Genomic DNA, 288,358 nt, shown 5'->3' with positions numbered 1-288,358 from the left:
GGACAACAGCCAGCAGTTCCACACACCAGCTTGGGCTGAGCTAATGGAAGAATGTTTGTGTTTGTGAATCAGGCTGGCACAAAAGTGTTCAAGAGTGGAATTCTCTGCTTTACAGAAGACTAAAGTTAGATTCTCAGATATATACTCATACATATTATCTACAAAGGCAGCCCAGAGTGTAGTGGAAAGGAGCTGGACAGATCTAGATTCAAAGCCAAGTCCAACTTACTACCTTGGAGAACTCGGGCAAACTACTTCTGAGCCTCTGTTCTTGAGCTGTCCCCAAATAGGCTTCTCTTGCCTGGTTGTTGTAAGTAATAAAGATAATGTATGGCCACACTTCTCAGATTAGGTTGGCAAATTCCTAGGAGTATTTGGCAGTATGATTGGGAGTATGGGAGGCCATGGCATAAACACAAGGCATGTTCCCAGTGTTTCTATTTTACTCAATGGCAAATCATTTACAACCTATTTTTACATTAAGCCAAACAGGGAGCTATTACTGGGTAGAAAGAAAAATCCGATGCCATTTTTAAAGCTCAAAATGGTATAGAACTTTCAAGACAGCAAACAACTTCTGCATGGTCTATGCCCTTTGTTTCTTAGGAATACACATTCACTTTTTCTGTCTTCAGGGCATGTCAGTAGAAAATTTGAGAAGTTTGGTGTGCATACAACACCTCTCATGGGGTTTAGCACAAGTAAGTGGTCATTAATTAGTAAATGTCTCTATTTGGAATTTGTGAGATGTGATTATCCCACTGGTTCTTCACTGATCAGACCACATGTGTATGTAGTGTTATGTCCAGTGAGAAGCATCCCTTTTTAAAAAGAGACAGAAATAAACTAGAGTGTGTCTAGACTAAAGGGTAATGGTAAGTGGTCTGAAAACCCCAATATCTGAGGAACGATTCTAGTAATTGTTTCTGAGGTGTCCTTTAGCCTGGAGAAGAGAAGAAAAACAAGAGAGATTCTTCCAATATTTGAAGAGCTAACAGGAGGAAGACAGAAGAAACATTCTGAATAAGCAGACCACCAACCAAGGTGAAATAAATAAGGGGGAAGATTAAGCATCTGTAAAAAAAAGCACTTTTTAACATTTGAACTCTGGCAGTGGGAAGCAGATTATAATGCTTAAGAACTCAGGCTCTGGAGTCAGATCACTGGGTTCAAATTGTGGCTTTGACCTGTAATAGCTCTATGATTTCAGGCAAGTTAAGTCTCTTTGGCTCAGTTTCCCCACCTGTAAAATAATGATAATAATAAGACATTCATTTTAGGATTGTGGCAAAGATGAATTAAAACATGTAATGTGTCGAGAATAGCGCCTGATACATAGTAATTACTTAATACCTTACTTCATGCAGAAATTGGCTGGAGTTACACATTTGGAAGTCATCAGGGTACAGGGGATAATTTAAGCCAGGGATGTTAGGATGCATTCAGCTGCAAGTAGCCAAAAATCCAACCAACAATAGCTTAATGTATTAATAAAGCCCTGTAATGATCTTGCATAGTTGGAATCATGGAGTTAGTTGGTTCTGAGATTAGTCCAGAGTTCATTGATGTCATCAAGGACTCAGCCTCCTTCTATTTTTTATTCTGCCATTTTCTGCGTGTTGACTTTTTGCCCCCAGGCTTGTTGCTTCATGGTCTCAAGATGGCTGCCATAGCCTGAACTCCATGCCCTCACCCAGCCAGGTTCAAGGAAAGAATATTAAGCACAGAAAAAATTTTTACTTTGTGAGATTCTGTCTGATCATATGAAAAAATAATTCACTAGTGAAGGAAACTGGGATTAATATTCCTTCTTAGACCTATCATGATGTTACCTCAGATCTGAGGTAGGAACCTGCCTTCTCTAAAATCAATAGATCTCTATTCCTAAGAGCTGAACAAAATTTAGCTGTCACTTGTCACATTTGGGCAACATATTTAAGGGGGCTAGGAAAAGGAAAATAGACAGACAGTGCAAGATAATGAGAAAGCATATCATGGAAGTTGGAGGAAAAGAAGGAGGAAGTGTCAAGGAAATGATAAAAAGAAGAAAGTTTTAAGGAGGAGAGAAAGGTCACCACACTCAAATGCTTCAGTCTTCACTAGGATTGGAACTGAAAGGATCAACTGAACTGGTGATTGATAAACTGAGGAAGTGCAGTTTCAGTGAGGTGGTAGAAAAGTGGGAGCCAGAGAGAACAGTCATAAAAAGCTGAATGAAGTGAGGGAGTATGACAGGGAGTGGAGGTAACTCTCAGTTGCTTGACTGTAAAGGAAAGCTAAAGTGATGGGAGCTAGAAGGGAACACAGGGTCAAGAGAAAGGTGATTTTTAAGACAAAAGAATCTTGCAGTGAATTTATAGTTTGTGGAGATAGAGGCAAAATAAAGGAAGATATTAAAGAGTTAGAAAAGCAGGGAAGAAAGGAGATGAAGATAGGACACGTAGGAAATGATAGGGTCAAGACCAAGGGCAATGGTCAGCCCTTGATAAGAAGAATAACATCTTTACCTCTGAGATGTCACAGTGAGAAGGTGTCATAGAATTAGGAGAAGGAAGAAAGGACAGGTATGGAAACAGATACATATTGTATTTTAGTTTCTGGAAGGTACTCAGAAGGATCTGCAGCCCGAAAGGCATGGGGAAAGTGCATAGCTCAAAAGAGCTTTCCACAAACAGAAAATCCAGTTATTCCCTGCTCTGGACATGGAGGGAATAAGGAAAAGGCCAAACTTCCCTATCTTTCTTGGGAGAGCTTAATATCAGTCCCTTAGATTCTAAATGAAAAATGGCCATCATAGCACCAGCCAGGCATACAGCAGGATTGTTTCTCCAGAAAAGGCCTCTTTGCCCAGAAAGGCATTTCCTCCCTTCAGTATCAAGGGAAGAGCCCAACACTCCTCTGCTGCCCATTAAGCCCTTGGCATTTCATCTAGGGGGAGCTTCTGGAGCCCTCACCATTGACAAGTGTTCTAAGTGATAGCTTCATTGTTTCTGGTAGGTCAGGCCTCATGAGCCTTCCAATTAAAAGAGATCATTTTTCTTCCCACTCCCAACATGTTTTAGGGAAAATGCCCAAACCACTGGAGTCAGTACTGGCTCATCTTTCTCAGAAGAGATGCCTTCAGCCCAGTGTTCCTGTAAAATAGCCATAACTCAGATAAAATACTCTATCAGGGACCCCCAAAATGAACCATCAACAGAACTGGAATCAAAATGCAGTTGAAAACCAATTTTGTTGAAAATCAATTTTTACATGTTGGCTTGAATGTCCTCTAGGATGGGAGGGTTTTCAGGCTGTAATTTTCATCCCTTTGAAATACAGTGAATTTAAAGTGAATTAAAATGCACAGGGTTATCTGGGGGATAAAGTCACAGTGATAATAATAAGTTTTATTTAAGATATGTTTTATAACATTTAGATTATTTTTGCCATACATTTCATCCTCCCAGCAACCCTGGGAAATAAGTGATCACTGTCTTCCTTTCAAAGACAAGCAAATGAAGACTGAGAGAGGTAATAAGATTCTCCTAAAATCCCAGAGAGAAGTATCACAATAAGGATCTGAACACAGGTGTTCTTACTTATTTCTAATAGCTCCAGTTTCCTCATCTTTGAAAACTGAAGTTATGGTGATAGATGCCTCACAAATAAAGACATACTATAATGAAGCACTTTAAAATGACCTCTTCAGTGGATTGTTGTTAGGGAAAATGTTGGAATAAGTTAAACAGAAAATTGTTGAGAAATTCTAGCAGGGAGCCAGTAGGGAGCCATGTGTGGAAAGGCACGTGGGCCAAGATTCTTTGTTGCAAAGGATATAAACTGATTCTGGCTAAGTGAAGCAGTGAAGAAAATTTTTGGCCGGCCATTGAGTGGCTCCCAGACTTAGTGAGGAGGCTGGAGAGCCTGGTTTGAGCAAGGGGCAGGAGCTGAGGGAAGCTAAGTGGCCATGTCAACAGCCAAGGGTGCATCACAGAAATAGCCTGCTTAGACACTGGACACAACCTCTGCCCACTGCTGGACCTTGGATGCCTGACTTCAGTCACCCAATTGAATTCCAAATATCAGTTGATTAGATGTACAATCTGGTTGGGAGTATCTAATTGTCCACCATGTCTATATACCAGCTTCCAAACACAAAGAGTGAAAGTATCTATAAAGCCTCTTCCACTTCCATAGATTAACACAGAGCAAAATCACCAAATATGGAAAGGCACTTCAGATTCTGGGCAGTAAACAAAATGGTAAGTCCTCACAGCAATTCTTCTGTCTCTTTCTGAAAATACCCCGTATTTTATTCACAATTCTGCAACTCTCCAAATCCTACTTATTGAGAATGAAGACCCTGGAATGTTAATTTAACATTGTTGAATGTAGGTCTATCCCATCCAAGAACTTTCCCTAATGAATCTAGTCCTCACTAATATCTCAGTACCCTCTCCCTGAAAACAAGGCAAGGCACATCCTCTAGTTCACAGAATTAATGACTTGGCCACCTATCTTGCTGGTTCATTAATCGATTGATGGACATGGTAATACGAGAAGATGACCAAGGATCAAGTTCTGGTTTACCATCAAATTGATGTACTTCTGTAGGCAAAGTGCTATTATTTTAAGCTGCTGCTTTTTAAGAAACAGGATAGATGAGACCAATGTTTTCCAACTTAGGTTTGATTAGAATCACCTGAGGGAGGGGGAGTCAATAAATTTAAATTTCCAGGGTCCAACATAAACCTTCTAAACAAGGATCTTTTTTGCTTTGTTTCATTTTTTAGTTTTGCTTTAAGCTCACCAAGTTATTCTGATAATAAGCCAGGTTTGGGACTCCTGAACTGAAAGATTTCTTGTCCCTCTTAGCTTTTGGTATTGGTGAAATAGTAGTGACCAGCTGTTAAGAATTCCATCTCTGGGGTTAGAAAGCATCTGATTCTGATTCTGGCTGTGTAACTCTCTGGCTCTGAAACTACACACCATCTCTAAGCATTAGTTTCCTCATTTCAAAAATGGGAATGCACCTACCCACATGAGATATTTGCAATAATTAAATGAGATAAAGCACTGGATGCTCTGGGCTCAGTGTCTGGCCTGTGAACAACTCCCAGTAATTCTAAATGGATTATTATGAGGACAAAGGGAGGAGAACTAACTCATCCGGCTGGTGAGCGTGTGTTGGGGGAGGCTCAAGGAAAGCTGGTGGAAACATGACTTTCTTTTTTTTCTGTTTTTGTACTTGATTTAACTGTATAAAAATATAACCGATGAACTTAAAATGTTCAGGATGTTGGCGTTTTTCCCCCTTTTTTTGGCTGCAGCTTCTCAGAAGATGCGTTCCCAATGAGGAACCATCTCAGCGGCCCTAACCAGTAACTGACTCGCTGCTGTGTCTTGGCTCAGGCCTGAATGTGGTCCATAGTAAGCTGCTTTGCCTTAGTGACTCAGCATAGTAGGCCCTTTTTAATTTCTCTCTCATTCCTCAGCCAAGAAACTCTCCCACCTCTCTCTGCCGTATGCTACTGAGATTGCATTTTGTACCATCTACTGGGAGATAACACAGTTAAATTGATGCTAGGAACCTTATAAGGGTATAAACACTTCTTTGCAGGATGGACGTCATAATAACAAATCAAGGGCGAGTGCCAATAATAGATTTCTTTGGGTTTCTTTTTTCCTCTGCACATTCTTCAGGGCTCTTTGAGGGGGACTGAAATGACATGGCAGCCTCGAAATAGTCCAGGGAGTCAGACTGAGGAAGGAGTCTTGAACAGGCAGGCAAACCAAATACAGCCCACACCTTCTCAGCCCAAACTTGTCTCTTGGGCCTTTTTTGTAGCCCTTAGTTGGAGAAGCAGAAAGATGTCTTTGGTATCGGGCAGCTCTGCCTGACCTGGAGAAAACTATCTACTTGAGCCTCCTGTTCCTTGTCTTTATGATGAGTGAGAGTGTCATGATAAAATGAGACAATATTGTAAGGCTACCTGACACACAGTAGTACCTGACACTCAGAATGTGTTCGCCCCTTTTGCATTCTTTCTGTCCTAAAGATGCCCCAAGGTGGCAGAATCAGTACATTTCAAATGTACAGCTACCACAAAGGAGAGATTCTAGATTGTTCCAACAGGAACGAATTCACTCCCCACAGAGAGTCTTGAGATAGGCTGTATGATGGAGTAAAAAACAGACTTGGCTCAGAGTCAGACTCTAACTCTACTCTAGTCCTCTTTTGTAACTTACCATAGTTTTGTCCTTGAACATATTATTCAGTTTCTACATTTGCTGAGGACTTTCTATGTGCCAACACTGTACCGAATGCTTAACATGGCTTATTTTACTTAATCTTGCAGTGATCCATATAGACTAGAAATTACTATCCCCACTATACAGAAAATGGAACTGAAGAGCAGAGGAATCTGTTAACTTGCAGAAGGTCACATCGGCAATAAAGGGTAAAGCTCCCATTTGAACCCAGTTCTGCCAGACCCTGGAGACTATGTTACTAATCACCATGGCACCTGGCTCCCACTTGCTATTTCTGAGCTCATCCTCCCCATCTGAAAAAAAAAAATAACCCATGCCTACCTTCCAGGATTTCTAGAGAGGAGCATATGAAACCGTGGATCGAAGGGGCTTTGTACATTAAAAGAAATGTAAAAATTTTTTACTTATGATCACAAAAGCTGTAATGGTCCCTTTGGTCCCTAGAAAACAATCTTTATCCCAAGAAAAATCGGAACTGTAAGGCTGACGGTTCTTGTCTGCACCCAGCAATGTGAGACTGAGAACAAGGTGGCTTTTGCAGATACACGATCGTATATTGAGTAGGGTAGAGTACACACTAAATCTGTATTTATACTTGGGAAACCACGCTGTGCTTAAATTAGCATTTGAAGAATAAAAGCTTCTCTAAGATAGGCTGCCCTTCTAAGCAACACAGACTAACATTTCTATCACTACAGACAACAGTATTTTGAAAGCAGTTGCTGGATGCCTTGAATTCATCCTACAACCTTATCCACCCTTCTCCAATCACATCTCCCAACCCCACACCCTTGGTAGCCAGCATCCATCTTAAATGGAAGCTCTTTTCCAACATTTGTGGCCTAAATAAGCTATACATAATAAGGACCATCACAAACTTTTTTCAAGATCCTCTAGTTTATTCAATGGTATGTTACACAGAAGTCCACAAGATGAGTCACAATAGGGGCCTAGAGGGGTTTAATTAATCAGAGATGCCCAAGGCATCATCACACTGGCAAAGAAATCAATTTTCCAAATTCAGGAAAACTACAGAAATAGCATCCAACCTTGGCCCTCAGCTGTGTCCTAATTTACAAAGGTCACTTCCCCTACTGCCTAGTGACCCCAAAATTCCACCTGGCCACTTTTTTGGGCTTTGCACAGATCAGCGTTTGCTCTGGGGAGTCATCCTTCTCTGGCCTTTTTTTCCCCCAGACACCCACACATGCATTCCCCCACAAGCCCCCCCACCACACACACACCATGCACTCCACCAATTCCCAAGGCAATGAAACAAGAGGGAAAAAATAAAAAAGCAGTCCAGAAACTGCAGAAGAGCCCTCTGACTCAGTTCCCCGATTCTTCCCAGATCTACAGCTCTTATATCTCTCCCAGCCCTTAGATTTCTGTAGTTCTGAGAACATTCTATACATTTAATTGACAGATGAAGGGTCATTTGAGTTGAGAATAACTAACCAAATAATTGAGCCCCACAGTGAATAACTAAAAGAGATGCTAATTTTAAAGCAACCATGTGGCCTCCGGAGTAAACAGAAGCCACTTCTGACTTTCAAAATCCAAAAATCACCTTTGCAATAAAATAGTACAGATGTGGGAAAAAAAATTAGCCAGGCATGGTGGCAGGCACCTGTAGTCCCAGCTACTCAGGAGGCTGAGGCAGGAGAATGGCATGAACCCGGGAGGTGGAGCTTGCAGTGAGCCGACATCACGCACGCCACTGCACTCCAGCTTGGGCGACAGAGTGAAGACTCTGTCTCAAAAAAAAAAAAAAAAAAAAAAAGTATAGATTGTGGGAAGCAAAAAAAGAAGAGGGAAAATGAGGGGAAATATAAATATTAAATATTTTTCTCACTTCCTGAATAGCTGTTATTGGGGCTGAATAAATAAATTAAAGTACACCCATAAAATGGAAAATTGTGCGGCCTGTAAAGAATGAGAGAGAGCTCTAGGTACTGACAGGGAAAAATGTGTAAGATACATCATTATGAAAAAAGGATTTCAGAGCCACACTATTGTATTAGTTCACTTAGGTAAAATATTATATGTAGAAAAAGCATGCTTTTACTTATATTAGCATACACGTATAGAAAAAATGTTGAAAGAATATAAACTAAATGACTTCCAGTGGTTATATCTGTGGAATAAGATTATGGAGAAGTCATTTGTTTTTGTAAAGTTTCTTCTTTAAGAGTGAGAATCTACTACATTTATAATCATAAAAAAGATAAGGCAAGTAAAAGTATCTTCCTCTGATCTAGGGGAACTGATAGCATTGAGATTTGGAGGACAACTGTAATGACATCTACAATAGCATGCCCTGGGGCCTTCATCTCCCTGTATAAGCAGATATATCTGGAAACCCAGACATGCCACATTCTAGCCACATCTCTTTTCTTCTATTTTTGAAAAACCCAAAAAACCACAGTGACTTATGTTCATCATTTCTAGTCCAGTACTGGCCAAGTGGGTGGGTGGCAGAGTTCCAGGACCTGATGGATGACAAGACTTTGGATGGCCAAAATGTTAAAGACCTTCTTATCCTTTGTCTTCTCCTTTTGTGGTATTTTTTTCCCCTTTTATGCTGGCAAAACACATGTATAGAGTTGTAATAATGAGTCATCCGTCATCAGTCTGTAACATTGCCAAGGACCAGTCCTCCTGTCTAGTGTGGACTCTGGGCCCTTCTCAAAAGAGAATGGCATCTGAAACATATGAAATATTTTGACTGAGAAGAAACGTGAGGGGGAACACTTGATCTGAGGTTTTTGTTAACCCAATTTCTTGGCAGAACTTCTGATTAAAGAAGGAAAGCCTCCCTCTTCTTTGGACAGCCAAGAAGCTATTTAAATGTTTGAAGAAATTATTTAAATGTGTTTAAAAATATGACAACAAGGAGCCATATTGTATGTTAAAGTCTTTTGTTGTGAACACCTTTTTGGTGGATCTACAAAAAACTCAAGGACCTCCTTTTTCTGAAGTCCACCATATCTACTTTGGGCAGCCATGTTTGTTCCCTTTGGCCATCACACAGCCTCCTGGCCCAGTTTCACAGAGGATGGGCAGCTGACCCACCAGGGACAATCAGATTTTCCTGGGAATTTGTGATGGGAATTCAGATTCAGTAAGTTAGTGTTTGAGGCTAGAGTGAACAAGCACAAAACTCAGGAGCTGTGGCCATATCATGTACAACAACCAGCGAAGTAAGCCAATCTTCAGAAAGGATGAAAACAGAGCAGATGCCCAGAGAGAAGAGATATCACAATAAGATACTATAGGGCCCCAGACCCAAATACACACTGCCTGGCTGTATCTTATTCCAGGGTTCTTTAAGAGCTCCCTCCCCTGCCACGTATCCCTAAGATACATTCCCCATTTTGCTTACACCTGTTTGAGCAGGCTTCTCTTACTAGAAACCAAAAGAATCTCAGCTAAGGCAACACGTGACAAAACTGTGATATCTGAATAAATTCTGTGCCTCAAGATAGATACCTTCAGGGACTAAACACTCAATATCACTGTTCATCAAGCCAGTTTGAAATTTCTCTCTGAGAATGGCTTTCAAAATCAGTATCTGGGCCCATCCCATTATTAATTATTATTATCGTATGATTTAATTACTACATTTATTGGATGTTTACTTTGTCATGCCCAGCCATGAGAACTTTACCTGCACTATCCTATTAATTTCCACAGTCACCGGAGAGGTAGGTTCTATTATTATCCCCATCTTATAGGTGACAAAACTGAGACTCAGTGAGGTAGAGCAATTTGCCAAAGGCCATACAGTAAGTAATAGCAACAGCATTTGGAATCTAGGCCTGTGTGGCTTAGGCCATGAACTCTAAATCTCTATGCTGATCTGCCTTACATCTTTTTTACTGAAAGCTGTCATCATAGGCTTGATCAACTGTAATAGACATGAACCAACATGACACCCTGAAGGATGCATGTGATGTTGAAATCATACCCATGCTCTGTTCTCACTCATAAGTGGGAGCTGAACAATGAGAACACATGGACACGGGGAGGGGAACATCACACACTGGGGCCTGTCGGGGGTTGGGGGCAAGGGGAGGGAGAGCATTAGGACAAATACCTAATGTATGTGGGGCTTAAAACCTGGATGACGGGTTGATGGGTGCAACAAACCACCATTGCACATGTATACCTATGAAACAAACCTGCACATTCTGCACATTATCCCAGAGCTTAAAGCATAATAAAAAAATAATAAAAAATCATACCCATGCTGCAGGTTCTGAGATTTATTGCCACAGGTACAAGTCAAAAGAATGTGCCAATGGTGTAGCCACTGTGGGAAACAATATGGCAACCCCTCAAAAAATAAACATAGAATTGTCATGTGATTTATCAGTTCTACTTTTGGTTAAATATACAAAAGAGTTGAAAACAGAGACTTGAACACAGATTTGTATGCCGGCGTTTAAGCAGCATTATTCACAATAATCAAAAGATGGAAGCAACCCAAATGTCCATCAATGGATGAATGGAAAAGCAAAATGTGGTACTTGCATACAATGGAATATGAGCCTTAAAAAGAAATAAAATTCTAACACATGTTACAACATGGATGAACCTTGAGGACCAACTGCCATGTAAAATAAACTAGATACTGAAGGACAAATATTGTATTATTCCGCTTATATGAGGTATCTGGAGTAGTCAAATTCATAGAGACAGAACATAGTATGGTGGTTGCCAGAGGCTGTGGAGAGGGATAAATGGAAAGTTATTACTTAATGGGTACAGGATTTCAGTTTGGGAAATTTTTTAAGTTCTGGAGATAGATGGTGGTAATGGTTGTACAACAATGGGAATGTATTTAATGCTATTGAACTATATATCTAAAAATGGCTAAAATGGTAAATTTTATGTTGTGTCTATTACAATTGAAAAAAGGATGTACCACATGCTTTGGCCAATATTGGAGCTCCAGGATAATAGCTTTGAACAAAATTCATTCAATTCAATTCTAAGGCTATTTACTGAGTGTCTATTGTGTGTAAGGCCCACTAGAGGTTATTCAAAGAAATGAGGAATCAATGAGACCTGTGTAATCCTCAAGGAGCTCAAACTCTAGAGAAATCTCAGAAAGTACACAAACACAAGACAAAGCATGATTAAAGCCATAAATAAGAAACAAATACCCTGGAGGATTGAGAAATCAAGGAAAACATTATTGTATATTTGACAATTGAGATGAGCTTTTGGGTATTGGTAGCATTGCAATAGGAAAAGAGCATGCTAAGCAGACAGAATATGGGTTAAGGCTATGAGCCAATTGGAGGAATAGCAAGTGCAAGATGGGATGAAAATCAGAACAGAAAAGATAACGATTAACATTTATTTGAAATGTATGATCTGCCAGAAACCAGGCATGGTGTTTTACACATATCTCATTTAATCTTCACAGCAGTCTTAGGTAACATTATCGAAGACACTTCTGGTTGCCTACCCAACAGCTTTTTTCGTCCTCCTCCCTTGCCACCAAGCCCTGATTTAATTTTGGCTATTCCCCGTGGACAGACCTGTCCTGGTAGAAGAGCACCTCCTCAGTTCCAGGAGATGTCTTTATTCATCTAAGTCTGTAACACAAATTCTAATCCTGCTGGCATAGATTGTTTGAGCTAAGGGCAAGTTGAGATTTGACCAAAAAAGAAATTATCACCCTCCCCACTTGGATGTCGGCCAGAGGACTTGTGGAAAGGCTTTATTCCCTGATTAAAAAAACAAAAACTTCACAAAGAGAATGACCCCTCTTTCTGCATCTGTTTAAGAATGTGAAGCCTGCGGCTGGCTATGGTAGCCTTCCTGGGACCATAATCATATGAGTCTAAAGATGAAACTAACTCACTAAAGATGAGAGAAAGGTGAAGGGAAGCCGCTGACTTTAAGCCTCAGAGTTAATCAACCCTGAAACCACTTTCCTCTCTATTTCTTCTTATTTAAGATTATATATATATATATTTACATTTAAGCCACGTTAAGTTGGTCTTCTGTTAATTGCAGGCAAAATTTTACATATGAGTTTCCAAGTAGGTAGGGGATATATTGCCTATAAGTTAATGGTCAATATGTCTGTCTCTGGATTAGAAGAATACTGAGCAGGGTGAGGGTGGGGGCAGGAGTTAAAACAGTAGTTTGGAACCTCAAACCACAGGGTGAAGTGGGTGTGGGGCAAATTGGTGGGTGAAGGGGGACAATTCTCTGTCTATGTGAGCAGCTAAGGAATGCAAAGCATCAGTTGCATTATTTTAGAGTCACACCTCAGTTGTCTACACCCTGGGGGAGGGAAAGTGACGGTGTTTCCGTGGTGACTCAGCCCTTCCCCTCGAAAACCCAAGGAAACATCAAGTGTGTCCTTGTAGGCAACCTTTCCTCTGCCACGGCTGTGTTTATATAGGGCAGTGCTTGGAAGGCCTCGTTCTTCCTTTACGCTTGACTTGTTGCAATGTCTCCCACCTCCTCAACTCTCACGGTGTGGGGGACCAAATGTCATTCCAACCCTCTCCCTCTGCCTCCCACACGTTTCCAGGCCTTTGAAGCAGCCGCCAAGGTGGAGTGACCTCTCTCACCAGTATTTTTACCACCTATTGAGAGGAGACTAAAATTGTCTTACATAAAAATACAGCTCCCCAGGCTGGGGGAGGATAGACAAACGTTTTAACATGAGGCAGCCAAGGGAGTCAGAAAAACCTCTATTTGCATTCCAGCTCAGACACCATGAGCTGCATGACCTTGGGCAAGTCACCTGACTTTCCTGAAACTCAGTGTTATTGTCTGAGGAATGGGAGTAACATTACGTGTTCTGCTTATGTCAAGGAGTTAATGTGAAGTTTTTTGGGTTTTTTTTTTTTTGTCTCTTTTTTTTCTTCCTTTTTGTGGAGAACAGGGTCTCACAATCACTCTCGAATACAACTGTTGTGCCATCCAGGGAACTGGACCTTGAGGGGCTAGGATTAAACAGAAATGTTCGTGTGGGTCAGTGGGAAAAAGGCCAGAAACAAGAATTTAGTACACCCAAGTGGGGTGGATCCCTAAAAGGAACCTGGGAAAACAGAGGGGCACATACTCCCTGGGAAAGGAGAGGGTATATCTAATTGGCTGAATTTCTTCTGCAAGGATGGACCACAGGCCTGGGGTGAGCATTATTTCATCCGACTCTTCCATCAACATTGTGAGAAGAGCATTTTCATATCCATTTTATAAATAAGAAAAGTCACACCAAGAAAGCAAAGGTACCAGTTGAAGATTGATTCTGGCCTCCTCACAACTCAGGTTATGAGGTATTTTTTTCTGGAAGGCTTAAAGGTTTCTGAAGCCCTTTTTGGCTCCTTAAGAGGAATGAAAGAGAACATGACCTTGGAAAGTGATCTTTTAGCATTATGGGAATTTTCGTGCCTATGGTGGCAGCCCTATTCTAAGCAGAGGGTTCTAGAGCGTACATAGAAATAGTGCCAAAAGTGACTGAAATGTAGATGTTCTATAAATAGTGATGAATGATGAATAAAATGAACCCACATTACAGTTCAAGCAACTTTCAAACTGCATAGCCTCAGACAAGTTATTAAAAAGATACAAGCTTCATTTCAACTGGAAAATGAGAGCTGACTTATGTCCCCCTTAGGTCTATCTAATGGGGTCTGTGTTATAGCCATAGGGTGAGAACAATCAATTTTGAGAGGTAAGTCAGGACTACAGCTGGAAAATGGAACAATCACTGGATGTGAGTATCAGGAGACCTTGAGTCCTCACTCTTCTCATTTGTAAAATGGAAGATTTTACTAATCCATGGTTTTCATTTTTTGTTGTTGTTCTTAGGCAGCAGCTGAAAGGTGTTGCTACCTGCAATCTGACATAGAGCCCCAAATTATTAGGTAAGTAAGTATGCTGCACAGATGAAAATGCACAGGAATACAGAGCTCTTCCAATGGGACCAAAGCCTTGTTGCCCTTCCATCTCTCCTACCAAGGCCACTTTGCAAGATATGGAAGCCCACGATCTCTGTGCAGTCTCCCAGACTTGACTTTTTTTCCTAAGGAAAGATAGATTTCCTGGGGACTTCCAATGAACCTTTCTGTGTGCTTTCCATACCATTACTCCTTATCCTCACAATAACCCTATGCAACAGGTATTATTATTAACCTTTTTTTACAGAAGAAACTGAGGCACAAAGAGCTTGACTAACAAACCCAAGAATGAAGACTTCTTGCAATGAGTGCCTCCTTCCAGAATGACAAGAGATTTCAGATACTCAGCGATATCTAGTCTCCTAACCCAAAGGGAACTAAAATCAAGCAGAGAATAGTGTCTTGGTTTTGAAGGAAATGCCAGTCACAGGTGAAATGTTGTTTTTCAGAAAAGCTTTTCCATAATAGTCCTTTTTGAGAGCTAAGCCAAGTTGGTTACATGGCCTTGGTGTCTGGGTAGCAAAGAGAGATGTCTAGAAAAATCCATGACATCACAGGCTCGTGACATCAAATGTGTCAGAACTCTGCCATGTGGACTGACACAAAGGATCTATGTGCACGAACAGAGCCACTCTTTAAGCATTTGGGGGGAGAACGACTTTCCTGGTGGCTCTAATGAGTGTGGACGTGTCAGAAGCCTGGACCATACCCTTGTCTTAATGTGCGAACTTGGATAAATGAGTGTCTGTGTGCCTCCGAGAAGTAGTGAGAAAAGAAACAAAGCTGTTACAGCATAAATGAACAGCCCAAGTTTCTGTTAATCCTATGGAATACACAGAGACTTACTTAGAAAGATATCTTCCAAGCATAAGGATTCTGCTCTCGGGAAGTAGCCCAGTGTCTTTCCATTATACTCTGAGGACAGCATTTTTGTGGCAGAAAATATGACTGATTGTTCATTCTGGTGTCGTTTTTCGACCACCTGCCATGTGCCAAGCATTTGTTCAAACCTTCACTTAGTATTCACTGAGGATCTCAGTAGTACTTTCTTAATCAAGAAATGTTTGTTGAATGCTTATCTTATGGCAGATATAGTGAGAGTCTTTCCCTGGTTCCTTCTTTTATCCAATCAAAAACTATTTGTTGAGTTCCCATTGTATGTTCAACTTCTAAATATTCACTCCATAGAGATTTTTTAGGTCTCTACTATGTGCTAGTTATTGCACATTAGGGCTGGAGACACACATGATTCAGACAGTGTTCCCTTTCTCTGACAACTCAAAGCCTATTGTCTTTGCTTTCTATAAGTCCAATTGTCCCATAGCCAATAGCCACCTAAAAGCAAAACTTCAATGGTAATATTAACACCTTGGATCCTTGAGATATCCTCCATGCACAAATGCACATCTGTAAAGATATCAACTTTAAGCAGAAACTAATACAACTGTGATTTTGTCTACATTAGAGACTTAAAGCATATTTGTCTCATGAATGCTTGCCTCCCTATTATAAGGGAACTAAAAAATAAGAAATGAATTGATGTTGCCATAAAAACCAAAACAGAAAGGAATAAGGAGGAATTGGAAAGGCCAGTTGACGTAATTTCCCCATCAATATTCATGGTTAAATTGACCAGATTGCTATAGCATAATTTTAGGAGTTTGCTGTTTGGGGTTTTGTCTGTATGTGCTCAGGGTGTACAGTTCCAAGAACAGCTGTGACTCGACTTCAGAAGTATATGTATTTATATATTTCCATCATCGTCTTCTCCATCACCATCAAATGTCAGTTCTCTTCCATGAAGGCAGTGGGGCTCATGTGATTTGCTGAGCCCACAATTATTCATCCTTCCTGATGTCCAAGCCAGGTTTTTGACAGCCCACATCCAAAGTCCACGAAGCTGCTGTTTCCAAGGTAGAAAAAGATGGGGCTCATCAAGGTCAGCTAGAGCCAGTATCTCTGAGTTGAAGCCACCAGAATGAAAGAGCATCTACTTCCCCTTTTGAGGGTACCCTTGATGTCAAGACCCACCATTCATCATTTCCAAATGTGGAAACTTGGCATTTGTTTCAGAAAATGCCAAATGTGTTTTCCTTGCATATCTGCTGGCACATCAGTGATCTGTCCTTAGTTAGATCTCTTTGAAAAAAGGAAAGATGCAAGCAGATCTTTCTGTCTCTTTTTTGCTAGATGATTTTGGATAAATTACTTAAATGTCTGTGCCTCAATAAATGTATATAAACAATAGAAGCAATGATACTGAACAGAATTATTATGAAAATTAAATACAGCATCTGGCATAGTAGGTAACAATACAATTACAAATACTATTATTAATACTATTTATTGGGTGCTTATAATGTGACATTTGGCAATAAATGTTAGTTCTTTCTTATCTGAACTATGTTACCTTTCTAAAATGTAACTTTCTTATCTGTACAACAAGCCTAATAATATTTTACGTGTTTGTTTTAATGCAGTGGTTCTCAACCTTGAGCATGCATCAGAATTTCCTGGAGAGCGTCTTAAAACATCAATTGGTGGGTCCCACTCCTAATGTTTTTTATTAAGTATTGATAGGTCTAAGTTAGAAACTGAGAATTTGCATTTCTAACAATTTCACAGTTGTTTCTGATGCTAACAGTCCAGGGTCACACTCTGAGAACCCCTACTCTAAGGATTAAATGTATTAAGCATATTTAACACACATTTATTTAGTGCCTACTGTGTACTAGGAACTGTTTTCAGTATGAAAGAAAAAGCAGTGAACAAAACAAAGCCCCTGCCTTCATGAAGCTTTCATTCTAGTGGTGGCGATAGACAATAAATAAACCCATAAATAAACAATAACATTCCAGATTATGCTAAGTTCTTTGAAGAAAATAAAGCAGGTTAGGGAATAGTGAGTGACTGAGTTGCACTGAGAAATATTATTTCGGATTCGGCAGTAGTTGGGGAAGGCATCTCTGAGGAGGTCATATCTGATCAAAAACGATAAAAAGAGAAGACATCTGATTTCGGGGAAGTGTACTCCAAGAGGAAAGAACAACAAGTGCAAACATCCCAAGGAAAAAAAAAAAACATAATTGGACTTACACTGTTCAAAGAACATTCCAGCTACAGAGCAGAACAGGAATGGAAGCAGGTGATAAGTTAGGTGACTGCTGAGATCTTGCAGGTGAGGGATGATGGAGGTGTGACCTGAGGTAGTGGCAGAGAAGGTGCTGAGAAGTGATCAGATTCACATTGTACTTTAAAAGTCAAGCTGACAGGACTTGCTGTTGGGTTGGAGGTAAGGCGAGGGGAAGAGAAAAATCAAGAATGGGTCCTGAGATTTTTGGCCTGACTTAATAAACTATGATAATCTCTAAGAAAGTATTTGGCACATAAGGGTTCAATACTCATCTATGTATGTTGGAATCAGAAAGTTTTCAGTTTAGAAATTCCAATGATGCCCTAAATGGTCACACAACCCATGCCCTGCACAACTCTAGGGGGCACTATTATATAGACTGTGATATGAATGGGGTTGTGTAAAGAGGTTCTTTTGGGAAAGGTTTGACTTTCACAACTCTCTGACTCTGTATCAATATTATCCTTAGATTTTTTTCATCTTTCTTCAGCCAAATATCACTCCAATAAACTGAGTTGAACATTCATCATGAAAGCCACTGTGCCAGAGGCTGAGCATGTGTCATTCATTTGGGAGTATTTTAGAACTCAAAGACTTACATTTGGAGTATGAGCTTATACCAAGAAAGAGAGTCATCATGTCATCAGTGATCAATATTAATGTTGAAGGGTTCTTTCTTGACATTTCCCCAAGATTCCTTGCTCAAGAATATTGGGTCAGTTGCACCCCCTTGATTATGGGGGTAGCATTAGAATGATCGTGATATGTAACCTAGTCAAGTACCACCACCCTGGATGTCCACCCCCTCCTGAGTGGAGCTGGCAAGCTTGACACTGCACCAGCAGAGATAAAGATGCATGCATTCTGTGGGAGCAATCACATCTGGACCCTAAATCTCTCCAAATATCATCAAGAAAGAAATATGACTCATGGAAATTCAGTTGTATTTTTTAAGTTTATTCTTGTTGATTATAGCTTAGGAGATTCAGTTTGTGTTTTTCATGCATCAAAATTATAAAGAGAGCAGAGTTTGTCACCACCAGCTTCCTTAGCCCACGTTGCTCTCTGTGCCTGCTTATTGAATTTACTCTGCATCAGTTCCCCATTCCTCTGCCCCCTGATCTTACCCAGTTGCCCATGCTCCAGATCTGAATTTAGCAACCCCATCAGCAGTTATTCATTGAGAAAGTATTATAGATCATTATAACACATACAGTGTTTCACACAGCACACATGCTGGGTACTGCCCTAGTCTATAATAGCCAATATTTATTGAGTCCTTATTATTTGTCAGGCACTGTGCCAACTGCTTTCAGTAAATTATCTCATTTAATCCTCATGGTAATCCTATAGTTTTAGTTCTATTATTATCTCCATGTACAAATGAGAAACCTGAGAAGAGGTGAAATAATGCCTAAGATTACCCAGGAGGCTTATAGCAGGATGGGATGAAAACCCAAACCTTTCTGACTCATAGTCCATGTTTGTTGTTGTTGTTGTTTGTTTTTGTTTTTTGTTTGTTTGTTTGTTTTTTGAGATGGAGGCTTGCTCTGTCACCCAGGCTGGAGTGCAGTGGCACGATCTCAGCTCACTGCAACCTCCTGCCTCCTGGGTTCAAGCAATTCTTCTGCCTCAGCCTCCCGAGTAGCTGGGACTACAGGCACGCACCACCACACCTGGATAATTTTTTGTATTTTTAGTAGAGGTGGGGTTTCACCGTATTGGCCAGTCTGGTCTTGAACTCCTGACATTGTGATCCACCTGCCTCGGCCTCCCAAAATGTTGGGATTACAGGCATAAGCCTCCGTGCCTGGCCAAGCCCATGGTCTTAAACACTACCATACTGCCTTGCAAGACAGGAGCAAACTAACATTTATGAAGCACCTATCATATACCATGTTCTTTACAAATACCATCTTATTTTATCCTCACAGTACCTCTTCAAGATGGATATCATTACCACATATATGGAAACAAGTATCTCAGAAAGGTTAAGAATCTTACGTGAGATGCACAATGACTTTGCCAGTGACTGAGGCAGGATACAAAACCAAGTTTCCTGGATGCCAATGCCCATGGGCTTTTCATGCACCAAACAGCCAAACTTCATAGCTTCACCAAGGAGCTATGGTTTCTGAAGGGTTCTCTGAAGGTTGGATAGGATTTCAACAGGTGCAGATAGAGGGACTGTCTCTGAATACAAATAACAGCATGAGTAGGCCGGGTGCAGGGGCTCACGCCTATAATGTCAGCATTCTGGGAGGCTGAGGCCAGCACATCACCTGAGGTCAGGAGTTTGAGACCAACCTGGCCAACATGGTGAAACTCCATCTCTACTACAAATAAAAAAATTAGCCAGGCATGGTGGCATGCTTCTGTAATCCCAGCTACTTGGGAGGCTGAGGCACGAGAATCGCTTGAGCCCGGGAGGAGGAGGTTTTAGTGAACCAAGGTGATGCCACTGCACTTCAGCCTGGGTGACAGAGGGAGACTCAGTCTCAAATAAATAAATAAATAAACAAACAACAGCATGTGTAGACAAAGCAGCCAAAATGTGAATCCCTTTGCTAGGATACACATAGGAACAATCAATGGTCTTGTTTCTCAGAAATGCTAAACCAAGGAGAAGACATCCTCACTTTCTATACCTCTATACATCTTGTCTACGCTCACCATTTGAAATCCTTCAATGACTTTTTATAGTACAGTGCTTGCATGATAGGTTTCCTGTCTGCTTCTCTTTCTTCATGGAATTTGTTTACTCACTCTACTCCAGCCCCACTGACTTCCTTCTGATCTTCAAATTTATCTTTTGCCTTGTAGGCCTCTTGCATTTGTTCTTCACTGTGCCAGTAACTTCTTTTTTCCTCATCTTCCCATGACAGGGTTTAGCTCAAACATCATGTCTTCTGAGAGGCCTTCTCTGGCCATATGTCACTATGATATGTCATTATGACTTTCTGCTTAAGTGTTTCTTGAATAAAGAGGTCCATACATTCTCATCCATGTTTGCAATTTAAGAGAAAAAAAATACAGTTATAGGCCTTTTTCCAAAGTTGGCTTATCTGCAGATAGATCAGTTCTGCCCAAGTACTGAAATCAGCATTCAGCTGAATCTTCAGACACTTTCAAAGCAGCTTCTTGACATATGAAGTGTGAAACTGAGAGCAATTTTGGTGAAAAATCAAAAATCAAGTAACAAATCCCATTAGAAGAAAGTGATTTTAAGTATTCAGGCTATAAAATCTTGTTTTGACAGTTTACAAAGACAAAAGAACTGCTGTTCTTTAACCTAAAACATTGGTCCTGCTGACCTGAAATCATACCCACATCCCAAAGGTTTGGAACAGCCCCCAGTACTCCCATAAGGACAGAATTCATGAATCCCTTTGCTAGGATACAGAAGGGTCTCTTTTCTGTAGGTGGTTCACACTGCAACACACTCTAACATTCTCTGGACCTGAATTCTTTCACTTATTACAAGCCTCTTCCTTATTTTTGGATTACAGGGGATAGGGGGACATTTTCTTGTACAAAAAAAAACAGAGAGAGAGAGATTACTATTGGCCAAAAGACATCCCCAATTTCTCAAGGCTATATTATTTTTCTGTAAAATGCAATACAGTATCAAGTCTCTTTCATTTGAAAGTGATTGAGACCCAACTAAAAATGACCTCAGCTATATATATATAATTTATTGACTTGTATAATTCAGAGGTGCACAAATATTTTGGCTCCAAAATCCCTTTACACTCTTAAAAATTACTGATGACCTCCCAAAGACCTTTTGCCTATATGGGTTATATTGATCAGTATTTACCAGATTAGAAATTCATACTGATAATCATTTCTAAATATTTACTTATTCACTTAAAAATAGCAACTATACACCCATTATATGCTTATCTAATAGCATATTTTATTTTTAAAGTAGCTATGTATTCCAAAGTAAAAATATATCATGCGAAGAATGCCATCATTTTACATTTTTGTAAATCTCTTTAATGTCTAGCTTAATAGAAGACAGCTACATTCTTCTATCTGCTTCTACATTCCATCAACTGCACTGTCACATACAACTTAGCCTGTAAAGCTCCACCATATGCTCCTGAGGGGATGGCAGTGAAAAATATGAATAACATCTTATTATTGTGAAAATAATTTTAACCCTTTAGACACCTAAGAGGCTCTCAGGGATCCCCAGGGTTTCTCGGACAACAATTTTTAGTTACATGCCAGTGTGTATTTTTCAGAGATAGATCTTGGGTTCAGGTATAGCTGAATCCAAGGGCTTAGGAGGTATCATCAAACATCTGTCTATATCTTTTGGCTCTTCTTTGCTCTGAGTTGGCTTTGTTCCCAGGCTAATTCTCTCCCATCAGCAGCAAACATGGCCATTCATAGCCCCAGGCTTATATCTGAGTAAATTAGTAAACCCGTGGTAAATACTACCTCTTTTCTGGGAGTGCCAACCAAAGTCCTAAGTCTGACTCTCCTTGGACCACTTGAGTCATGTCCTTATCCTCCAAGCACAATGTCACAATAGGGAATAAGACATGCTAAGCAACCATGTCTAGATTGCGTGCTCAACCTCGAGCTAAGGAAATGGGTTCAGTACCCTTTGAACCACATGCACAAAGACAGATGGCTTTCCAAAAAAAAAAAAGAGTTGTCATTATAAAAAGGGAGATGAGCTGGAAGTGGTGGCTCACACCTGTAATTACAGCACTTTGGGAAGCCAAGGTGGGAGGATTGCTTGAGCCCAGGAGTTCAAGACCAGCCTGGGAAGGTGAGACCCTGTCTCTACAAATAAAAAATTGAAAAATTAGCCAGATGTATTGGCATGCACTTGTAGTCCTAGCTACTGGGAGGCTGATATCTGGGGATTCCTTGAGCCCAGGAGTTCAAGGAGGCTGCAGTAAAGGGGTTGTGAATCTGTCACTGCACTGTAGCTTGGGCAACAGCCTGGACAACAGAGGGAGAGTCTCAGAAAAATAATTTTAAAAAGGAGATGAAAATAAGTGGTCAATTGCACTATTTGTTTCTAAGATGATAAGCTACTATAATGAGAAGAAAGGTGTGCATATTTTCCCTCTTCCCATTTCTCATTCATTCAGCCTATATTGAGTACTTGCTCTATGCAAGTCCCTGTGCTAGGCACTAATGATAATAAAAAACTAATGACATAGCTGATGCTCATGGAGCATTTCCTATGTGCTAGGTACTTTTTTAGGAGCTCTGCAGGTATTAACTCACTTAATCCTCACAACAACTTCTGAGGAGATACTATTTTAATCCCTAGGGACAGAGTAATGAATAAGGCAGTGCCTATCTCTGGAGCAGCTGAGAGAATTTGGGGCAAGTTATTGATTTCCAAAACAGGGAGAGAAGTCTTACTAGAGTGATAAGAACAAAAAGGCTGAGGGTGCCTGGAGAAAGAAGAAACTAACTCTGAAAGAGTTTGGGAAGGCTTCATGGTAGAATAAAAAGAATATGCAATAATATTGGGGCTTGAAGATAGGTTCTGGAAATGGAGAATTTAGTGTCACTGAAGGGAAATCAAACCAAACTCTTATTTATTTATTTATTTATTTATTTATTTATTTATTTGATAGGGTCTAGCTCCATCGCCCAGGATAGAGTGCAGTGGTGTGATCATGGTTCACTGTAGCCTCTACCTCCTAGGCTTAAGCTATCTTCCTGCCTCAGCTCCCCCTGTAGCTAGGACTACAGGCACATGCCACCTTGCCTGGCTAATTTTTAAATATTTTGTAGAGATGGAGTCTCACCTTCTTGCCCAGGCTGGTCTCAAACTCCTGGGCTCAAGCAATCATCCCACCTCTGCCTAACAAAGTGCTGGGATTACAGGTATGAGCCACCATGCCCAGCAGCTTTTTTGTCTTAACCAGGAACCATGCCGAACATTTGGCATACATTATCTCAGTTAATTTCCCCCATTTCATATTATTAGCCTTTACAGCAGAAGAGTGAAAATTCAAACAGCAGAGCTAATAAGAAAGTGAGCCAAAATTGAATCCAGGTCTGTCTGAAAAGAGGGGTATATATGAAGAGTATGGGCATCCAAGATGGGAGGAAAGATTGTAAAGAGGCTGAGGAAACGTTGTTCCCTTTACATGACTATTGGAGAAAGATGGAGCTTCTATATATACAGCCACAGGATTTGCCAAACCAGAGAGATACAGTTATTTATAGTTACATAGCTTGACAAAGGGTTTTTGAAAAGTTTGTGAATTTACTTATACCTTTACAAGTTCTAAAAATGAATTTCCATTTAGGGACACATTTAACACAATGCCAATGTAGAAAATATAAAATTACATGAAATTCTAACTCTACTGGAAAATCTGGGATCGGCCTAGAGCAAACACATTGATATGCTAGCTTCCTCCGAATTAAGCCTGGGAAATGTGATTGACTGGGACTCTATGCTTACAAAAAGATTCTTTCCCCCTTATTCAATTCAGTAAAGACATAGACATGGGTAGCACATGGGCGCAGTGATTAACAAGAGTGGTTGCCTCCAGAAATTAAACTCAGAAGTAGTAAAGAAAGAGAATATCTTAAAATTTTTTAACTAAATCCACCTTGAAAACATCACACCTCTCTACTCTTTTGTCTATAATGATTTGCAAAGAACATATGCTTAATTCTAATCGCAATATGGATCCAACATAAAAAGCCAAGATATCTTTCTAATGTATCGACCCAATAATAAAGATACTTAATAGATGGCTAAGAAGTAACCATGAATGGCTAAAATAAAGCATCCTTGAGAAAGAATGGTCCAGAGGACAGAGGAATAAGACCCCAAGAGGTGGACTGTTGATTAAATAGTAGGCTAAATTTGGACTTTATCCTAAAAGCAATGGCAAGTCACTGAGCAATTTTAAGAAACATGATATGAGTTTTGACCATAGAGATCAAGGGTACCATGAGAGTACATGGTTAAAATTTCTAAATCAAGTGAGGAAATCAGGGAAGGCCTCACAGAGCAAGTGACATTGAGGAACCAAAGGAAGAGAAGAGCTAATGGATGAAGAAGAGGATGATAGTGTCCTAGGCAGAGAAAATGTAAGAATTGCACATTCAAGGAACTGAACAAAGTTCAAAAATGGCTGAAGCATGACTGAGGAGATGAGGGAGAGGGATGCGATGAGAGAAGTAAGCAGTGCACAGATCGTACTTCCTGCTGCCTTGGAAGTAGTTTTCAGAGTTTAGACAAAACAAAAAACAAACAGAAAAAACCTTATGTTTAAAAGAAAGATGATCTAGCTACAACATGGGGAAGGGCCGAAAGCCTCTGGATGTGGTCCTTATGAAAACAAGTGCATACTTCCGTGGAATATCTTATCTTTGCATAAACTTACTTAGCTGGAAAAATATCTTTTGCCCACTGATTTTTCTTGGTTGACAAAGTGGAACGTGGGATTAAAATAACAGGGGTCTCTCAAAGCTTGCAAAGAAAGAAACAATATTTTCTGAAGATTTAATTGTATGATCCAGGCAAGCCGGATGAGAGCAGAGATGGAGAAAGTTACCAAAAATTGAAAGGAATCTGGCCAGAGTATGCATTTGTCTAGATGCAAAAACCTATCTAAAGAGAGAACTGATTGTCCCTGTGACAACAAACAAAGAGAAATAACCAAGGCAAATGTTGGTGCTGTGATTCTACATACTATCCAAGAGGGAGAGAATCTTGCCCAGTGGACTTTGAATAATATGGCACCATTGCAAAATCATTCCTGTAGTGGAGACAAATGCTTCAGACCAATGATCTCAACCCTGATAACCAAGATAATCACATATGGTTTTTAAGAGAAAACAAATACAAATGTCTTGCCCTAATCGTAGGTCTGAAATGGATCCCAAGCTTCTGAAAATTTCGTAGACTCCAATAGTCCCAGAGACATAGCCAGAGTGGAGAATCACCACTGTGTCAGGTAATCTTAGCCTGACATTGGAATAAATTTAATCTCTTTATACAGATTCTATGATCATGCTACAATCTTCTGCTTATAATTTGGTTTCACCTGTAGGTCTTCACGGAGGGAAAGAATGTGCTGATTCCTGCTACACAATTATTCCAGGGCAAATGATAACTACATTTCTTTTTAAAAATTGATCAACTGATATTGGCAATTTATATAACAATCTTGATATGCCCAGTTAATATAAATCTGACTTTGAGAGAATAATACTTCTCTCTATGTAATGACAAATCGGGTTTCAGAGGCTGTAAGTCTCAAAGCTCAGATTCTGGATCATCTAACTTCACCAAGATAATGTCATCATTTGAAGCTTTGTAGGGGTTAGCTAGCAGGAGTTACTAACTGATTTTTATTAACCTTACACAAATGCTTTATTTCCCTCCAGAAATTATCAATCAACAATATTTTAAACTGAAGCACAAATAGTAGTGGTTTAGAAGTGAGATTCCAGGTACTGGGACATTGAACACATTCTTTAATGAGTCCTCTGGTTATACCTAAACTATTAGCCCCACTTACCTTAAAAATATTGTTTTCATCATCAAGGGAAAGTGTTCCCTGCAGTGTATTAAGCTGTTCTAGGGTGAGAGGGAAAATATTATAATTTAAAAGTGGAAATGAATATAAAAGATGCATCATAAACTTCACAGACGCAGCAGCAGGTACTAAAAGAGGTCTTTATTTTATTAAAATATTAAACGACTATTCAATTGAGTAAGCTCAGCTTCAGTGGGTATTGTTCTGGCTTTGTAACAGCAGTCGTTATCCTTTTTCAAATGTAAATGGGGGGTATCTTTTGTCATCAAGAAAAGTTGCAAGAAACAATGGAGAACGGAAGAAATGTCATAAAAGCAAATGGAAGAAGCACAGAGGTGGATAATTCAGCTGCAACATCCTTGAAAACATGCCAAAAATCTTTATCTACTGAGGGAGCTGCAGTGGGGAATGAGAAATCTCTTATCCCAGAAAGGAAGGCTTCTTGTTTTCCTGCAGAGCTGGCAATGGGCCAGAGTAGCCATCCAGAGGAAGATGGAAGAATAGAGTTTGCTAGAAGGAGGCCCAGGTGAAAGCAAAGAGACTTGTGAGTGAAAGGGAAGAAAACAATCGCTTGCTGTTTTCCACCGCTTTCTAAGGAAGGACAGTGCTAGATGCAGGCTGGGTACCTGCAGGTCCTTAGGACTTCCATAGGAGATACCCCCAGAAGATAAAAGAAAAGCTGACACCTCTGTAATGGCTCAGATAGCAAAAAGAAGCTTGACCTCTTAACATTCCAGCTATATGTGTACCCTTACCACATAGTCCAGGTCTAAGCCGAAAAGAATGGTCACCCCACAGCACCAATTTGTATGAGACCTCCATTTAAACTGGTGTTAGAAATATAGAAATAAAGTAAGGGAGAGGACATGGCATTTTTTTTTTTTCTCAAAATGCATCTCTCTGGGCTCACAATATGGCTAGTGAATGAGTGGTCATGCAAACAGATCTGGGAATTAGAAAGCCCTGACTTTGAACACCAGGTCTGCTGCCTACTGGTTGTATGATCTTGTATACATTACTTAACCTCTCTGGGTTTCCTTTGCCTCATTTATTAAATCAGAAAACAATATATTTTCCACAGAGTCGTTATAAAAGTTAAATAAGGTGCCCGATACACGATTTGGCATAGAGCATCCTAACCAGGAATGAAATGGTAGTAGGGCAAGAGAATATTTTGAACTGTGATCCACTGTCTTCCCCACTCCACCTCCACCACTTCCACCTCAACTCCCCATTTCATTTCTTCACATAGACTCTGTGACACTTTCCTCAGCCCTGGCAGCTGCAGTAAATCCCCCCTTTGCCTTAGAGAAGGTTGTGAGCATGGAACTAAGGAAGAAAGTAACTGATTGGCTCTCGAGTTTCAAGAACTGTGATCTAAGTGTTACTCAACAAAATATTTATAAGAATAAATGATTACGTTTTATTTTCTTTCTCCACACCAAGTAAATATTCCAGGACTGAGAAGAGAGGATGACTGTTGAAACAGACAGGATTCGAACAGAATAGGGAGAGACAGCTGAAGGTGGCCAAAGTACCATTTGTTGTCAGCCCAAAGCAGTCACCAGCAGAGAACTGGCTCAGTGCCCACATATAGTTCCCTTTCCATTCCTGGACCCCTGTGCATCACCTGACTTGAGCAGCTATATTAGCTTTCTTCTCATCAGCTAGTGAGGTCCACCCAATGACAGCAGCCAACATGTCATCCAAGGATCACCCAATGATTGTCTGAAAGTGATCCCCATTTTTTCCCTCAAGACTTTGTTCAGAACTATCCAACCCATTCTGCAATTCCCCTCAGTGACCAGAACACTCATTGGTCCAGGCAACTTAGATGGGTGATAGTGGTTCAAATAGAAGTCCTTCATATCTAGCCAAGATATTATTTGGTGGAACCAGATGGAAAACTAGCACTGAAGGAGGACAGTGTGGCACTCCTCCACTTCCTATATTATAACAACTATTGTCATTTTAATTTATACCCATAAAATCCCCAGACAAATTCTGACCATCCTCTATTATGAATTTAATCTCAAGAAGCAAAATAAATCTACTCAGTATTCTATGATTGTAGGAAAAACCCACTAGCTAATAAACAAATAAATAAATAAATAAATAAATGGTCTATTTTCTGACTCCTTGAGCCATACAGCTGGAAATAAAAAGGCCCATTTCCACAGCAGCAAAATAATCAATTACTTTCCTAAGCCATCCCTAAAATGTCAATGATCTTTAAAGGATCCTGAAGCTTACCTTTGCCCCTCTACTTAGCAAGGCTCCTACAATGGCTTCTTCACAGTTCAAAGTGGCTGGAGAACTGTCCATAGATTAAGAAGGGAAAATCCAGCTAGCCACGGTGGCTCATGCCTGTAATCCCAACACTTTAGGAGGCCCAGGTAGGCAGATCACCTGAGGTCAGGAGTTCAAAACTAGCCTGGCCGACATGGTAAAACCCTGTCTCTACTAAAAATACAAAAATTAGCTGGGCATGGTGGCATGTGCCTGTAGTCCCAGCTACTTGGGAGGCTGAGGCACGAGAATCACTTGAAGCCAGGAGGCAGAGTTTGCAGTGAGCCGATATCGTGCCACTGCACTCCAGCCTGGATGACAGAGCGAGAACCTGTCTCAAAAAAAAAAAAAGGAAAATCCATTATCACTAAACCAGCTTTAAAAAGTTATGCAGAGCCAAGTGCAGTGGCTCACACCTGTAATCTCAGCACTTTGGGAGGCTGAGGTGGGCAGATCACCTGAGGTCAGGAGTTTGAGACCAGCTTGGCCAACATGGCAAAACCCCATCTCTACTAAAAACACAAAAATTAGCGGGGCTTGGTGGTGCACAGCTGTAAGGCCAGCTACTTGGGAGGCTGAGGCATGAGAATTACTTAAACCTAGGAGGCAGAGTTTGCAGTGAGCTGAGATCGTGCCACTTCACTACAGCCTAGGCAACAGATCCAGACCTTGTCAAAAAAAAAAAAAAAAAAAAAAAAAGGCAGAAGAAGAAGGTCAAGAATGGCTCAAGAATTTTCTATGGGGACATGGAAAATAATTTTCAAAATTTCCAACTTGCCCCTGAGAATTCAGGTAGCCTGTGATGCTCCTGGGTTTTGCTGCACATGAAACACTGGACATATGAATAAGCCAGAAAAAGCAAGTAGGTATTCAGTGAAACAAAGCAAGTAATAAGGTGTGAGTTTTCCACGCAGAATGTGCTCTAAGAATAATGTTGGGTAAAGGAAGAATTTGTGAAGAATGCCTGTGAGATAAAAAATCGTCAAGCAGTTTGGCTTGACTTCTATCTTCCTTCCCTTGATGGGTATTATAAAGAGAGTCCACAGGGCAAATTTTGGAACAGGATGTATCTGAAGCCTTCCTAAATGAACTCCAGTATTTATGACACTAATATAGTACAGAAAGTGTTGAAACTCTGTAACACATTGTACATTAAAATCTTGACCCTCCTCTTTCCTTAACCAGTATCATACTGTACCACTGTATCTTTCCCCCACTTTTTCTTCATTCTGTTTTCAACTGATTGTAAAGGGAATTTGAGCTACATTTTAGAGAAAATAAGAATGCCAATAACTGGTAGAGTGTGAGCATCATAAAGCCAGTAGCCAGGTCTGTCTTTTTCACTGCTCTAACCATAGCAGTGTCTAGTTCATAGTCAATCTCTACTCATTTATTCACTCACTCATTCATTCATTCATTCATCAGTCACTCTGCAAGTATTTATGGGGTACCAACTAGACACAAGATACGTTCCAAGAGATTAATACATAACAGGGAACAAAATAGATGAAGTCCCTGCCTTCACAGGGCTTGTAGTCTGATAGAGTGATTCAAACAATAAGCAAAGATACAAAATGTCAATCATTGATAAATACTTTAGAAGAAAATAAAGTAGAATACCATTCTAGGAAATGCCAAGGGGTGCAGGGCAAGAGGAGAGGACAGACAGTGGGGATAAGGTGCATTTGAGGTGGTCAAAGAAGACTTCTCTGACAAAGTGACCTTTAACCAAAAATGTGAGAGAGTAAGAAAATGAGACATGTAGTTATCAGAAGCAAGTCTCTAGCAGGCTGAGAAGGGAACTCATAGGTACTGAAGAGGGACATGATTAAAGAATTGTAAGACAGTCAGTGTGGTTGGAACAAAATGAGCGATGGTGAGAGTTGAAGGAGATATAGTCAGAGAAGTAGTGGGAGCCTTGAGGAGGAGGAAAATAATGCAGAGCCTCACAGATCCCATAAGAACCAAGCTGTAAGTCCTATAAGAATGCCAGCTTTGTGCCAAATGAGGTTGGAAGCCCCTGGAGAGTTTGAACAGAGGAGCCACTTGACCTGGCTTCTGTTCGGAAATAATCCGAGTGCTGTGCTTTGGGATACTGTAGACACACTACTGAAAATGGGCCAGGGTGGGAGCAGGTAGGCTGACGGAGAGCTGATAAAATAACTCAGGTGAAAGCTAACGGCTGGCGCAGTGGCTCACGCTTGCAATCCTAGCACTGAAAGACTGAAGTGGGCTGATCACTTGAGGCCAGGAGTTCAAGACCAGCCTGGGCAACATGGTGAAACCCCATCTCTACTAAAAATAAAAAATTATCCAGGCATGGTGACACAGGCCGGTAGCCCCAGCTACCTGGAAGGCTGAGGCACGAGGATCTCTTGAACTCGGAAGCAGAGGTTGCAGTGAGCTGAGATCATGCCACTGCACTCCAGCCTGGGTGATAGAATGAGACCCTGTCAAAAAAAAAAAAAAAGAGAGAGAGAGAGAAAAAGAAGGAAAGGTAATGACAGCAAGGACCAAGTGAGTATGGGGGTAGAAAGTTGTTGGTTCAAAGATAGAGGGCTGGCAGGGTTTGTTGATGGATTGGACATGGGGTGTGAGAGGAAGAGAGGAGCCAGGATGACACCAAGGCACTTGGTGGTCAGCAACTGATTAAAAAAAAAAAAAAATTAAGCCCAGAATTCCCTCAAAGGAAAAAAATGAGCTAGAAAACAATGAGGCTCAAAATTGTCTGCTTAGTAGTACATATGCCTACTTTATTTTTTAACAAACACCATACCTATGGCCCTTTTGCTGATGCAGTATTTCTCTTTGCATTGTGTGGATATCCATTGCATTTTAAAAAAATTTTAGGGGTTCTAAGGAAAGTCCTTGCTAAATTGAAATGCCTCACTTTTAAAAATACTCTTCTATGATTTGTTTAACTATTAAGGATTAGATGTTCTTTAAAAAGCTGATCTAAAAGACAATCAGATTTCTTTCCATTAAGGTAGAAGAGGAAAATCAATATTATTTTTTCCCACACCAAGTGGAGGGGAGAGTCATATAGTAATTTTAATTTCCATATTCTTCCCATTCATTCCCAGTGGGTGCTTTAATTTTATTTGTTTTTTTTTTACTTTCAAATGCTTTTTCTTGAAAAGCCACTCCTTTCTCTTGTCCTGCTTCATCTCATACTCCAGTGAAGGCAATTGATATTGAACCCTATTTCCCTTCTTAGGTGTGGTACACAAAGAAAATTCAATACACAGTTGATCTCAGCAAATAGACCAATCAGAGGATGATAACTTGCTTTCAAAATACTTCTTTGCTTTTCAAAAGGAGGTCCCAATAGGATTTCTTTAAATAGTTTTTATCTTCTGGACATTGGTACTACAATAAATTGTTGAGAACTTCATTCAGCATATGGTAAATACTTAAGAAATATCTATTTTTGTAGATGATCATAATTTTCTTGATACCATAAGTATTTGTGTATTTATCTGTCCCTCTCCTAGAGTCAGGATACAAATGGATTTTATTGCTTGTTCCTATTCAGATTGATTGGAAACTGCTGCTCAGAGCATTGAGTTTAAAAAGATTTTGAGACTGAATCTAGATTCAGACAAAAAGATCACCAGGATCAATTGGAAATGTCTGATGTAGGAACAAGAAGGCAGCATGCCTGCACGTGTGCTTTCCAACTGTACTAGCAGTAAATATCTTCAGGGAATGATATCTTTGAGTCACTCAGCGCATAAGACAATGTATGGCATGTGTGGACACAGTGTATATTCATTGAGTTCAATTAAATAAAAGGATAATGACTTTCAAGACTATGTTCAATAAAGTGAATGGCTTCCTTATACATATCTGGTACTTTTGTCACCCAATCAACACACGTATTTAGCATCTACCAGTCAGAAGAAGTCCTTCTATAAATGCATTTTCAATTCCCTCCCTCTCTCCTTAAAGGGATCAAAGTGTACACACACACACCTCATTCATAAACCCATGTTAACAGAGATTTCAGTTTTGCCTTGCTTTACCTGTAAGATCTAGGTGCCTCTAGGATTCTGCCTACAGTTCTCTACCCTAAGTTCATGATCATCCATAAGTATTTCTGCTTGTCCCTCTTTGTTAGAGTCATAACAGTAAGCAAATAAAAGATCAGTGAACAGATCTGGCCTAGAAGTTATATAAATACCATGTGACAGCTCTGCCTTAAGTCTCCTAAGTTAAGGGATAAGTATTCACAGTTCTTTAACTAAACTACATCATAATCACTGAAGAAGTGTATAATCCAAAGGCTCCCTAACTATAAATAAAATGGTCACAAGATTAGGAGAATTTTCACTAACTATAATAATAATAATAACGTACTTAAGGTCATAACAGGAAGCTCCCTGTCTGGAGTGACATGGCTGAGCAATGCATAAAACTCTGGCACAAGGTCAATAACCACATGGGAAATCTTTCAAGGGGCACATTGCGTGCTTTGTGTGGCCACTTGAATGCTTCCTCAACTTCATCCAAATATACTGTTATGGAGCTGGGTTGCTTGGAGGGGCTTCTGTGAGTCTGTAAATATGCCAAAATTCTAAGCAAAATTTGGAAAGTGCATATGTTTTTTAGAAAAGAGATTCCAGAAGTCCAAAAATAGTTAAGAAGACCTCCTACAGGAACTTTACTTTCTAATTCATGACCATACCTTTCTTCTTTTCCTTTCCTTTCCTCCACGTCCCATTTTTATTTATTTTAACTCCAGATATAATTTATGAAATTGTTACTTTTTTCCAAGGTATACACTATCCATGTCAAGAAGCAGCAAAGTAAGAGGGTCATATTGGTATAGCAACTTTTTTAACACCTGTATTTGGCCAAAGGAAGTACTCAGTAAACATTTGGTGATGGAAGGAATGAACCGTCTATTTAAAACAGCAGGGTCATTCAGCTGTTAAGCAAACCTCAGGTTTGGGTTTGATTTGCTGTCATTGTATTCACAACCTGGCTTTTTAAAGAGCTACAGATGAAGGAAGGAATTCATTTTAATTCTGAAGTTAAATATTACAATAGATAGCAATTGGCACAGACATCAAAGGAGTGGAAAAAATTTCATCATTATGAGGAAAAGGATGTTATTATTATAACCAAAGTAAAATTATTAGATGCAAACCTATTATAGCAGCTTCTAATAAAATAAAGCCCAGTAAAATGGGTTAAATTACCTCCCTAATATTAAACAAATGATTTTACAGAGCTTTCTTGCTGTAAATGGGTATGAGGGCAAGTCATGGCACATTAGTGTTCTGTTACTGCATTCCATAGCAAAGGCAGAAAATAAACAAATAAATGTCATTGTGATCCCACAAGTATTTATGGAGCTGCCTCACTTTCTAATACCTTTCACACAGGTTCTCATTCCTTTATTAGACTGAAAGTTATATCAAGTCAGGTTGGGGATGCTTGAGTCTCCAGTGTACAACCCACTGGAATCTGTATTTATTCTACTGACTAGATAACACGCGTGGCCCTTGAAAACTTTTAGAGCCAAGATGGTGTACCTATGAGAAAGAGTATTTGAATTTTTATCTCATTTCATTCTCCTCCTATAAACACTGAGATCATTCACTATGAAGGAGTTTTCATATCATTCAAAGTAACTGTCTTCAGCACTGGAGAACAAATTATAAGGCCCTAAAATAGTCTGGAGATAGTTTGCAGGAACAGCCTTTCATCCAAAGGAATTACGTGAAATTATACGATGCCTTAAGTGTTAAAAATTATTGAACCTCAGCAAAGGTACATAACCCTTTATAAGAAAGAATAAAACAGCTTACAAATGAGGTGACATCTCTGTTTAAAGGCCAAGGACAGCAGTGTAAAATAATTTGGGATGGGAAGCGAAGCTTACCTTATTCAATTGAAGAGTTCAGGGGAACTCAAAGTTGTCAGAATGCAATTATCCCTGCTGAAATTTGGTCAGGCCAACATCTGACACTTCCAAGGAATGCCGAAGGCTTTTTTAATGAACATGAGGCTTCCAGATTGGATTTCACCTCAATTCAAGGCATAAAACCTGCACTCTGAGAATATAGAGTTCAGAGATGTTAATTAGTTCACTACTGTCAGGTTCACAATTGCCCTTCTAGGGATCAATAGATCTAATGCCTTCATTTCACAGAAGGAAACTGAGATCTGGAAAACATCATGCAATAAAGAAATGAGTTAGTAACTTTGCTTTTGTGCACTCTTTTATGTTCCTAAATCCACGGGTTCCTCAATTCAATTCAATTCAACAACTACTTATTGGTTCCTGGTTTGCAACAGGCCCCTTGCTGAAGTCTTGGTACAGAGATGAAGGATACCCGGTTTCTGCTTTCTGACAATTGCTACTCTGGGTGGAGGGATTGATATGGACATGAGTAATTTTTCAGAAGGCAGAATGTATAATGAGCTAAAGAACACTTACAGGGCAATTGGAATATGCCAGAGGGAAAGAGTCCCTCTCTGGAGGAAACTGGGAGAGATCCCTGGGGGAGGTCTGTCTTTATGTGTTTCCAGAACCCCACCATAGCTTCCTTCTGGGTTTGTCCTCTTGGTCAGGGTCTCTGCTCTGCCATTTCTGAGACCTAAATCTTAGTCAAAATTTAAGATAAGTCTCAAATTCATTCTTTCAAAATTTGCTGAATTTTGGCTTGGCAGTAGGGGTGGATCCAGGTTTTGTGAGAGCTGAAGTATATACAATTTGGGGGGAGCCTCTTTAAGAAAAGAATACACTGTTACAGATACAACTGTAGGTCCAAACACAAATCTCGCAAATATTTATTTAGAATAAGAAAAGAGGCCAAACGTGGTGGCTTACACCTGTAATCCTAACAATTTTGGAGCCTAGGCGGGAGGATCACTTGAGCCTAGGAGTTCGAGATTAGCCTGGGCAACATGGTGAGACCCCCATCTCTACAAAAAATAAAAAAATAAAAAAATAAACACAATTAGCCAGGTGTTGTGGTGTGTTCCAATAGACCCAGATACTTGGGAGGCTGAGGTGGGAGGATCACTTGAGCCTTGGGAGGTTGAAGCTGCAGTGAGCCATGATCTTGCCACTGCACTCTAACCTGGGTGACAGAGCTAGACCCAGTCTCAAAAAGAAAAAAAAAAAAGACAAGAAAAGAAATCACAAAAAATTGTTGTAGACTTAGAGGTTACGTCTCTTTCTTCTTCAGTCTCTTTGTCAATCTGCAAGAAAGGCTTACATAGAAATACTTCCTGAATGCTCCCTGGCTTCTAACCCTCCACCCCACCCTCAATACTCTGCAGCTCCTGGACACTCCTATCTCTTCAGGAGTCTGTGCAAGTGAGATGTTTCATTAGCTTCACGGTAAAGCTGCCTTTGCTTGGGCAGATGACTGGCTCAATGTCACATAGTCAGTAAAGTCGTCAAGCCAGGACTGAAACTAGGGTCGTTTTAGAGAAACGAGTATGCATTTTGGATCACATAGACCTGGGTCCAATCCTAGCCCAGGCACTAACTACCTGTGTGACTTTATGAAAATCATTTCTCAGTTTCACTTTCTTTCTCTCTTATATAGGGATGATAATAATAAGCTCACAGGCCAGGTGCGCTGGTTCACGCCTGTAATCCCAACACTTTGGGAGGCCAAGCTAGGTGGATCACCTGAGGCTAGGAGTTTGAGACCAGCCTGGCCAATATGGCAAAACCCCGTGTCTACTAAAAATACAAAAATTAGTCGGGCATGGTGGTTGGTCCCTGTAATCCCAGCTACTCAGGAGGCTGAGGGAGGAGAATCACTTGAACCTGGGAGGCGAAGGCTGCAATGAGCCGAGATCGTGCCTTTGCACTCCAGCCTGTGCAACAAGAGCGAAACTCCATCTAAAATAAAATAAAATAAAATAAAAGGCTCACAGGGCTGCAAAGTACCTGAATTGCCTACCACCACTCCTGACTTGAAATAGTGCTCAAGAAATTGTTAACTGTCACAAAGATTACTTCTTTTCCCCACTAAGCATCTCTTCTTCCTTGATAATAGAATTAACGTACTAGGCACATGCATGTCAAGTTCACATTTCCCACCCTATGTAGGAGCTAGATTTGGCCTTATGACTAAATTTTGGGCAACAATGTATAAGCAAGAGCAATTTGTCCAACTTCTGAGAAGTGTCCTTAAAGTAATAGGGTGCATCCTTCCCAACCAGTCTTCTTTCCTGATAGTGAAGAAGCAGCAGTCATGTTATACCATGAGACGACATGCAGAATAAAACTACATACAACAGAAGATAGACAGAAGACAGATAGAGCTTGGGTCTCTGACACTATAGAACATCATATGGCTCCAGACCTACTTGTAATTTACATGGAAGTCAAATTTCTAACACATTTAATCCACTGTTAGTTTAGATCTGGAAGGACTTGTAGCCAAAACTAGTTCTAAAATTTTTTAAATCACATGCTTTTTTTCACTTTGCTGTTCTGTTTCCAGTTTGTAATGTTTTTGCCTGTGTTAACCTTGCCAGGTGTAACTGGAAATTTAAAGGATATCGAGTCCTTAATCTGAAATGCCATAACTTGAAAAAGCCAATGGTGAGATTTTAGCCTTCTGGCAGACCGAGGAGGGCTGCTTGTTTGGAAGGGGCATTTCATCCAACTCCACTGGCAGTCATAGGCAAGATGACCTGGTTTCATCATGATTATCAGCAGCAGCAGTGGCATCACTATTGCAGTGAGAGTGGTTACCATTTATAGGATGCTATCTGCCTAGCAATAAAATATCTAATTAACACATTAAGTCCTCACAAAACTCCACACAGCAGGTGTGATTATCCCTATTTTACAGATAAGGAAAGTGAGACTCAGAGATGTCAAATTACTTGTCTGAAGAAACCAAGTGACTTGTTAATGGCAGAGCTTACCTGAATCCAAATCTCAGTCCAAACCCCAATCCCTTCATAATGGCACCTTACTTTCTCCGTGAGCACAAAACAAGACCTGGTAAGAACGAGCCTGTATAGAATTAATGTGGTCACAAATGTCTAGTAAATCAGTTCAGAAACTTTTATTACATCATTGTAACACGTTAACAAGCACTGTAACAAAACTTAGTGGCTTACTCAACAACCATATTATAGCTGATGAATAAGAATTCTGGCAGGTCTTGGCTAGGCAATTCTTTCATTTCACATGGCACTGACTGGAGTCACTTAGTGACCTTCAGCTGGTGGCTGGTCTGGTCTGGAGTGTCCAAGTGAGTTGTACTCACATGCCCAGCATCTCAGCAGGGCAAAGTGGAAGGCTGGGCTCAGTTGGGCCTTTCACTCTCTCCATGTAATCTCATCACTACTTCACATTGCATCTCCAGCAGGGTAGTTGGACTTTTTACATGGTGGTCCAGGGCTCCAAGAGCAGGCGTTCCATGACACAGGAAGAGTAAGTGAAGAGTCTCCTAAGGCTTGGAACCAGGAAACTAGAAGTGTAACTTTTGCCTTATTCTATTGGTCAAAGCAGTCACTGAGCCCACCCGAAAGCAGGGGAGGAGCAGATACAACCCCATTTCTTGATGAAAGAACTATCAAAGAATTTGCAGTCAACTTCAATCCCTCCCAATACTAAACTTGTTGAAGGAAATTTCACAGAAATTGGAAGGCAGATAATTGGGCCATTTGAAATCTGTATTTGTTTGCTGTAGCTGCCAAAACAAAAAGCCACACACTGGATGTCAATAACAGAAACTCACTTTCTCACAGTTCTGGAGACTGGAAGTCCAAGATCAAGGTGCCAACCAGGTTGATTTTTTCTGAGGCCTCTCTTCTTGGCTTGCAGATGGATGTCCTCTTGCTGTGTCCTCACATGGTCTTTCCTCTGTGCGTATGCATCCCTGGTGTCTCTCTCTTCTTCTACTTTTTTTTTTTGAGACAGAGTTTCACTCTCGTTGCCCAGGCTGGAGTACAATGGCACAATCTCGGCTCACCGCAACCTCAAGCAATTCTCCTGCCTCAGCCTCCCAAGTAGCTGGGATTACAGGCATGCGCCATCACGCCCAGCTAATTTTGTATTTTTAGTAGAGATGGAGTTTCTCCATGTTGGTCAGGCTGGTCTCGAACTCCCGACCTCAGGTGATCTGCCCACCTCGGCATTCCAAAGTGCTGGGATTACAGGCGTGAGCCACTGTGCCCAGCCAGTTTCTCTCTTCTTATAAAAAAATTAGGCATATTGGATTGGAGCCCCACCCTAATGCCTCATTTTAAGTTAATCACCTCTTTAAAGACCCAGCTCCAAATACGGTTACTTTCTGAGGTACTGGAGGTTGAGACTTCAATATATTAATTCAGAGAGGACACAATTCAACTCGCAACAAATGTCAAATCTAAGGCCACTATATAAGTGGAAAAACTGAGGCCCGGAGAAAGAAAATGGTTTGCCAACGTCAGACAATCCAACTTGTAACATAGTCAGCATGAATGCTCTTTCCCTCCCAGCCCCCTTCCAACACATCAGATGATTCCAAGAGATGTCCTGTCTTACAGGAGGTAGGAAACAGAGTACAGAAACAGGGAACACCAAGAAAGGCCCAGCATTAGGGCCAGAGATTCCTCTTTTTCTCTTGAAATTTCAGGCTTCTCCCAATTGTCTTTATTCCAAGTCACTGGGTTCATAGGCTTCTCAACAGGCCCAGATCTCTGGCCTGCCCATTCCTTTTCCCATTTCTTGGCTGACATTTCTGGCATTCAGGTCACTATTTAGATTCTGAATCACAGTAATATTGGAGAATATGATGTCCTTGTTTCTGCCTTAACATAGATCTGTCAAGACTTTGGGAACATCTCCACAGTGATTTGCATACTCAGACCCATTCTGGGACTCTGAGTTATTGCATTAGTGCCCCCTAATTTGCAGTGTATACCCCATCTTCGATTTGCTGCTTGTAGATTTCAAGAATAACCTGCATCTTAGAAGCAAATTGGCCTAGGTTCTGTCGAGGCCTCTTCAAGGATGCATCTGCTACCTTCTAGGATGGAGGTGGGGGGAAAGGAGGCTCCAGAAGTGGTTTAAGCCTCCCCAGAACATAGGGCAATTGGTGATCACCATTGTTCTTCAGTCTCTCCTTTCATTGCAATCTATGCTGCTGTGCTGGATAAAGTTAGAAAACAAGTCTTCCCAGAGATAAAGAGAAGCAGTTTGATTCTAACTCATATAGGAAAATTATATTAAGTTTCTATTACATAGCAGTCAAGGTATTGGGAGAGAGGGAAGCAGTATAGTTAAGTGAGACTGGCTTGTCCCAATACTGTAACACAAGCAAACTGCAACAAAAGCAAAAATGTATGTATGCAGAAAGGAAGAAGGCAAGAGGGGTAAATATGGTCCAATGCTTAAAAGCATGAACTTTAGATCTGAAAATCCTGAATTTTAATTCCTCCTCTACTACTTACAAGCAGTGTGACTATGGAAAATTTGCTTAACCCACCTAAAGTTAGTTAACCAACTTTCCTACATTTTGGGGAAGTTTGAGTCAACTACCTAAAGCAGTGGACATAGAGCAACTCCCCTCAAAGGCTGTCCAAGTAAAAAGACACAGAGCTGAATATCAATTTTGACAGAGGACCAGAGTAGTGAGCTAACTCATGGAATAATTGACATTTTCCACATAGCTCACTGGTGAATTTTCAGTTTCCAGAAAGCATATATGCTCCAGTACCATACACGTAAAATCTGTATGATTATCAACTCTATGAGCTTTATATTCCCCTGCTGTAAAATTATGGGGTAGCCCAGGATGGTCGGCAAGTCCTTTCGTCTCTGAGATTCAGGGATCAAATGAAGATGTTGAGGTCTCATATGCAAAGTCATGGACAGTGCTTTTCTACCAACTGAAAAGAGAATCAGCCCTGGCACAGTGGCTCATGCCTGTAATCCCAGCAGTTTGAGAGGCTGAGGCAGGCTGATCATTTGAGTACCAGAGTTCAAGACCAGCCTGGGCAACACGGCGAAACCCTGCCTCTACAAAAAATGTAAAAATGATCCGGGTGTAGTGGCATGCACCTGTGTTCCCAGCTACTCGGGAGGTTGAGGTGGGAGAATTGTTGGAGCTCAGGAGGCAGAGGTTGCAGTGAGCCAAGATCGAGCCACTGAACTTTAGCCTGGGTGACACAGCAAGACCCTGTCTCTAAAAATAAATAAATAAAATAAAAAGAGAATGTTTTCCAGGATTGATGAAAAGGAAAAAGTAATTTAGAGGGAAAACCCTGCATATTATAACTATTTACATTTCTTTGCTGAATTGATGGACAAAATGCCATTTTGGGATGAAGAGGAAGCAGAGATGTGATGTGTTACAGAAGCAGAACCCTTGAGCTTGGGGAATGTTGGTAAAGTTCACCATATGCTTTGAGTGCAGGGCTTCTATAGGATTAATAAATGCCTGTTTGAAAATGTTCTCAATGAAAAAAGACATAAGATCCCCTCTGCCTCCTCATTTTCTCTCTCTCACTTATTTCCTGATCCCAATCTAGTGTTTACCCCTCCTTTTGCGAGTAGTGGAGTTCTGCCAGTAGGAACACTGCTAACTGAGGGCCTTTAGAAAAGCTAGAGCCATTCTTCTGGCCTTCATTCCTTGCCAGAATCCTTCTACTCTTGTTTCCATAAGGCACTCTTGTCTCATCCTATTACTTCCACTACTTTTAGAATGATATCACCTCAGTGAGGTACCATCTTTTCTCTCCTTACAAAAGAAAACAGACCTAGTTTCCTTAACCTTTCAGCAGAAGCAAATTCCCCAAATCCCTCTGTCATTCTGGTTGCCTTCTGCTATGCTTTCTCTAGTTCCAAAATATCCTATTTATAGAAAGAAACCCAGAATGAGCTCAGGACTCAGAATATGACCTAACCAATCCTCTTTACATGACTAGAATAATTTTCCCTGACTTTTCCATTTTGCAATGTGCCCAATATATTCCAAATGGATTCTCTTTTCTTTCACTCCAATAGGTACAAAATGATAAATGTTCAAACTATAGCCAATGTTACTGATAATAAGAGGTTGATGTCCACTGTGCTTAAGAACTTTCTAGAATTAATGGGTTCAGGAGCAAATTAGAGTCTGTGGGGTTTGTGTAACAGAGTTAAAGGAACAGGTCTTTTCCTTGAATTATTTTTTGTTATATAGCATTCACTTCAGTTACTAATGAAGTGTATTAATGAAGCCATAATGCAAATGAAACCATAGGCTGGGGCAGCAAGCTTTAGTATTTTGCTGTGCAAAATGTGGCACAACTTCATATCACCTGGGAATCTGTTGAAAATGCCAACTGTTGATGCTGTCCCCAGACTTAGAATCTGCTTTCTAAAGAGTTGCCCAGGAGATTCATGTGCACATTAAATTATAAGAAGCACAGTTTAGCATCTGTGAAAGTTTCCTTCCAGATGTTCTAGGCAGATTAGATGTCAAGCATACCTTGGTAGGCCCTATCATGATATAAAATTGGCTCCTTTTACTAATTTTCACTTGCCTTTCCATGATCCTAAGTTTTGTGACTCCTTGGAGTTTTTATTTCTCATTTTATCCAATTCCTAATATGAACTTACATTTAGTTAAGTACATCTTGCAAGTCCTGACCTGACATGCTCTTGACCCATCTTAATCTCCCTGTCAACTTTTCATATTAACAATGTCACTTCTCTCTTACTTGCTACCCATACTTCCTCTTATTCATCTCTTTTCTGTAAGATGGTTTAGAAAGAGTCATTCAGTTCTTCCTCAGTATTCCATGTGGTCTTGCTTCAGCCTCATTATAGGGTTGTCTGGTTTTCTGAAATTGAGTTAAGTCATGTCCAGATCTTCTGTCTCATGCTTGCTTGTCAGGCTCAGAAATGCACAGAGGTTATTGCAAACTAAATCATGACTTTCCCAAGGCTTTCTCTTGCTTACTTCTTTTTGAAGTTTTGATTGTTTCCTTTATAACTAGGTTTGGTAGATTGAGGATTCTTTGAGTTCTTTTTAAATATGAGCTCAATACCAGGTTCTTGGCAATCATTGCCTATTCTTGCTTTCAGAAGGCTTTCCAAATTGTGTGTCGTGATTCTTTGCCTCTCCTTCTATTACCTGTGGAGAACCATTAGAGATCAGGAAGTGACTAAGAGAGCCAATCTTTCTTCCTACCTGGTCAGAAGCTCTTCTTATATCATAAACAGAAGGCTTTTGCTACCTGTTTTTTGTTTTTTAGGCTCCAAGATAGCAATTATGTCACCATCAGGAGCTTCTCTGTGACTACTCTTCTGCATTGATTGTAACAAGTGATCCTGAGGTAATGAAGGGGAAGGCACTGTTGACCTCTCAGCTATTATTAACCAAGCACTCTTTAACTTCTGAGATACTTTAGGTAGAGAATTGTTAACATGTGGATCGCCAGTCCCATCAGAGTCCCTGGCACAGAATAAGTACTGAAAAGGAAGGAGAAGTAAGAGTGGGAAGGAGGGATGGAAATAATCTATCCAACTCCAGGTGAGATGGAGAGCCTGGAAATTAACTACAACCAAATAGATTTGGAAAGACAAGTTGGGAGAAAAGAATGGAAGTACTATCTCATCTTTGTCTTCCTTGATATGTAGTAAGGAATACACAAACCATCCTATTTAAAGTGACTTACTGAATTTCCTTTTAGAAATAAAGACAGTGGACTTTGTCTTAAGAGGTACTCCCATTATTTCTTAGTTTTCTAAGAAAAAGGAGTTCTCTTTCATTTCTGACTTTGTAGACTCCTGCTTTGTTACCCATCTCCCACCAATTCCAAGACTACACATCTACTTAGTGAAGTTTTTGTGCCTCCTAATACTGATGAGCCTCGTATTAATTTTTGAACCTATCTTCATAAAGATGTGGGCAAAGAACAAGCTTTATAACTGTGGCATAGGTAGAAAACTGTGAATATTAAACAGCTCATCTATAAGGAGTGCAATACCCATATTTTGAAAGCAAAAATCCTTCCTTCTAGGTTGTATTAATACATTTTGCTTTAAGTTTGGTTATGTTGTTAGGTAGTGATCCTTAAGGAACAAGATTTGTTCACTATTCAGTCTGAAATGTTCTTACCATTACTAAATATAAATGGGGTCAAATGAGCCAGAGAAGTGTGATATTCATATCACAGCTGATTGGGGTTGTATGAAAAAATAAGATAACCTCAGGAATAAGTGCTACTGAGATGAAAATTGTGACAGATACAGTGCTTGGCATCTATCTTAACAAATGAAATTATTGCAATCTTTACTTACATTAGACACTGGATTTCTGCAGATGGAAAAAAATTATGTAAGTGAGTGGATGGAGATAAAAGGTTGGAGAGTTGATAGTGCACCAAGAGAAGAGAATTGTCTATCAGATCACTGAGAAATCCAAAGTGGGAATAGGTATATATAGATATATGGCAAACACCATATCTTCACGACTCTCCCTAGCTCCCTATATCAACCCTTATTATTTAGCAACTCTTGTCCATCATTTTGGTCCCTGAGTTGGAGGTTTTAGTAATGGTTCCAAGAAATAAGAGCACTGGTTAAACATATTTCTTGGGAAATATCTTCAGTACAATCATGTGTCTAAATGATTTCAAACTAATCAGTCATTCATGTTCTGAATCCTCAGGCACCTACACCAACAATTCAGGGTATCCCACTGTAAGATATAATTTTCAGAATAAAGATCCATCAGAGGAGTAGCTGATAGTTTCTATACAGACCACAAACTTGACAAAAGAGTCAGAAAAATATATCACATTGATGGCAATGGGAAATAATATGTTCATATACGGTGGTCATCTCCTTATGTCTTTTCAAGATTGCAGATCTGTGCTAGTCATTGAATTTGTCAGTAGGCAAGGAAAGTTATTAACAGCATTATGGATTCCATTCTCAAAAAACCAGTTTTGTCCACAAAGCCTGTACCCCAAGACCTCTGAGAATGGTATGTACCAGCTGTCCCAGTCTTAGGGCAGCATCTGCTGGCTAACTCATGGATGGACAAAAAGTGGCAGTTTGTGGGCAATTTGAGCAGTCCTTTCATTTGGCGAGAACTGTTGTGTTGATGACTGTGAGGGTGTCTGAAATCCTTTCATAAGGATCCATCTCAGGTCTCCAGGAGCCTGGCAAATCTAGAACTACTCCTAATGAGAACCAGGAAGCTTTTGTATACAGATACTTTATCTGGAGCCTAAGATAAGCCTGTTTGACTTTGGAAACATTTCTAGAGAAGCATGAACTCAACACTAGACTTACTGCTAATAATAATAACCCAGTACCAATGGGGGCTGCAATGAACAGAGGTCCATGCACATAATTGGGAAGTAAAACTTATTTTCCATAAGGAAGGCATTTCTGGGATGGGAGGGGGAGGACCTTGAAGCAGCCACTGAATGCTTATGTTCTGTTGCTTCTAATCATCCTATCGTGTAAGTAAGATTTTTATACATAAGCAAGCAAGAATGATATTCAAACAAAGCACTTTTGATTGGAATAAAGAAACTGGAAATTGGAAAGGGCTGGGTGGTCTGAAACTTAAGAGCTATCCACCATCTTCTGCAGCATCGCTGTGCCTCATCCCTGCAGTCAATAGCGCCACGGCCAGGGCCTGTGACGCCGTTGGTGGGCTCCCCTTGGTGGGAACTCAGAGCGAGTAAAATCATGGTGTCAGTGCCAAAACGACGAAACCTGAAATGCGTCTGGGGACTTCCCAGGGCACTAGCGCTCCTCAGAGCGACGGACATCTCCATAACAACTGGTCTACATTCATCCCTGGTTCCTCTGCTCTGCTGTGCTAGCGATGGCTGAGGGTAGGCAAAGGGCAGCTTCAGTGGAAAGATACCTTGCGTTAGCGCCTCCCTAGGCTGGGGGACGTTGCCAAAGCTGGAGTTATTGCCTATTTCGCGAGATTTCCGGAGTCGTCCCCACGTCTCCCGCGGAGAGCGGCGCCCCTCCGCCCCCCCTCCCGCCTCCCCCTCTATTAGACACTCCAAGGGGGTGGTTTGTTTCATTGTGCTTTTTTTCCTCTTCTCAAAGTTCATCCTTTCGCCTCCAAGTTACTTTCCGCCAACACGTGACCTCTTCGCTTCCCAGCTTGCGCAGCCACTGGTGGGGAAGCGCGGGCGCTAACCGCAGGGCTTCCTGGGAGAGCCCCTCCGAGGTTCGCCACCCCAGCCCTGGCTCCCGCCGCACTCACCCCGGCACCCCGGCGGCGGGGCAGCCCCCGCAGGATGAGGAAGCGACTCCGGGGAAGCAGCACCGAGCAGCAGCGGAGCGCCCAACCTGCCGCCTCCCCTCCCGTCCCTGCCTTGGCCCGCGGCTCCGCTCTCCGCGGCTCGCCTTCCGACCTAGCTGCGCACCGGGGCTGTTAACTCACATTTGGGAAGCCATAACCCATTAGAGCAAACGCAGTCATAACTTCATTCAACTCAGCCGCTCGAGAGCTCGGCTTACACAGGTTCCTGTGGGCAACTAGTGGCTCGCCTTGGTGCCTCTCGCCTAGTCATCAGTACCTAAGAGGAAAACGGAAAGTTGTTGGGCTGATTCGCGCTTCGACGCATGCAGATGTTCCCAAGGACAAGTCACTTACTCGCCCCCCTCCCCCCAGTCCCCATTTGATCATCACTCACGACCTCATCGGCTGGAGACCCTTAGTCATGATGGGGGAGGGGGAGGGGCACGAACTTTTCTAAGAAGTTTCCTTTTTTTACCCAGAGAGTCACAGTGAGTCGGTCACGTAAACAGCGAGGTTAGTCGTCGCCGTTGCCGCCCCCCACCCCCTCCCTGCTGCGCTTTTCTGGTATTATTATTAAAGCGGTAGTCTGCCGGCGCTGATAAGCAACAAGTTCCCCAGCGGTCTTCCCGCCCTAGCCTGACAAGGCGAAGGTTTTCTTACCTGGCGACAGGGAAATCTCCCGAGCCGAATTCAGCTTCGCCGGAGCCCCAGGTGTGACCTGCGTAGTGGGCAAGGGAGCGGTGTGCAGGCTGGGTTTTTTTTTTTTTTTTTTTACAGGGGTACCCTGAAACTCCTCACTTTCTCTGGGAACTTTCAGTGCCAGGACCAGTAACGGGCGGTTAAAAGGCAGCCCTAGGAAACACCTGCTACATAGCAGGGCAGTTGGGCAATCATTGGTAACCTCGCTCATTCATTAGAATCACGTAAGAACTCAAAAGGAAACGTGTCTCTCGGAGTGAGGGCGTTTGCGTAAATCTATAGGTTTTTCGACATCGATGCCAGTTGCTTTGTCTTCTGTAGTCGCCAAGGTGGTTGAGAGTTTAAGCTTGCGGATATTGCAAAGGGTTATTAGATTCATAAGTCACACCAAGTGGTGGGCGATCCACTGAGCAAAGCCGAACTTCTCACATGATGACTTCAAACAAGACACATTACCTTCCAGCATCTGTTGGGGAGACGAGATTTTAAGACACTTGAGTCTCCAGGACAGCAAAGGCACAATGGTGAGTAGCAATAAACCCTGCATTATAATTGAAAAATCTTGACATGTTGCTTAACAACGGGCATATCACGGCTCTTCCTAGCACTTCACACGCCAAAGAACAGCAGCTACTCAGGCCAGGGGAATCGGGTTTTTACACAGTGCAACTTTAATTGGAATCATTTGAGATTTGACACAGCTATGTGGAACTGCGTGGAACAAACTTGGAGCTGGGGGGGGGGTGTGTTATATTGGTTGTTCAAGGCTGATGCTTGTCTCTCAGCAGTCTTGCATTCTATTCTTTTCCTTTATGTGTATGGTGTATGATCATATTCTATGATTTATATGTGGGCATGTAATTGACATTTGCAAGGGGGTTAATTTCCATCTAAAAACAATAATGCTGTTAGAGGTTGGGGTTAGGGGGTGGAGTGGGGGTAAGGGTGGGGTAGAGACTGGGAGTTTAGGTGTAGATGGGGGGTGGGGTTGGGGGGAGAGAAATAAGTCAGAAGTGCATATCACCGGTAATGAAATGGGTAATCCTCTCGTAGAAGAAAAGGTTCTCATCAACATGTGATCAACTATTAACAGGATGGCTTTGGCAAAGCCATCCGCACGTGACAAACCGTAAGGAAGTGGAAGAAACCGTCTAGAGCAATATCAAGTATCACTTAATTAGAGATTTTTAAGCCTTTTCCTCCTGCTGTGCCGGGTGTGTAATCCGGGCGATAGGAGTCCATTCAGCACCTTGGACAGAGCCAACGGATTTGTCCGAGGTGGCGGTACCCCCAGGTAGTCTTCTTGGCTCCGCTGTAAAGCCAACCCTGTGTCGCCCTTAAAAAGCGTCTTTTCTGAGGTTCGGCTCACACTGAGATCGGGGCTGGAGAGAGAGTCAGATTTTGGAGCGGAGCGTTTGGAAAGCGAGCCCCAGTTTGGTCCCCTCATTGAGCTCGCTGAAGTTGGCTTCCTAGCGGTGTAGGCTGGAATAGACTCTTGGCAAGCTCCGGGTTGGTATACTGGGTTAACTTTGGGAAATGCAAGTGTTTATCTCCAGGATCTAGCCACCGGGGTGGTGTAAGCCGCAAAGAAGGTAAGCACCAGGGCGGGGACCCCCTGCATCCCCAATTCTTGAGCTATTTTGATACTGTCTTCCGGAGAGGACGCGTGGTGGAGGGGAGGAGGTAGAGGGAGAGCATGAGAGGGGGTTGTTTCTTGGTATTTGCCCAGTTTGAATTGCCCTAGGTGAGAACCCTGGGGCAAAGGGAGAAAGAAAAAAAAGAAAGTCTTCCTGCGGATATAATGAGTTTAGTTAACTTGGACCTGCAAATGTCTGATTCAAATGTAAGATTTATCTCTCTTTTTCTCCTCTTCACCTCCCTCTTTTCCGTTCTCTTTGCTGGTGTGTGTGTGTGTGTACAGTAGATTCATTACTAATTATGAAGCTTTTGCACAACATTCGATTTCCTAAAATTTGACTTTGTAGCATTTAGAATCAGGCGGTGGAGGTGGTGTGCGGTGGGGAAAGAGGAGGTGGAGGTTGGGAAGAGGGAAGGAGGTAAAGCTAAACCTCCAACACAAAAAATGAATCAAGGTAATTTCAGCTCTTCTAGTGAGAAGGATTCATTCTCTCTGTATCCCTCCCTCCCTCTCTTTCCCCCTCCCTCCCTCCTTCCCGCCCCCCTTCTTCCACCCCGCCCCCTCCTCCAGCCTCCATCCCTCCCTCATTCTATCTCTTCCTCTCCGTCGCCCTCGCTCCTCGCTGGATGTTTCTTTCTGGGTTTTCTTTTTTTTTTTTTTTCCCTTCTGTCCTCCCTCCCCGCGAGTTTCGGGCGCTGGCTTAGAGGGTTCCCGCTTTCTCAAGGGAAGGGGAGCTGCCGAGACCGCGCTCCGCTCCCCAGCCGGGCCGGATGCCTCACTGAGCCCAGGTCCGAGTCAGTCGGGGTAACTCAGGGAAAGGGGAGCCTCCGCCTGGGGGTAGAAGGTCCTTTCCGGACCGAAGAGCCAGAGAGCGGGCCGGGCGAGGGGGCCTGGGCGGCTGGAGGCGGTGGAGAAGAACACTCTTAGCTCCGTGCGGCGGCTGGACAGAGCCACCAATCAGCTGGACGCGCAGACCGCCCTGCCAGGGCGAGGTTGCGTCCGGAGGCACCGGTGGAGGGCGGCCGGCTAGTCGCTGAGCCGCCGCCGCCACCCGGGTGGGCAGGGGACTGGCGGTGGGTGGAGGTGGGGGGCTTGGCGGGTGAGATAGAAGCGGCGCGGAGCCGCCCAGACCTGTGTTCTACCTCTCCCGCCCCCGCCTGCACCCCCGGGGGACAGCGAACTGCCGGAACGCGCGGCTGCGTTATCCTCTTGCCACTCTTCGGGGAGCTCAGGGACTTAGGCGCCCCTGGGCGGGGGCCACCAGGCTCTCCACACTCCTATAACCCTCACCCCCACCCCCTTCTCAGGCCTTTTGTTCCGGCCACAGAGCCAAGCCCGGTGGCAGTTTTCGCCCCAGGGTTTGGTCGTTCTGGACTCCTCCCCGGATCAGCTCTTCTTAATTAAAAGGCAAGAGCTTGGGGTAGGGGTGAGGGGAACGTAGGAAAAATCTGTTTCCGAAACTCAAGACCACTGTTTTAACGAACGAAAGAAAGAATCCCAACTCTGCGCAGGTGGATTCATAGGCGAAGCGAGGATATTGTGGAAATTCAGAAGGAAAAGATAAAAAACAGGCGCTAGGATCAGATGACGGTGATAGGCTGCTCGGCACACAAAGGGAGCGTAGGGCAGGGTTTACGGAGCAAGCCTGCAGCGAATGGGGCACAGATTGTTCCGAGATCCAGTCGTTTTCTCAGTCAGATCTACGCGAAGGGAGGGGAGGGGAGGGGCGGGCGGGGGAGCGTGGCGGGAGGGGCTGAGCTTGGGGGCGGGGGGATTTCTGATCAGTCTGATGCAATTCCAAGCGTGCTGCAAAGGAACTCCAAGGCGCCCGCATCACCATCGCCACCCACCCTTCCCAGATGGTGCTGTTTTAAATACGGATCTGCAGGGCTGAACGCAGAACTGGGAGATTTATTGCAAAATCCCGGGAGGGGCGGGGTGGGGGGGTGTGCGGAACGGGGAATGGAGGAGCAGAATTTAAAGGTGCAACGCTTGCTTTTTCCAATCAGGCGGCAACCGGCCGGAATTATTATTTTTTTCTTTCTGTCTGCTTGTCTCTGGATTCTAATTCACCAAGAAAGAGGTGTAAATATTGTGACATTTTGAGGCAGCTTGATGGATGGGAAAGAAATCATCTGTCACTCTAAATTGCAGAGTTCCCTCTCCCCGTGCCATCCCTTGCTAGCGAATACTCGCTGCTGCCTAATACAGTTGCTAGGGCTTCAAATGAATGCATCGTTAAGGGAATATTATCCTTTTAGTTGACTTGCCAATTTAGTTGACAGTTGAATCGAGAAAATTGTAGATTTCGTGTCTCTGGGAGGAAAAATGCTTAACAGTCTAAGTCTTATAACCTTGAGGTCTTTAACAACTTAAATAAACCTCAAAAGTGTCACGTCATCCTCTACACACACACACACACACACACACACTCAACTTGTAAGATGACATGGTTTCACCTAAACTGTTGTGGAAATGAGTAGCACTTTAAAAATGGTGCACCTGATATTCACTGTTTATGTGTATTTACAAAGAGCTCTTCAGCATGAAGGCAAGACATTTCAATTGTCCTGTTTGGAATCAGTCAGAAGACTAGAAGGTGATGGAGAGAAGAAGGGAAGAAAGAGGAAAGAGAGAGAATTTTAACCTAGATGCTATTAAATTAACAGTAACCTAGCCTACTTTTATACCCCTTGGTCTTGCATATTAATATTTCTGTATGTGAGATTTTAGCTTGGTCTAGCTCCCCCAATGGAGTATACCAGTATTGATTCAGATGAGAATATGAGCATCCTGCCAGTAGCTTTTTCAGTGTCATTGATAGTAAGACCTATAACACAGCAATTTTTGGAGGATAGAAGAGAATATCTATAAGGGCTTTGCAAACTGGGAAGCAGGCACTCCATAAATGGGAGGTATCATTATGACATTCTCTTTGCACATATCATTTTCATTTCACTGAACCAGAGTACTAGTTATTTTAAAACATAATCTAATGTATATGCTCAAGGTAGTAAGTGGGGATTTTAAAAGCAAGTGATTAGTTGGCTTATAAAATATTATTTTTCAATTGTCTATTAATGTACATTGGAAAGAAGGCTTTTAAAGATCTAAAATCAACATAAATAAGCTTCCCCTTTCATTTGCCAGACTCTTTCCCCATCAAATTTCTGATCTAAATTCTTAATAAGAAGAGAAGCTGGTGAATTTAGTTTCTTTCCTTTTCCTGGCCTGTCCTCTAGGGGAAGCTTTAGTAAGAAACAACATTCCAAAATCAGGCAGGGAGCGAGAGAGAAGGCAAGGGACTGGATGACCACAAAATAGATAATTAGCCAAGAAACAGAAATGAGGGAAAACCAGCATTAAAGCATGACTTACAAAGGGTTTTTATTTTGTAATTCTGTAATTTTGGGACCAGGCTCAAACTTGCTCAAGTAACATTCACTCGATCATATTGCTTACAATCTGTCAGTTAAAATGATGTCTAACTGAGCATATTTTTTATTAAATATACTTCTATCAAAGGCCAGTAAAGCTACTCTTTGGTTTTAATTAGACAAACTAGTCTAACCACTTAAATAACTCTAATGAATATGAACTGATATCATCAGATTTAAAAGCTCTGCTGAAAACTAAATTTATTCTGAAAAGCACTGACTTGCCAGAAAAATATCTATTTTTGCAGCTTTCTTTTCACTCTATGGATAATTTAATGAGTTGCTTATTTTAATTTTACAACTGCTACCTCAGAAGTATCTCAAATTATCTTTCTTTGGCTGGTGTCTTTCTCTGCTGATCTGCTACTGCTGTGTGTGTGTGTGTGTGTGTGTCTGTGTGTGTGTGTGTATGGGCGTGTGTGTCTCTGTGTGTGTTTTCTAGTGGGAATTTAACAAGCAGTGAGTCTCTTAAATTTACATGCCATAATCTATGTCAAGAACATTGCGTACTACTTAGCAATAAAAATAAACATTAGCATCTAGTGAAAGCTTACCATCATTGAGTGCTATGGAAATAGAGGTCTTAAAGAAAGAAAGATTAAATTTTTCAACAAAAAAATTTTTCCCCTTTTTGGCTTAAAGGTGATTATAATTTCAAAAATATGACATCTTTCCTCTTTTACTTTGGAATGTAGAGCTGCTGCTTTAACAAGTGTCTTTTGAGAAAGATACACGTGTTTCATAAAGATTAATACCCTTAAAACACTATGGTGCAGAGATGGAAGGATGAATTCTTTAACCCTGCCTCTAATCTCATTTGGCAATTTTTGGAGTATTCATTCTGACTTTTTAAAAATTCAGGTGGATTTTTTTTCTGCTTTCTTTCCAACATTATAAAACAATCCTATAAGAGATTTTTCTGCTATAGTGCAGACTTTATTTGTATTTCCTAGTAATAACACTTTAGATTCATATAGTACTTTGACAGTTCTCTATAGGTTTCATTTGATTTCCTTATCAGTCATGTAAGATAGGAATCACCAATCACCTTTTACAGATGAGGAAAGTAAGGTGCAGAATTATCTAACACTACACTGCCAGTAAGATGTAAAGACTAACTCAGAGTCTTTCTTCAAATTTTAAGGAAATATGTGTTTGTTCCTCTCTAGACCATGCTGCCTTAAACTCCACTAGGGCATCAGAGGGAGCTGTAGGCATTATTTTCTCCTATTTTGATTTATTTAATTAAATTAAAAACATTTTCTATAAATAGTTTTCAAAATTTCAGGCCTAATGGAAAGTTTTAACTAGTCTTCCTAAGACAGTCTTTCCCTCTCCCACAGTTAGACACTCAAAGAAAGCAGGACTCTTCCTCTAGTTGACATACCATCTAAGTCATAGTTGCTAATTACCCAAAAAACAAATACAAAGAATAAGAAGAACCAAAGCCAAGATGTACATTACCTTTACTTGTGAATCATAGAATCTGGGTTCTGGGAAGGTTCTCAGAGGTCACTTAGCCCAGCTCATATCTGATACGTGAATTCATGCTGGCTTGTTTTCTTTCAATCCTCTGGAATTTCATCCCAGTCTTGGACACTGGGTACTTGTTTATCTTGGTAGATGTTCTGATACTTATGTGGATCATGAGCTTGGCTGATCATTTCCCATTTTGCCCAAAAGGTATACTTTCTATAGAGACTCTAGCATTCATAATTTTATTTTGTAAGTATTAATTGGCAACACATAATTTGCCATTATGTGCCAGGAACTGTATTACAATCTGGAGATTCAAGAATAAGCAAGACCAAATGGTCCCTATCTTGGTGGATCTTGTGGCCTAGAGACAAAGACTGGTCTCTTTATTTGCTCCAATCCTTAGAAGGGGACAGACTTCTGGACTCATAAGATTCCTTTCTTCAAGAGAACACAGTGAATAAGATTAAAAGCCTGAGTTTAGGCTTTACTTCCAACCGCTTGTCAGTACCCAAAAAAGTCAATCAGTCACTCTTGATCTCTGCTTCCTCACACATAAAACAAAAGAGATGTTCTCAGAATAAACTCTAAATTCCACTTCCGTTCCAAGTTTGAGTGATATAAAAGATATAGACTATAACGATTTCTTGCAGTGTAGGGGAAATTAAGGCCTAAGTTACCCTAACCTTTGGTGATTTACAATTTTGGGTGGGTACCACAAATTTTTAACTTGTTAAGAAGTATATCATGAAAAAATTCAAAGTAACATATTTGAACCCAGAATAGAAGGAATCTAGGTGTTGAACCTGTTCATTTATGGAATGATGGCTAGGAAAGTTTTAATTTAGAGAATGATCTCAAATATCTGCGGATTATTTTTAAAAGCAGGTGGTGCGATGGAAGACCTGCTATCAAATTTACTGCTTATTTTCTTTGTGCAAGCAGAAGTTATAATTTTTCAGGTCATTTCCTTTTAAAATCAAAAATATTACATCCTGAAATTGCCTGGGTCTCATGAATAATGCATTATATACACATGATAATAGATAATTAGATGGACAAGCCAAAAGAAACATGAAAGGAAGCGGGTAGCCCAAGGATTGCAGAAGGTGTGTGGGCATTTTGACATCCAGGAAATGCTATAGATCTGTCCTTAACTAACTCAGCCTGGTGGAGATAATTAAGAAAAAAAATGTGGGTGTAGAAAGACTGCAAGCCATTCCCTGGGATTGGCTAGATTGCTGCAGTAGTTCAGAAACAATTGGCACAGCCACCCACACTAGACATGATTGCCCTTTGATGAGGCAGCTATTGACTTTTATAAAGATGTCATATTTAAAATAACTTCTGATGCACTAGGCATAACAGACATCATTCTTGAATTCTATTTTAGACAAATGGCAAAATGTATTACAAAGTATTAATTTAAAAATAAAAAATCTTTAAAGTCTAGTGTCTAAAAACCAGCAGTTTAGTAACATGTAACCTCTGGATTTAACAATTCAGCCTGAAGCTGGGAGAAAGCTGTAGCTTGTATAGGACATTTTGATCCACTCTGGGCATTTCCCAGACCACTACAGGAAGTAAAAAGTTTTTAACCTTTGAGTGAATGTTAAATCCACTCCAAAATCTTCGCAACCTGGGAAAGGTGATCCAACAATTTTCCTAAATAGCGGCAGAAAATGCTCTGAGATCTTTGTTCCCAGAGTGAATGTTATAATGTTATGCTATCTAGAAATTTCCTTGTAGCACCATGCTCATCAGTACCAAAAGGAGTTAGAATTGATTCCTCCCGCTTCAAGGAAATATATCAACCACCTCCTGTCTCTAAGTAACAAGGTTACTGTGGGGAAAAAACACACAAATTAGGTGATTGCAGAAAGGTGCCACAAACATCCAAAGCCTTTGGGATAGGGCATTGCAGTGTGAGTGAATAGAGAAAAGAAAGAGAATGTGGGAAAAAATTGAGAAATAAAAAGGGAAGTCACAATGGAGTTCTAATTATACAGGGGCTCTTGAATTGACTGTTCTCTACCTTCCATGCTCATTGTTGTTCTGGCTACTTTAGTAGGAAACAATGATTTCTTCTGCTTTCACCTTCCTCCTCCGCTAAGGACTTCTTACTTGCCAATAACTTCCATAATCAATGTTTAAGAATTGCTCTGATGCCCAGTGTGGTGGCTAACACCTGTAATCCCAACACTTTGGGAGGCTGAGGTGAGTGGATCACTTGAGGTCAGGAGTTCCAGACCAGCCTGGCCAACATGGCAAAACCCTGTCTCTACTAAAAATACAAAAAATTAGTGGTTCATGCCTGTAATCTCAGCTACTTGGGAGGCTGAGGTAGGAGAATAACTTGAACCGTGGAGACAGAGGCTGTAGTAAGCCGAGATCATGCCATTGCACTCCAGCCTGGCAAAAAAGAAAAAAGAAAGAAAGAAAGAAAGAATTGCTCATTGTAATGACTTTCATGCCATGGACTCAACTCTCTTGGCAGTCTGGTAAAGCTTATGTAAACCCTTCTCATAAAAATGTCTAAATGGGGCCAGGCGCGATGGCTCACGCCTGTAATCTCAGCACTTTGGGAGGCCAAGGCGGGTGGATCACTTGAGGTCAGGAGTTCCAGACCAGCCTGGCCAACATGGCAAAACCCTGTCTTTACCAAAAAAAAAAAATTAGCTGGGCGTGGTGGCACGTACCTTTAATCCCAGCTACTTGGAAGGCTGAGGCACGAGAATCACTTGAATCTGGGAGGTGGAGGTTGCAGTGAGCCGAGATCAGCCACTGCACTCCAGCCTGGATGACACAGTGAGACTTTGTCTCAAAAAAAAAAAAAAAAAAAAATTCTAAGTGAATGAAATAAATGTATAAGATTACAAAGGAAGCCAGTGGCATTGATGTACAGTTATAAAAACATTTAAAATAATATATTGTGTGATATAGTAATATATATGCTTTTTAATACATTAAATAAGATCTAACAGCAAGGTAAATATTATAATTTTGAAGTAATGATAAGTATCAATGTATTTTGAAATATCTATAAAACTGACGTGATATGAAGGTGTCTGTGATGTATACTGGTGAGAAAGCATGCAAATACTACTGTGTAACATTTCCCACACATATTTAACAACAGAACACTTGAGAAGCACTTATTAACACAGCATAGATTCAGAAATATTAATTTAGTAAATGTCAACATTAGCCATTGTTGTTTCCTTCCTGGCAAAAGGAAACCAGCATTGGGAGAAAACTTTTAAAATTCACATTTGCCATTAGACAAGCTGTCAAGTGGGGAAAGGACCAAATACTGAGAAGGCCAGGGTATGGTAAGCATGTTTCTATTGACTGAGCTTGCTATTACTCTAACGTTTATCTTTAGCATCACCAGCACAACCCCATTACCCTAGCAATCCATCACTCCACTGAAAAAGATAAAAAGTTCAGATTCTGGTCATTAACTCAGCATTGCTTAAGATACCTGTTCTGACCTCACTAACCCAAGAGATTACTGAAACTCTTCCTGTTTGTCATTACTACACCATGGGAAATTATAATGATGTGGGATGACATTTACTCTGCATTCATCCAGTGCTGTTATTTGTTTTGTATTTGGCATATATTACTTAACTCTTAAAGTAACTCTCAGAGATAGATTAAGAAAACTAGAGCTCAGAGAATTTAAGTAACTTGCCCAAACTAACACAGAAAATCTGAAGTGGAGAAGCTAAACTTCAAACCCAAAGTTTTCTGGTTCCAAAGTCCATTATAAAGTTGTGCCTCCCCATCTTATAGCTACCACCCAGATTTAATCTGGGTCTCCCATTATCAGACGGTTTACATACACATTTTCTTACAAGATCTTGACCACAACTCTTTGAGATGGCCATGAGTCTCACAATTCATTTCCAGGAGTGCTACTTTAGAATCATTTTGATCTTTGCTAACCGATGAGAGATTTTCAAATAGCTAATTGTCACCTACCCTTTTTGAAGCCCAGTTTTCATAATCATAAAATGGAAACAGTATTACAATGTTTTGTTAGGATCATATACATTAATAATAAAATCTAACTTTGTTGAGATCACTATGGTGAGCATTCTGCATTTCCATAGTTCATTGAATCCTCACAACAATCTTTCTAGGCTAAGATGATTATTTTTCTTTTAAAGATAAGGAAACTGAGGCATCAGTAATTAATTAACTATCTTAAATTAGCAGAGCCAATAAGTGGCAAAGCTGGGTTCAAACCTAGGTCTGTCTAATGTCAAAGCCCTTTTTTTAATCACTAATCTGCAAATCACTATTCAATCTTAGCTTTTATTATTATAATTATCATCACACTTAAAACACTATCAAGATACAGAATGATCCAGACATAAGTATATAGTCACTGAAGAGATTAGAATCTGAAACTTTTCACCTGCATGTTCTTCCTTCCACTTTAGTTTATTAACCCAATGGATGATGTCTGACTCCTTTCTTAACTTGTTTAGGGCAGTTCCAAGTTAGTTGACTTCTGAGACTTATTGAGTAAGAAACGTTATAAATTGTTTGGATTAGGATTTAGTATGTTTAGAAGCTATTTCATAAGTTTGCCTTTGCGAACTGTTACTGGCTATAATACTGCAGATGCTGTGATGAGGAACACCCTCTCCAAAGACACACAGTGGATGACAAACCTCCAAAGCTAACATGTTGTTTACAGATATGGAGAAGAAGAGGATGGACAAGCACAGTCTAAAACGTAATTACAAGGCTTATAGTCCTTGTTGGGGACTAGAATGTTTATTGGCTTTCCTTGTGCAATTCAATGCTCTTCCTCCAAAGGATCCACTCCAAACTTGGAACTTTCCTGAAAATAGCATCTCATTTGGGAGCATGCCAGGAATTGGTGTCTGGGTCCTTTGTGTCTTTGCACCAACTCAGAACTCTGGATACTAGCTCTAGAAACTAAGCTGGGATATATTCTGGGTAAGGGAGTCGCATATCTACTTGGGCATCTTCCTGATACATTTATTTCATCCATCTTCCTCCTAGAGAGCAGCTCCTAGAAAGATGTGGTTTTAAATGAGGGATTGGATGCATACTGGTATGTCTTAGCACACAAGTCAGTGGTCTTTGCAGAGCTGCCAAAGGCATATAAGTAATCAAAGATGCGGAAGTCTATGAAGAGACTTCATCCCACCTCCACTCTGATTTATTCAGGGAAGGACACCATGAACACATAATGGATTTGATATGTCCCAGAGCTCTGAAAGCAGCCTAGCAAAAAAGGATAATCTTGAAGGACATTTTGATGTATGAAAAAGTCCACCTAAAGCTTTGTCAGAGATAACTAAGTAATATGATGGCTGGTAGACTATAAGTCCTTACCTTGGCTCAGGAACTGTATATCATTTGGTAAACTAAACTTGTAGTTCAAATTTAGATAGAAAAAGTACCTTACAAATGATCTAGTTCACTGATTCCCTTCATGCATTGAAATCACCTAAATCATCTCTTCTTTCTGAGATAAGGTCTGAATGTGTTGCCAGCTTTAGCAAACTCAGTTTGTAGCCCACTGACCTCATTTGATTGATTGGGCAACTGAGGTGCACAGTGGTAGATCTCTCAATTTATTCAATAAACAATTCTATGGCCCTTACGATATCTATCTGAACAATCTTGGGCTAGTGAAGTTGCTTGCCCAGGTTACATGGCCAGAAACTGACAGTTTTCAATTAGGACCCAAGTTCTTTTGACTACTATCTGGGCCTTAAAATAACATCATATGACAAAGATATTTCTTCTATTTCCTAATAGTCACATCAAAAGGAAACAATGGACAGTCTGTGCAAGATTTTAATTACTTTAATGTTCAAAATAAAATTAAAAAGAGATTAATTACTAAAACGTAAGCATAACAACACTTTAATAGCATTCTAATCAGATATTATTAATTTCAAAATGGTAGGACAAAACTAATTATACTTTATACTTCTTAAATATCCTATAGTTACTTTATGACTATTGAGACACTAACTAAAACTTGAAACTTCAAGTTTTCATTGATTCCTATATTATTACTTATTTCAGAGTTACTTCATTTGGTTCTTTTATCTGAGATTTGACAACAGCTTTATTTGATTTTCAGTGACAAAATTCTTTTCACTCCTGATCCTCCACCCCAAGAAAACAACAGCAACTAATATATTTTCCCTAAAGTGATCAAGAAATAAAAGAGGAATTCTAGCCAGGCGCGGTGGCTCACGCCTGTAATCCCAGCTCTTTGGGAGGCTGAGGTGGGTGGATCACCTGAGGTCAGGAGTTCGAGACCAGCCTGGCCAACATGGTGAAACTCCGTCTCTACTAAAACTTAAAAAATGAGCCAAGTATGGTGGCCTATGCCTGTAATCCCAGCTACTTGGGAGGCTGAGGCAGGAGAGTTGCTTGAACCCAGGAGGCAGAGGTTGCAGTGAGCCAAGATTGCGCCATTGCACTCCAGTCTGGGTGACAGAGTGAGACTCTGTATCCAAAAAAAAAAAGAGGAATTCTAAAATTAATTACATCTATTAATATCCCTACTCTGAAAACGTTAGAAAATGTTTGCTTATTTAAAATTTTTATTTTTAAAACCACCTTATATTCCAACTAAATACTCTTTGGAGCAATTTCTTTGTTCCTCATATAATATCCATACATATAATTCTGCTTTTGTGATTAACTTTTATTACTACTCTTCTAAAATTGTGCTCTTATAAACATTAATTAATTAAAGAGTAAATCTGATGTTTTATAAATTCTTTCTAGAAACAGAGAGCAAAATCATATAAATAACAATATGAATTTCCAAAAGTACAATAATAAAAAGAAACATTAGAAAAAAATTAATCTAGGAAATAGTCAAGAATATGTCAAACTTGTACATACTTTTGAGATAAATTGGCATCATGTAGATTAGCATGATTCTTCTTTATGGAATTCAACTTATTTTTACTCACTTTGCTCTAATTAGTTTTTGTGTGCGGACAAGATGGAAGGTAATGGAAATTTGGCTTGCAAAGTAGTTCTAACATGATCTACATCCACAATCTGGTTATAATGCTATAAGAATATTATGTGGGAATAGTAGTTCAAATCAGTATTTAGTATCAACATAAAGGGACAAACAATGCAAAGCTAACTTAAGTTGTTTACACTTGGAACTTATTTAAATTAAAAAGGCCAGTGGATGGTCATATGTTTGGCTCATTCTTCTCAAGGCCTTCAGGAAAACATGCCTATGAAATAAAAGATCCTCAATATTAAACATTTTACTGCATTTGGGGGACACATGAAATCTGGTAATAAAGGAAGTGTTGGTCTTCATTTTTCTAATTCAGCATGCAAACTATCTTGAGGAAAACTGACTATGGTCTTAGTTTGTGTCTCAGAAATATATTTAGTCTGAATCATGGCATCGACATCTGACTTCCAAAATTGGATATCTAGCCGTGTAATACCTCACCTCCCACACACACCACCCCCCATTCCCAGGTCATGACTACTGTCCAAGCAGCAAAAAAGAAGTAATTTCCCAGAGTACATACACGGCAGTGACTACCAACCAAACAAAAAACAATTATAGGGGCTGGAATTTAAATTAATGGCTGTACTCTCACCAATTCATTCCCCATTCCACCCCATCTCTCTGTCTTCAACTTTTATGAAACATTATATTTGTCCTATTCTTCTGTATCAGCATCAGCCTTTCCTATATCCAACTAGACTTATAACTTCTTGGTGCCTCTCACTGGCTGACTAAGGTTTCAGAAGTACCTACTTACAGCAAACACTTGTAGTAGTCTCTTTTTGGTTACAAAGTTCCTGGACAATTTCTCAAGGCGATATTATGAAGAGGAAGTAAACATTCTCCTCTGCTACCCCATTTCTTTTTAGAGTGCTAACTTTATTCTATATCTGGTTTAATGTCTTCTTGGGCCAATTGGACTGATTTTACAGACACCATAGAATATCTCCTGAGTAATGGGAACAATATTTCTGCTGATCCCATGATTTGGTCTCATTGGGTTGTTAGGCCATAATGGAGACATACTTGATGAATTTATGAAGACTTGATTCTAGGTATCATGTAGGTTAGCATAATTCTCTTTTACTGAATTCAACTTAGTTTTATTCACTTTATTCTAACTGGATTTTGTGTGCAGACCAAATGAAAAGAAATGGTTCAATTTAGGTGAAAGGTAAAGCTTCAAAAGTAGTGTAGTATTTCATAGACCTTACCTTTGAGAGAAATTATATCAGTATATAATAAGCACCTGAGAATATGAAAGCACAAATCCAATTTAAATGTGAAAGGTCTACAACTTGGGATTTTAAATGGAGTACAGAAAAGCCACTGTTTCTTAAACAATTTTGTTGAGGGGGAAAACAGTGAAAGCTAAATGTTCTATTCAAGAGTTGTTTCTTTTGAAAATAATGCTTCATTTAAAAGCTAAGGACAGAAGACGTAGCTTTGTTATGAAGGCTCATCTTTTTATTAAACAACCACTACTTTGTCTCCAAGTTGCAAGGGGGAAGATTTGTCAATCTGATTGAATCTTCCCTTTAGTTTTTCCCAACAGCTGTGTTCAGATAATTCATGACTCCTGTGTTTCCTGAGCCCTGGATAATTTCACACACATGTCTGGTTTGGGGCTCCACATTTTCAGAAAAATATAGAAATCTTGGAGGAGGTCCAGGGTAGACCAAGGGAAATGATTAATGGGTTGAAAGTTGGAGTTTATGAAGAAAGGTTGTGAGATCTGATCTTTTGCTATGAGAAAACTCTGAGTGGTGACTTAATAACATAAGGAGGTTAGTAAGCAGCTGTTCTCCATCTTCACTAAGGTTGAATGAAATGAAATAAGATATAAATTGCAACAGGAACAAAAATGCATTACAAGTGAGGACTTCCAAGCACCAGCATTGCTGGATTCTAGATAGCTCCCCAAAAGAAGGATGTGTAGTCTACTTCCCTGGTCTGCAATGACAGGCCTATAAATAGTGAGGAAGATGAGATAATCTCTTAAGATCCCTTCTGGACCTATCTTTTATAGGTCTATCTATCATATTTAGAAAAATTATTTGCCTCAAACAAAAATTATCTGATTTCCTCCCTCTCACCCTATCCACTCCTTCTCCTTTGTCTACCTTTTGTAAAACACTGCTAACCGAAATAACTGGGGACTGATTAACCGTGGTGGGCCCTCCCCAGCCTCTAAGTGCCACTCCAGCTTTGGGAGCAAGTTTCTTGTCCATCACTACCACCCCCTGGCCACTAGGGGCATGTTTACCATCATCTTTCTACACACCAAACCTACGGCAAGGGAAAATGAAACAAAACAAAACTTCCTAGACTTAACAAATTTGCAAGTGGCACCATGGATTAAAATACAACTCTTACGTCCTAGAATATGAGCATGTAAAGGGCTAAAATGTATTTTATGCATCTGCCTGTATCAGCCCATAGAATAGCCTCCTGACAGATAGTAGATACTCAGCAATCTTTCATCAACTGAATGACTGTAACTATGAAGTGAAAGGCAACTAAAGTTGAGAAAGTCAGGAGTTTCGGATGTTTCCAAATGATTCTGTATGCCAGACTAATCTAAAGCCTAACCCATTCTTCACAACCATGCACTATTAAGGATTTCATTCTCACCATGCCTGTGCTATCTGGAGGTAGAAAGAGGGCCAGTTGCACATCCTGCTCAAGTCCTTGGTCAAAAAGACCACTAAAGAGTGCTTTGTAGATTCATGTATCAGAATTACATGAAAGTAGGCCAAATTCTTAGTGTGTGTTTTTAAAATAAGACTTTAGGAAGTTCACTTATTTTTTTCTAAATTATTTTTGCATATTCTTCTTTTTCATTTTTTTCACGAAGAATTTAAAATTTGGCTGTAGAAAATCTCTCACTCCAAACATCACACAGCCTAAATAGGTGAGTCTCAAAAATAAGCTAATGTTCATCTTTCATCTGATTCAATGTCCTGAAACCCTTTGGTTTAAATTTGTTAATTCTTCTCATGGCTTTTCTCCTAGCAAAACCAACTAATACCACAGCTATTTATTACTGTCAGCTCTAACTTATGCCCACAATCTCACATCCCTTTTGACCATGCTTATAGAAATATTACAACAAGTAAACCAAATTTATTCTTCATTATTAATTTTTAAATGTTCTCAGCACAAATCTAGTGACTTGGAGGGCTACAAGTTGATATTTCTCATATGTTTGGGGGTTTAGTCTCAACAGTTTCTTAATGGTTTCTATGCCGTTTTTCTCGATCCAACTAAATATTATTCCCAGATGGGATCAGCTTTTGACCCTCTTGTTCTACTCTCCTAGTCTTGGCCCTTCTAAAAGTTTCTTGCTGTGGTTCCTTTCTTTTGTCTGCCACTAATGGCTATGCCTGGTTACATAACTCCTGTAACAGGTGTTGACCAATTTGAACACATTTTGGTATGTTATAGAGCTATTCTTATGGTTCATAAAAAGCTTAGTGAGAACGTAACATCTCATGAATAGGGAAATTACTTCTCCCTTAAGGTTTTTCTCAGGACAGGCCTCATACAAGAATTTCAAGGATTGCGAGTGACATAGTTTAACATTGGACCAGGCCTTTCAAATTATCCAGGATGAGTTTGAAAACACCTGTGCCACTCTGCTCAACAGCAGAGTTTTCTGTTTACTTAGTATTTTCCCTATGCTAATTACGGAAAGTTTCAACAGTTTTTTTAGGCCAACTTATTTGATGCTAGACTAGACAACTTACTTTTTTTTTTTCTTGCAAGGAAGACTGAAGGTAGGAGTAACTAGGAAGCTGAAATAAACATAAATATAAAATGCTTATAGTGATAGAATTGACCTCAGCCAATTAAAATTATTAATAGAAAAAACATGTCAATGTCAAGCCTACTACCTCTGTTCTCACTTGGGTAATGAGGATCAGTTTATATTTCCCGACAAGAATAGATGGGAATTCAAATTTCTTCCTGACCTTTGTCCCCCCTGGAACATTGGGTTAGGATCATATTAGAACATAACCAAAAAGAAATAAAGATTCAGACGAATTCACAATTAATTTTTAAGCCCCACAAAAGTGAAATAGGTAGCATTATTTTTTCAAGCTGTGAAACTTTCCCTCATTTTAGTAATAGAGAAAATGTTCAGATTATAAACTTGGAAACTTTGCTCCTAACATATCAATTAGGCCAGAGGCCAATTTTTAAGAAGAAGAGAAATGCATGCTCTATATTCTCAGCATCATCCTTGCCCACAATAGGGAAATAATTTTGTAAAATGTTTGATTTTAGACCTCCAAAATTATCTCTATATGCTACCTGAATTAAGCAAATAAAAAATAATATTTAGAATTCCATGCAAGGCACTGGTACAATTTTGTTTATCTTGGCTTCATTGTTTTTGAATGTAAGATGTACTTTTAAGGCAAATAAGTACATGTTTTAAGCTGGTCGCATACAGTATTGGTAATGCAATAATCACAAATCAGAAAGTTTGGAAATGCTTAGAAGTGTTAAGAGGTGTGATTCATCATGGTTATCTGAATTGGCATTTGATCTTCTTTTCTTTCTAAATATCCCTGACATTTCTGACTCCTCTGTCTTTTCCTCAGTAAAACTGCACCACACACTGGAAAGCGAAGATACACACATTTATTTATATAATGTCAAGGGAGAGTAGGAATAAGAAGATTGGCCATAGACCCACCCAATCAGAGTCTGGGAAATGAGAACACTTTTTCCTTCAGCAGAAATGCTGACGTGCCAATGTGAATTTAGCAGAAAAAAGATTTGCCATAACTTCTAAGTGAGCAGCCTTCAGAATGCTAGCTTAGATTCCTGGCATTAACTTGCCAGGTATTTTTTCAGGGAGGAAATAAATTACAATTGAGCTTAAAAACCTGAGGGTAGAACTCATTTTCAAGCAAATGTGAAGCATCAGTTTGAAGTTAACAAAGTTAAAGTTTGGAGTAGGGTTCCTCCAGTCCTTTATAATGTAGTACAAGAATTTTTTTAAAATGTATAACACTAGCCTTTTAAATTGTATTGTGCTACTAAAAGAAATTGTGCCTGCATTCAGCTTACAACCTGGGAACCAACGCAGAGGGTCTCTGGGGTAACGGTATCCAGCTTCATGCCCTCTGTCCTTTATTGCTTTCTGGTTAGCCTGCGTATTTCACATACATTAAATATTCCACAATAAACTCTGCCATCTGTGCTGTAGGGTAGTTTGTATTGGTCATGTGCTCTGTCAAGTTGACAGAGGTGCAAAGCTAAATGTGTGACACTCGAAGAATATGCATATATTTGAATAATTTGACTATTTAGTCCAACAATTTGCAAAGGCGCTCTGAATGATCACACATTCTGATAACACTTCCAAGGAACAGATAGCTTCACTTAGGGGGTGGGGGAGATGGAAGCAGGGTTATTTCTAGCAGGAATTCTTGAGTTCACTGAAGTCTTGTCCCTGGTACTTCACTGTGTGAACGTGGGTAAATTATTTCCTGGCAGAGGATCGGATTCTTCTTTTATAAAACGGGTAAATAATTTCTGTCACTAGTCTTTAGAAGTTCTAAAATAGCTAATGTTAGTGAATTCATTTTGCTAACTGTAAACCCTTAGGTAAATTGAACTGAGTATGTAATAATATTATATATTCAGTTCAACAGCACATTCTTGGTAACCACAAGAGGGTCCAGGAAAGGAAACTGTTTATAAATCTTTCCCTTTAGCAAAATTAATGTTGGAGTCTTTAGGGAAATTCTTACAGCAATAGTCTTCGCAATTATTAGGTCAAACCCCTTTGAGATTACAGAAAAACACACACACACAGAAAGCTGCCTGCAGAATTTGGGTGTGGGCTTGGTGGGAGATTCCTCTGATACCCAGTGTTGTACCCCCAAGAGAGTGTTTCTCAAAGTGTGACTTCAGATTGTCTGCATTCGAATTGCTTGTGGTATTTATTAAAATTATAACTCCTGGGCCCTGCCCCACCCCTACTAAATCACAATTTCAGGAGGAGGGACCTTCATTTTAACACTCACCCAGGTGATTTTTATGCTCCGAGGAGGTCCAGGGACTCCAAGTTAAGTACGGTACTGCTGTCTTATTCTTTATTCTAAATTTTAAGGTCTGCACAAATTGGTTGAACTAATGAGAAGAAAATTCAGCTTTAAAGCAGAAACACAGGTAGACGGTTGACAGAGTTCATCAAATGGATAATTGAAAATGTCCTCTGGACCTTAGCCATATAAGTTCTCTTCAAGGGTCTTGGCTACAGGCAAATGAGAACCCGAAAGGCTATTTGCTCTTTTGCTGCGGGAAGTGGTGGGGGTGGAGGGCGGGGGAGGATTAACTGAGCCAGTTCTGCCCCCACCCTCGAATCACCTACCCCCACTCTGGTTAAAGCAGAAGACTTTTTATTTATCTTGGCTGCCCTGGTTCGTTATTAAAAGGGTTAGCTTATACGTGTGTTTGCTGGGGCTGGAAGTGAAAACATCTGCAAAAGCATGCAATGCCCTGGAACGGAACTCTTCTAATAAAAGATGTATCATTTTAAATGCGCTGAATTTTGATTCTGGTAATTCGTGCACTAGAGTGTCTATTTCGAGGCAGCGGAGGTATCATATGACAGCGCACGTCAAGGCACCGTGGAGCCCTCTCGTGGACTCCCACCCACTTTCCCATTCACCGCGGAGAGGGCTGCTCTCGCTGCCGCTCCCCCCGGCGAACTAGCATGAAATCTCCCTGCCTCTGCCGAGATCAAATGGAGCTTCTCGCTGATGGGGTGCGAGTATTACCTCCGCCATGCAATTTCCACTATCAATAATTTAACTTCTTTGCTGCAGAACAGAAGGAGTACATACCGGGCACCAAAGACTCGCGCCCCCTCCCCCCTTTAATTAAGCGAAGGGAACGTGAAAAAATAATAGAGTGTGGGAGTTTTGGGGCCGAAGTCTTTCCCGGAGCAGCTGCCTTGATGGTTACTTTGACAAGTAGTGACTGAAAAGGTGGGTTTGTTTTCTTTCTTTCTCTTTCCGTTTTTCTGTTTGGTCGGCTAGAAAGCGTGTGGCTTTAGCGAGGTCTGTCATTGCCTGGGCTTCCTGGCTGGAACAAGTAACTTGGTGTAACGTTATCTGGGGGCGTTCATCAATAAAAAATGCTGTTATTATCTTGATTGAATTCCTATTAGGCAAACTCTAGAGAGGTCAGTGCGCGAACTCTGTTTAAGCCGGCGTGTTTAAGGCAGCAGAGTAAACCAATAGCCCCCATGCTCTGTGCGATTTCATTGTGTGCTCGCGTTCGCAAGCTCCGTAGTGCAGGAAGGTGCGGGAAGGTGTGTCTGTGGCCCGGGAAACGCACGCCCTCTCCCAGAGAACTTGGGTGCTGGGATGGGGAGGAAGGGGAGAGTTGAAAGCTAGGGGAGCGAGACCTCGGGGCATGCGATTCTCACTCGCTCCCTCCCGCCCCAGCGCCCACAGCCGGGGTTTCTGCAGAGGGCGCGGGACGCGGGGTTCCCCGGGGCTGAGGCTGGGGCTGGAACACCCCTCGAAGCCGCGGGCGTCCTGTCCAAGGCGCCCCAGGAGGGCGCAGGACTCGCAGGGCGATGTCGCGGGGCCCTAGGGGAGGAGGTGAGGACAGGCCCCGGGGGAGCGGGGAGTCCCGGGCGCCCCTCGGTTCCCCGCGCGAGGAAAAGACGCGGCGTTCCCTTTAAGCGGCCGCCCCGAACGGGTACCGGTAGCGCGGGCGAGCGGGGGGCGGGGGGGCGGCGCCGTTTGACCAATCGAAGCTCAACCGAAGAGCTAAATAATGTCTGACCCGGGCGCAAGGCGCAGCCTGGAGCTCCGGGTCCCCGCCGCTGCCGCCGCCGCGCCCGGGCGCACCCGCCCGCTCGCTGTCCCGCGCACCCCGTAGCGCCTCGGGCTCCCGGGCCGGACAGAGGAGCCAGCCCGGTGCGCCCCTCCACCTCCTGCTCGGGGGGCTTTAATGAGACACTTGAATGCAGCTGCCACGGCTGCTGTGGGGCCGGCGGGGAGGAGCACGGCGACGGGGACCGGGGCTGGGCGCTGGAGCCAGAATGGGAACCACGATGTGACTCCGCCGCCGGGGACCCTTGAGGTTTGTGTGGACCCCGAGGTAGGCAAGCGCCGGGAATGGGGCTTGGTGCAGGAGCTGCCCGTCCGCGGGAGAGAGTTGACTGGGGGATCCCCCACCCCAAAGTTGTGGGACGAGGCCAGTCTCCTTCTTTCCTCCCCTCCGGTAGAAGGGACGATTTGGAGTTACTCTTGGGGAGTTTTCTCCCCCATCCCACAACCCAGAAGGTCAGCCGGCACCAACAGGGAAAAAGGGACCCGGGGAAGTCACGAAGTAGAGGAGAGAAGGCCTGGAGGAGACCCAGAGCTGCGTGATGGGAGCAAAGACGGCGACCCGGGGATCCCTCGCAGCCCTCCCCCAGCCCAGGAGTAGTCGAGAGAGACTTAGGGGGCCAGAGCTGTCGCGGGTCCTGACTGAGGGGAGGGTGCTGGGGCTAGGCTAGGAATCCTTCCAGGGGGGTGGGTGGTCCCCGCGCCGACTTGCGGGGGGAGTGGGAGGGAAGCTTGCGCCTTCAGCCGGCATCCCTTCCCCGGAGCTGCACACGGCTACCTGCTCCCCAGGAGTTGAGACTGAAGTGGACTTACAAGTCCGAAGCCAATGTAGCTTGGAAAACTTGGGAGGCGGAATTCCTACCGCTGGGAACTGAAAGGGTCTGCGACACTCTCGGGCAGGCCGAACCCACATCTCTACCCATCCTGCGCCCCTCTTCTGAAGCGCCCTCCAGGGAAGTTAAGAGTTTTGACTTTCGGGGAGTGGATGGGATGTACGTGGGGGATTCTTGATTCGGGTTAGTCTCTGGGGATGCAGAGCCGGGAAGAGGAATGGGTGAGTGAGTTACTCCTGGAAAGAAATAGCTGAGGACTGGGGGCTCTGTGCCTGACGGGCAAGAAGAAGGGGAGATTACAGACTAGGGGCATCCCTAAGGAAGAAGCCTCGGGGCTGCGAGGGTGAACTGGAGGATGCAGTGTTTGTGTGTTGGGGGTAGAGCGGGGATGAGGGACCGGGGTGGAGGGGAGGCGAGGAGGAGGAGGGGACCCAGAGAACGAAGCTAGGGAAGGTAGAGGGTGCCCTCTGCCGGCCATGCTGCCAAAAGCAGCTGCTGGGGGCGGGAGGCTGGGGGTGGGGAAGTGGTAAAGGAAGGTTTTGCGGGATCCCTTAGAGAGCTGGTAGGAGGGACTTGTTGAATGGTGCTGCTGACTCCAGCTCGGTGGGGCGTGCGACTCGTCGTCGGTGGATTTTGACTCCTCGTTCTTGTTTGGCTTCTATGCAAGTTTTCCTCGCGCTGGGGGAGCTTTGATAAGCCTCGATTGGCGGTGTGTTAGGGCTTCTTGGATCTTATTTTAGGGTCCTCTAGTTATCCTGCACTTACTCCTTAATGTCAGTAGCAACCAAAGAACATTTTCCGACAAGCACGCAGGAATGCTCTTGGCCAGAAGCAAAGAAAGGCATATTTCTGAGTGTTTATTAATCCTCCTAGTAATCTTTTAAAGCAAAGTAATATGTAATTGGGAACGTTGATTTTCTAACTGCATATAAAAGGCGACATGATATTAAATGAGACCCCTCCCTACTGGCTCAATATCCTGCAAAATCTCTCTCTCCCCTTTATTATTATCGAAAAATCTATTTTTATATGAGTTTGTTGTAAGGTCAAAAGCCATTTTGGTCTTACAATTTGATATGTCTTTACATTTTAACTTATTGAGGCATAATTACAGATTTAATTTGTATGAACGTGTGTGCCTTCAATGCTTATCTCATGCAACATAATTTTTAGGTTGGAGATTTCTGATGTTATGGCATGTAGGGTTTCAAGGCATTACACATAATAGGTAACATAGCATGTTGAAATTACACCACAAAGTTTTGACCCTGGGAACAGCACCTTTTAAAAACAATCACTAAACTCCTGTTCCTGTTTTCTGATTTTGCAAATGCCTTGCTTAAGACTTTTTTTTTTTTTTTTTTTTTTTTTTTGGTAAATTTACCTCTGGGTTAGCAGGAGAGGTAAGAGAAAGGAAAGAGACACTTGTTGAAATGTAACCATAACCTTTACTGGAATTTAAAACATGTTGGTCACCATTACTGGAATTCCAGGGCCATAAAGTCGTTGTCTTTTTTTTCTTCTACTTCATTTTGTAAAATGTGATAAATGTTGGTAAATATAGACCAGTAGTAAGTATTATGACACGAAAAGCATTATGTATGTGGAACTATTTTAAGTTATTACAGAACATTTTCTATTTATAATTGATATAAGCAGAAAGAAATGATTTCCAGATAAACAAGGCTTACGTACATGTTTTGAAGCATTAGAACATTGCAGACACTCTTAGACCTCACATTTTTTAAAGCAAAATAACAGTAATTTTTCACATACCTTTGGAGCCTTTCATAGCCCATTCAGAGCTGAGTTAGTAGCTGGAAGTTTCCTTTATTTTAAGGTGATATTTTAAAACCATTTAACAGGTATAGTAGGTCAACATTGGTGCATCCAGAAAATGAAGCATTTAGGAAATCTGTTTCAGTGTCTTTTCAATGTGTGTAACTTTTACTTGCAAACCAATGGAACCAAGAAAGTCATCATTTGCCTAAAATGCAGTCATCACCTCAAATGATTCATTTATACTATGTGAGTTAATTGCCTTAATCTCATTAATGGCCAAGGAGGGAAGGGAGGTCCTGGGGTATTTCTTGTTCATTTTGACTCACCAGGAGGGAAAATCCTGTAAAAAAAGAAATGCAAATTTCTAAAATCCTGGCTCAAAGTCCGTGGGTTTCCTGTTTAAAAGGGGCACCATGAAAATGTAAGCTATTCCCTTTTTCCTGGAATCTTTAAGAGTCCCAGCTTTTCAATAGTCAAAATGTAGATGATTGATATCATTTCTTATATGAATAGCACTGGTTTGTAGTTCAGCACGCACAGTGAGCTGGGCACGCCCACCTGATAGTATAGCAGAGAACTTGTTTACATTCTTTTTACATTCATCTTCTAAAACCTGGGGCGCTCTCTCTCTCTCTGTGTGTGTGTGTGTGCGCGCACGCGCGCGTGTGTGTAGAGGGGGAGAGGGAGAGAGAGAGAGAGAGAGAGAGAGAGAGAGAACTGTGAACTGTGAAATATAACACAGCCAGCAGCTTTGGGTCTCAATCGTAGACTTACTCTTAAGGAAATTGAAGATTTACAGAATGGAAAGGTCATGTTCAAGTAGTTTATTAACATTTTGAGATGTAGGAAATTAATCCCGGAGTAGAGAAGAACAATTTCAGACTTCCTGAATAAAAACAGACAGCATAGAGAGTGGATGATAGCTAAACTCTGAATATCTTTTGAGAAGAAAGGCACTCCCATTTCAGGTGCCCATAATATGGATTTGATTTTAGTGATTAAAACATTAATTTTCAACTTGCATCTCCCTGTGTGGAAGAGTTCAATTTGTGTGAGGGGTCTCGCCTATCCAACAAAAGTGAATATGTCCCTTTTATAGGGTAATTGCTAACTTGTCTCAACTTGTTTTCAAACAATTGTTATAGAGCACTCAGTTTCCACTAATTGCAAAATTGTTGCTTAATTGAAGGACTCTCAGCCATCTAGTGCAGCCATTCAGCCACTGGCAGGCTCTGTGATCTCAAACTGTGAATTGCATTTTAAAGAGGAATCGAGGAGAGAATTCTGTGGAATTCTAGGTTTTAAGTGCTGGCTGTTGTTCAATGGAAGAGGAAATCATTTGAACAAGAATCGCATCAAGTTGTGTTGTGATAAATTTTCTTTATTAGGATGAATAACATGCACAGATGAGCTTCAAAAGTGAATGAGCAAACTTACTGGTTACACTCTGCATCCATTTACTCTGTTTAGTATAGAGTAATGTTAAGCAATAAATGATGCTGGCAAATGAAATCCGTATGTTATTTGCATGTGGTATTTAAACCTAGGAAACATAGAGTGGCTTTGGTATTTGTAGGCTTAGTCATGTGTGTCTTAAACGTCCTCTTACACTTCTACTTAAGGCATAGAATTATTTAATCCTAAATAATTTTATACTTAAGTGCCTCACTGGATTTCCAGAATATTTACACTGTAAAGACTTAGAAAGGTCATGAACCCAATTATTGACTATATGGAATCATTATTGATGGCAGATGCAAAATGGAGCTCACTAATGTACTGACATTGAAAACCTTTTGCAGGGGAGAGGAGGGGGAGTGGTAAATGTGTGTGTTCTTTAAGTGGAACAGGAAGGTATTCTCTTTTCTGTAGAAAAATTTGAGTATCTGGTCAGATAAGTGTGGAAGCTTTCATTTAAATTAAGTATTTAAGTTCAAGTAGAAGCTCTAGGGCACTTATCCTCTTGATGAGACAAACCTTATCAAATATACTAGATGCTAAGAAGTGGCTCATTGCCCTGATGTCTCATTTATAGATTGATGTTTGAGGATGGGTTGCATTAAGTGAGTTAGGGGGCTGGGTGTGGGACAGGAGAACGATTGGAAGGAAGCAAAGTAAATTTACAAGCTTTGTAAATAATAATAATTTTTTATTTAACAGCCATAATAAAGTAAAAGTTTATTTCCAGAGAGCCTAGAGAGTAAGGAACGTTATATAGTTTTCCCCAAAGGTTCACTTGAAAGAACTTTTCATTGGTTGTCATGGTAGTAATGTCCTGATTTTGAAATCTCCCAGAACCTAGTAGCTCTTAAACATGCTTTCATCTTGGTTCCTTTGGTCTGACGGAAACTTTATGACGACCCTCTGTGTTTTTGACATGCCTCTGCATTTTTGAAGAGAGGAGGTCAGGCAAGGGAGGATTTCTTAAAACTAAGACAGTATAGTAAGGAAACATAAAATTATATGATAAAAAATCACTGAACTTCAAATTGACTTACTGAAATAAAACCTAGAAGGCAACCTGTCGTTTAATTACAACTAGCTTGTATAAAATTAAAATTTATAAAATGGGAATTCAAAGAAAATAAACGGGCAGTTCCAAGTAATTTAAGCAACTCACCAAAAATTGAAGTAATAGTGCCACCTAGAGAACAAAATCACCAGCTTTACCAGCCAAATGGCTTATTTCCATATGAACCATTTTTCCAACGCTACAGTTACTAGGATTTCCTTGTTACCATATTCAGATCTTGTGAGTGTGTATGGGGGTGGGGGGTGCATGTGGAATTACAGATGAAATTTTAAAACAAGCAGATCCACAATTTGATATATGCACTAAATCCTTTTAACGTTGTAATGTAGCCAAATGTAGAATAGCATGCCAGGAATCAACGGCTAGCATCCTTTTTAACATTTATTATTTTCATGGATATGTACCAAACCGAACCATTGAGTATAAAGGTTCTGATTTTATTTATTTGCTACAGGCAATTCATTATACTTTCTGAGATACAATAACACCAAATAATTTGAGTAGAGAGACCTTTAAGAATGTTTTCGATTTATGATCTACCTTTAACTTTAATGATCTCAGAAGATGTGAGAATAAAATAAAGTCAAATATAAGCAGGATTTTAAACACACACACAAAAAAAAAAACAAAAAAAAAAAACAAGAAAAAGGAAGAAAATTATAAGGATTGCCTTAACCTTAGAATAGATGAAGGTATACATCTGAGCTAGCACCAAAAAAAAAAAAAAAAAAAAAAAAAAAAGTTATGGAACCAGGAACCAATAATTACAAATTGACTTAAAATTCTTGGATGACAAAAATCTATATTTAGTTCATTTTTGCATGCGCCCACAACAGCATCCAAAACAGTTCTGGTAGCAGGGGAGGCACTTTGATAAATGTTGCTGAATGCACTAATAGATTGATTAATGGCTGCTTCAGATTATCACTAGTGATGTAGACAGAAACTTCATGAAAATGGTTTGTCTTGCTGGAAGAAAGGCAGAAATTGGAGGAAAAGGTTTAATAATATTTTTCCCCAGTACCTATTATAAAAGTCATTTAGTTGGCTTAGTTCTATAATTTCTTATGTGTAATTTGATTCACTCATGAAATTGTGAATATATGAAATGTTAAAGTTGATTTAGACAGCAACTATAAGCTTGTGGATTTTCTTTTAAATGTCTTCAAATTTTTAAATGCCAGTGGAGATGCCAGCGACTGTGCTTCAGGGAGTAGAATATAGTATATCTTAAATTTGTGCCAATTTCTGGTAAGCAGAGAAAAAATTGCATGATAACCAAAGAAAGTCATATTGTTTGTGCTTTGTGTTATTCATGGAAGCAATCGGGTGCAGAAAACTTTCTTTTTCAGAAAAAAAAAAATTACTAAAATAAAGGTGCGTGTGTGTATGCACATATATCTAAAGGGAGAGAGGGAGAAGGAAACTTACTAAATAAAATTTTTGCCACATGGGATTTAGTCTAATCAGTCTTGGTTTTGGAGTTGCTATCATCAGTAGTTCCATTTTGTGATTCTTTCTTTCTGCCTTCATGTGCCTTTGAAAACTGAAACTATGCCCAAATTAAAACAAGTTTTTCTGTCTTTTCACATGTTCACTTATTTCTTGAATGTGTTTTTAAACACAGACAAACTTCTTTTACATCATGTAGAATCTGAAGGTCGAGAAATTTGCAGTCATTTTGCTGGAGAGAGATGCTTGGCGGAGTCCCAGGCCACATTCCTAGGCCAAACTCTCGAAGGTATTCCTCTTATGCAACATTGGGAAAATACATCCAGCACCGACATGTTGGCTGATAATGTGTCTGAAGGCACAGACGATATGCTTATCATATGAAACATAAAGCCAGCAGATATTGCAGACATTCTGTTGAATGATAGAATCTGGATCATTTACATTTACTTAAATGTAAAATACTATGATTAAGTTCAAAAACATCAATTTAGGAGAGAATAGAGAGGTGCAGGCACGGTTTTAGGGGATGACTTATCAGCAGATTGTAGAAAGGAAGCTTGAATGTTTTAAATTAACTGCAAGTTCAGTATAAGCCAGTGGTGTGACAAGAGGCTGTTATCATAGCTACTGAAATTTTGGGCTGCACTGCTAGAAATATAATACTGAAATGGAGAAGCTAATAATTCTTCACTTTTTAAATAGACTGTATCTAGAATATTATCATCAGTTCAAGGAAATGAAATAAGTTGTTTTAGGTACATCATCGATAAATTAGTGTACATTCAAATCACTGTGACCAGGATGCATAGGGAATTTGAAAGCATTGCATGTGAGCAACGGTTGAGGGGACTTGGAATGGATGACTTAGGGACAAGAAAACTTAGGCTGGAATGGCAAGTGGTTTTTGAATGTTGGGTTGAGAAGAATTCTAAAACTGTGAAGGATTAGTAAAAATAACGTTCAGATTGCTAATGCCTACTGTGGCTGGGAGATTAGAGTGTCAACATGTGTGATGTATTTTTGACATCCTTATTTTGAGGATGGGCTTCAAAGATTTGACGAACTGTCATAAGTGTAATTTGTGTTGCTTCAGAGAGCAGTTCTAGAACCAATGACGTAAATTTAGATACTCTACATGGTAGTTAGAAAACTTTCCATAATTTAATTTAGCAAATATTGAATGCTCACTGCATACAGAGCACTTTATTAGAGGAATATATAATAAAGAAAAAAGAGGTCTGGTGTGGTGGCTCATGCCTGTAATCCCAGCACTCTGGGAGGCTGAGGTGGGAGGATCACTTGAGCCCAGGAGATCATTACCAGTCTGGACAACATAGCAAGACCCCATCTCTACAAAAGACAAAAAAAAATTATCCAAGCCTGGTGACAGGCACTTGTAGTCCCAGCTACTTGGGAGGCTGAGGCAGTAGGATTGTTTGAGCCCAGGAGGTTGGGGCTGCAGTGAGCCGTGATTGTCCCACTGCTCTTCAGCCTGGGTGACAGAGTGAGACCCCGTTGGAGGGAAGGAAGGGAAGGAAGGAAGAAAGGTAGGAAGGCTGAAATGAAACTCTTTTAGAAATGACACTAAAATGGGAGGTTGGAGTAAGGTATTTTCTGAAGTGCCTTTGTACTTGTTTTTTTCTAATGCATTGGCCATAAGTCTGCTCCTTATTTATAGTCCATAAACAATCCTAATGAGAACAGTTATATATTTCTGCCTTTGAATCATCTACTTGATGTGTTTAGCATCATGAATTGAGTATCAGAAATCCCTCCCATTTCTTTGCAAAGCGCTGTATTTTAATTTTCCTTATTTGTATACAGATTCTCAAAATTGGCTATTTTTCCTTTGGGTTAGACAGAACAGAATGTCTGGAAAAAAAAGAGTTCTTATCAAATTCAGGTGCCCAAATTGCTTAAGAAATTAACTTTTGAGGTTATATTTTCTTAGGGTTCAATAGCTAAACTAAGAAAACTTCTCACCGTTCACCTTCACCTTTTGGAAACCCCAAAATCTTCAGATATTACAGTTTTCCAAAGAGTTTCTCTTTTTAAATATAAACTAAAAGGAATTGACTCCTCCCCCAACTCCCTCAGGCCTCAGCATGGATAGAGTTACTTTTTTTCTTTAATAATTTATTTATAACTTATTTTGCTCTTCTGTAGAATAGTTGGAGATTAAGCAACATGGCCATGACATAAAATGCAAGTTAGACCAAAAGATGAGCAGCCCACTCCAAGTATGAATGAGTACTTATTCTTTGTGATCTCTCATACTGCTTTTAGGTATTAATAGTGTCAGTCAGCAAAGCAAACAGTTTAATATTTACATCTCCTTTAGGATATCATATATTTTATAGTTTGTATGTGTTCTTGCCTGTATGTTTTCTTCTGTTTCAAATTCTTTTTTCTTAAAGTATCAATGTTATACGTAGCAAATGGTTCTTTCATTAATTCATTTGTTAATTCACCGTGCATTAATTGAGTGCCCAGTGAGTGTCAGGCCCTGGGCTACTTGGATTTCTTTTCCCTGTATTGATCCATATATCTTCAGGTGCTCCTTGATATGGTTCTCCATTGACTCTCTCATATAAGGCTTTCATTACCTATTCACATACTCCCTCCCAAAGAGGACTGGTCCAAAAGTAAAATCTTGAGCAAATTCTCTGAGTTATTTCAGAACTTCTTGCCCCCAAACTGTATTTTTAATTATTGACTGGTAGCATTTTGGAATAACTTACCTCTCTTTTTTAAAGATTGAACTTCTTTATCTTCTCTGATTTTCAGGTGTCAGTTTGTGTACAAATTGAGACAATAAAAATGTTTGTTAGACATTGTCTTAAAGCATTTTGCTATCTGAGAATCTTTCATGAAGAACTCTTTTTAACAATGACTCTATAGCAGAAGCCACAGTAGAGGGAGAACTTCTGAATCAAAGATGGTGTTTGAGTCTATGATTTTATGATGGATTTTTTTTTTTTTTTACATACAAGGATATGCATGGGTCTTTTAGTATTCAGGAATCTGTTCTTCACTTGACAGTATTTATAAATTGTGTGTTTCCCCCTAAAAAAACTTAAATTGTGAGAATACTTCCATTTACTAGAAGTTGGTTAATGATTATGCCAAATAAGGAAAAGAAGACAGAAAAATCAGTTTAGTGAATACTATTTTGCCTTTAAATTTAGTAATTTAGTAACAGTATCTCTTTGGGGTTTACTAGAAACCACTTTTTAATCCAATAGGTCTCCTTTCGTTGTGAAGTCAGGAGGTGATTTTGCTTCAATGTGTAGTATAGGAATCTATATGTGGTGTTCAAGGATCATGTAAATATGCTGATATAATCGGAGCACAATTTGGCATCATTAACTCAGAAATATTTAAACTCTTGCTATACAACATGGAAGCAAACTTGTGCATAGTTTGTGTGTGTGTGTGTGTGTGTGTGTGTGTCAATCTCAAAAAAAAAAAAAAAAATCACAGGATCAGGAAGTCGGAATAGGTCCCACTTTTCTTCTAATATCAAACCTACAGCCATGTTCCTAGCCTTCTCTTTTACTCCCAAGCAGGACAGACAGGCAAATGACCATCCTGCTGCCCATTTCTGTGTATATTCACTTGCATTGAGAGTTGTATTCACCTGCTTGTTGAGAGTATTCACAAATGGTACCTGATAAAGTAGATACTTCTTTAAACATGTGAATTTTTTTGCATTGTATAATGTTTAGAAATAATCATGTATAAATGGTTGAATATTAATACAGGATTGCCTTATCAAGTATTTTATTAATCATTAAAATGTGGTGTCATTAATACAATTTATTTTAAGTGCTTTTCCTAAAATACCAGATTATTTTTCTGATTTTCACATCCCTGACAATGACTTTCTTAAACTTGGTAGCCAGGAACAGAAAACCTAACACTGCATGTTCTCACTCATAAGTGGGAGCTGAACAGAGAGAACACATGGACTCAGGGAGGGGAACCACACACACTGGGGCCTGGAGCAGGGGGCAGGGGAAGGGAGAGAGTGCATCAGGACAAATAGACAAATAGCTAATGCATGCGAGCCTTAATACCTAGGTGATGGGTTGATAGGTGCAGCAAACCACCATGACACATATTTACCTATGTAACAAACCTGCACATCCTGCACATGTATCCCGGAACTTAAAGTAAAATAAAAAATAATAATAAAATAAAATAAACTTAGTAGCATCTATTGTTCCAGAGCCTGTAATTGCTCTTCAGGCAGTCTCACATAAAAACCTAGGAGAATCTTCACTGTCACTGTTCCATGAGGTGTTAGGAAAACTTGCTCTACTACAGTGCCCCAGTAGGCATTGGTACTGAGACCAAAATTCAGCTGGTTTGTTGTTACTACGATTCCTACGTGATTTCACTTGTCATGTAGACAAGATTGCACACCTCAATAATAATCTTGTCCAAATGTGTGGTATTCCATACATTTTAAAAATGCATTCACATATCTCATTCCATTTGATCCTACAAATAACTCTATAAAAAAGATTGGCAGACATTATTTCTATATAACACAGGAGGAAACTGGAGCTTAGAGAAGCTAAATAGCAATCCAAAATGCACAGCTGTAGAACCAGAGCAAGGATGATAGCCCAGTGACTTCACCTAACCTAGTCCCCTTACCACCACTCCAGCTGTCTATAACCAAAACCTGCAGTATTCAAGTAAGAAACCATATCTTGCCCTTGATGCATTAATGTGAGACCTGGAGCAGGAACAGGCTGATAATGTCACCCTGGCCTACTGTCCACTTTTGTCTCCAGCAGAGACTGGTACCCTTCTGTGTGCCAAGGAATAAAGTGGTAATGGGAAGATTAAAAATGTTTTTTCCAAGGAGTTTTTTAATTTAATTTTTTTAAAAAAGAAAAAACTCTTAGAGGGAAAAATGAATATGTGACTTTTGATGTATTGTTCCTTAGTAACTTAGTTATAATTTTACTTAAACCTGAGACTCTTGCTAAGTGAATGATTAGAAATACTAGGTGGCTGGCCAGATGGCAAATAGTAACAGCTGCAGTCTGCAGCTCCCAGAGAGATCAATGCAGAAGGTGGGTGATTTCTGCATTTCCAACTGAGGTACCGGGCTCATCTCATTGGGACTGGTTAGACAGTGGGTGCAGCCCATGGAGGGTGAGCCAAAGCAGGGTGGGGCATTGCCTCACCCAGGAAGCGCAAGGGGTCAGGGGAACTCCCTCCCCTAGCCAAGGGAAGCCCTGAGGGACTGTGCCATGAGGGACAGTGCTATCTGGCCCAGATACTACACATTTCCCACAGTCTTTGCAGCCGGCAGACCAGGAGATTCCCTTGGGTGCCTACACCACCAGGGCCCTGGGTTTCAAGTACAAAACTGGGTGGCCATTTGGGCAGACACCGAGTTAGCTGCAGGAGTTTTTTCTCATACCCCAGTGGCACCTGAAATTCCAGTGAGACAGAACCATTCACTCCCCTGGAAAGGGGCTGAAGGCCAGGCAGCCAAGTGATCTAGCTCAGCAGATTCCCACCCCCATGGAGCACGGCAAGGTAAGATCCGCTGGTTTGAAATTCTCACTGCCAGCACAGCTGCCTGAAGTCAACCTGGGATGCTCCAGCTTGGTCGGGGGAGGGGCATCCGCCATTACTGAGGCTTGAGTAGGCTGTTTTCCTCTCACAATGTAAACAAAGCCACTGGGAAGTTTGAACTGGGTGGAGCCTACCACAGCTCAGCAAAGCCCCTGTAGCCAGATTGCCTCTCTAGATTCTCCCTCTCTGGGCAGGGCATCTGGGAAAGAAAGGCAGCAGCCCCAGTCAGGGGCTTATAGATAAAACTCCCATCTCATGGGACAGAGCACCTGGGAGAGGGGGTGGCTGTGGGCCCAGCTTCAGCAGACTTAAATGTTCTTTGCCTGTTGGCTGTGAAGAGAGCAGTGGATCTCCCAGCACAGCACTTGAGCTCTGCTAAGGGACAGACTGCCTTCTTAAGCAGGTCCCTGACCCTCGTGATTCCTGAGTGGGAGACACCTCCCAGCAGGGGTCGACAGACACTTCATACAGGAGAGCTCTGGCTGGCATCTGGTGGGTGCCCCTCTGGGACAAAGCTTCCAGAGGAAGGAACAGGCAGCAGTCTTTGCTGTTCTGCAGCTTCTGCTGGTGATACCCAGGCAAACAGGGTCTGGAGTGGACCTCCACCAAATTCCAGCAGACCTGCAGCAGAGGGGCCTGACTGTTAGAAGGAAAACTAACAAACAGGAATAGCATCAACATCAACAAAAAGGATGTCCACACGAAAACCCCGTACAAAGGTCGCCAACATCAAAGATCAAACATAGATAAATCCACAAGGATGAGGAAAATCCAGCACAAAAAGGCTGAAAATTCCAAAAACCAGAATGCCTCTTCTCCTGCAAGGGAGCACAACTCTTTGCCAGCAAGGGAACAAAACTGGATGGAGAATGAGTTTGATGAATTGACAGAAGTATGCTTCAGAAAGTGGGTAAAAACAAACTCCTCCAAGCTAAAGGAGCATGCTCTAACCCAATGCAAGGAAGCTAAGAACCTTGAAAAAAGGTTGGAGGAATTGCTAACTAGAATAACTAGTTTAGAGAAGAACATAAATGACCTAATGGAGCTGAAAAACACAGCATGAGAACTTTGTGAAGCATACACAAGCTTCAATAACTGAATCGATAAAGCAGAGGAAAGGATATCAGAGATTGAAGATCAATTTAATGAAATAAAGCATGAAGACAAGATTAGAGAAAAAAAGAATGAAAAGGAAGGAACAAAGCCTCCAAGAAATGTGGGACTATGTGAAAAGACCAAACCTACATTTGATTGGTGTACCTGAAAGTGGCGGGGACAATGGAACCAAGTTGGAAAACACTCCTCAGGATATTATCCAGGAGAACTTCCCCAACCTAGCAAGACAAGCCAACATTCAAATTCAGGAAATACAGAGAACACCACAAAGATACCCCTCAAGAAGAGCAAACCCAAGACATGTAATTGTCAGATTCACCAAGGTTGAAATGCAGGAAAAAAAGTTAAGGGCAGCGAGAGAGAAAGGTCGGGTTACCCACAAAGGGAAGCCCATCAGACTAAGAGTGGATCTCTCCACAGAAACCCTACAAGCCTACAAGCCAGAAGAGAGTGGGGGCTAATATTCAACATTCTTAAAGAAAAGAATTTTCAACCCAGAATTTCATATCCAGCCAACTAAGCTTCAGAAGTGAAGTAGAAATAAAATCCTTTACAGACGAGCAAATGCTGAGAGATTTTGTCACCACCAGGCATGCCTTACAAGAGCTCCTGAAGGAAGTACTAAATAAGGAAAGGAAAAACCGGTACCAGCCACTGCAGAAACATACCAAATTGTAAAGACCATTGAAACTATGAAGAAACTGCATCAACTAATGGGCAAAATAACCAGCTAACATCATAATGACAGGATCAAATTCACACATAACAATATTAACCTTAAATATAAATGGGCTAAATGCCCCAATTAAAAGACCACAGGCTGGCAAATTGGATAAAGAGTCAAGACCCATCAGTGTGCTGTATTCTGGAGACCCATCTCACATGCAAAGACACACACACGCTGAAAATAAAGGGATGGAGGAAGATCTACCAAGCAAATAGAAAGCAAAAAAAAAGCAGGGGTTGCAATCCTAGTCTCTGATAAAACAGACTTTAAACCAACAAAGATCAAAAAACACAAAGAAGGGCATTACATAATGGTAAAGGGATCAATGCAACAAGAAGAACTAACTATCCTAAACATATATGCACCCAGTACAGGAGCACCCAGATTCATAAAGCAAGTTCTTAGAGACCCACAAAGAGACTGAGACTCCCACACAATAATAGTGTGAGACTTTAACACCCCAATGTCAATATTAGGTCAACGAGACAGAAAATTAACAAGCATATTCAGGATTTGAACTCAGCTCTGGACCCAGTGGAACTAATAGACATCTACAGAACTCTCCACCCTATATCAACAGAATATACATTCTTCTCAGCACCACATCACACTTATTCTAAAATTGACCACATAATTGGAAGTAAAACACTCCTCAGCAAATGCAAAAGAATAGAAATCACAACAAACAGTCTCTCAGACCAAAGTGCAATTAAATTAGAACTCAGGATTAAGAAACTAACTCAAAACCATACAACTACAGTGGAAACTGAACAACCTGCTCCTGAATGACTACTGAGTAAATAACAAAAAGAAGGCAGAAATAAATACATTCTTTGAGACCAATGAGAATAAAGATACAACATACCAGAATCTCTGGGACACAGCTAAAACAGTGTTTAGGGGAAATTCATAGCAATAAATGCCCACAGGAGAAAGCAGGAAAGAGCTAAAATCAACACTCTAACATCACAATTAAAGGAACTAGAGAAGCAAGAGCAAACATTCAAAAGCTAGCAGAAGACAAGAAATAACTAAGATCAGAGCAGAACTGAAGGAGATTAGAGACACAAAAAACCCTTCAAAAAAATCAGTGAATCCAGAAGCTGGTTTTTTGAAAAGACTAACAAAATAGATAGAATGCTAGCCAGATTGATAAAGAAGAAAAGAGAGAAGAATCAAATAGACACAATAAAAGATGATAAAGAGGATATCACCACTGATCCCACAAAAATACAATCTACCATCAGAGAACACTATAAACACCTCTATGCAAATAAACTAGAAAATCTAGAAGAAATGAATAAATTCCTGGACACATACACCCTCCTAAGACTAAAGGAAGAAGTCAAATTCCTGAATAGACCAATAATAAGTTCTGAAATCGAGGCAGTAATTAACAGCCTACCAACCAAAAAAAGCCCAGGACCAGATGGATTCACAGCTGAATTCTACCAGAAGTACAAAGAAGAGCTGGTACCATTCTTTCTGAAGCTATTCCAATCAATAGAAAAAGAGGGAATCCTCCCTAACTCATTTTATGAGTCCAGCATCATCCTGATACAAAAACCTAGCAGAGACACAACAAAAAAAGAAAATTGCAGACCAATATCCCTGATGAACATTGATGCAAAAATCTTCAATAAAAAACTGGTAAACTGAATCCAGCAGCACATCAAAAAGCTTATCTACCATGATAAGTTGGCTTCATCCCTGGGATGCAAGGCTGGTTCAACATATGCAAATCAATAAACATAATCCATCACATAAAGAGAACCAATGACAAAAACCACATGATTATTTCAATAGATGCAGAAAAGGCCTTTCATAAAATTCAACAGCCCTTCATGCTAAAAACTCTCAATAAACTAGGTATTGATGGAACATATCTCAAAATAATAAGAGCTATTTATGAGAAACCCACAGCCAATATCATACTGAATGGGCAAAAGCTGGAAGCATTCATTTGAAAACCAGCACAAAACAAGGATGCCCTCTGTCATCACTCCTATTCAACATAGTATTGGACGTTCTAGCCAGGGCAATCAGGCAATAGAAAGAAATAAAGCGTATTCAAATACGAAGAGAGGAAGTCAAATTGTCTCTGTTTGCAGATGACATGATTGTATATTTAGAAAACCCCATCATCTCAGCCCAAAATCTCCTTAAGCTGATAAGCAACTTCAGCAAAGTCTCAGGATACAAAATCAATGTGCAAAAATCACGAGCATTCCTATACACCAATAATGACAAACAGCCAAGTCATGAGTGAACTCCCATTCACAATTGCTACAAAGAGAATAAAATGCCTAGGAATACAACTTACAAGGGATGTGAAGGACGTCTTTAAAGAGAACTACAAACCACTGCTCAATGAAATAAGAGAGGACACAAACAAATGGAAGAACATTCCATTCTCATGGATAGGAAGAATCAATATCATGAAAATGGCCACACTGCCCAAAGTAATTTATAGATCCAATGCTATCCCCATCAAGCTACCATTGACTTTCTTCATAGAATTAGAAAAAACTACTTTAAATTTCATATGGAACCAAAAAACAGCCCATATAGCCAAGACAATCCTAAGCAAAATGAACAAGCTGGAGGCATCACGCTACCTGACTTCAAACTATACTACAAGGCTACAGTAACCAAAACATCATGGTACTGGTACATAAACAGATAGATAGACCAATGGAACAGAACAGAGGCCTCAGAAATAACGCCACACATCTACAACCATCTGATCTTTGACAAACATGACAAAAACAAGCAATGCGGAAAGGATTCCCTATTTAATAAATGGTGTTGGGAAAACTGGCTAGCCATTTGCAGAAAACTGAAACTGGACCCCTTCCTTACACGTTATACAAAAATTAAGATGGATTAAAGACTTAAACATAAAACATAAAACCATAAAAACCCTAGAAGAAAACCTAGGCAATACCATTCAGGACATAGGCATGGCAAAGACTTCATGACTAAAATACCAAAAGCAATGGCAACAAAAGCCAAAATTGCCAATGGGATCTAATTAAACTAAAGAGCTTCTGCACAGCAAAAGAAACTAACATCAGAGTGAACAGGCAACCGACAGAATGGGTGAAATTTTTTGCAATGTATCCATCTGACAAAAGGCTAATATCCAGAATCTACAAGGAACCTAAACAAGTTTACAAGAAAGAAAACAACCCCATCAAAAAGTGGGCGAAGGATATGAACAGACGCTTCTCAAAAGAAGACATTTATGCTGCCAACAAACATACGAAGAAAAGCTCATCATCACTGGTCATTAGAGAAATGCAAATCAAAACCACAATGAGATACCATCTTATGCCCGTGAGAATGGCGATCATTAAAAAGTCAGGAAACAACAGATGCGGGAGAGGATGTAGAGAAATAGGAACACTTTTACACTGTTGGTGGGAGTGTAAATTAGTTCAACCATTGTGGAAGACAGTGTGGTGATTCCTCAAGGATCTAGAACCAGAAATATCTTTTGACCCAGCCATCCCATTACTGGGTATATACTCAAAGGATTATAAATCATGCTACTATAAAGACACATGCACACGTATGTTTATTGTGGCACTATTCACAATAGCAAAGACTTGGAACCAATCCGAATGCCCATCAATGATAGACTGGATAAAGAAAATGTGACACACATACACCATGGAATACTATGCAGCCATAAAAAAGGATGAGTTCATGTCCTTTGCAGGGACATGGATGAAGCTGGAAACCATCATTCTTGGCAAGGTAACACAGGAACAGAAAACCAAACACCACATGTTCTCACTCATAAGTGGGAGTTGAACAGTGAGAACACATGGACACAGGGAGGAGAACATCACACACTGGGGCCTGTCAGGGTGTAGGAGGCTAGGGGAGGGATAGCATTAGGAGAAATACCTAATGTAGATGACAAGTTGATGAGTGCAGCAAACCACCATGGCATCTGTATATCTAGGTAACAAACCTGCACGTTCTGCCCATGTACCCCAGAACTTAAAAGTATAATAATAATAATAATAAAAGAAATACAATAAAATAGAATGCAGCATACAGCAGTGATTCTCAAACACATTCAGCATCAGAATTACCCTTGAATCTTTAAAATATATATACATATGAGATCTTAGTCTCCATGATTTGTAAGTTTGGTATTGGGTCCCTGGGCCTATGTTGGGTTTAGAAACTTCTACAGATGGTTTGGATGTATAGGACAGTTTAAGAATCGCTGAACTAAAATCAAATAAACTGAATATCCTGTGATTTAGAGAGACTTATCGTTTATTTCACTATCCAAGTACTTGCATTAGAGCGTGGCTAGAAGGGATTTGCAGCCTCATAAATAATCAGAAATTCAGACATTTTGAGATGAGAGAACTGCTGAAGATTTTATTCTGACTTGAAATAAATTTTCTAATTAGAAACTTCCAGGTGAGAGCAAAGGCCTGGAACAATATTCCTGAGCCAGAGGAGGATCGAGTTTGACTCCAGGCCTAACACTTACTAGGTCTATGACCTTGGGCCACTGATTTAAATTCTCTGTATCTCAACCTCTCAAAAGGGTATTGGTAGGGATTAAATGTGTTAGTGTCTGTGAAGTGCTTAGAGCAGTGCTTGGCATAGTAAATGCTTAATGAATTTCAGCCACTGTTTTTATTTTTAGTACTTTCCAGCTCCCCAAAAAAGATACTTTTTTTAGACTTGTATTAAGACAATAAAAAGTTTAATCAGCATGCTTCATACCTAAATATGCTTCACTTTATAGCAAAGTTTACAAGACTAAAACTGTTTTGTTGTAATTCTCTGAGTCTCATGTGTTTATTAATGATTTTTTCTGCTGTTTATTCATCTGAATTCTACTCATTCTTCAAGACCTAGCTGGAATTCTGTTGCTAGAAAGACTCTTGCCCATAATAATAAACCTGCCCTATCTGAGTTCCTAGGTGGTCTGTACCTCATAATTTGGTAATTAATTGTATATGCACTTATATAACAAATCATTATTGTGTGTCTTTGCTGTATCAGATTCTACGCTGGAAGTTGTAGATATGATGTTTTTGTCTAGAAAAATGTTCTAGAATGTCCTACTCAGGACAGTCTGTTGACTTTAAAGACACATTTCCTAAACAGACACTTCATGAGGCAGCCCCAGCCTGTACCTGTGTTCCTGGACCTGATGATCAAGTTTGATTTAAGCCTCACCACTTACTAGCTCTGTGATTTTGGGCAACTTACTTGAATTCTCTGTGCATAGATAGAACAATGTTGAGGGAAATCCCTTTCCCCCATCCTTGTGTTTCCACAAGGGAACTTGCTTCCTAATAAGTGACACTTTCAGGGGAAAATTCTAGGCCCTTCTCTTATCCCCATTACTTGCTCTTTCTGTGAAAAGAGGAGAGGTTAATCTGATGGATGAAATCCTTAATCTTTCATCTTCTGGACTGTAGAGCCTGTGAACCAAAGCAATGGACCACTTGCACTGAAATTGAGGCTGACCCTGTATTTTGATTCTTATTTGGCAACTTATTTCTATTCTGTTCCCAATTCAAAATCCCAAGGGGAGAAAGAAGATAATTGATTACCAGAAGTATGTAATGGTGGTAGGAAGTTGAATAAATGGTAACTTTTTAAAAGTTGCATGAGATATAGTCCTTATCCCAGAGAAGCTAAGTTTGCTTTTTTTTCCTCTCATGTATTTTAGTATTATCTCTACAATTAGATTGTAAACCCTTTAAAAGCAAGAATATTTCTACATTTTCTTACTCCTGATAGCACACAGTAGACTGCTGGGCACATACATAGTAGGTGGCTCTGTAGGTACTTGCTAAATGATTCAACATGTTTTTCCCTCATGGAAAAGAAAGATTTCAGTATTGTTCTTATCAGCTAGGAAGGCACTCTGAATAGGAAATCAGTTCTAGGCAGGTATCCATAAATGGGTTATGATTTCAAACTTACTTGCCCCAGAGGCTCGCTAATGTTGAACTCTTCATGGGTACTTTGTCTTGCTTCATGAGCTATACATGCTAAGGGGTTAGCAGATCATATAATCTTTTGATCTACAAAATATGATCTTTATTGAACAAAAACTTGGGCCAAAGGCTTTTCTCCTCTGCCACCTTCCTCCCTCTTTTCATTCTCTTTTTTGGGAATGCCCTTTGTGCATGTTAGTTACAGCATGTACCACATTGCACTGTATTGTTGGTTTTTGGGTCTAACCCACCTTTAACACTGCAGTCCCCAAGGGCAGAAATTCAGTCTCATTCATTTTGATGTCCTCAGTGCCTGTGCTCAGAGAATGTCTATTATTTGAAAAAATAGTGCAAAAGTAAATTTTAGGAGACTACATCACACTCATCTAAACTGCAAGTTTGACAAGTTGACATCCAAAAGAAAGGCTCTCCTAAATAACCTCGCCACAGAAATTTGGGTGACCTTTGTAGCTCTGGAGAAAGCAGAGGCAAAAATGAAACCTAAAAATTATTTGTGGGTTTTTAAAAAATGTTTTCTCATGGAGTAAAGAAGGTCTACAGCTGAGTTCTTTTCATATGAGGGAATGACAGAAACACAGCTGGTTCTGACTTTCAGCTTCAACTGAGCGACCAGAGCTCTGCTGGTGAAACAGGAACTTGTATCGTGCCCCTGACATGCACCTTGAAGGTGTCAGCTCATTGTCCCTGTGTTCACATAAATAGTTTTTTAAGAATTGTTTTTGATCTTGTGAGCCTCTAACTAAATGATTAACCATGCAAAGTTGGCCATTTGGGGTAATACTGAAGCACTTCTCTTGAGGGCTATTGACAGGTGGGAATGTGCCCACCTCCTTGGGTCTCTGGTTCTCATGTCATACTTGCAAATCAGTGACAGTTTAAACTTGGGGCAATCACTTAGCAAGTCTATTGAGTTACCAAGTTAATTATTCCCACTTTGCAAGAAGCAACCTTGAAAATGATTTTCCTAAAGCAAAGTACATCCAAACTCAGTACCTTCTTAATAACCTTTGCTGAATGAATAAATGACTAATTCATAAAATATGTAACATATCTTTAATTCTTACTTACAGGCAGTTTAAGCCTCTTGTGTAAGAGGCGGCCTCGGCTTGAGATAACATAGGATAGTAAGCCTCCTAGAGAAATTTCTATATGGAAACATGGTCTGCTATGAAGCTAGAAGTGAGAGGACATTATATTTGACCATTATATTTGGCTTCAGAGCTTCTCAACATGGGGCCCAAAGTCAAGGTCCCTTGTTTCATTAAGAGGAGGTCCAGGAGTGCATGACACCCATCAGACTACTGAGACCCAGCTGGAACAGGGGCCTTGCCTAATCAAAATAGTTCTTATTTTTTCTGAGTTCCAAGTAACTAGTTTCCTAACCCAGTGTCTGGATAGTAGTGCCAAGTGGGAGTACCTTCAATGAACTTCCTCATGAGGTTATTTCTAGCCTATTGGAATGTTTCATTTTAGGAGGGTGAGGAAGGGAAGTCTTGAATTTTTGTGCTTAGTTTAATGTTGTGATACAGCTTTGACCATCCGTTTAATGGGAGATCTGTTTTCCAGATGACTATACATGTGGAAAGGAGTTTTTTGAGTGTTTTTTTTTAACCCCCTTTAAAGAATGGTTTTTCATTTAGTCTCTACATTTGGGGGTAAAAGGTCCTCTAGGGAGCCTTTTCAAAAGTATTTGAAGTTTGCATCTGATTTCAGAGGTGAGTTGGAGGCCTATCTGTGTATGACAGACACATGTCTCCAACAACTATATGTTCACAAGGACTAAGAGCCATCCTTTTGGGTCCATCATTTAACATTGATCTCACATTCGTGTTCGTATCAGTATCTTTACAGTGCGCTCCCAGTTACATCTCCCTAATTTCTCTTACTTAGTAGGCTTTACAGAATTTGCAGTGTATGCAATGGCAGATGACCACATGTGGAGTCATTTAACCACATCTTCCACTGCAAGTCAGCCCGCTCTTGATGTCTGTTTATGTTTAGATTCCATCTTTTGGAAGATTTCATTCCTCTGCACTATCTCAGTATCTCAGATGCTTTTGGGACTGGGTCCTTTTCCCCTCCTATGTTTGGCCATGGCCACCCCCTCAGGGTTGTGTTGTGTTTCACAGCTGCTGTTTGTAGGGTTGACCTTTACAATGTACAAAGCTCTTTCCCATATGTTGACAATCCCTGGTGTGATGCTGTGAGTTAGGCAGGGTGTGTATACGTGTCCTCATCATATTACAGTGGTAAGGCAACAGGGTTTTTGAATTTGATCACCCATGAATTTGTCTAATTTGTTGGTAAAAAATGGTGATGTATCAGCCGTTTCACAGGGTCAGCTTAATAGAAAGTGGGAGTTAGGCAGGACCAGAACTCAGGACTTCAGCCCCCGGTCCCAGGGACTATTCTCTATACCCAGTTGTCCCACCTTGAATCAGTTTCTTCTAGGGAAATATCTCCAAAACTGAGATGGCACCCACAGGACTTCTTAATTGTAGTCATTACCAGGAAAAACAAGCAAAGGAACTGGTGTAAATCTCTGTTTTTGGTGATTGGTGGAGATTTGGAGATTGTCTTGTGTCAAAAGTAAAGCCACTAGATTAAATGTTTTGTTAAAAAATTGGTTATTTTTAATTTAATTATTTGACAGTTAATTTACATTATTCAAAAATCAAAATAAAATTTAAAAGAAGTTTACATTGAAAAGTCTTGCCCCACTTATACCCTGCTCACCCCAGTATCCCCCAATACATACCATCTATAAGGTGATCATTTGTATTAGTTTCTTGTGAATCCTTGATAGTGTGTTTTATATAGATACAGGTAAATATGAATATGTACTATTATTTCCCCCCCACCCCACCCTTTTTTTTTTTTTTTTTGAGATGGAGTCTCGCTCTGTCGCCCAGGCTGGAGTGCAGTGGCACGATTTCGGCTCACCGCAAGCTCCGCCATTTTCCCCCATTTTTAAAACAAAAGGTAGTAGCCATATATACACTATTTTACACCTTGTTTTATCACTTACTAATACATACCAGAGAGCTTTCCATCATTTTGTACATATGCACCTATATCTGTCAATTATTCCCAGAAGTGGAATTGCTGGGTCAGCAGGAAAAATCATGTATAATTTTGATAGGTATTGCCTAATTGTCCTGCACAGGGCTTGAATTGTTTGTACTCCCACCATTAGTGTATGAGAAGACCTGTTTCTCCATAGCCTCATCAAACAGAGTGTGTGAGATTAGATGAGAAATAGGAGGTGAGCAGTCTTTTACCCCATCCGTAGTTTGCAGTGGGAACACTGCACAGTTCCAAGAGCTGGTGCAGGTATCAGATTAGTTCCAGTGGAAACACTGCCTCACCATGGCCATGGGCTTGCGCCAGCTCTAGTGACACACACGGAATGACCCACGTTGCCACTTGCAGAATTTCCTGTAGCAGAAAGTTGAACATGCATTCATTATTCACCTAACTAGCCATGCTGGATCTAAAGAGCACAACAGTGTTTGTTTTTTAGAACCAAAAAGAAAATTGTTTCACTACAACACACTGTGTATAAGGCTTTCAATGCTCTTTTCTCAGCTATTAACATTATTTTCAGGCTGAGTTCAAGAGATGTATCCCAAATCACAGGGATGTCTTGCTAAGCTTGGAACTTTCATACTCAAGGGATGCTTTTTTGAGGAATGATTTTACACTTACTCAACATTTGTAATTAATTAGTACTTTGTAAGATAAATTTAAACTGTCCAAGTACAATATAAACATTGAACTATGATGCATTATTGCTAGACTTTTTCCTTAAAGTTGCCAAGTGGTTTCCTGCATTAGGCAAATAGGGGATCATATAAAAATGCCATGATTTACAGCATAGATAACATCTCCACCATTTGAGCAGCATATATTCCAGGTCATCCCCACATAACTCCTTACCATTCTCATTAGAAAGGTTGATTCTTAGTCTTATTTTTCTCTGAGGACAGCAAAAAAAAAAAATCCCCTTCAGTTCCACTGCATAGAAAAGTGTGGTAAATGGAGCCAGGCACAGTGGTTATTTAATTTAAATGGACAATATTTTTTATAGAATTTTGACAGGGCCACTGTACAGGGGAAAGTCACTCCTCTTCCCCTTTATAGAAGAGTTGCACCTGGACAGTTGCATTGATGACTGTATCCAGTCTACACAAGAGGTCATTCCTGGGCATAAGAATGGACTGCCAAAATCTAGCTGAAACACCATTGACAAATACACATTTTCTTTTGTTAATAATACCTGCGAAGGCTTTCATAACAGACATTTCTAGTTTTGTTCTCAGGCTCCTTGCAGCTGCTCCTCTAAAAGTGTGCTCTCTTCCAAGAGCTGACAATGGCCAGAAGCAAGGTGTTCTGTCTTTTGTGCCATCATCATCTAACTTGCCACACACATTTGGGATGTCAGCCTAGGTATAGGTTTTGTATCCACTCAGTATGGCTTGTGGGTCTGGTTGCCTTTGTTATTCATGCCAAGGGCCTCTGGGCATCAGTTTGGTGTGAGAGAACCCATTCCATGACCCTCCTTCCTTTGGCGGTTTTGACTCGATGGCTCTTGTTGGCACAGTCTGTGAGTGTCTGATGCTCTATCCATGTCGGACCATCTGTTCTGCTGTCTCTGTGGTCGGAAGTCGTTGTCTGAACTATTCCTTGATAATAAATTTGAGATGATCTGGTTCTACCTTTCTTTTCAAGTCACATCTCAGCCCCTTAGCCACATTCCCAAACAACATGACAAATGGATGGGTCACGAGTCACGTAGCATAGGGTGTCAGACCACCAGGCTTTGAAGGGATTCTGTTGGGTGCCAAAAAGAAAGATTTTATGTCACCACGATTTTTTTAAAGGCATGTTGACACTTAGGCCTTAATTGAAAGCATTCTTACTCAAGTAGAGTTGACAGAGGAGTATTTGGTAGTCGCGGTTGCTGGTCTGAAAAGCATGTGGTTCTGTTTCAATGCCCAATGAGATCTTCTCACGGGAAAATGTTCTGACATCTCAAACAAATGACCTTCATGCATAGTTTTGACAAAATACCCTATTAAGTATGCATATATGGTTGGTACCTTGTGGTAATAATTCAATACTGGAAACAGAGTAGCAACAAAGAAACATTAGGGTTATATTTAACCTCTGTGGAATTAGTGTGTAAACAAACTGCTTATCAGAAATGCTCACATGGGGCTTTGTTTAAATAAATAAGAAACTGGCATATAGGGTCTGCAGGATATTTCTGCCAAGTAGACCTCCCTCACATTATAAGACACCACATCTATGTCTGACCCCATATGGAAAGAGGCATAGCAAGCCAGCACTGGTTCATATTCCCTCTCCACCACATAATGGGTACGTGATCTTAGGGAATCCACCGAAACTCTCTGGGCCTCAGTTTGCTCAGCTATAAATGGTGGATAATCAAATTATTTACCTCACCATTAATAAATGTTAGCTATTATTTTTTATCAAGTTTAATACAAAGAGAAACATTTTACTTATTTTTCCAGCTGCCCAGAGCATCTTCCAAAATCCTATCACCAACAAATACTGTATTGTATTTATTATAGCAACTATGTAAAAATGGAGTCCCTGTCCTATGCTTAGATGAAATATGTTGGTATTTGAGTTTGTATGTCTTCTATAGGAATCAGTGTTTAGTGAAAATGGGTGGAGATAAACAGATGTTTTCACAGTCCTGTTGTTCACAGTACCGCCAAATTGAATGTTTCCATATAGGTGCATTCTAATGGCTTAAATGATGCAGATATTTTCTGGCCAGCCATATGGATCTTTTGTCATCTAAGATGTTAATATTTTCCTTATATTTTATAGTAGTTCTGGAGTACAGCCAGTTTCTTGAATAGGGTCCACATGGCTCATTATGCACAGGGCCTGGAAACTGCCTTACTCGTGCTGTTGAAATGAACAGTGACACTTCAGAAGAGCTGGGAGCTGGGGTAGAGCAGTGGCTAGGAGAACATATTCAATTATATTTCCTCCTGCATTAAGCTACAAGTAATGAGCACTTTCCTGTGCTTTACAGTTAAGTAATTAAAAGAAATTATAGAGTGAGATGCAAAAGTAACCCGAAGGACAACTGGATGTGTGGAGCCACCAGTTTTCTCCATGAGTGCACAAGGTTAATCCTTGTTACTACTCAGAATGCTGAGTTTCTACAGAAAGGGTTGCAGGTCCACACATGTTTTGGCGTCTACCCACACGCTTCTGTATGGCATGACTGTGCATCCCAGAAGAAGGGCTGTGCTGTGTACCTCCACGTTTCAGTGGAATTTAACAAACTGATCCCTGAAAATGGTTTCATAAAGGTGAGTAACAGAGAGCTAATAGCCTTCTCTTGCTAATTTTATCTTTCCCCCAAGATTTCTTGATAATAGTTTGAAAGGAGTGTTATTCTTTGGTCTCTAGAGGCAACTTACCTTTCCAGTTTCTTCCATCACCTGTTTTCACCTCTCTTTTTTTTTAAATTTAATGCTCTATGTATTTCAGAGGATAGGATCTAATCTTGTGCGGTCCCTTCATCAGGTAAGAATTATTCATCTCATTTTCATTTTAGCCCTTCTGAATTAATGACATTGAAGCCCGGCAGTTTGGTCCTAAGATGGGTTTAATTATGTACAGATACTCTTTCTATAATGGAAATTGCTCAGATAACTAATTAACCACAAGAATACACTGACTATGGAAAATTTCAGGAGCACCGTCTGTGGAAAAACTGGGAAGGGCATGCTGTCACCACAGCTCTGGGGTCTATTAAAAGTGTGGTTATGCAGCACTGGTGTCTAGTGGGGTGTTGGCTCTCAACTGCCAGAATTCCCATAGCATTTCATGGCAGAAAGTCAAGGTGTCCAGCAATACTCTGAAAGTGACCTGTTGATTAAAGTCGTCAATTCTGAAGAAAGAGACTGAAATAAGAAATGGGTCTTAACTTTTTTTCTCTTTCTCTCTTTTGTAAAAATGTGTGATTGTTCTGGCATGTTCCCAATCCCCACATAATGCCAACATCTTTTCTTAAAGGGGGATTCCCTTTATCCTTGGATCTGAGAATTATTGCATGTTCTCCCTTTAGGGACAATGAATGCAGTTGCATCACCCTTGCTTCTTGCTTTTTTTTTTTTTTTTTTTTTTTTTTTTTTTTTTTTTTTGTACACAGCATGCTTATTCTTGGATGCAGGGACTTGAAAGACAAAGCCCCACCTGGCTTTCACAACATCTCCTATTAGTAGGTGTGCCTTGTGTGTAATTTGAAGGAGGCGGTCCCTTAGCTGTGTTTACACTGTACTTTTAAATGTGGGGCTGAAGGTAGAATCAACCATACTTAAGATGCCACCTGGGAAAATAGGGTTCTGTGTCATCTCAGCCCCACCCATTTGCAAATGACTTAACAGCAGCACTATTAGGGTTCCTAGTGTGAGTCATTTGCATTTGGACTGGTGAACTTGGTGACTTCTTGGTGTTTGGAAACAAACAACCTTTGCAGTCTTTCGTAAAAAGCCTAAACAGTGGACCAGTCTCCAGTTCTACTTGCAAAGCTGCCCCCATCAAATCCCTCATAATGTTCAACTTAAAAAATGTTACACTTTTCTCTGGAAATCTAACCTTTTTTCCTTTTTTAAAAGCCATTTTAAGTACTTCAGTCTTGAATCAAATGATCCCAAATATTGGACACCAACCTAGAAATTGGGTTACCTCCTGGGAACTTTATTGAAGAAGAGAGATTTTGGTTGGAGAGGGGGTTTTGATGTTTGATACTTATATTTACTATTTTAATATTTCATTGTTGTTGTTGCTGCTGCTGCTGTATTATTTTGCGAGTTTCGTTTGTTTAAATTTCATGGTATTTGGTAGGAGAGAGCTGGATCTGTTGGTTTCAGGACAAGTCTAGAAATAAGAAATCTGCCTTGAGTGAGTGAGTTGGTTCCCTCTGTTGCTATTTCACCATTAAGGACCAAAGGAACTCACAAGGACCGGAGACACCTGGCTAAAAGCAATACTAGTGTGACTGGACATCTACTACCTGCCATAGTTGGTCATATCGTTTCCAGTATGATTCTGATTGAGTGAGTGATATTAGGCTATGTTCAGGGATCAGGGAGGCTAATTATGCTTATATTGCCTTGTAGCATTTTGGTAAGAATTAATGATTGTGTAGATGTCCAGATTTAGGTCAGCAATATTCTAAAAGTTCTCATTGAACTAATCATGTTTATAAGTAGCCTGTACTTTCTATCATAATAACAATAGTGGAAAAGCTAGTTGACATAAAAGGAGCCCAGATTTTACTTAAGTAAAAACACAAAAGCAAAGATATTTTCCCACATAAATTACAAAAGCAAAGATATTTTCCCACATAAATGTCCCCATAAAACAAGTTGAACCAAAGAGGAAAGATGACAGGTAACCGTATGACACGCTAAGAAAGTATCATAATACTTAAGTTAACTTCAACCTTTTATTTCCTTATCCTAAGCAGCCTCTTTTCTCTTTATCATTTAGTCTAGTGCTTCTCAACTTTGATAAGTAAAAAAGTTATTGCACTAAATAAATCTAATTGAAATGCAGGATCTGATTGAGTGGGTGGGGTAGGTGGAATGAGGGTGGGGAAGTTGAGATTCTGCATTTCTTAGAAGTTTCTACTTTATGTTAAAATGGCTAATCCATCTCAACATTGAGAAGTAAGGTTTCACTTAACTTCAGCCTGTGTAAGTTTATCCCATATGTACATTTCCTAAAACTCTAATCTCAGGCCCCAGGAATTTCTCCTTTAGTTAAAATATTTTTAGGAATAAATTTGAATTGCATTAATACACAATTTATAAATTTAACACTCAAAAAATTATTTGAAGTTTGAGACTTTAGGTTGCATGAAATCAATTTCATACTTGAAAATTTTCTATAAATTCAAAAGTCTGTGTATTTAAATACAATTTAAATACCTGTGTTACAGTGACATTTGTTTTTCTGTCTCTCTCTGCACCATTTCCAGAGTCATCATCCCTGTACAGAAAAATTTTTCCCACATGATTTCACCATAGTTAAATTCATTAAATATGATGCTTACTTGATAATTTCTCCAGGTTTTTTTTTTAAATTATACTTTAAGTTCTAGGGTACATGTGCACAACCTGCAGGTTTGTTACATATGTATACATGTGCCATGTTGGTGTGCTGCACCCATTAACTCGTCATTTACATTAGGTATATCTCCTAATGCTATCCCTCCCCCCTACCCCTACCCCATGACAGGTCCCAGCGTGTGTTGTTCCCCACCCTGTGTCCAAGTGTTCTCATTGTTCAGTTCCCACCTATGAGTGAGAACATGCGGTGTTTGGTTTTCTGTGCTTGCGATAGTTTGCTCAGAATGATGTCCTTGCTCACTGATGGACATTTGGTTGGCTCCAAGTATTTGCTATTGTGAATAGTGCCGCAATAAACATACGTGTGCATGTGTCTTTATAGTAGCATGATTTATAATCCTTTGGGTATATACCCAGTAATGGGATGGCTGTCTCAAATGGTATTTCTAGTTCTAGATCCTAGAGGAATTGCCACACTGTCTTCCACAATGGTTGAACTAGTTTACAGTCCCATCAACAGTGTAAAAGTGTTCCTGTTTCTCCACATCCTTTCCAGCACCTGTTGTTTCCAAACTTTAATGATCGCCCTACTAACTGGTGTGAGATGGTATCTCATTGTGGTTTTGATTTGCATTTCTCTGATGGCCAGTGATGATGAGCATTTTTTCATGTGTCTTTTGGCTACATAAATGTCTTCTTTTGAGAAGTGTCTGTTCATATCCTTCACCCACTTTTTGATGGGGTCATTTGATTTTTTCTTGTAAATTTGTTTAAGTTCTTTTAGATTCTGGATATTAGCCCTTTGTCAGATGGTAGATTGTAAAAATTTTCTCCCATTCTGTAGGTTTCCTATTCACTCTGATGTTAGTTTCTTTTGCTGTGCAGAAGCTCTTTAGTTTAATTAGATCCCATTTGTCAATTTTGGCTTTTGTTGCCATTGCTTCTGGTGTTTTAGTCATGAAGTCCTTGCCCATGCCTATGTCCTGAATGGTATTGCCTAGGTTTTCTTCTAGGGTTTTTATCGTTTTAGGTCTAACATGTAAGTCTTTAATTCATCTTGAATTAATTTTTGTATAAGGTATAAGGAAGGGATCCAGTTTCAGCTTTCTACATATGGCTAGCCAGTTTTCCCAGCACCATTTATTAAATAGAGAATCCTTTCCCCATTTCTTGTTTTTGTCAGGTTTGTCAAAGATCAGATGGTTGTAGATGTGTGGTATTGTTTCTGAGGGCTCTGTTCTGTTCCATTGGTCTATATCTCTGTTTTGGTACCAGTACCATGCTGTTTTGGTTACTGTAGCCTTGTAATATAGTTTGAAGTCAGGTAGTGTGATGCCTCCAGCTTTGTTCTTTTGGTTTAGGATTGTCTTGGCAATGCGGGCTCTTTTTTGGTTCCATATGAACTTTAAAGCAGTTTTTTTCCAATTCTGTGGAGAAAGTCATTGGTAGCTTGATGGGGATGGCATTGAATCTATAAATTTGAGCAGTATGGCCATTTTCATGATATTGATTCTTCCTACCCATGAGCATGGAATGTTCTTCCATTTGTTTGAGTCCTCTTTTATTTCCTTGAGCAGTGGTTTGTAGTTCTCCTTGAAGAGGTCTTCCACATCCCTTGTAAGTTGGATTCCTAAGTATTTTATTCTCTTTGAAGCAATTGTGAATGGGAGTGCACTCATGATTTGGCTCTCTGTTTGTCTGTTATTGCTGTATAGGAATGCTTGTGATTTTTGCACATTGATTTTGTATCCTGAGACTTTGCTGAAGTTGCTTATCAGCTTAAGGAGATTTTGGGCTGAGATGATGGGGTTTTCTAAAGATACAATCATGTCATCTGCAAACAGAGACAATTTGACTTCCTCTCTTCGTATTTGAATACGCTTTATTTCCTTCTATTGCCTGATTGCCCTGGCTAGAACGTCCAATACTATGTTGAATAGGAGTGGTGACAGAGGACATCCTTGTTTTGTGCCAGTTTTCAAAAGGAATGCTTCCAGCGTTTGCCCATTCAGTATGACATTGGCTGTGGGTTTGTCATGAATAGCTCTTATTATTTTGAGATATGTCCCATCAATACCTAGTTTATTGAGAGTTTTTAGCACAAAGGCTGTTGAATTTTGTCAAAGGCCTTTTCTGCATCTATTGAGATAATCATGGTTTTTGTCTTTGATTCTGTTTATATGATGGATTACATTTATTGATTTGCATATGTTGAACCAGCCTTGCATCCCAGGGATGAAGCCAACTTGATCATGGTGGATAAGCTTTTTGATGTGCTGCTGGATTCAGTTTGCCAGTATTTTACTGAGGATTTTTCCATTGATCTTCATCAGGGATATTGGCCTGAAATTCTCTTTTTTTGTTGTGTCTCTGTCAGGCTGTGGTATCAGGATGATGCTGGCCTCATAAAATGAGTTAGGGAGGATTCCCTCTTTTTCTATTGATTAGAATAGTTTCAGAATGGTACCAGCTCCTCTTTATACCTCTGGTAGAATTCAGCTGTGAATCCATCTGGTCCTGATGGATTTTTTTGGTTGGTAGGCTATTAATTATTGCCTCAATTTCAGAGCCTGTTATTGGTCTATTAAGAGATTCAACTTATTCCTGGTTTAGTCCTGGGAGGGTGTATGTGTCCAGGAATTTATCCATTTCTTTTAGGTTTTCTAGTTTATTTGCATAGAAGTGTTTATAGTGTTCTCTGATGGTAGTTTGTATTTCTGTGGGATTGGTGGTGATATCCCCTTTATCATCTTTTATTGCATCTATTTGATTCTTCTCTCTTTTCTTTATTAGTCTTGCTAGTGATCTATCAATTTTGTTGATCTTTTTAAAAAACCAGCTCCTGGGTTCATTGATTTTTTGAAGGGTTTTTTCTGTCTCTATCTCCTTCAGTTCTGCTCTGATCTTAGTTATTTCTTGTCTTCTGCTAGCTTTTGAATGTGTTTGCTCTTGCTTCTCTAAATTGTGATGTTAGGGTGTCAATTTTAGATCTTTCCTGCTTTCTCTTGTGGGCATTTAGTGCTATAAATTTCCCTCTACACACTGCTTTAAATGTGTCCCAGAGATTCTTGTATGTTGTGTCTTTGTTCTCATTGGTTTCAAAGAACATCTTTATTTCTGCCTTCACTTCGTTAAGTACCCAGTAGTCACTCAGGAGCAGGTTGTTCAGTTTCCATGTAGTTGAGTGGTTTTGAGTGAGTTTCTTAATCCTGAGTTCTAGTTTGAATACACTGTAGTCTGAGAGGCAGTTTGTTATAATTTCTGTTCTTTTATATTTGCTGAGGAGTGCTTTACTTCCAACTATGTAGTCAATTTTTGGAATAAGTGTGATGTGGTGCCAAGAAGAATGTATATTCTGTTGATTTGGAGTGGAGAGTTCTGTAGATGTCTATTAGGTCTGCTTGGTGCAGAGCTGAGTTCAATTTCTGGATATCTTTGTTAACTTTCTATCTTGTTGATCTGTCTAATGTTGACAGTGGGGTGATAAAGTCTCCCATTATTATTGTGTGGGAGTCTAAGTCTCTTTGTAGGTCTCTAAGGACTTGCTTTGTGAATCTGGGTGCTCCTGTATTAGGTGCATATATTTTTAGGATAGTTAGCTCTTCTTGTTGAATTGATCCCTTTATCATTATGTAATGGCCTTCTTTGTCTCTTTTGATCTTTGTTGGTTTAAAGTCTGTTTTATCAGAGACTAGGATTGCAACTCCTGCTTTTTTTTGCTTTCCATTTGCTTGGTAGATCTTCCTCCATCCCTTTATTTTGAGCCTATGTGTGTCTCTGCACATGAGATGGGTCTCCTGAATACAGCACACTGATGGGTCTTGACTCTTTATCCAATTTGCCAGTCCATGTCTTTTAACTGGAGCATTTAGCTCATTTACATTTAAGGTTAATATTGTTATGTGTGAATTTGATCCTCTCATTATGATGTTAGCTGGTTATTTTGCTCGTTAGTTGATGCAGTTTCTTCCTAGCCTTGATGGTCTTTATAATTTGGCATGTTTTTGCAGTGGCTGGTACCGGTTGTTCCTTTCCATGTTTAGTGCTTCCTTCAGGAGCTCTTGTGAGGCAGGCCTGGTGGTGACAAAATCTCTCAGCATTTGCTTGTCTGTAAAGGATTTTATTTCTCCTTCACTTATGAAGCTTAGTTTGGCTGGATATGAAACTCTGGGTTGAAAATTCTTTTCTTTAAGAATGTTGAATATTGGCACCCACTCTCTTCTGGCTTGTAGAGTTTCTGCCGAAAGATGCTGTTAGTCTGATAGGCTTCCCTTTGTGGGTAACCTGCCCTTTCTCTCTCACTGCACTTAACGTTTTTTCCTTCATTTCAACTTTGGTGAATCTGACAATTATGTGTCTTGGAGTTACTCTTCTTGAGGAGTATCTTTGTGGCATTCTCTGTATTTCCTGAATTTGAATGCTGGCCTGCCTCACTAGATTGGGGAAGTTCTCCTGGAAAATATCCTGCAGAGTGTTTTCCAACTTGGTTCCATTCTCCCCATCACTTTCAGGTATACCAATCAGATGTAGATTTGGTCTTTTCACATAGTCCCATATTTCTTGGAGGCTTTGTTCATTTCTTTTTACTCTTTTTTCTCTAAACTTCTCTTCTTGCTTCATTTCATTCATTTGATCTTCAATCCCTTTCTTCCACTTGATTGAATCAGCTACTGAAGCTTGTCCATGTGTCACGTAGTTCTCGTGCCATGGTTTTCAGCTCCATCAAGTCATTTAAGGTCTTCTCTATGCTGTTTATTCTAGTTAGCCATTCGTCTAATGTTTTTTCAAGGTTTTTAGCTTCTTTGTGATGGGTTCAAACATCCTCCTTTAGCTCGGAGGAGTTTGTTATTACTGATCATCTGAAGCCTTCTTCTCTCAACTTGTGAAAGTCATTCTCTGTCCAGCTTTGTTCCATTGCTGGTGAGGAGCTGCATTCCTTTGGAGGAGAAGACGTGCTCTGATTTTTAGAATTTTCAGCTTTTCTGCTCTGGTTTCTCCCCATCTTTGTGGTTTTATCTACCTTTCGTCTTTGACGATGGTGACGTACAGATGGGGTTTTGGTGTGGATGTTCTTTCTCTTTGTTAGTTTTCCTTCTAACAGTCAGGACCCTCAGCTGCAGGTCTGTTGGAGTTTGCTGGAGGTCCACTCCAGACCCTGTTTGCTTGGGTATCACCAGCAGAGGCTACAGAACAGCAAATATTGCAGAACGGCAAATGTTGCTGCCTGATTGTTCCTCTGGAAGCTTCGTCTCAGAGGGGCACCTGGCTGTATGAGGTGTCAGTCGGCCCCTACTGGGAGGTACCTCCCAGTTAGGCTACTCAGGGGTCAGGAACCCACTTGAAGAGGCAGACTGTCCATTCTCAGATATGATACTCCATGCTGGGAGGACCCCTACTCTCTTCAAAGCTGTCAGACAGGGACATTTAAGTCTGCAGAGGTTTCTGCTGTCTTTTGTTCAGCTGTGCCCTGCCCCCCAGAGGTGGAGTCTACAGAGGCAGGCAGGCCTCCTTGAGCTGCGGTGGGCTCCACCCATTTTGAGCTTCCTGGCTGCTTTGTTTACCTACTCAAGTCTCAGCAATGGTGGACACCCCTCCCCTAGCCTCGCTGCTGCCTTGCAGTTCGATCTCAGACTGCTGTGCTAGCAGTGAGCCAGGCTCCGTGGGCATGGGACCCTCCGAGCCATGCCTGGGACATAATCTGGTGTGCCGTTTGCTAAGACCATTGGAAAAGCACAGTATTAGGGTGGGGAGTGTCCTGATTTTCCAGGTACCGTCAGTCATGGCTAGGAAAGGGAATTCCCCAACCCCTTGCGCTTCCTGGGTGAGGTGATGCCCCACCCTGCTTTGGCTCATGCTCCGTGGGTTGTACCCACTGTCTGACAAGCCCCAGTGAGATGAACCCGGTACCTCAGTTGGAAATGCAGAAATCACCCGTCTTCTGCGTCACTCACGCTGGGGGCTGTAGACTGGAGCTGTTCCTATTTGGCCATCTTGGAACCTCCCTTTCCAGGTTCTTTATTACAGAGTGGGTAACTGAAACTTCATGGAACAAATTGGAAATTATCTTCTTAATTAATGTCACTGTCTACCATGTATGGGAATTTGGTAAATATTATATGGTTTCAATAACATAGTAGATAGAACATTGTTAAATCTAAACTTCAGTGAATTGTAACAGATCCCACCTGAAATTCTAAAGAAAATAGAATTCTAATTGAAGAGGTTAAACTTTTACAGGGAATGTTAACTGCCATTTGGGTCCTGTAAACAAAAAACTGTTTTTTAAAAAAATAACCTTTAAAAGTATTTTCAGATGACCTCATTTGCTATCCAAGTGGCTTGAGTATGCTTGATGCTAAGACTTCTTTGTTATAGACTGGAGATGTGTGCTATTGGGGCAGTGTTGCTCTGTGACAAGGAGGCAGAGGATGAGGGCAAGGTTCGACGTGACTGTGAATTCTGGGTGGCTCTGGCTATCCGAAGCCTTCATTGATTACAGCAAAACAGTTGCTTTCCTAGGGCAATAGTGTCTCTGTCACCCAGGCTGGAGTACAGTGGCATGATCAATCACTCACTGTAGCCTCAACTTCTTAGACTCAAGTAATCCTCCCACCTCAGCCTCCCAAGTAGCTGATACTACAGGTGTGCACCACCACATCTAATTTTTAAGTTTTTGTAGAGACATGGTCTCACTGTGTTGCCCAGGTTGATCTCGAATTCCTGGGCTCTAGTGATCCTCCTGCCTCGGCCTCCTAAAGTGTTGGGATTACAAATGTGAGCCACTGCACCTGGCCCTTTGCAACCTTCTTGACAATGCATTCCTTTATTCCCTAACTGGAAGTAATTTCTTTCTCTTGATGGAAGCACTAAGTGCCTGGGGTCAGGAAGCCAGATAGGATGTTCTCTGCCCAGTTCTGGCCCTTGTGCTGGGCATTTTTTATCATTTATTCCAAAATTCATGACATAATTTCAATTTACCTTAAGACTTACTGCTTTTAGTTTAATTGCACTTCCCTAAATACTATACAAATATTTCTAGCACAAAGAGAATTGAGTACTTAGTTTGCACATGGTACTGTACAAATTGTTCTAGGTGCTAATTCAAAGGAGAATACCCAATGTCAGTCCTTATCCTTTGCTCCTTATCAAGCAAAAACAAATGTCTTTGTAACATAGGCATTTTAAATTTACTCTTGAAGAAAGATAGAACATCTGCCGATAAAAAAAAAATCCTTATATTTTCAGAGATGGGGAGTAGGGGTGTAGTGGGAAGTAACAGAGGGTCAGAGCTATGGTGCTTTCTAACAAAGATGCATGTAAATTTTTCCATCAAATTAATGATTCTGGAAATTATACATTTTTTCTTATGGTAGTTACGTGTAGGTATCACTTCAGATATGACTTAAGAATCAGCAATTTCTCTGACACTCTTAGTGAGTTTAAGTGATGTCTGCAAGTATCAATCAACACCATGGACATACCAGGGGCTTAGAGCGTACTGTGGTATGAAGGACTGTGTTTTGTAGGACATGTATTTGGATGTTCTCGGACATAAGCTAATTATGGCTAAAAACTGTATTTTTAAAGGTACCTGCAAAGCTTTGGAATATCTGCATTTTCAGATATCATTTACTAAAATATTTATTAATTTCACTTGAATGGCCATCCAGATAAGTAGGTGAGTATCTGTGATGACCATTACTTTTTTTTTCATTTTATTTATAGATTTCAATGGCTAATTATTTTCTTTGAGGAATGTGTGGGTGATTTTTGTTGTGGTGGTGTTTTCTTGTTTGTTTAGTCTTCTTGGCTAGGCAATACATATATGATGGGAAAATAATGTGGAAATAATATACAGGAATGAAATAATCCCTGTAGTTTAAGGCCTAGTTTCCTTTGGAATCTGGGGTTCTGAACTTGTTCTATCAGGGGAACCACAGTGAGTAGATGAGTTGATTAAAAACTCTGGTCCTCTCTCCTCCTGTACCAAATGGGGATAATTATAGTTACCTACATCTCTAGGGTCTTCTGAGTCTTAATTAGTTAATATTTGCAAAGTGTTTGGAGATATTTGAATTAAAAGTACTGAGCAGTATAATCAAAATTCACTGTAATTATAATTGGAATCAGTTTGTAGTCCCACCTTTCCTCTGTTTTTCTCTATCTTGTTCTTTCTGCCAACCCAGACATTACTGATGGTTACTACTCCGCTCTGCACACTCTCTCAACCACTTTTCTTTTTGCAACTCATTTCAGCTTATAAATAAATAAATGGATTAATTAATTAAAAAGATATAGCCAGGCCTTTAACCCCATATTTAAGTAACTACTTAATATTTATTTTTAAAGCTCCATAGTCACTAAGTAAAGTCAGCCAATTATTTTCTTCTAGTCTATCATTTTTTTTAGGTCCTCCTTCATATGATGATAAACTGGTCTTCTTGCAGCATTCGCATGCTCAGAAACTCTCATTGGCTCTTTGGTGCCCATATGGCAACATCCAAACTCTTTGGCATCCCCCCAGAGGCTTTCAAAATCTGGCAATCATCCAATCTTATTTTTCACTGTTCCCATTCCACACTCTTCTCCCCAGACATTTACTCTATGCCTTCCCACATTCCTGCCATTCAGGACAGTGAATACCCACTGTCACCGTAGGGAACATTTAAACTCTTTGCAATCTTCTTCTTATTTATTTATTTATTTATTTATTTATTTTTGAGACAGAGTCTCTCTGTCGCCCAAGCTGGAGTGCAGTGACTTGATCATGGCTCACTGCAGCCTCAACTTCTTGGACTCAAGTGATCCTCCCACCTCAGCCTCCCAAGTAGCTGGGACTACAGGTGTGCACTACCACATCTGATTAATTTTTAAGTTTTTGTAGAGACCTGGTCTCACTGTGTTGCCCAGGCTGATCTTGAATTCCTGGGATCAAGCGATCCTCCCACCTCAGCCTCCCATAGCATTGGGATTACAAGTGTGAGCCACTGCACCTGGCCCTTTCCAAACTTCTTGACAATGCATTCCTTTATTCCCTAACTGGAAGTAACTTCTTTCTCTTTATAAAATTGTATCTGTACCTTTTCTGGGTCATTTCTACCTTTATATTCTAGTTACGTATGTCCTACCTCCCTCCTAGGGAGGGAGGTAAGTAAGACTGGAAAGTAGACTTCATGTGTGATGAATGAACGAACAAAAGGAAGTCTAACATATGGATATAGTCAACTGGATGCAAATTAGAAATTTTTAAATATTGATTTGCGAGATTTCATTAAGGTCAACTCTTAATAGTTTGTATCATATATGTTAGGAACCAAATATTAGTAACTTCTTCAGCATTACCATTATCTTTATAGGACTGTCTAAAATGAGCAGCCATATCTTTAAACTGTGTTTTCTCTGATTACACGCTCACAGGTAAAACCCAAAGGGGCTGGGAACAAACAAGACTTTTTTTTTTTTCTGTATGCCTGAATTATCTGTACTGTTGCTTGTTTTCCCACCTTTGGCCATAGAAACTTAGTTCTAACATGCTACAATTTTTGCAATTCTTTCTCTTAGAAAAAGACCACATTGTCTGAAATTTCATCCATTGAAGTAATCAAGCCTTAAAGTTGAAGGATCTTGGTCATGATTAATCTAGACCTACAAAATAGTCTCTTAATGGCACTCCCTTTAGAAAGTTAGGTTCCAGGACACACATAGCTGCAGAAAACTGTGTCCACATTTTGTAAGCTCCTTCGTTGTCACAGCCACTCTCTTCTCTGTGGCTGATATTCTAAAACTGGCAACACATCCTGATGGTAAAAGCTTGGTTCAGGAGACAGGTGACCTACTAGCTTTACGGCATTTGACAGGTTACCTAACCTCTCTGACGCATAATTGCCTCATCTATATAATGGGGATAATAATACCCATCCTGTCTCCTTGTAAAAATCAAATTAGATGACGCCTGTGAATGTTCTATAGTCTCTTAGACAAATGTAAGTTATGACTACAGCAAGAGTAAAAGAGCATGTTGTTATGGACATTCTTTCAGTGAAATGTCTAAGACTTGTGAGTCACACTTAAAGCTAAACTTGATATCTACTTCATTGATTTTCTTTTTAGTTCTATGTACTATATTGAATTTCCTGACAGTGGGGCTATGAAAGCCTTCCTAGCATTTTACAGATGTGGTTGAATTAATGGTTGTAAGCCTTAAAGCAGAATTAGACAGCATCAATGAATTTATTAAGTATAAATAAATATATAATCTACTTAGCAATATTACACAGCCTCTTTATCTTATGTGTGATAAAGAGTCATCCAAAGGTTGAAAATGAAGAATTGTCCTGGAAGTTCTTATTTAATCTTTTATTATTTCCTAATACAGTATATAAAATTACGCATTGAAAGCTTAGCAGAATAAGAAACAAGAAGTTAAAAGGCTGAAAACTACAAATTTTGCTATTATTATTGTTATTACTTCCCAAGTCTCTTATTGATCTGTTAGAAATAGAGCTACATAGGAAATTGTAGGACAGTTAGTATGGGGTAGTGTTATCTGCTTTTTAATTATTCAAGTAAGGTTTTATTCCATTAGAGGAACTCAAGAAGTTGGTCATGGCTGATAATTGCTATCTGTCAAATTCCTTAGAGCAGGGATCCACAACCCCCAGGCCATGGATTGTTACCAGTCCCTGGCCTGTTAGGAACCAGGCTGCACAGTAGGAAGTGAGCGGCGGGTGAGCAAACATTGCCATCTGAGCTCTGTCTCCTTTCAGATCAGCAGCAGCATTAGATTCTCATAGAAGCATGAGCCCTGTTGTGAACTGCACATGCAAGGGATCTAGGTTGCGTGCTCCTTATGAGAATCCAATTCCTTATGATAATTTAACTGATGATCTAAGGTGGAACCATTTCATCCCAAAACCATCCACCCTGCTACTCCCAGACCGTGGAAAAATTGTCTTCCACAAAACTGGTTCCTGCTGCCAAAAAGGTTGGGACCACTGCCTTACAGTTTATAATTTGGGGTTAGCACAGCCTATATTTACCTGAGAATTTCAATGGGTTCACTGATCTTTCCAAATGAAAAGGCTTCTTACAAAAATTATATCCAAACTGTCTTTTCTCTTAGTTTAATAAACCTATCAGTAAGTTTTTACTGAGTACTGCTATTACATTTTTCTCTGTTAAGCATTATGGGGGCTCAGACATGATCCATTCCCTCAAAGAACTTACCTTTCAGCTGAAGACTGACTAGAATGAGCAAATACGGTTAACAATTAACAAGTGAGTAGGCCAGCTCGGCCAACACGGTGAAACCCTGTCTCTACTAAAAATACAAAAATTAGCCAGGCATGGTGGTGGGCGCCTGTAATCCCAGCTACCTCCTGCTGAGGCAGGAGAATTGCTTGAACCCAGGAGGTGGAGATTGCAGTGAGCCGAGATTGCACCATTGCACTCCAGCCTGGGCGACAGAGCAAGACTCTGTCTTGGGAAAAAAACAAAACAAAACAAGTGAGAAGGGAATCAAGTACTACGTAAGATGTAATGTGGAATTTTAGGAAAGGAAGGCAGTGTATGCTGGAGTAATTAGAGAAAGGGGCATGCATGATTTGATGCTTGAACTGGATCATGAAGGATAAGCAAGATTTTGGCAGCAAGTGAGAGGGAGAGAGGAGTTTGTCAGAGGAATGGAACAAGTCAGGAGGCAGTAATGTGTATGGCACTCCAAGGACTCTGTCCTGATCGGAGCAGAGGTGATGAAGCATTGAGTAGTTTGAGAAAGTTAGCTAAGAAAGGTGAGGGCAGATGTTGGAGAGAGTTGAATATCAGAGAGAAGACATTAGATTTGAGCAGATAGAACAAAAATGCCATTGCCAGTTTTTGTGTAAGAGAATAGTATGAGAGTGGTTACCCAGGAAGTGGTCATCAGAGTTGAATGGAGCAGAAAGAGTGTCTGATACAGCATGGGGACGTTGTGGTCACAAAATGAGGTGGTGAGGGCTGAGCCAAGATGGTGGCAGTGGGATGGATAAAAAGGGATGGCCAGGACAAATATTTTAAAGGAAAAATTAACAGGACATCTTTACTGACTGGATTGGAAGGCTATGCAGGAAATATATTGTCAAACTTGATTCCAGGATTTCTATCCTATGCCTGGGTTGCCCAAAATATCTGGGAACCATTGTTAGAAAAGGTAGGAGATACCACTGTTCCAACAAAAAGTATTGAGTTTGGTGTTGCACCCACTTGACTTCAAGGCCTTACAAGTGAGTAGACAGTTAGAATTGCAGAAGTGCCACTCAGAGAGCAGGGCTTGCAATGCGGGGTTGGACTTTGTCACCATTGTGTTAATTCCTAATTCTATGCAGATGCTCAGCTTGAGGAATACCCATGTTTGGGCTTCAGAATGAAAGCCAAGTAATATTTACTCAGATGCCAATTTTCCCTCTGAAATATTTGCTCATGGAACTGAGAGAACAATATATAAAGCATTAATTATTTTTCTCATAAAGTTATTAATAAAAAGATAAGATCAGTGAAAGGCAGAGTAAACTAGAAGCCAAGTATAGAAAATGGTATCATTCAAAGACTCATTACTGTAGTGGTGAAAATAAAACAATTTTCCAACAGCTTAAGATGCCTCAGTATTTTGGACCATTTTTAAGTAGTTAGTGTGGGCACTTAGTAAATATGTATTAAACTATAGTTCATTAATTCTTTTTTTTTTTTTTTTTTGAGATGGAGTTTCACTCTGGTCACCCAGGCTGCATTTTTGCTTTCTTAGTGATATATAAAATGTCGAGTTTCACAATGATAGTATCTTAATTTGATTAAATATGGTATTAAAAAATAGCTGATCACAGAAAGTCTCTACCAGTGTGACGTAGATGGCTAAAGTATTCCACATTTGCAAACTTTTATTGACCTAAATAAGAGGTGCCCCTTGGGTTGTTTTTATTTGGACTGGGAATATTGGGAGAAAGCTTTTTCATTCAGTGTGTAAGTACAATCTACCAGAAATAGAAACCCCCATGGACGATCTATTTCTTTGATGGTACAGGACTCAGAACATTCACAAAGATTTAGTTATTAGCGGAATAGACATCTGTATTTTATTCAAACCAATTTTCCCTTCCTAATCTGAGAACATTGTGCAATCTAAGCAGTTCTAAGCATGTTTGCTATTCGTGCAAAGTGAGAGTAAATCTAAAAGAAATTTTTTTGTGTGTTTAGGGATGGTAATAAAGTCTCTTAGTGGTTGAAAATGTTATTTCTTACAAAAGTGGAGAACATTTGCTTTTCAATACCAGAGTTTTCAGCCATTTCTGCATTCTGACCTATTGACTGGAGGTAGGTTGCCTTTGAATTCAGTAAAACTTCATGGGCAGAAACACAGTTCCTTTTCCTACTTATTTGGATATCATGATGGCCATTGCATGTATGTGTCTTTTTGTAAGTCCATGCCTCAGAACGGAGAAGTAGGAATAAAATTAGGGTCAGGGCTGGGGATGCTACTCTTTGCTGCTGAGAGACACAATGCTTCAGGTAAGTGATTCTGAAGTCCTTCACCATCTGACGGTAACCTTGGGTTGGTCCATAGGTATGTTTTCATTTTGCTTGTCCATTTTAATTGGCTTCCTAGAGCATGCTTGTAGATGTAGAGCCAAATTTAGAGTAGAGCAACCCTCTGGCAAACAGGAAGAGATTAATTTTGTGGTATGCTTTTAAGGGACTTCCCAGGAAACTTCAAAAGCAGAAAAAGAAGCACTAGCTGCCTATTCCAAAATGTGTAAAACACCACTCAGCTTTTTAAAAGTAGGATAAACTCAGAGCGCGCGCACACACGTGCACACACACACACACACACAGAGAGAGAACATCTCCAGTAAAAAGAAAAGTTGAGCTTTCTTAGCTAGATGTGTGTATTAGCCAGAAAAAGCCAAGGAGTGAAGGGTTTTAGAGAACTGGAGGAGATAAAGTGGAGTCTGCATATGGGAGGCATTTGAAATGGACTTAAATGTCTTTTTAATGCTGACTTTTTCAGTTTTCTCCTTACCAGACACATTGTTTTCATGATATTAGCCCCAGGCATAGACACATCATTAAAATGAACATGTCAAAAAATGATTTCTGTTTAGAAATAAGCAAAACATTTTCAGTTGTGACCACCCAGGTGTAGAATAAAGAACAGTGGAATTGGGAGCCCTGAGTTCTAACATAAACTTTCTTCATGACATAAGGCAAGTCTTCTATGGCCTTTGGTTTCCTTACCTGTAAAACAGGATGGCTCAATGAAATTATCTTTCTTCTTTGCTATAATAGAGTATCTCTGTGGGAAGAGAAAAAAAAAAGTCAATTTAAAGGCTCCTTATAGTTCCCCAACTGCTGTTTCATTGTGCTATTCATGCCTAGACATCACATAGCTAGAAAGGCCCATCAGACCCCTCAGGCCACTGCTGTTCCTGTCACACATTCCTGCAAAGGACCATGTTGCTAACTTGAAAAAAATTACTATTAATTACACTTGCAGTTGTTGCTTAGTAACATTTATGATTTTGTGTTTCTCGTGACAGCATGAGCAGAGATCATTAAAAATTAAACTTACAAAGCTGCTAAAGTGGGAGGAAGGAGAACTTGAAGCCACAATTTTTGCACTTGCTTAGAAGCCATCTAATCTCAGGTTTATATGCTAGATCTTGGGGGAAACACTGCATGTCTCTGGTTTATATTAAACCACATACAGCACACTACTGACATTGATTTGTGTCTGGTGCAGCTGGAGTTTATCACCAAGACATAAAAAAACCTTGACCCTGCAGAATGGCCTGGAATTACAATCAGATGGGCCACATGGCATCCCAGTGAAAGAAAGCCCTAACCAGTTTTCTGTCTTGTTTCTGCTTTCTCCCTACAGTTCCACCAGGTGAGAAGAGTGATGACCATCCTTTTCCTTACTATGGTTATTTCATACTTTGGTTGCATGAAGGCTGCCCCCATGAAAGAAGCAAACATCCGAGGACAAGGTGGCTTGGCCTACCCAGGTGTGCGGACCCATGGGACTCTGGAGAGCGTGAATGGGCCCAAGGCAGGTTCAAGAGGCTTGACATCGTTGGCTGACACTTTCGAACACGTGATAGAAGAGCTGTTGGATGAGGACCAGAAAGTTCGGCCCAATGAAGAAAACAATAAGGACGCAGACTTGTACACGTCCAGGGTGATGCTCAGTAGTCAAGTGCCTTTGGAGCCTCCTCTTCTCTTTCTGCTGGAGGAATACAAAAATTACCTAGATGCTGCAAACATGTCCATGAGGGTCCGGCGCCACTCTGACCCTGCCCGCCGAGGGGAGCTGAGCGTGTGTGACAGTATTAGCGAGTGGGTTACGGCGGCGGACAAAAAGACTGCAGTGGACATGTCGGGCGGGACGGTCACAGTCCTTGAAAAGGTCCCTGTATCAAAAGGCCAACTGAAGCAATACTTCTACGAGACCAAGTGCAATCCCATGGGTTACACAAAAGAAGGCTGCAGGGGCATAGACAAAAGGCATTGGAACTCCCAGTGCCGAACTACCCAGTCGTACGTGCGGGCCCTTACCATGGATAGCAAAAAGAGAATTGGCTGGCGATTCATAAGGATAGACACTTCTTGTGTATGTACATTGACCATTAAAAGGGGAAGATAGTGGATTTATGTTGTATAGATTAGATTATATTGAGACAAAAATTATCTATTTGTATATATACATAACAGGGTAAATTATTCAGTTAAGAAAAAAATAATTTTATGAACTGCATGTATAAATGAAGTTTATACAGTACAGTGGTTCTACAATCTATTTATTGGACATGTCCATGACCAGAAGGGAAACAGTCATTTGCGCACAACTTAAAAAGTCTGCATTACATTCCTTGATAATGTTGTGGTTTGTTGCCGTTGCCAAGAATTGAAAACATAAAAAGTTAAAAAAAATAATAAATTGCATGCTGCTTTAATTGTGAATTGATAATAAACTGTCCTCTTTCAGAAAACAGAAAAAAAAACACACACACACAACAAAAATTTGAACCAAAACATTCCGTTTACATTTTAGACAGTAAGTATCTTCGTTCTTGTTAGTACTATATCTGTTTTACTGCTTTTAACTTCTGATAGCGTTGGAATTAAAACAATGTCAAGGTGCTGTTGTCATTGCTTTACTGGCTTAGGGGATGGGGGATGGGGGGTATATTTTTGTTTGTTTTGTGTTTTTTTTTCGTTTGTTTGTTTTGTTTTTTAGTTCCCACAGGGAGTAGAGATGGGGAAAGAATTCCTTCAATATATATTCTGGCTGATAAAAGATACATTTGTATGTTGTGAAGATGTTTGCAATATCGATCAGATGACTGGAAAGTGAATAAAAATTAAGGCAACTGAACAAAAAATGCTCACACTCCACATCCCGTGATGCACCTCCCAGGCCCCGCTCATTCTTTGGGCGTTGGTCAGAGTAAGCTGCTTTTGACGGAAGGACCTATGTTTGCTCAGAACACATTCTTTCCCCCCCTCCCCCTCTGGTCTCCTCTTTGTTTTAAGGAAGAAAAATCAGTTGCGCGTTCTGAAATATTTTACCACTGCTGTGAACAAGTGAACACATTGTGTCACATCATGACACTTGTATAAGCATGGAGAACAGTGATTTTTTTTTAGAACAGAAAACAACAAAAAATAACCCCAAAATGAAGATTATTTTTTATGAGGAGTAAACATTTGGGTAAATCATGGCAAAGCTTAAAAAAAACTCATGGTGAGGCTTAACAATGTCTTGTAAGCAAAAGGTAGAGCCCTGTATCAACCCAGAAACACCTAGATCAGAACAGGAATCCACATTGCCAGTGACATGAGACTGAACAGCCAAATGGAGGCTATGTGGAGTTGGCATTGCATTTACCGGCAGTGCGGGAGGAATTTCTGAGTGGCCATCCCAAGGTCTAGGTGGAGGTGGGGCATGGTATTTGAGACATTCCAAAACGAAAGCCTCTGAAGGACCCTTCAGAGGTGGCTCTGGAATGACATGTGTCAAGCTGCTTGGACCTCATGCTTTAAGTGCCTACATTATCTAACTGTGCTCAAGAGGTTCTCGACTGGAGGACCACACTCAAGCCGACTTATGCCCACCATCCCACCTCTGGATAATTTTGCATAAAATTGGATTAGCCTGGAGCAGGTTGGGAGCCAAATGTGGCATTTGTGATCATGAGATTGATGCAATGAGATAGAAGATGTTTGCTACCTGAACACTTATTGCTTTGAAACTAGACTTGAGGAAACCAGGGTTTATCTTTTGAGAACTTTTGGTAAGGGAAAAGGGAACAGGAAAAGAAACCCCAAACTCAGGCCGAATGATCAAGGGGACCCATAGGAAATCTTGTCCAGAGACAAGACTTCGGGAAGGTGTCTGGACATTCAGAACACCAAGACTTGAAGGTGCCTTGCTCAATGGAAGAGGCCAGGACAGAGCTGACAAAATTTTGTTCCCCAGTGAAGGCCACAGCAACCTTCTGCCCATCCTGTCTGTTCATGGAGAGGGTCCCTGCCTCACCTCTGCCATTTTGGGTTAGGAGAAGTCAAGTTGGGAGCCCGAAATAGTGGTTCTTGGAAAAATGGATCCCCAGTGAAAACTAGAGCTCTAAGCCCATTCAGCCCATTTCACACCTGAAAATGTTAGTGATCACCACTTGGACCAGCATCCTTAAGTATCAGAAAGCCCCAAGCAATTGCTGCATCTTAGTAGGGTGAGGGATAAGCAAAAGAGGATGTTCACCATAACCCAGGAATGAAGATACCATCAGCAAAGAATTTCAATTTGTTCAGTCTTTCATTTAGAGCTAGTCTTTCACAGTACCATCTAAATACCTCTTTGAAAGAAGGAAGACTTTACGTAGTGTAGATTTGTTTTGTGTTGTTTGAAAATATTATCTTTGTAATTATTTTTAATATGTAAGGAATGCTTGGAATATCTGCTGTATGTTAACTTTATGCAGCTTCCTTTTAAGGGACAAATTTAAAACAAACAACCCCCCATCACAAACTTAAAGGATTGCAAGGGCCAGATCTGTTAAGTGGTTTCATAGGAGACACATCCAGCAATTGTGTGGTCAGTGGCTCTTTTACCCAATAAGATACATCACAGTCACATGCTTGATGGTTTATGTTGACCTAAGATTTATTTTGTTAAAATCTCTCTCTGTTGTGTTTGTTCTTGTTCTGTTTTGTTTTTTAAAGTCTTGCTGTGGTCTCTTTGTGGCAGAAGTGTTTCATGCATGGCAGCAGGCCTGTTGCTTTTTTATGGTGATTCCCATTGAAAATGTAAGTAAATGTCTGTGGCCTTGTTCTCTCTATGGTAAAGATATTATTCACCATGTAAAACAAAAAACAATATTTATTGTATTTTAGTATATTTATATAATTATGTTATTGAAAAAAATTGGCATTAAAACTTAACCGCATCAGAAGCCTATTGTAAATACAAGTTCTATTTAAGTGTACTAATTAACATATAATATATGTTTTAAATATAGAATTTTTAATGTTTTTAAATATATTTTCAAAGTACATAAAATCTGGGGGTTCTGGGTTTTTTTCTCTTTACTGTAAAACAAACATGAAAACGTGTTTTATTATAAATACGTGTGTTCCTTGCTTTAAGACTAATCTGACTAGTTTTAGTAATTAAACAGCCCTCCAGAGAGGATACTTATTTGAAAGCCTGGGAGGCCAATCCTGCAGTCTGTGAGCTTCTGAGAAGTTGTAGGATTGGATCTGTCTTCCATGGTGGAAGATGGGAGTGTCATTTTCTCGGACACTTGAAAGTTTTACCCCTTTGAAGTGATATACTTTCATCAGATACCAAACCATGTATCCTAGCAACATCAGGATCCACGAATCACGGCTGGCTGGCTGGCTCTATTTGACTATAAAATAACTGTTAAAAAAAATCAAAGTAGGTTTACTTAGGGATAATGAGAATAAATTGGCCCAAATTTAGAAAGTCAAGTACTGGGGAAAAAAATAAAAAAAGAAATTCAATATTTGGAGACAGGTCACATACCCTCGGTTTGGAAGTGGTGCCATTTGCAGTATGTATTTGTATCCATAGCACTGATTTAATTTTTGTACGTGGAGCACACAGATTTTATATCATAGTACCCACAATCTAACAGATTGCTAGGATTTCTAAAAGGATTTGCCTCCGTGATGGCTGCCAAGCCGCTGGGTAATTTAGTTAAAGTGTTTAAAGTTATCACTAAATCTTAGGGAAATAAATGGAAGGATTTTAAATCAGAGAAAGGGCCATTAAGGAAAAAAAGCATCTGTTCTTACTCTTCAGCCTCCCCATTTGAACACTGACAACCCATCCCATAACGTGGTGAACTATATCTGTGCAATGTATCATTTCTATTTCTAAACATACACACATGGTTTCCTCTTGTATTGTCTTATAAATAAGGATCAGGAAAGTCATAACAAACATTGACTTGTGTTGTGTATATGGGAAAACAGATCGAATGAGATGAATTACTCTATCCTAATCTGTCCAGTGAACTTGAAAAGTACTCTAAGAGAAGCCCTTGACTGCCAGTCATGACAGCCCAGCCATGGACTTAGAACTTTGATAAACTTCAGGCTTGACCAATTTTCATAATCAGAGGACTAAAATATTTTTTAAATGGTTGAGTAAAAAAAGTAAAAATTAAACATGACATCCAAATTACTTGAAGTTAAACGAGTTTGGTAAACATGACTGAAAGTTTTCATTAGAAGATGAGGTTGGAGAAAAAAACAAAATAGAGACATCTACTAAATTATCCAACTTGGAGTTAATAGGAGTAACCAATGTGTACTGCATTCATTGAGTAAGCAGTTAAACTTGTTTAATTACTAAGATGCCAGGAAATAACTCAGATCATTGCTTTGATCTGTTGTTTTTCTCCATACTGATAAGCCTCTGTGGTCATTAGCTGTGTCTATGAAATCTTTTTATGAGCTGTACTAATTCAATGAATAATAAGACAGTTCGAAATGAGGATCTGAACTAAGTCTTAGAATGGGTCAGTGTTAAATTGTTCCTCATTCATTTAAGTGACTTCTAGATCTGGATAAAATGTCAAACACTTTTTGAACTGCAACAAATGGCTTCAGGCATTGCCTCAGTTCAGCCAGCACTCCCAGTAGTGTTAAGGTTTAAGGTTATTATAAAACATACTTGTCTCCATCATGTTCTAACATCAAGCCTGGTCTATAAGTTAAAGTAGAAATGGCTGCATATTTTGATAAGCCATTGTTAAATAAAGACTGTTAATTGGGATAAGAAACAATATACGTGTACATAAATTTAGGAAGATGAAGCATTTAGCTTGCAAAAAGCCATTCACGGATTTGATCCAACCTCAGAATGTTGACCAGCAAAATTAGTATTTTATGGAACATAGGCCATCCTTTTAGCTGTGGGTTTTTAAACTGTGGTTTTAAAGGTTGGTTGGCTGCTTGGTTTGGTGACAAGCGGGGGTAATGGTTGGGAATCTGACTTTTGTTGGTTACATTGAACTAACTGGTGGTTGGTGAACTCCCCACCTAATAGCTAAACTTAGCAACTAGAGTAGGTGAAGCCACTCCAAACCAGCCCATGTTTATGGACATTCCTTCTAATAAACACACTGCCTGCATGTCTATCCCCAATCTTGTGAGTATGATCATCCATTCTCTCAATTCTGGCCACCATTTGAATTATTTGTAGGGAAAAAAAAAGCAAACTCCTTGCTTTTTAATATGTGATTATTTGCAGTAAATTACTTGAAGACTATGTTTAAATATTAACAGAAAAAGCACTGTGATCTTACACATTATCATAATTGAGAAGACCCATTTCTGTGGCACTCTGTAGGATTTCCATAGGCCTTTACCTCACCCCCGCACCCCAATTATTTACAAGGCACAGACCACCAGATTAGGAGCTCCCTAGCCTGGCATTTGCTTTTCTAACAACAATCCTGTGTGCTTGGTAATGTCAGTAGCATGGAATTGTAAAAAGCAGGCCTTCCAATTAAACCTCACCACACAAACAATAAACAAGACCTTTGCGTTTAAGTGTGAGCTGCTATTTTATATCTGGCAAAACAAAAGTCCTTTCCTTTAGAAAAATAAGCTCATCTGTCCTGAAAAAAGCCTCACACACAATGTTGTAGTTAATGACAGGACTTGTCTCAAGCCTGTAAATGACCAAAAAGTGTTAGTTGAAATCCTGAGCTTGAGGTGTATGTTCTACATTTAGAAAGGACATAAAGATGCTTCTGCAGCTCTGCACTTTGGTACTGTACTCTATTTCAAATGGTTCCTTAGAAACCAGGGGCTGGTCTGCATCGAATGGCTGAACCCAGGGGAAATATTTTTGTCTGGCTTAAGTGCTCACAATTTGAAAAAATCCATGTCAAGTACTGCAGTACACATTTAAATTTATTTAGTCAAGCTGCATTCTCCATTGAGCCCTAACATTTAAAAAATAGTTGCTAAACTGGGATTTGGTGCATATCAGGAAGGAAAGAGGAAAAAGACATAAAATAGAAACCTTACCCAGCAGAGACCTGCTCCAACAGATACCAAGCAGTGTTTACTTGGAGATAACAGTACCCATACTCTCCTCCAGTTAGACTCATGGAATGATCTCAAAGTGTGGTCTGCAACCAGCATCTGCATCTCTGGGAACTTTTTACAAATGCAGACTCTCAGTTCCCATCCTAGACTTACTAAATAAGAAGCTCTGGGGGTAGAGTACAACAGTCTGAGTTTTAACAACCCCTCTAGGTGATTCTGTGCCCACTCAAATTTGAGGATCATTGGACTAAGGGGATTAAACAGCCTTTCACATGTTCTAGATAACAGGAAGATAGCACAACCCAAGAATTTGAAACTGTAGATCTGATCCCAATCATGTCACTACCTGTTTGCTTGGCCCTGAAAACATCAAACTATCTATATTTGCATTTCCTAAACAACACAAAAGTGATGGGTGCTCGCAGGTGGAGCAAGGCTTAGTGTTCTAAGAGAAGAATGCACTGATGGTTTGAAAGTGAGCATGCAAATGTGAGCCAGGAAAGCTCAGTGCCCTTCATAGTCAACAATTTTTTTTTCTTTCAAAGCAACAGCAGTAGTGGATTCAGGACCCAGAGCACGTAGTCGTTTGTAACACATTTGGAACGACTGTGAGAAATGAGAAGCAACATGCAGCAAATTAATAAGGAAAAGATTATTCCATCTGGGGAGCTGGTCTCTGCACATGCCAACACAGCCCATTCTCTGTGAAATAGCGTTTTATAGGTCACAAATTAAATCAGCATCCTGAATTAATCAGCTATTAACATCCAGCTGAGGAAATCTAGGTTCACACCTCTAGAATGACCAGACTATAAATACAAAGGGCTTCCTCAGACTTTGTGGCAAAGCTTTTCTATATTGTAGGAACTGGTTTCTGGAAATGAGGACCTGAACATAGCTATTCCCATCTCTGTGTGTATGTGTATGTGTGTGTGCACACTCCTGCACATTTTACAAGGCAAATTGCATTAGAAGATTTTTCTATTTCTAGGATGGAGGGGAGGGTGTCCAAATGTATTACCCATCCATTAGGCAATACAGAAGCCTGAATTCTAACAAGCCTACCTTGGGAGCCAGGTATCTTGGTAGTTCAATCATCAGGTTGGCCAACCCTTTCCGGTATCTGAACCTCCATGCCCTCAACTGTCAGAGGAAGAGGCTGAACTTGGGGGATCTCCCAAGAGGATGGTCTTGGAGGTAAATTTCAGTTTTAGTATTACAATTTCATTCTTCCTACTTCATTATTTGCCATAAAAAGAGATTAAAGAGGTTTCTGAAGCACATAAAGGCCGGGAAGCATTCTGAGATAATTCACTGTGCATCTCCTGCCTCCCTCCATAGCTGGTGTCCTTATTTCTTGGCACTTGCCACAAGATTAAAAGCAGGAGGCACCTTGGGTTAGTGTGGCGGTTGGGGAGGATGTGACCAAAGGAAGGTTTCTACTTCATATGCAACTATAAAAATATTACCAACTGTCTGACAAGCAGGCAGAAAATACCTTGGGGAAGGTGCCCATATATTCCTCAAGATGCAAATTTTCTACCAGGGTCTAACCTTACTTTCAAAGCCAGGCAATGTATTTACCTTTGTTTTATGTCACTCATTCTTACTGTATTACATGGTGCCTGGCAAGGAGAGATTCCTTGTGTTTTGCCAAGTTGCAGGGTCAGGAAACTCTGCATGAAACTGCTGGATTAGCATCCTGTAGAGTCACTGTTTACAGAGCTCTTTGAATGAAATGGGTTTGCATCTCTGTTCTTTAGGGCTTTATAAATTCACCAAGGATGTACGGTTCCCAATCTGTTTCACCACCACCTCCCGAGTACTCTGGATAGTTCCTCCTCCTGAGAGGATGGCCTTGAGAACAAAAGTATCTCATAACAAATCACAGCAACACCACATTCAGCAGCAGATTTCCTCAGAGCAACAGCAGATATTTCAGAATGGTAAAGAGGTCATTCTGAGTGGAGCTTTGGCTAGCTTAGGAGACAAACCTCACTGGCATGCCAGTGTTTGAAACTCCTCATTTCAGCAATCCAACTTTGGTTTATTTCTGGCCCTGAGTCCTTTGTGCCTGAATCTCTGAGAAATCTATGTTTTTGTTCAATCCACCTCTGCTCCCACTTCATGCCCTGCTCTCCTTCCTGATGACCTCAGAGCTCTGCTTCCTCTGGGATCCAACATCTCACCACTCAGGGGGCACATAATATAGTAAAGAGTGGAGTCTGAATCCCAACTCTGCTACAAGAGCTGTGTGACTGTAGGCAAGTCACTTAACTTCTCTGTGCCTCAGTTCCTCACCTGCAAAGGACAGGTAAAAATATTCCCACTTACCTCATGGGATTTTGTGACAATTAAATGAGGTAATACATATAAAGCACTTAGGAAAGTTACAGACCCATGAGAAAGCCTCAGAAAATGTTTACAAACTCTTGGAAGTCACTCTGCTGACTGGTAATAAGCTGGGCTCATCTAGTACACGCTTCAGAGACTCTTTTCTCATATTCAGACTCCTGGAAGAGATCCCATCTCATCTGTGCCATTAGCATCCAGGGTCACTTTGTCTTTTCTGGAAGACTCAGAGAGATAACTCTTGTTTACCCACTAGCAATAATACTGCTTGGCAGTTAAACTGTGGCCACTACATACACTCAGGCAAATGGAAGAGATATACTACAATAAAGGGTGTTTTTCTAGACTGTACATTCCAAATGAAGCCCATTATTCCTAAGTGTCTATCCCAGCTGAATGGCAATGACTGAAGCCAGGGTGAAATGGATGAACTCACATAGTCTGAAAGAAACAAGGGGCCACAGTCACATTTCTAAAAATAGACATGGCACATCAGGAAAATCCTACCTCAACTTCTGCCCCATGTCCTTGACATACATTTAACCCATTGCACAATTATAGTGACTAGTACTTACTATAAGCAGGCAGTGTTCAAGGCATCTTATGCAGATTTTCTCACTGCACAACAATCCATAAACTAGGTGGTAGTTTTAGCACTCCCATTTTAGAGATGAAAAAAACTAAGGCACAGAGAATTCAATTAAGTTGGCAAAGGCTGCAACACTTGTGAGTAGCAGGGCAGCCTGGATCTGGAGCCACTCTTAAACCACTGAAAAATTTAAAAGTGCAAAGGGCATTGAGAACATACAGAAGGAAAAAAAAAAAAAAAAAAAGGCCGTGGTTGTGGGGAGGGGGGTGGAATAGCTAGTTACATGTCCAAGGGATTTGGCTTCCTTCAAAAAGGGAGACCACCAGTGGTGCTTAGAATTTTTAGCTTTCAGAAGAGTCCTGGATTGATCTTTTAAGGTTAACATGCAAACAGTCTTTCATTGCATGGAGGCCTTTCCAAAAGTGGATACAACCCTACTCTGTGCTGAAAAACCTGAATGTAGGGTTTCTAGAGCTTCATGTCAGCTATTTCCAATACTTGGATATGGGGCAGTTGTCACCCCTTTAACCTCATGGCCAATCTGATGAGCTTCCTGTGAATTGCTGGGATTGGGCAGATAGGCAGAGTGTTGTGGAACCACTTGCAAGACTCAGGAGTGCCCAATCCTCCCTAGGTCAATACTTTACAGTTATTTTGTGTTTGGGATTGGTGGAGAAGAGAAAGGATAATGACTCAGGCCTGCTGGGTCTGCAATAGCCCTGGCCACCAGCGCCAGCCTTCTCTCCCCCATTCCTCCATGTATGGCTGACATCACTTGTAAGTCTTTGCTGCACCTCAGCCTCACAAGTCATGTCAAGGTCATGCTCCACTGCCAACTGAATTGAATTGAACCAAAAGATGAACTCAGTTTGCTATCTTGGCTTTCCCACTTTCTTAAGAACAGATCCCATTGGTGATGGGGTAGATCAGGTAGTAAAGTCAAGGTGCTGGGGACTGATGTGTCCCTCGAGTTCAGCAGAAGTTAGATGCGAAAGGGTGAAGAATGTTCTATAATGAGTATAAAGAGTTCTATCGATGGGTTTCAGACAGACGATCCATATGCAAAGAATCATATGTAAATCAAGTAAAGGGTAAGATTACCCTAGCAATTGGTTGAACACAAGGACAAGTGTTTGGCAATAGGCAATACTGTTACATCCCTATTTTGTACCAGATGCCATGCTAAATGCTTTCCATGCTATCTAAAATAATCATGAGATAGATGTAATTTGAGAGACAAGAAAACTGACAACACAGTAGCCTAAATAACTTGCCCAAGGTCATACAGTTAATAAATGATATAGTCAGATTTGAAGCCACATCTATATAATCCCAAGGCCTCGAATTTTAACCACCAGACTGGTGGCTCTCAATCCTGACCTGTACATTTGAATCACATAGGGAATTTAAAAAATATATCTATACCCAGATGAGGTAAATCAGAATCTCTGGGGGTGGGGCCCAGGCATCTGTATTTCTTAAAGATCTTTCCAGTGGTTTTGTTGACCAGCCAGGGTAGAACTGCTGCCCCAGATTCTTCTTCCTCTAGGTAAACAGGAGTCAGAGGTATCAGAGATTTCTGCCCATGGGACTCAGAGCCCTAACCTGGTCCCAAACTTGGGTGTGGGATTCTAATGACTGGGAATTAACAAGACAGGACGCTAGTTCTATAGGAAATTGAATACAAGTAGGACCCTAGCCATAGAAACAAGAATAATGATTTTAGATAGTAAAATCAACATTCAGAGTCAGAATGGACCCACCAGAAAGCTCAATCTAACACTGAGCTCCTGAATGAGGCTCCTTAAATTTCTTTAGATTCCCTGTGATTAGAAACAGGAGAGGCACTAATGGCTGCAGGAGGGCTGAGTCTACAGATGAGGATCTCTCATCTACAGATGAGGATCAACTGACCCAGTGGTGAGAAGAAGAGAGCTCTATGGGCTTCTCACAGGCAGGTCGTCACCTGTCCCACCTCCAAGCAACCTGCTCTGAGCCAACAACATGTTTCCACACATTTCACACTGCTTGGCTCATTCTGCTGGACTCCAAAAGGCTTTACTAAGTTGAAGCAAAGAGAAAAAAAAAACAATCCATGTTGACTGTTTGGAGTGTTTTCTCTGTTTTCAGAAGTGACTGTTAGATTAGTATTTGGTTTTATCTTCTGCATCTTCTAATATTTTTATCTCCTCCCCATCCCTACCTCAAACTGCCAAGCAGTGAGTCCTGCTTGACAGTAGGAAAAAACATCTCCGAGTCTCGCAGCCCCTTCCTGGAGGGCTTGTTTTAGAAGCAGTGCAGGACATGCCCAGCTTAGCCAGGCCACGGGGCTAATCGAATTTGGCAGATGCTCTGCGTCAGCAGGCACCAGGGTGCTAATGCCCTGGGTCAGCTGGTGAGAGGGTGAGTGGGCAAATGCCTGGCTTCTTCCCCGTGTTTTCAGGACAGGAATCTGAGTCCCAGTAATCACTAGCCTATGGGACCAGAGGCTATTTTGGGCCTTCTTTTATCCAATGGAAAGTTAGGGGTGGTGACATCTGAAACTGCCAAGGAGCATCCAGTTTCACCCTTATCCAGGACATGTCCCTAGAGGAAATGGAAGCAATGTCAAGGAGACCAAAACGCGGGTGTCAGAACTTCCCTTTGTTTTTATTTCTGTGCCGTTTGTTTTCATCCATTCCTCTCACTTTCAGCTCACCTTTCCACTGCTCTGGTTCAGGTCTTCATTGCATCTCGCCTGGGCTATCACAGCAGCCTTCCAACCCATCTCTCTACCCCCAATCTCTCTACCCCAACCCACTTCCAACATCCTCCCATGATAGCAGAATGATCTCTCTGAAGGTTCAATGACAATGATGAATGTGAAAACACTTCGTAATACATTACACAAATAGCAACACCTACCTATACACAAATGTACCGATGTGGCAGGAGAGACAGAAATGCTGTCTTTACTCACTGTTGACTATGCAGGTGTAAAGGCCAGTGCATTGCAAGGGAATGAAATCGATAGACTAAGAGGAATGTTTCTGGGAAATAATGGTCTAAGTTGGCATACACAGTATTGGAACCCTCAAACGAGTCAAAAAGACTGGTCTGCTTGGTAATTGTATGTCACTGTGATAAACCTGATGAGAGATGTAAGATGTAGATCTAATTATGCCTATTTTTCAGGTAACTGAGGCTGAGAGAGGCAGTAATTTGCAGAAGATCACTCAGTGAGCATATAGCAGAACTAGAATATAAATTCAGAGGACATATGCTTTTCAAGTGTGCCATATTGATACAGATACATTAATGTGGATGGATGGATGGATGGATGGATAGATGAATGGATGAATAGAGCATATGATTTCCCTCCCTTTAATATATCAAAGGGCTATCCATTGCTGACAGAGTAACAAATTGGTGATATTGGCATTATGGCCTTATAGGATGTAGCTTTATTTTCCTACTTTAATGTCCAGACAACTTCCAACACACTTGACAGTGCACTCCAACCCTACTTCTCCCTATTCCCTAAATGTACCTTACATTCTACCTCCTCTGCACCTTTGTCCATTCCCTGTCTCCCTCTCTGATTATAAAATCCCTACCCAACCATAACCCAAAATAGGGCTGCCAGAAAAAACATCAAACCAAATGAATAATTGTTTAATGTAAGTGTGTGCAAATACTCTATGGAACATATTTATAGTAAAAAATGATTTGTATTAATTTAAATTCAAATTTCACTGGGTGTCCTGCAATTTTAATTGTAAAATCTAGCAAACCCACACATCAGGCAGTTGCCCCATGTGTACCCTCTGGTTTTCTTCTGCCATCTCAAGGTGGGATTTAGCACTTCTTCGAATTTTTCATACACAATTCACTCTCACTGAATAATGAGCAATGTGTATTTTATGGAAGACTTCTTAATAAATGTGAAAATGAAGTTTACATTCCATAATTGACATTTTATTTTTAACAGTTCTTATTAAAAATGGCCTTATGGCTGGGCATGGAGGCTCAGGCCTGTAATCTCAACACGTTGGCAGGCTGAAGCAAAATGATTGCTTGAGACCTGAAGTTTGAGAACAGCCTGGGCAACATAGCGAGACCCTGTCTCTACAAAAAAATTAAAAATATATATATATAGCTGGGTGTGGTGGCATGTGCCTGTAGTCCCAGTTACTCAGGAGGCTGAAGCGAGAGGGTCACTTGAGCCCACGAGTTTGAGGCTGCAGTGAGCTAAGATCATGCCATTACACTCCAGCCTGGGTGACAGATTGAGATCCCATCTCTAAAAGTCATTAAGTGTCCTTTTGACCATTTCCCTACACAGCATTTAGTGCTGATCACCTGCTCTCACTCTCTATTATGCAGAGAAGCTTTCACTTTTCAAACCTAGGCACTAGTCCACGGCTTGTTTGTATACCATGGTAGACTTATCAAAGCAAATTTTCGATTAGGCAGGTTTCTCTTAACAAATGAATTTTCTATGAATATAAAAAATGTTTCTATATGTTAAAGGTTCAATTGCATGAAGCCTTTAGCATTTTCTTGGGAAAAATAATTGCTCCCTTACTAAGCTGCAGTTATTTGTATAAACTCTTCTAGAGCAGTGGACATTTTCATTCACCTGTGTACCCACTGCAGTTCACCTAGCCATGTACCGGAAAGCAGTCAACAAGTGTCTATTAAATTGAATGAATGCAGTGTAAGGCCACATTATAAGTGTATTTAGCCCTAAGTGGCTACAACATTGTTTGCAGCAGCCAAGGAAGGGATCCCAGCAGTCAGGGAAAGCAATTTGATAGTTTAATTGGGTAATTCTCCACCCTAGTTGCACATTAGGCATCTGGGGAGTTTTAAAAAAATTATGAATTGTAGACCCCATCCTGCATCAGGTAAATCAGAATCTCTGGGGGTGAAGCTCAGGCATCAATATTATTTTCAAAGCTCCCAGGTTATTTTACCAGGCAGGAAAGGTTAAAAATGATGAACAGTTGCTGGAGATTTGGACTAGTATTCTTCTCTGGGTCTAATCCATGACAGAAGAGAGAGACCAAGATAATCAGAGGGAGAAATACGGATTTCTTTTTGCTTTTCCCTGTTGTAGATGTTTTAGAGTTTACACTGTTCTTTCACATGCATGCACATCTTGCCACATCCCACCCCCACCACATAGTCTGGCCACTGAGCCTTGAGCTGTGTGTTCACTTTGTGAGTGTGAAGAACAACATGGCTACAGCCATTCTATGTAAATATGCAATCTTAGTTTTGGCTTGGTTGAGTATTGCTTCCCCAGGTTCCCAACTCCACTTTTACTGTTTTAGGTTCTGGTTTCACCAAGAATTCAGTAGCTGTGGTACTTCCCGGGTATGAGAGAATAAAGAACTTGTAAAGTGGAATTGGCCAGCTTTCCACACCCCTACCTTCACCGCACACCAACCTGCACTGACATCCAGAGGAGAACCAAGGGAATTGTTTCCTCCTGGTTTGGACACATTCCACTTGAAGCTCCTCCAGGCATTGTGAAGGAGAATTCCTTTCAGTATATGTGACTGCAAAGAGATGAATTTTTGAACTGGAGACTTTGAAAATAAGGATGAGCATGTACAGAGTGAAAACATGGGCCTCGAGTCAGCAGATTGGAATCCCTGACCTTGCTCTGTACGTCTCTAGCCACATAAGCTAAGCAGGTCCCCCCTCACTTCTTTCAGCTTTGGTCTTCTCCTCTGCAAAAGGAGTTTCTTCACCCATTTGTATTGTTTTAACAGAATTGCTGAGACTAGGTAATTTATAAAGAACGGAAATTTATTTCTGACTATTCTGGAGGCTGGGAGGTCCAAGATCATGGCACCAGCAGGTTCAGCTGTCTGTTGAGGGCTGCTCTCTGTTTACAAGATGGCACCTTGATGCTGCATTTTCAGATGGGAGGACACTGTGTTCTCACATAGAAGAAGGGATGGGAGAGTGAAAATGGGCCAAACTCTCATCAAGCCCTTTTATAGTGGCATTAGTCTGTTTACCTAAACATCTCCCAAAAAGGCCCCACCTCCCAACACTGTTGCACGGGGGATTCTTTTCAACACATGAATTTTGGAGGGACCATTTAGACCATAGCCAGGACGATGCAGAATTTGAGGATCTTAAGGTTCCCTCCAGCTCTAAATACTTCATAGATTCTAAGTCCTGCAGCAGTACATGAGAAGTCTATTGAGACTCCCTAAACCATTCTCAAGAAGGTAAAGGCCCAGAGCCCTGCCTACACATGTGCTCAGATGATGCACTGAAATGAGCACTAGAAAGGAGCCAGAAAACAAGTCCAAGTCCCACTTCTGCCTTGAACTCACTCTGTGTTTTTGAAAAAGTCATGTTCTTTCTCTGAGCCTTCATTGTCTCAGCTGTAAGATGAATGTTAGAATAGATCATCTCTACTGTTCATTTCAACTCTGCCATTCTAGGGATGTTGGATGTCCTAGTGGCTGAGGGTTCATATTACAATAAATATGAAATTGAAACATAAAACAGCACTCAAAACATGAAGGAGAAATTGGGATTAAGAAATGAGAAAATACCTTTTGTCTAAGAGAGAGGAGTGAACCAAACACAAATGCAAGCGGACGGAAGGAAGGGAGAGGGAGAGGGAAGGAGGGGAACAATTCACAAATAAAATTTAAATTCTAGATCTATTTTATCCAATCAAGGAAAAATACCTATAATTGCATTTTAACTTAAATATAAAAATTATATCACATTTCAGAAAAAATGCTTCAACTCTTCAGATGAACAAGTATGTTGTTTGCAAAATCAACTTTTTTTTCTGTAAAACCTATGTGGCTTTTTCAGAAGAGAACTAACTAGGTTAATAAGCCCATATTCCGCCATTTCTTACTGACAAATAATCACCGTGTCTCCAAGTCTTAGGTCTTATTTTTTCCTTTTTCCCATTTGGTCTTTTTTCCCCCCCCATTTGTCTTTTAAAAAGCTATTTAAGGACCTTCAATTTTAGATGCACACTCTTTAGCTTGGTACTTGAGGCCCCTTGTGATCTGACTTCACCTAGGGAGGGTTGCAGGCCTCACCTTTCCCTGCTCTCCTGCACATATCCCAGGGTCCACTTTTATTGAACCATCTATTGCCTGTTTCCAAACTATACCTCACCCCTCTCATCCCTGGTTTTTTGTTTGTCCTTTCTCACTCCTGCTTCTGCACAAATAAATCATTCAAGACTCAAATTCCATTTCTTCCTTAAAACTCCCTCTGATTTTCTAAGCTGGAAACAATTTCCCACAGGCCCTGTTGTGAAATCCCCATCCACATTATTTCTATCTCTCTAGTGGCACTTAGTGTTTTCAGCCCTGCAATAAGGCTTCTAGAATATGACTTTCTGGAGAGCAAGGTTTGTGTCTGAGGACAGCACACAGAACAGTGTTTATGAGGCCAGGCCTGGCTGTCGGACAGACCTGGGCTTGACTTTTGGCTCTGTTGCTGGTTGCAGGGTGACCTAAGCAGGCTACTTGACCTCTTAACTTCAGTTTACTCCTCTATAAAAGGTGAGTGCTACCTACTTCATAGGCTTAGGGTGAGACCCAGGGAGATAATAAACGTAAAATAACTGTTAACTATAGCACTTATTATATGTCGGACCCTGAAAGCACCTGATATTTTTTTTTCCACTGTTAAAATAACTTTATCTTGCATTTTACAGAAGTCTATTAATGATTTTTAAAAAGCACCTCCTTACCCCACATCATGTTTCTCTGACAGTTGTTAAAGTAGGCAATGAGTAGGTCAACAGCTTGAGCATCAGCATCTTGCAAAGATTTCAGACTAACCAACCACTCACGAAAGAACTTGGCAGCTTTTTTTTTTATCTTGTTTTTAATACAACGGTATATCGACTCTGATGGCAAACCTGTCCAGCCACATCTCCACAACACGCTTTGCAAAATCAGTGATTAGCAAATTAGTTAGCTTTGGCAAGGAGCTTGATATTTGTTAAATTCACAACTTCACAGAAACTATTAAGTAAGCCACACTTTATACATGAAGAACCTGACTCCCAAAGAGCTTAAGGGTCTTGCTCAAAATTAATCATTCTGCTAGTAAGTAGCTAGTCTGGCTCCATAATCCATGGTCTTGTCCACTGGGCTATATTGATTCTATTCTCTTGATTGTTATTTATTTATTCATTTATTGAGATGGAGTCTCACTCTGTTGCCCAGGCTGGAGTGCAATGGTGCGATCTTGGCTCATTGCAACCTCTGCCTCCCGGATTCAAGCGTTTCTCATGCCTTAGCCTCCTGAGTAGCTGGGATTGCAAGTGTGTGCCACCATGCCCACTTAATTTTTGCATTTTCAGTAGCGATGGGGTTTCACCATGTTGGCCAAGCTGGTCTTGAACTCCTGACCTCCAGTGATACACCCCACTCGGCCTCTCAAAGTGCTGGGATTACAGGCATGAGCCACTGTACGCAGCCTGATTGTTATTTATTTTTATCTGTGAGTAATTCACATTTATTTTCTTATAGAATCTAGCACACCATTGGCATGAAGTAGATGCTCAAGAAATAATTATTTGAAATGACTCGAAGAAACTCACCTGGTTAGATGAATTTGTGCTGTTGTAAGATTAGCCACTTGAATGACATGTTTGTAGGGAGCCAACAAACAACTGGTGAGCCTGGGGGGCTCTTCTGGTTTCCCTCCTTGGGCTCATCTCTACAGCTTCCTTAAGTGAGCCTAAGATACATTGCTCTAGCCCTGGAAAGAAAAGATTTCATTTTAAAAATTGTTCTTTTTCCAAGGAAATGTCAACAATACTAAACACACCCACATATTTCAGAGAACGAATAATGACAGAAAAAAGATTACTATTTTGCTGTGTGACCTTAGGCCAGTCATTTTGTGTCCCTTAGACATAGTCTCCTCGTCTGTACAATGGCAGGGCTGAACATAATGATCTTTAAGCTTCAGCCTTTTGTGATTCCAGGTTGTTATATGTTTTTTTCTTCTTTTGATATCTCAACATATGTCTTAAGGCACACAGGATGCAGAAATGTAGAAATTTGATTTATATAGGCTATATTTTCACAATGCAAAGAACAAAACAGAAATAGAAGCATTTTTGCTCATAGAGTTATTATTTCCACAACTACTCATAAATTTGCACAGTATTAGTAGTAACAGCACCTCCTGTAAATTTAAAATACTTTTGCATTTATACAGGCTTTTAGAGATTTTTCAAAGCCTTTCACTCCATTGTTAAGAGGTCTCCAGACTGTTGAAAAACATCCCAACAAAAACATGACAGATGCATAGAAAGCTTGAATGTTATCTGTACATCTAGCGTTTATTAAACATCCATTATTTCTAAGTTCTGTAAAGAAACTTGAAAGACACACCCTAGACTCAAAACTCCTGCCACTTAAAAAGTAAGACATGCAAACATATGCAGCTACAAATTAACAGTATGAAAATACTGTGCAAACAATGGCCTTCCCGAAACCGCTTTTGCAAAATTATAACTAAGGAAATTATGACAGTGAAAGATATCAGACATAACCAACTCCATCTTGCTTCCAACCTCTAAACTGTCCTTGTCCATTCCTGGGCGTAGGCTGAACTAACCTTGGGAAGGAATTTAGTTTATAGTTTAAATAATAGCCCTTCCCCAAAACTAAACTGTTCTTATAAAATGAAGGAAAGGCCACCAGCCACCAAGTTAGAATGAGAGGGGCTGGAATTCTAGATATTACCAGCCATTATTCCGGAGGTCATAAGATTTGCAACTTCCCCAGTTACTCTTAAAGGTAACATCACTATTGTGAACTTAAGATGGGCCTTTTGAGATGTCTTTTCAGGTTTCTGTATTTCTACCAACCGGACGGCCCCACCTGGACCTGCCAACCAGTTCTGTGGTCTCCACCCAGCAACCGACTCAGCATAAGAGAAGAGCTTTGACTCCCTGTTATTTCATCCCTGAGCCAACCAATCAGCACTCCTGATTCACTGGCCCCCTACCCACCAAATTATCCTCGAAAACTCTGATCCCCGAGTTTTTGGGGAGACTGATTTGAGTAATAATAAAACTCCAGTCTCCTGCACAGCTGGCTCTGGGTGAATTACTCTTTCTCTATTGCAATTCCCCTGTCTTAATAAATCAGCTCTGTCTAAGCAGTGGGCAAGGTGAATCCATTGGGTGGTTACAAATTTAGAGGCTCATCCAGGATTGCCCTTGTGGCTACCTGCCCGTGGTTCAGTAGCCCCCTCCAGCAATGGATCCAGGGGCCAGCCCAAGCAGCCACCTAGTTCACTTGGACTGGGAGCTGACTCTGGTACTCTCTCTACTGACAGGGCACTCCCGACCCAATGGGCATGGATTTAATTGCAATAGAGAAATAGTCCTGGGGAGACGTCCCATAACTGTAGCCCTATCACAGGGTGTCTGTCTATAGCCCCATTGTAGGGTGTCTGGGTTGGTGAGTATCCTAGGTGCTGCCAATGTCTCCTTCCTTTTCGCAACTAGTTCTGTAGCTCCATTGTGAGGTGTCTGTAGCTACAACATGGGGTGTCTGTCTTGGTTTGGCTCCTGGGGGGGTCTCGGTTGGCTCTGCCTAACTAGTAAAAAGAGTCTTGGTTCGGGAGACTTCTCCTCAATCAAGAAGATTTCAGGGAGATTTCTCAAACAGAGAATAGGAGGATAGTTTGGAAGAGATACTCTGGAATTCTTGGTTAGGAATCTTGATTTGGAAAGCCTTCTGTCTGTCTTGTCTATATGTGTGTATTTGTATATGTGGAGGAGATCTCTGAAGGAATTGCTGATGGAAGTCTAGCAGGCCTAACTCAGAGAACTCTCCTTATCTATCTGGTCACATTCAGTGAGTCCTGAAAGAAGTTTAACAGCCCTGGATCGGGTTTGTGACTGCTCTTCATCTTGCCCAGAGATCACCCATTGAATTCCCAGATGGAGGTCACCATTCCCCACTTTGTGTAGATCAAAGACAACAGGGACCAATGGGAAAAAGTTCGAGTCTTGCCAGGTCGATGTTGGGTGCTGAACAAGGTGACCAATGTCTGTAGCGTTATGTGTATTTTGCTTCCACTGGAATGGAAAATGTTAATTTGGTTCCCCATGTAGCCCATCAGGCAGCATCTTGCAACATTGAGAAGCTTTTGCCTATGGTTCCATAAAACAGAAAAGGATCATTTTCTTTTGTAATGGGGCTTGGTCCCCTCACGTCTATGGCACGGTGAACAGGGCCATCAAATGCTGCTCCATTCTTCTAGAAGCTGCAGAGAAAGGGGACCCAGAAACCTGATATGCTGGCACAAAGGGCAAGAATTCTTACCAAAAAAGTGTCTGGCCTCTCTCTCTCTCTTTCTCTCTGCATTGTGTGTCTGTGTGAGTGTGTGTGTGTGTATGTTGGAGGGGGGCAGTGGTAAGCGATAAATGTCACTGTGTGTCTCTGCAAAGGTTTGATGAATAGTAAAAAAGGATTTGTGAGACTAGTCTTAGGCTGTGGCAAATCTGGTGCACTTTGTACTAAGAATTTGTCTTTCCGTAATGGAGAGAAGGGTGTCACAGGATAGAACATGAGTTTAGGACCCCTGTAATCCTGCTTTTCAAGCCAACCCAGCAGGCTGGTCAGTTATAAACTTTGCTGTGGGTCCCTGAAACCAATACCAGATGAAATTTCTGTCTTGTTTTGTGTCTTTAAGAGCTTAACTTTGTGACCATGTAGAGGTACTTCATCCTGGTCTCCACCATCCAGAGGACAGGAATTTGGGGGTTCATATCACAGCCCTAAAAATTATCTTGAGCACTTAAAAGCCTTTGCAAGCTTCAAATCAGCTGCTGTAGACTTCTTCGGGGGAGAGCAGTAGAAACTGCTCAATGCTGTGTAGCTCAGTAGCTAAGGTTTTTATCTCTTGACAATGGTGGCCCAGGTTCAATTCTTGGCTTACAGAATGATTCCTTTCTGGTTTGTTATTTGTGGAACTTTGCCATTTATTGAGGTTTTTTTTTTCACCCCATAGATAGCTTCTGATTTCCTGTCTTGAATTTTCCTTTCACTGTACTACCTTTGGGGATATTCTAAATCTTGTTTTAAAAAAAAAAAAAAAGCTGCTTACCATCTCTTTAAAACACCTTTTGTATCCATAGTTAAGTTATAACCTTAATTAAAACTTACTAATTTCATGTGGGCGGTTACCTGGGGTAGAATTCAAAGGCCAGAAATATTGGCTGTCCTGACTAGAGTCTAGTAATAAGAGATTTAAAAGAGATTTTCTTTAAACAAAAGAGCTCTATGGTTAAAATTTGCTTAATTAAACATGAATATCCAAGCTATATATATTTAAAAGAACTTTATCTTTTTTCTCTTTGCTCTGCATTAAGTACTCTTTCTCTATTGCAATTCCCCTGTCTTGATAAATTGGCTCTGTTACATTTCCAAAGCATTCTGGGAACAAGGCTATAGGACAAAAAGTCATTCTAGAATTTTTCTGCCTTAATAAGAATTGAGAGAGGAAAAAGAAAGAAACCGGTCAGGCAGGCAGTTAGGATGGGCCCCGGATTGAATTTTTAGAAACAAAAGAACAGCCTGCAGGCACAGATAAGGGATCTTGCACTGGGGGACTTGCCTAAGACATGCCCACAGCTGCACAGATAAGAAAGGCTACACAGGTGACTTGCCCAGACATGCCAGCAGTGGAAAATTTCATCCCCTGACACATGCATAATAAGGGCAACAAAGCAATATGGGTAACTCAAGCTAAGGGCCCACATGCACCTTAGGAGGATGGGGTGGAGCTACCAGAAATACATGCCTTATGCAAACAAGATGCCCAGCCCTCATCAGTTTCCTATAAAAGCCTGTGCATTCAACTATGAAAAACAGCAATCCTCTTCCAGTTCCCCTTTCTGCAACAGAGAGCTTTCTTCATTCACTTATTAAACTTTCACTCCGACCTCACCCTTTGGGTCCATACTCCTTAATTCTCTTGGTCTTGGGTGATACCTCACAAGGAGAGACTGCTACATTGTGGTGCGTTGGTGAGACTGTAACAGACTCCTTTCCAAGTGTTTGGTGTCTGAGTTTTCAGAAGGTTTGACATGCATTTCTTCATTTAATGCTTAGAACAGACCACCACCAATAATAACAACTCCACATCTTATTTTTCAGATGGGGAAACTATGATTCAGAATGATAACAATTAATACAAAGCTGAAGCAAGATTCAAATCCAAGTCTTCTGACTTGAAATCCTACTTTCTTGCCACTTTTTAAACTATTTATCTGATGTTGGCAATTCATGGCAATCAGAGGATGGATGAAGGGCTCTGGAGGTTTTGGTTGCAGTCAGCAAGCATTAGAAAGAATAAGTGTGCTTAGATGAGGTGGGAAAGCCCAGGTACATGAAGGAAAAGAATAATTTGCCTAAGTTGCCTAGTTTAAAATCATTTTTAATTGGAAAGGTATTTTTATCTTCATTTACAGATGTGGAAACTAAGATTCAGAATGATTATTCAAAAATCACATAGCTAGTGGCAGCCTCAAGGATTGAAACCAGGTGTGTCTGTCTCTAAATATAGTGATAAAAAGCATGCATTTTGGGTTGAACTCTGCTCTCCACATAGATCTTGGTCCAGCCCACCCCCTAACCCTGGTGTCCTCATGTGAAATGAGGCTAATAATTGTCAGGCCTCTGAGCCCAAGCCAAGCCATCACATCCCCTGTGACTTGCACATATACGCCCAGATGCCCTGAAGTAACTGAAGAATCACAAAAGAAGTGAATATGCCCTGCCCCACCTTAACTGATGACATTCCACCACAAAAGAAGTGTAAATGGCCAGTCCTTGCCTTAAGTGATGACATTACCCTGTGAAAGTCCTTTTCCTGGCTCATCCTGGCTCAAAAAGCACCCCCACTGAGCACCTTGCGACCCCCACTCCTGCCCGCCAGAGAACAACCCCCCTTTGACTGTAATTTTCCCTTACCTACCCAAATCCTATAAATGGCCCCACCCCTATCTCCCTTTGCTGACTCTCTTTTCAGACTCAGCCCACCTGCACCCAGGTGATTAAAAGCTTTATTGCTCACACAAAGCCTGTTTGGTGGTCTCTTCACACGGACACACATGAAATTTAGTGCCGTGACTCGGATCGGGGGTCCTCCCTTGGGAGATCAATCCCCCGTCCTCCTGTTCTTTGCTCCGTGAGAAAGATCCACCTACGACCTCAGGTCCTCAGACCGACCAGCCCAACGAACATCTCACCTATTTTAAATCAGGTAAGCGGCCTCTTCTTACTCTCTTCTCCAACCTCTCTCACTGTCCCTCAACCACTTTCTCCTTTCCACTCTTCAATCTCTCCCTTCTCTTAATTTCAATTCCTTTCATTTTCTGGGAGAGACAAAGGAGACACGTTTTATCCGTGGATCCAAAACTCCAGCACCAGTCATGGACTGGGAAGGCAGCCTTCCCTTGGTGTTTAATCATTGCAGGGACGCCTGATTATTCACCCACGTTTCAAAGGTGTCAGACCACGCAGGGATGCCTGCCTTGGTCCTTCACCCTTAGCGGCAGGTCCCACTTTTCTGGGAAAGGGGCAAGTACCCCAACCCCTTCTCTCCTTGTCTCTACCCCTTCTCTGCTTTTCTGGAGGAGGGGCAAGTACCCCTCAACCCCTTCTCCTTCACCCTTAGCGGCAAGTCCCGCTTTTCTGGGGGAGGGGCAAGTACCCCTCAACCCCTTCTCCTTCACTCTTAGTGGCAAGTCCCGCTTTTCTAGAGGAGGGGCAAGTACCCCAACCTCGTATCTCTGTGCCCCAATCCCTTATTTCCATGCCCCGACCCCTTATTTCCGTGCCCCGACCCCTTATTTCCACACCTCATCCCTTATTTCCGTGCCCCATCCCTTATTTCCATGCCCCAACCTCTTATCTCTGTGCCCCAACCCCTTTTCCCACTTTTCTGGAAGGTAAGAACCCCCAAACCTCTTCCCTCTGTTTCTCTACTCTCTCTTTTCTCTAGGCTTGCTTCCTTCACTATAGGCAACCTTCCACCCTCCATTCCTCCTTCTACTCCCTTGGCCTGTGTTCTCAAAAACTTAAAACCTCTTCAACTCACACCTGACCTAAAACCTAAATGCCTTATTTTCTTCTGCAATGCTGCCTGACCCCAATACAAACTCGACAGCAGTTCCAAATAGCCAGAAAATGGCACTTTGAATTTTTCCATCCTACAAGATCTAAATAATTCTTGTCATAAAATAGCCAAATGGTCTGAGGTGCCTGACATCCAGGCATTCTTTTACACATCAGTCCCTTCCCAGTCTCTGTGCCCAGTGCAACTCGTCCCAAATCTTCCTTCTTTCCCTCCCGCCTGTCCCCTCAGTCCCAACACCAAGCGTCGCTGAGTCTTTCTAATCTTCCTTTTCTACAGACCCATCTGACCTCTCCCTTCCTCCCCAGGCTACTCCTCGCCAGGCCGAGCTAGGTCCCAATTCTTCCTCAGCCTCTGCTCCTCCACCCTATAACCTTTTTATCACCTCCCCTCCTCACACCTGGTCCGGCTTACAGTTCCGTTCCGTGAGTAGCCTTCCCCCTCCTGGCCAGCAATTTACTCTTAAAAAGGTGGCTGGAGCTAAAGGCATAGTCAAGGTTAATGCTCCTTTTTCTTTATCCCAAATCAGATAGCGTTTAGGCTCTTTTTCATCAAATATAATAATCCAGCCCAGTTCATGACTTGTTTGGCAGCAACCCTGAGACACTTTACAGCCCTAGACCCTAAAAGGTCAAAAGGCCGTCTTATTCTCAAAATAAATTTTATTACCCAATCTGCTCCTGACATTAAATAAAACTCCAAAAATTAAATTCCGGCCCTCAAACCCCACAACAGGATTTAATTAACCTCACCTTCAAGGTGTACAATAATAGAAAAAAGTTGCAATTCCTTGCCTCCACTGTGAGACAAACCCCAGCCACATCTCCAGCACACAAGAATTTCCAAATGCCTGAAACTCAGCGGCCAGGCGTTCCTCCAGAACTTCCTCTCCCAGGAGCTTGCCACAAGTGCCAGAAATCTGACCACCAGGCCAAGGAATGCCCGCAGCCCGGGATTCCTCCTAAGCCATGTCCCATCTGTGTGGGACCCCACTGAAAATCGGACTGTTCAACTCACCTGGCAGCCACTCCCAGAGCCCCTGGAACTCTGGCCCAAGGCTCTCTGACTGACTCCTTCCCAGATCTTCTCGGCTTCGCAGCTGAAGACTGACACTGCCTGATTGCCTCGGAAGCCCCCTAGACCATCACAGAAGCAGAGCTTCGGGTAACTCTCACAGTGGAAGGCAAGCCTGTCCCCTTCTTAATCAATATGGAGGCTACCCACTCCACATTACCTTCTTTTCAAGGGCCTGTTTCCCTTGCCTCCATAACTGTTGCGGGTATTGACGGCCAGGCCTCTAAACCTCTTAAAACTCCCCAACTCTGGTGCCAACTTAGAAAATACTCTTTTAAGCACTCCTTTTTAGTTATCCCCACCTGCCCAGTTCCCTTATTAGGCTGAGACACTTTAACTAAATTATCTGCTTCCCTGACTATCCCTGGACTACAGCTATATCTCATTGCCACCCTTCTTCCCAATCCAAAGCCTCCTTTGCGTCCTCCTCTTGTATCCCCCCACCTTAACCCACAAGTATAAGATACCTCTACTCCCTCCTTGGCGACCGATCATGCACCCCTTACCATCTCATTAAAACCTAATCACCCTTACCCCACTCAACGCCAATATCCCGTCCCGCAGCACGCTTTAAAAAGGTTAAAGCCTGTTATCACTCGCCTGCTATAGCATGGCCTTTTAAAGCCTATAAACTCTCCTTACAATTCCCCCATTTTACCTGTCCTAAAACCAGACAAGCCTTACAAGTTAGTTCAGGATCTGCACCTTATCAACCAAATTGTTTTGCCTATCCACCCCGTGGTGCCAAACCCATATACTCTCCTATCCTCAATACCTGTCTCTACAACCCATTATTCTGTTCTAGATCTCAAACATGCTTTCTTTACTATTCCTTTGCACCCTTAATCCCAGCCTCTCTTCGCTTTCACTTGGACTGACCCTGACACCCATCAAGCTCAGCAAATTACCTAGGCTGTACTGCTGCAAAGCTTCACAGACAGCCCCCATTACTTCAATCAAGCCCAAATTTCTTCCTCATCTGTTACCTATCTCGGCATAATTCTCATAAAAACACACGTGCTCTCCCTGCCAATCATGTCCGACTGATCTCTCAAACCCAAGCACCTTCTACAAAACAACAACTCCTTTCCTTCCTAGGCATGGTTAGCATGGTCAGCATGGTCAGAATTCTTACACAAGAGCCAGGACCACACCCTGTAGCCTTTCTGTCCAAACAACTTGACCTTACTGTTTTAGCCTAGCCCTCATGTCTGCGTGCAGTGGCTGCCGCTGCTTTAATACTTTTAGAGGCCCTCAAAATCACAAGCTATGCTCAACTCACTCTCTACAGTTCTCATAACTTCCAAAATCTATTTTCTTCCTCATACCTGACGCATATACTTTCTGCTCCCCGGCTCCTTCAGCTGTACTCACTCTTTGTTGAGTCTCCCACAATTACCGTTGTTCCCCGCCCAGACTTCAATCCGGCCTCCCACATTATTCCTGATACCACACCTGACCCCCCATGACTATCTCTCTGATCCACCTGACATTCACCCCATTTCCCCAAATTTCCTTCTTTCCTGTTCCTCACCCTGATCACGCTTGATTTATTGACGGCAGTTCTACCAGGCCTAATCGCCACACACCAGCAAAGGCAGGTTATACTATAGTACAAGCCACTAGCCCGCCTCTTAGAACCTCTCATTTCCTTTCCATCGTGGAAATCTATCCTCGAGGAAATAACTTCTCAGTGTTCCATCTGCTATTCTACTACTCCTCAGGGATTATTCAGGCCCCCTCCCTTCCCTACACATCAAGCTCGAGGATTTGCCCCACCCAGGACTGGCAAATTAGCTTTACTCAACATGGCCTGAGTCAGATAACTAAAATACCTCTTAGTCTAGGTAGATTCTTTCACTGGATAGGTACAGGCCTTTCCTACAGGGTCTGAGAAGGCCACTGCAGTCATTTCTTCCATTCTGTCAGACATAATTCCTCAGTTTAGCCTTCCCACCTCTATACAGTCTGATAACAGACGAGCCTTTATTAGTTAAATCAGCCAAGCAGTTTTTCAGGCTCTTAGTATTCAGTGAAACCTTTATATCCCTTACGGTCCTCCGTCTTCAAGAAAAGTAGAATGGACTAAAGGTCTTTTAAAAACACACCTCACCAAGCTCAGCCACCAACTTAAAAAGGACTGGACAATACTTTTACCACTTTCCCTTCTCAGAATTCAGGCCTGTCCTCGGAATGCTACAGGGTACAGCCCATTTAAGCTCCTGTATAGATGCTCCTTTTTATTAGGCCCCGGTCTCATTCCAGACACCAGACCAACTTAGACTGTGCCCCAAAAATCTTGTCATCCCTACTATCTTCTGTCTAGTCATACTCCTATTCACCGTTCTCAACTACTCATACATGCCCTGCTCTTGTTTACACTGCCGGTTTACACTGTTTTTCCAAGCCATCACAGCTGATATCTCCTGGTGCTATCCCCAAACTGCCACTGTTAACTCTTGAAGTAAATAAATAATCTTTGCTGGCAGGACTATGCTGAATCTCCTTAGGCACTCTCTAATCAGATATCCTGAGTCGTCCCAATTCTTAGACCTTTTATACCTGTTTTTCTCCTTCTGTTATTCCATTTAGTTTCTCAATTCATCCAAAACCGTATCTAGGCCATCACCAATCATTCTATACAACAAATGTTTCTTCTAACATCCCCACAATATCACCCCTTACCACAAGACCTCCCTTCAGCTTAATCTCTCCCACTCTAGGTTCCCACGCCGCCCCTAATCCCGCTTGAAGCAGCCCTGAGAAACATCGCCCATTCTCTCTCCATACCACCCCCCAAAAATTTTTGCCGCCCCAACACTTCAATACTATTTTGTTTTATTTTTCTTATTAATAGAAGGCGGCAGGAATGTCAGGCCTCTGAGCCCAAGCCAAGCCATCACATCCCCTGTGACTTGCACATATACGCCCAGATGCCCTGAAGTAACTGAAGAATCACAAAAGAAGTGAATATGCCCTGCCCCACCTTAACTGATGACATTCCACCACAAAAGAAGTGTAAATGGCCAGTCCTTGCCTTAAGTGATGACATTACCTTGTGAAAGTCCTTTTCCTGGCTCATCCTGGCTCAAAAAGCACCCCCACTGAGCACATTGCGACCCCCACTCCTGCCCGCCAGAGAACAACCCCCCTTTGACTGTAATTTTCCCTTACCTACCCAAATCCTATAAATGGCCCCACCCCTATCTCCCTTTGCTGACTCTCTTTTCGGACTCAGCCCACCTGCACCCAGGTGATTAAAAGCTTTATTGCTCACACAAAGCCTGTTTGGTGGTCTCTTCACAGGGACGCACATGAAAATAATAATAATCAATGATAAGATCTTCTTGTATGTAATAGGTGAGATAATTCCTGTGATGCACTCAATACAGTATCTGTTACATACGAAATGCCTAGTAAACATTAGCTACTAGGATTCTTTGTTAGGGTTGAGTGCGGTGGCTCATGCTTGTAATCCCAGCACTTTGGGAAGCTGATGTGGGGGGATCACTTGAGGCTAACAGTTCGAGACCAGCCTGGCCAACATGGCAAAACCCCGTTTCTATTAAAAATACAGAAATTAGCTGGTGTGGTCATGTGCGCCTGTAATCCCAGATGCTCAGGAGGCTGAGGCATAAGAATCACTTGAACCCAGGAAGCAGAGGTTGCAGTGAGCTGAGATCACACTACTGCACTCCAGCCTGGGTGACAGAGTGAGACCCTGTCACAGAAAAAAAAAAAGAAAAGAAAAGAAAGAAAACATTATTGTTAGCTTTCATTGCTTCTCTTGAGTATTGCCCCTCTACTCAGTGCCTTTCCAGAAAGGTACAAGTAAATGTGAGAAAATGGGAAAAAAAAAATGGTCAAGTAGAATGGATGTGTATGTGGCTGTCAGCTCACTGTAACCTCCCTGGTCTATCTTTGATCCTTAGACACAGACTTGGTGGATGGAACACAGTTGATTGAATCAGAGATGAACACTGACCTAAACAGAAACAATCAGGTTCTTCCTCTTGGGAATTTTAAATTGGGACTAGAAAAGTCTTGCATATTTCTGGAACTATTATATGTAAACCTGAAAAGAATGGGATGGTCATATGCCACCTTGTGAACTGGGAGTCAAAGGTAGACAGTCTGCATAAAGATACAGAGGAAGGCAGGAACAAGAGGAAGTTCACTGCCTCAATCCCTTCTTCCCAAGACCTAGCCATAATCCTTTCCTTGGGTTCCACTTCCATTTCCTCCTTGTGGCTTAAGCTGGCTCAAGGAGTCCCACCTATTGCAGTGGTGTCTGTAGCCTTATAACCGTGCTACTCAGCTTACATCAAGCAAGAATCCAAATTTCAAAATCTTTGAGTTACAGGCTTGTTTCTTTAGGAAAGAAGACAATGAAGCTGCATACCCAAGCACTTAGAGGAACACTTAAGCCAATCTGTGTCTGGGTTGAGGCTGTATGATAAAACTATTTCAGATGATATGGGCTTTAAGGACACAAAATTATATAAAATACTGCCACCTAAGATTTCAGGGGTTCCGGCCAGGCATGGTGGCCCCTGTCTGTAATCTCAGCACTTTCTGAGGCCAAGGCAGGTGGATCGCTTGAGCCCAGAGTTCAAGACCAGCCTGGGCAACATGGCAAAACCCCACCTCTACAAAATATACACAAAATGAGCCACACATGGTGGCATGTGTCTGTAGTGCCAGCTACTCAGGAAGCTAAGGTGGGAGGATCACTTGGGCCCAGGAGATTGAGGCTGCAGTGAGCCAAGAGTGTGCCACTTCACTCTGGAGTAGGTGAGAGAGTGAGACCTTGTCAAAACAAAAAAAAAACAAACAAAACAAAAAAACAGATTTCAGGGGTTCCAATTTGACTGCGAGCCACCAAGACATATCCATCACTTAGACCCAGTCATGCCCAATACAGGCAAGATAGCAAGGGTTGCACAGGGGAGTAAAGAGCCACCTGGAAGAAAACTCAGCCTAAGGGAAGAGGGTACTAGGCAGATAGTCTTGGTGCAAAAATAAAGCCTTATCATCAAAGGGAAGGAGTAAACCCTAGCTCAGTATTATATCTCTCAGCCCAGTTCCCCACGGCATCTCCTCTGAATCCTGTGGAGCAATGCAAAGGTATGTATGGAGGCGGAGGGATGTTGTGACAAAAACCAACCAAGCTAAGCTCCCTAAGACATGGCACTACCAGCAGTTTGGTAGCCATGTGAAACACAGACCATGAGAAAGAAACATTCATTCTACCCACCAGTGCATGCAACCCCAAATGACCTTAAACACCTCTTGGCAGCGGTGTCCAGTGGGAGACGGTGGTACCCAGCAAAAATAGCTCACAGGGAGCTCTGACAGAACAAGGTAGAAGCCATGTAGAAACCCAGAGGACACAGTGTCTGATACACATGCAGTAACCCCTGTGGGCTCTTGGAAATAATTGGGAAAGGGAAGACTTTAAAAAAAATACCAGAAGTACTGCAAGATCAATTAAGGGTAGTGGGAGGTGGGAGCAGTTAAGCACAGGTTAGAAATGGCAATAACTCATGGGACATAAATATACACTTGGGTAACCACAAAGATTGGGATCAGATGACCTGAAAGAATTTAATGAGGCTGAAAATTCAGGCCAGTGATGTGAAGTACAGATGGCTGCTGAATTGCCGAACTGAGAGTCATCGAACCTCTTTTCCCTTAATGCAAATGGTAACCTCAGTGATACACAAAGAAGTTTCTCCTACCCTATTTGAATACCACTGTACACATTCTCATTAGAGACTCAGGGAGCAGAGAGGATGCCAGCCAGCATCAGAGAAAAACAAGACTCCTCTTGAATTTTCTTGGTATCAAGAATGGTGACTGGTATAACATTAACTCTTTGATATCTGACAGGGCATCAGGTGCCCTGGATATGCAGAAGCGTGAGGGCATCCTGTTAATCAAAGGGAAGCAGATTCTGGGGGAGGCCACTGTAGCAAAGTGGGATTTTGTGGTCACATGACTTGGAGTCAAAGAGACCAAACCTCAAATTTTGGTTGTACCATTTACCAACACTTTAAGCAGCTTAATTCACTTCTCTGGTCTCCAATTTATCTTTCTGCAAAACTGGATGTTTTGCGTGATATGTAAAGGAAATAGTTACCTGAAGCGCCTTTTACTTTTCCTGTTATTAACTGTGTTAGGTTGTAAGTCTTGTAACTCTATTGTTATTTTCCTTCTCGTTCCTTCTTTCAAAACTCAAATGCCCAGGGAACAAGACAGGTAACCTAAGGGAGCATGGGGTCAGGTGGGGACTGGGGCACACAGGACTGCACCTGCCCCACCTGAAGAGGCTTCCCTAGATCCAGCCTACTCTTGCCCATAGAAATGCTAGCCCAGGATTATCAGGTGTGATTTTTCAAGGGAAGCCAGAAATCTGGAGTTTCATGTGAAGTCTCCCATTTTAAATGTTGCACCTGATTCAAATTTTTAACAAACACATTAAAAGGCAAATCCATAACAGGCTTCAATCAGTCCATGACAGCTGGCTTGCATCTTCTGGCTCCATTTTGAGGAAGGAGATAACCATGAGATCCCTGCCTCAACCTCTCATCAGAAACCAGCTCAAACTTTCCAAGGCATTGCTGCCTCCCCACAAGAAGACTCCCAGAGAAGGTCATATTGAAGGAGAAAGGAAGACATGACTCAGGGATGGTTTCTATGGCTCTCTAACAGGGCTCCTTATTATCCACATTGGACCAAGGGCTCTAAGGTTCCACCTGCAGCTCCCAGAAGTCCCAGGGGATGACACCTCCTCAGCTCCCATCTTCCCATACTAGGACTCAGATGCTATGAGGCTGACATCCCCTCATGCATGAGATTTCATGTTCTAGGATGTGTTCTAACCTCCTGATTCTCCTTTGGGTGGCCCCACTGCTCCAGGAAGAACTGGGCAATAGAGATACCCTTTCTGCAAAGCCAAGGGATTGTATTTACAAAGCTTGTAGGAGGATTGATTGATTTTGACATCATCTCTCAGGCTGCTGAAGCTCAAATGAAAAACAAATTATCTTGAGAATCAGGTAAAGGGGGAAATGTCACTGAGAGGGACAGCCACAAACAAATGCAGATGGAGGTCCCTCGAGAGAAACACTGGCGGTAGAGGAAGTCAACACATTACAAGAAGGTCATGGCCTTGGTGGATTAAAAGGCTATCAAATTCACAAAGAACATGATGATAGTTAAACTCTAGTCCAGCAGAGAGGGAGTGCTCTTCCAAGGGTTTTTTCTTCAAAAATCAGACAATTTTAAAATCTTCTATGGCTAGCATTGCAAGCAGAGTGAAAGGAGAAAACTCACATGTGTTAAACACCTACTGTATTCTATGTGTGATGATTTATATATATTCTTTAGCGAGACATGGCACAAGTTACTTAATCACACTGAAACTCAATTTGCAGCTATAAAATAAGAATCTATGGTACTTACCTTGTAGGCTAATTTTAGAAAATAAGACCAAGTATGGGAAAACCCTTGGTACTGTGCCTGCAAATATTAAGTATTCAGTAGACCATTGCTGTCATTATCTTCTTATCTTAATAATTCCTCACAACAGCCCAGGAATATTATGTGTATTTCATGATGAAAAGTTAAATGCAGAGAACTTGCTTGTCCAAATTGTTTGCCCAAATTCGTCCAGCTGTTAACTCAAGTAGACTGGATTCAAATCTGGATTTGCTCTTGTTTTTCTTTTTTTATATATATTTTTGACAATTTTTTTTTCTGGTTTAGTGATACTAGCAAGCCTGCATTTAAAAATATTCTAACCAGAGTTATTTTTCTTTTCAAGCAAAATTAAATGAGGCAATGTTTAATATCTGACTAAACCCTCCCAACGCTCATGGTTCATCATCAATGCCTTCTTCTCCTCCATCCCCAACAGTTTCACCCACCTGATGTCCAGGGCCAGACCCTGTACTGCCAGTGTCCCCTCTGCCATGGATCTTGGTTTTGGGGTGTCCATTCCAGGCCAGCTCACTGTCATTTAATGCAGGATAACTTCTTGGCTGGGTGTGCATCTCTGTGCTGAGTTCCTACTTCTCACTCTCTTGCTACTGTCACTCCATTCCTCAACTGTGTCCCCTATTGCCCATTTTGTTGGCTCCTCCATCCTGACATCTGATTTGGCATCTCTGTCTTGACCTTCCAACATGGCATCAAACTAGTTCTTCTGTCCCTTCCCACTCCTAGGACCTACCAGTCTGCCCTGCTCATACTTGATCTGGATGAGACTGATACCCTGCGAGACGCAACAGAATCAGCTCCTGGGATTGTGTTAGCAGAATGACGGGAGTGTGAGATCCACCACATGGCGAGGCACCCCAGGAACCTGTTTTCTTCTTGAAGAGCAACCGAGAACTATTTCCAAGTTATCCTTCACTTTGAGGTCTAAACCATACATTTGTCAATTTTAATACTAGAGTCTAGCATTTATTTAATAATAGCCTACTTTGTGAAAGAAAGGCAGATAAAATGAAAAACAAATCTCAGTATTAAGACTGACAGCCTGATTTCAGAAATACTAAGCAGTGGTTTTGTGTGTGTGTGTGTGTGTGTGTGTGTGTGTGTGTGTGTGTGTTTTAAGGGAGCAGTGTTGGCAATGTATGTGTTAGGATAAAGAAAGTGTATTGTTACTACAGTTTGATGAAATTTACGTTTTACTCAGGGTCAATCTTAAAGCAAAGGTTTATTTATGAGTGAATGAAAGCAAAGTCTCTGTCTATTACTCATTAACAGAATGGCAGGTTAGGTCCTGCAAGAATTGCAGAGGACGCAGACCTGAGTAAGCCACAGTGACGCCTTCCTGGACTCACTGTCCATAGGAGAAGATAAACTTGCATATGGAAAATGTCATCATAATGTGTTAAGAAGGGGCCTGAGCCCTTAACCCTGCCTGGAGTCTCAGGGATGCTTTCTTCAAGGCACTACCACTTGAAGTAGCTATTGAAGGATAATAAATATGATGACATTTACTGAAGACTTATTAAGTGGTAGGCACTGCCATAAGTGCTTTCCACCATTACCATTTGATCCTAACAACTGTTCAATGAGATGAGAATTATCACTATGCCTATTTCCAGATGAGGAAACTGAGGCACAGAGAGCTTAAATAACATGCCCAAAGTCACTCAGCTAGGAAGTAGCAGAGGCAGGACACAAACATAGGAAGTCTGAGGATTTGAAATTGATCAGAAAGGGAAAGGAGTGAATACAACATGAGCAAAGACACAAAAGAGTAAAGCAACACTGGTGTGAGGGGAACTGTGAGAGTTACACAGTAGACACTGTGGCCATGCCCGCATCCCTTAGCTGTGTTCCAGAAAACTCTTTTTGCACTCTTGACCTGAAGGCTTTTCCTTAAACCAAGGCAGGCTGTTCAGCCTTTGCATGGCAGGCTAGATGTGCTGGTAATTAGCACATTAGCACATTACGGTGTACTGATGGGATTTCATGTATAAACACCCAAGCAACCTTGATCTAAAGGCAGATAACTCTGAAGCATGGGTTTTAACGCTGTTTTTCAGCATTGCCCTTTGGGATTAAGCCCGGTGACAGCTGGCTTGATAACATACCTTATATCAGCCACCTCCCTTACTGATCTTTCCTGCACTTTCCAAATATAAACCTCTTAAACTTGAACCCTTGTCCCTGGGTCAGCTTTTGGAGGAACACAAGCTAACACAAATGTATTATACCATTCCAAAAATATAAAGTAGGAAACTGAAGAGGCATAGCAAAGTCAATATAGCCCAAAGTCTGTCATCAATCCACAGACAGATACTTGTTACCTGCCCAGGACAGTGTATGTTTAGGAATGCAGAGTATGTATAACAATATGTATGATATCACTTCAGGAAGTCTTTAGGAGATTATCTGTGTCCCATCTCCATTTTACATGATCTACCTGAGACCTCGAGGCGGACATGGTTTGTCCAGGGTCTCTTAGCTGGTTAGTTGTAAAGCCCAGATTATTGTTTCCTATACACTAATAATGAGAGTCCTATTCACCGAGGCTAATTAGAGAGATGTTTAGAATAATCTTTGCACCAACTCCACCAACTTTATCAAATGCATGAAGACTAGGATCTTGAGAAATGCATTTTCAGGCTCTTTCTCTAAAACCAGCATATGCTAACCAACCCACCAGAGTTGGCCGGGGCTCGCAGTGCAGAGAAACAGATAACTATGCTCCTGTTTGCAAATAAACTTCTGTATTGATTCACTAGCCACTTGGTCAACCTAGTCAGTTCACTTCTAGAAAGTGATGATAGAAAAAGAACACAGAGACATACAAGTATGTGCACAATACAGCACTGTGTGAAAGAGCAAAACAATAGAAACCACCTGAGTACCCATCAGTGGAGCAGTACCCAATGTCACAAATAAAATAAGGACACTCTAGGAAGTGTCCTTATTATTTCACATAGTATAGTGTCCACACTATACTATGTGAAAAAAAAAAGCAAGCTGTAACTGCATATATATAGTACAATCCCCTTTTTGCTTAAAAAAGGAAAGCTTATGTGTAGAGAGATTTTTGCTTTATAAGCACAAGAACATTCTGGAAAGAGACTTAGAAAACGGTCAACAGTTTGTGGTGGTATAATTTTTGGAATATTAACTTGTGTTTGTCCTCCCAGTGTTTCTTCCCCTCCTCCCTTGTAAGCAGATGGTCAGGGCTTTTTGTGGCCTCCTGCCACAAGGGAGATGTTTGTCATAGGGCCAGAAGCCAAAGTTGTCTGCAAGACACTTCCGATTCTGGTACTGAATTTTGTAAAACCTAAACCCATTGAGGAGATTATGCTTGGTGTCCTGGAGGAACTGGAGAGAGACGGGAAGGTGTTTGGAGTGTAAATGGAATCCTAGTCTGAATTCTGGAGCACTTTGATGAGGAGGAAGACCCTAGGGAGGCTGGGCTAGGGAGCTGGGAATTCCAAAGCCTCACCAAAGATTCTCCTGATTTGAAAAGCGGCAGCAGAGAAGCCAGAACCGGAAGACACCTTGTAGTCTGAGACCATGGACACCTCAGCAGTTAATATCGTAGAGTAAGTTCAATGGCTGAAGAGATCTTATTAGGGTTTGGTGCTACACAAAACCCTGAGACCCTTGTCCATCCCTGAGGGTGACAATAATATCTGAGACCAAATTCCTAATTACCTAATATGATAAAGAGAGTTGCTATAGGCTTAGAATTAATTTTATGTAAAAAGTAAAGTGGTATTTTTTTTTGCATGTCTGAGTTTGTGGAATAAGATTCATATTTACTACAAGTAATGGAATTGGAGATTCAGAGGGGAGAAAGTCACTTATCACATTAGTGTAATTTTCTGATGGTAGGATTATGGAGAGTTTTAGGTTTTCCCTTTTTTTCCCCAACTTCTCTCCCCTCAGTATTTTAAAAATAACATTGTGTGGGGTTTTTTTTTGTTTGTTTTTGATTGTTTTTTGTTTTTCAAACAGGTCTCACTCCTATCCATGTAGGCTAGAGTGCAGTAGTGCAATCTTGGCTCACTGCAGCCTCGACTTCCTGAGCTCAGGTGATCTTCCCACCTCAGTCTCCTGAGTAGCTGGGACTCCAGGTGTGTGCCACCATGCCTGGCTAAATTTTTGTATTTTTATTAGATACAGGGTCTCACCATGTTGCCCAGACTGGTCTTGAACTCCTGGGCCTGCCCACCTCAGCCTCCCAAAGTGCTAGAATTACAGGCATGTGCCACCATATCCAGCCTAATAACATTGTTTTTAATGTTCATTAAGTCATCCCACCCTCTCAGTCTTGCAGAAGCCTCTCAAGAGGGACAGAATCAGTTGCAAAGTACCATTTCTGACCCTGAGACATGGATATTATTTGTTCATTTAAATGTCACCTGAAAAACCCACTCACTCAAATGGTCTGTGAAGCTTGCAAAAACAGGAATGCTTACCCTCCTGGGTCCTGAATTTTTGGTTCTCTTGGACTCTTTGAAATTCTTCTTTCTCAGAAAGGAGCCCTCTTTCTATTTCCCCTCAAAGTTGTGACTTGACCCTCACATCCCTTTCTTCTCCAGGGCCCCTTGATAAGATTCTTTTAAAATTTCTTTGGAGGGCATCCCTTTTAGGAAGAGCAAATGCCTTTTGGGATAGATATGAAAGACAGAGGATATGGTGATAGCTGGGGACAGCTGCACAGTCTGAAGTGGACTCTGTTGTAGAGTACTACAGAAAAGATGACTCAGTGTTTAAAAAATGCAATAATTCTAAGACCCCTGCATGGAAAAAAAAGAAGAGGCTCTTTTCTACACATCAGTTCTTGGGTCCTACCAATCCATCCAGTCTTAGTACTCACTGCTCTCTAACACAGTCTCCAGACTCTCAGACTCTCAGGCTCTCTCCCTCCATTCTCCCCCTCAAAAGCATAGACCCCATCTCCTGGTCTTTGTACAAGCTGCTTCCCCTTCCTGATGGACCACCTGCATTGCACTTCTCATAGCCTAGTCCTATTTATCTCTCCATGATTCTACTTCCTCCTGACTATAGTCACTTTCTCTGAATCCAGATGTTACATATACACATGTGTACTAGTCGAGAGGGAGAGGAGAGAGAGAGGAGATTTTAGGGAATTGGCTTATTCAGTTGTGGGGGCCAGCCAGTCCAAAATCTGTAGGGCAAGCTGGTGGTCTGAAAATTCAGATGAGTTGATGTTTCAGTCACTGTTGAGTCCACAATCTGCAGGTCAGGCCAGGCTGGAAATTCTAGTAGGGTTTCTATGCTGCAGTTTTGAGGCCAATTTCTTTTTTCTTCAGGAAACCTTAGTCTTTGCTCCTAAGGCCTTCAATTGATTGGAGTAGACCCACCCATAATATATTAAGTAATCGGCTGTACTCAAAATTTACTGACTTAAATCAGTAACAGAGAACAGAATGACCTCATAAGCTTAGGCAGAGATACATTGATTGAAAGTCTTTATATCTGCACAGTTCCTGTGACTGTGAACTTAACCATCCAGGGATAGAAAATGTGGATTTCTCATTCTTGCTGCTACAGCCTCTAGGATTCTTGATGTAGAAATGGCGTTTTCATTGGGGGTGAGTTCAACAAGGGGACAGGAAGCAACTCTCTGCTAAGCCCCGAGTCATCAACTGTCATAAAGTGCCCATAGGAGCAGACTGTTAAAAGTTGTGATCGAAATGAAATTCATGATTTTTCTCTGGATTTCTTTAAGCCATGCTAAACATAACGGCTTAAATGGTTGGTCAAATAGTTGATGAAATGCTAATTGGGTCATCCTCTCTCCTCTCTGAACCCCTGCCTTGAGAAACAGACAGCAGACAGACACCACACTCACACACGTGCACACACACACACACACACGCACACACACACACTCTGATATGAATGAATCTTTGCCCCAATTAACTGAAGGCTGACCAATTAACTTAAACTCAAGTCTGACATATTAATCTTAGAATATATCTTCATGAAAGCTCCTGAGGATCTGAGTCAGAGAAAAGAAGGATGCCAAAAGGGGAAGCAAAAGGGACAAACGTGTCTGTCTCACAGCTTTGCCTCTGCCAGCCTCTAGAGTTAACCACAATAAATAGCACTTAAAAAAGGGTCCCCACTGCAGTTGACAGTGACCATAAGACATAGCCCTGCTTATAGATAGAATATTTCTGGTATGGTAGGGTTGAAACATCTCTTGGCTGTTGTTTTTTTCCCTGAAACCTGTCATCTCTGAGAGGGATGGTATATGTAATATTTTAATATTTAATATAAAACACACACAAGTAGTATTTCATCTGCCTGTATCATGTTCCTAGAAGTATATTTAGAATTTTAAGCTGTTCCAACTATTATACATTTTGCCAAATTTTAGTCATTGAGGGAGTTGTGTTTAAACATCTGTTGACTGCAGATGTTAAGCAGTGTGAAACATTCTTTTAAGATGCCAAAATGCAATTAAAATCATAATATTTTTCCTAGTAACAAATCATGCTAATCAGTGAAAATTTAGAAAGATAAAACTCAATGAACAATGAATGGTAATAATTCTCTAAATAATCAGCTGTGGCTCATGGCAGGGGAGAACTAACTTTTAACTAAATTATGTTAAATCAATGCCAATTTTCTCAGCTCCTGAAAAGTGTTCTCTTTTTTTCTTCAAGCCAGGCAATGGTCAGGTGGAGTAAAACATAAGGAAGAACATCTTTTTGGTTCAAAGGATGAAAAAAATTGGGTAACACACCTTCCTTACATCTAGCTGGGCCATTGAACCAGAATATGCCAGTGTTTAAAACACTGAAATGCCAGCTTTTCTCTTAAGGGACAGCATGGAGGTGTCTGATTTCTGCTTGGGCTGAGGATTCAGGAGAAGATGTGTGGAACACAGCCTGGACATGCCCCAACCTGGTTGATGAATTCCACCCCAAGTAGTGGAAGAAACACACCTACAACATGAGCAGAGAAGATTTTTCTTCTGTACTTTCCAGGACTTGAAGCTGCTTTGTTTTTTGGTCGCTGGGTGGGGAAGGAGGAGCAATAGTATAGCTTCCAGAAGAGAGAAGAGAGATATCTCTTGAGTGTGAATTAAGCAGTACCAAGAGGCCTCAAGCTAGCTGTCTCTCCTGCTTTAAATTCTACTGTTAAGAGTTTTTCTTTAAGTTTAAAACCTTGAAAGCTCCATGATGCTCCTGAGTAGAACAATAAAGCCATTAGTAGTCAATGGCCTTCTTTAATATTTTTCTTCCATTTCAATTTTAGTTCTAATTTTATCTGACTCCTAAAAATATGTTTCATATTCTCATGAGGGCTGGGCCCATATGTGTAAATGGTTGAAACATCTTACTTTGTTGACTGAACTAGTCTAAATAGTCAGTCAAATTTTTTTTTTTAGGCAAAAGTGAATTTCATCAAATTGGTTGGCCCACAATTTCTTAAATTCATCATTGATTGATTATCTGTTATGTGCCAATCCCTGTGCAAGTTCCTAGGGCAACAGAAGTAAAAATCCATAATTTCTGTTTCCAGGACTCTATCAGTTTGATAGGGACACAGGCACATAAGCAGACAATCATAATGCAGTGGTAGTAGGGATATGCCACTCTCATCCAGGCAGTGTATTGATGACCATGTCCTTGAGTTCCCAAGTACATTGAAAAAGGTGGAATAAGGAGATGCTAAATTAGCAGGTAGTACTTATATGAAGTTCTACTGTGTCTACTCCTGTGCCAGGTGTTTCGGTTGGGAATGAGTATTGGGTAAGAGGAGAATAGAAGATGGAAAGGCAGAAAACACCAACTCAGCTGATATGGTTGGGATGTTTGTCTCCTCTAAACCTCACATTGAAATGTAATCCCCAGTGTTAGAGGTGGGGCCTAGTGAAAGGTATTGGATGAGGGGAGTGGATCCTTCATGAATGGCTTAGTGTCATCCCCTTGGTGATGAGTGAGTTCTCGTTCTGTTAGTTTACACAAGATCTGGTTACTTAAAAGGGTGTGGTACCTCCCCCTCCTCTCTCTTACTCCCTCTCACCATGTGACATGTTGGCTCCCCTTCCCCTCCATCATGACTGTAAGCTTCCTGAAGCCCTTTCCAGAAGCAGAAACCGGCACCATGCTTCATGTACAGTCTGCAGAACCGTGAGCCAATTAAACCTCTTTCCTTCATAAAGCACACAGCTTCAGATATTTCTTTGTAACAAAGCAAAAACTGACTAACACATCACCCATTAAAGAGTTTACAATTTATTTAGAGGAAATAAGATGGAAGTGTAGGGAGTTATTAGAAAGCAAGACAACCTACAAATCTGTAAAGTATAAGCATCAAACTTTGTGAACAAAGAGTATGATGTAGGTATTGAGAAAAGAAAAAGTGGGACATAGGGTGGAACAGTCTCAGAAAAGTCCTCCCAAAGGACACAGGTAAGAGAAAGACATGGAAGAACTGGTCCAACTTACATTGGTAGAATCAGAGGGCTTAGGTCTTTTTTATTTTTTTCTTTTCTTTTTGAGACAGTTTCACTCTTGCTGCCCAGGCTGGAGTGCAATGGCACAATCTTGGCTCACTGCAACCTCTGCCTCCCGGGTTCAAGTGATTCTCCTGCCTCAGCCTCCCAAGTAGCTGGGATTACAGGCGCCCGCCACTACGCCTGGCTAATTTTCGTATTTTTAGTAGAGATGGGGTTTCACCACGTTGGCCAGGGTGCTCTTGAACTCCTGACATCAGGTGATCTGCCCGCCTTAGCCTCCCAAAGTGCTGGGACTACAGGCATGAGCCACTGTGCCTGGCTGGGCCTAGGTCTTCTAAGCAGTGGAAATGGCAGAGGCAAGTGTCCAGAGCTGGGAATAAGGGGATGTTATGTGGGTATCATAGGGATGGGGGCAGGGGACTTCACAATACGACACCAGCCAGTCTAAAGTTGAGTTTGTGTAGGATTTTTTACTCATATATTATTGAGGGCCATGCATTGAACTACATATTATGGATAAAGAATTAATACATTCCTGCCATCTTGAAGTTTATAATCTAGTCCTACAAAGAAACTTATCAGAGAGGTTTCTCTGAGGCTTAGTGTGTTGCGGTCTATGCCTTTTCATTTCATCCTTCAAATACTGTCTACTCAATGAAATTTACCTGGCCTGTTCAGCCAAAATAATTTATAAAGGCAATAATAGCTAACATTATTAACACTCTCCTAGACCAGTGTACTGTACTAACTACTTTGCATGCCTTATTCATAATAAGTTAAGGTCTCTTATATTTTTCAGTGTACTATGCACCATGTTATGGTCTTTACAAAGATTACATAGTGTAATCTTTACACTAAACTTTGCAAGGGTGTACTACTATTATCCCCATTGTCTCTATGAGAAAGCTGAGGCTCTGCAAGGTTAAATGATTTCCCCAAGGTTCTCTTAAACTTCGTAGGGGAAGATGGAGGATGCTTAGAGAGTGGTATGAACAACATTGTGTGCCTCCTGATGTGATACAATGTGCAGCACATAGCACCACTTTTGAAGTACTGCATGCTTGCCAAAAGAAAAATTGAACATAAACTTTCAAGTTTATTGAAAATGGAGGGTCCAGGAGTAGTGACTCATGTCTATAATCCCAGAACTTTGGGAGGCCAAGCCAGGCTGATCACTTGGGCCAGGAGTTCAAGAGCAGCCTAGCCAACATGGTGAAACCCTGTCTCTACTAAAAATACAAAAATTAGCTGGGCATGGTGGCTCATGCCTGTAATCCCAGCTACTTGGGAGGCTGAGACATGAGAATCACTTGAGCCTGGGAGGTGGAGGCTGCAGTGAGCTGAGATCACACCATTGCACTCCAGCCTGGGCAACAGAGCAAGACTCTATCTCAGAAAAGAAAAAAAAATGAGAAAAGAAAATGGAGAGATAAAGGATTAAGATAAATGATGCCACAAAGAAGTAAACAGAAAAATTTAGAATTTTGGAGTGCAGGGACTGCAGGACAACTGACCAAATTTTTTCAACATGTCAAATATATGTGTGTTTGTGTGTGTTTATTCTATAAATATAATAAAAATATTTTTATATAAAAGTATATTATATATAAAAGAAAATTTGGATTGGATTAATGTAATGTTTACAGTTATGGTAATGGCTATGTTAATGTAATGTAATGTTAGGCCTTGTTTAGTTCCTGATTTGAATGAACTAATTTTTAAAAAGGCATTTTTTTAATAAGTAGGAAAATTTGAATATGGACTGGTTATTGGAGGCTACAGGGAAATATTCTCAATTTTCTTGGGTGTGATCATGGCACTGTAGTTATGGGAGAAAATGCTAATATTTTTTAGAGATATGCACAAATGTGTTGGGAAGTCACATCAAATGTGGGATTTGCTTAAAAATATTTAGCAACAATAACTACAACAGAAAAGAATAAGTGATGCAAACATGATGAATGCTTGCTAATTGTTAAAGCTGGGTGATGACTACATAAAGGATCATTGTATTAGTCTCTCAATCTTCCTGTGTTTGAAATTGTTTTAAATAAAGATTCATTTAAAATGCATGGCTTAAAATAGCCAATGAGGCTGAAAACAGATTCTCTTGTACCACTGAGCCCAGTTCTATGCACACAGTAGGTGCTTAATAGGTGTATTATGAATTACTAGAATTGGAGCATGGAAAACAGCTACAGGATGAATGAAAATCACCCTGTTCTCCTAAACATACAATCACAGCAGTGTGGGCTCCAGACAGAAAACCTCTCTTCTTTTTAAGTATGTTTATGCTGCATGTTGCTTTTTTTTTTTTTTTTTTTTGGTGGAATCTTCTCATCTCTCTGGCTTCAAGCCTTCCTTTACTGTTAATCTTGATCAAAATTCACATAGATAAAATTTTAAATGTGAGGTAGAAGGGCCTTTGCAGTGTGGTTCACCTAGTAAGTATAAATTGCTTTACTACAGAGAGCTTTGAATACAGGCTGACATTGGCCTTGTCTCCGAAAATAGCAAACTGCAGCCACAACTTAAACACAGACATGATGAAATCAATGTTTTAAGGAGATCAGTTTCCAGCTTCTCTGCTCAACATACCTCCAAATCTGCCTTTCACAAAAGCATTTCTCTTGTATCAGGATATAGAACCACTCCCAAACCGTGATTGCAGAGGAATGAGGGCTCCCACAGGCCGAAAGACACTACCAGAACTCATCTATTGCTTTGAACATGACCAGGCTATATTTCCATATAAAATCCATGAGGGATATAAAAAATGACGTCAGCAAACATTCTTCCGGAAACTGATTTATTAGACCAAATATGAAATTACTGGTGCTTTTCCAAGGGGAAAGAAGATTGAAAGCTCCTGCATATAGCCTGTTTATATTAAGATATTTGTGTCTCAATTCCAGAAGCTGGCAATTGAACTCCCAGAAATAAACTGGCACCAGTTCCCATGAATGAAATGACTATGAATCATTTCATTTTTGAAAATTAAACAAAGATGTGACTTAACAGGTGATGAGTTGGGTGGATGTGCAATATTTCCACAAACACTCAGCCATAATACGTGCTCATATTATTGGTATGATTCGGAACCCTTTAAACATTTCTATATCTGAGTCTTATGAGAGAGAAGAAACCCAGCCTGTCTGTTTAAACAAGCTTAGCAAATTATTTTGGCGGAAGTCTGTCTTTCAGTGTTTCCGATGAGGTGATGTGTAGTTTTAGGGCATGGAATGTCTCACATAGTCAGGACATCCTATTAGAAACAAGTGTCTGCTTGTGAATTGTCCCCTCACCTAAATGAGAAATGAGGAGAGGACCAGAATTAACAATCAATCTTTTTTTTTTTCCTGTAGCGATGGAATCTCACTATGTTGTCCAGGCTGGTCTCAAACTCTTGGCCTCAAGCAATTCTTCCACCTCAGCCTCCCAATGTGCTGGAATTACAAGCATGAGCCACTGTGCTTGGCTAACAGTCCCTTCTTGACTCTCTTCTTTTACAAATCCAGAAGCCCATTTATCCATCACTTTGAGCATATAAAGCTGTGCTGTGATATACACTAATCATTAGCTACATGCGACTATGTAACCTTAAGTTAATTAAATTAAATTTAAAATTCAGGTTCTCAGTGCACTAATCACATTTCAAGTGTTCAATTATCACATGTCGCTAGTGCTACCATATTGAACAGCCAAGATTTAGAACATTTTCATTGCTCCAAAGAGAAGTGGGCTATTGACATAATCCCTATTTCTTCATTTTTTGAAGTCAGAAGAGAAGTATTTGTCCTATATTTCTCACAGAAAGATATCATAGGATCAGTAAGAATATACCTGGAATTAGTTTCTCTAAAACTCATTCTGAAACTCTGTAGCCTCAGTTTAAATAGTATAAAATTTTGACTCAATAAATCTTGAAATATTCAGTAAGAATGGCCAAACAGAAAAAATTCTGGAGTCTACTTGAATAGCTAATTGGATTTTTGATATTTGGTATAAAATAGCATTTAATTAGATCTCATTTGAAATGAACAGAGTGCATTATATGCATGTATATATTTGGAATACTGATTGGAAAAGGCCAGGCATGATGAAGACATGTTCGTGTAATACTTATCTTTTATCCTGTGTCTTGTCCTTAAGGAAAAGAAGACGTCAAACAGGACACAAAGTAGCAAATGGGAGTTTCTTCTTAAATGTTATGTGAATGACTCACTTGTTAGGCAAGTGAGATGTTCAAGGACGGGAGGAGAAGACAGCAGAAGAGCTGGAAGTAAAGTCACCTCCAAAGCTCTAGAGTTGGTAGTTCACGTCTATTTCCAGGAAGACTTCTAAATCTAATGAAATGATTTGAATGCAATGCTTTATCCAAAAATAAAAGTAATGTTAGATTATGCGGCACCTGTTAGCCAGTGAAGATTAATGAAAAAAAGCACTGCTGTGGAGAAAAAGTATCCACCATTATTTATTCAAAAAAAGAATGGAGCATCCAACAGTACTAATTATTGTGTTAGGTGTTTAGAGTATGTTAAGAGTAATAAGCATTCAAGAGATAATAGAATGGATAATTAATTACAACTGAAATAAATATTACAAAGGAAAAGTAAAGGGTCCCATAAAAGCACATAACAGGAGGACCAAAGCTTTTGAGAGTCAGAGGTCTTTCTAAAGAAATGACATTCAAGGAGACACCTAAAAGAGGAGTAGAGTTTATTCAGGTGAAGAAGTGGAGAAAGAGCATTTTGGGTGGAGGATATGTGTATGGAATTTCTAAAACAGGAAACAGCATTAGGCATTTGTTGTGTGGTAAGGCATAGCAAGCAAGAAAAAGGAGAATGTGACACAAGACTGGGAGGTAGGTGGACATCTGCTCATGCAGAACCTTATAGACCACGATCAGTGTATAAACTAATGAATGAAACATGCCTTGATATAAATATTGCTAGTTTGTGTTTTTATGAACAGTTATAATTCACAGAAAAAGACATAAGTATGCAGAAATATATGGTATAGAATGTTACTTAGTTATCCAAATCTATGAAAAGAAAGATTTCCAGATGGAAAGAGACAGTGTTTTCAAAGTTGTGGAGGTAAGAAAGAATATGGTGTTTTCTAGAAATAGTAAGGGGAAGGACAAGAGAAAAAGTTAAATTGTAGATGAGGCCAGATTGTCAAAATTTTCAAATGACAGGATAGGGTGAATGAACATCACCTGTTATGCAGCCAGGACTCAGACAACTTTCAGAAAAGAAGGGCCAAAGTGAGAGCTGTTTTAGGATAATAGATCAAGTGGTGGTGAATGGTTGGGGAGGGAAAAATTTAAATGGATATGAGAGTTTGGGTTTGATGTTGTGGCCAAAAGCAAGTTATGTTAGATTCTTAAAGTGGTCATAAAACCTTAATGAGGAAAATAATTCAGTAGGTAGGTGGAATAAAACTGTCACAAAAATGAAGTGAGGAAGAGTTAAGAGTGGCAGTTGGGAGGGTGGGGGTACTGGGGGGTGGATATAAAAGCCAGTGAGAATGAGTGGCTTCCCAGCCTTCATTTTCCTCTTCCCCTACTAACAGCAGCCAAATTTCCCTTTGGAGACCTACCCACCCAACTCAGCTTCATGGTAATTAGTATTGAGTAATGAATTTGGTATTTAGTAGTTAGATATTTAGAAATTGGTTCAGGAATTTACAGGTGACCCTATTTGGGCAAATAAGAAACAGAGATTTGCTGAGGTTTCTCTAGGAAAGAAGTTTCTTCATGGTTTCCCAGGACCTATCAGGGGCGATGGCCTTTCTCCAGCTGAAGAGAGGAAGGTAAGGATGTGGAGACTGTAATAGCTGCAGCTTTTTATACAAGGATGAGGAAGCAGAATGCGAATGAGCCTATCAAAGCGGGGAGAGTAGAGGGAAAGGAATCACAGAGAAGTTGTTTCAATACCCTGATGACACTGAGAATCTCTGACTCAACCTCTGTGCTCTAGTTATAACTCAATACATTTCCCTTTTTCATACAGGTCAGTTTGTGCTGTAGCTTGATGCCACTACAATATTAATGACACAGGGAGAACAGATTAAAATGAGTTAATCTTTAAAAATAGAAAACCGATGAGAAATTATTGCCAGGCAGGATTAACTTTGTCCCAAATATTTGATAATATGAGAATTGGCTTAATAATCAAAAGTAGAAGGAAGAAATAAAATGAAAAAGATTATCATCTATAAATGATACAGCAGCACATGGTATTAAAACCAAAGATCTCACGTCTGGCCATGTGCTGCTGCTTTTTTTTTCCCCCTGAGTTGTTGCTTGCAATAAAGAACCATGACTGAAAAACGCTCCCTGAAAAGTGAAATCCAAAAATTTAAAGAAGAATATTTTAAACCACTGGGAATTGCGATTAACATTTAGGAATCTATCTTTCCAGCCATTTTTGTACATATGCAAATTTATTTTTAAAAGAATGGGATCCTGATGCCTACCCTGTATTACAATCTGAGGTTTTTACATAGCAATTTATAATAGACATATTTCCATGTCAATCAATGAAGATTTATATTATCTTCTTACCAGCAGTTTCACATTTATGTCTTTATAAAGAATATCGGCAGAGTGGTAAAGGGAAGGGGTTTTAAAAGCCAAAGTGCATGCTCAGATATTGGCTCTGCCTCTTGTCTCTCAAATACTCTGTGGTTCCTCATTTCTGTTTTGCAGCTTAAATGAAAAGCTACCTGTACAGTCCTGAGCACAATGCCTGGCACAGGGAATAAGGGTTACTATCATCATTTTAAAAATTACTAATATAAGGTATGCTGCAGGGGACCAAAGTGAGGAGATATAAAAGATATGTATGAGGTATGGAGATGGAATAGAATTGGGCCCTATCTACACAATACACAGTACATGACAGAAAAAAAAATCAGTAAGAGAAGTAACAAGAAATAACCAGAAATGACCATATTTTTTCATATAAAAATTACGTTACTGATTTAGGGGTCAAATAATTTTTAGAGCATAACTGATATAAAATTTGAGTGATGAGATTATTTAAACAAATGAACCCGTATGCCCCCCTATTTGATTTCTTCCCACTTTCTACAAATTAAAATGAACAGAAACATGAGTGGAGTTTATGGTCTTTATGAAGAAGTGATTTTCTCTGTGTCCTTAGGCAAAATGCCTTCAATTGACACAGGCTCCATCTGTACTCCAGGCAAAACTGCACGTTCTTCCTTTTTTAAATGTGTGTTTTTAAAATACCATTTGGCACCTACCCTACAAAGCTTAAAAATTAGATTTTGAAAAAAAAATCACCCAAAATGTTGCCTCTCATATAGAGGCAAGCAAATTGGATTCATGTAAATGATCCTTAAGAAATGTCTTTAAGTCTGTATTCCAACAATTGCATTTTTTAAAATACACATTGATTTGCTTTTAAAATTTAGCCTCCTCATTTTTTTCTCCTGTATTAGAAAAGAATCTGCATTATGCAAGTATATCTTGCATTGAGAAACTTAGTAAATAAAAACTCTTATTTGCATCATAGAAAAATTAGGGAGTCATTATTTACCCTTTAAGATGATTTTCAAAAATAATTCAAAGTAAAATCCCTTTAAAGAGAACACTTGCCAGGGGAACTAAAAATATGATTTTAATGTAATACAACTTTTCTGAAACTCATCTACTATGTATAGTAACAAAACAATGAACATGAAAAAGTTGATTATATATCCTCCATTATATTCCCAACAGTATATGTATTTCTGTAAATATTTTGAGCTAAAAGAGATGGAAGTATCTCTAGCATGGACAGCCCTGGTGATTCAAGAAGCTGACCACATCCAGTGCAGACTGGTAAGACAGTAATAATAGGGGTCGGCCTTGCTTTGGAAGATTTTATACTTTGTATTAGTGTTCTTTTCCCTATCACATATTGAGTATTTACATTCTAAAACTTCCATTCTGTGAATTATTCAATAAATAGTGTTGTTTTGTGTTTACTGGATGACTTTGAAAAAATAAAGCAGGATTCCCTACCATACCCTTTACTATATCAAAATTAAGTCTGTATGGATCAAAGATGTGAGTGTAAAAAACATTAGTCTCCAAAGGCACTGATGAAATAAACAAACCAACCCCCAAAACAAAAAATAAATAAATAAACAAAAAGGATACCATAGACTTCTATTTCAGCAACGTGAAAGACTAGGTTTTTGGAGACTTCCTCATGGTTCAGAACATCTACAAATTTGAATTAAATTTAAAAAAATTTAATGCATGAATGAGCTTTCAGGAGATTAAAGGGAATTCCCAAAGCCCTTGAGGCCAGAATCAACAATAAGGAGAAATAATCTAGTACTAAAATTCCTTACTCCTGGTAGCAAAAAGCCTTGGTTTTATTGGGGCAGACATGAGATGTGAGGGAATAAAGCAGAATGAGAAGGTAAAGCAGAGATTCTAGAATAAAGTTTCCCACAACCCAAAGGTTGACATCCTCCTTAGATGATTAATGAACTTGCAATGAGAAGAAAGTCATGGCCTGTCTCAGACTTGAGACAGTTGGAGCTGGAAAGGAGGGAGTATGGGAGGAAGGATCTCTCCTCTCACCAAATCCCTAAGCACAGGCTCCCATTTACACAAGTTGGGAGGATAAAATTAACATGACTTGTACAACCTGCCCTTTCCACTTCCCAAAAAAGCCTCTAGTCAAGATTTAGATGGAAATGATAAAATGTAGTTATTGGACTAAATAAAATTATATTTAAATAATGACTAACCATATAAGGGAAAATGAAATTGTATTTTCCTACCTTATACTATATGCAAAATATCAATTCTTGATGGTTTGATGACCTCCGAGAGAGACAAAGTTTTCAAAACTTTAATAAAAAATAAAGAAGTATATATTTTTAACCTTGATCTAGAAGAGAATTTCTTAAACAAGGTATAAAATGTGCAAACCAAAAAGGGAAAGGTTGATAGATTTGAAAATTAAAATTAAGAGCTGTTCATAAAAAGCAAAATATACAACGTGGAAAATGGCAATCTCTACATGGAGACTCTGATGAGCTTAGAAGGGAGCCTTCCAACGACTACTATAGAGCCCTTTCTTCAGTTCAATATGGGTCTCTTAACCTGTATTCTTCAGATAGAGACATTCATTTGGTTATAATGCCACTATGCTCAGGCCATCTTATCTAAAATATCATCGCTAGAGTTGCTATAAACACAGCATAAATTAAATTTCTGTGCAGCATTATATTGATCTAGTTTGACAATATCCTTTAGGAAATTCTTTTACTTGTTCATTCAATTGCTTATTCATTCATTCATTCATTCATACTAATTAGTAAACATTCATTAGGCATTTACTCTATGCCTAGCACTGCACTAACTCCTGAACAACCTCAAAAGAATCAGATCAGATTTTTAAAATTTATTCATTCCTTCATTCAACAGCTATCTATTGAGCAACTACAATATACCAGGTACTGTTCTAAACATTGAAATACAGCAGGGAAATAAAGGGGAAATGTTCCTGTCCTTATGGAGTTTACCCTCTAGTGATAGCTATCAATATCACATTAACATTAACATCTAAAGCTCTCTACACCCACCCCTTAGCTGTTGACTCAAGAATTCCAATCCCTTGCAAAAACTCCCCCACCGTCAATGTATTTCTGGTGGCCACCAAGGAAGTATCATTCATTCCCATAAATCAGGGCAGGCTGTCAGTTACCACTTGATTATGTCATTTAATTCTATGAGACATTCTATGTGGTCTTTAACTTTAAAATATATCAGCATAGACAGTAGTTTGTCTGTGAGAGAGTGTTTGCATACGTATTTTAATCCACATCTTAAAGTAGTTAATTACCCTAGTTAATTGCCCTAATTAAAACCACCTTAGGGTGGTCAATTAATATTCAAAGAATTCTAATCAGGAAAACACTCTCCAAAAATGACTAGCTTTTGTGAGACCACACTAGAATACAGTATTCCAGAAAGAGTTCCCACAGAACTACTTTATTCTTTAGCTATCATGATTTCTGGTCAACACCAAAGGTTTATTCATTAGCATAACAATGTTAGAAATCATTTTTCATTGGTGAAATAAATAAAAGTGTTCCAGGCACTGCACTGTCTATAAGTATCATACAGACACACCCCCTTTACTAAAATAGCCCAATTGCTTCAAAAAAGAATCCCTAGATTTAGGATTCTGAAGAGAGGCTGGTGTTACCTAGAATCTACTAGAAATTTAAGTTGAATTCTACCTCTAAAAATTGTCCTATTAACCAATAGAGAATTACAGAGAGAGCTGGGATTTTGTCACACTTACAGAATGAGTTAGATGACTGTTTTTGTGCCTACCTATCTGGAAGAATTTGAGAATCTGGCCTGAGACTTGCTTTCATGTAGCAAGTAGCACCTGGTAGAGAAATTTTGAGGAGGAAACTGAAAGCCTTCTACCTGCAACGATTATAACATCTACCATCTACCTACCATCTACCAAAAAGAACCCAATCATAATCCTCGAAGGATCTAGTATTTGTGAATGAGCAAACTGGCTTAGGTCCATTTGCCACAAGTAGGCATTGTTATCCCACTTTAAAGAGGAGGAAACTAGTAAGATTTAGAGATGTTAAATCACTTCATCAAGTTTTCAAAATTAGTAAGTGGAGGAACTGAAATTTGAAAACCAGATCTGTGCAATTCCATAACCTTTATTTCAAACCCTTAATCATTATATTATTATGAAATTCTGCCTCATTATTGGCCATCTGGCCATTTTTTACACTCTAGCCTTTGGAGGCAGAGATTGGCTCTCAATCCATGGGTGAGTTATAAGCACACTCATTGCAAGGTTTACCAACCAAGAATACATATTAATCCTATTAAACCTCCTGTCCACAATACCACTCCCTTGACTTTGGGCACATTTCTCTGGCACATTTTGGGGTGTACAGGTGGTTCTAGTGGACATGAAGGTCTTTTTTAGCTGTATCTGCCTCAGGAAGGCAGATGCAGGGCATCCTGAAATCCTACTACTTCCCTAAGACACTCTTCTCCAGAGTGAAAAACTATAGGAAAGGGCCAAGTTGCTAATCTTATTAAAATAGTTCAATTGTTTGAACTCAGATGCTTGACAGCATATGAAGATGCACTGATCAGTTTACAAGCATGTAATCCAATCTAGATAATGTTCTGCCTAAAAAGGGACTACTTATACCCACTCTGGCAGCAGCCCAGGCGCGGAGCTTTCCGGTTAGAGCAGCAAGATGCCCAAGCCAGTAGACTCTAGGACTTCATCGCTGCTGGGTAGGGTGGCTGCCTTCTCCCCACATTTTGATATTCCGTACATGTGCATAGGCATGCCAGGGTGACATTGCCTTTCTGTTAATTCCAGCACTGCACATCTGACTTGTGTTCTACTCAGCCCTTTAACCTTCCTCATCACCCATACAAATGGCCCCAAAGCTCCCCAACTGGTGCCTGGTGTTGAGCAGAAGGATCCACTCACTTTGGGATTAATAATATCTTAGCCCATTTGACCCTCATAACAAAATATTATAAACTGGGTACCTTATAAGCAACAGAAATTTATTTCACACAGCTCTGGAGGCTGGGCTGTCCAAGATCAAGGCAGATTTGGTGGTGTCTGGTGAGGGCCTGCCTTCTGGCTCATCAACAGTGCCACCTTGCTGTGTTCTCACATGGTGAAAGGGTGACCAGAGTTATTAGCACCTTATAAGGGCACTAATTCCATCATGAGGGCCCTATGTTCATGACCTAACCAGTTCCCCACAGCTCTACCTCCTAATACCAACACCTTGGGGGTTAGGTTTCAACATATTAATTTTGAGGGGACACAAACATTCAGTCTAGAGCAAACAATAGTAATAATAATAAAGCAATCATTTACTAAATATTTTCTCAGGGAGCAGCCTATATCCAATGACAGCTGATATGAAGATGCAAAGACCCAAGATTCTGTGATTCAATCTGGGACAACTCTGAGGGCCCTTCCCAGCAACAGAGCTCGCCACAGGACAGCAAGGCCTGAGTTAGAACTGCCTTGTAGGTCAGCTTTTCTCTTTGCACAATGCAGCCTTCCTCATTTCCTTATAGCTGTATTTCCCAAGAGCACTTTCTAATAAACCTTCTGCATGCAGCTCTCCATCTCAAAGACTGTTTCCATAGAACTCAATCTAAGATAAGACACATCTTTTCAAAGGACAGATCCATTGTGAACTTTAGCAAGTAGGATCCCTCCGTGTATCACAGGGGCTCAGGGAGCCATGGAGGCTCCAAGAGGTGGGACAGCTATGAGACTGAGGCCCTGACAATTGGAAATGTTCATTAGTGAAACTATGCAGTATAATTTCATAGAAGATTATTCTATCTGGAGGCTAACAGATGGCTCTGAAGCCAAATTCGGGACTCTAATTCAACAGAGAGATTCTGCTGATGTCACCAGCACTTGAGCTGTGTGTTCCAGTGTGGGCTTTTTAAGGGTTTTGGTTGTCTTTTTTATTTTTTCTTTCCACAAACAGCCATAGAGACTTGAGAGTTAATTCAGCCTTGTAGTCACTCCAAGGCCATCTGTTGTTCAAATTAAAATACATATTTTTAACTTTAACCTTTCAATCTCTAAAGTTTTAAACCTTTGCAATAGAAACAGTCATTTTGCAACAGCTTTTCGGCTTCCTGATTCAGTGACATCAATGAAAGGGGAATGTCAGTTTTGGGAACGTCAGTAAGGAACGTTGGCAGGGCTGACATTGGTAGAGGGACATGGAGAATCTACCAGGTTATTTTCTGTTCTTGCATGACATGGTAACTAACATGCTGTGCTCTCGTTTGTTGGAGTCCATCAAAACTCTGATTAGATTTAATAAAGGATAATTTGAGAATTCACATTGCTTCTGAGGCATAAATAAATAAAAAAGGAGCTAGAAAAAAATGTTGCAGAATTTAGGCTCCTTTGTTAGTTCTATTAATCTGCTGGCATACTCTAATGAGGAAGCCAAAATAAAATATAACCAAAGTGCTAATTTCTTTTGAATGATTTTTTTTTTCTTATTTTAAAAGTCATGTACATTCATTGTAAAAAATAAGGAAAATGTGGAAAACTAAAAAGATACTTCTCCTGCTGTCTAGAGATTAATGCTTTTAACATCTTGGTGTATTACATTCCTATTTACTTATTTATTTTTATTATTTTAGAGGCAGAGTCTTGCTGTGTTGCCCAGGCAAGACTCAAACTCCTGGGCTCAAGCAATCCTCCCACCTCAGCCTCTCAAGAAGCTTGGACTACAGCTGTATACAACCCTGTCTGGCTGTGTTCCTGTTTTTAAAGGTGAATTTAAATATCTATTTTATGCAGAGATCGGGTCACTATAATCCATGATGTGTTGTCCTTGATATTTGAATATGCTATTGCTAATCCCTGATTAAAAGGAGCATATGTTTTGAATCTGTTTGATCTTATTTCTTCTTACTAAAATGTATGATTTTTTGTGCCATCCACTTTATCTGTGACAAATGAATACATTTGCTAAAACTATTTTAAACTACACAAATTAAAATGGTATATTACCCTTCTCAGTTCAAATTAATTCAACAACCCTTTTTAAATGACAGTTACTATGTATTCTGCACTGTGCTAGAGAAAGAATAAGGATGGAGTTGGAACAGGGAGATACAACTGTGAAGACCACACAGTCCCAGACTCTAGGAGCTCGTATTTCCTTATTCAGGCAACAAATATTTATTGAACACCTACTTTGTGCTGGCCATATGGTCATGAACAATAAGGACACGGTCCCTACCTTCATGGGGCTTACCTTCTGTTAAAGTAGACAGACAAAAATAAATGAGATTATTTCATATAGTTTGTATTAATCATATTTTTTTATTTTGTATATCTTATGACATTTTGACACCTGAAAAATCTTGTTGTCTGGAAAGAGACTTTTCCTGCAACACTAGCCAATTCTTAGAGATAGTTAAAAGCTCAGGATTGAGCTCTTATGAAAGGCATACCTTTCACATGCCAACCAACCTATCCAGAGTCTATATCCCCAACTACCCCCTTTATCTAACTCTCACACACCAAGCTAATATTTTCCCTGCCCTAAATTATCCTGGAACCACGTATGAGGCAATTAGAGACCACCTTTATAGCCCAAAGCCCACTGAAATTATCAAAACTAGCCAGTCCTAAAGTATTTATTCTGCCCTGTCTTGACTTTCCCATGGAATCTCTGATAAAGACCGTGGCCTAGACTCTCCCCTTTCTGGCTTCTGCCTCCTACCAAAACCTGGTGCTTTCTCTGTGGCCCTGCGTGGTGTCGTATATCCCCTTCTCTTGGGAAATGTAAAGTAATAAGTCTTGTTCCAATGGCATTGACCTCTCCATGTTGTCACCTCCATTAACTAAAATCACTGAGACATAGTGGTAAATACAGTTGGCCCTCCACATTCGTGGGTTCTGCATTCATGGATTCAACTGCCTGCGGGTCAAAAATGTTCGGGAAAAAAAAGTTCCACAAAGTTCCAAAAAGCAAAACTTGAATTTGCCACATGCCAAGTGCTATGTTGAATTCAAGCAAATGAAGTGATGTGTAGGCATTGTATTAGGTATTATAAGTAATCTAGAGATGATGTCAAGTATACAGGAGGATGTGTGTATGTTATATGCAAATACTATGCTATTTTACATAAAGGACTTGAGCATCCTAGGATTTTAGTATCCTCCAGGGGTACTGGGACAAATCTCTTACAGATACCAAGGGAAGACTGTACAATGAAGGCAAAAAAAAAAAAAAAAGTATGTTCTAGAGAAAAGCTGAGGGCTGCTACTTCATAGTAGTGATGAGAAAATGCTTCTCTAAGGAGGTGGTATTTTGGCTGAGACCTGTATGGTGGAAAGAGCCAGCCAAGCAAAGGATATTCTAAGCAGAAGTAACAGCAAGTGCAAATATCCTGAGGCAAGGCTAGCTTTGCTGGTTCAGTGAACAAGAAGGCCAGGTTGGCTGAAGCAGAGAGGGACAGAAAGAGATGGGAGAGGCAGGTGGGGCAAAGTTCATGGAGGGCCTAGGAATAGAACAGACCAGACACACATGCAAATAAGCATGACGATGCATTATGAACAGTACATAATTTTTGCACTTCTTTCAAAGTCTTTGGGGATACAATACTGGTGTATCCACAAGTTTAAATCTCTGAGGCAATTCCAGGAACTGTGTCACAGCAAAATTGGTGACACTTTCAGGTGGATGTATTTGATAGCATTCATTAATCTGTACTCTGGCCTTTCTCCTACGTTTCCTGTAAAGTGCGTTTTTGTAAATTGAAAGAGGACTGTTTTCATCCAGCAGTGTTGAGTGAAGTAATAAATGTTACACTGTGCATAATAAGGTCAAAAACCTAGTGCAAGGTGCATATCCCTTTGTGGTTTGTGGGTGGGGATTGAGGGTGGTAATAAGTGGGGGGTGGGAAGAGGGTGGTTCTCCTTAATTAAGTTCTTTGTTGAAGCTCAGCTTACCAACTGTTGGGTTCAGAGCCTGCACATGACTCACGATTCACAAGCTGGCCCTGAATCCTCATTAGAATGAAATCTAGGTGGCTTAGACCTGACAGCTTTTAAAGTCAGATGCAAAAAGATGCATTCGCCTTTTCAGTTTGGTGTGACATAATTTTGTTTTCATTTACCTGCCAAGTTGATAAGAATATTTAGTTTCTAGGTTCATAAAACAGACTCCAGGTATCATAGAGAAGGGATTTTTAAAAAATTCCCCTTTTCCCATAATGCAAAATATTTTCTTTTGAGTAAAGCTTGGGCTGCAGATTTACTCAAATGAAAGGGAGTGGGTGGAGAATAGTTTATTAACAACAATAACACAAGCCAAGCTTTGAGCTTAGGGCTGTACAACTTTATACTTGTTATTACAACCCTGTTCTGTAGCTACTATTATTTTCCCCCACTTAATAGATGAGGAACCTGGGCTCGGATAGTTTAAATGACTAGGCCAAGGCCAGACAGGGAGTGTGGACCCAGATGCTTGGTGGACCTTGCATTCAACCCAGGTCTGTTTGGCTTCAGCCTGCATTTCCCACTGTACAACACCATCTCCCCATGTGCCATCTCACCATCTGCAGAACAGGAGCCAGCCTACCCCACCTTTCATGGTTGTTGTCAAGAACATAGGAGACACATGGTGGCTTCCAGAAGACTCTACAGATGGCCATTTTAAAACAAGAAAATAAAAGGAAGCCATATATTGGGCTGTACCCTAACTCGTTCACAGGCCTCACCTCAGTGGTAAAGCAAATGGCTTTCTTAGTGCTGAATAGGAAAGAACGTGCATCCTGTGAACATGAACTGTGCACCAACTCCTGGTGAGTTCTCCTTTTTATGGAACTGGGAGGCTGAGGTGGGAGGATCACTTGGGGCCAGGAGTTCAAGACCAGCCTGGGCAACACAGTGAGACCTCCCATCTCTACAAAAAAATTAAAAATTAGCCAGGAAGCATGGTAGCCCATGGCTGTAGTTCCAGCTACTCGGGAGGCTGAGGTGGGAGGATCACTTGAGCCCAGGTGTTTGAGGCTGCGGTGAGCTATGATTGCACCACTGCACTCTTGCTTGCTTGGGCAATGAAGCCAAGACCCTGTCTTTAAAAAAAAAAAAAAAAAAAGATTAGATGTGATTAAGGCAAATTTTAAGCCAAAGGTGATGTTTATAGAGAAAGTTTTGGTCTCAATAAAACAAAGATTTTTCTAACAACAAGGCTGTCCCAAACCACAGTGGGCTACTCAGGTGAGGGTAGGCATGAGTGGTCTTGAGCTCCCATCCCTGCAGTGGCTCCAGCAGAGGCTTTATGCCTGCCTGTTAGGGACTGACAGTGCAGGGAGCACATGGGGAATCAGTGTTGATGTGCTACTATAGTGCCACCTCACTCTGCTCAGGCAACCATTTCACAAGAGCCCTTTGGCATGAATGCCAATCAAGTGTCACTACACAAGGGAAAATTCTCCTGGTCTGCTGGGTGTAAGGTCAGAAGGACTTTCATGTTCTTTAGTTATACCATAGAAGAAGCCACCATGCCCATATAACCTTACCTCCTGGGACAACCAGGCTCTGATTATAGGTTCTTTCCAAACTTTTCTTTTTAGATTGCTGCTTAAAGGTTTTCCCCAAAAATCACTGAATTATATCTCTATATTTTAAAGCTTAAGGGCATTTTTCACTGAATTTGAATACTGGGAAACTTTTTGCCATTAAAGCAGCCTTATATTTTAATCTACTCTGGTCCCATAGTGGTTGTCTCCACCAAGGAGAGGAAAATAAGAAGAGCAATTTTTCAGCCTGTGTGCCTCCTCCCAAAGGGACTCCTTTCAGCATTTTCAGTGTAATATATGTTGACAGTACTGCTACTAAAATGATCATTAAAAAGATATTGGGAAAGAAAAGTAAATGCAGGAGCATAGAACATATAGATAAGATTACCAAAGGCTTGGACACAGGGACACAAATGTTCTGTGTTCTACATCACCCCCAGCCAAGGTGCAGGCATCCCCTGACTCCCCACTGCATTCACCTCACCTATAGGTTAGAACAGAGTGTGACTTGTCCCAATGAACACACGTGTCAAACATCCCCTTTATGCTAAACATGTGCTGGACACTACCTTTAAGGAGCTTATTGTCTAATTGAAGATGAAAACTATGAATGTATTTAAGCTGCACACTGCTCCTAAAATAATTAAAGGCAGTTTACAGAGAAAACAAGGGCAACAACATAAAATTGGCTAATATAAAAATGGAAACCATAGATGAATAGATAAACAAAACGTGGAATATGGAATATATATAAATCAAATATTATTCAGCCCTAAAAGGAAGGAGGTTCTTACACATGCCACAACGCTGACGAATCTTGAGGACATTATGCTGAGTAAAATAAGCTAGACGCAAAAGGACAAATGGTGTACAATTCCTCTTACATGAGGTATTTGGAGTAGTCAAATTCATAGAGACAGAAAATAGAATGGTGGTTGCCATGGGCTGGGGAGAGGGGAGTATGAGGAGTTATTGTTTAATGGTATGGAGTTTTCTCTTGGAAAGATGAAAAAGTTCTGCTGGTAGATAGTGGTGATGGTTGCACAACAATGCGAATGTACTTAATGTCAGTAAACTGTATACTTAAAAATGGTTAAAAGGTCAATTTTATGTTATATATGTTTTACAACAATAAAAAACAGATTGGACTCTAAAGGTTTGGTACAAAAAAATGAAAAATATCTCTTTAATACTTTTTTTCTGCATTGATTGCAAGTTGATATGATAACATTTTGAATACGGTGGGTTAAATTAAAAATATTATTCTTAAAAAATTTTTTAATGCAAGCTATAGAGGAAGAATAATAAAATCAAAGAACTTCAAGGGGGCCAGCGTGTGCATACATATATGAAGTGACAAGTGGTGTTTACAACAGGGGGTGAGTATGTTTGAGGCAACCAAGACTCTATGCCCAACCTCAATGCATTCAGGTTAATTTATTTTATTTATTTATTTATTTTCTTTTTGAGACGGAGTCTCACTCTGTCGCCCAGGCTGGAGTGCAGTGGTGCAATCTTGGCTCACAGCAACCTCCAGCTCCTGGGTTCAAGCAATTCTCCTGCCTCAGCCTCCAGAATAGCTGGGACTACAGTCATATGTCACCATGCCTGGCTAATTTTTTTGTAGTTTTAGTAGAGATGGGGGTTCACCATGTTGGCCAGGATGGTCTCGATCTCCTGACCTCGTGATCCACCCACCTCGGCCTCCCAAAGTGCTGGGATTACAGGCGTGAGCCACTGTGCCTGGCCCAGGTTAAATTTTTAAGAAACCCCATGTGTTGGTCTGTTCTCATGCTGCTAATAAAGACATAACCAAAACTGGGTAACTTATAAAGGAAAGAGGTTTAATGGACTCACAGTTCCACATGGCTGGGGAGGCCAGACAATCATGGTAGAAGACAAAGTCAGAGAGCAAAGGGACATCTTACATGGCAGCAGGCAAAAGAGCTTGTGCAGGGGAATGCCCCTCTATAAAACCGTCAGATCTTCTGAGACTTACTTACTACCATGAGAACAGTATGGGGGAAAGTGCCCCCATGATTCAGTTATCCCCCACTGGCTCCATGCTTGACATGTGAGGATTATTACAACTCAAGGTGAGATTTTGGTGGGGACACAGCCAAACCATATCAACACACTTAAACAAACAATCACGTCCTCAGTCTCAATGACCTGGAGGCAACAGTTACTGGCATCTGACATAGTATGTTACACATTTGCTAAGGGTGTGCAAGTTTGGCTTGAGTTATCCAGCAGCCAATGTGAAAAGAGAAATTTAGCCAGTTGCACAGTTCACAAGGTAGCGAGATAAAAACCAAGCAGTTATTCAGAAGCACATGTGGTATTGATATTGAGATAGAAAAGAAATATCTCCTGAGGGTCTTGTAGAAAGAACACTGCAATGTAGTGAACAACATCCTTAGAGGTTGGGACAAAGTCCCATGGAATTTTTCTCACCCCATCCTTCATTTGAGACCCATTATTTCATAAAACAGTGTCACAAAAAACAGTTCTGCCAGAGGCCAGCCATCCAATGGAAGACAAAGTAGTGCTGGACGAATGGTAGAGGTGATGAGGAATGTGAGTGCTATTGTCATTCAAAGGAGAGCAGACTTCATAAGGAGTCGTGTGCGAAGAAAGGCAGTGGGCTGAAGCTTTAGGAAAGGGAGGGTTTAGATTCTTGCCTGATCCATGGTGGGTACACTGGAAGTATTTGTCGCACGAATGACTGTATAGATGTCCTAGTCCATTCAGGATGCTGTAACAAAACACCTTAGACTGGGCAGTTTATAAACAACAGAAATTTATTTCTCACAGTTCTGGAGCCTGGGAAGTCCAAGTTCATGGTGCAGCAGATTCAACGTCTGCTTCATGAACTACGCCTTCTACCTGTGTCCTCATGTGGCAGAAGGAACAAGGGAGTCCATTGAAGGCTGTTTTATAAGAGTGCTAATCTCATCCATGAGGGTGGAAACTGCATGATTTATTTATTTACTTCCCAAAGGCTCCACCTCCCCCGCCTTTTTTTTTTTTTTTCCTGAGGTGGAGTCTCACTCTTGTTGCCCAGGCTGGAGTGCAGTGGCATGATCTCAGCTCACTGCAACCTCCGCCTTCTGGCTTCAAGCAATTCTCCTGCCTCAGCCTCCTGAGAAGCTGGGATTACAGGCACCCATCACCATGTCCCGCTAATTTTTGTATTTTTAGTAGAGATGGGGTTTCACCATGTTGGTCAAGCTGGTCTCAAACTCCTGACCTCGTGATCCACCTGCCTCAGCCTCTCAAAGTGCTGGGATTACAGGCTTGAGCCACTGCACCTGGCCAAGGCTGCACCTCTTAATACTATCACACTGGTTTTCCAGTTCCAACATATGAATTTGGAGAAGGCACCAACATTCAGACCTTAGCAGTAGAGAATCACACACACACACACACACACACACACACACACACACACACACACACACGTATTTCAAAACCAAAAGGATAGAAGAGTATTCTGGAGGGCAATATGGCTGGCTGAAGGATATCAGTCAGGATGTTCATAGCAAGCGACAACAATCTAACTTGACCTTGATTTTTTAAAAAATGGAAATGTATACCATCCAGGACATAGGCATAGGCAAAGACTTCATGACTAAAACACCAAAAGCAACGGCAACAAAAGCCAAAATTGACAAATGAGATCTAATTAAACTAAAGAGCTTCGGCACAACAAAAGAAACTATCATCAGAGTGAACAGGCAACCTACAGAATGGGAGAAAATTTTTGCAAACTATCCATATGATGAAGGGCTAATATACAGAATCTATAAGGAGCATAAACAAATTTACAAGAAAAAAACAAACAACCCCATCAAAAAGTCGGTGAAGGATATGAACAGACACTTCTCAAAAGAAGACATTTATGCGGCCAACAAACATGAAAAAAAGCTCATCATCACTGGTCATTAGAAAAATGCAAATCAAAACCACAATGAGATACCATCTCACACCAGTTAGAAGGGTGATCATTAAAAATTTAGGAAACAACGGATGCTGGAGAGGAAGTACAGAAATAGGAATGCTTTTACACTGTTGGTGGGAGTGTTAATTAGTTCAACCATTGTGGAAGACAGTGTGGCAATTCCTCAAGGATCTAGAACCAGAAATACCATTTGACCCAGCAATCTCATTACTGGGTACATACCCAAAGGATTATAAATCATTCTACTATAAAGACACATGCACACGTATGTTTATTACAGCACTGTTCACAATAGCAAAGACTTGGAACCAACCCAAATGCCCATCAATGATAGATTGGATAAAGAAAATGTGGCGCGTATACACCATGCAATACTATGCAGCCATAAAAAAGGATGAGTTCATGTCCTTTGTAGGGACATGGATGAAGCTGGAAACCATCATTCTCAGCAAACTAACACAGGAACAGAAAACCAGACACCACATGTTCTCACTCATAAGTGGGAGTTGAACAATGAGAACACACGGGCACAGGAAGGGGAACATCACACACTATGGCCTATGAGGGGGGTGGGGGGCTAGGGGAGGGATAACATTAGGAGAAATACCTAATATAGATGATGGGTTGATGGGTGCAGCAAACCTCCATGGCACATGTATAGCTAGCTATGTAACAAACCTGCACATTCTGCACATGTATCCCAGAACTTAAGTATAATCATAATAAAAAAAGAATGCGAAAAAACCAAAAAAAAGGAAATGTATTGGAAGCATATTGGAATATCTCACATCATTAAAAGAAGTTGAAGATCAAACATGTTGAAGGCAGGGTAAAGGTGGGCCTACATGGTGGACATGGAGAAGTGCCGCTCAGATACCCTTTCACAGAACAATATGTTTTCCCAGATGCTGGCCATGTGGTCAGTAGACAGCCTTCATCTATCATCTACTTCAGGGTTTGCCTCAGCTGCTGAGAGTTGCCTTGTCCAAGAGCTTGCCCTTCCCTGGATAGCCCATATCCAGTGACTAATCACTGTGGAAGTATAAAGGCCAGAACATCTCAGCTCATGCAGCACAATTTCAATGGGCCATTTATGCTCAATGGACTTATTATGCTCAATAATTCTCTGTGGAGTTGTCAGACTTGCATTGAGTTCAGTTTCTTCCTCTTCCCAATCTTGCTTTCTCTTCCTCCTTCCCATAAGTGCTGGTCCCTAATAAATATCCTACACCACAAATTCTATCACAGGGACTGTTTCAGTAAAACCCAACCTTCGACAGCCTTGGAAATGAACTCAAATACCAGTAGGATGCTCTCTCTGTCTCTCATATCTCCATCTTTCTGGATCTTTGCTTCTGACTCTTCCACTCTAGTTTGCTTCTCCAAACACTGGGAAATCTGATCATGAAGAGTTTCTCTTAATGTTAGCCACCGGGGAAAAAACATTAGCCACAGAAATGATCAGATTGTTATTGCTTGGTTTCTGATAAAAACTGTTTAAAATCCCAGGAAAGGATAACAAATGGCCCAGCTGGGGTCAGGTATCTACCCACAAACAAATTCAGGCCTGGATGTCAAGACATTATAACTGGCCAGGCCTGGGTCAAAACCTATTTCTCAGGAATGGGATCATATACTAACAAATATGGCAGCCCCATAGACCCATGGGGTTTTGGAGAGGATTGCTGGACAAAAAAACATTTAACAACAAAAAAAAACAGCAGAAGCAACAACAACAACAACAAACCACATTATATTCTCTGTATTTTGGGGAGTACTAGCAGGTTCCTTTGAAAGATTAATTTAGGATTTGTATGTTAGGTGTACGAGTTAAAATATTTTTAGTTAATTGGCTTTCAAATACTTAGAGCAACAGAACTCTTTTTCAGACAAAACTTACTCAAAACACCTACATAATAAGCAGATAATAATGGAGCTGCTGATTTGATAGGAAGTAGGAGCCCCAGAATCCAATTTCTTGTCTTTCTCTAATTCCATTTCCCAGCAACCAATGAGCCACCTCGTTCACTCATTCAACAAATATTCATTGAATATTTCTGCCTCCACATTGTGCTAAGTGATAGAAAGATATTCGTTGAGTAAAAACAAATATAACCTCTCTTTCTGGAGCATAGACACAGTTTGAAACCCACTATTCTGGGTAATATTGGGGGGTTGGGGAGAAGGACAATGAAGGATTAAGATAGAAAAGTGCTGTTTTAGAAATACTGACCTGGTGGTTTTAGATGTTGTCAACCCGATTTGGGGAATACTAGTCATGTTGATTAACTGGAAAACTATTGAAATAGCCAAGACATGAAATGTGTGGTCCAAACTAGAGAAGAGGCAGAGGAAATGAAGAGTGAATACAAGAAATATAAGGTAAGAAAAATTGATGAGTCTTGGTGACAACCTCTTAATGGATCTGGCTAGTATCTATTAATGCATGATATTAAAACAATCCCACATACATTTAGAGGCACTACGTCTCCCCTCCCACTTTTCCCACTCAATCAAATTTGCAATATATTCCAATCCACATCACTGCACTTACATATTAATCATTCATGCATTCTTGACAGCCCATTTCAGTCCTATTCTTTCAGCACCCTGACCACTCACACATGTTTCTTATGGTTCCAAGTACAACAGTCTCTCCTGGCTGATGGCAGCCCATCACATTCCTCATGTCCTCTTTGCATATAACTGTAATCAATATTAAATTCCTAAAAATTTACAGTTCAACTAACATCAAATACTCCTTTAGCCAAGATATCATTCTCTGGCTTCTCAGGGACTTGTTTTGTGTAATATGCAAAAAATTTTTAATTTCCCTTTACATATTTTAAGTTCAGTGTGTGGTTATATAAGATAAGGTCTATTTTTCTGGCCTTGGTGATGACTCAGTATTTTTGAAGCATCTTGGGCTGAAGATGCTTGCACAATTACCCCCTTGTACATTCACTTTGCAATTTAGATTTTTCTAAGAATTTTGCAAGATTACCTCTAGAAAGATCCTTTTGAATTATTGCTCCCCACTAACCTGTCACAGGTGAGGGAAACTGAAGAGACTACATGCTGGACTTTTAAGCTGCAGCCTTGTGTTCTTTTGCTACTAGAAGATACAAGAAAAGGCAGGGGCACATATACTTTATGACAACTCACCATAAAGGAGCAGGGTAATTTTTATTGGTCACTGAAATCCTATTCACAGGCAAATCACTGCAGGCAAAGATTCAAACTTACTTTCTGCTTCAGTGCCTTTTTTCTTTGTGTATTAGAGTTTTGTCTGCATATTACTAAGTATCTACCTAGGCCACAAGCAACCTGAAAACAGAGACTGTGTATTGCATGTCCTAATATCTCATACACTACTTTATTGGGCACACAGATTCTAGACCACATTTCATTTATGTATTTATTCATCTCACAAAAATTTATTGAGTACTTACTATACACCAGGCACTGTTCTAGGTGCTCGGGTTATGGAAATAATTAAGGAAAACATGGTCCCTACCCTCATGGGGCATACTGCATAACAGAAAAATTAGAAATTGAACAGGGAGGATCTGGTAGAAAAGACAATATTGAACAACTAATAGAAGTATGATGAGGTTTCTAAAAGGGAAGTGCAAAGTCTGAAAGAACAACTATCGGGAGATTACCACCCCTCCCTCACTTATCTTCTGAACATCCCTCCTCCCCTGCCTCATCCCTCCCTTGATCCATGAGTGAAACTGGCATCGGGGACACAAAGCATGAGTGTCACCATTCTGTGACTTCTGTGTCTCTTGGGGCCCCTATTGGTTAACATATTTTGGCACATCAAAGCAAGTGACTCAAGCACAAGCTTGATAGTAGCTCCCAGGAGGGAACAACTGAGAGTGACAAACCTACATTCATTCATTCATTCATTCATTCAGCAAACATTTATTGAGCATTTATTCTGTGCCAGTTACTATGAGCAAAACAGTCACTGCCATCATTGGAGTACTCATGTGCTGAGAAAGATGTATTTTAAGCAAAGGATCACACAAATAAATGTAAAATAAGTCCTACATCATGCTCTAGAGGGTTAGGAGTATATATAATGGAGGGATTTGACTTCTGTAATATATTCAACACAAGTAACCCATGATCTTATGATCCCAAAGCCTGAACTCTCAATGTCTATGTCACACTGAAAAGTCAGCAAGTGCATGATCACTGCCAGGCCATTTTCCCCCATATTTAGGCAACTCTGATTATTAGAAGAGTTCTTCCTTCTGTGGAACCTGAGTTGGCACTCTACACAATATCATTGTTCTAACCACAGGAATCACACATAAAAAGTTGACATGACTTTTTTTTTGAACGTTAAAAACAACAACAACAACAACAACAACAACAACAAAAAACTAGCAAAACTTCTTCCATCCCAATCCTGGATTTCAAACCTTCCATTCCATGGCATGCTTATAAAGTTCCCACTCCATCTTTGTCACTTCCCTTTGGACTTGTTGTATAGCCCAAGGTTGACTGACAGATAGCTGACACACCCCATTTCCCTATCTTCATACTCATGGAAAACATTGCATATTGATCCCTACGTACTTTACTAATATGCCCAGATGAAGTCTTGTAATCAATTTCAGCACAGCTCTCTAGCTCTGATCAATCAAGTAGTGTTAACAAGAGGGTGAAATCTTGTTGCTATCCAAGCCTAGCTATGTCCCTCTAAAAGTGAAGTGTGCAGAACTAAATACAAGGCTCAACACTGGGTTCTAATACTGGATCTAAACTAACCACCATTCTAGCCTCATTCTGAAGATTTTAAACTTTATTATCAATGCTTCCTTCCCTAGATGTTCCATTACCTGGCATGCTCTTGCAAATAATATATGGAGTGGTGACATACAGGCACATAAATTTATATCCTGCCTTCACTATTGACCACTTTCTATTTATTTAATACTTAAGGCTCATTGTAACCATTTGTAAAATGTAGCTAACAATGCCTGCTTCACAGAGTGGTTGTGAAGAACTTTGAGACAATGTAAGCATATTTACCAGATCTTTGATACATTTTCTAGTGTATTTTTTCTTTCCTGACCACTTATGGCCTAGGACAGTCTTTTCCTAGTTCTAGATCAACCAAAAGACTCCACAAAAAATTGTAAATTACTCCAGAAAAACTAAAATAAAATAAAATAAAATGTTCTTGGTTTAGGTAAGTGAACAGTATAAAGATGTCAGTTTTCTCACTGCTGAAAGAAATCAAAGATTACACAAACAAATGGAAAAACATTCCAACCTCATGGATTGGAAGAATTAATATTGTTACAACGGCCATACAGCTCAAAGCCATCTGCAGATTCAGCACTTATTCCTATCAAACTACCAATGTCATTTTTCACAGAATTAGAAAAAAACTATTCTAAAATTCACGTGGAACCAGAAAAGAGCCCAAATAGCCAAAGCAACCCTAAGCAAAAAAGAATAAAGCCAGAGGCATCACATTACCTGACTTCAAAGGTACATTACCTGACTATAAGGCTACAGTAACCAAAGCAGCATTGTACTGGTACAAAAACAGACACATAGACCAATGAAACAGAATAGAGAACCCAGAAATAAAGCTGCACACCTACAGCCATCTGATCTTCAACAAAATCAACAAAAATAAGCAATGGAGAAAGGACTTCCTGTTCAATAAATGGTCCTGGTATAGCTAGCTAGCCATATGCAGAAGAATGAAACCAGCCTGCTACCTTTTACCATTTACAAAAATTAAAATGAATTAAAGATTTAAATGTAAGACCTCAAACTCTAAGAATCCTAGGAGAAAACCTAGAAAACACCATTCTGGACATCAGTGTTGGGAAAGAATTTATGACTAAGTCCTCAAAAGCAATTGCAACAAAAACAAAAGTTGACAAGTAGGACCTAATTAAACTAAAGAGCTTCTGCACAGCAAAAGAAACTATCAACAGAGTACACAGATAACCTACATAATGGGAGAAAATACGACAAACTATGCATCCAACAAATGTCTAATATCCAGAATCTATAAGGGACCTAAAAAACTCAACAAGAAAAAAAAAAAAACTCATGAAAAAGTGGGCAAAAGACATGGACACTTCTAAAATGAAGACATGTAAGTGGCCAACAAATAAACGGGAAAATGCTCCACATCAGTAATCATCAGAGATAATGCAAATCAAAACCACAATGAGATACCATGTCATAGCAGTCAAAATAGCAATCATTAAAAAGTCAAAAAACAAATGCTGGCAGGGCTGTGGAGAAAAGGGAATGCTTATACACTGTTGATGAGAATGTAAATTAGTTCAGCCACTGTGGAAAGCAGTTTTGGTATTTTTTTTTAAATATGGAATCTCACTCTTTTGCCCAGGGTGGAGTGCAGTAGCATGGTCTTGGCTCACTGCAACCTCCGCCTCCCGGGTTCAAGTGATTCTCCTGCCTCAGCCTCCTGAGTAGCTGGGATTACAGACATGTGCCACCACACCCAGCTAATTTTTGTATTTTTGTAGAGATGGGATTTTGCCATGTTGACCAGGCTGGTCTGGTCTGGAACTCCTGACCTCAAGTGATCCGCCTACCTCAGTGTCCCAAAGTGCTGGGATTACAGGCGTCAGCCACTTTGCCTGGCTGAGATTTTTCAAAAAACTTAAAACAGATCCACCAATCAACTCAGCAATGCCATTACTAGGTATATATCCAAAAGAAAATAGGTTGTTCCACCAAAAAGACATATACACTTGTGTGTTCATCGCAGCACTATTCACAAAAGCAAAGACATGGAATCAAACTAGGTGTCCATCCACACTGAACTAGATAAAGAAAATATAGTACATATATACCATAGAATACTATACAGTCATAAAAGGAATGAAATCACGTCCTTTGCAGCAACATGGATGTGGCTGGAGGCCATTATTCCAAGAGAATTAATGCAGGAACAGAAAACAAAATATCATGTTCTCATTTATAAGCTCAAATCACTGGCGTAAAGATGGACACTCTTAAACAAACGGTCCTGGGTAGTCATTTGGAGAAAGACAAAATTAGATCCATCTCTCACATCATCCATATTAATAAACTTCAAATAAATTAGGGATCTAAATATTTAAAAATAAAACTGTAAAAGTACTAGAAGAAACTATGAGTAAACTCATTTTTAATCTCAGTGTAGGGAAAAGTTTTCTAAGGATGACTCAAAATCCCAAGGCAATAAAAAATAAAAAAAATCAGAGGCAATAAAAAACAAAATTTATAAATTTTACTACTTGAAAATAAAAAATATTTTATATAACAAAAGCACCACAAAGAAAGTCAAAAAGTGACTGACAAAACTGAGAGAAAAGATTTACAGCATATACCACAGACAAAGAGCTAATAGTTTTAACATATGAAGAACTCTTAATAACTGAGACACAAAAGACTGAAAACTCAATTTAAAAAAATAGGAGGACAGGCGTGGTGGGTCATACCTATAATCCCAGCACTTTGGGAGGCCAAGGAAGGAGGATCACTTGAGCCCAGGAATTCAGGACCAGCCTGGGCAAAATAGTGAGACCCCCATCACTACCAAAATAATAATAATAATAGAGCATGGTGGTATATCCCTATAGTTCCAGCTACTGGGGAAGCCGAGGCAAAATGATCACTTGAACCCAGGAGTTGGAGGCTGCCACGAGCCATGATCACACCAGTGCATTCCAGTGTGGACAATAGAGAAATTCTGTCTCAAAAAAAAAATTAAAATTAAGAATATAAAAAATGGGAAAAGACATGAATGGGCAATTCACAAAAACTGGACATTAAAAATGGCCTTCAGATATATGGGAAAATGCTGAAATTCATTCATAATTAGAGAAATACAAATTAAAACACAGTAAGTATCATTTCTCACCAGACTGGTTAAAGTTTAAAAACTTGACGACACATTCTGTTGGTGATGCTGTGAGGAAAAAGTCATTTTTATGGGTTTTATGTACCAATTATACAAATGGTACAACCCTTCTGGAAATAAATTTGGCAATACCTAACAAAACTACATACATTTTTACCTTTCAACAGCAATCCCACTTCTAGGAATCTACCCCAAAGATATACTTTCAACTATGCATTAATACATATATGCAAGGTTATTCATTGCAGCTTTGTTTGTAGCTGTACAATACTGGAAGCGACCCAAATGCCCATACATAGTAAAGTGGTTGAATAAACTATGATACATCCACACCATGAAATACTATGCAGTGGTAAAAAAAGAATGAAGAAGGTCTCTGAACAGGCATGGCATGATTTCCAGGACATACTGTTAAGTGAAAAAGGCAAGGCCCGAAAGAGTATCTCTAGGACATAAGAAGAAGATAGAAAATACAAAGGTGTCTGCTCTTTTGTGCAAAAGATCTAAAAGAAGGATAAATAGAAGCTTAGTAGTGTGGTTACCTAAGGAAGCAAGTGGAAAAAGAGAAGAAAAGAGGTGAATGGAAACAGAGTTTTAGGGATGAGGAGGGAGTCACACTTCTCCAAGTACTATTTTTGTATAGCTCTGACTCTTAGAACCACAGTTTCACAAACCCTTCACATATCCTCAAAATAAACAAAAACTTAAAATCAACCAGGATGCAAGGAAAGGAGAACCCAGAACCGAGTAGAAACACTAACAAATGAACCTAATCATACACAAATGAATAACATAACCACACTGAAATGGATGGGTAACTAACCTAAGTAAATATGGGAGATAGTGTCTCGATAGGCCACTGTGTGGCTAAAAAACATTAATTTGGCCTAACTGATCAGACACCGACTTAAAACAACTGATCAAGATAAAGTCCTCCAGCAATAAGACATATCAAGATCATTACTCCTGGATAATGATACCTTGAGAAAGATACAGGTGTATTTTTGTAGTGCTCTTGCCAAAAACACACAGCCTCAATCCAATCATGAGAAAACATTCCAAATTGAATGACATTCTACAAATTAACTGACTGGTACTTATTAAAAGTGTGAATGTCACAAAAAAAAAAAAAAAGGAAAGACTGAGGAACTGTTATAGACTTATAGACTGAAAGAAACTAAGGAGAAATAAATAAATGCAATCTGGGATCACTGTTAGCATCCTAGTACAGAAAACAGGCATTAATGGAAACATTGATGAAATTCAAATAAGGTCTTCTGTTTAGTTGCCAGTATTGTACCAATGTTAATATCCTGTTCCTGATCATTTTATTAGGCTTATGTAAGATGTTAACTTTAAGGAACATGGGGTAAGGAATATAAGGAATTCTGTACTACTTTTACTATTTCATAAGTCTAAAATTGGTTTAAAATTTTAAAAGTATTTTTTAAAAGACTTCAATGGGAAGTAGAGAGGGCCATTGGGTCTTATGATGTTGGGAACCCCCAGCAGAGCAGGTATCCCAGTCCTTGAAAGTCTGTGGCCTTTTGTGCCTATGTTCATATGAGAGCCTAGAGCTCATATGTCAACCTCACCACTAGAGTTGAGGTAATGCTCTTCAACCCTGTGGCCTGTGGCCCAAACTAGGGGACTGGTTAATAACTCACGGTTTATTCATACACTGAGATGCCAAAGGCCAATTAAAAACAAAGTTGTAGACTATTTAATAATTCTATATCATGTTTTCCAGAAATTAAATAGGTTAATATAGATAGAGACAGAGAGAGAGAGAGAGATTGACAGAGAGAAAATTTGGAAAAATATTCTCCCAAATGTTAATAGTAGCTACCACTGATTGGTGACCATATATTCTCTGCTAAATAAATAAAAAAGAGTTATTTTAAAATTAAGCAAGGAGACTTCTGGTTTTAAAATGGTGGAGTAAAAACATCTGTCTCCTTTCTCTTCTCCAAAGTCACACTGCAACAAGCAGAAGAAGGAAAACAGAATGCAAGTTCCATCCTTGAGAAAACTAGGAAATGACTGTAAATCTGAACCATGCTGTGAGGAAGGGGCTGCCTAATGTAGAGTCTACTGGGAAGAGCCCAGTGGGAAGAGCCCATTAAATTGGCCCATGAGGAAGACAAAGCCAGGACCCACCGGAAAATGCAGAGCCCAGACAACCCTGCAGAGCATGTGCTCTCCTAAGAAGTGGGACAGCAACCACCAATTCCTTGTCTAAACAATGGTGTTGGAAAATGCAGGCTTAGAGGGGAAACTTCTTTGGTGCTTGTTTGGCACCTTAGAGAAGTAGGGAAGCTGGGACTGAAAGCAGAACCGCACAGACATGACATTTCAACAGGAAGCAAGTTATTGGTGAGATGAGGCAGGATAGAGGAAGATCCTGAACTCCAAGCTGGCACTTTTGGTAAGCAGTGAAAAAATAAAGGCAAAGCGATTCTCTTGCATACCCACATACTCACACTAACACAACTCTGTGTTATAAAAAGCTTTATTACCATATCAGTTAAGATGAAGTTCAACTACGTAACAAAAAAACCCAAAAAACTTTAACATGATTATTTTTCTCTCATTTAAAAGAATTTCAAATGTTCTAAAATTGATTGTGGTGATGGTTGCACAACTCTGTGAACAAACTAAAAACCATTGGATTGTACACTTTCAAGGGGTGAACTGTATATATAAGTTATATCTCAAAAAAGCTATTTTTTGTTTTAAAATTTCCAGGAATAAGATTTGTATAGTGGCTTCATGGTGTCATCAGGAAGCCAGGCTCCTAACTTTCTGCTCTGTTACCCTCCGTACATGGCTTCCATCTTCAAGCACACCTCATGGTTTTAGATGGCTTCCGGAGCTCTGGTCATTAAATCCATATTCTAGGCTGCAGAGATGAGGAAGAAGGCTCCATTTCCCTCTCACATTTAAGGTACTTACCTAAAAGCCAACTCAACACTTTTGCTTTACATATTCTTGGACAAAGATCAGTCATATGGCTATAACCCCCTGCAAGGAAAGTTGAGAATTTTAGGGCTATAGCTGAGCACAGTGACAATGAATACAACCTGGTTTCTATTGTTTTAGAAGAAAGGAGAAATGAGTGTTGAAAGATACAATTAGTAGTTTATGCCACAACTATGAACCACAGAAAATTCTTTACAGCTCAAAACATAACCCTGTCCTATCTCCTGCAAATAGTCAGAAAGAACTTATCTCATTGAAAGATAAACAGTGATTAAAAAGAAACCAGTATACAAACTATGTAAAGATATTGCAAGAAAAAAAGGAGGAAGGAAACAGAAAAAACAAATGGCAGATGAAGAAGGAACATTTGTTTTTTAAAAAAAAAAAAAATGTTGTCACCAGGCAGACAAAATTATGATCAAGCATATTGTCATATATTTTAAGAATTTTTAACAATCTTAAAGCAGAGATACAAGAGCCAGGGAAAAGATGAATAGGCATTACTGAAAATACTATAAGATACACAGAATACGGGGCTAAAAAAGTAAGCAATAGGAATATATATGCAAAAAGATAGAACTATACAAGCCCATCAAAGTTAAATGAAAATGTAGATAACTGGCATCCTTGGATTATAGGTGTTCAAAACAACATTCAAAAATAACAAAAAAGAATCAAATGTACAGTGTGATAAGAAAAACTGATGAAGAATGAGTGACACTAAGATTAGCCTAAAAGTTATGAGATTTCAGAGATAAAGGAAAAAACCCTTTAATCATGCAAAAAGACCAAGTCATTAATGTAGGTAATGGAAGTGTAGGTGGGAATCAAGTTGACCTCTGATATCTCTACAGCTTTATTTACCTTTAGAAGATAAAGGCGCAATGCTTACAAATTTCTTGCAGTCCAGAGAGTTTAATTAGCTAATCAGTTAGAAAACTTTTAAAGTAAAAGACCAGATGGTAAATATTTTCAGCTTTGTGGCTCGCACAATCTCTGTCACAGCTACTCAATTCTGCTGTTGTGCCTGAAAGCAGCTGTGGACAACATATAAATCAAAGGGCATGGTTGTGTTCTAATAAAACTTTATAAAGACAGGCAGCTTATTGGATTTGGCCCTTGGGCCATAATTTGCTGATCCCTGAGCTAAACTATCATTCAAATATAAAGGCAAAAGAGAAGCATTTTTGAAGTTTGACATCTTCAGGCATGTAATCCACATAATCTAAAGTGTTAGAAGACAAACTTTAGTGCACAAAAGATAAATGAAGAAAGTGAAGCAAGAATACTGGCAAGAAATAAAAAGCTAAAATATGCTCTACTACCTGGAGAACAGAAAAAGAGGCATACCTTCCGGCTCCTTTGGCAGCAAGTGCCTTAGAAGCCCCATGACGTGAAAGGATAATTCAAGAAACCAAGACATCTGTTGGAAGCCATAAAAATTATGATCAGTTCTAAATAAAGAAGGTGATGTCACATTTGCAGAGCCCTTTTAAAAACATCTAGAGATTCACAGAGATATTTAGATTGTTAACCCACAGTAACAGCTAAGTAAGAGGGGCCTCAATTTTCTCAGATGTGAAACACCAGGGTTGAATTAAATCAGAGACGCCTTAGCCCTGACTGCTCATGAGAATCACCTGAGGCATTTTTTTTTTTTAATGTCTATGCCTGGGTTCCATCCCAGACCACTTAAATTAGAATTTCTGGAGATAGAAAAGACAGTATTTTTTTAAAGCTCTCCAAATATTCAGATATGCAGCCAAGGGGGAAAACCACCGAATTAGATGGTTTGTGAGGTAATTATCAATTCAGATATTCTATAAATATATATGTATATAATGTATATATAAAGAATTATCCAAAACTTAAAAATTTAGAAATTGCTACATAAAAGAGGCAAAACTACTTAGTCAATTTTGGATGCATGTTTCTATTACAGAACTTTGAATTATGGTCCGTACTGGTCTACGTCACAGGGGCTTCTAAAAAAAAAAAACCTAAAGACTTAATGCCATCCTGATGTACATAAACTAGTACTTATTTGTGAATAAAGAAAAAAGTAGGTAACTTCTTCTGACAAGGTAATCAATTCCTTACTTTTAAAAGAAAAGTGTCCATGTCAAGTATTTGTAAAATGTCAAATGTTCCTCAGTTTTGAAAGTCTAAGGTTTTGGCATGGCGTTTGTTCGCTTTTAAAGAGCATTTCTTTCCTTTTTTTTTTTTTAATAAAGTTTTATTTTTCCAAATGTACAGTTGGTTGGACCTATTCATGCATCTTCACCAGCAGCTGCAGCATCTCTGCCCTTGGTATTTCTGGTGTAAATTACTTTAGCTCTGTGCTTTGAAACCAGTTTGATAAGTCCTTTACTAAGGAGCTCCTGAAGGGCTGCCCTGGCCAGGGAGCCTCGAATCTTCAGTCTCTCAGAGACCACAGCTGGGGTTATAAGTTTATAATTGGGAACTTCCTTACAGAGTTTGTCATAGGTAGCTTTGTCAAACAAGACTAAGTTATTGAGCTTGTCCCGAACTTTGCCTTTGGACCACTTCTTCTTTTTGGCCTTGCCCCCGGATTTGTTAACTGGGTCTTTGTCTTTCTTGGCCGACTTTCCAGCATCCTTCTTCTTGTCATCCTTGGGTGGCATTGTGAAGCTCGGACAGCAGCAGCAGACACCGCAGCCTCGCTAAGATGTCGGACAAAAAGGACTAAAGAGCATTTCAATAAGACTGATCTCTAATCTACTTACTGAACTGCTTATTTCCAGAAATTAGCAAACTCAAAAAGAGATTTAAACACATGAAGAAAAATAAATGAATCTCAATACAGAAACAAAATATTTTCCTAGAGAAGCCAGATAATCAGTAATGATTAGGGTGACAATAGTCTCAGTTTGCCCAGGGCAATCCTGATGTGCACCTGTTATTCCAGAGTAATTATTAATAGTGTTCCCTTTCACTCTTACATATTTTCTGATGTAGGTAAGAAATTATATGGTAACTCTACTTTTGATGCTAACAATAATAAACGAGTTGTATCTCTTCATTAGAGCAGATACAAAGATCCATGCTTGGAAATATATTAACGATGAACAATGAGGCCGGGTGCAGTGGCTGACGCCTGTAATCTCAGCACTTTGGGAGGCTGAGGCGGGCAGATAACCTGAGATCAGGAGTTCAAGCCCAGCCTGGCCAACATGGCAAAACCTCATCTCTACTAAAAATACAAAAATTAGCCAGGTGTTGCAGCGTGCGCCTGTAGTCCCAGCTACTTGGGAGGCTGAGGCAGGATAATCACTTGAACCCGGGAGGCAGAGGTTGCAGTGAGCTGAGATTGTGCCGCTGCACTCCAGCCTGGGCAATAGAGCGAGACTCCATCTCAACAACATCAACAACAACAAAAAACAAACAAACAAACGAACAAACAAAAACAATGTATCCTCACATTTAGGAACCAAATCTTTACCAGCAGTGCATAATTGGTAATCAGTCTTAGTCTGTGGTGTGGGAGGCGGAGCTAAATCATGCAGTAGAGGCAACAATTAATGTTTTCACAAAGGGATGTCAAGAGATATTTAAAGATAGATGCTAGAAATCCAGTTGGAATTGTTGGTAATGGGAGCAGAAGAGTTTGGGTGGGAATCAGAAATGACTTGCCAAGATGCTGGGAGGAAAGCAGATCCAAAGACCAGGGTCCCAGGGACCAATTCTGATGAGGAACAATAAGGGGAGGGAAAAACCCCAGACAGGAGCCAGGGAGGGTCTGGTATAGAACAATTGTGTGAAGAAACTTCTGGCTGTTTTCTCCAGCTTTTTATTGACCTAATCTCACCACAAAGATGTCACTCAGAGAATTAAATTCCTGGCACTTTTGTAATTTCTACAAAAAAAAATTAAATGAAGTCTATTCTGGCAGATTTTGTTAATTCAGACTTTTAATTAATTCAAACTGCTCAATTACTTAAAAAAATTTTTTTTCAAGTCAGTAAGCCTGACTTTCAAAGAAAACCAATCAAATGGTTTTTGAAGATAATTATCCTGGACTAGTGTTATTTGATCTTCTAAGATTTTCATGTGTTAGGTGGAAAATTAAAGTCTGCAAGGAACACAAAGATAAAGTGTCAGATCAGTCACATCAATCCTGCCCAGGGCAATACTGATGTGCATAATCAGTCAATGGAGGAACAAATGTCACTGTCACATCTTCATGTAAAAGAAGGAATGTGACAGCATTCTAAAAGTGAGTTATAATACTTATTCATTCAACAAATGTTTACTCATCTTCTATTATGTACATGGCAGCATGCTTATGTGGCAAATTACGGGTGTTTGTGAAAACGTGAAAAATGAACTACAACAGCAATAAATAGGTATATAATGGTAATGGAAAGACACCTCATGGCATCCTTGATCTATTCATTCTGAGAATGGTTCATTACTTATGGCTCCTAAAAAAGGCATGGACTTAATCACTAAGTTAGTAATCTATGACCCCTCGAAAGCAGAGCAACACGTCAAGCTCTTGGCTTTCCATGTGCTGGGTTCAGATCCTCAAAAGTCTCAGCTTCATTTCTTATCCTAGGGTTTAATAAGCCATCCCCATTCCCTTCCAATAAATTCTTCATTTACTTAAGTTAATTTCAGTGGATTTATGTTTGTTGCAAATAAAGACCCTAAGACAGATAACAAGGGTGAATTTGATATTTTAATATAAGAAAGTAACAATAGTGTTCCCTTTCACTTTCACACATTTTCTGATGTAGGTAAGAAATTATATGGTAACTCTACCATTGATGCTAACAATAATAAATGAGTTATTAATAATATTTGGTATAATTCCTGTGAAGAATATGACAACTAAAGAGAATTTCTTCTGGAAATGAATGGATTAAATATAAAAGGAAGGGGGAAAGCCCAGTGATACATAAGATATAATCTTAATGGGAATTCTTAAACTTGTCACCAGGAGCATAGTGAAGACCATTTGGGTTAAGACAAAGTGAGAGAGAAACAGAGTTAATCGTTATAGAAGGATGCTACAGCCTATTCAATCAAATAAAAATTACAGATAATCAATTCCTTTTTAAAATATACTGGCAGCTCTGAGTTTTCATAATGACATATTTATACTCCTAAATTTACTTTAATACTTGAATTTGGACATTCATCCATGAACTTTTTTAAATTTTTAATTTAAGTTCCAGGATACATGCGCAGGACGTGTGGGTTTGTTACATAGGTAAACTTGTGCCGTGGTGATTTACTGCACCTGTGAACCCACCACCTAAGTATTAAGCTATCCATGAACTTTTGAAAAATGTTTCAAGCTATCATTGGGTGAAATTGGCCATTGGTTGGCCAAAACAGCTTAGTTTTAACAATGTAGCCGCCTTTGACCTTAATACAGTGTATATGCAATTATGAGTATCTATTATATCTCTGTAGTTATTTTCTAAAATATGAGTGTGGAATAAAAGGGTGAACATATTAATGCTACTAATAAAGAATATATTTTCCTAAACTTATTACAATTAAAACCAAGATTGAGGTCATTAGGTATGTCAAAAGTAGCCCATCCCAGCCTGGGCAACATAGTGAGACCCTGTTTCTGCAAAAATTTAAAAATTAGCCTGGGGTGGTGGCACATGCCTGTAGTCCCAGTTACCCTGGAAGGTGAGGTAGGAGGATCACTTGAACCCAGGAGGTCAAGCCTGCAGTGAGCTGTGATCATACCACTGCACTCCAGCATAAGTGACAGAGTGAAATCCTGTCTGAAAACAAAAATAGCAGAGCCTTTGCCATCAATTGAGGTCACTGGAGTCAAGACGCCAAACTGATGCTTGGTTATAAAGGAACAAACTAATATTAAATAAATTGAATTAAAAAGTAGAACATCATCAACTTTTATTTTATCTTTTCTTTCACTCTGTCATCCAGGCTGGAGTGCAGTGGTGCAATCATAGCTCACTGCAGCTTCAACCTCCCAGGCTCAAGCAATCCTCCCACCTCAGCCTCCCAAGTAGCTGAGACTACAGGAATGCACCTCCATGCCCATTTGCTTTTTTTTTGTAGAGATAGGGTCTTACCATTGATCAGGCTGGTCTCGAACTTCTGGGCTTAACCAATCCTCTCATCTCAGCCTCCCAAAGTGCTTGGATTACAGATATCAACCACTATGTCCTGTCAACTTTTGTCTTTTCTAAAAGTTGTGGTATAATTAAGGATTCTTTATTCTTCTGGAAACAGAGTCCTCCATTATAATACCTAAGTCTACGATTCAATATGTGTGGATCTGATTTCCTGCACAGTCTTGGGGACATTCATGTACTAAATATAATGGACTGCTTCTATGACAAAACTGGCACAGAGGTAAGCTATATGTTCATGGGAAACTCTCACAACATTTACTAGAAGTCTTTGCAGCTCAAAATAAAGTAGTTAAAAACTGTTTTACTTACCTTACTGACAATATCATCTCTGAAATGACAGCAGATACAGCAAAGAGACTGCTATTTTTGGACCAATTTCTGTCTTACAAGGAAGAACTGAATGGTTACCATGTCATCTTGGAATTTGTAATAAGAAAGAAAATATAGGGCAGAGGCTGGCATGTGCTGAAGATGTTAAGAAAGCAGATGTCAAGAACTTCAAAGGAAAGGAAGGAGCTATAGCACAGAGGGTAAAAGCTCAGACTATAGACTCAAGAAACATATAAGTTTGAATCCCAGGTGCGAGACTTACCAGTTGTGTGACATTGAGCAAGATATTTAACCTCTTTAAGTCTCAGAGTTTTCCTTTGTAAAGCAAGAACAGCAAAAAGAGCACAAACTGCCTAGGAAAATCACTTAACCTAAGCTTGTTGTTTTCACTTGGAAAAATGAAGGAAGTAATAGTATATACCAGGTAGGTTTGTTGGGAATATTAACTAAGAAAATGCACATAAAATACCTAGCACTGAGTTTAACAAAAAGTGAACATTTTTAAAGACACACACACACACACACACACACACACACACATTATTTACAGTATTTCATGGACTCTAAAATTCTAAGAAAGAAGAAATTCATGAAAGAAACTAGTCTGCCTAGCTCCGATTTAAAATAAATAGAAGGTGAAATAAAGGAGGATACAACTAATAACACAAAAGGCTATCATTGCTATTATTATCTTCTAAGAATAAAGTTTTAAAAAGCTATTGCTCAGAAAGAAATGAGGTTGGCCGGGCACAGTGGCTCACACCTGTAATCCTGTACAGTGAGCCGGGCACAGTGGCTCACACCTGTACTTTGGGAGGCTGAGGCAGGTGTATTACCAGAGTCCAGGAGTTCGAGACCAGCATGGGTAACATGGCAAAACTCTGTCTCTATAAATAACATAAAAATTAGCTGGGCTTGGTGGTGTGTGCCTGTAGTTGCAGCTACTATGGAGGCTGAGGTGGAAGGATCGCTTTGAGCCCAAGAGGCCAAGGCTGCAGTAAGCTGAGATTGCACCACTGCACTCCAGCCTGCGTGACAGAGTGAGACCCTGCCTCAAAAGGAAAGAGAGTGAGAAAGGAGGGGGACAGGGAGGGAGGGAGGGAGATGAGGAGAGAAAAAGAAAGTAAAAGATTATATTTCTCAAGACAAAATGATTTCCTCAGCATTCAAATACTTCTTGGGAACATCTATGCATAATTACCAGATGAAAAGAAGGCGAGGCTGCATAATTTCTATTTGAGGTCTACATTTTCCAGCAAGAATGGTCCTCAACTGGCTATGGAAGAAGAAGCCAGCCAGAGTGTATGTATCAACAGGAGTATGTTAACAGAGAGAAAGGGAAGACACAGTTCCTACTTTACATGTATTCAGGTCTCCAGACCTCTACACTAGGTGGTATCTCAAGACTTTTTGCAGGATAATAAATGCAATTGTTTGGAATAAAAAGATTTGTTGGAACAATGAAGATCTGAAATTATTCCGTCAAAGAAGCATATATAAAGATAGAGATATGTTTATTTAAATAAATTGGCCATCTAGATTCTTCATGGATTTTATTGTGCTTTATAAAGCACACATAGTTTACTTTGATGCATTCTTATGTAGAATATTTAATTATTTAAGCCAAATAAGATGTTTCTAAAGCCAGTCAACCATTAGTAGTTATTATCCATTACAAAAATTTGCTCCATCATTCTTAGGACTGACAAGGAGGTCAGTGAAACTAATTCTTAATCATCCAACAAGGTTTTGAGTACTTATTATGTGCCAAGCGAACTGGGAATATAAAAAATGATCCCTTTTTTATATGGGGAGGTACCCAACTATGTGAGCAGGTTGGAGTTCAAAACATAGTTTGACATACTAAGCATAGGGGCAAGAAAACTGCTGCAGGAACACAAAGATAAATTCTGAGTCAAAAGATAAAAGAAAAGGAAGGTTGTAGGTAGGGTTGATAGAAAAACCAACAAGTTATATGGCACCACAAATCAGAATGGGCCTCCAACAAAGCAGAACAGACTTCGGCTGTAAGTACTCAGTAAAGGAATACTTACAGGTGCTAGCTGAAAGCTAGCCCTAGTTAGAGGGGAGGCCTCAAAAGAGTAACAAAATTTTGATAAGTGTAGAGTGAGGGTTGGGAGGGACTCTAATTTGAGGGAAGAAAATAGACCAAAAAAAGTATTGCATAATATGCAACCAAGGACTTCAAGTTTTTTGATAGGTTGTCGTGGCTGATCCACAAGATTTGCATAAAGATGTACGAGATGTGGCTGAAAAAGCTATTGAGGATCATTAGTAACTTTGAGTACCAGAATAAGAGTTTGAATTTAATTACATAATAACCACAATAATAGCTATGATTTATTGAGCACATACTATGTGACATAACCTTTACATGCATTATCTCATTTAATTCTCACAATAACCCTATAAGGAAGGGAAAATTATAATCTCTGCTTTACAAACTGAGGCTTAAAGATGTTTATTCACTGCCCATGTTCATAAAGTTAGTTAAGTGTTGGAATTTAAATTCAAATCCATAGCTCTCTAAATCAAAAACTCGTAGCCCAAATGACAAAGCTATACTCCCTTGACGGTGGAGAAAACTGGGAGCAATGAGAATTTTTAAAGGGGGAGACATAATCAAAACTACATTTCTATAAGAGAGAATACAGTGGATATAGGGGCAGTGGATTTCCTGGAGAAGTGAAAAATTGAAAATGACAAGACTAGTTAGAAAGTTATTAGTTCAGGTGAGAGACATGAAGACATAAATGAGGGCCATAGTAATAGAGAAAAGGGGATAGATAAAGACACTGGAAGGGCAGAATGAAGAGAACTTAATGTGTTAGTTTTCTATGCTGCATAGCAAGCTAATGCAAGTGTAGTCAGTTAAAGCAACATACATTTGCTATCTCACAGTTTGTGGGTTGAGTCCAGATGTGGCTTAGCCAGGTCTCTGCTCAGGTCTCACAAGGCTGCAGTAAAGGTTTCAGTTGGGTTACATTCCTATCTGAAGGTTTGACTAGGGAAGAATCTGCTTCCAAGCTTAATTGGGTTGTTGGCAGAATTCTTTTTTTTTTTTTGTAGTTATATGACTGACTTCCCCATTTTTCTTGGTACTTACTGGCTGGAAACCACCTCTTAGCTCCTAGAGGTCACTCTCATATTCTCACCGCATGCTCTTTCTTCTGATCACATTACAGTTTATTTCTTCAGAACCAGCAAGAGTACATCTGCTACTCCAAATGTCTGGGCTCAGGAAGGCTAAATCCCTGTTTTAAAGGGCTCATCTGATTAGGTCAGGCCCACCTAGGATAATCCACTTTGATTAAGTCAAAATCAAGTGACTAGGGACCTTAATTCCATCTGTGAAATCCCTTTGCCTTTGCCATATAATGTAACCTAATCGCTAGAGTGACATCATCATATTCATAGGTCCCACCTACGCTTAAAGGGAAGAAATTATATAGAAAGTGTTAAACCAGGTTGCAGGAATCTTGGGGACCATCTTAGAATTCTGCCTACCACATTTAACAGCTGGTTTGATATAAAGAGAAGACAAAAATAAGTCAAAGTTTTTAGCCTGAGTAATTTAGAGGATAGTGATAATATTAACTGAGATATGAACTGAGATATGACACATAAGAGGAAAAGAGATTTAATGAGAAAGATTATGAATCTTGCTTATGAGTATTCATCTTGCAGTAACAGTGGTACAACCATTTATCCTAAACCAATTCCATCCATTTGTTTCAACAGTACCTAATGTTTAATTAAATGGTGTGGAGAAGAGGGGTTTCTTACATCTGAAAGTAATTCTATCATAATGTACATAATTATTTTTAAATGTTACAAATGGCCATGAACTTGAGAAACAATTAGTAATTTATTATGTTTTAGATTCATGTCTTCTTCCTTTAATCCAGCAACCAGTCACAGAGATTTTTTTTTAGTTGTTTTGATAAATGCTCCTTTCAAGCTCCGTTATTTCTGAGAAATAGCCAAACATCTTTTTCCTCCAGGAATGTTTATTCTAAAATACACCCAGTAATAGCTGAATGAGTTGTTAGGCAAGTAGATAAGTGAAATACCCAAAATAACCAAGGCAATATTAGGGTTAGTACTAATATAAATTAGAATAAATAATCTAAACTCTCATTTTAAACTATCTGAATTATCCCATGGCTTTTGGGTTAAGGCAGATCACACATTCCATGGTACACACGGTAAAATGCAGAAAGCTATTATTGCTTGGAAAAGTGTAGAAAATAAACATTTACTGGGTGTCTTCCTAATGCCAAGCCTTATGCTAAAACTTTCACATATGCTATGCTATCTCATTTCATTCTAACAACTCTGAAATAGGGATAATATTAGCCTCATTTTTTTAAATAGATAAGGCAGTTGAGGCTGAGAAGTTAAACATTTTACCCAAGCTAAGAGGTAGGAAAGGCCAGGTTTCCAACCTAAATATAGCTTATTCTTCATGCCTTATTCTTTTCACTATTATTCTCTCTTCAATCCTCAGATTAGTTGTAACTTCCTCTAAGAAGCCTTCTGTAACCACCCTCTGGGACTTCCAAGACTATGCCAGATGTACATTCCCACCACCATGTTTTCCCATAGCAACCAATTAGTGTCAAAGTTAAGTGCTTGAGTTCTAGGACTGCACAAACAGGATTCAAATTCCACAGGCCAGGATTCAAATTCCAGCTTTACACTTGCTAAGTTTATGAACTTGCAAAATTGACCAAGCCTCAAGCTTTTTCAGTAAAACAGGAATAAAATTACTACCTAGCTCAAGGGATAGTTGAGAGAATGACCTAAGAAATACACCCCTATTATTGTTATAATTATAATCAGAAGATGTATTCTACTTATTACACTGAGTTGCAATTGCCTGTTCACTTTTCTGTATTCCATACTGGAATGTAAAATCATCCCTGAAACACAGGCTGCATGTCGTTAGTTGTGATTTCCCCAGAGCCTAGCACAGTGCCTATCTGGCACATGGCAAGCACTTGAAAACCTCTGCTGAAGGAAGGAATGAAGAAAGGAAGGGAGGGGGGGTCGGAGGAAGATATGACACTTCCCATTAAATGGATGTTCTTGCTTTTCCCTGGCATAGTCTCAACAAAGGCATGAGAATGCATGCAGATGAAAATAAACCATTACTTCTCTTGATTATATTTAAGGATCAGAAACCTTAGAAAGTGGAGTTTGTTATGACATCCTTAATGCCAAGCATGATCTAGAACTCCTAATAGTTAAATGGTGCCTGGAAAAGGACAAAGTCCAGGCAGGCTTTCAGTAGGTGAACATTCTCTCTCTACGAGATATGAGCATCACCCTTACCCCCATAGCCTGAGAATAATGTGCTAAATGTGAATGACTTCCACATAACTTCAAAGCCACACACAGGACAGTCCCTCCTCCCAGCCAACCACTAACTCCAGGGCTGTTATGAAAAATGCCCAAGGCTCCCATTTTTTAAAATTTATCTCAGCTACGCCTATTTCCACTTTCTCATCTTCAGCTGGTAACAGACTTTATTCTTCTGGTGGAAAGAGCACATTTAGATTTAACTGTATATTATTTGCACCCATGTGAAACCCTACATACAGGGAGAACAAAATATCCAAAAAAGTGTATTTAATTCATACAGGGTCAAACAGTTTGGGCACTCATAGGCCATGATAATAAAAGAGGATTCTTCATATTTTTCACATTTCTTATAGGCAAAGTGACAGGTAAAAATGCAAATTAGGAAGAAGTAACCACAGAGAAGAGAGATGAATATAAAGACAAAGAACTCTATTCATTTGTGATGCAAAAATCCATTATTAGGAACAAATTTTCTCCGACAGTCTTGTGGATGCTGCATAATTCAGAGAGCCCAACTGTACTTAGGAAGTGATGGTTAAATATTGAAAATCTGATTGGAAGACGGAGGTGGCTTCCTGCTCTTTCCTGTAATTGCCTTGTCTGATTTTTCTCATGAACAATGTATCACTGGAATTTTTGACTATGATAGAGTGCACCTCCTGAGAGTTCTGCCCTGAAGGCTAGGACTCCAACTCTGCAGGAGCTATCTGATGGAGAACTTCATATATCTCCTCTGCACCTGTCATTCCTCTTCCCTTGTGAAGCCCCAGGGTGTTGTGTGGAACTCACGAGCCTCTCCCCAGCCCATCTCCCTTCACCCTACCACCTCATGCAGCCTAATGAGTTGGAGAGACACAGCCAGCCCAGGCTTCTTATTACAATCACATTCCATTTTCTTCAAATAAACCCTGCTCAGAACAAAGGCTTCTGGGCACAGCCTTTGTTGTGGATGTTTAAATCATAACATTTTGGTGGGATCCAGAATATCATGATGATTGCTTTCAAGTAATTTGTAATATACATGCTTAGCAGATGATGTAACCGCATATTGCTGCTGTGCTTTTTGCTCCATTGCTTCATGCGGCGTAGTTTTCTATGACAGTATACTCCACAAATGCAAACAGATGTATTTCCCATGACCTTAACCCCAACAAACAAAGTTGTTTTATGTATTTCCCGGTTCACATTTTTGAGGGCTTCAAAATGCAGTCTCCTAAGGTCTTTCAATACTTGTGCTTTTCATGCTTTTAACCATTTTAGGTATTTCAGGAATGTAATAACACTAATGAGATGAGATATCAGAGCAAGAAAAATAAAAAAAGCATGTAGTCTCCAACCCTAAAAAGTTTATTTTAAACATGTTGGTTTCCTTTAAGCTTTGCTTTCAATTAACTGACTAAAATGATAGAAAAGAGCTTTGTGAAGTTAAAAATATTAACAAAAAGAACACCCAAGAGAAAAACATCTAGAGTAAGGTGATTTGAAATACTGATGTGAAAATCTACCAAAAAGAATTCATAACACATTTTGAGATCACTGAACAACGAAGTGGGATTTAACCTAAAAGAGTTAAAATGGTATATAAGGTCTATTAAAATCATCCCACCTCAAATGTTATAGTTATCTCAGCCATTTCTTGTTTTGTGTTTTTTTATTTTAGGGTTTAAGGAGACAAAAATAATTTTGAATAGCTAGGAGTGTCCCTTATTTGTGCCTGCTAACATAGGCATTTTTCTAAGGGATCTTTACCATGTGGTGTAGTGGTTTAATCACACTGGCTTTGAAGTCAGACAGGCTTGAGGCTAGAACATTTTTAAAAATCTCTTACAACTGATTTTTTAAAATTATAACTCTTATTTTGAAATAGTTTTAGATGCAAAAGTAATTCCATATATAGTACAGAGAATTTTCATGTACCCCTCATTCAGCCTTTCCTAATGATAATACCTTGCATAACCATAGAACGTTGTCAAAAGTAAGAAACTGACATTGTTACATACAATACAATAATAATAAGTGTATCACAATAGTACAATACATTATTTGGATTTCACCAGATTTTGTGTGGACTTCTTTTGGGGGTATGTGCATGTGTATATCGTTCTATGATTGGTGTAACCATCACCAGTCAGTATACAGAACTGTTTTATCACCACAAAGAAACTCCCTTGAGTTACACCTTAATGGTCATATCCTACCCCCAATCCTAACTCCTGGCAATCATAGATCTATGCAGCATTATGATTTTGCCACATCAATAATATTATATAAATGGAATCTTACAATATGCAACCTTTTGAGACTGGCCTCTTTCACTATGCGTAACTCTTTTGAGATCCATCCAAGATGTTACATGAACCAGTTAATTCCATTTAATTTTTGAGCAGTATTCTATAGTATAGATGGCCCACAGTTTGTTTTTGTATTCATCAGTTGTAGGACATTTGGGTTGTTTCCAGTGTTGACCGGTACAGTATAAAGCTGCTATAAACATTCATGTACAGGTTTTTGTGTGAACATAACTTTTCATTTTTCTAAGATAAACACTGATGAAAGAGATTGCTGGGTCCTTTGGTGTGTGTATGTTTATAGGAAACTGCCAAACTATTTTCCAAATTGGCTATGCCATTTAACATTCCTCATCAGCACTTGGTACTATCAGTAATTTTTATTTTGGTTATTCTAATAGGTGTGGTACCACATATAGCTTTAATTCGCATTTTCCTAGAGGCTATTTTTTCGTATACTGATTTGCCACCAGTATGTCATCTTTAGAAAAGTGTCTGTTTAAGATTTTGACCATATTCTAATTGCATTGTTTGTTTTCTTACTACTGAATTTAGAGAGTCCTTTATATATTCTGGATATAAGTCCTTTATTAGGTAAGTAATTTGCAAGTATTTTCTCTCAGTCTGCAGCTTGTTTTTTCATCTTTGTAGCAGGTATTTTACACAGCAAAATACTGTAATTTTGATGAAGTTTAATTTACCAGTTTTGTTTCCTTGTTAATGCAGGGCAGAGATGGAAGTCAGGGTTTCACACACAGGCTCCACCAGAGAGGGCAGGGCATTACTGCAGGACAGGGGTTCAGGGTAGTTATGGACTGAATTATATCCCCCAAAATTCATATGTTGAAGCCCTAACCCCCCATGTGATTTTCTTGTGGCTTTTTTTAAACTTGACTATATAGATATCCAAAATGAAGGCAAAAGAAATGAGAAACTATCTTATGAAAAGTGAAAATAATCATATTAGGAATATAGGATGAAATACTTGGAAAATATTTTTTAGCTGGTCTTCCTGCCAGCCATAGGAAAAACGAAAACTCATTGGTTATCTAATTCTCCTCCTTTCTTTTTGCTTCTTTTTTTCCTCCTTTTCTACCTCCTGGGGTACTGATAAAATTTTCTATACTCCTTTTTGCTCTGTGAATTCAGAAGCTATGGAGAATATTACTCTCATTTTAATGGTTATTCTTAAGTTTTAAAATGATAAAATATGTATTTAAATAAGTTTTAAAAATATATACTTTATAATTTTAAAACTATATCCTTTTTTCAGTGTTTTTTTTTTGGAGAGTATAAAGTCATTCAGCATAGTATCTCTATCTTCCTCTCAAATAGGACAAAGATGTTAACACATTAAGTATCCAGTGAAGACTCACCTTATCTTCTATTATTGTGGTTTAGCAATTTGTTTCACTTTTTAATTGAAAAAAAAAAAAACCTTATCCACTTAATTTTTTTTGAGTTTTCATTCAACTTTTAAAGAAATTTTTTCATTTCCATAGGTTATTGGGGAACAGATGGTGTTTGGTTACATGAGCAAGTTCTTTAGTGGTGATTTGTGAGATTTTGGTGCACCCATCACCAGAGTAGTATACACTGAACCCAATTTGTACTCGTTTATCCCTCAGACCCTTCTCACCCTTTCCCCAGGTCCCCAAATTTTATTGTGTCAATTCTTATGCCTTTGCATTCTCATAGCTTAGCTGCCACTTATGAGTGAGAACATACGATGTTTGCTTCTCCATTCCTGAGTTACTCCAATAATGGTCTCCAATCCCATCCAGGTTGCTGCAGATGCCATTAATTCATTCCTTTTTGGGCTGAGTAGTATTCCATTTTATATATATATGTATGTATATATCACAGTTACCACATATATATCCATATATATATCTAGATATAGATATAGATATATCTAGATACTAGATACAAATATAGATATATCTAGATACTAGATACAAATATAGATATATCTAGATACTAGATATAAATATAGATATATCTAGATACTAGATATAAATATAGATATATCTAGATACTAGATATAAATATAGATATATCTAGATACTAGATATAAATATAGATATATCTAGATACTAGATATAAATATAGATATATCTAGATACTAGATATAAATATAGATATATCTAGATACTAGATATAAATATAGATATATCTAGATACTAGATATAAATATAGATATATCTAGATATAGATACATATATCTCACAGTTTCTTTATCCACTCATTGATTGGTGGGCATTTGGGTTGGCTTACATTTTTGCAATTGTGAACTGTGCTGCTATAAACATGTGTGTGCAAGTATCTTTTTTCGTATAATTACTTATTTTCCTTTGGGTAGATAACCATTAGTTATCCACTTAATTTTTAAGTTTCTCTACTTGGTTTTGTTTCTTGCATCTCAGTCTTCCTCCTTGAGTTCAATTTTCTTCTTGCTAAAGTACATCCTTTATAGTTCATTCCATAATAGTTTGTGAGTGGAAAAGTCTCCTAATTTTTGTATGTGAAAAAATGTTTTATTTTACTAGCAGTGATCACAAGTTAAGGCTGGAATCAAATTCATGTAACACAATAGGATTTAATCTATCATTAAATTATTCAGATTTATAGAAGCATAGAAGTCAAGAAAAACAGCCTTATTACTACTTAGAGGTCCTAAAAGTATATGTATGCACAGCTTCTTGTATCTCCCCTTACCTACACAGCATGTGTACAGAAAATGGGGATGACTTCAACACATATATGGTTTCACTTAGCACAGAGAAGCTACTGCCTTAGTTTCCCACCTCTCTTCTATATTGTTCCTGTCATATAGGCCGAAAACTTGTATGCCCACATAGAATAATCTCAGTCCAGATATGCTCTCTCTAATCAGGAATTTCACAGTAAACAAGACAGATCATTAGCTCTTAGCATGCAGTATTCCATATTTATCTTTTTGGGTTTTTTTTCTTGAGACGTAGTTTCACTCTTGTCACCCAGGTTGGAGTGCAATGGTGTGATCTCGGCTCACTGCAACCTCTGCCTCCCAGGTTCAAGGGATTCTCCTGAGTAGCTGAGTATAGATGCCTGCCACTATGCCCAGCACATTTTTATATTTTTAGTCGAGATAGGGTTTTGCAATGTTGGCCAGGCTGGTCTCGAACTCCTGACCTCTAGTGATCCACCTGCCTCGGCCTCCCACAGTGCTCGGATTACAGACATGAGCCACCGTGCCTGGCCTTCCATATTTATGTTAACTCAGTAAGCATCCAAGGAAATGATGTTGTGAGAACCGATGTTCCCTTCCCGGGAAAGCCTTGTTATGTTTAGGTACCTGGCCTGATGTAACCTTTTACACATAGGTGGTTTTGCCAGGCGTATAATTCTAGATTGACAGTGGCTTTCCCTCAGCAATTTGTAGATATTGCTCTATTGGACAGTTGCTAATTGGAAGTCAACTGTCTGCCTAGTGGCCATTCTTTTTTTTTTTTTTTTTTTTTTTTTTGAGACGGTGTTTCGTTCTTCTTGCCCAGGCTGGAGTGCAATGGCACCATCTCGGCTCGCCACAACCTCCTCCTCCCAGGTTCAAGCGATTCTCCTGCCTCAGCCTCCCTAGTAGATGGAATTACAGGCATGTGCCACCATGCCCAGCTAATTTTGTATTTTTATTTTGTATTTTTAGTAGAGACAGGGTTTCTCCATGTTGGTCAGGCTGGTCTCGAACGCCCGATCTCAGGTGATCCGCCCGCCTTGGGCTCCCAAAGTGCTGGGATAACAGGCATGAGCCACCGCGCCTGGCCGAGGCCATTCTTTAAGAGTCTGATTTTTCCTTCAAATAGTTTTTTGTTTTGCTTTGTGTTTTATTGTGGTAAGAACATAGCATGAGATCTACTCTCTCAACAAACGTTTATGTACAAAACACAGTACTGTTAACTACAGGCACAATGTTGTACACCTGATCTCTAGAACTTATTCATCTTGCATAACTAAAACTTTATAATATTTTCTCCTTATCTTCAAGTTTACTAAGATGTATCTAAGTATGCATTTATTTTCATTCATCCTTCTTAGAACCTGGATTACATTTGTCATCTGAGACTTGTGTCTTCAACACTGAAAAATGCATAGCCAAAGTCTCTTCAACTGTTGCTACTTCACTCTTTTCTCTCTTCTTCTGGAGCTTCTGCTATACCTTTCACCTCCTCAATCCTCCTTCCCTTTCTCTGAACTGCTTTTTCATAATGTCTCAGGTCTATTTTTTTGATTTACTAATTCTCTCTTTGCTTTTGCCTTTTCAAAAGTTTATGCCATGTTATTTCTCTAATTTTTAATAAGCTATTTTTAGATCTGCCTGTTATCATATCATTTTTGCATGGTTTTGTTTTATATTTTCTTAGTCTTCATTATGAATGTTTTTCCTTTTTATCTTATCTGTGAAAGATCATAAATGTCTTATTATAAAGCATTTTTCAGATTGTATAATTATTTTCACTTCATCTGAGAAGGAATTGATGTCAATAATTTATCTTCACAGCTATTTTTAGCATTTTTTTCTTCATTAATTATGGAATTTAGATTTTCAGGTTTGTCTTGGGTAGGCGGAAGCTTTGTCAATTATTTAGGCTTTTCTTCCTCCATCTCTTTTCTCCCTTTCTGGTGGGTTTTCAATGGCCCTCAGCCAACCCTGTTAGGATCCCAAATTAGAAATACATCTTATATTGTTATATCAGTGTTCCTGCCTCATTGGGATAATTGTGACATTATCACTCGTCACTGAGCCAGAAGGCAGCTTCACAGAAGCTCTGGCTTCAAAACTGTAGCTTCATCTTTACTTCCTTTCTTGATATTCTGGTAGTATTAGACAGCAGTTTTTTGTTTTTGTTTTTTTTAAGCTTCCTTTTATGGAGTGGTACTCCACCTCAGACCCTGATTTCAAACAATGATCCAATGTCTGGTTGCCACCTGCTTGGCACTTTTAGATCCTGTCACCCTGTGAGTGCTGAACTCCTAATCATCTCTGCCTGCCTACAGTGCTACAGCCCAGCAGACACTCATCTCCAGCCCTACTGCTTTGCATTTCTGTTCTTTTCTAGTCAAAGACATATTTAGTTTGTTCCTTAAAGTGTTATTGTCTTTTAAATTTTCTCTTTTGTTATTTTATCTATAGTTACTATTATCCAAAGAAGAAGAGGGATAGCTCAGATGTTGAAACTTTGTCTTGAACAGAACTATAGTAGTTCTCATTACCCAATATAAGAAGCATGCTACTTCTTTAGAAGTATTTTTTTTCTCAAAGACACATTAAGATAATGGAAAAATACTTTGGGGGTGATTCTTCAGTAGTAGGCATCTTTTTATCAATCCTGCACAAAATCAGAAAGCACAGGCCGGGCACCAGTGGCTCACGCCTGTAATCCCAGCACTTTGGGAAGCCCAGGCAGGCGGATCACGAGGTCAAGAGATTGAGACCATCCTGGCCAATATTGTGAAACCCCATTTCTACTAAAAATACAAAAATTAGCTGGCCCTGGTGGTGCACACCTATAGTCCCAGCTACTCGGGACGCTGAGGCAGGAGAATCACTTGAACCTAGGAGGAGGAGGTTGCAGTGAGCCGAGATTGCACCACTGCACTCCAGTCTGGGTGACAGTGCGAGACTCCGTCTCAAAAAAAAAAAAGGAAAAAAAATCAGAAAGCACATTACTTAAATGTTATTCACTGATGACATTTCTAATGGAATTAGAGCTGTGGTCCAAACGAATTTTTAACTTGTAGTCCAAACTTAGAGACTGAATGATTAGCTCCAAATATCTCTCAAATATCACTCTTTTTAGCTGAGCTTCTTGGATAGGGCTGAATATCAGTCAGTCCAAGATTGAGCTCTTTAGAGGAAGTGAAGACGTTATGTTGATTGAAAAGAGATCCATATGCTTTGGGCATATGTTTTAGACTGTCAGGTGGCAAGGCTGACATTCCGTTATGAAAATTTAGGAGCCTGACTTGTATTCTCACCCCAGCAGAAGGCCTTCCCACCTCCCCAGTGAGCCATAACAGTGCCTGTGAAAAAGCTAAACTTTTTATTTTAAAAAAGCTTCAAATCTTCTCAAAGTCTTGGTAGAAACCTCATTTGAGGTCTTCCATAGCATAGGAGGAATTTTCTAGGAACCAGAAGGAAGATACTGACAAGAGAAGATCTTAGATCAGGAGTATCAAACGGAAAAGACACATGTGATCCTGATTTTCCTCTTTATTTAAATTGGTGCATATTCAACAAGGACCTTCTGTGTTCCCATCTCATCCTCAGTTCTGAGGCTACTAAAATGATGGTCATTTTGTTCCTGTCCTTGAAGGATTAGATCAGAACAGGACAAGAGGCAGAGAGACAAGCCAGGAAATGACTAGTCATTATGAGACATAAAAAGACTAAACTAAGGCAGCAAGAATGTAGAAGAGATAAGGATTTTTAAAATGCATTTAAGAGACAGAATCCTGATAGATTGTAGAGTAAGGAAATAGGAAGAATTTATAACCAAGATGACTTCCACATCTTTTGCTTGTGTGACAGGATTGATTGGTGGGGCCATTCATTAGCACAAAGGATATGGGAGGAAGAAAAGGAAAAGGAGCAATAAGATAAAGGTTTCAGGTTTTAGACAGATTGAACCTTGAGTGTTTTGGTAACATCCAGGTGGAGGAATTCAGTGGAAGCTGGATATATGCTAGATTCTAGGACAGAAACTAGGAAGTTATCAGCATATAGGGATACAGAATAAACAAAGACAGAACCCTAGAGGGAAGACTAAAACAGAGTTATCTTTTCTCATTCCATCAAAAATTATTAATCAGTTGAGATAAGTGAATAAAAATCAAAGAATTAGCACTTTTAATATAATGAAGCCCCAGGATACCCACCTACTCTTCTTTACCTTTGGAATTGGCCCAGCACATCTCAAGTACTGTAAAAGAACCAAGCAAACTATGAGAATTTGGATTTAGAGCTATATTCATTTCCTGGAATACACAACTGCTAGCAGAAAGTTCAGCCTGACAGAGAAATCACAGAACCTCTCACAGAGGTTTCTGCCTATAATATCAGAAGGCAATGCAAATCCAAGTTAGCAGTATCTTCTATTGGTGGACAAAGACAAGAGACATGGATCCTAATACTGAATTCCCCTAATTGCCTCACAGAGGATAGTCAAGAGGCAGCAGAGCCCTAGCAATCAGGCAGAAGTAGGAAAATAGAACTCTAATGCTCCAGTGGGGTTAGAAGAAGACCCAGACAGGAATCGGGAGACCACAGAAACAAAGAAGCAAATCCATGATCAGACTTCTAGCACCTAGAGCCTGGTGGCTCAGTGTCAGAGAAGAGGCATGAAGCACCTGATCCATTATCACGTTTTATCATTTCTACCTCCTCAATAGTTCTCAAATCCATCACCTCTCTGCATTTTCACTGTTGTTCCTTCGGTTCAGGCCACCATCACCTCTTCTCTGAATTACTGGAACAGCTTCTTATCTGGTCTCTGTCTACAGTTTTATTTTCCCACCCTGAGTTTACTCTTGTCACTACAACTGGAGTGACCTTTGAAAAGTATAAATCTGATCATATCACCCACTTTTCATTTTAAAACAATTCCTTGAATGATTTTATGGATGAGATAAAGAACTGACAATCTTTTTCTGTAAAAGTCCAGATAGTAAATATTTTTGACTTTGTAGGTCATACCATCTCTGTCATAACCTCAACTCTGCCAGTGTAGTATAATAGCAGTCATAAACAATATATAAGTAAAATAGGTGTTGCTGGGTTTCAGTGGAATTTTATTTATAAAAACAAGTGGATTTGGCCCCTGAGTTAGTTTGCTGATCCCTGGACTAGAGGAAGAAAGGAATTCCTCTATTTCTGTTGGGCCATTTGTACTGAAATCCTAGGTATCAAACCCTCAGAGAAGTTCCATCATTGGGAGTAAGCAGCCCTTGTACAACTGGGGAGGCTAGAAGAGTGTAGTAAGAGCAAGTCTGGGCTTTCCACAAGCATATATGCTGGTCCTCTTACATCAGCTGCAGCTGTGGGTATAGAAGTGCAGAGATGATGGCTGGAGAAGAGGCCAGTCTCAGGGAAGAGACAGAGCCACCCTCAAACCTCAGGAGATTCTGTCACAGTTCCATTCCATGTAGAAAACAAACTATCTCAGCCTTTAAGCCCAACAGTAGCAGTGCTGACATGACCAATGGAAATGAACAAACGTAGTAAGGGGTTCAGGAGTGGTGGGAATAAAGAAAGGTAGTGATGGGTTCATGGGAGGTGGGAATGAACAAAGATAGGCACAGAAAAGCAGTGAACCACAAGGAGAAGAGAGCATGGACAATAGCATGAAACTCAGAGAAGAAGAGAAGAGGTGGAGAAACTCAGGTAGGAAGAGCCCAAGGGATCTATTCCATCCCCATGGAAATACCCAGAAATAGCTGGATGATACTTTGAGTGGGGTCAACTTTCAAGCCACAATAATTTGTAGAGCAAAAGGAGTTGTAACTGTATTTGTTGTCACAGACCGATAAGGCAAGAGGCAGAAGGGTTATATGCATAACAGCTAAAAGCTCCCAGGAATTCAGGAGTACATTGAAATGAATTTGAGTTTTATTCATCATAACATCTATATTCATTTGGAAAGTAGTAGCACATGAAAATGCAGAACATGTTATTTACTCATACTAAGACTGGTGTGCAACTAGGTTTATGTACTTATGCTAATTTTATGTCCTCCTTTCCCAACCTCCCACCTCACTTGAGAGGCTCAAAGACTGGTACCATTTGGTGTCAGCAAAGGTCCAAAGAAATGCATGTTGCTCCTATTTAGAAAGGAAACTGCTGGTGAGTGTGAGATTTAGCTAAATAAGTAAAATGCTAGCCTCAAAGGCTTCAGAATCTGGCCCCTGCTACATGTTTAGCCTCATCTTACACCAGTGTCCGTATTGCTTTTCCTGCTCTTGCTCTACGGGTCTGCTCTATGTTCTTAGGAACCACCATTCTCTCTCATTCCTCAGGGTCTTGCAAGTGCTATTTCCTCTACTTGGAATACTGTCTTCCCCACCCATACACCCCCACCTGTGCCTAATATACTTCTAGATATCCTGCAGATCAGACAGTTCTGTTTTAGATCTCAGTGGCCTTGCAGGATAGTAGGAAAGGCCCTGATCTATAAGTTGAAAGAACTCATTTCTGGTCCTAGATCAGCTTCCATCTAGCTATGTACTTTTGGGTTACTTTACCTTCTCTGAAAATTAACTTATTCAGAAAAACAGAACTAAAAATATCAAGTGTACCCAATCCAAAGAGTAGTAAGAGAATTATACAAGACAATAGGAAGGGCTTTGAGTAGTATAAGGCACTATATTTGGAAACCTCCACACAGGCCTTTCTGTCGCTCAACCTAGAGCTTCCCTGTCAGTCTATTCTTCACATTCTCTTTTCCTCTTTACTGTAGTTACCAGAAATCCAACTTGCTTTCCTATCCTGCAATAATTTTCATCACTCACTCAATCCCTTGAAATCATGTTGCTCAAGACTGGCTGCTCTCCCTATCCACAATAATATTTGATGACCCAAAACACACATGTTGTTTGACTGCTAATTACCACCAGGAAGCAAAACTAGCAAACTTGGTGTCATTAATCCCAGAGCTTTGGAAATATTTTATACTTCTCTTCTTCATGTTTTACTTTTCAAAATAACTGACACACCCTTGGACTTCTGCCTTCTAGCTTTCTTCTCAAATATGAAACTCAACAAAACTTCCTTTTCCTTCTGACTCTGATGTTACCCAAATCCCTGAGAACTCTTCCATAGGAATGCTCCTCTTCCTAGACTAAGAATGTCACCTACTAAGAAAGGTCGTCTCCTTGTCTTAGGTACAGTTTGTAATTTGGAAGCCTCCAGCTTAGGTGACTCCATGGAGTCTCAGCCCATACAAAACTGACGTGAAAGAAGAGAGAAAATACATGGCCCAAGTGCTGCCATTCCCCATGCCAATACACACACACACACAGACACACACACACTGCCAAATGAACATAGTGCTCTTTCCAGCTGATTCCAACTCAACCTCAGAGTTCTATTCAATCCAACCCTTCAGCCAGCTTCATCAATCAAGAGCTGGCAAGTAAGATAAAGCCAGTTAGTTGCAAATACCATTGAGGTAGAACCTTTCTCTAAAAGTTCACTCTTAAAGGACTAGGGTAACCTTTTACATAAAGGTTGTGCCAGAATTGGAAAGTGCCCACAACCCTGTAATTTACATGTACTCTGGCTCCCTGCAGTGATACTCAGTTCAGGTTGTAGACTGCTTTAATAAAATATTCATTAAATGGAACAATTCTCTTCTGCGTAAAAATTTACAGGCTGGAATGGTCCTTATGAGGTGATTTGGTCCTTCCTCTGAAGCAGTTGTGTACTTTATTTTCTGCAATTGTTATTTAGGTGCTAGAAACCAAGACTTTTGTTTCCATCTTCTTCCTTGTTGGTTGAACCAGATTTCATTTGGGTATTTATAGGGTTTTCTTTGCTCTATTTGGGTAGCATGCCCATTTTGACTGGTTGGTCCATGCTCCATCCATTGTTCAGTATTTTGAAGATCATTCTCTAGTTGTTCATCCTCCATACAGCTATGTGCTCAAGGGAAGGTGCTCCTTCTCATTGCCAAAAGTGAATGGCAATTTGTCCAAGCCAAAGTGACCTCATTCCCCTTGCCAGTGATTGGCTTATGACTCTGTCTTCTGCATACAGCATATAGCTCCATCTTGGCCAATGATATGGGAGGGGAAGTCTAGTGAGAAAACTTCTCAAGTAAATGTCTTTCATCTTAAAAGAGAGACGCAAGGGACTTCACAATAAAGTTGGCAGATCAGATTAAATGATTAAATACATGTATTTACCACTGGTTCCTCTCAAAACACCACTAAAATAATAGTATTATTTCCTTTAAGGCATAAATTTGTAATAATGAGGAAAACAGGAGGGGAGAGAAGACCAAGAAAATTTTACAAAGTAGGAAGCATACAGACAAGTAGAACTGACTTGCAGACCCAAGAAAGCTGAATGAGCTGAATGTAAGCCCTCCGTGGAGAAAGTTGAGAAGCAACTCAATTTCACAAGAATGCACCAAAGTCAGCCAAAATGATGAGTACAGCACATAGGAAAGATAGAACGGAACTGTATCCCTGATGACATCACTGAGACAGCCTAAAACCGTGCTGGTCTCCACACTTCATGTTATGTGAGATAATAAATGTCCCTAGTTTACACTGCTTTCAGATGACTATTTTTATTTCTTGCAGCCCAAATCATCTAACTGATACAGACTCTCAAGTTCTTTAAGGAATAAATGGGAATAGGGTGCATGGCATGAGGTCTGGGAAGACACGAATTAAAGCAGGTCTCTCATTAGTCACATGAGCACTCTTGCTCATTTTTCTCTCTCCTGCGTCTATCCAACCTCCGCTTTCTAGTCATAATTTCCTCTGCTTGTTAATATTACCTGCTACTTTTTTCATTTTTATTTTTAATTTTTGTGGGTACATATTAGGTTTATGGCGTATATAATGCATATATTTATGGGGTACATAATGCATATATTTATGGGGTACATGAGATACTTTGATATGGGCATGCAATGTGTAATAATCACATCGTGGAAAATGGAGTACCCATCCCCTCAACTATTTATCCATTGTGTTACAAACAATCAGTTATACTCTTTTAGTTATTTATAAATGTACAGTTAAATTATTGACTATAGTCACCCTGTTGTGTTATCAAATAGTAAGTAGGTCTTATGTCTTATTGTTTTTATTTTGTGTGTGTGTGTGTGTCCCTGCTACTTTTCTAAGCAAATGGCTAGAGACAACTCCCCTCTATTTCATGGCTTCCCTTCAACTTCAGCTCCCATTGTTAAAATACATTTTCTCTAGAGTAATTTACTGAAAAAGTAAACAGGATAGGTGCAGATCATTCTTTAATGTCAGGCTACATGGTGTCTCTGACCAGTTTTCTAATTGGTTTCCCTTCATTACAATTCCCATCCCTGGTCCAATCAGCACATGTTGTGGGGGAAAGAAAGGTGTATCAGGGTTGTGGTGATATAAAACTACTTCCCTAGACTCACCCGCTGTGGGTAGGAAGGCGCCATTTCTTCTTAGAATAGGCTGTCGAACAGACTGACTTAACCTCAAAGAACTGGTTACCTTATTGAAACATCGAAAAAAGGAAGAATATACAAACTTCTTTAATGGCCCATTCCTTCTATGTTAACCTCACAGCAAAGGCATTTTAAAGCCTAAACCACAACTTCTTGCTACAACAATTTTCTCTTGTGGCCTCACTGAAAATGAGATACAGCAACTTCCTACAACTTCATAGTATCCATTCTGGAAATATTATACCCTTGGGTAATCTCATCTCCAGGCAAAAGAATTCCATTTCCTTACACTATCATTTTAAGGACTAAGGAAGAAAATATCTCACTTATCACATTTATACAACTTATCTCCACAGAGTGAATGCATAGATTAGTTTTTGTTCAACAGTAATGAAAGGCACTATGCAAATACCAAGGGCAATATTTTAAGTTATGGCATTTTTATTCACAGAGTATGTATTGAATATAATTTAAGGATGCAAAATCTTTTGTCCTTGCATTGATCATAAAATACAAGGTCATTTCCTGTGGGGGGGGCCAGAAATTTATGATGGATGATAGAATAATGTATTAGTATACATACAGATATACAGTACATTATAGAGAAATATGCCTGGATAGAATTAATGTGCCTTTAAGTGTGCATAAACTTTACAGTAGCTTAATGCATATGTATCCATTTCTAGATAAAGCTAATGTGCCATTTGTGTACATATGTACACACACGTACACACACAGAGATTTAAGTGTGTATGTATGTGTGTACATACGCTGAGAGAGAAAAAGAAAGAATGTGGCATGTCTTTACAGACATAAAGACTTAATGTATACTACAGACACATTCACACTATAATGTATCTTTAATACAATTTTTTTGGGGGGGACAGGGTCTCACTCTGTTGCCTAGGCTGGAGTGCAGTGGCATGATCATAGCTCACTGTAGCCTCGACTTCCAGGCTCAAGCAATCATCTCACCGCCAAATAGCTGGGACTATAGGCATGCACCACTATGCCAGGCTAATTTTTGTATTTTTTGTAGAGACAGGGTTTCACCATGTTGCCCAGACTGGTCTTAAACTCCTCAAGTGTTCCACCTGTCTCATCCTCCTAAAGTGCTAGGACTACAGGCATGAGCCACCACTATTGGCCTTTTAATACATATTTTAATGTGCCTTTAATTCTAACCCTATGGCAGCCCAGCAAAAATATAAAATTGGCCTAGCAAGTTAGGCTTCTTCAAGTATAGGAATTTTCTCATTAGTAGCCTATATGTTCAGTCTATGGTCAGTAAAAGCTCATGTTTCTTGAGTACTTACCAAATGCTAGAAATGGTGCTACAGGATTTTCATTTCATTTAAGGATGAACCAAGGAAGATAGTCTCTATACAAACATGGTCAAATCTTCTTACATGTTCTTCTCACATTTTGTCTTTCCTCACCATTCAAGCTGCCATCATCCCAGGCAGACCTGGTCACCTTACACCTGGGCTTGGCAATTGCTTTGTTCTTCTATCTTCTTTTCTCCAGCACTTTCCTCTGCCACTTCTTCCTTTTCTACAATAAATGCTTTATGGGATCTCCTTCCATCAGCCTGTGAGTTTTGAGAGGCAGAAATTATCTTCCTCCCTACAGTTCTCCCCAGTTTCATCACAAGAGACAGCGTTCGTGGGAGGCCCAGAGGGAAATCACTGCGAGAACATTACCTGGGCAAACTAAATTCTACCTTTCCCACTCCGTGTATTCTTGGATAAACTGTGGCAAGCTTCATCAACTGGGAAACGGCACAGGTAAGCAGATGACCTCTTAACTTTATATGTCAACTTAACTGGGGTAAGAGACGCCCAGATAGCTGGCAACACATTATTTATGGGTGTATCTCTGAGGGTGTTTCCAGAAGAGATTAGCATCTGAATTGGTAGACTAGGTAAAGAAGATCACACTCACCTATGTGGGTGGGCATTATCCATTCCATTGAGGGCCCACATAAAACAAAAAGGCAGAATCAGGACAAATTATCTCTTTCTTTAGCTGGGACATCCATCTTCTCCTGCCCTTGGACAGCTCCTTGTTCTCAGGCCTTCAGACTCTAGGACTGACTAACATCAGCCACCACCCCAACCACCCACCCTAGTTCTCAGGCCTTTGGACTTAGACTGGGAGTTACATCATCGGTTCTTTGGTTCTTAGGCCTCTGTACTTAAAACTGAATTATACCACTGGCTTTTATTGGTTCTCTAGTCAGCCCTCTGTATCTGTGGGTTCCAAATCTGTAGATTCAACCAATTGCAAACCAAAAATATTCAGAAAAAAATGGATGGTTGCATCTGTACTGAACATATACAGACTTTTGTCACATCATTATTCCCTAAGCAATACAATATTAGATATTGTCAGTAATCTAGACATGATTTAAAGTATATGGGAGGATTATGTGGGTTATATGCAGATTCTACATAATTTCACATAAAGGACTTGAGCATCTTCAGATTTTGGTATCCACTAGAGGGTCCTGAAACCAATACCCCACAGATACCAAGGGATGACTACACACACATACACACACACACACACACACACACACACACACCCCACCACCACATAGTACATATTGGTTCTGTTTCTCTGGAGAACGTTGGCTAATACAGATTTTGGTATTGAGATTGGCTGTGGAGAAACAGATTTTCAAAAGTGATGGTTTTTTAAAAAAAATTCATTCTGCAGTTTCTGAAATTGGCTTTCTAATCTGACACAGTTTAAAGATGATAATGATTCCTTTTCCAGTAGTAAAGAGGCAAACAGTTCGTGGCACAAACTGTAGATATATACAAAATATGGATATTCCTAATCAAACACTTCTAAGATGCAAGGAGCTTAGTAACTCTGTATATATTAGCTTTGAACACTTTTGGAAAACTAAGGAATATGACACTGAATCACTGGAAAAAGTAGTTTACAAAAAAAAAAAAAAATGAGCTAAGGGATTCAAATTCCCACCTCAAGTGCTACATAAATGACCTAAGAGCTTATAGGTGTGCCCTGAGGGACAGCATTATCTCCTGCAGTGCAGGGCTGAAATTGCTGAAAATCAAATGTAGGATCTCATCCTGTAATTGGCTGAATTACAACACAAGTAAAACTCTCAGCCTCACAAGGTATATATACTGTAAAGTGAGGACACTGTGAAAAAATGGGATCTTGCAAGTTGAGATGGGGGTATGTGGGAAGACTCTAAAGAAGCTGGGGACACTGAGTCCCTAAACTGTGATTATCTATTTTGGCAGTGAAAGAAGTCTCCCCACCCTCAGTAGAGCTTAGATCCCACCCCCAGAGTAGTTGGTCTCCCTAATCCCAGCAAAAGTGGCATCCCTACTACCAGCAGAAATGACCCCCTACTCCCAGTGTCAACAGCATCCCCACCTCCAGTAGGAGCCATCTCCTCATTCACATTGGTCTGAGTCATTTGCCTCCATCTGAAGGGATTAGCCCTGCATTGCCTGAGGAATGGCCTCCTCTGAGGCAGCTGCCATGCAAGACACTGCTGATTCTCCACAAGAGCTACCTCCAACACTCCTCTTTTCTTCTAGACAAATAACTAGACTCAAGACCCTAGCAGGCCCTTAAAGGGGAAGTACAAAGTGTGGCCCATGAGGAGTCATGCTATATTCCAAAAGAACTACCTAACCTTTCTAATTTATACAAGCAGAAATCTAGGAAACATGTCTGGGAATTGATATTAAGGGTGTGGGATAATGAAGGAAGGAACATAATGTTGGATCAGGTCAAATTTATTGATGTGGGCCCACTAAGCAGAGATTCTGCATTTAATATTACAGCTTGGGAGTTAAGGCTCTAATAATGTGGTTGATTGGTTGGCTGAAACACAATCAAAAGATGGCCCATTGTAAGCAAATTGGAAATGTCGGCTCTCCCTAGGTTTAATGTAGAGGAAGGGATTCACAGGCTTAGGGAGATTAGAAAGAGTGGATTTATAATTTATGATATATTCCCCAACACTGAGAAGATCTAGAAGACACATTTTTATCAATACTTTGAGAAATAAATTACTAAAGGAAGCCCCAGTATTCTTGAAGAACTCTGTGATTACTCTTTGTAGGCCAGACCTTATAGTGGGAACCACGGCCACTTAATTGGAAAATCTAAATGCAATGGGAGTAATTGGATCCAGAGTGGTGAGGCCAAGTGGCAGCATTCCACTGCCAAAGGCGAGGTGGGCGTAGTTACTGTGTTGGGTGGCAGAGTCAAAGCAGCAATTAGAATAGTCTGACTCACACAGATCTGTGGCGTGGGCTAGTTAATCATGGTGTTCCTAGAAGTGAAATAGATAGAAAGCCTATTAAATTTTTACTTGATCTGTATAAACAGAAAAGTTCCAGGTCAAATGAACCAAAGTTGAAATTGAATCATAAAATTAGAGAGTCAGAGCCCCTCAATCAATTTTCAGACTTGAGCCAGTTTACAGACCCAGAAGCCCTCAAATGAAAATTTATACTGTGAATCTTTCTCCCAGCTTTCTCCGAAAGGACCTACAGAATTTTAGCAGGGTAACTGTGCACCAGGGTAAAACATATAATCAGACCTTTGGGGGACTACTGAACACTAGATTTGAACTGACACTGATTCCAGGAAACCCAAAATGTCACTGTAGCCTCTCATTCAGAGGAGGGGCTTATATAGGTCAGGTGATCAATGGAAGTTTTAGCTCAAGTTCATCTCACAATAGGTGTCAGAATCCATCCTGTAGTTATTTCCCAGTTCCAGAAGAAATAATTGGAATGACATACTTAGCCACTGGCAGAATCTCCACATTGGTTCCTTGACTTGTGGACTGGGGGCTATGATGAAGAAGGCCAAGGAGAAGCAGTTCCTAGAATTGCTTCCACCTCAAAAAATAGTAAATAAAAAGCAATACTGCATTCCTGGAGGGACTGCAGAGATTAGTGCTACCGTTAAGGACTTGAAAGATGCAGGGGTGGCGATTCCCATCACATTCCCATTCAACACTCCTATTTGGTCTATGCAGAAGACAGATGGAGCTTGGAGAATAACAGTGGATTATGGTAAGCTTAACCAAGTGGTGACTACAATTGCAGCTGCTGTACTAGATTTAGTTTCACTGCTTGAGCAAAGTAACACACCCCTTGGTACCTGGTATGTAGCTATCATCTGGCAGATGCCCCCTTCTCCATCTCTGTCAATAAGGCCCACCAGAAGCAGTTTTCTTTCAGCTGGCAAGGCCAGCAATACACCTTCATTTTCCTACCTCAGGGTTATATTAACTCTCCAGTTATATGTCATAATTTAGACAATGTCAAGCACACAGGGATCTTGATCACCTTCCCCTTCCACAAGACATCATACTGGTTCATTACATTGATGACATTATGCTGATTGGACCTAGTGAGCAAAAAGTAGCAACCGCTTTAGATTTGATTGGTAATCATTTACGTGTTACAGGGTGGGAAATAAATCCAATTAAAGTTTAGGTGTGATCTATCTACCTCAGTTAAATTTCTAGGGGTCTATGGTGTGGGCATGTTGAAATAGCCCTTCCAAGGAGAAGGCTAAGTTGTTGCACCTGGCCTCTAACCAAAAAAAAAAAAAAGGCACAATGGCTAGCGGGCCTATGTGGATTTTGGAGGCAATGCATTTCTTATTTAAGCATGTTATTCTGGCCCATTTACCAACTGACTCAAAAAAACTACTAGTTTTGAGTAGGTCCCAGAACAGGAAAAGGCTCTGCAACAGATCCAGGAGACTACGTAAGCTGCTCTGCCACTTAGGCCATATGATCCAGCAGATCCAATGGTACTTGAGGTGTCAATGGCAGACAGGGATGCTGTTTAGATCCTTTGGCAAGCTCCCATAGGTGAATTGCAGTTTAAGGCTTCAGGATTTTAGAGCAAACCTATGCCATCATCTGCAGGTAATGATTCTTCTTTTGAGAGACAGCTCTGGGCCTGCTACTGGGCTTTAGTAGAAACTGAATACTTGACCAGGAGTCAACAAGTTACTACGCAACCTGAGCTGCCTATCATGAACTGGGTATTATCTGACCCATAAAATCATAAAATTGGGCATGCACAGCAACACTCTATCATCAAATGGAAGTGGTATATATGTAATTGGGCCCAAGCAAGCCCTGAAGACACAAAGAAGTCACATCAAGTGATCCATGGTCCTCATTCCTGCTACTGCCTTCTCTTCTTCCAGCTGCACCCATGGCTCCATGGGGAGTTCCCTACAGTCAGTTGACAGAGGAAGTGAAGACTTGGCTATGGTTTACAGATGGTTCTGTGTGATATACAGGCACTACCCAAGAGTGGACAGCTGTAGCACTATAACATCTCTCTGGGACATCTCTGAAAGGCATTGTTGAAGGGATATTCTCCCAGTGGGCAGAATTTCAGGCAGTGCACTTGGTTGTGCACTTTGCTTAAAAGGAAAAATGTCCAGACATGTGATTATATACTGATTCAAGAACTATAGTCAATGGTTTGGCTGGATGGTCAGGAACTTGGAAGGTACATAATTAGAAAATTGGTGACAAGAAATTTGGGGAAGAGATATATGGATAGATCTCTTTGAGCAAAAAATATGAAGATATTTGTAGCCCACAAGAATGCTCACCAAAAGGTGACTTCGGCCAAAGGGTATTTTAATAGTCAAGTGAATAGGATGACCTGTTCTGTGGATACTAATCAGCCTCTTTCCCTTGCTACTCCTGTCATCACGCAGTGGGCTCATGAGCAAAGTGGCCATGGTGGCAGGGATGGAGGTCATGAATGAACTTAGCAACATGGACTTCCACTCACCTAGGCTGACCTTGTTATGGCCAGTGCTAAGTGCCTAATGTGTCAGCAGCAGGGACCAACACAGAGCCTCCAGTATGGCACCATTCTCCAGGGTGATTAGCCAGCTACCTGGTGGCAGATTCATTACACTGACCACTTCTACCATAGAAGGAGCAGCATTTTGTCCTTACTGGAATAGACAACAGTGCATATGGATTTTCCTTCCCTGCACACAAAACTACTGTCCGTGGATTTACAAAATGCCTTATCCACCATCATGGTATTCTACCAGGCATTACTTCTGATCACAGCAAAAGAATTGCAGCAATGGGCCCATACTCAGGGAATTCACTGGTGTTACCTCGTTCCCTACCATCCTGAAGCAGCTGTCTTGATAAAATGGTGGAATGGCCTTTTGAGACTCATGTTACAGCTCCAGCTAGGTGCAGTGCTTGGGCATGGTCCTCCATAAGGCTCTATATACTTTGAATCAGCAACCAATATATGCTGCTGTTTCTCCCATAGCCAGAATCACAGGTCCAGGAATCAAGGGGTGAAAATGGTTGTGGCAACATTCACTATTACCCCTGGAGACACACTGGCAAAATTTTTGCTTCTTGTTTCCATGACTTTATGCTCTACTGGCCTAGAGGTCATAGTTCTAGAGGGAAGACTGCTTCCACCAGGAGATACAACAATGACTCCATTGAACTGGAAGTTAAGACTGCCACCCAACCATGTTGGGCTCCTAATGCCTCTATGTCAATAAGCAAAGAAGGGAGTTACAGTGTTGGCTGGCGTGATTGATCCAAACCACCAAAATTGAACTACTCCTAAACAATGGAGGTAAATAAGAGTATGTGTGGAATACAGATTTCTTAAAGAGTTTCTGAGTATTGCCATGTCCTGTGATTAAGGTCAATAGGAACTACAACAACCCAGTCCAGGCAAAACTATGAATGGCCCAGACCCTTCAAGAATAAAGGTTTGGGTCACCTTTATCCTGTGGTAAAGAACCACAACCAGCTGAGGTGCTTGCTGAAAGCAATGAGAATACAGAATGGTAGTAGAAGAAGGTCCTTATAAATATCAGCTACAACCATGTAACCAGTTACCGAAATGAGAACTGTAATTGTCCTGCATATATTCTCCTTCTGTTATAAATATATTTGTGCATGTGTGTATGTGTAAAGAAAATATCTTTGTATTCTTTCCTATTCCCTTATCATAGTAACAAAAGATATATTGACTTTACATCCATATTTAAATGGTGTTAATTTTACATCATAGTATTTAAGTTACAGGATTCCAGGAGAAGAGTAAACATCACTGAAGAATTTTACCTCCTCTTTGAGGGAAGGGATTAGTGTGTTTTTGGTTGTACACAGGTTAGTTGTATGATGTTACATGGGATTTTGACCTTGTTATTGTATTTACTTGGAGATTAAGTATGGTTTAAAGAGATATGCATAAGTGCGGACTTGACAAGGGGTTAGTGAATTTGTGATGATTAATTTTATGTGTTAACTTGATTGGGCTAAAGGATGCCAAGATAGTTGGTAGAACATTATTTCTGGGTGTGTCTGTGAGAGTGTTTCCAGAAGAGATTAGCATTTGAATTGATAGGGTAAGAATAATCATTTTCACTAATTCTTACCTCACAGGATAAGAATAATCAACCCCATTAAGGTTCCCAATCTGTTGAGGGCACAAATAGAACTAAAAGGTGGAGAAAGGAAGAATTTGCCCTCTTCTTGAGCTGGGATATCCATTTTCTCCTGCCCTTCAACATCAGAGCGCCTGGTTCTCAGGTCTTCAGACTCCAGGACTAGCATCAGCCACCTCATCCTGGTTCTCAGGCCTTTGGACATGGACCAAACTACACCACTGGCGTTTCTGGTTCTCCAGTTTGCAAAGAAACAATCATGGATCTTCTGGGCCTCCAGTTAGTTCTGGTTCTCTGGAGAATCCTGACTAATACAATCACCAAGGCTCATCTTCAGCCATCGATTTTTCCCTTTCCGAAGTTCAACCAGTCTCCACTATTAGAGATGACAGTGATGTGGGAGGTGAGGCTTCAGAATGACTCCTCCAGCTGTCACCAGAGGCCCAGCTCCTTCTAGGTGCATCTTTCCCTTGGAGAGAGGTGTCATAGGGGCTTTCTGGTTCAGTTCAGTTTGGGAACAAACCTATCAAAACACCAAAACAACTAGGAAATATACTCAAGGAATGAGACTTTTTTTTCCTTTTAGTCCATGAAGTTACTAGGATCAACCACACCTCACCTACTCTTTCACAAGGGATAATGATATATCTTCAAACAGTGTAGTCTTGAATTCATCTCATCTTTAGCTTCTTGGTTGATCTGAACTCCCATCAACTTGAAGGAGAAGTGAGTCTGCTCACTTTTGTGGTTTACATCGAATGCCCAATTAATTAATACTACTGTGTTCTCCAGGTCTAACAACACATGTTGAAAGACATTTTTTTGGAAAATGTAAATGTTATTCCACCATGTCACAACAGTCCAGTTCTTCCACATGATACTTAAATTAAACATTTTAAAACAGAATATATAAATTTGCCAGCCCACCTCCTTGCCTATGTCACCAATTCTTTAATTACAGAGATTGATTTAACTTCAGGAGATGGAGGTTTGAAAGGAGGGAAAAAAACGTACTGCACAGCTCATAGCAGCTGTTCCTCATTATAACACATTAAAGAAGAAAGCAGCCTATTAGTTCAGAACAACTGCAAAAACCAATCACAGAGCATAAAATTTCATCTTCCTCTACCTTTGTCAAATTAAGCCAGTTGTTCCAGACTCCACTTCCTAAATCAAAGTCATACATTGAAGAAGGACTTACCTATGGTTACTTTCACACAAAAATCAAGAGTGTTTTTATAAGCCTATTTTATTTATGGAATCTATTCACACAGGTAGCATATGCAAAATGGTGTCAGTTACTTTAAACATATGATGTGGGCAGCTCCACAGAGTAGTATTTTAATACAAATCTTCAGAGTTCTATAACTGCTTTTAATTTAATAGCATTTTTCTCTTTATAAAAATAATTCATGCTTAGTATAGAAAATCTGAAAAATAATATGAGGCCTAAGGAAGAGTATAAAAATCATCACATTTCTCATGCTATTTCTTTATAATGCATATTACTATTTTGGAATATATTCATTTGGTCTTTTTTCTATTCAAATGGATTTTTTTCAAAGAAGTATATCTCACCATACTTGAATAATATCTTTCTTTTCTCTTTATGAATTGCATGCATGTTATATGCATTAAATTCTTCTCTTACATTATTTTTAATGGCTAGAAAGTAGACCTCTAAATGGATGTACCATGCTTGAAAGAAAAATCTCTTCTTATTGCACATTTATAATGCGTCTGATTTTTATTATTAAAAGTATTATTGTAATGACTCAAGATTGATACATTTTTGCATGCATCCATGACCATTTCCTCCTGCTGTATTTCCCAGGATGGATATGCTGGGTCAGAGTTTACAAAGTTTTAATACTCCCAAAGTTGTTCACAGAAGATTCATTAAGTCAAGAATTTTGTTATAAGAGCTAAAAATGTTGTGCCAACTTGAATTTTATTTTTATTATTATTTTTTGAGATGGAGTCTCACTCTGTCACCCAGGCTGGAGTGCAGTGGTAGGATCTCAGCTCACCGCAACCTCTGCTTCCCAGGTTCAGGTGATTCCCATGCCTCAGTCTCCGAAGTAGCTGGGATTACAGGCATGCGTCACCACACCTGGCTGATTTTTGTATTTTTAGTAGAGATGGTGTTTTACCATGTTGGCCAGGCTGGTCTCGAACTCCTGACCTAAAGTGATCTGCCCACCTCGGCCTCCCAAAGTGCTGGGATTACAGGCATGAGCCACCGTGCCCGGCCTGGTTTTTTAAAATCTTAAATTTTTATAGCGTAAACTGAAGACAATTACTTCTAGAGAGTCTAACTTAAATGCTCTGGAATGAGACCCAGGCCAGGCACATACTTTTTTTGTTTTTGTTTTTGTTTTTGTTTGTTTGTTTTAAGTTTACAGCTGATTTTGCATGCAGCTGGGGTTTAAGACCACTGGGCCTCGTTAGTGAGTTTTCTGGTCTACCCTGGAATTTTACTTCCAAGGAAGAGGTAACTGAATCACAAGCCCATAAAAAAATTTTTTTAATGACTGGAGCAGAAATTTTTCTGAGAGGTGCAACTGTGAGTCCTCATAAATGAATTTTATAGAATATCTTTTGCCCATATGTATCTGTGTATAGGCATAAATATACTAAATATCTAAGTTGCAGCAATGATTGATGAAAGGAATATAAACAGCACCCCCTGTGCCATTGCCTCTTTACTTTGGAATCCAAGAGTAAATCTACAATAAACAAACAAGTTAGATATTTTTTCACCTATGTTTTCATCTTTATTTTAAAATAACTTTGTAAAGGAATGGATAAAATAAGAAGCATTGGAAACATGGTATCCAGCAGCATAAATTCCCAGGGGCAGGAAGATGTGATTCTACTACTTCCTCTTTCTAAGCTTCAGTAATCTCTCAGAACATTATAATCCCCTCATCCTCCTAAAGAAACCTGATCAGCAGTTTGCTCATGCTGCTCTCTGTTTCCAGGTCCCTTTTGCAACAGCAACTGCCATCTCCTCTCCTCACACAGACACAGTCAGCTGTGTACATTGATGCCACTTGACAAATAATGCCTCCACTCCCACCCACCAGCCCCCTGGTGTAGTGTGCCTATCCATTTATATCTTTAGTAGTGCTTCATCATTTATCCCATTTGAGCTCAGGCTTTGCATTCAACTCTAAATATCTCTGCAATTCCCATCGAGGGGCCTAGTCATGCCAGCTGAAGCCACACAAAGATCAATTTACAAAAGACAGGAACTATTTCTGTCTGAAAATGTTGGCTTGCCGTGTCTTTGGCCATTTCCTAAAGAATAGAACCACATTTCTAATTAATCATAAAATTAAAATCTAATATGAAGTATTTTGTTTAATATGTCTGGCACTGCACTAGGTATATCGTATATCTTTTGTACTCACAAGGAACCCATTTTACAGAGGGGGAAACTGAGTCTTAAAGAGGTCAAGATACTTTTTTAAGGTTACACACCCCATAAGTAACTGAATGAACTCAAGCAGACATCCACCCACCGAACCTGAGCATGAACATGCTTATTCACTGTGCTTCTAAACGTAGTCTTGCTTTAAAGGCCATCCACTCTTCCTCTCCAATTTATCTTGGAGGCAAACTCCAGCCATATTGTCCTATTCCATGTTCCCTCAAAACACTAACTGGAATTATGGTAAAGAAACTGCCTGTCTCATTAGAGCAAACCAAGAATCCTTTAGAGTTTTAGCAAAGAATTCTAGAAGAATAATCCCCAGGTAGGGAGAGAGTCAAATATCTGTTAATATGTACCTATCTACCCCAATATTTTTCTGCCAAAGGTCTTGTTTTGTTTTCAAAAGGCAATCTATTTCCTAATACCTCTTCTTCCTTTACACAACCATTTGCAATCATACCCTCCGCACACTGAATTTGTTGCCAGCTACTGCCTAGGTAGGTACTTTCTCTTTTCTTATAAATATCTGATTCAAGGCCAGGTGCGGTGGCTCACGCCTGTAATCCCAACACTTTGGGAAGCTGAGGTGGGCAGATCACTTGAGGTCAGGAGTTCGAGACCAGCCTTGCCAACATGGTGAAACTCAGTCTCTACTATAAATACAAAAACTAGCTGGGCATGGTGGCGCATGCCTGTAATCCCAGCTACTCAGGAGGCTGAGGCACGAGGATCACTTGAACCCGGGAAGCAGAGGTTTCAGTGAGCTGAGATCTTACCACTGCACTCCAGCCTGGGTGACAGAGCAAGACTCTGTCTCAAAAAAAAAAAAAAAAAAAAAAAAAAAAAATCTGATTCAACAAACTACATGAATACATTTAGAAATGGACTAGCCATGTAGTTATGAATATCTTCTGCTTGTGTACTATATTTGTGGTGGAGAGTAGCTTATGTAAAGGGAAAAATTGGGGAACTAGCAAAATATGGCAATGGGAGAGGAGGGAGGCAGATTAAGCATGTCCTTGGGCCAAGTTATTTCCTTCCTAAGTCTCAGCTTCTTTATCTTTAAAATGAGAAGGTTGGGTTAAATAAATTCAGTTCTTATTTCTTGTACATGTTTGTATACCTTTCACCATCTGCAACACTGTAGGTACTCAGCTAGTGTTGAACTGACTTATTAATTTTGAGTACTACCAAAAAAAAAAAAGATTATGTCTAAAGCTTAAGTCCAGGTCACTATTACTTGGCTTTAAGTTTTGCCAGAAATGCAAAATTTCACTAAAATTCTTACTTAGCTTGGCCTAATGATTTGACATAAGAGTAATCTTCCCACCAAAACTTTATACAAGAATCCAAATACAGGTAAGCCAAAGCTTTATGAGGGCACTTCCTTACCTCTCATGTATTTCTAAAGCTATGTCCCTAAGATTCTTTCCCCCACATCAACCCTAAAAGTGCTTTTGCAACATTACCGATGACCTTCTAGAGCAGGGGTCCCCAACCACTGGGACACTGACAGATACTGGTCCATGGCCTGTTAAAAATTGAGATGCACAGCATGAGGTGAGCAGTGGGCCAGCGAGCATTACTGCCTGAGCTCTGCCTCCTGTCAGATCAGCTGGGCATTAGATTCTCATAGGAGTGTGAACTCTATTGTGAAATGTGCATGTGGGAGATCTAGGTTGTCCACTCCTTCTGAGAATCTAAATAATGCCTGATGATCTGAGGTGGAACAGTTTCATCCCCAAACCATCCCATCCCCTCACCTCCATGAAAAAATTATATTCCATAAAACCGGTCCTTGGTGACAAAAAGGTTGAGAACTGCTGTTCTATTGGACAAACACACTGAGGACTTTTCAAACCTCATCTTACTCAACTTCTCCATGCCATTGGAGAGTGCTGCCTCTTCTTTCTCAACTTTCTTGGCCTCTGATATGTGTCCCCATCCAAATCTCATCTTGAATTATAGTTCCTATAATCCCCACATCTGGTGGGAGGGGCCCGGTGGGAGGTAATTGAGTCATAGGGGCAGCTTCTCCATGGTATTCTCCTGAAAGTAAGTTCTCAGGAGATCTGATGGTTTTATAAGGGTATCCCCCATTGCTTGGCTCTCATTCTTCTCCTTCCTGCTACCATGTGAAGAAGGATGTGTTTGCTTCCTTTTCTGCTATGATTGTAAGTTTCCACAGGCCTCCCCAGCCCTGTGGAACTGTGAGTCAATTAAACCTCTTTCCTTTATAATTTACCCAGTCTCGGGTAGTTCTTCATAGCAGTGTGAGAATGAACTATTACAGCCTCCATGGCCTTTTTCTTTTCTTCAATGCCCTATTTCTCCTCCTACACTCATGAGTTCCTTTATGAGTTCCTTTTCTCATTTTCCCTCAAATATTAGTATCCTTGAGTTCTATTATCAGTTTTTTTTTCTCGCCCTATGTATTCTCTTTCATCTACATCTACATCTCTTACTTTCTAAATAAAATTCCCCACCCTTACTTGAATTTTAGATACATCTATAACAAATATCTCTGCCAGAAATATTCCACATATACCTTAATGCATAAATCATCCCACAAAATCATTATATTTCACCCAAAAGTTTTTCCAACTTCATTAGTGTGTATAAGTATATAAATTAATCAACTTTCTTTCTCCCTCTTTCTCTCTCTGTCTCTCTGCTGGTGATAGATGAATACAGACAACCCAGGGAGCAAATGAAACCAAATTTTGGAAAGTCTGATTTTAAGATACAAATCAAGTTCTTCAGCACCAAAAGTTCAAGTAAATATTTTATTTTTAGATTACCATACAATGTAACTGATGTTTTTGTGTCCAATTTTAGAGTTTAACACATATATAGGTTTCTGTAACTACCTCCACAATAATGATACAGAAGAGTTCCATATAACCAAAAGATAAATTCTCGTTATCCCTTTTGTAGTCATATCCTCTTTCTATTCCTAATCCCTGGAAATGACTGATCTTTTCCCTATCATTACAGTTCTGTCTTTTAGAAAATGGCATATGAATGGAATTAATTATACGTATGCAGCCTCATGAAACTGGCTTCTTCCAACTACTATAATACCTTTCAGAATCATCCAAGTTGTTTTGTAAACAAATAGTTTGTTCCTTTTATTGCTGAGTAGTATTCCGTTGGATAAATGTAACAGAGATTGTTTATACATTCACTTGTTGAAAGACATTTAGGTATTTCCATTTTGGGTGATTATGAATAGAGCTGCTATAAACATTCATGTACAGGTTTTTGTGTGAACATGTTTTCATTTATTTAAGGCAAGTACCTAGAAATGGGACTGCTGGGTCATATGGAAAGTGTTTGTTTAGTTTTACAAGAGACTGCCAAACTGTTATCCAGAGTGGCTGTTTTTCATTTTGCTACCAGCAATGTATACAAGTTCCAGTTGCTCCACATCCCTACCAGCCCTTGTCAATATTTTTTTATTTCAGCTATTCTAATAGATGTGCTATGGTACCTCATGGTGGTTTTAACTTTCATTTTCTGAATAGCAAATTAACATTTGTTAATTTGCTTATTTGCATTCCTTTTGCCCAAATTGTTTGTCATATTTTAGTTCCTTTGTCTTTCACATAACCTATTTTTATTTTCTACTTTTCAACAGTTTTATTGAACTATCACTGACATGAAAAAATAGCATATATTTAAGGTATACAACTTGATGTTTTGATATATGTATACATTGCGAAATAATGACCACATTCCCCATAATGAACACATCTATTACCTCTACAGTTACTATTTGTGTATGTGTATAGTGAGGAGATTTAAGATCTATCTTCTTAGCAGATTGCAAGTATACAATACAGTATTTTTAACTATTGTCCCTATGCTATACGGTCTTTTCATATAAATTCCAGAATCAGCTTTATATACCTACAAAAAGTCCTGTTGGGATTTTTATTTGAATTGAGTTGAATCTATGAATCAATTTGAGGAGAACTAAATCTTTACTATGTTGAGACTTCTAGTTGATGAACGCAGTACTTTCTTTAATGTGGGTAGTTTATTTTCTTATGGTTGGGTTATGAGAGTTTTTTTTGTGTTCCAGATACAAGTCCTTTATTGGATATGTGATTTGCAAATATTTTATCCCAGTCTGTAGCCTGTCTTTTCATTCTTATACAGTGTCTTTGATAGAGCAAAAGTTTTCATTTTGTTGAAATCCAATATATAAATCTTTTCTTTCATGATTGTGCTCTTGGTATCATGTCTAATAACTCTTTGTCTAACTCTGGGCCAGTTTTTCTCCTAAATTTTTTCCTTTAAATTTTTATAATTTTGTATTTTACATGTAAATCTTTTAGTTAATTCTTATGTAAGATTTGAAATTAAGATGAAGGTTCATTTTTTTGCACATGATTGTCTGGCTGTTCCAACACCATTTGTTGAATGGCTATCATTCCTTTATGAAATTGCTTTTGCAACTTTCTGAAAAATAACTAGAATATATTTGTGTGGGTCTGTTTCTGGCTTCTCTGTTCCATTGATCTATGTCTATCCTTTTGCCAATATCACACTGAATTGATTGCTACAGCTTTATATTAAATCTTAAAATCTGAGTGTGATTTCTCCAACTTTACTAGTCTGCTTCAAAATTGTTTTGGTTATTACAGTTCCCTTGACTTTCCATATAAATTTTAGAATCAGCTTGTCTGGATCTGTAAAAATACTCCTGAGGTTTGCTTGGAATTGCATTAAATCTATAGATCAGTTTGGGCAGAGTTACATATTTTCTTTTCTTTCTTTTTTTTTTTTTTTGAGACTGAGTTTCGCTCTTGTTGTCCAGGCTGGAGTGAAATGGCACAGTCTCAGCTCACTGCAACCTCTGCCTCCCAGGTTCAAGTGATTCTCCTGCCTCAGCCTCCCTAGCTGGGATTACAGGCATGAGCCACCATGCCTAGCTAATTTTGTATTTTTAGTAGAGACAGGGTTTCTCTATGTTGGTCAGGGTGGTCTCGAACTCCCGAGCTCAGGTGATCCATCCGCCTCGGCCTCCCAAAGTGCTGGGATTAAAGGCATGAGCTACTGCGCCCAGCTGAGTTACATTTTTTCTATGTTAATTCTTTCAATCCATAAAACTGTGTATCTCTCCATTTATTTAAGTCTTTTTTGCTTTATTTCACTAAGTTTTTGTAATTTTCAGCATACAGACCCTGTTCATGCTTTGTTTCACTTATACCTATGTGTTTCATTTTTTGGAGCTAATGTAAATTTTTAAAAAATGTTTAGTTGCCAATTATTCATTGCTAGTATAAAGAAATACATTTGATTCTTGTGTGTTGAACCTTGTTCCCTGTAATCTCATTAAACTCACTTTTTAGTACTTGGAATTTGCTTATGAATTCCTTGAAATTTTTGGCATAGACAATCATATCATCTGAAAATATGCATGCCTTTTATTTAATTTCCTAACTTTATTAACTGGATAGGGCACCCAGTAAAATGTTTGTTGAATGATGGGAGTAGATATCTGTATTAGTCTGTTCTCATGCTGCTAATAAAAACATACCCAAGACTGGGTAATTTATAAAGGAAAGAAGTTTAATTGACTTACAGTTCCGCAGGGCTGAGGAGGCCTCAGGAAACTTACAATCATGGCACAAGGGGAAGCAAACACATCCTTCTTCATACAATGGCAGGAAGGAGAAGTGCTGAGCAAAAGGGAAAAAATCGCCATATAAAACCATCAGATCTCAGGAGAACTCACTCCCTATCACAAGAACAACATGAGGGTAAACACCTCCATGATTAAATTACCTCCCACTGGGTCCCTCCCATGACACATGGGGATTATGGGAACTACAATTCAAGGTGAGATTTAGGTGGGGACACAGAGACAAAAAGTATCAATATCCTTGCCTTATTCCTAAATTGAGGGAAAAAGCATTCAGTCTTTCACCATTAAGTATAATGTTAGCTTTTCTGTATGCCTTTTATTAGGGTGAGAAAGTTTTTATTTCTAGTTTGCAGAGAGTCTTTATCACGAATGAATGTTGAATTTTGTCAAATACTTTTCCTGCAACAATTGATATGATCATGTGATTTTTCTTCTTTAGACTGTTAATATGGTGTACTACAGTGAAAAATTTTCCAGTATTGAGCCAGTCTTATATTCCCCCTACAATCTCTACTTGGTCATGGTGTATTATTATTGTTTTTATATGTTTAAGAATTCAGCTGGTTAATATTTTACTGAAGATTTTTACATTTATGTTAATTAGGTATATTTGGTTGTGTTTAAAAGATTTTTTTTCTTACGCTGTGTTTTGCATCAGGGTAATGCTGGCCTCATAAATTGAGAGTGTTCTCATCTCTTCTTATTTCTGGAAGAGATTGTATGGAATTGGTATTAATTTTCCACAAATAATTGGTAGAATTTGCCAGTGCAACCATCTGAGCTAGAAGGTTGCTTTTTTGGAAACTTTTAACTGAAAGTTCAGTTTCACTAATATAATTTTAATTTAATTTCATCTAGGTTTTCAAATCTATGTCTATAGAGTTGTTCTTAGTATTCCTTCATTATCTGTTTAGTGTTTATGGGATCTGTAATGATACCCCCTCTTTCATTCTTGATATTAATAATTTATGGCTTATCTCTTTTTTTGGTCAGTTTTGCTAATGTCATTAATGTCAAAAAATCAGCTTTTGTTTTTATTTATTTTTTTCTATTGTTTTTCTGGTTTTAATTTAATTGCTCTCTGCTCTTGTCTTTGTTATATTCTTCCATCTGCTTGTTTGGGTTTATTTTAGTTTTATTTTTCTAGTTGTTTAAAGTGAAGGGTTTGAGGACTTTCTTCTTTTCTCAGGTAACCATTTAATGTTATCAATTTTTTTAATTTTTGCAAAAAACTTTGTGTGGTAGAAAAAATACTCAGACCTGTGAGTTAAGGGTGCAACAGATTTACATTTGTATGTAAGATAAGATATTTGCAACATAATGAACCCATCAACTTATTTGAGAGACGGGGATAAAATGATCCCAAATGTGAAAGCTCTAGACAGCCTAGTGCAGAATTAATCACAGAGTGATAATAGGCAAGAGTTTTCAGAAAGCAAAGAACAGCCAACACATTCTCTGTACAGGGTGGGAAGCTCTTCCGCAAGGCTCTAGACCTCTTCTACTAAAAGGCATCTGATGGCCCTGTGTACACTAGCATTCTTTAGTCCTACCTGCTCCGACTTTCATGTTTCTTCTACTAGGAAATACTGATAAAGATTGTCGGTGTGTTGATGGTATACTTTTTACAATATACTCATTTGTACCCAACGTGATTCACTCAATAAATGTTTTTTGTGGTTGCTATCATCTTTGTTTTTTAAAAAGTTATTATTTCTAATTATTATGGAAATATAGTAGTTGTACATACTCAATAAATAATAAATATTTATGATGTCCTTGAGGCCACTAAATAATTATTTTAAGTCCCGTATTTTAATGAATTTATAGTTCCCTTAGGTAGAAGCACAATATACACAAATGAGATCTATATTAATCTGTAATAGCTATCATTTAATTTAAATATACTATGCACCAGACGTTGTATATGCTGGGTGTGTTACATACATTTAATCTTTACCACCTTTTTGCAAGGCATAAATAATAGGGAGGATAGTTTCGTAGAAAGAAAGCCAACCAACCAGAAAAAGCCCAGGACCAGATTCACAGCCAAATTCTACCAGATGTATGAAGAAGAACTGGTACCATTACTACTGAAACTATTCCAAAAAATTGAGGAGGAGGGACTCCTCTCTAAGTGAAGTCAGTATCATCCTGATACCTAAACCTGGCAGAGACACAAATAAAAAGGAAAACTTCAGGCCAATATCCTTAATGGAAATAGATGCAAAAATCCTCAACAAAATACTGGCAAAGCAAACCCAGCAACACATCAAAAAGCTAATCCACCACAATCAAGTAGGCCTTATCTCTGGGATGCAAGGTTGGTTCAACATATGCAAATCAATAAATGTGATCCACTATATAAACAGAACTAAAAACAGAAACCACATGATCGTCTCAATAAATACAGAAAAGGCTTTCAATAAAATTCAACATCTCTTCATGTTAAAATCCCTCAACAAATTAAGCATTGGAGGAACATACATAAAAATAGTAAGAGTCAGCTATGAAAAATCCAAGCCAATATCATACTGAATAGGCAAAAGCTGGAAGCAAACCCCCTGAAAATTTGAACAAGACAAGGATGCCCTCTCTCATCACTCCTATTCAACATAGTAGTGGAAGTCCTAACCAGAACAATCAGGCAACAGAAAGAAATAAAAGGAATCCAGGTCAGGCGCAGTGGCTCACAACTGTAATCCCAACACTTTGGGAGGCCGAGATGGGTGGATCACTTGAGGTCAGGAGCTCGAGACCAGCCTGACCAACATGGTGAAACCCAATCCCTACTAAAAATTTACAAAATTAGCTGGGCCTGGTGGTACATGCCTGTAATCTCAGCTACTTGGGAGGCTGAGGCAGGAGAATCGCTTGTAGCTGGGAGGTGGGGGTTACAGTGAGCCGAGATTGCACCACTGCACTTCAGCCTGGGCAACAAGAGTGAAACTCTTTTAAAAAAGAAAGAAAGAAAGAAAGAAAGAAGGCATCCAAATAGAAAGAGAGGAAGTCAAACTATTTCTGTTTGCAGACAATATGATTCTATACCTAGAAAACCTCACAGTCTCTGCCCAAAAGCTCCTAGATCTGATAAACAACTTCAGCAAAGTTTCAGGATACAAAATCAATGTACAAAAATCAGTAGCATTCCTATACACCAAGAACATCTAAACTGAGAGCCAAATGAAGAATGCAGTTCCATTCACAACAGGCATAAAAAGAATAAACACCTAGGAATACAGCTAACCAGGGAGGTGAAAGATCTCTACAAGGAGAACTACAAAACACTGCTCAAAGAAATGAGAGCTTATACAAATAAATGGAAAAACATTCCATGCTTATGGATAGGAAGAATCAATATCATAAAAATGGCCATGCTGCCCGAAGCAATTTATAGATTCAATGCTATTCCTATAAACTACCAATGACATTCTTCACAGAATGAGAAAAACTATTCTAAAATCCATATGGAACCAAAAAGGAGCCCAAATAACCAAAGCAATCCTAAGCAAAAAGAACAAAACAACAAGCATCACACTACGTAACTTCAAATTATACTACAAGCCTACAGTAACCAAAATAGCATGGTACTGGTACAAAAACAGACATATAGACAAATGGAATGGAAGAGAGAGCCCATAAACTATGCCACACACCTAGAACTATCTGATCTTTGACAAAATCAACAAAAACAAGTAATGGGGAAAGGACTCCCTATTCAGTAAATGGTGCTGTGATAACTGGCTAGTCACATGCAGAAGTTTGAAATTAGACCCCTTCCTTACACCATACACAAAAACTCAAGATGGATTAAAGACTTAAATGTAAAACTCAAAACTATAAAAACCCTGGAAGATAACCTAGGCAACACCATTCTGGACATAGGAGCAGACGAAGATTTCATGAAGAAAATGCCAAAAGCAATAACAATGAAAGCAAAAATTGACAAATGGAACCTAATTAAACTAAAAACTTTCTGCACAGCAAAAGAAACTATCAACAGAGTAAACAGACAACCTACAGAATGGGAGAAAATATTTACAAACTATGCATCTGACAATAAAGTCCAGAATCTATAAGGAACACAAACAAATTTACAAGCAAAAAACAACCCCACAAACAAAAAGCCCACAGAGTGGGCAAAGAACATGAATAGACACTTTTCAAAAGAAGACATAAATGCAGACAACGAGCACGTGAAAAAAGGCTCAACATCACTAATCATTAGAGAAATGCAATTCAAAACCACAGTGAGATACCATCTCACCCAGTCAGAATGGCTATGATTAAAAAGTCAAAAAATAACAGATGCTGACGAGGTTGTAAAGAAAAGGGAATGCTTATACACTGCCGGTGGGAATGTAAATTAGTTCAGCCATATGGAAAGCAGTTTGGCAATTTCTCAAAGAACTTAAAACAAAATTACCACTTGACCCAGCAAATCCCATTATTAATTATATACCTGAAGGAATGTAAATTGTTCTACCATAAAGACACATGCATGTATATGTTCATTGCGGCACTATTCACAATAGCAAAGACATGGAATAAACCTAAATGCCCAGCAATAGTAGAATGGATAAAGAAAATATGGTACATATATACCATGGAATACTATGTAGCCATAAAAAGAACAATATCTTGTCTTTTATAGTGTAATATGGATGGAGCTGGAGGCCTTTATCATAAGCAAACTAACACAAGAACAGAAAATCAAATAGCATGTTCTCACTTCTAAGTGGGAGCTAAACACTTGAGTACATATAGACACAAAAAAGGCAACAACAGACACTGGGGCCTACTTGAGGGTAGAGAGTGGGAATAGGGTAAGAATAAAAAACTACCTATTTGGTGCTATACTTGATGACAAAATAATCTGCACACCAAATCCCTGTGACATGCAATTTACCTATATAACAAACCTGCACATGTACCCCTGAACCTAAAATAAAAGTGAAAAAAAAAAAAGAATATGAATTTTGGAGTCAGAAACCAAGTTTGAATCTCTGCTGTCTCACTAGCTGGATGACTTAGGCCAGTTGTGTAAACTCTCTAAACTTTAGGTTTTATAATTTTAAAATGTGGATAAAAGCTGTTGTGAAGATTAAAAGCAATGATATATGAAAAAGGTCTGGTAGGGTAGGGAAACTAGGGATTTTGAAGTCTATACAGGAATACTTCACTTCAAACTCAGCATCACCCATGTTAGCTATGAGATCTTCAGCCAGATACCTAACATCTTGAGTTTTAATACCTCATATATAAAACATCTGATTAGATAGATAGATAGATAGATAGATAGATAGATAGATAGATAGATAGATAGATAGACAGACACAGACAGGTAAGTATGTAGACAGCTAGACAGATACATAGATAGATAAGTAGATAAATAGCTAGAGAAAGAGAAAGAGACAGATAGATCATCTTCCCCTTTACCTCAAAACCTCTTCTTTAGGAATCCCTTTCTCAATTACTGGCAACTCCATCCATCCACTGAGCTATTCAGATCAAACAACTTGGGATAATTTTTCACTCTTTCCCATGATTCATGATCAATCTGAGGGTTAATTCTATTAGTTCTATCTTCAACATCTATTCAGATTCTTTAACATACACTACTTCCTCTTCTATCATCATGGTCTGAGACACCTGTCTTATTACCATAATTTCCTAACTGATTTTCTTGTTTCCCTCTTTACCTTCCCACCCACCATTTTTATCCTGGCAGCAAAAATAACCCTTTCAACCTTAAATCAAATCAAATTCTTCAATGATTTCCCATCTCAGTCAGAGTAAAGGCTGGTCTTTACAATGACAGGTCCCTCCAAAGCTCTCCCAACACTGCCACTCAGCTGTCCAGCCACTCCCGTGATCTCTTATCCTACACTCTAACCTGCACTGCTCCACTCCAGGCCAACTGCCTGCGTCATCCTGGAAACTCCTGAATTTCTGTCTCACCTCAGAGACTTTACACTTCCTATTCCTCCCACCTGGAATATTCTTCACCCAAATAGCTTCAAGACTCTCAGCCTCACCTCCTTCAAGTCTTTGCTCAAGTTTCATCTTCACAGTGAGGCCTTCCCTGTCTACTCCATTTTAAAATCCAGTAGCCCACTCCATCCAGCACTCTCTATTCCCTTACTCTAACTTATTTTTCTCTATAGCATTGATCATGATCTAACACTATTATATTGTACTTACTTTTTTGTTTTTGTCTGTTTCCTCATTACATGCATGCACACACACACACACACACACACACACACACACGCAAGAGTGGAAACTCTGAGAGCAAGTATTTTGGGCAGTTTTGTTCATTTTTGTATCCCAACACCTTAAATAGTATCAAGAACTTAGTATTATCTCTCTCTCACCCTTCCTTTTGTTCCTCTCTCCTCCCTTCCCCTCCTCTCCATTCCCTTTTCCTCCCCGCTCCTTTCTTTCTCTGAAATATATATGTGTACATATCATGGCAAAATTTATTTGTTCATGGAACCCTAGAGAAAGTGGTATACAAAGCAAATCTTAGTTTCCTTAGCTTGTTAGAAACAACCTCTTTCATTGGGAAAGAATGTACAATTTATGGTACATTTAACATGTATGTACTAGAACCTACTGTGCACAAGGTACTATTTTATTTAGGATAAATAAGAAATAATCTCTGTCCTCAATGCACTGTCCAGTTTAAGAAACAAATAGACACATATGAAATAAAAGAAAGGTGCTCACAAAAACAATATTTTACTTAGTGAGAAGGCAATTATGAGAGGTTTAAAAATAGGTCTGATGTGGTTGAGACAAATCTGGCAATAACAATCAATTACAGAGAAGACTAATGGCACGGTGTGAGTTTGGTGCAGAAGTTTCCTCATTTGATCAACCTAGGGGGTTGCTCAAAATGATCCAAGTGTTCTTTTGACAATGAGTCATCCATAATTTCATGATTGCTTTTGCTGTGTTTGTGGTTATGAAATGATCCTCACACCACCATTCCTAATATTAGAAGATTCCGTTCTAACCAGTGCAAATTGTCAGGCAAGAGAGTGGGTGTTTATAGTGTGGGTTAATTTGTTCTCCAGCAGGCCTGAGTTCCAGTGAACTCAGCATTTGCTGCATAAGAAACGCATACTAGAACCTTCCTTAATTTGCTGAATGGGAATAAACAAGAGGTGCTTGGGGGCACATTCAGGGGAGCTCAAAGAGCTAGAAAGGAGCAATGGGGAGAGTGAGTAGTAATAGCTAAAGTGTTCTTGTATTCTGAAAACGAAATTGCCCTTCTGAGTATGCATTTAGCAAACTGGCAGATTCATAACTCCAAGGTTCAGAGGGCTGAACATGCCAATAGCAACAGCAAAAAGAAGCCTTAACGACATTCCTTTAATTTCCAAACCTTATTTCATTAGTGGAAACTTTTGGAGCTCTGTTTCATGCCCTACAAGTCTAACTCTGTGTAAGGTTGAGGGTGGAAACTTTGAACACAAAGGGAACATCTAGGGGGAAACACACACACACGCACACACACACACACAATCTTAATGGAGTTCTTTGGAAAACAGCAGGAATAGCTGGTGCTTGGTTATTCCACCTGCAATATCCCATCTAACCCTCATGGCCTCCCTGAGAGGTATGTACTGCTCATTTTCCTCATTTTATGAAATAAAAAACTGAGGCTCAGAGAGATGAAGTGACATTCCCAAGAGGCAGAGCCAGGACTTGAATCCTGGTCTTCTTACTCCAGACATGTGACAATTCTACACTTGTCTTTTCCTTCTTGCTGTGCTGAAATTCTGAAAAACAGAGTTTGTAAAGCTCTAGTCTATAGCAGTGTTTCTCAACCTTAGTTCCACATTGGAATCACCTGGAGATACTTACAAACCCTCTGATGCCTGGGTCCCAGCACTAGAAATTCTAACTTAATTTGTCTGGAATACAATCTGGGAAATGTTTTTTGTTGTTGCTGTTGTTTGTTTTTTAAACAGAGTCTCACTCTGTCACCCAGGCTAAGTGCAGCAGCATGATCACAGCTCACTGCAGCCTCAACCTCCTGGGCTCAAGTGATTCTCCAGTGGGATTTTCTAAAGCCCCTCCCTGCCAGGTAATTCTAATATTTAGTCAAAATTGAGAACAACTATGAAGAAATTATTTTAAATGACAGATTCCCTGAGCCCCATCCCAGGTGTATTGAATTAGAGCCCCAGAGGCAAGTTGGCATAATTGTGTTATTTTATAATCCTCCCATGCCATTCTAGTAAGCAGCCAAGTTTGGGAACCACTCACTGGTCTACTCTATGACCTTCAGAGCTGCTCAAGGTGAGTAATTACTGAAGAACCAGTTATTAGTCCAACCTCTGTCCCTGTCCATGTTATCATGGGGAACTGAGTTATCTTCACAGCATCTGCGTTTCTTAATCTTAAAATGAGGCGATTGGTATTTGTCCTGTCAATCTCTTTGGAATGTTCAAGAGAAAAGGGACAAATATGAAAGTGTTTTAAAAGGTATTTTAACTTGTAAGGTATTATTATTATTATTATTATTGAACTGGTGTTCCTGATTTTTATCTCTAAAATTGCCTCCTGAATAGACCATGTCCATAGGAGAAGGGTTCTAGTCTTGGCTTCTGATTCACATTTTATCCTCTTTATAACTCACAAGAAGGTAGTCTATTGGCTGAGAAGAAAAGTAGCTGCAGATGCTCTTTCCCATCAGAGGAAAAAAATACACAGAGGAAGCCTGCCCCAGTGAGGGGAAATGGAAAGAGATGAGAATTGTATAACTTCAACCACAAGCATTTGTTGTCAAAGACACAAATTCAACCAAAGGACTGAAACATTAGCCAATATGCTTTCCCAGCACTCAAATTCAATTCAGAAATGAGACTTCCCATTACCAATATCATCCCATCCCATCGGGAGCATGCAGCTTCTTCATCTGGGTTTTCTGTGTCTAAATCTATAATGGAAATATTAGGAGTGACTTGGGAGTGGGGAGAAGCTACACGAAGAAATAGAGCACAATGCACAGATGCTTTCTCAGTTTAGATCCAACTCTTGACTTCTAATAGGTCACTACTGTTCAAATTTTTAGGAGGAAGACACAAAAGGACTGATGATTGTCTAGAAGGTTTAACCCTTTTAAGCCTGAAGAAGACTTTGAGAGACACTAATGCTTGGGGTCCACTCCCAGACATTCTGACTTAAATGTTCTCAGGTGACAGCATGTGGTTTTTTTAAAACCTTCCATGGAGATTCTAATGGTTCATCAGTGCTGAGATTACAAGGAGAGAAGGATGACAGAATAAAAAGGGCCATGTCTTTATCCCCAGGCCTTTACCTTCCCCTGGGGGTTCTTCTGTGGTCTAACCACCAATCCACCACCATTCTAACCTTAATGGAGTATCTAACCTTCTGTAAAGCTCCTGACCAAGTGTCTCAGGGATGGGAGTGACTCTGCCATAATTTTTTTTGAAGACTTGATTAAATTCTGAGGGAAAAGCAAGTTAAAATGAACAAGAAAATACAAGAAATTGATATAGTTATAAATACAGATTTTTGGCCAAAGTTTCTGTCACATACAGCACTTGCTAGCAGCCTATTCTCAAGAAAAATCCTGATGAAAACAATTACCCACTATGCCACCATTACCACGAGGGTGTTTCTAGCACGTAAACAGGTATTTCAGCACACATATACACATTCACATACAAACAACACTGGGTTATGTAAATATAGGTATGAGACAAGGTTTTTCCTCAAATTATCCCTCAGAAAAGAAAGAATTGTCATATATTCCAGTTCTTATAGCAGCTCCTGTATTACTGGGCTCTCTTATAATTGCTTTATCAACCATGTATTATTTAGGGCGAACATATTAACCAAATAAATGCTAGTTTTGGTGTCAAATTAGTAGAGGTTACCTGACAAAAAGTATTAAATGGAAGGCCAGTAAATTTAACTAAAATTCACAATTATTTCTGAAATTACAACCTCACAATTTTACTTGCTTTTTTTTAAAAAAAAACCTTTTAAAGATCATTTATTATAACAATTATAAAAATACACTAGGATGAATTTTTTAATTCAGGTATTATACAAATGGATACTTATAACTAGAAATAAAATCTACTGTGGCAAATCATACACATTTAAAAACCGCTGTGACTCAAACCAGTGAGCCAGTAAGTGCTCCAGAAAATTATATGACTCCAAAGGTGGTGCTAATAAGGAGGAAAACACTGATGTCTTTCTCATAAAATTTGAGTGGAAAAAAGACATAAAATTTGAGTTAAAAGCCATATTTCTAAACATATTTTTCTATAATATGAAATCATGAATACCTATATTCATCTAAATTTATATATTACATATCAACTTTTTTAAATTTCATGGAGAAAATGGAGAAATCATTTATGATTAGGTATAAATAGAAGAAGGGTTGATTCTCACAGTATTTTTCAGAGCCTTAAATATACTTACATGCACTGTGGCTCCCTGAAGTAGAAAAGGGATATATATGGTATATTTCTCATTCTTATTTGATCCATTGAGACAAGAATCCTGCAGAACATATATTGGGAAATACTGCTCTGACCCAAAATGACCCGATCAACCTCAAAAATGCCTCTCACAGGTTCCCTTCCTTTGACATCCAAGCAGAATGCCTCTTTGTGTGGGTGCCATCCTACGGTCCACCACACTGAAACCCAAAAATCACACACTGAGCAATGGGAGGTCAAGTGGCACTTGCCATTTGCCAGGCACACGATAATGAGTAATAATATGAATTGTAATTACAATGAATTGCGCATCCCTGGGGCTGTGATACTGATAACAAAATGAATAACAATAACTGCCAATGATACTAATGAACACATGTGGAGTACATACTATGTGGTAGGCTCCTTACTAATTTCTTAACATTTAATTTTCCCTACAGTGATCCCCACAAGATTGGTAGTTACAACCATTTCATAACTAACTAAACTGGGAGTCACAGTCAAAATAATTTGCCCAAATCGCATAACTAGTAAGTGATCAATAGCAATTACTTAACCATCTATGACATTGCATTTCTCAATCTTTAATTCCTTGCAATTTATTCTCAAATTGTTTAGGAGCAAAAGTAGTCTACCTTCATATTGCAGAGTTATATTTTGAACTCAAAATGGTTGGCTTTTATACAGTAGCTCCAGCTGGTGGCAGACAGAAGGAAATAAAATGCATTAGTAAAAGGCCTACCTGATATTAACCCAGAACTTTGAAAGAAGTTCAACAATTGACTAGAAATGTTTTGTTTTCATATTTTTTAAAAGATACTTGTTCTATTGTATTTTTACAATACAATATCTATCTGTCAAGGTAGGGGGAAGTAACTACAATTTAGGAAAGATAAAATGTTTCAAAAATGTAAATGCCATAGACCAAAACACATAGTGAATTAGATTTTTCATAGGGGTATAGCACAGGTATCTTTAAACTCTGATGACGTAACTTGCTCCCTTTAAATATTTTTTTACTTGTGAAAAAAATGTAGATCATATTATATAATATAGAGCTGCTATGAGGATTATGTAAAATGATATGTGTAAAGAGCCTCGCATGAGACCCAGCATGTAGTGAACATTCAATTAATATTAGTTCCTTTTGCTTTTTCCTATGTAAAGATGGGCTTCACCTAACATTCTGATTCTACAAAAGTGGCTTAACCATTCTTTGGAGACAAAGATAGCAGCTTTTTGCAGACAGCTTAAAACCCTCAGAAACCCAGGGTGAACACCAACCAAAAATAAAATAAGTTAAAATAAGTTAAAGCCAGTGTGAAAATTGTAAACATAGACTGAGTTATTTTCTTTACAAAGCCTGTAGAAAATATGTTAAATGCGGAAATGAAAAAGAAGATGAGAAGCTGTCACAACTCAGACAACTTCTGTGGAGTCTCTGTCCCTCAATGTGTCCATCTTCCTTACAGGTACAAAAATAATGAAAACAAAGAATATAGTAAAGGGCTCAGAGCTCTTCCTCTCAACACTCATTATTCTGACATGAAAGCAGCTATTTGTAAAGTAATGCCTAGAATTCCCGTTGCTTTATAATTAGAATGAATAATATTCTGTTATCCTCCTTTTATTGAAAATCAAGGGGAAATCAAATTTTGAGCAGCAGCTATTAGGATGGAAATGCTTAATCTCCGAAGGATTTATAATATCGTCTCTTATTTGACAGTACTGGCAGCTGAAGGCAACCTATATCCAAATGAAAAGAAGACAAACAACATACATAATAATCGGATGAACTACCCAACAAAGAAAATGTTCTCACATTGGTTCATTTCTAATCATTTTCTTGAGGCTTTGAAATGGTCCTCAACTTACCAGAAACAGCAAGCCTTCCACATTTGGAACACGACAAGGTAAGCTAGACTATGTAGCTAGCTAACGAAGAATAGTTAAGTAAATGATACTGACAATAGCTTGCATTTGTAGAAATAAAGCACTTTCCTATCCCATTATCTCATTTGATCCTCAATAGCTGTGTGACATTGGCAAGGCAGGTGTTTCTTATTATCTCCATTTTACTCCTGAGGAAACTGAGGCTCAGCAGGTTATACAGTAGATAGTAAAGCTAGAAGTAGGAATGAGAATAGGATGGGAAAGGGGAAATGTTGACTCTCTCAATGGGAAGGAAAGGATGGGCAACAATGATATCAGAATGCCAAGAGCTCTCCATGGGGACGGGGCAGTATATAATAAACGCAATTTTCTGGTCAGGTGTGGTGGCTCACGCCTGTAATCCCAGCACTCTGGGAGGCCGGGGCAGGTGGATCACTTGAGGTCAGGAGTTCCAGACCAGCCCGGCCAACATGGTGAAAACCCGTCTTTACTAAAAATACAAAAAAATTAGCCAGGCATGGTGGCAGGCCCCCTGTAGTCCCAGCTACTTGGGAGACTGAGGCAGGAGAATTGCTTGAACCCAGGAGGCAGAGGTTGCAGTGAGCTGAAATCATGCCACTGCCACTCCAGCCTGGGCAACAGAGCAAGACTCCATCTCAAAAACAAATAAATAAATAAATGCAGTTTTTTAGCAGAGCAGGAGTAGATAAGACAGCAGTGACCCTCTCTGCCTGCATGCAATCTTGTGTTCCTGGGCTTGAGCCTGGCATGATTTGCAGCTGGGTATAAGAACACAAGCAATGTGATTCATTCTGGCACTATTTAAACTTTAAGTACGTCTCAGATGTAAAAACAAAGGAGAATATGCCACCAACCTGGTTCATTTGGGTGAATATAAAAAGGAGATTACTCAAAGCTTTAAAAAAATTTTTTTTAATGGGCTGTGTTTCTTACCCCACCCTTAGGGAGTGCTGGCTAGGAAGACTTATGTATTGTGTTAGTTAGCATGAAAGGTGGGGAAAAACAGAGTAGGGCAACCCAAAGTCAAAATCAACAACCTTTATGAATCTGAGCCATGGACTCTTTGCCTAAAGGGGATGAGGGAGGAACCAAGTTTCCACCCTCTTAATGCAGAAAAGAGAGCAATTGTTGATAGAAAAAGGAAAATATTTTCCTCTCCTCCCCTCCCCAGAAAAAGCATGATTAAATAACAAAGGTTGCTGCCCCAAATCCCCATATCCTAATTAGAAAGTAAAAATGGTGTGCTTTTAAAAAATTATACAGAATTTGTATATAAGACAACAACAGAGTAGGGTGTCTCCCTCCAACCTTGGGTCTAGTGTAATTACACACAGTAATTAACAACGAATTTGTAACCAGTCCTGTTGGCTCTGTTCAGGTGCCAAGTGTGGTAGTCCAGTGGATCATCAGCTATGGGTGTAGAACCCTAATCTAAAGGCACTGAAACCTCTAGATGATGAGTGATGGATTCCAAACGATTGCATAGACTTGAGGGAAAAGAATAAGGCTTTGGGACTGAAAAAGAGCCAGACACCTGGGTTACTTTCTTGGTGCCAAATGTCATCCCTCTGGTCCACAGACCTCTTTTGGACAGAATCAAATGCAAGTCCAGCACATGCAGCAAAGCACAGACTCAGCCCAGCACTTAACTCTCTGCCAGCCTGAGATTAGGCCTGAGGACATCGGGCTCAGCCAGAAGAGAAGGAGTGCCAGAAAGCTTGAATTTGGCCTGCCATCCTGTGTTTGCTGGGACTTGTAGCATCAGTATTGGTGCTGGATGGCAAATTCCTGTAGGCCTGGCTATGTGTGAGGCTGAACAGAATTATCTCCTTAATGAAGGCTTTGGGTAATGGATTATGGTCCCATGGTGATCAAACCATTTCAGCTATTCCCACACATAGGGATCATATCACCATCAATGAAACCAGGCCAGCCTTAAATTAAAATGTAGACCAAATCTACCCTTGGCCTGCTCAAAGCTGGGTGACTTTATCCACCTCTCTTCTCTCAACATGCTCCACCTTCCCTGTCTTCCTCCTACCCTCCATGCTAGCAAAGCCCAAACCCTCTTTGCTGCCTCTGCCTATCCAAGGATCTCTCTCAGTAAACTGGTTATCTGAAGTGAGGTCTTGCCCCATTCCAACAGACATTCATTGAGTCTTAACTATGGGACAGACAATATGCTACGTACAAAAAATACAAATATATATATTTTAAAAATGTGCTCCTCAGCCTTGATGAGAAGAGCCATATAATTCACTCAAAAATAAGTACTGAGCCTTCTGCTGTGGGCAGGACATAGTGTTGGGCATGTCAGAGGGCACAGAGACTAAGAATACACATTCTCTCACTCCAGAAATTCGTTGAAATCAAGAAAAGACTTGGAGGCAAGAGAAGAAGAGCTGTGTAGTGGAAAGAACCATAATGTATTGCCCAGTTAGTGTAAAAGCTTCTAATTGCTCTCCTTGCTTCTACTTTTGTCTCCTGTAATAATAATAGCAATAATAATTAGTATAATACAAATCCATGCGCCATCCAGGAGCCAGAGTTTTCTTTGTAATACATAAATTAGATCATGCTACGTCTAGCTTAAAACCTCCCAAAGGCTTCCTTCAGTGCATAAAATAGCATCCAAACTCCTTCACTGTGACTGACAAGGCACTGTATGACTGGTCCCTATCTGCTTCTCCATCTTACCCACTTCAGACACATTGGCCGCTTTTCTGTCTCTCAGATATTCCTGCCTCCAAGCTTTTATCTTTGTAGTACCCTCTAACTAAAAATGATTTTCTTCCAGATTTTTGTTTGGCTGGCCTCATTTCATCATTCAGGACTCAGTTCAAATGCCCCTTCTTCAGAGACGCTTTCACTGACAAGCTTGTCTAAGAAACTCCTCCTCAGTCACTCTATGGCTATTTTCTTTTCTACATGACACATGTCGCTATCAGAAGCTATCTTCATTTTTTTGTTGTTGTTTGTGGTTTTCGTCTGTTTGTTTAATGGAAAACTCAAACTTAACAAATCCAAAATTCAAACTACTGATCTCTGCTTCTCCAAAATTTATTGATCTTAGTCCTCCCCATCTCACCTAAAGGCAACTCTATTCTTCCAATTCCTCCAGTGGTTCAGATTAAAAATCCAGGAATCACCCTGGACTGCTTTCTTTCTGTACAATCCATCTGGAAATCCTATTCTTCAACATGTTCTACCTTCAACATACCACTTTTCTTCCAGTCTATCCCACTCTCTCCTTCATCTTTGACCTATACTAACCTTCTAGCTGGTCTCTCTGCTGCCCCCTTACTCCCATATTGTTTATTTTCAACGGAGCAGCCAGGATGGCCTTTTAAAAATGAGTAGTCTGGCTGGGCATGCTGGCTCATGCCTGTAACGCCAGAATTCTGGGAGGCCGAGGCGGGTGACTCGCTTGAGGTCAGGAGTTCAAGACCAGCCTGCCCAACATGGTGAAACCCCGTCTTTACTAAAAAAAAAAAAAAAAAAAAAAAAAAAAACAAAATTAGCCAGGCATGGTGGCACACGCCTGTAATCCCAGCTACTTGGGAGGCTGGGCAGAAGAATCACTTGAACCCAGGAGGCAGAGGTTGCAGTGAGCCGAGATCGTGCCATTGCACTCCAGCCTGGGCAACAAAAGTGAAACTCCATCTCAAAAAAAAAAAAAAAAAAGAGTAGTCATGTCATTTCCCTCCCCAACACTTTCCATTTGGGCTGGGCACAGTGGCTTATGCCTGTAAATCCCAGCACTTTGGGAAGCTGAGATGGGAGGATCACTTGAGGCCAGGAGTTTGAGACCAGCCTGGTCAACATAGTAAGACCCCATCTGTATATATATTTTTAAATTTAAAACTTTGTATATAAAAAACCTTTCCATTGGCTATCTCACTCAGTAAAAGCCAATGTCCAGCATATAGGTCTGTGCTATCTAATATAGTAGCCACTAGCCACATGCAGCTACTGAGCACTTAAAACGTGGTTAGTTCAAATTGAGATGTGCTATAAATGCCAATGCACACTGAAATTCAAATAATATTTTTAAAAAATGAAAAACATCTCATTACTCATTTTACATTGATTATATGTTGAAATGTTAATTTTTTAATATGTTGGGCTGAATAAAATATGTTACCAAATTAATCTAACCTGTTTCCTTTTCATTTTTTAATGTGGCCATTAGAAAATTCAAAATTATATCTGTGACTCACCTATCTACAATGTGGCTTGCACTATATATATCAGTGGATAGCACTGATAGTATATAGTTATTAGATAGTATGTAGTTATTAGACCAAATGAGGTCATCTAGTGAGTGAGTGTAGACAAAGAACAGGTCTAAGGATAGAATTCTCAGGGTCCTCCAAAATTAAGAAGCCAAGTAAGAGAAACCATTAGAAAGATTGAGAAAGTACCCAATAAGGTCAGCGAAGATTTTGATAGAAGACTCAGACATCTCTATTTGAGATGGCCACACTGTAAGTGCTCAGACTTGAAAGGATGATATCCCAGAAATCAAATGAAGAAAATGTATCAAGGAGGCACTGATCAATTGTTTCGAGTGAGATAAGGACTGAAAACTGACAATTCGCTTTGACAACGTGGAAGTCACTGGAGATGCTGACGGGGTTGTTTTGTTGGAGTGGTGTAGATAAAAGTCTACTTAGAGTTATTGAAGAGAGAGTAAGAGAGCAGAAATGGATACTACAAGTATGAACAATACTTCGAAGAAGTTTTGTTATAAAGAAGATAAGAAAAATGCAAAGGTAGCTGCAGGGAAGCTTGAGATCAAGGGAAAGTATTTTAATCTAGAAATAAAGCATATTTATATACTGATGGACATAAATTGATCAGGAAGAAGAGAGAGCCTTGGCTGGGCGTCGTCACGTATGCCTGTAATCCCAGCATTTTGGAAGGCCGAGGCACGTGGATCATTTGAGGTCAGGAGTTTGAGACCAGCCTGGCCAACATGGTGAAACCCCGTCTCTACTAAAAATACAAAAATTAGCCAGGAGTGGTGGTGCACACCTGTAATCTCAGCTACTCGGGAGGCTAAGGCAGGAAAACCTCTTGAACCCGGGAGGTGGAGGTTGCAGTGAGCCACGATCATGCCACTGCACTCCAGCCTGGGTGACAGAGCAAGATTCCATCTAAAATAAATAAATAAATAAATAAATAAATAAATAAATAAATATTAAAAAAATTAAAAAAAACAAACAAACAGGAAGAGAGAGCCTCTCCAAAATGGCTAGAGTAAAATTGCTAGAGTGATCTCCTTGAGTAGATGTGAGATCCTGGGACCTAGTGTAGAACAGGAGGGCTGTGCCTTGGACAGACCCATGGACAGTTCCTCAGAGGACAGAATGGATGAGGGGACACAGGCGAAGATGCAAGCAGGTTTGGAAGAAGTGATGGGAACCACATGTGGAAGGTCTCCTCTGATTGTTTCCATTTTCGCCGTGTAAAAGAAATCAAGGCCATCAGCTGAGAATAAAGAACCAAGAAGTCGCAAAAGTTTGAGGAGAGAGCAGAAGGTTTGAGATCATGTTTGTGAAGCAAGAGTTCACAAACTCTTTGAATGAATTAGAATTGCTGGGCCCACTTAAATTTGGGGGCTCATGAGTTTAAAGTGATACCAAGCAGTAGATTGGGTACTTTCCTCCAGCCAAGTTCAGCAACCAGAAAACAGGTACAGAGTAAGAAAAGGGCTGCAAATAACTAGGATTGGGGGTTTTCCAAAGAAGGAAAAAAACATGAAAGAGGCTCCAGGGAGTTACAGTTGTATAAAGTGAGTGATGATTATGATAGACTATAAGATCTAGGATGGATAAGGAGGTAAGGATACACGGGATGTAAAGGACAGTGAAAAGATGGTAGGACAAATTCATTGTTAGGTCAAAGGATTTTTAAGTCAGAATGTGAGGGACAGTGAGCTGGAAAGATATGAGGTGGTGGGCCTAGGGTAGAATGCTTGAGATTGAGATTTTGATCTATGGCTATACCACCCTGAACATGCTTGATCTTGTCTGAGCTCAGAAGCTAAGCATGGTCGGACCTGGTTAGTTCTTGGATGGGAGATGGAGATTATGGAAGATGAGGAGTTATTGATAAGGACAAAGTTGAGGGGAGGCTATGAATGGCTCATTCTATGAGCATGAGTGGCTGAGGTTGGAAGAGAATGAAATCATTATAGGAGAAGAGGTCAAGGGACTCAGATGCCAGAGAGTATTGAAATGATCATCTAGGAATTGTGACAGACAAATTGTTGTCACAAACAAGTGAGGATAAGCTGGGAGTTTACATCTTCAAAGAACGTGGAAAGTAACCCAGTCAGCAGATAACTGCAATAAGAAAGAGTAGCTGGTAATGATGTCTAAATTTCACACCAAGGGAGAAGAGAACTTGGTCTAATAGGAGCAATAAAAACCAGGGAGACATCTCCCCATCTCTAAGTCCGGAATTCTATTCAAATTCACATTCCAAATATAGGCTATATGTTTCTGGTCTCACAAGAGTCATACTCTATCCTAAAGGAACCTGGAATAATTACAGGCTTCCTGCTTTAACTCAAAGGGGTGTGGAAAAGAAAATAAGCACCACTCAACCAGGCTACAAGAAAGCAGGACTCAGAGGTCCAGGTTTCAGTTAAAAAAATAATGTGTAGGAGACACTAAGAGAAAAGGTTGAGAATATGAGGGCTTTAGCCGATAATGGGCCACAGAGCACAGAAAAGGGGTGGAAGTGGGAAATGGGCAATGGGGTCAGAATAGGGAATAAACAAACAGGATGTAGATCTAGACTATTAGGAATGATCTTATAGTTTGGTATATGGGATGAAGGGAGTGGCGAGATTGTCCTGGATTGTCTCTTAGGCAGATTGTGGTGGAGAGGTTGTCAGTGTTGGAGGACGAGGGATGAGGGTCATGCCAGAACCTTGCCAGGGTTCTGGGGCCCTTTGAAACTTTGGTGGCATCTTTACGACTTCCTCAGATCCAGGATGAATGGCTCCCTCATTAAACCTTGCCCCCTAGCAGAGTTGAAAACCCCTAACCTAAGCCAGCTTATACTTTCATAAAGAATTTTACTAAATCCTGAAGGAAAACATAAGATGAAATAACAAACAGAAAAGACAAAATATCCACATTCCAAATATGGGTTTCTGATGCCAGAAGAGTCTTGCCCTATCTCAAAATGAGCTAGTGTGACTATATACTTCGTGGTTTAACTCAAAAGGAAATACTTATTAATTGTTGAGACAGAGGCATTGCATAATACCAGTGTGGGGAAGATGTTTTGAAAAGGCATCTTTAAACCATTCCCAGGCATTTACCCATATGCACAGCTGTTCCTGTATAGGACTTTCTTCACATTAACAACAACAATAAAAACAAATAAAAATCAGCCCAAGGGTAAATGTTTCCTAATGGTTAGAAAAATAACATTTTACCTGATACTGCGAATGAGAGATTTTCAGGTCACGTTTATTGAGAACTAGCAAGATGAGTCAGTAGCTAAGATCTGTGGAAATGCCCTTAATGACTTTTACAATTGTTTCCTTAATAATGGACTCTTAATAAGCAGGTCAATGTTAAATTAATTACATGGAAGTATTCTAAAAAGCATATTGAAACCTGATTTTAGCCCATTCACTCAAGGATTAAAGTTGTACTTTGGGTTTTTTTTTTTTTTTTTCTCTTCCTGATAGAATATCATCTATTGGAAGGAAATGTTTAAGCTTGGGGATGAAGTTTAAAATATAAAATTAATAAAGAGAAGAAAATGTAGTTCTAACAGCAACCAGGCAAAGGCTATGTAGGCCCAGAGCCACAATCTTTCTGCCACTCACTGATTTTATTACCCATGGTTCATTCAGCAAATGATCACGGAGCTTCGGTAATATGCTTTGCTACCTGCTGGAGAGTCAGTGATGATTACAATGCCATTCTTAGCCATGAAGGGGCTCACTCTCTGGTTGGGGAAAATAAACACTTTAGCAAACAGAATACAATATTGATATTTTGTATACAGGGCAGAGCAGAGAATGGAACATTTGAAGTGGGTCTTGAAGGATGAGCAGAAGTTTGTTAGAAAAGGAAAGCGTGCCAAGCAGAAAGAAGAGCATGTAAGTATGATGCAGACTGGCGTACTGGAGAAGCATGAGCAGTTCTGTGGGGCAGGACTACAGGATCTGAAAGGAAGAAGTAGGAGAAGAAACTGCCCATTATAGAAGCATCCAAATTATCACTTCTATGCTACCATTGCACCATTGTCACCAACCTCCTCTCCCAATCTTCACAATCAACCCAAATATAGTCATTTTGCACAAGAAATCCAAGCACAAGCATATTATGATTTTTGTAAAGATTACCGAAGCTCTGGAAGCCATGAAGAAGGGTCTCACAGCACAAATATCAGCATTGCACCACTCTCTCATTCCCTTGGCCTTCCTCACCCCTCACTGCCCATCCAACCCAGGCCCAAATATGCAGAATTTCTCCCTTCTCTGCAGTTTTGCTATTTTCCAACAACCAGAGGTTAATAAACATCAGACAACACCCAAAATAAGAGTGACTCCCTTAAAGGAATTTTCTTACAATCTGCTATGAGAATCAAAGCTTTTCCCTCTGATTTTATTTCTAAAACACACTTTTAATCCTATTGCTTCCATTTTTTAAATCCTTCAATAGCTCACTCTGGCCAAAAGAATAAAATCCAAACTTTAGCAGCTTGCACTCAGCCTCAATCTAAATGCTAAGCCCCCTTTCCTTTTACAGCTTCCTCAGGTTCCGTTGTGTAACCTATACCCCACTGAAGCCCTCCCTCCTACTTCCTGAACAGGGCCTATATTTTTTTTCCAATGGGGCTTTGCTCATTTAGTACTCTCTCTGGGATTCTTGTCCCCATTCATCCACTTGTGAAAATTCTGATCCTCCTTGTACAACGTATCCATCTTATTCAAGCAGGGTTTCTCAACCTAGGTACTACTGACATTTTACGCTGAGTAAGTCTTTGTTGTAGGGAGTTGTCTTATGCATTGAAAAATGCTTAGCAGCATCTCTGACCTCTACTCACTACGTGCCAGTACCAACCCTCACCCTCACTATCCATCTATCCATTGTCATAACCATTAAAAATATCTCCAAATATTGCCAAATGTCCTATGGGTTTGAAAATTGCCCCTGGTTGAGAACCACTGCTCTCTAATCTGTTTTCTGGTTACCTCCAGTGAGAAATCATTTCTCCCCACTCATTACGCCACAACACTTTGCAACTCTGTTAAAAACCCCTATAACTAAAGCAACAACAAGAGCAACAATAAGCAGCAACAACTAAAGCAACAAGAGCAGAATAATATTTAATGCCATCTCCTTTGTTTCTGTTGGTTGCTTATATGTCTGACCCTTTCCACTGGGTTTGTGAGCTGTTGAGAGAAGGGTGAAGTCCTGGTGCCTCTAGACCCCAGCACAGTGTCTTACCATAGTAGGTCATAATTTGAATTGACTTTAATAAAGCTATTGTCTTCATCTATTTATCTTCTGACTAGCCATTTGATGGCCACATCAGTTGGAAGATCGAGAAGCTGAAGATTATTGAAATGCTCTTTTGCAAGGTTTTGTTCATATCTGGGAAGTTATAAGAAACACTAAGAACAGGGAATGGTGGTTCATGCCTGTAATCCTAGCATTTTGGGAGGCTGAGGTAGGCAAATCACTTGAGATCAGGAGCTTGAGACCAGCCTAGCCAACAAGGTGATATCCCGTCTCTACTAAAAATAAAAAATAAATTACCCTGGCATGGTCGCAGGTGCCTGTAATCCTAGCTACTCGGGAGGCTGAGGCAGGAGAATCAAGGCAGAGGTTGCAGTGAGCCAAGATTGGACCACTGCACTTCAGCCTGGGCGAGAAAGGAAGAAAGGAAGAAAGAAAGAAGGAAAGAAAGAAGGAAAGAAGGAAGAAGGAAAGAAAGAGAAGGAAAGAAAGAAAAAGAAAGAAAAGAAAGGAAGGAAGGAAGGAAGGAAAGAAAGAAAGAAAGAGAGAGAGAAAGAAAGAGACAGACAGGAAAGGAAGGAAGGGGAAACACGGATCTGGAGGATCTGGAGAGGGTTTTTTTGTTTGCTTGTTTGTTTAATCTTCACACTACTGAATGGTTTGTAGTTGAGTAAATACTAGCTTTCAGAATCAGTTTGGGTTAAAACAGTAATGTGGCTTATTTCAATTTAGTTTGAGTCAGTTTGCAGACAATGGGCTTTTAGGTTTAAAATATAAAGTAGTGGTCCAAACCATAAAACATAGCATTGCAGTACATACAGGTAGATAACATTCCTACTGTCTCATTGGTGTAGTTTCCATTTGCTGAAATTGCCTGAAAGTTCCTCAAGGACATGAACACATCTGACATTTCTCCTCTCTCCCGTAGCACCTGCTAATAAATGTTTTTGAGTTAACAAGTTGAAAACTTTCCAATGAAGGGAAATAAATCTATTGACCGGGAATGCTGCAGGAACTAGGTTTAAAGGTAATTTCCAGAAGTTGTGGTGTAGTATGGCAAAGCTTGCTGAAGGCTTATCCCCATATTTATTTTGCCTTTCTTCCTTGGGGACAGAGTTGAGATTTTGTAGCTGGGCTCTTTGTCACTCAAAATAAAAGATTTTACTTCCTAGTTCTTTTGCAGTAAGATGGAGACATGTAACTGAGTCTGGCTAAGAAGATATAGGTCAAAATATTATGTTGGACATCTGAAAAGGGTGATTTAAAGATGCTTATTCAACTGGGAAGGGTGATTTTTACCCTTCTGCAATTCCTTATTCTTTTTTTCTGGCATGCAACTCACATGTAATGACTGAAATTTCTGCAGCCATCTCAGATTATGAGTGAACTTGACTATGGAAGCCATGTCCTAGGATGGTGATGCAAAATGAAAAAAGCTGGGATCCTGGTGATACCATGGGGCTGTCATACTTGCACCAAGTTACCTATCTATGGATTTCTTTCATTCACTTTAAATGCACTATTATTTTGGACTTTTGTGAGTTGTTTTTTTTTTTTCAAAACAGTTTTTTGTTTGTTTTCCAAAACAGGGTCTTGCTCTGCCACCGAAGCTGGAGTGTAGTGGTACACTACAACCTTGAACTTCTGAGCCTGAGCAATCTTCCCGCCCCAGCCTCCTAAGTAGTTAGGACTACAAGCACACACTATTATGACTAGCTAATTTTTTTTATTTTTTATTTTTGTAGAGACAGGGTCTTGCTATGTTGCCCAAGCTGATCTCAAACTCCTGGCCTCAAGTGATCCTCCTGCCTTAGCCTCCCAGAATGCTGGGAATAGCTGGGCGCGGTGGCTCACACCTGTAATCCCAGCACTCTGGAAGGTCAAGGTGGGTGGGTCACTTGAGGTCAGGAGTTCGAGACCAGCCTGGTCAACATGATGAAATCCAATCTCTACTAAAAACACAAAAAATTAGCTGAGCGTCGTGGCAGGCGCCTGTAATGCCAGCTAATGGGGAGGCTGAGGCAGGAGAATTGCTTGAACCCAGGAGGCGGAGGTTGCAGTGAGCTGAGATCATGCCAAAGTTGGGATTATAGGCATGAGCCAACATGCCCAGCCTGGATTTTTGTGTTTATATGCAGCTATACCTAATTCTAATTGATGCATATTTAATTGTAATTCCACAATTTTTATGCCTTCTATGTGGTAGATCAATGGTTCTCAACAAAAAGTACATGTCACTCACAAAAACCTTTATATTTTCAGAAAATACAAATGTTCATGCCATACTCGAGTTTTTGAATCAAAATTTACATGGTGACCCTCTGACGTGAATTGTGTGACAAATATAAATTATATTTTTCAACAAATTAGATAAGTTACATGACATACATTCAGTTATATATAGTATATACTGCGTGTGTGGCAAGAGAGAGAGATTTTTATAGTATTTCCTAATATTCTTTTTTATTCTTGTAAGGTTAGTAGAAATGTCCCGTTTCATTCCTGATTTTAGTAATTCCTCTTTTTTTCCTGGTCAGTCTAGTTAAAGCATTGTCAATTTTGTTGATCTTTTCAAGGAACCAGATTTTGGTTTCATCATCTTTCTCAATTGTTTTTATTTATATTCTATGTTTTCCTATTCTGTATCGTTTTTATTTTATTCTAGTTCTGCCCTAACTTTTGTTGTTTCCTTTCTGCTACTTAGTTTGAGTTTAGTTTGTTTTGCTTTAAGTGTCTTAAGATAGAAGTTTAGGTTGTTAATTTGATTTTTCTTTTTTTTAATATAGGCACTTATAGCTATAAATTTCCCTCTAAGCACTGCTGTAGCTGCATCAAGAATGTATTTTTAAAGCCCTACAGATAATTCTGATGTGCATGCTTGGTGAGAGTATACTGTACTTCTTTGCCACTATAAGGTTTTTGTTTTTTTCAATTTCCCAGCATGACTGCTGATCTTCTTCATAGACAAAGGTTTTTTTTTATAAAGCAAAATACTTTGGCTTTGGTTTGGTTAGATATTGCAGAAAGACTCTTGATTGCAGCTCAGAAATTTCTTTCATAGCCTAATATAAAAATCAAGGACACGTTTGCTTTACTTGATTTTCTCTAAGAAGTGAAGACTTCTTGGATTACAGGGGCCCTACTTTAAGGGCCCTTTCAGTTGGAAGTTTTCCTTTCTGCCTGTATTTTTACTATGCATATTTTTGGCAGCCCAAAAACAATGTTTATGTCCATTCATCTGATATTGAAAGCTTACTGTGCTACCTAAGTCCTTTCTCTTGGTCTGTGTACTTTCCTATTTGCCTTGCTTTTTCCACAATTTGGCAGCATTATCACTTACTTCACGTGACAAGTGACATCATTGCTATAATGAGAATTCCAAGCAGCACCACTGGATCAAAGCCCATCTGTGTGCCTGCTCCCACACTTGACAAAACAAATTCCAAATTCATTCAGCATGCTGGTGCCATTTAGTCACTGTGACATATCCTAAATTTTGGACTCTGTGCAAAAACCAATCTGTGCCCACAAAATTAATCACGGAACACATTTTATGACGTTTGACAACAACTTAAAAGGTTCTCATCTCTGGCAGTTGGCTCTGCCAATCTGCAAGTATGTGCACGACAAATCCTGAACAATACATTGTGTGGCTGAAAATACATTGTGCAGGATGCACAACCTGAAGAGGGCCAGAGTGAGTCCAACCAATCCTGAAGTCTTTCTCAGGGACAACTAAGCCAGACTGCTGCTTTGTGAAGGAAGGATGATGGCCCCAGGTACATGCAGAAAGCCAAAGAAAAGGCAACAGTTCATGTGCCAGTAGATGCTGAGAACATTGGCACAATTGGCTGTGTTGGCAGGACCAAGAGTTTGCAATCGCTAATTTAAGCAACAAGATCCTGGCAAACCGATTTATATAGGGCAAGGGTGCGTCAGGAAGATGCCAGAAAAATACATCAATCTGTGCCTTTACATGTACTACAGAGTGATGATGAAACAAGTGACATTAAAAAAGTCAACCCTTACATTTTAATAGAATCTGCAACTCATCCTACAAGGAAAAGTAGGGTTTATGTTAGATCTCTGGAACTCACAGATGGGTTTCTATGTTCTGATCTGAGATCTGTGATAAAATTTCCCTTCAAAGGTGCTCTTGAAGAGATTTTTCCATACTGTTATGATTACTTAATTAGGCCAAGTGTTTTTATATATTGTTTAAATTATTTTAAAATGCAGACTCTTTAACATTTGACAATATCATTCACTTCAAATAAAAGAATCTATTCAAAATTTTACTTTGCTGAGTACACCAGAGAAATTCTGTTAAAAAAAGAAGATTGAGACTTTAATTGTACAGTTAGAAGCCTTTACTTGAGAGTAATGTTCTACCCTGCAATGGCATAACTGTTTCAAATAGCTATTTTATGTAGTAGTGCCTATTTGTGTACAGTTCAACAGGCAATGAAATAGTAAAACACTCCACTTGGAGCATGTTGCTTCTCCATATTACTTTCCATTTTCCTAGCTTCCCTTTAGACAGCCTTCTACCCCCACTGTTCCCCACCCACTCCTTTTTTCACTTAGTACGTTGTATTTGCAATGTCTCGGGTTAAGAAAGCTTTTGTACCTTGGCAGCCTACTTAGGGTTTTCATTTGTTATACAAAGACTAAATTTCCATAATTTAGCTTTCACTGGGATTTGTCTAGACCCAAACATCCTATTCTAATTTTACAGTTCCTCTACATCTCTGAGGCAGGAAGTAATATGAGGAAGCAACAGGTGAAGAGGAGTTCTTCCACACGAAGAGCAATTCTTGATTAGGAGGCCTGGTGGTTTAATAACCTGGCAGAGGCATAGAAGGAAAACCAGCTTCCCTTGGTTCATGCTCCTAATGGCCTCCTTTGAATGCAGGACAGCAATCCATCTTCTCTTCTTTAATATGAGGGAGTTGGACTCTCTAGATCTTTCCCGATGCTAATACTCTTGAATTTCGATTAACAAGGAACATTTTGGGGTTCTCTCCTTACACAATAGTTGATTCTTTTGTTTATTTTGTATGTTAAGTACAAGCTGGCTGTTGGTTAATTTCAGGCATATTTTTCCCTCTCAGAAGTAGTTTCCAAAACTTTTTTCTTCCTTATCTATGCCTAAAATAATTAATATAAAATAAATTTTAAAATTAGCTAGAAATGCTGCCCTTTATGCAAGAGCTACATATTCTTTTATAATGAAAATCATTTTCTCAATAATTTTTCTCTGCAATTTTATAGGGAAACTGAATTTTAGTAGAAAAAGGCCCTAGAAATAATCTTTTAAATCCTGAACACAGGTCCCTGTGTCAGGCTAGCTGTGTCAGAATCACTAGGGATTTTTTAAAATATCGATTCCCAGAGCCTTCTCCTAAGGATTCTGATTTGATAAGTCCATGAAGTTCAAGGGAATCTGTATTTATATTAATTACTTTATTGATATAGAGTAAAGTAATTTTTATGTGCTGACAGATTTTTTTTTAAAGATTTGGGGTGTTGCTGTGATGCTCAGGCTGAAGAAAAGTGGCTATTTACAGGCGCAATCATACAGCCTCAAACTCCCGGCCTCCATCCTCCTGCCTCAGTCTTCCAAGAACTGGGACTACATACAGGTGGATGTCACTGCAGCTGGCTCAGACAGATCTTATTCAGTGGTCGTGCCAAATAAGGAAACAGGTCCAGAGTGAGAATGTGACATTGTCAAGATCACACTATCACAAGGTGGCTCATCTATGATTAGTAACCAGAGCTCCTGACACTTAGTCCTGTGCTCTTCCCATAATGTCAGGCTGCTACTCTTATGGAATTTGCAACATTTTTCCCAAATGTATATGTAATGTACTATATTAGACAGGCCAAATACATTGCCTGCTGTACTGTAGCCTTTTCTAAGGGAAGATGTTCTACCCCCAGACTTATCAGAGACCTGGGTGAACCATTACTTCCACTGTACCAGATAGAATTGATTGAACCAAGGGTGAGTATCTCATCAAGGGTAGCAAATCCATAGACTACAGCACAATGAGATTCAAATACCAAACAAAGCAGATGTACAAATCTATTAAATGAAAATTGTCTAATCATTAAACACTACTTTAAACCTAGTAAGTCTGTGCTTTTTCAGCAAATTGTGCTTATAATTAAGTTTTCTTATTCCCCTTCCCAAGAGCAAAGATTTCAAATTGAAAACATGAGGCCAATACAAATTAAATATTTCAAAATAAAATATACCAAATATTATCTTTAGTATTGTGATTCCTATTTATTAATTTTCATTTTTATTAAAATGTCTTTAAAAATGCAAACAGCATTACAGGGTTTATACTCAAAAAAATTAAAAGTTGCTGAATATGTTGTATGCAGCTGATCCACCTTACACTCATTATATATTTCCTTTATTACATGGCTTTTCAGGTTTTCTTGGAGTTAATAATTGCTTTATTTCCTCCCGTTTGCTTAGTTTTCTATGTGCCTATCACCAATTTATTCCCAAACTCTCCACTAAAATGCATAAATGTGTTATCAGTATGCTCACCCACACTGGTGAACTACATATTTCATTTTTTTCTTGGCAACACCTCACCTCCACTTCTGCCCTGCTTCAGTGTGAATGGATTGCTCCCTTTGCCAGCTGCATGTCTGCTACCCTAGGCTTCCCTTCACAACTGTGGTGGATTAATTTTATGTGTCAATTTGACTGGGCTAAGTGATGCTCAGATAGCTGGTAAAACAATATTTCTGAGTGTGTCAGGAAGTTTCTAGAAGACATTAGCATTTTAATCAGTAAACTGAGTAAAGATCACTCTCACTAATGTGAACAGACATCATCCAATCCACTGAGGGCCCAAATAGAGCAAAAAGACAGAGGAAGGGCATATTTGCCCTTTCTGTTTGAGCTCAGATATCTTTCTCCTGCCCTTGGACTCCAGTGTTCTCAGTTCTCAGGCCTTCGGAGTCAGACTAGTACTTACACGAGAGGCTCTTCTGGTTCTCAGGCCTTGGTTCTTCATGCTTGGACTGGAACTAAAGCATCTTTTCTGGGTCTCCCACTTGAAGACAGCAAATTATGGGATTTCTTGGCTTCTGTAGTCTCCTGAGCCAATCCATCATAATAAATCCTTTCTATATATCTAAATATATTCTATTGGTTCTGTTTCTGTGAGGCACCCTGATACACTAATCATTTTGAAATCACCTTAATCTCCTCTATATTGGATCCTCTTTTTCTTGAATTACACATACCTTTACTGGCTAACTTTTTTTTTTTTTTTTTTTGAGACAGATTCTTGCACTGTTGCCCAGGCTGGAGTGCAGTGGCGCAATCTTGGCTCACTGCACCTCCTGGGTTCAAGTGATTCTCCTGCCTCAGCCTCCCGAGGGGCTGGGATTACCACCCCTGGCTAATTTTTGTATTTTTAGTAGAGATGGAGTTTCGCGATGTTGGCCAGGCTGGGTTCAAACTCCTGACCTCAAGTGATAAACATGTCTCAGCCTCCCGAAGTGCTGGGATTATAGGCATGAGCCACCGGCCCTGGCCAGCTAACTTTTTTTCTTAAAGATGGGGTCTCACTCTGTCACCCAGGCTGGAGTGCAGTGGCACAATCATAGCTCACTGCAGCCTCAAACTCCTGGGCTCAAGTGATTCTCCCACCTCAGCCTCCTGAGTTGTTTGAACTACAGGTATGAGCTACTGTACTTGGCTTGGCTCACTTCCTACTATTGATGGAGCACATTTTCTAGTAGCTCTTGAGAAAGTATGTATGGAAGGTTAACAATTTTTAGAACTTACATGTGTAAAATATTTTTCATTATTCCTTCACACCTGATTGATACTCTGGTTGGTGTTACGGGGTGAACTGTATCTCTTCCCTTCAAAAAAAAAAATTAAAGTTCTAACTCCCAGAACCTCAAAATGTGACTTTATATGGAAATGAGGTCACTGATGATGCAACTAATTTAGGGTACGGTCACACCAAAATAGGAAGTTCTTGTAAGATGATTTCCAGCTGACAACAGATACACAAGGGAAGACGCCATGTGATAATGACAAGAGACTGAAGTAATGCAGTTGCAGGCCAAGGAACACCAAAGCCTGCCAGCAAACTACCAGAAAGCTAGGAAGAGACAAGGAAGGAATCCTCTACACTTTCAGAGAGCACATGACATCTTGGCTTCTGACTTCTCGCCTCCAGAAGTGTGAGACAGTGACTATCTATTGTTTTAAGTCACCCAGTTTGTTGTATCTTGTTATGGCAGCCCTAGAAACCTAATACAGTTGGATATAGAATTCTAGTTTGCAAATAATTTTTTCTAAAAATTTAGCTGCTCTCTGTGTCTTAGCTTCCAGTGCTGCTGAGGAGAAGTACAATCTTGTTCTGATTTCCAATCCTTAGAATATAATTTTTTATCCTCTCTGGAAACTTCTAGGATCTTCTATCTATTCCTAGGATTCTGAAATTTTATGATGATTACATATGTTAATCATCCACCCGGGTGTGGCGGCTCACGCCTGTAATCCAGCACTTTGGGAAATCAAGGTGGGTGAATCACTTGGGGACAAGGGTTTGAGGCCAGCTAGCCAAACATGGTGAAATCCCATCTCTACGAAAAATACAAAAATTAGCAGGGTGCGGTGGCAGGTGCCTGTAAACCTAGCTACTCGGGTGGCTGACGCATGAGAATCACTTGAACCCAGGAGGCAGAGGCTGCAGTGAGCCGAGACTGCGTCACTGCATTCCAGCCTGGGTGACAGAGTGAGACTCCATCTGAAGAAGAAGAAGAAAGAAGAAGAAGAAGGAGAAGGAAGAAAGAAGAAGAAAGAAGAAGAAATAAATTACCAGACAGGGAAAGGAAAAGAGCAAAAAAACAGTCCACAAACTCAGTTCCTAAGAATAGTTCCCGTTCCTACCAAAGTAGAAAAACCACATAATTCACTTTGGGTATGGGGTAAGGAACTTTGAAGGGTACTGTCTTAGTAGTGGGATACAATTAACCCTACATAAATGACTGAATTGGTTCCACCTAAAAAAAATCAAAACCCAAAAGAACAAAATTGTTTTTCAAGTAAGTAAATTTTACAAAGTCTAGCATCTTGTTAAAAAAAAAAAAAAAAATTTCCAGGCATGCAAGAAGCAGGAAATTATGAACTGTAACGAAGAGAAAAATCAATCAATAGAAACTGTGCCAGAAATAGCATAGATCATAGAATTAGTAGACAAGGATATTAAAACTGTCATTATAATTGTAGTCTATGTGTTTAAGAAGCTGCAGAAAAGTTGAGCATGTTAAGACATAAAAGATGTAAGACACACACCCACACCCAAATCAAACTGGTAGAGGCAACAACTACAATGTTTTATATGAAGAATGAACTGGACAGGATTTCAATATTAGATATTGAAAAAAGATTAATGAATATGAAAACATAGCAATTATCCAAAAGGAAACATAAAGAAAATCTTGAAAAAAAATGAACAGAGCATCACTGAGCTGTGACACAATGCCAGTTAGCTCAATATACATGTATATTATGTACATGCACATGACTCCAATAGTCACACCAAAGGAGAGGAGCAAGAGAATGGAAAGAAAAAATATTTGAAGAAATAAGGGCAATGTTTGCATTTGTCTTGCTCTACCTGGTATTCCTATCAAGGCACCTGGTATATATTAGGTGTTTAATAAACATTTCTTGAACACATTTGCAGCAAAAAAAAATGACAACAATGAGTAAGAGATAAGCACCTGAGTGTTATTGCAACGTATTTAGGCCATCAGAGGACAAAAAAGGGGAATAATATGGAGAAAAGGCTTGGTAGAAGTGGCATGTCTTCAGCAGGGACCCATGAAATGGGTTCAACTGAGTGTGTACAAAGTTTGGAGACTAGGAAGGGATGAAGAAGGGCATTCCACACAAGAACAACACAAATGAAGATTTGGAGCCTGGCACAGTGGCCCACGCCTGTAATCCCAGCACTTTGGGAGGCCAAAGCAGGAGGACTGCTTGAGCTCAGGAGTTTGAGACCAGCCTGGGCAACATAGCAAGACCCCCATCTCTACTAAAAATTTAAAAATTTGCCAGGCATGGTGGTGCTTGCCTGTAGTCCTCGCTACTGGCAAGGCTGAGACAGGAGGCTCTCTTGAGCTGTGATTGCACCACTGCACTCCAGTCTGGACAACAGAGAGAAACTCTGTCTCTAAAACAAACAAAAAGACTTGGAATCAGGAATAAATATGGTTGAAACTATACTATCTGGACTGAAGTGGTGGTTGCACTTAGAGGTAATGAGAAATGAAGTTAGTTGGATGAGTTAGGGTCAGAGTATGCAAGGCTTTAGAAATAGGAAACAGGAGAGAAACCATTGAAAGTTTCTGAACAGAACTTGTGATGATGAAATCACAATTCAAGGGGAGAAAAAGGAGCATAGTGGTGGCATCCATGATGGATTTGGAGAAGAAAATACTAAAGGTGAATGGAAAGGGTGGACCAGGGGCAAACAGGTTATTAAAACAGTCCCATCATGAAGTGTTGAAATGCTGGATGTAAACACACCTACCACAGTATCAGTACAGACTAAGGGCTTGGATAAATGTTATTCAAATCCAAATACTAAAATTCTTCTTGGTTCGCGAAAATTTCAGAAGTGGCTCAAAAATCTGTAATGCATTAAGAATATTATTTGCTTCACAATATTTCATTTACTTAAGATTTTATAAGAATCAGCTGCTTATAAAATTGTTACTTTGTGGAGCACCAAAGCACCTTGTTCTCTCCCTCACCCAGATATGTTTCATGCTGTTTGTACTTTCCACCCCTTAACAGATTTGGAGGGAAGATTCAAGCCGTGGATTTTTAAATTTAAAGCAATGCTGTCACAAATTGAGAACTGACAACATGCCATTACACATTTAATTGCCACCGAATCCCAGAGTTTAAAAATTGTAAGGACCTAAGAGATAGGACCTCTCGTTGTACAGATGCGGAAACTGAGGCTGGGAGAGGGTAAGTGAACAGTCCCAGGTCACAGAGCTGCTAATGGGCAAGGTGGGACTAGAATCCAGGCTTGACCCCTCTACGCGGAGCCAAGGGTTCGAAGCGATCGGGATAAGGGAAGCCTGAGGCAGGGAACGAGAGTCAGGAAAGCAGCTCTTCCCAACCCTAGGAGGCCGGGGGACCTCGTCACCGCGGAAGGAGCGGAGCCAGGCCGACCTAAAAAGCCGTAAGTCCAGGTACCCTTACCCTGATGGCCGCGGCGAAACACTCGGCCACCTTCCTGATCTCGCGATACTAGCCGGTACTCACTTTTCCGGCTTCCCCTAGGCCCCGCCCCTCCACCTCAGCCCTTCTGTCGTCATTTCCTGTGGGTCTGTAGGTTACGGGAGAAGATGGCGGCGCTAGGGGAACCCGTGCGGCTGGAGAGAGGTGAGTGCAGCCGAGGCTCGGCGGAGGTGGGCGGAAGGGTTGGGGGAGTGCTGTGTCTCTGGAGGGGAGGAGGAGTGACCCAGGCTCTGAGATCCGGAGCCAGGCTGTCCCTTGTGCCGGCGCCAGAGGCCGCCGTTGTCTCTGTGCCTGGCTCTAGGAAGGGCGCTTACGGTATTTTGTCTGTTAACCGTAAGCCCTCCTCTGTTCACACGGACTGTTCCAAGGCACAGCACAACTAAACACAACCTGCCCGCTTCGCAGACACACGCCGCACACGCGCTCCCTTGGTGAGCACAGCAGAAGCAGCATTCGGAGACCCGTACACCCGAAAAGCAAACGTCACACACCCGGTTCGCACAGACTACACTCATTGCCTGTACAGCACGAGAACGGACACACGGTACAATTCAACAGAACCTCCTTTCCCCGTTGTTTGCACACAAACTCCTTCATTACTTTCTCCACAACCTCGCTTGTATTCGGGTTGGGGTATTTGCTAGCTTTTGTGCCCCTCCTAGAAATGGAGAGGTTGCTTTAAAAACAATCCTACTGACTTGGTCTTGGGAAGGAGGTTACGTAAGTAAGCCGAATAGTGGTAGATGCTAAAACACTTGCAGGTGCAGTGTTTTTCATTTCTTACAAACCCTACAATTGCAAACTGGTTGGCTGATTGCTTCCTAGAGCAGACTGTCAAGGAAAATAAAACCACCTCTGCTGAGTAATTAGAGAAGCCTACGAAAATAACTGGCTATGCGCCTACCATGATTTCCAGCATTCCAGCGTTTCCAGTCCTTTTACAGATTTCCAGCATTCCACTCTGTCCCTAAGTCCTTTATTTCAAACAATTTCAAGCATGCTTTTCATACACCAGCATTAGAAATCATTGATAGGAATTGAGAAGTACAAATAAACATTTTGAGTACTGGTGGTAAAAAAAAAAATGTATATGTAGGATAGAGACTGAAATTATATTGCACATATTAACATTTGCAATTAGTCTAAATATTACTATTGTTCCCTAAGAAAACACATTTTTAGAATTACTGTACTTAGAAAAACCTCTTTCCTAATGCCTTCCCACAAACAAATGTGCACTTAATGTTGCTGATTTGCTCTTTACCGTGTTCACCATTTGGAAGCCTCACTGTAAATGAGATTCTTTCCGTTAAGCCTATTAAAGCATCATTTTAGAGGACTAGCTACTCTGGGAAGACTTGCCGAGTTAGGCCTAAGTCTCTGACATCTTCCTCTTGAGCACAGTGGCACTGTGTTTTATAGATGGGAGCAGATCTGTTTGGTGTTAACAGGAGTAAGTTTTTTCTTTGAAAGCTAGTTAAGATTCTAACGTATTGGTGGTCTTTTGTGTTTTTGTTGTTGCTGTTTGGAGACGTAGTCTTGCTCTGTCGCCCAGGCTGGAGTGCAGTGGCGCGATCTCGGCTCACTGCAACCTCTGCCTCCCGGGTTCAAGCAATTCTCCTGCCTCAGCCTCCCGAGTAGCTGGGACTGCAGGCGAACGCCGCCAAACCCGGCTGTTTTTTGTATTTTAGTAGAGATGGGGTTTCACCGTGTTGCCCAGGCTGGTCTCGAACTCTTGAGCTCAGGAAGTCCGCCCGCCTCGGCTTCCCAAAGTGCTAGGATTACAGGCGTGAGCCACTGCACCCGGCCGGTCTTTGTATTTTTAAATGCAACACAAAATGTGGAACTTCTGTGGCATTTAGTTTTGATAGTCATGGCTTTGTTTTTTGCTGTTACAGATTTCTTTTCTCTTCTTCAGTAGAAGACTCCACCCCTTAGTAGGATGAATTACAGTCAGCCCTCCATATCCATGGGTTCCATATTTCAACCAACTGCAGATTGAAAATACTCAGAAAAAAATCGTGTCTGTATAGAACATGTACAGACATTTTTTTCTTGTCTTTATTCCCTAAACAATGTGATATAACAACTGTTTACGTAGCATCAGATATTGTAAGTAATCTACAGATTATTTAAAGTATAGAGGGGGGATATGCATAGGTTTTATGCCAATACTATATCATTTTATATCAGAGACTTGAGCATCTGCAGATCTTGATATCTGTGGTATCTGAAGAAGGTCCTAATGAATCCCCCACTGTTACCAAGACAGCTGTACTAGTCGTTGCCATTTAGCAGGGTAAGAAAGTCAGATTACATCACCTCTGATTCTTGTTTAGAATTCTAACAGACTCTATTAACAAACACTCCCAACGATCCTAAAGTAGAAAATCCTACAGTACAATTACAATACAGTGCCTGATCACATATGATGATTTAGAGTGCCTTCTAAATCATCAAACTATGATTTAATGAAACACAAATTTGAGCACATAGTAGGTACATTTTAGATTTAGTCAAAAGCATTTTACTTTTTTCCGTTTTTTTCTTCATTGGAAATTTTTATATGGCTTATATATTATAACTTTATAAATCAAAATAATTGATGAACCAACAGTCCCCATGTATCAGTCATTCTGGTGATGGGAAATCAGAATGGTGAAGGTCTATTTGCTTCCATTGCATTTGATTAACTTTTTAAGTTTAAGCTTTCTTTACCTCAAATTTAAAAATCTGCTTTCTGGCCAGGCGCAGTGGCTCACGCCTGTAATCCCAGCACTTTGGGAGGCCGAGGCAAGCAGATCACTTGAGGTCAGGAGTTCGAGACTAGCCTGGCCAACATGGTGAAACCCTGTCTCTACTAAAAATACAAAAATTAGCTGGGCCTGGTGGCAGGTACCTGTAGTCCCAGCTACTCGGGAGACTGAGGCACGAGAATCACTTGAACCCTGGAGGCAGAGGTTGCAGTGAGCCAAGATCGTACCACTGCACCCCAGCCTCAGCAACAGAGGGAGACTCCATCTCAAATAAATAAATAAATTATCTTTCTGCCGGGTGTGATGGCCCAAGCCTGTAATCCCAGCACCTTGGGAAGCCGAGGTGGGTGGATCATGAGGTCAGGAGTTTGAGGCCAGCCTGACCAACAGGGTGAAACCCTGTCTCTACTAAAAATACAAAAATTAGCCGAGCGTGGTGGTGGGCTCCTGTAATCCCAGCTACTCAGGAGGCTGAGGCAGGAGACTTGCTTGAACCTGGGAAGCAGAGGTTGCAGTGAGTGGAGATTGCGCCACTGCACTGCAGCCTGGGCAACAGAGTGAGACTCCATCTCAAATAAATAAATAAATATCTTTCTTTACTACATTTATTCATAGTTTTCTATCTGCAAACACGAAGAAGGCCATACTAACTCTATAAAGAAAAATTTCCAGTCCTTGAGTGTAACGAAATCAGGAACTTCTACTTAAGTCAAAAGGAAGCAAAGCAATAATAGAATACTGGGCATTGTAGTACCAGGGGTACAAAAACAGTATACCAAAACAGTTTTTGGAAAAATAAAAGTAGAGATAGTTAACAGTGTTATAGCTGACTTCCTGAATCTTCTAAAATGTCTCAATTCATAAAACACTTATCCTCACACTTCTCAGTGAGAATTCCCTAACGTGCTTCATACATTTGTATAAATGTATACAACCTCTTAGGGTTTTTTTTGTTTGGTTTTGTTTGGTTTTTTGTAGATGGAGTTTCACTCTTGTCACCCAGGCTGGAGTGCAGTGGCACAATCTCAGCTCACTGCAACCTCCACCTCCTGGGATCAAGCGCTTCTCCTGCCTCGGCCTCCCAAGTAGCTGGGATTACAGGCACCCGCCACCATGCCTGGCTAATTTTTGTATTTTTTTTAGTAGAGTTGCGGTTTCACCATGTTGGCCAGGCTGGTCTTGAACTCTTGACCTCAGGTGATCCACCCGCCTCGGCCTCCCAAAGTGCTGGGATTACAGGCATAAGCCACTATTCCCAGCCAATATTTCTTATGATTAATTGGTACCAATGTAACATAACACTTTTGCTTGCTAAGCCCTTTTTTATGTATTTTGTGGTTCAGTTGTTAACTGAACTCATAACTCTTCCTCATAACCCTTATATGGAAGGTACTGTTATTTCCATTGTACAGTGAAAGAAACTGAGACATAAGGAGGTCATGTAACTTGCCCAAGGTCACACAGGTGGTATTGAGACCAGATTGATAAAGCTAATTGTTTTTATTTTTCTTTTTTGTAAACATAAGTGTTGGAGCTTGTTTGAATTAACAGTGTTAATTAAGTTGAAAAAAAATCAGTTTATTTCATTTGTACTGCTTGTTTTTTGCATTTTTATGGTTGTTTTAAATGTGTCCCTGCCACTAACTGCATCTGCTCTCGAGTGGTTATCTACCTATGTATCATGTTTCTTTCGAGGAATGACCAGTGATTTTACTAGCTTATAGTGCCTTGTACTGTTCAGTGCTTTGGTTACTAATAATAATTAGGTAAATTTTTATTGACTAGTTTCTGACAATATTGCTAGCTTTTCTGAAGCAGTACAATGTTCACGTATCGGTCACATTTGAGTCACAGTCCTTTCCGATGACATTTGGTATTTTGTGTTCAATTTGCCTGTGTTTCTCCAAGGTCTTATTTTATGCTTCTGTAATCTCAGTAGTTTTTCCTATCTACTGTAAAATTTAGTGTTCTTACATTTTACATTCTCACCCTCCATGTGTGTACACACACACAGTCTCCTTCCCACCAAACACATGTGCAAATTCAATGCTTTTTTTCCCCTCTATTGTCTGTATATTATTTGCCCTTGAGGAATGAATCCTAACTGCCACACTGTTACATAGGCATTGAGAAAACCCTTGGAGAAAATTATCTGTGTGTGTGTTTAACTCTAGATATTTGTAGAGCAATTGAATTATTGGAAAAACTACAAAGGAGTGGAGAAGTACCACCACAGAAACTTCAGGCTTTGCAAAGAGTCCTTCAAAGTGAATTCTGCAATGCTGTGAGAGAGGTGAGTAAACATCATTAAAATTTACAAAAATTTGAGTTAATTAGGTCAGATAATACTCTAAATTTGGGTTCAACATTTCTTAAGAAAAACTTTAGAAAACATTAAAACCAGTCCCTCTCATTTTTGGAATTTCTGATAAAACCATTTTATAAAGATGCATAACTTTGCCTGAAATTTTAACTTCACAGAGAACTCAAGCATGGTATATTCTGAGATATAACTTTGGCTTTTACAGGTATATGAACATGTCTATGAGACTGTGGACATCAGTAGCAGTCCTGAAGTGAGAGCGAACGCTACTGCAAAGGTAAATTTTTTTGTTTTCCAAAAGTGAGAATTCTTCATAAATTAGAAGTTTAAAATATGGAGTTATTAAATTCATAATAAACTTACTTTGAAGACTAACATGTATCTTTCAAGCTACACCAAATTTCTCAAGTACTAAGAAATAAGACATTTGTTTCTATTGCCTTTACATAAATGCTGCATGATAAATAGCTTACATAAGCTATTTTATCATGCAGTTTAGATAATGCAATAGAAATGTACTTGCATACAATATGTATCATGCAATATATAATTGTGTTGTATATGTTATATATATGATACTATATAATATTCATTATACAAAATCTAATCAGAATTTTAAGATATGAATTACTATCCTCATCTTATTGATGAGGAAGCATGAGGTTATTTGCCGCAAACCACACAAATAGCATATGATAGAGCTGGGGTACTTCCCCGAGTTGATTTTTGCTTTCTTCTTTACATTATCTGCATTTCTGTGCCATTGTTTTCCTCAAATAATTTAGGTATTGACCTCACTATTCATGATAGGGGGTTTGAACAGGGTAATATCAGCAGTCGGTGACTTAAATTAATCATCAGCAGATAGTTTTTTATGGATAGTTACTGGCTCACAAAAGGAAATGGTGGATTCTTTGTTGAATACAAATACTTAAATATGTGGATATAGTTTATCAGTGTAGAAAAGACCAGAGAAACATGGTTTTAATTGCTGAGTTGTGTGACTTTGATAGCCTACTGAATTTCTGAGCCTTAATTCCATTATCTGAAAAATGAGGCCTTTTTCAGAGCTTCGAAGATAACGGGTGTTCAGTAAATCTTGATTTCTTTCCTCCTCCCCATTTTTGTGATCCATCACAAAAAAATGGTACTAGATAATTACCCTTTAAAGCAAAGTGAAACAAAATCTCAACTTTATAATTAGTTTGGATTAGTCTAAAGTTGAGCTTTAAAGAAGATACGGCTCTGTTTCATCTTCTGTGGGGATTTTTAGTTGTGACTAGTTAACTAAAGCAACAAAACATTCAGATTGGCTATATGTACCTCTCTTTTTCTCAATATTGAGTTATTTCTTGACATCTTAGATATTTAGTATATAGTACAAATAGTACAGAAGCCAAAATGATTACATATAAGGGCAACTCCATGTTGATTATATAGGTAGGTTGTGTCCTGCACAAAGGCTCCTGAAGGAGTTGGGCGATCCAGATCTAAAGCCCAGGGCTGCTAGCATGCTGGGGAAGGGGTTTTCCTCCTTACCATGTACAATATCCGTCTGCCCAGTAAGTCTGCTTGCCAAGCCCTGCGCATACAGGACTGCACAAAAGAATGGGCACTGAATGGGCTAGGAATGACCTAAAAAATCATAACAAAAAATCGTAACATTTCCTGCATAACTCGAAATTATTCATTTGTCGTCTCTGAAATACCTTCTGTTTAGCTTACCTTCTCAGAATCACCAGTGAATTTGTGAGCATTCAGACGTCAAAAATACGTGCTCAAAAGTAGTTTTCAAAAAGAGACAAAAGAGGCCAGGCGCAGTGGCTCACGCCTGTAATCCCAGCACTTTGGGAGGCCGAGGCGGGCGGATCACGAGGTCAGGAGATCGAGACCATCCTGGCTAACGTGGTGAAACCCCATCTCTACTAAAAAAAATACAAAAAAATTAGCCGGGCGTGGTGGCAGGCGCCTGTAGTCTCAGCTACTCAGGAGGCTGAGGCAGGAGAATGGCGTGAAGCCAGGAGGTGGAGCTTGCAGTGAGCCAAGATCACGCCACTGCACTCCAGCCTGTGCGACAGAGCGAGACTCCATCTCCGAGGGAAACAAAAGATGAAAGAACTGAAGTAATTAAAAGTCATATTTTTAATATGTAAAACTTTCTTTCAGGCTACTGTTGCTGCATTTGCTGCCAGTGAAGGACATTCTCATCCTCGAGTTGTTGAGCTACCAAAAACAGAAGAGGGCCTTGGATTCAATATTATGGGAGGCAAAGAACAAAACTCTCCAATCTATATATCTCGAATAATTCCAGGTGGAATTGCTGATAGACATGGGGGCCTCAAACGTGGAGATCAACTCCTCTCTGTTAATGGAGTGGTAAGAATGAATTTTATTTCTATTTGTAGTGATCTGTTGTGACCACCTGGGGGCGTATTTGAGTAATAGGAGAAACCTAAGAAACTTGTGGTTTAGAAATGCCTTGAGGGAATCCTAGGCAGTACTATTAATACAGTGATCCTTTTTTTTAAGCACTATAAGTGTATTTTGCAGTGTAAATTAGCAGTGCTTAGTGTCATTTTTATGACATAAGCTCTTTATTAAAGGCAATACATTAAATTAGAAGTCTACCCTCATTTTACTCTTATAAAATGGCAATTGCTTGATCTACTGAAATAATAAGGCATATAGATTAATATGCTAATTATTTGGAACTTAAAAGCCAGCTTTTAGACTATAAACAGAATATGATGTAAGAGAGGATTTCATATAGATTAAAATGGTAAGGCAGGATTATTTCTTAGTTTTGTAATGTTGGAATAATATAACATTAAAACTTTTTGTCATTATATATATTGTAAACATTTTTGCATTTTGAGTTACTTTCAAAACTTAGATATTAGTGTATGGTTGTTTGTTTGTTTTTTTTTTCCCCTAGAGTGTTGAAGGAGAACATCATGAAAAAGCTGTAGAACTGCTGAAAGCCGCACAAGGAAAGGTTAAATTAGTGGTACGATACACACCCAAAGTCTTAGAAGAAATGGAGTCGCGCTTTGAAAAAATGAGATCAGCAAAACGCAGGCAACAGACCTAATACATTTCAAAACTTGATATTTCATTTTGCGTTTTAGCTAGAGAAGTTTTCCTTGTGACTTACTAATGGCTGCAATGCCAATGATTGTAAGAAAACAAACAAATTTATCATGAAATTCTCCTTGCCATTTTATAAATGCCTATTTTAACATCATTTATGGTTCCAGAGATGCATACACTTTTTTCTGACAAGAAAAAGTAAAAGGTGATGAGGGCAATTCTGTCCTACTGTTTTTACAGGCCTTTTTCAAATGCAGATTTTGTCATAAAGTTGTTATAGATTTTTTAAAATGCTTTTTTAATATTAAAATGTACTTTTACATTCTTAATCTTTTTTTAGAAAGGAAAAGTTTTCTTCATTTAGCTGCTGATTTAAAAGTAAAGTTCTCCAATTCTTTTTTTTGCTTACTCTATTTTTTTTAACCTGTGAAATTTCTTTACAGTTTTCCAAGAAATTAAGCATAACAGTCTCATCTACAGCAGTTCATTACACTGTCAATGTTAACATCATTGCTGCATTTTGTACTTTGAACACACACATAATATATATAACCAGTGGTAAATCATGACTCAGTACAGTGCAAGTTTTTTCACTTTCACTTAAACATAATATATAATGGATATTCATTTATACTGATTTATGAAAGTAAGTTTTTAAACACTGAATCATTGCTAAAATACATATTCTTAATATTTGAGCATTGAGGCAAGAGGATGTAATTGATAGCATTACTTATTACATCCCTATTTATATTCAACCGTACATCAAATTATAAATGCAAAACAGGTTCAGATTTCATCTTTTGTGATTTCTTTTAAATACTATTCATTTTTATTTAAATGCACAGTATTTCCCCTATATTTTAGTCCTTCCATTCCTAGAGACAAACCAGTTATTTGGTGGTGGGAAGTAGCTGAAGCAAAGAAGGAAAAGTAATACCTTTAACCTCACTAGCTTCAAGAGTAGACATTCTTACTAGCTCAATTTAAATAATTGATTTTAAATAGGAAGAAAAGAGGATATATTTAAGATACATAGAAATTATGATGTGAAGTATTCATGAGAATCTGTAGATTCCATCAAAATAAGTAGGAACTCATACTAAAATTGTTGGATTTAGAGAGGCAACTTTTGTTTATGATTCAAATATGGGAATTTGAGAAATATTTCATTTGTCCACTGGATGTCACCATTTTACTAAAAGGCAGCTATTAGTGTGGGACTGTGACTGAGGTCTTAAAGACTGAAAGAGTTGGGGTTCATTTTCTGTCACAACTTACAGGAACATTTGTACTTTAAGAAAAATTTAAGTGACAAATGTTAGAAGATGATGGATTGAAAAATATAAGTAATTTGGCATATTGACCCTATATAAAAAAGTGGGCATTTTGTAACATTCCTTCAGGAAGAATAGAATTGTATGCTTTTTTCTGCATGTTTGTGATCACTGTGAGTCTCAGATGATTATTCCAGTTTTCAATGATTTTTCAAAATAAAAGTCAATCAGCATTGTTATTTATCATTAAGGTATTGAACACTGGATTGCATGGTTGAATGTGTCTTTAATCCACTACAAAATGTGCTTGTTATTGATAGGATCATGTTGTTAAATTGTAAATTTTCAAAATTAATTGATGTTTTAAAAATGTTGAGACCAAAGTAGTATAGAAGTATGGACTTAATTTAATTGTAAAATTATTAGAGGTATTTGTTGTAGAGCTTTATATATTAAAGAGAGGTATTGGTGCATATAAAAACAGTAATATTATTGTTATGCTTGTATTCTTGCATTTCAGGGTAAGTAAACCCTGAAGAAATCTTATTTTAGTATAGCTACAGCTGCAGTAGCTTTTAAGTATGTATCAACATTTCATTATAAATTATAGCTTCCTGGTTCTGTGTCTCAGCTGTTTCAGAACTTTCAGCCAAGTTAAATCTTTTTTGGTGTTGAAACTTTTAGTAAGTTGAGTAAGCTATTTTTTTCCCTACGGTAATCCACAATCTGTTCTTTGTGTGGGTTGACACCTATTTATAATTCTTAAAATAAGGGTAGCTCAAAGGAGCCAAATACAGTAGTTTAGCTTGCTACTGTTGAGCATGAATAGCAGTAGGTTGTTTTCATTAATGCAGTTTTCATAATGTATCCCAGAATTTTAAATCTTGACCATAGAAAAATACAGTCATTCATTGGCAAAGATGTACAGTGGTGGTTTAGTGCAGTGAGGAAATGATGGGAATTTTTATCTTAGAAATGGATGATTCATGAATAAAACTAGGTACATAGTAAGTGTATGATAGATGTTTGATTTGTAAATTACAAATATAAATTATCACCCCCATTTCCATTTATTTTCTTGATATATCAAAATGTGTTGACTTAGTGATTCTCAATCTTAGCTACATATTAGCTTGGCAGAGCTTTAAAAAATTGATACCTGGGTCCTATTCCATAACAACTAAATCAAAATCACCCTTTTTTTTTTTTTTGTAAAGCTTTCCAGGTGGTTCTAAAGGATACCTAGGGTCAATAACCCATTATAAAATGATCTGATTACACTGGACACTCTTAGGAAGTATCAAAATAGAACAGTTCAATTTGCAGCTACTTAATGATTAATTACATTTCTTAGGGTTTTTTTTGTTTTTTTTGTTTGTTTGTTTGTTTTTTGTTTTAAAAGAGACAGGATCTTGCTTTGTCTCCCAGGCTGGAACACAGTGGTGTGATCATAGCTCACTGCAGCCTGAAACTCCTTGGCTTCCACCTCAGCCTCCCAAAGCATTAGGATTATAGACGTGAGCCACTGCACCTGGCCAAGTAATTTCTTTTAGGAATAAAAGGTACTTGGCATTCCTTATTTGGGAAGTAATTTCAGTCTTATCTTTTTTTTTCTTTTTTCTTTTTTTTAATAAAATCTACCAGTAATTTAAATGTGAGCTTTTTATGTCTGTCATCATTCTGCCCCCTTTGCCTTTAAAACTTACAAAAATACGTGTTTGTTATTTGAGAAAGCATGTTTAAAAATTGCAGATGAGAAATATTGTCGTTAATATGTACTGTCTTAATCTGGGCACTTCATTTGTTAGTATAATACTAGATAATAGCAGCCTAGTTCTTTAGGATTTGACGATTCAAATTTTTTTTTTGTTTTTTGTTTTTGTTTTTTTTTTGAGACGGAGTCTTGCTCTGTTGCCCAGGCTGGCGTGCAGTGGTGTGATCTCAGCTCACTTCAGCCTCCGCCACCTCAAGGCAGTTCAAGCAATTCTCCTGCCTCAGCCTCCTGAGTAGCTAGGACTACAGGCGTGTGCCACCTCTCCCGGCTAATTTTTTTGTATTTTTAGTAGAGACGGGGTTTCACTGTGTTAGCCAGGATGATCTCGATCTCCTGACCTCGTGATTCACCCCCCTCGGCCTCCCAAAGTGCTGGAATTACTGGCGTGAGCCACCATGCCCAGCCTCAAATATGTTTTTAAAAAATATCATTGTCCTCCTCCTCTTAAGATTTTTTTAAGTTCTTTTGCTCAAGTACTTAAGTAGTCTGGCTCAAGTACTTTGTTTACAATTAAAATGGATATTATAGCATTTAATAGAAGAAACGGTTATGGCTTATCCAAAAAGAATGTCAGCATGACCTGGTGTAGACTTAAAAAACTACATGTTTGTGAATATTTTATAATGTGGAATGATCATTGAAATATCAAGGATTCTAGTAATTGTATTTCCTGAATAAATGTATGTTTATGAATTTTCTAACTTACATTTTGTTGTGTCCTCTGCCAACAATCTGGTTTTATAATTGTTGTCTAAAGTTTGCTAGTAGTGTTTCTTCAAAGGTTATTCCAGGTATGGTTAAGTAGTGAGAAAAATCACTTATTAATTTTCAAGAACTTTGAGACTACTTTGTATTGACTCGGTTTTTTAAAATACTGGCAAATGCTATGCTTCTACTTTTAAAATTTGTGGTAATACCCAGAATGGATGTAAAATAACATTTTTCAATAGATTACTTCATTTATCAATTTAATTCTGATTTTAAGGCTTATTTAAAATAAATTTGTATGAGTTATGTCCTCGTTCTTTGGATTTGAAAAAAGTTGATATAACTACACAATAGATAACGTTTATGAAAGGTATGTATAAAAAAACATAATTCCTGGTGGCTGCTGAAATGAAACTTTGAATTTCTATATTTTGCTTTGTCTTTCATAAAATTTAAAGAAAACATTTTCTTGTGTTATTTCAAGAGCGGCAGTATGACGTGATTGAGAGCACAGATTCTGAAGCCAAACAACTCTGGTTTCAATCCCAGTTCCACCATTACCATGTGTCACCTTAGACAGGTTGCTTGATTTCTTTGTGCCTTAGTTCCCTCACCTGTCATTTGTTAATAAGAATGCCTGTAAGTGTCATGCCATTTTCTGTAAGGCCCTTAAAAAGGTGCCTGGCATAGTAAATACTGTTTGTGTTTGCTTTTGTTCATGTAAAATAGCTTCAGAACCTTATGAGCTAAAGGAAATAATTCTGGTCAAAAAATTAAAATTAGCAAGTTTTTATTTTTGTTATTTAGAAAACAACCTTTATGCTTAAAAACTTTAGAAGAATAAGATTCATAAGAAATTATCAAATTTATATTTTGATCAAAGAAACTCGGAATTTTTTAATTGGAGCTTTGAGGATTGAAGCCATGTTCTAATGAAAATCATTGGAAAATAAGTCCAAGTAAGGATTTGTTAAATTAACCTTTAAGTGATGACCTAGGCATAGAGACAGGAGACTACTGGACTAGGTGTTAGACAGTACAAGGCATCACCACCATTAACTTTAAAAAAGTGTGGAAATGTGCCACACAGCCGAGGAACAACAAAAAGCATTTAGTGTTAGGACTCAGTTTTTTTCAAAACTTTAGTAGACCAGAGTATCCATTCACTAAATTTTTCTATTCGGGTTTTGTTATATTCACTATTTTGATTATTCTGATTTTAATATAATGAATTGCTGACCCATATTTTGTACATTTACTTATTAGTGGCAGATAATCTCCCTGATGGAATCTTGAAGATTTACTTTATATACAGGGCAAAGGTAAATTCATACAGAACCCATTTGTCAATTTTATTTTTTGAATTTTAAATTTTAAAGGGACAAATACTTCATTTTAACAAGGTATATGTAAGGCCTCTCCTAATTCTCATGAACTATACCTATTGGTTAGAATGAGAAATCATCCACACTTTCTTACCTAGAGACAACTTTAAAAACACCAAATCTTTTTTTTTTTTTTTTTTTTTTGAGACAGGGTCTATTTGGACACCACAGTATGTATATTTAAAATCACCAAACATCAAGATTTGGTGTTTTGGGGCCAGGTGCAGTGGCTCACACCTGTAATCCCAGCACTCTGGGAGGCCTGTAATCCCAGCACTCTGGGAGGCCGAGGCAGGTGGATCGCTTGAGCCCAGGAGTTTGAGACCAGCCTGGGCAACATGGCAAAACCCCGTCTCTACTAAAAATACAAAAATTGAGGCCCAGCATAGTGGCGCACACCTGTAAATCCCAGCACTTTGGGAGGCCGAGGAGGGTGGATCGCTTGAGGGCAGGAGTTCAAGACCAGCCTGGCCAACATGGCGAAACCTCATCTCTACTAAAAATACAAAAATTAGCGGTGCATGGTGGCATGTTCCTGTAATCCCAGCTACTTGGGAGGCTGAGGCAGGAGAATTGCTTGAACTCAGGAGCCAGAGGTTGCAGTGAGCTAAGATTTCACCACTGCACTCCAGCCTAGGTGACAGAATGAGACTCTTGTCTCAATCAGTCAATAAATAAAAGTACAAAAATTAGCTGGGTGTGGTGGCACATCCCTGTAGTCCTAGCTACTGGGGAAGCTGAGGCTTTCATGAGAATTGCTTGAGCCCCGGAGGCAGAGATTGCACTGAACCGAGATAGCATCACTACACTCCAGCCTGTGCAACAGAGTGAGACCCCCATCTCAAAAAAAAAAAAAAAAAAAATTTGGTGTTTTTAGTTTGTCTCTAGGTAAGAAAGTGTGGATCATTTCTCATTCTAACCAATAGGGATAGAAATTTTAGCCCCTGCAGCAGGTAAGTTTCCTGTATATGGCAGTTACTGAAAGTAATTCATTTCATCAGAGGGTATTAAAAACCCAAAACTAATTTTGTGTTTGTTTTTTATTTGGCAAAGAAATGCAATAAAACCATGAAGTAGGAAGTTATTACTGGTATCTCTTAAATGACATAATTTTGAGCCCAGACTTTAAATGATATCTAACCTTTGTGTTTTACAGTGTTAGGGGTTGAACTGTGTTCCCCTAAGATAGGTTGGAGTCCTAACCCCCAGTACCTCAGACTCAGAATGTGACCTCATTTGGAGATAAGATCTTTACAGAGGTAATCCAATTAAAATGAGGTCATTAGGGTGGGCCCTAATTCAGTATGGCTAGTGTCCATATTTTTTGAAAAGTTGGGAGAGATTTGAACACAGACGCACACCCAGGGAGAACACCATGGATAGATGAAGGCAAAGATTGGGGTGATGCTTCTACAAATCAAGAAATATTGAAGATTACCAACAAACTACCAGAAGCAAGAAGAAAGGCATAGACCAAATTCTCCCTCACACTTAGAAGGAACCAACTCTCCTGACACTTTGATCTTGGACTTAACAGCCTCCAGAACTGTGAAACAATTAACTTTCACTTAAGCCACCCAATTTGTGGTACTTTGTTATGCCAGCCCTAGAAAATTAATATGTGAGAGAATCCACCTTTCAGCGGCATCACTACCAAAACTGGGTACAGAAGCAAAATTAAATGTGGGTTCTCCAGTGTGTGATAAAAACATTCCAGTAGAAGTGGCTTTGGCTAAGAAAGGATGAGATTCCTGGCCCTTGGGGAGGAGGAGAATGCTGGTTTCTTTGTTTTCTGTGGTTGAAATGCTTCCTTGGATACCTGTGCAGCTGTGTAACTGAGCTTGTGCCTCCACGTTGGCCCCCTGGACTCATGAGCACCTAAGCACCTAGCCGTTTCTTCACTTTAGGTTGTCAGTTACTGCATGGATGCGTCTTAACTCCAGGACTCGTCAGGAGTTGGTATCGTCAGAGCATTGTCTCCTTCAGCACTGAGAGTAGTTTATGCAGCAGTCCTTGCTCCAGCTGGGTGAGATGAGGATTTGTCTTTGACATGGGACATTTCAGCCTGTAAAGGTTTGTACAGGTTCCTTATGATCCATGGGCCTGGTACCAAGCATTAATTAAGCCAGAACCAATTGTGTTGCTCCCTTTTTAAAACTCTGCATTGTACTTAGGATAAAATCCAAATACCTTGCCATGACCTCAAAGGTTCTGCATAATCCATGCCCTACTTCCTCTCAGGCCTCATCTCAGTCCACTGCCCTACTTGTTCTGCTCCACAGCCTATTCCCTTGCTGGAAGGCTTCCCTCTGGTTCTTCCACTAACTGGCTGCCCCTCATTCAGGTGTCAGCCAAAGTTGCGTTGCCTGTTAAGTTCACCATCTAAAGGCTGATTCCTCATCCTTTAACATGGCAACACCTTGTCGTTTTTGTTTTTTGGGGTGTTTTTGTTTTTTTGAGAGACAGTTTCGCTCGTTTCCCAGGCTGGAGTGCAATGGCATGATCCCAGCTCACTGCAACCTCCGCCTCCCGGGTTCAAGAGATTTTCCTGCCTCAGCCTCTCAAGTAGCTGAGATTACAGACATGCCACGATGCCCAGCTAATTTTGTATTTTTAGTAGAGATGGGGTTTCACAATGTTGGACAGGCTGGTCTCGAACTCCTGACCTCAGGTGATCCACCCACCTCGGCCTGCCAAAGTGCTGAGATTACAGGCATCAGCCACCGTGCCCAACCAACACCTTGTTTATATTAACATGCTTAATTGTGTCTTTTCCATTAAAATTTAAGTTACATGACAGCAAGAAGGACACGACTGTACCCCCATTACTTAACACAGTGCCTAAAATGGTATGATGTCTTGTTATACCTTGTTGAATTGACTGGCTTTCCATAATTCCACAGGTAGATCAATAACTTATATTGGCACTGTATAAAAACAATGATGTGTGTATCAGGTAGACACAGTATTTATCAACTGATCTTGATGTTAGATGTCCTAGAAAGGATCAAAATACTATAGGGACAATACCTTTGTCAATCTTTTATTACCTCGCTCCATTAACATGCCAAGTACCATTTGTGGAGGACAACAATGAAGGTTACTTTCATCTTTTATGTAAAACTGTTGCAACTAATGTTAATAGTAGATAAAATTTGTACAGTAACACCTAATTTTTAAAAATAGAACAAAGATTTTCTTTGGGTATTGCCACAACCAAAATTAAATGAAAAATTGTGTACTGCTAACCAAGACCTAATTTTTAAAATGTCTATTGTGTAATTTTAAATAAAAAATAACAAGGCTGGACACAGTGGCTCACACCTGTAATCCCACCACTTTGAGAGGCCAAGGCAGGCAGACCGTTTGAGCCCAGAAGTTGAGGACCAGCCTGGGCAACATGGTGAAACCCTGTCTCTACAAAAAATACAAGTTAGCCAGGCATGGTGGTGCACACCTGTAGTCCCAGCTACTGGAGAGGCTGAGGCAGAGAATCAGTTGAGCCTGGGAGTTCGAGGCTGCAGTGAGCCCTGATCGTGCTACTGCCCTCCATCCTGGGTGACAGAATGAGACCCTGTCTCAAAAAATAACAGCAATGACATAGTGTAGTGGAAGAAACACTGGACTTACATTCCAATTATGCCATTAACATATGATCCTTAAGTCTTCATTTTCTTGATTGTATAATAAGGGAGGTTGGTAGTTTCCAATCTGGTTTCATTTCTTTATTCCTTAGAAAAGTCCTCTCTTCAGCCAAAGCCTAATATATAGAACTACGCTGGTTCAAGAAGGCTGTCCCCTTCAACCCCCCTTCCCATGCTGCAGACAGGAGTTCCTCTGAGCACAGTTTGAAAACCTTTGTCCTAGAGCTGGGGTCCCCAGCTCCATGCCGCAGATCTGCTAGGATCTGGTAAATCTGTTAGGAACCAGGCTGCACACCAGGAGGTGAGTGTCGGAAGAGCAAGCATTATCGCCTGAGCTCCGCCTCCTGTCAGATCAGCAATGATGGCGTTAGATTCTCACAGGAGCGTGAACCTTCTTGTGAACTGCACATGCATGCAAGGGACCTAGGTTGCCCACTTGTTGTGAGAATCTAATGCCTGATGATCTGAGGTGGAACAGTTTCATCCTGAAACCATCCCTATCTCCCTGTGAACCACAGCCTTCCCCCGGAACCCCAGTGGAAAATATTATCTTCCACAAAACCATTCCCTGGTGCCAAAAAGGTCAGGGACCAGTTTAAAGTCCATTCCTGTTCTAAAAGTGCAATAACATTAACACGCAATTGGTTTGATGTGAACTATTTTGTATCATTTAATGACATATAAGCTAGTTTATGCACAAAGGGGGTATTTTCTAAAATATCAGAAATATTGATAATCATGCATGGCTGCCTTTCATAAAGCATCTACTAAGCACTGCATCTAATCCTTATAACCCCCCAATAAGATGGGTGTTATTCTGTTTCACAGAATCAGGAACACCAAATAGTTTATTCATAATTACACACTTATACTGACTCATGGACCAGATTCTAATCCCAAGTTTATTTTCAAAACCCATAATTTTCCCCCAATACCACACTGCACTTTTAGCAAGATTTTGTTTCTCATTCATTTTATTTTATTTTTTTAGGTTTCTTGTTGGATTTGTTGTGGTTTTTTTTTTAATCTAGAGCCCTGTAAGAACAACAACAAAAAAAGCAGAGTATGAATCTAACTCGTATATTATGTCAATATTCAATTGGATATTTTTAAGTTGGCATCTCTTCCCCAGTATATAGGTATTATTTCATTAAATAGCATTAGCACATTGAAAATACCACCTATTATTTTCTACCTATTGTTACTTTGTATCACAAAATTATAAATAATACATATGTTGTAGCAATTAAAAATTTTTAAGAGATGAATTCTACGGAAAATGGCAGCAATTTAAGTGAATTATTTCCATAGGGGGAAAAAATTTTAAAAAATAGGTTGGGTGCAGTGGCTCACGCCTGTAATCCCAACAGTTTCAGAGGCCGAGGTGGGAGGATTGCTTGAGGCCAGGATTTGGAGACCAGCCCGGGCAACATAGACCCCATTTCTACATAAGTTTTTCATTAAAAAATAATGAAATAGCATTCTATTAACTGTTAATGATGGTGGAAGGAACTAACTGAAGAAATGACAATGGGAAAAGTTGGAAGAAGAAAGTGATCAGCTATGGTTTTATACATTTCAATAAAATGAGCATGATTTTGAGTCTTGTTTTACTGGGTACATACCATAAAATTAATTCATTCATTCATTCACTCAACAGTATTTATTGAGCATCTATTATGTACTGGACAGTGTAGTTAAGATATAGCAGTCTACAAGATAAAATCCTGATAAGGAACACATATTCTAGTGGGAGAAGCAGAAGAACAAGAGAACAAATAACGTAATTTTAGGTAGTGACAAGTATTATAAAGTCCAGCAGGCTACGAGGGCTAGAGAGCAATAAAAAAAATTAGACTCACGGACATTCAATCACTTGTCAAGGTGCCAGCTAAATCCCACAGTCCCTTCTCCTCACACTGGAGTATGTCTGGAGTGGACTCAGGGACATGGGCTCAACATGTCTAAGCAGCTTATTGTGGCTTTTGTCAAAACCTCCATACAGCACCAACTGCACTTCCCATTATGCTTGTCATCACTAAGCACTCACATTACCTTTTTTTTTTTTTTTTTTTTTTTTTTGAGACAGAGTTTTGAGCTCATATTTCTGGCCCTCTGTCGCCCAGGCTGGGGTGCAATGGCGCAATCTCAGCTCAGTGCAACCTCCGCCTCCCAGGTTCAAGTGATTCTCCCTCCCTCAGCCTCCCAAGTAGTTGGGATTACAGGCACCACCATGCCTGACTAATTTTTGTATTTTTAGTAGACACGGGGTTTCACTATGTTGGCCAGGCTAGACTTGAACTCCTGACCTCAGGTGATCCGCCTGCCTTGGCCTCCCAAAGTGCTGGGATTACAGGCGTGAGCCACTGCACCTAACCAGCACTCATTATCTTGAAAGCACCTGCTGTGTGCTGGTGAGCCCTTTCCACCAGTTATCCTTAACACATCCGTTGGCTGCCCAGCCCAGTTAGAATAGAAACCCAAGCCCCTATGACCCACCAAGCCCTGCATAATCCAGCTTCTGCTTCCCTCCCCAGCCTTCACTCATACACTTTTTCCCTCTCTGTCTCCAAGTGTCTCCAACAGGACAGGCCTTCACACTTGCGGTTCTCTCTACCTGGAACCTCCTTTGCCCTCTATTGCTATGTATTTGTCAATTTTGGCTACTCCCTCTTCAAGATTATAAACTTGTTGAGGGCAGACAGGCCCCTGTTTAGTTTTCTGTTATGTATTTAGAGCGGAGAACAGCAACTACCACATAGTAAACAATATTTGTTCACAGAAGAAACAATTTGAAAGAAGACTGTGGTGTTATTTTTGATAGGACAGGAAAGGACATCTGAGATGACATTTAAAGAGACCTGAATGGCGTGAACTGAAGAAGCCACTCTCGGACTATCTGGGAAATCGGGGTTTTTGACAGGGACCAATAAAGAGTATCTCCCTTCCCCACTTGGGTTCTAGGTACAGTAGGAAATAAATGAGTGGCAGATGAGGGCCAGAATATGAGCTTTATTATTTATTAATTTATACTGACCACAAATGTTTGTCGGATGTCCACTATTTGCCAGCCACGGTTAGGGGCTGGGAATTCTGTGGAGAACAAAACAAAGCTCTTGCTCTCACAGAGCTGACACTCTGCTCAAGGCTGGGCAGGGGCATGTACCTGAGGCCTGAGAAGAAAATGGGCATTCTGAAAACTGGCCAGAGAAAACTTCTCAGAGAAGCCTGTGGCTGGGGGGCTCAGTCTGGCCAATTTTCAGGCATGGAGTGGGCATGGTCGGGACTGAACTCTGATGGTGCCCATCCCGCAGGGGCAGAGGTTGCCCCCTCTCTAGGAGTGGCTAGGATAAGGGCCTGTTGCCTCTCAGATTACCAGTCAGATGCCACTCCACTCCCATGGAGTGAATTTTACCAAGGGTGGAAGCAGGTAGGAGTGATCACTCACATGATAAAAGCTAGAAAGGATGGTATCCCTGCATCCAGGCAAACACATGAACCTATCAATAATTATAAAATAGAATGGCTGCAAACAAAATTAAACCTTTGTTGCAAATATTGGCAGTATTGGAATTTATAATATGATATTTTTCTTTTAAAGCTAAGGAGGGAAGGACTTAATCACACACACACACACACACACACACACACACACACACACTTCCCCCCCATTGCCTTCTGTAAATACATATAACTCCTCACAAATTTATTATGCTATATGCATAACCCTTTTCTCCTACCTTTTCACATTTGACCACAAGGTGACGCCAAAGTGCTATTGTTTCTATTTTAGAATTTTCTAGCAGTTCTTGCTAACTGAAGCTCAGACCAAAGATTTAAAATGTACTCCATCTTTTCTTTTTAATTCAAAATTTAAATTGAAATGTATTTTATAAAATTCAAAGCTTTGTAAATGTGGAGAAACAACTCCCAAATAAACCCTAAATAAAACAAACATGTAAAATACCAAACTACATGATAGTCATCTACCACTTAGTATAAAGGTTTGGGAAGGTGGTGGGGTGGTGTATTTAATACTGCTTTTTCGGTCCTTCTACTAAATATAAACAACTTTAGATGACTGGAAATTATCTTTGGCTTTGCTTCTCTTATGTGTCTTCACCCCTCACGGGATGTTTGAGAAAAGTAATTTCATAGGGGATGTGGCAGCTTCTTTTAAATAAACTGGAGACCATCGGAATCATTGCGATTAACTTGTTGTGTGTGACAATAAACTTGTCAAAAATGTTCTTTTCCATGAAAATTTAAAATAAAAATTAAACCGAGTACAGAGTAGAAAGAGCAGTTGACCTAGATATTAGCTCCAGTTCTGTCTATAACTAGGTACGTTGTGGCCTTAGGTAATTTGGTTATCCTCTGTGGGTCTGATTTCACACTATTAAATGAGAGGATTTAGCACATATCCCCAAAGTTTCTTCTATTTCTGAGGATTTTTTTTTTTTTTTTTTTTTTTTGGAAATAGTGTCTTTTTTTGTCGTCCAGGCTGGAGTGCAATGGTGTCATCATGGCTCACTGTAACCTCAACCTCCCGGGCTCACATGACCTCCCACCTCAGCCTCCTGAGTAGCTGGGACTATAGGTGCAGGCCACCACACCCTGCTAATTATCATTTTATATATATATATGCATATGTATACATATATAGAGAGAGACATTTAATGGGAAATTATAATTGTTTCATATTGTTTCCTGAAAATGCTGATACAGTGTAGGTCAAAGAAAACACCAAAAGTATAATAGAAGAGGCAGTATACGTATATTATTTAGTATATCCTATACCTTTAGAAACTTTTTTGGAGACAAGAGTCTCCGTCACCCAGGCTGGAGTGCAGTGGCTTGATCTCAGCTCACTGTAACCTCTGCCTCCTGGGTTCAAGTGATTCTGGTGCCTGAGCTTCCCAAATAGCTGAGATTACAGGCATGCACCACCACACCCAGCTATTTTTTGTATTTTTAGTAGTGACAGGGTTTCGCTGTGTTGGCCAGGCTGGTCTCAAACTCCTGGCCTCAAGTAATCCACCTGCCTCGGCTGCCCAAAGTGCTGGGATTACAGGCCTGAGTCACCGTGCCCAGCCTAAAAACTTTTTTTTTTAAATATTAACTGTAATTTTAAAACTAAACTGCCAGGTGCAGTGGCTCACACCTGTAATCCCTGCACTTTGGGAGGCCGAGGCAGGTAGATCACGAGGTCAGGAGTTCAAGAGCAGCCTGGCCAACATGGTGAAACCCTGTCGCTACTAAAAATACAAAAATTAGCCGGGCATGGTGGCGGGCACCTGTAATCCCAGCTACTCGGGAGGCTGAGGCAGAGAATTGCCTGAACCCAGGAGGTGGAGGTTGTGGTGAGCAGAGATCGCCCCACTGCACTCTAGACTGGGCAACAGAGCAAGACTCCGTCTCAAAAAACAAACTAACAAACAAACAAACACTAAAGTTTGCAGTTTGCTCCAATGTATCTCAAAATCAAACTGGTAGGAACAGACTTATAAAAAGCTAATAGATATATCTAACTTGGAAGACTTGTATCCTTATGCCATATTTTATCATTTGACTACTAAAGAAAGAAACTGAATTAAAATAATCCATCTCAGCATGCTTCTCCAAAACGATAGTATTAACACAATGCAAACATCAGAAGGTCCAATAAAGTTAACAAGCCAAGGCAATTTTGTTACATACATTAATCCATGTATTATAGGCCAATGATGTCTCAAAGAGTAGAAGAGCGTCTACTCGTCTTTGAATTCCTTCAGTCTTCTGATGGCGACTTTACCGTGACAGCAGAAGTGGTATTGTAGGTCCAGGCACTGCCAGCCACTGTCTTCATGCAGAAACCACAGTGCCAGATCCCTGTAGCTCATCTCTTCATCTTGGTTTTGCCACAGAAAGAGCAAATGTACTTGGTGTGCTGGGTGATTTCAATTCTTCTTCACCATTTTCCGGAGGGAGGCCCCATAGCGGGTCCCATATTTACTGATGATTCTGACTTTCTTGGTGCATTTGGCCATGTCACCACAAACTAAGTCTGAGCCCAGAGAGCTATGTGTTTTTTTGTTTGTTTGTTTGTTTGTTTGTTTTTTTAAGTAGAGATGAGGTCTCGCTGTTGCCCAAGCTGGTCTTGAACTCCTGAGCTCAAGCAATCCTCCCGCCTCAGCTTCTCAAAGTGCTGGGATTACAGGCGTAAGCCACCACACCCAGCCTTATTTCTAATTTTTAAAGCATCAAGAAGAAACAGTTTATCACAACGTAATATAACTTTCTAACAGCCAGAAGTGCCCAAAGATGGACTACTCCCCATGGAGGTATGAATATGCCAACTCTAAGGTATCCAAGAATAGCAGGGATGCTGTTCAGCCTTCTTAAGACTTAGGAAGGTAATTAAACTAGCGTTAATGTCTTTTCTAACCCTGTGTTTCTACATTCTGAAAGTTGAATTGTAAACTGCTTGTAGGAGAGCTCCATGTCGTACCTTATATCCTGGGGCTGCAGTGAAAGGCACCTGTCAGACCTCTCACTGTGGGGACACTAATTGACTAACAGTCCTAAGGTAAAATCCTTCACCCTGTTTGTGCCAAGGCCACACTTCCTATGGGCTGGTCCCAGCCAATGACTGAGCATGGCTGAGATACTAAGGCAGTCCTGTTCCTGGGAGACGTGAGACTCTGGCAGATAATTTTTGTGGCTTTGGTGAAATTTTATAGAACTGCACTGAAATCTAAGACTCTTTTCCTTCCTTCACCTCCTCACCTGGGGCCGGACTCACATCTCAATCTGATGGTTTCTCAGACACCCTTAGCTCCCTCCCCATTTTCCCTTCACAATCACTTCCCCTAATAAATCTCTTGCATGAGTAATCCCATATTGATGTCTGCTTCTCAGAGGACCCACATTTGCCTTATCTTGTAGCAAAAAGTCATACGTCTTGGTTAGTGGTGGAGGCCTACATCAGAATCAGGAACTTTTTAAACACTGGGAATTCAGGGACCCACAGAGACCTTCTATAATAGAATCAATGGAGATGGAATCTTGGAACTTCTGTATTACAAACCTTCCCAGGGTGATTTACATGCAGACAGCCCTGCATCAGTCAAAACTCTTCAGTACCTAGCGGAGTACATTTTGAAAAGTAGGTATGTGGTAAATAGTCCTTGAAAAACAAAATCCAGCTGGGTGCAGTGGCTCATGCCTGTAATTCCAGCACTTTGGGAGGCCGAGGCAGGGTGGATCACCTGAGGTCAGGAGTTCGAGACCAGTCTGGCCAACATGGTGAAACCCCATCTCTACCAAAAATACAAAATTAGCCAGGCATGGTAGTGCAGGCCTGTAATCCCAGCTACTTGGGAGGCTGAGACAGGAGAATTGCTTGAACCCAGGAGGTGGAGGTTGCAGTGAGCCAAGATCATGTCACTGCACTCCAGCCTGGGCAACAGAGTGAAACTCTATCTCAAAAAAAAAAAAAAAAAATTCAAAAAATGTTGAAAAGCTTGACAAGTTTGTGTTATTTTAGAATAAAAGGGGCAAATTGGTAGAATTACTATAATGTTTTTCCCTATTATCGCGACATCCTTCATTTTCTCTTTCATATCAAACATTTTCTAAATTTTCTCTTACGTTCTACAGATCACGAAGTATGTTTTAACATTAGCCTGAGGCAGAGGGAGAACGAGAGAGAGAGAGAGAGAGAGAGGTATTAGCAGATATTACCAGATTTTGCCAACCAGTCCTAGAAAATACCATCTTCAGCATCATCCTGACACCCAGCACCACTAACCCAGCCTTGAAGCTTTCTTTGCTTTGCCCCTTTCCAAAGTAATCTTGGAAATTACAAATGACTGGCAGTTTGCCTGTGTTTTTAAAAGCACTGCTTCAGGGTGTTTTATTTTGAAAATTAAAAGACATTTTCAAAAACTTCTGGATTGTTAACCTTTTCATTCTGGCTGCCGCTTTTCTTATTTGAAGATAGCCATGGTAGCTGTCACTAGACAAAAATAACTTAACAGCTTGGGAATTAGCAAACAGGTATTTAAGAGTGTCTTTTTTTTTTTTTTTTTTTTTGAGACAGTATTTGGTGTCTAGTTAGGAAAAAGACAATTTACAGAATATGGAGTCTTCCCTCCACATCCTACCCAATATTTGTCCTTGGGTCTACATTTAATTTCCTCTTTCCATTCCAGATTTCTTTCAAAATATTTGATGTAGACAAAGAAGAGCTTTTCAGAACATTTCAGCACCACCACCACCACCACAGCCCCCTACTCCACCCTAAGTGCTGGTTTTCTGATTACACATCATCAGGGCATGTGCAGATTTTGCATGTAGTTTCTTGAAATAATTGTGTCATGCTAAGATCTTTCTAAAATGTTCACTTTTATTTGGGATTCTGAGGAAGTGAAAACTACCCAATTCCATGGCTGAACTTCGTGTTGGTATTTTGGTCTTAACCAATTATCAGCTTGACCAGGTGGTAATCTTCCTGCTTTTCTATTTTGATTTTTCTACCTTTACTTTTCTATCTCTTTTCTTATAACATCTAGTTTCTTTAAGAATCATTTAATTTTTGCCTACTTCTATTTCTCACCAGTAGTTTATGCACTCAGACTTTGGAACAAACCCACATGTGGTTCTGTAATTCAGAAGTTGCTCCCTTGAGTCTCATTTTCCTCTTGTGTTAGAATTGAAAGGGAAAGATCAGGAAAAGAAAATCAGATTTAGAAAAGATTAGGC

General features: G+C 39.9%; 3 protein-coding genes, 2 long non-coding RNA genes and 1 pseudogene across 7 annotated transcripts; 3 read left to right on the top strand and 3 right to left on the bottom strand.

Moving 5' to 3' along the window:
* Positions 1-90,507: 90,507 nt before the first annotated feature.
* Positions 90,508-262,695, bottom strand: LOC104008451 (uncharacterized). Of its 2 annotated transcripts, none has more exons than XR_008537824.2 (7): positions 262,618-262,695; positions 229,376-229,472; positions 129,900-130,060; positions 111,782-112,006; positions 111,016-111,073; positions 91,902-92,455; positions 90,508-91,060 (listed from the first exon to the last, which is right to left on the bottom strand). It is a non-coding gene; the product is annotated as an uncharacterized LOC104008451 (long non-coding RNA). The 2 variants fall into 2 exon arrangements; XR_008537822.2 differs by having other exon boundaries at positions 111,782-112,003.
* On the top strand, positions 111,680-112,423 carry BDNF (brain derived neurotrophic factor). Its single transcript, NM_001012441.1, has one exon. The coding sequence runs from the start codon at positions 111,680-111,682 to the stop codon at positions 112,421-112,423; it is 744 nt and encodes a 247-aa protein (NP_001012443.1).
* On the top strand, positions 135,003-140,817 carry LOC134807337 (uncharacterized). Its single transcript, XR_010147518.1, has 2 exons — positions 135,003-135,592; positions 140,397-140,817. It is a non-coding gene; the product is annotated as an uncharacterized LOC134807337 (long non-coding RNA).
* LOC129136294 (small ribosomal subunit protein eS25-like) lies at positions 187,746-191,165 on the bottom strand. Its single transcript, XM_054661272.1, has one exon. It carries the CDS (start codon positions 188,156-188,158, stop codon positions 187,784-187,786), a length of 375 nt encoding a protein of 124 aa, XP_054517247.1. The 5' UTR covers positions 188,159-191,165; the 3' UTR covers positions 187,746-187,783.
* Positions 262,696-262,714: 19 nt separating the features above from the next.
* On the top strand, positions 262,715-274,890 carry LIN7C (lin-7 homolog C, crumbs cell polarity complex component). 2 transcript variants are annotated; one of them, XM_054661271.2, is made up of 5 exons: positions 262,715-262,800; positions 267,587-267,705; positions 267,941-268,012; positions 269,902-270,111; positions 273,505-274,890. In XM_054661271.2, the coding sequence occupies exons 1-5, from the start codon at positions 262,764-262,766 to the stop codon at positions 273,607-273,609; spliced, it is 543 nt and encodes a 180-aa protein (XP_054517246.1). In that variant the 5' UTR covers positions 262,715-262,763; the 3' UTR covers positions 273,610-274,890. The 2 variants fall into 2 exon arrangements, with proteins under 2 accessions (XP_054517246.1, XP_521874.2); XM_521874.8 differs by having other exon boundaries at positions 262,716-262,800; positions 270,671-274,890.
* A 10,392-nt stretch (positions 274,891-285,282) lies between these two features.
* LOC107967050 (large ribosomal subunit protein eL43-like) lies at positions 285,283-285,769 on the bottom strand (annotated as a pseudogene).
* Positions 285,770-288,358: the final 2,589 nt, after the last annotated feature.

This window comes from Pan troglodytes, chromosome 9, assembly GCF_028858775.2.
Source record: "Pan troglodytes isolate AG18354 chromosome 9, NHGRI_mPanTro3-v2.0_pri, whole genome shotgun sequence".
Lineage (NCBI taxonomy): Eukaryota > Metazoa > Chordata > Mammalia > Primates > Hominidae > Pan > Pan troglodytes.
This window is presented reverse-complemented; position numbering and strand designations above follow the sequence as displayed.

Coding starts and splice junctions, on each gene's coding strand:
- LOC129136294 (XM_054661272.1), bottom strand. CDS start 188,158: ATGCCACCCAAGGATGACAAGAAGAAGGATGCTGGAAAGTCGGCCAAG.
- BDNF (NM_001012441.1), top strand. CDS start 111,680: ATGACCATCCTTTTCCTTACTATGGTTATTTCATACTTTGGTTGCATG.
- LIN7C (XM_521874.8), top strand. CDS start 262,764: ATGGCGGCGCTAGGGGAACCCGTGCGGCTGGAGAGAG. Junction 262,801..267,586: donor ACCCGTGCGGCTGGAGAGAG/GTGAGTGCAGCC, acceptor GTTTAACTCTAG/ATATTTGTAGAGCAATTGAA. Junction 270,112..270,670: donor TCCTCTCTGTTAATGGAGTG/GTAAGAATGAAT, acceptor TTTTTCCCCTAG/AGTGTTGAAGGAGAACATCA.